Below are 285,209 nucleotides of genomic sequence, written 5' to 3'. Positions count from 1 at the left end.
TATCCGAGTTTGACTTCCAGTTTCCTGGAATTACAGCTGGGATACTGTTCTTCGTTCTTTTGTCCTTAGACAATGATTTGTCTTTGGATTGAGTGATAGTTTCATAGAAGAATAAATAATGACATTTTATTTGTCTTCCACCAAAATGAACGGAACATAGTTCATATGCTTTCTTTTCTCACATGTTGTTTTAGCAGCTTCTCTAAAGTTTGCCTTTTCATTGGGAAAGTATATGGAGCAAATATACACGCTGCAGAATGCATTTGTTTTATACTTGGGGATTATCTCTATTTATGTAGGAATTCTGTATTTCTTGATTTGGAATGTTCCAAACCCTTTTGTAACTTGAACAGTTTGCCAAATTTGTTGATTTTGTAGCACCTCCATCTTGAAAAAAAATTGCCAGTACCGCTAGTGGCCCAGGGAGGTGTCAGAAGCCAGGTGATCTTTTCTGTGTTGTGACACTGAAATACAGGTTAGTTATGTCTGTCTGAGTGTATTTGCAGAATTCCACCCTCCGTCTGCTGATACCTACTGGGATAACGGCCTGCCTGGCTCCCTGTCACTGCCTTTCTCCTGACACCTCGCCCCTACCCCACCCCTATTCAGTTGGACTTTATTCTAGTCCATGCTCCCCTGGGACTCAGTCCTGTTTCTAATGATGGGCCTTGTTGCTGTGGACACAATCTCACCTTAAATTCTTACACCCTCTCCTGGCGACCTGTCAGCACCTCGGTTTCCCTTTTTCTGACTCCAGGCCCCAAGGATGAGACCCTGCCCCCTGCCACAGATTTCCTCCCACTGCTGATGTGTCCTTTCCCACCACCTTCACCCCACCCCACCCCACTCCTCCTGCCCTTGCTGGCCGAACCATCTGCCTTTTGCTAAATGCCCCTAAAGCAATGCCTGGCAGCCTTGTTTGCTGGGGATACGGTGGGGAGCTTCTCTCTCCAGTGTCTGAGTAGCCAGGCGCCCACTCCACCTTAGAGAGCCTGCGGGGCTGCCCAGCCTCCTCCCTCCAGGTCAGCCTGTTTGTCCTCAGGGCTCCTGTTCTGATAATGGGCACGTGGGAGAGACAGGAAGAGGAAGGAAGTGTTCTTTACCCAACTTCTGCCTCCTTTTCCTCAGTCTTCCTGGGGTGTGTGTGTGGTTGTGTGTAATGCTCTGTAGTTTAGGGCAGGGAGAAGGTGGGAGAGTCGCAGAGTAATTTTTACGTTGTGACTGGGGAGGAAGCCTAAAAGCCAACCTGGAGACCATTCTAGCTCTTGTCTCGCTACCTTCTCATTTAACACTATTGATGTAAAAACAGGCTTTTTTTCTTTTCTTTTTTAAAATATAATTTTATTGATTTCAGAGAGGAAGGGACAGGGAGAGAAGAGAGAGAATCATTGATCAGCTGCCCCCTGCACGCCCCCTACTGGGGATTGAGCCCGCAACCGGGGCATGATGTGCCCTTGACTGGAATCGAACCTGAGACCCTTCAGTCTGCAGGCTGATGCTCTCTCCACTGAGCCAAACTGGCTAGGGCAGGCCCTTTTTCTTTTGAAAGTGACTGTTAGAAAGTCATTTTTGGCTGCAGGTGATATAGAATGTTTTATAATCAGGCCAAGAAGAAACTATACCTGTACGTTTGTTTTCTATGACCTGGGAATACGGATGTTACAGATCTCTCTTTGTAATGGAATTTGTTGTCCTAAGAGCTTACCCATTGTAAAATTTAGGCATTTTTAGTGACAGGTGATAAAATTCATCTAAAGGAATATATTTGGGGGCTTCAGGCTGGAGAAGGACCCTTGGCCATGGTTTTCACATGGCCAGTTTTAATCAAAAGTTTAGGTTTTCTCCAGACAGTGGTAGGTTGTCTTGTCTGTTATTACAAAAACCAGCAAAACAAAAAACAGATGTCATATGCCGTTGGTAGGAATGTAAGTTAGTAAGGTTATTTTGGAAAACTGTTTGGCAGTATCTGCTGAAGTTGAACATATGCATATTTTGTCTCCCACCAATTCTGCTCCTTGGACATATACCCAGTAGAGGTGTGTACATGTGTTTGCCACAGTCACATACTAGAATGTTCATAGCATTTTTCACAACAGCAAAAAACTAGAATCCCAAAGTCCACTCAAAGGAGAGTAAGTTGTGATAAAAGTATACAATGAAAGGCTCTATAGCCGTGGAAATGAAAGAACTATTGTTATATGCAACAGCACAAGTGAATTTCACAGGTAAAGTGTTGAATGAAATCAGCCAGACAAGAATGATTCCCTGCTCCTAAACTCAGGCTGAGGTGTGGTGCTGGGAGCCATGATGCCCTGGCCTTTTGGAAAGAACACGAGGGCTTCTGAGTCTGGTAATGCTGTTTCTCGGCCCGGATGGTAGTTAGATGGGTGAGTTTACTTTGTGTAATTCACCAAGCTACACACTTAGGGTTTATATATTTTTTCCTGTATGTTAACTTTCAATAAAAATGTGTATTAGAAACCTCAGTATGTGTCGTGTTGGAGCCAGGATTTTCATGAATGTCCTTTTGGTCTCTGGTCGTGGCATGTGCCTTTCCCTTCGTCTAAAATGCCTTTACTTGCTTCTCACTCAGTTCCTTCTCATGCTGTGGGTCTCCCCTGAGAAGCTGTTTCCCTCTTGCCCCACACATGGAGGGTCCAGCATCCTCTTCTGTGCTCCATCAGCACCATGTCCTGGAGCCCAGCACGGCTTTTACATGTCTGTGTGTGCATTTGATGGCCTGTCCTGACATGTGTACGCTCCAGGAGAGGGGCGGGGCCTTCCTTTGCCAGCCATGTGCCTATACCTACGGGTATTTGTCCAATGAAGGAACCGGGTGGGCTAGCTTCAAAGGGAGCAGCCTTTTTTCTCCACCCTTCTTCGGCTTCTAGTTCAGGGGAGCGTGAGCTTGAGGGGTCCTGAGGTCGAAGCCTCGGTGAAGATGATGGAACGTTGTGGAGAGCATATGTGGTGACTTTAAGGTGTGACCTTAGGAGAACTTCCGGCTGGAAGAGCGAGGCAGTGTGAGTTCGTCAGTCAGTGTCCCTTAACCCAGTACTGTGCTCGGTGCCCCCTAGTTATGTTCTTGAGAACAAACAGTTTATATGTGACTTAATTTGTTCTGCCTTTTCTCATGACAATTCTAAGGTCAAGCCTATTTTAAGCCTGAGAAACAGGCCCTGGAAGTTAGCTCCAGAGTCCCTACTTCCTTTTTCTTTCCTCAGCATGGAGATCTTGGCTAAACCCCCCTCCCCTCCCCACGAAACTCTTCTCTGAAATAGCTCTGAAAGTAATGTCTGTATCTGCTAAACTCACTCTCTCTGCACTTCTGTTGTTCTTTTTCACTTAGTTACGGGAAAGTGGCACATTGTCGTTTGCCATTCTAACCTGACAGAATCAAGTCAAAAGTGGTCAGGAGCCCTAGCTGGTTTGGCTCAGTGGATAGAGCGTTGGCCTGCGAACTGAAGGGTCCTGGGTTTGATTCCCGGTCAGGGAACATGCCTGAGGTTGTGGACTCGATCCCCAGTAGGGGGGGGCGTGCAGGAGGCAGCCAATCAATTATTCTCTCATCATTGATGTCTCTCTCTCTCTCTCTCTCTCTCTCTCTCTCTCCCCCTCCCTCCCTCCCTCCCTCCCTCCCTCCCTCCCTCCCTCTCCCTTCCTCTCTGAAATTAATAAAATATATATTTAAAAAAAGAGTGGTCAGGAGATGGGCTTTGGAGCCAGACAGTGTGGTCCGAGCTCCAGCCCTTGACCTTTGGCAAGTCACATACCTCTGTGGGCCCAAGCTTTTTATTTGTAAAACTAGAGGCCCGATGCACGAAATTCATGCAAGAGTAGCCCCCCCCCTCCCCCCCCCAGTGCCAGCACCAGCTTCCCTCTGGCAACTGGGACCCGGGCTTCCCTCGCAGCCCCGGCTTCGTCTGGAAGGTAGTCCGGAAGGACGTCCGATCTAATTAGCATATTACGCTTTTATTATTATAGATGGGTGTAGTTAAAATTTGATTAAATTGTGAATATAAACAACCTGTTCAGTGCCCAAAAAATTATAAACATTCAATGAATATAGATATAGTAATTATCTATAATGGAAGGTTCAATTTTGTTATTAGAAAAATAATGGCTTTAATATATAGTATTATATTTTAAAAAGTATTTAGGGCTTTCCTTTTAAGAATATATTTGGAAGTTAATTTTGGTGACTTAAATGATTATTCAATACCCAATTATACAATTTACCCATGGGAACAAGGAAGGAAATAGAGCATTATTAAATTGGTTTGCATAACCCTTCACCTCCCCCCACGCCTCCGTTAGCTTTGAAAACAGAAGGGTGGTGGAGAATTTTGGAGAATCTGAAACCATTTCCTGAAGAACAGTCCCGTCCAGAGTTGCACAGAAATTGGGGATGTGAACTGGAGCTTCGAGCTCCAGTCATTTTGCCTTCTTTCAGCAATTTCTGGTTGCTTAGCATTCACTGTGACGCTAAATGACACTGCATTTGTTGGTGGGAAAAGGGGAAGCAGAATTGTTTTGCAGGAGATGGAAGATGGTATTGACACACAAAATTTACAGATTTAGACCTTAGCAACTTTGGTCCTGAAGGGCTAGATGGAGAAATTATAAGGTCAGAAGGGCTTTGAAATGTGGAAAGAAAAGTTTCTGTATCCTGCCTCTACCACTGTGTAACTTGAGCCAGTTGGTAATTTCTCTGAGCATCAATTTTCTTATTTGCAATATAGCAATAATACATTCTACCTTGTAGATTTTTAAATAGGATTAGCTGAGATATCATATAATAACTTTTTCCTAAGAGACAGTGAGGTATACATAAAAGAGTGAGTTTTTATTAGCGCTTCCTTCCTCTGCATCATTTTAACCTCTTGTCTGTTCAGACAAAAACAAGTGAATTCTGTTTAACAGATTCCCTAATTAGCTGGCTTATTATTTTGAAACATTTTATTGTGGAGAATCTATACAAATAAAAGACAAATATGTTAATTGACCATACCTTCGCTATGCACATCAGCCAATCAGAAGAGTATGCAAATTAACCCAACAAAGATGGCTGTTAAATTTGCATACTGCAGGCGGGGCGGCATAGCGCGATCCGCCTGCCCCACTGCCAGCCGCTGCCTACCCTGCCGCCATCCATGTGTGCGGCCCTGTGCCCTGCCCCACCGCCCACCAGGCCTGCCGTGTGCAGAGGGCAGCGGGGCAGGGCGGCGCAGCAGAGGGCCTGCCATCTGCCACCCGGGGAGTGGGCTTAAGCCAGCAGGTGGTTGTCTCCTGAGGGGTCCCAGACTGTGAGAGGGCAAAGGTCGGGCTGAGGGATACCCCCCCGCCAGTGCACAAGTTTTTGTGCACCGGGCCTCTAGTTTTTAAATGTACAGAAGCAGAGAGCACAGTGTTACATTTGTTGCAGAACAAATTACCCCCAAATTCTGTGGGTCAGGAACTAGAGAGCAGCTTGGCTTGGTAGTTCTGGTCCACAGCCTCTTGCAGCCAGGTGTTAGCCGGGGCTGCAGTCACCCAAAGGCTTGACTGGACACAGGATTTGCTTTCAAGCTGGTCCCCTCACCTGGCTGGTCAGGTTAGTGCTGGATGCCTTGGGGCGGGGCTCAGTTCCTCACCATGTGCGCCGTCTTTGCTGCTCAAGTATCCTCATGACGTGGGTGCTGGCCTCCCCAGGGCCATCCAGTAGGCCAGGACTGAAGCTACGGTGTTGATCTGGAACTTGTATATGCTCGGTTCCACCATACTCTATTGGTCACGTAGGTCAGTCCAGATTCAGTGAAGGAGAAGACCACAGAGATCTTGTGGTGACCATCACATCATTAATTCATTCCAAGCTGCAAATGGTAATATTCCAGTTCTACCACTCCTTTTTCATTTGGATATTATCTCCAGTGCAATGTTAAAAAGTAGAGATGATAGTATTAAATTTAAAAATTTTAAAATTGATTTTAGAGAGAGATGAAGGGAGAGAGAGAGAGTGAGAGAGAAACATCGATTTGTTGTTTCTGCATTCATTAGTTGATTCTTGTATGTGCCCTGACCGGGGATGGGACCCAAAACCTTGGTGTTTTAAAATGACACTCTAACCAACTGGGCTACCAGGCCAGCGTGAGAAGATAAGAGTTTTGTTTTTATTATAAAAGTGGAGGCCCGGTGCATGAAATTTGTGCACAGGTAGGGCCCCTAGGCCTGGCCGGTGATCAGGACCAATCAGGGCCTTCGGGCTGCTGGCCAGGGCCTTCCTTCCGGCTGCCAGCTGCTGGTCCGGGCCTTCCTTCGTTCCATGCCACCCCCTGGTGGTCAGTGCACGTCATAGCGAGTGATCGAACTCCCTGTCTCCCAGTTGAACTCCTGAGGGGACACTTTGCATATTAGCCTCTTATATATATAGATAGCATCTTATTTCTAACTCTGGCAGGAAAGCTGTAGTTTTTCTCCATTAAGATTTAGCAGACTTCTACATTCACTAAAACAGCAGTTGGCGACCGGTGGTCCATGAACCACTGGTGGTCCGTGAGGTCTGAAAGGTTGGTGACCACTGCACTAAAAGGAACAGTGGAAGGAAATTATGTAGAGAAAGTGTTTGGGTTTTTTGGTTTTTTTCCAAAGTATGAATGAGATATACTCAACATTTGGTAATGTGATTATACTACTCCCAACTCCATAGTATATTTTTCTCATTTTCTTAATAGTTGATGAAATTAGTTATTTTTGACTATTTGCCAAGGAAAATAATATATTTAAGTGATAAATATATTGGAGGACTGTTACTATGTGTCTAATTCTGATTTTGAAAATAATTGCATAGGAAAATAAGATGAAAGGAGCTTTAAGAATGAATCCCCAGAGACTTCACCGTCTTGTTTCTGCCTTCTCAACACCTAGTTTCAGGGTTTGCTGTGGTGGGGACAGAAGATACTGGAGGGCTCGAACACCATCAGTTAAAGGCTTCAGTGACACATGTCACTTCTGCCCAGTCTAGTCAATGGCTTAACTGCAGGGGGTGGGAAAGGTAGTCGTCCTGTGCCAAGAAAGAAGGGACAGGTATGGGTGGGGAAACATTAAAAGTCCTTGCCACTGCCTGGCCAGCATGGCTCAGTGGTTGAGCATCAACCTATGAACCAGGAGGTCACGGTTTGATTGCCAGTCAGGGCACAGGCCCAGCTTGTGGGCTCAGTGTCCAGTGTCGGGTGTGCAGGAGGCAGCTGATCGATGATTCTCTCTCGTCATTGATGTTTCTCTCTCTCTATCTCCCTCCCTCTCTCTCCCCCCACCCTCCCCTCCTCCTTTCATTTCTGAAATCAATTAAAAAACAAAACAAAACAAAAAAGAGCTCTTAAGGCAGGGAAATTTGTGATAGATGATAATTACAGGATCATTTTTAAATTTTGTTAGTTGTTATAATGGAATTGTGGTTGGGGAGAAAAGTTTGTGCGCGCGCGCACACACACACACACACACACACACTAGTATTTAGGGGTGAAAATGTCAATTTGCTTTAGAACACTGTTGCAAAAAAAGGGATGAATGTAGCAAGTATGTTGGAATTATAATAATTATTGAATCGGGGTGATGGGCGTATGGAGATTCTTTATACTTTTCTCTATTTTGTGTACATTTGAAAATGTTCATCATGAAGATTTTGAAGGGCTTTGGGCCTTTGGAGGCCTTGGGGGTGGTGACTTTGAGGTCCTTTGGCTGGGATTCTCCTCTCAGCTCCTTTTTCCTGGCACTCTGAAGGTGCCCAGTGAGCCACACCGCGATGGAGCCACCCTTACCGTCAGGAATGAGTCCAAGAAGGAGGCTCATTATTGCCCCTTATTTAAATGTTCTCGGGCATTTGCAGATGACACATATCCTCCCACAGACACAGGTTCTGAGTACATCATTAAATCAACTCCTTAACCTTCCAGATCCTGTGTCTGTGTGTGATTTGGAGGGGCCTAGTCTGCCAAAGAAGGAAAGAGGCATTTTCAAGTCCTCGGCCACAACTTTGGTTTGGGACAATTTCTCTTTGTGCCTCCCACAATTTTGGGCTTTAAAAGAAAAGGAAAACTCTTTTTAGTTTTTTATTTTAAAAATATATTTTATTGATTTTTTTTTTTTTTTTTTTTTTTTTTTTTTTTTTACAGAAAGGAAGGGAGAGGGACAGAGAGTCAGAAACATCAATGAGAGAGAAACATCAATCAGCTGCCTCCTGGAGCACAGCCCCCACTGGGGATGTGCCCGCAACCAAAGGTACATGCCCTTGACCGGAATCGAACCTGGGACCCTTCAGTCCGCAAGCCAGTGCTCTATCCACTGAACCAAACCGGTCAGGGCGGAAAACTCTTTTTAAATGTTGAAATATTTCATTTCAGACTTACAGAAAAGTTGAAAAAAGGATAGTACAACGAATTCCTGCATACTATTTATACAGATTGCCCAAAATCTCAACATCTTACTGTGTGCTTTTATCATTCATTCTCTATCCATATTGTTGTTTTTGAGACCATTTGAAAGTCAGTTGCAGACATGATGCCTCTTTACCCTTAAAGAAATACTTCAGTGTGTATTTCCTAAAAACTGAAAATTTCTGTAATCAATACAGTGATCAAAGTCCTGAAATTAATATTGCTATAGTACTGTTATCAAAACCATATCCTTTTCCTCATTCAAATGTCACCAATTGTCCCACTAATTTCCTTTATAACAAAAGAAAAAATTATTTTCTGATCTAGGATCCAATCAAGATCACCCATGCTGCCATGTACATTGGTCTTCCATGTGGGGAATCCCTGGGTATTTGTCTTGTGGGATCTAGGCATTTTTGAAGAGTAGAGGCCTGTTATTTTGTAGAATTTTCTTTATTTTAGGTTTATCTGCTGTTTTCTCATGATAGGTTCCGGTTATGCATTTTTGGCAGGAAAACCACAGAAGCGATGCCGTGTCCTTCTCGGTGCCTCAGATCAGAGGGCTCCTTTGCCCATCACTGTGCTGCTCGCTGTGATTCCTTGATGAAGCTGGTGTGTTCTGGGTTCCCTCGCTGTTTTTCCCTTTGAAATCAGTGATATCTTATAGGCAGATACTTTGAGACTATCTATCCTTTTCCTCATTAAACTTTCACCAATTAGTTTTATCATCCATTGATGACTTTTGCCTGAAACAGTTACTACCATGATGGTCACCAAATGGCGAGTTTTAAATCCTGGGTAGCATGTGTTTTTTGTTTAAAATTAAAAAAAAACAACATAAGAATTTATTTGAGCCAAATTGATGACATATGTCGGGAAGCAAGATCTCAAATGCTCCCCTGGGTAGCATGTTTTGACAGTTTGTTATTCAGACACTCAGACAGCAGCTTTATGGGAAAGAACAGCTAGATCTCAGCATTGGTCAGGACACATGGGTGCTTTGCAATTTTCCTCCTAGAGAACTTGGTTCGGTCCAGTTCCCACCCCTGCTGCATGGCTTGGGTATCAAGTTGCTCTGCCTCTCTGCTGCCCTGTTAGTTCCAGCACCAATCCACAGTCTCAGCAGCAGTGTCTGGATATTGGGAGTGGTTTTGTGTGATGTCTGTGACTCAGATGGTATCATATCCACTCGTATAAACCAGCTGAGGCTGCCTTTTCCAGAAAGGCCTATGGCAGGGTAGCATGTCATGGATTTATATCTAACTAGAGGCCCAGTGCACGAAGTTCATGCATTGTGGGGGGGAGTCCCACAGCCCGGCCTGCACCCTCTTCCAATCTGGGACCCCTCGGGGGATGTCCGACTGCTGCTTTAGGCCCAATCAGGCAGTCGGACATGCCTCTCACAATCCGGGACCACTGGCTCCTAACCACTCGCCTGCCTGCCTGATTGCCCCTAACCACCTCTGCCTGCCTGCCTGATCACCCCTAACCCCTCTGCCTGCCTGTCTGATCACCCCTAACCCCTCTCTCTGCCTGCCTGCCTGCCTCTAACCACCTCTGCCTCGGCCCCGCACCCGGGACCCAGGATTCCCTCCTCCAGCCAGCCGCAGGCACCTGGGACCCAGGCCGGCTTTGCCCAGGCCAGCCACAGCCGCAGGGGACCGTGGGTGGGCGGCTTCACCTGGGCTGCAGGCACTGGCGCTGGCGACTACAGGGTGAGTGGCTTTTCCCCCTCTCCCGCGCCGCCTGGACAGCAGAAAGACATCCAGTCTAATTAGCATATTCCCTTTTATTAGATTAGATGGGTCAGAGGAAAATTTTGTCCTGTATGAGCACGTTTACATGCTAAAGGGAGAGAGTCAGAGAAGGTGTTAATGATTAGGACATAGGGGACTATTGTTGGGATCCTTGAAGAGGTGGGCCTAGGAGGTATGATTACCTCTGGGCAAGAGGAAGGGCAATTCTTTGAGGAAGACAGGGCAGGAAATGAGCATGGGAATGAACACTATTGTTTTTGTAGATTAGGAGTAGGTACAAATTTTAAGGAGTGATTGCCTGATTGTCTCCTTTTTCATTATGAAATAGCTTATAATCCCGAGAGGAGTTCAGTCCCAAGAGGGAGGGGGTACAGATCTTGAGGACATCACTGAATAGGGAAGGCTATAGGGAATAAGAGCTGTCAGGGCTCATTGAAAGAGTCCCAGCTGGGGGTGGAGAGCATGAGTGTGTGGTGACCTCAGTCTACAAGGCCCTGTGATTTTCTCCAGCTGTACCCATTGGCCCAGGTGTAGAAACAAGGAAGTGAACAGTTGCATTGATTTGCCACATATTGTACTGAAAGGCAAGGAAGGGGAAGTGGGAAAGCAGAAGGTGGGACGAGAGGTGGTTTGAGTGGATCATGTGGTCTGTGCAGGATGGGAGAGGTGGTGGGTTGGGGCAAAAGTGGAAAAATGAAAGGATGGGAAGTGGGAGGATTGTAGGAGAAGGAATGAGTTCCCGGGAGCTGGCAGGGTAGAGAGAAGTGGATGCTGGAGTTGAGCATTTTCAGTGTGAGACAGTCCTGGCTGATGAGGGGCTGGAGGGGAGCAGGCTGGAGGTGGAGGTCACGGCATTGTAATAGAACAGGTGGGCAAACTACTGCCTGCGTTTGAAATGAATAAAACTAAAAAAAAAAAAAAAAAAGACCGTACCCTTTTATGTAATGATGTTTACTTTGAATTTATATTAGTTCACACAAACACTCCATCCATGCTTTTGTTCCGGCCCTCCGGTCCAGTTTAAGAACCCATTGTGGCCCTCGAGTCAAAAAGTTTGCCCACCCCTGTAATAGAAGGTGTTGAAGGTGCTGATGGGTTATTTACATGGACGTTGACACCCCAGATTGGTGGCAGGACTTGGTGGGAGTTGGTGGAGAGGGCGTGACTATGTTCTAAATGTTCAGGGAGGCGCTAGAGCAGTTCTCAACCTTCTGGCCCTTTAAATACAGTTGCTCATGTTGTGACCCAACCATGAAATTATTTTCGTGGCTACTTCATAACTGTAATGTTGCTACTGTTATGAATCGTCATGTAAATATCTGATATGCAGGATGGTCTTAGGCGACCCCTGTGAAAGGGTTGTTCGACCGCCAAAGGGGTTGCGACCCACAGGTTGAGAACCGCTGTGCTAGAGGATTCCGGGAAAGAGGGAGAGTTGAGCAGGAATGGAGCATGGTAGCAGAATGCCATGGACAGCCCTAAAGGAAGTGGCATTTTGTCTGCCAAGGCATCAGGATGGCCTGATCTGGAGGTGTGCTGGCTCTCCACAAGTCTCCATCGATGCCTTGAAGCTCATGGAGAGAAGCATTTGCTCAGGTTTCCAAACAGGTTGGTCTTTGGGTCTCTCCTTGTATTATTTCTTCCTGTAGTTGGTCCCTTTCTTTACCTGCTACCTCCTGCTTTCCTTCAACAGTCAGATCTGAGACCACTTCTTTCAAGGCTCTTTCTTGAGGCCTCTTGCCTGTGCTCACCTGTAACTTAACAGGTAGCTCCCGTGTCGTCATTGTCTGCTTGTACCTTGAGATGACTAACTTGCAGGAGGAGTGCTTGCTTAAAGATCTTCCCTTCCTGCCCAGCCATGTGCCTCCGTGGTTGACCCATGAACCAAGAGGTCACTGATTTGATTCCCAGTCAGGGCACATGCCTGCACTGTGGGTTCCATCCTTGGAGGGGGCGTGCGGGAGGCAGCTGATGGATGATGTTTCTCTCTTATCCTTGTTTCTCTCTCTCTAAATCAATAAAAACATATTCGAAAAAAAAAAAATTTCCCTTCCTATGGGGGCTTCCCTCAGTGCTCCCTTTCTGGCTGTCCTTTCTGGGAGTCCTATCCTAGTCAAGAATTTCCTGTTTTTTTCCCCACAGCGCCAGCACTATAACATTAGCATAACTAGTGACTTTAAAATAAAGAAACCAAAAACCCAATTAACCAATTAAGGTTAAGTTTCTGACCCCCCAGGCCTGCTGGGAACTCTCCATCCACCAGAAATGCTTCTTCACTCCCGCTCCCGTTTTGTGTGTGTGTGTGTGTGTTTAAAGAATCTGCTAATCCTTAACAGATTGATCTGAGTTTTATATTTAGATGAAAGTTATCCATTAACAGGAAAGTTTGAAACTGTTGACAGGGCTGACAGCATTGAAGGATAGAAGTTAACAGGCAACCTTCAGTCGGAAATGTTTCTGTGGGGCCTGGGCATCTTAAAGATCTGTTTTGGCAAATAGTTACTCAGGGACGTTGGACCCTCCTTAGGAAGCTTCGATACCACGGGACTCGGACCAGAACAGCGTGACCCACCTTTGCACTTCAGAGTTTGGCCCCAGTGAGTCTAAGCCTGTTTGATGCCAAACACCCCACTGTCTGCCTTACTCCACTTCACCCATCCCATCCGCTGCCAGGTACAAAAGTTTCAGCCTGGGTTTGCGCAGACTCAGGGGGACCGTAACTTCGCAGGGCTGAGTGCCAGGCTCCAGTTACTGAATCCGCGTCCCCTGAACCAGCGGTTGTCCGGCTGCCACTCATGGGTCATGACATCAGTTTGGCAGGTTATGGCCAGCACCGCTGTCCCACTTATTGCTGTGTGACAACCCTCCGTGCACTGAACACCAGCCTCTTTATGCTGCCTCATGGATTCTGCACAGGAATTTGGACAGGGCCTAGCGGGGAGTGGCTTGTCTCTGCTACTGGATGCCGGGGGCACTCCTGTGGCTGGAAGTGACCTGAATGGCCGTGACTTAGAATTGGTTGGTGGCTCCATCACTCACATGTCTGGTCCTTGGGCCGGGGTGCCTTGAGGCTGATGGGCTGGGCTGGGATTGTTGACCAGAGTGCCTCTCTCTGGGTATCTCACAGTGTGGTGCCTCGGTTCCAAGAGAGAGGGTTCCTAAAGGAAGCCTCTGGACAGCAAGGTTCTCTATTGGTTGAAGCAGGCAGGAGCCCGCCCAGATTCAAGGGGAGGGGACACAGATCCGTCATTCAGTCCTTCAATGGGAAGCGGGTCAGAACCTTTGTGGCTCCCTGAAAAGCTACTATAGGTGACTTTTTAATGAGATGGGATGTAAAATAGCAGAGTAACTTGTATGCAGTGAGAATAAGTACTATGAAACGTGTGTTTCAGTTATGTGTGTCTGTATATTCTGGTACATGATCTAACATTTTTCTTGCTGTGCATTACAAGTGTTTTGTGTTTTTTTTTGTTAAACACTACCTAACTGTAGTAACATCTGATTTGGTTTATGAACAACAAATTTTGTAGGTAAGGACTGTCAGCCCTTTCTCAATTAATAGGTTACTATGATGTGGTTCTTAGTCACTTTGAAAGACGAGATCCCAAGGAATTGGTTGTCATTTGCCCGTAAGGACAAAAGAATGGTCTCTCCTTTTTGCATCTGTTGTCATCACCTACCAGAACTTCAAGGCCCCATTGGAGAGTCTCTGCACTTTCAAATGAGCTGTGGTCTGGACTGGCAGCCAGACTTCCCGGAAAAAAAAAAAATTGTTTTTTTTAAATATTCACTTATCCTCATCCCAGGATATTTTCCCATTAATTTTGAGAGACAGTGGAAGGGAGAGGAAAAGACAGAGAGAAACATTGATGTGAGAGAAACACATCGATAGGTTGCCTCCTGCACATGCCCTGACCAGGGCCCAGGCCAGGGAGGAGCCTGTAACCCAGGCTTGGGCCCTTGACTGGAATCGAACCCGGGACCCTTTGGTCCACAGGCTGACGCTCTATCCACTGAGCCAAACCTGCTAGGGCCTTCCCGAAAATTTTGATCTAATATTTGTCAATCTGTTTTCTAAAAGAGTAGCAAGCAGCCCTAGCTCGTTTGGCTCATTGGATAGAGCATTGGCCTGCGGACTGAAGGGTCCCTCCCGGGTTTGATTCTGGCCAAGGGCACATACCTGGGTTGTGGGCTCGATCCCCAGTAGGGGGTGTGCTGGAGGCAGCCGAATAATAATTGTCTCTCATCATTGGTGTTTCTCTCTCTTCCTCTCCCTTCCTCTCTGAAATCAATACAAACATACTTAAAAAAATAAGTAAAAGTGTAGCAAGCAGATTTGAAAGGAGCAGGGCATACTGCTCTTTGCAGATGAATATACTTAAGGATCAGGAGGCTGAATAACCAATCCATATGGAGAGACAGCCCTCTCTCTGAGGAAGGTGGTGTCTTAGGAGAGGCGTCCCACCATCTGTGTTGAAAACGGAATTAAATGCTGAGACTGGGCTCTGCTAAAGCAATCTGCGTTCCCTCCATCCTCTGTCGTTGCTTCCACCCTTTGAAGGAAATGTGCAAAGATGACTGAGCAATAGTATTCACTGTTACCTTATAAAATGACTACATTTTTATTCAAATAGCTTACAAAATTTGCATGATTTTAAAATGTGAAATGATATATGTTCACTCTAGGCAATTAGAAAGTACAGATAAGCATACACAAAATAAAGATTACCTGTTATTTTACCACTTAGAGAAAATTGTTGATTTTGTTGTTGTTGAATATTTCCTGTGGATATATATAGTTAAAAAAAACAAATGATGGTCTCTTGCAGTTCGTTGTTCTGAAACCTGCTTTTAAAACGTATGTGAACACATTCTATGTCAATTAATGTTTGAAAACACATCATGGTATTACATTGCATACAGATAGTATTTACTTACTTGGGGACAACATTGAACTATTATAAACAACTAGAGACCCGTTGCACGAAGAGATTCGTGCAATAGGCCTTCCTTCCCCTGGCTCCCAGCACCGGTTTTCCTCCAGCACCTGGGACCCAGGCCTTCGCTCTGGCCACAGCGGAGAAGCCAAGCCTCTTCAGTCTTCAGTTGTCTTAAGTCTTTGCTCTGAGCCTACATATGTAAATTAACCGCCATCTTTGTTGGGTTAATTTGCATACTCGTCCTGATTGGCTGGTAGGCGTAGCAGAGTGACACCAATTTACATGTGTCTCTTATTAGCGTAGATGTTGTAGGGAACATCCATATAATTATATAATTAAATATTTTTTCCCTTCCCCATAATTATTCTTAAACTTTTCCTAAGCCTTTTAAAAAATATGCAATATATGCACCTGGTACAAAATATCATTATTTTTCTTCAGGAGATGTATGTCTAACTTGAGCTGCTAAATCAAAGAGCTTAAACATTTTAAAATCTTGATGTTTATACTGCTAAATTGTTCTTTACAAACATACCAGATTACGCCCCTACCGACCTACTGAAAGTATTATCTATTCCTAGTATTTGACGATTTGATAGGGACAACAGTCATTCCTTGCTTGCTTAATTTTGGGATTTATTTGGGCTATAACTTCCTCTGTGCCTTTTCTGCCTCTCACAACCTGCCTGCCCTTCAAGGCACATCTCAAATGCCACCTCCTGCCTGGCCTCTCCTTTACACCTGCCAGAAAGGTGAGGTTGCCCTTCTGCCCTGTCTTGTCCTTCCAATTAGTTGTTGCTAGTTTACCAGCTGCTGGTGTTTGTCATCCGTTGTAACCTGGTATTTGTACCTGGTTACCTGATTGCAGCCCTTGAGAACTACCAATGAACTGGGTTCTCTGTCACCTGTCCCTGCCCCCTCTCTGCAGCCTCATCTGTGGAACCTTCCATCTCAGCCACACTTAGCCATCTACTGTCCCTGAGCATCCTGGGTGGACATAATATTTGTACATAATATGTTCTCTTTCTAGAATGCTCCTTTCCCCCTTCTGACCTGACAGAGCCCTACATTTCCTTCAAGATTTACCTCAGCAGGCAGCACTCTTCTGAAAACTTTGCTGATTTCCCTCACCCTGCCCCCCCTTGCCAAGTTAATCAGTCACTTCTCAGGCACGCTCTGTACAAGCATTTGTTGTTAAACATTCACAAAGTGTTGTAATTATTTGTTAATATTTCTCTATCCTTTGATACTTAGTTTCCAGAAGATAGAATTCATATTTTTTAATATATTTTATTAATTTTTTTACAGAGAGGAAGGAAGAGGGTTAGAGAGTTAGAAACATTGATGAGAGAGAAACATCGATCAGCTGCCTCCTGCACCCCCCCTACTGGGGATGTGCCTGCAACCAAGGTACATCCCTTGACTGGAATCGAACCTGGGACCCTTGAGTCTGCAGGTCGATGCTCTATCCACTGAGTCAAACCGGTTAGGGCAAGAATTCATATTTTTATTTCTATAACTTCAGCACTCATTATAGGTTTAGTGCATCTAAAAGTGCTCTACAAATACTTGTTGAAATGAATTGACAAATGATTGAACAGCTGCTTTATATCCTCCTTACAATAGGAAATCTATATGTTAAAAGACTATAAATTATAAAAGAAAAAAGATATTGTTATGTTCCTTAAACCAGAATCTGAAAGCCCCATTACATTTCGTTCTCTTTTTATTTTTATTTACTTTTTTCTTTTGTTTTTTTTCCCATCACCATGTATCCCCACCTTTACCCTCCCCCCCAGCAATCACCCCACTGTTGTCCAGGCCCATGAGCTCTTTCTTTTTTGCTCATTCCCTCCATACCGCCAGCTCCCCCTCCCACCCTGCTGTCAGCCTGCTCTCTATCTATGAGTCTGTCTCTATTTTGCTTGTTAGTTCACTTTGTTCATTAGATTCCATGAATTTTACCCTTTGCGACAGCATGGATGGACCTGGAGAACATTATGCTAGTCAGAGAAAGACAAGGACTATATGATTTCACTCATACATTTCTTTTTAAAAACAATTTTTATCTTTCAATGACAGTTGACAATAATATTATGTTCGTTTTAGCTGTACAACATAGTGTGATTAGACATTTATATAACTTACAAAGTGATCATCCCAATGTCTGGTACCCATGTGGCACCATTCATAGTTTTCACAATATTATTGACTATAATAGAGGCCCAGTGCACAAAATTCGTGCACTGGTAGGGTCCCTAGCAGCTGGCAGTGGCCAGCCGGGTACTCCCTCCTTCCCCCCGGCCACCTGCTGCTGGCCCAGGCCTCCCTCCCTTCTCCTGGCCGGCACTGCCCACTGGTCGAACTCCTGGAAGAACTCCCGGTCGAGGGGACAATTTGTATACTACGCTTTTATTATATAGGATTCCCTATGCTGTACTTTACTTCCCCTTGACTATTTTTTATAATTGCCAATTTGTACTTCTTAATCCCTTCACCTTTTTTACCCAGCCCCACAACCCTCCCTTCCATCTGGCAACCACCAATTTGTTCTCTATATCTATGAGTTTGTTTTGTTTTGTTTGTTCATTTATTTTGTGTGTTTTTTAAAGATCCCACATATAAGTGAAATCATGGTATTTGTCTTCACTATCTGACTTGTTTCACATAGCATAACACCTCTAGCTCCCCATGTTGTCAAAAATGGCAAGATTTCATTCTCTTTATGTTTTCATTTAGTTGTATCTTCTTCAATGTCTTATAGTTTTTCAAATACAGGTCCTTAACCTTCTTGGTTAAGTTTATTCCTAGGTATTTTATTCTTTTTGATGCAATTGTTTTCTTAATTTTTCTTTCTGATAGTTCATTATCTACACTAATAAAAGACAAAGATGCTAATTGACTGTACCTTTGCTATGCTTATCAGCCAATCAGAAGAGTATGCAAATTAACCCAATAAAGAGGGCCATTAAATTTACATACTGCAGGCGGGGCAGGACAGCGCGAGCCGCCATCCGGGCTTCCCATGTGTGACCCGGGGTGGCAGGATGGGACAGTGTGAGCCACCACCTGCCCCTCTGCCATCCGAGCCTCCTGTGTGTGGACATCCCCCGAGGAGTCCCAGACTACGAGAGGGCACAGGCTGGGCTGAGGGACCCCCCGAGTACACAAATTTTTGTGCACCGGGCCTCTAGTTGGAGTATAAAAGTGCAACCAGTTTCTGCATATTAATTTTGCATCCTGCTAGTTCATTTATTATAATAGTTTTTTGTGTGGAATCTTTAGGGTTCTTTCTATATAGTAAATGCCATCTGCAAATAATGACAGTTTTCTTCCTTTCTCGTTTGGATGCCTTTTATTTATTTTTGTTTATGATTGCTGTGGCTAGGATTTCCAATAATATCTATAATAATAAAAGTGTAATATGCAAATAGACCAGACGGCCGAACAGTGGAATAACTGTCCAGACGACCTTCAGGATGAAGCCACGGCTGCGAGGGCTGGCCCAGGCAGCTGGGGCTGTGAAGGCCTACTCTTGCATGAATTTTGTGCATTGTACCTCTTGTGTTAAACAAAAGCGGTGAAAGTGGATTTCATTGTCTTGTTCCTGATCTTAAGGAAAACAGTGTTGAGTATGATGTTAGCTGTGGGTTTGTCATAGATGGCCTTTATTATGTTGAGGTGTATATTTCCTCTATTTCCTTCTTTGCTGAGAGGTTTTTCTTTTTGGTTTGTTTTTATCATCAGTGGATGCTGAATTTTGTCAAGTGGTTATTCTGTATCTGTTGATAGCATATGATTTTTATCCTTCATTTTGTTTATATGATGTATCATGTTAATTGATTTGTAGATATTGAACCAACCTTGCATCCCAGGAATACATCCTAGTTGGTTATGATGTATGATCTTTTTACTGTATTGCTGAATTTGGTTTACTGATATTTTGTTGAGGATTTTTGCATTTATGGTCATCAGGGCTATTGGCCTGTAATTTTCCTTTTTTTATACCATTGCATTTCTTATTTGGCACCCTAGACCAGTGATGGCGAACCTATGACACGTGTGTCAGAGGTGACACGCAAACTCATTTTTTTGGTTGATTTTTCTTTGTTAAATGGCATTTAAATATATAAAATAAATATCAAAAATATAAATCTTTGTTTTACTATGGTTGCAAATATCAAAAAACTTCTATATGTGACACGGCACCAGAGTTAAGTTAGGGTTTTTCAAAATGCTGACACGCCGAGCTCAAAAGGTTCGCCATCACTGCCCTAGACTGAGGCCCAGAGTGGTAAGCGATTTACCTCAGGCCACATAATGATGAGAGGCAGGCCTGGGACTAGACTTCTGCCTTTGTCTCTCACATACCTCTTCTTCCAGTTTCTGTAACACCACCTTGCCAAGTAGTTTTGAGCGGGTGGCAGGGTAATTAGTATCATCCAAGGATTGTCGAAGACTCTGTTCTCTTCTCGTGTGTGCTTTTGCTCACAGGGACCATTGTCTGCCTCTTTGCTACCCAGGTCCTCCCTGCCTTTCCAGACCCAGCCTGATTCCTGCCTTTTCTGTCTGCCTCAGTCAAAGCCACCGACCCCTCTTCTGTGTTCCCATGTTGTGTAGTACGTGAGGCAATAGGTGCAGTGATAAGTATGGGCCTTGAGAGTCTACAGCCCTGGGTCCAAGTTCCACACCCCCACTTACTAGCTGTGTGACTGACAAGTAGATAACCTTGCCGAGTTTCTGTTTTCAGATCTATAATTAGGAAGAGGAATAGCAGTTTCTACTTTATACGGTTGATGTAAGAATTAAGTTAGATACTCTTGGGTACATAGTAAATAGCCATGTGTTACACGCTATTGTTGGTGATGGCTTGATTACTGACTGCTGGCCTTCTCCAGGCCCAGTTCTCCTTGTGCCTGGCTGCCTGTTGCTGAATCCAAGGCTACCCAGTTTTGCAAGGAGCATATCCTGACTTAGAGGCTGCTTACCATCACATACTTGTTGGAATATTTTGTGGATAACATTTGCCTAAAGTCATGGTACCCTGGTGCATGTCACTCTGCCATCTGTAGTTTTGCTCATTTGTGTGGGGGATGTTTCGTTGAAAAAAATTGTTGTCTCTGTGGTCTGCTGAGAGAAGGAACAGAATGTATTCTCTGTACTTCACCGCTACAACCAGCTTTGAGGCTCAGTGCTTGTATAGCTCTAAGTCTCTATTAATTAAGGAAGTGGATTAGAAAAGACAGTTTAATGAAGCTCGGATTGCAGGCAATGGCACACATTCCCTTGTTTGACTCTGTCGTCCGAGCTCACCTCAGGTTGTAAAAGCAGCAGGCTGTACTTCTCCTCCTGACCATCCTCCTAATTAATAACCTGTAGAGATTGTCCTCGGTATAAGACTTGGATAATTTGGTTGTTTGGATTTTCTCTGTCTTGTAAATGAAAAACCAGGAAAACACAGTGTATTTATTATACAAGGAACAAAGGTTGTGGAAACAGTAACTTTTAAAAAAGAAGTCTTAGTTACCTAGCTTTTACAGACCTAGGTCTGCTTGTTGTATTTCTAAACGCTGGTGGAATAAACCTTCATTTTCTCTGATTTACAAGGAAACTAATATGTGGAAAATTTGATCTTTCAAGGGCATGACTTCTGGTTTATGGGATAGTTTATTTTAAAAATTAAACATTTCAGTGTCTCATGATACTCTAGGTTAAAGGAAGTTCTCATGAATATGGTGTAGCTGTTAAAATTATAATTTAGATCTCCCCCCCCCCCCCAAGAAAATACCCAGTTTTAAGTTTAAAAAAAAGCATGGGAAAAGGCTGGTTTATACGCATCAGAATATGTGCTCATATGTTAAATGCGGATTATTTTAGGTTAATGAGATTTCAGGTAACAGCATTTTACTTTTTCTCTTGCACCCTTTCTGTATTCTCTGGACTTCAGAATGATCATGTATTACTTTACATTCAAGGATATTATAAAGCTGTTGGGGTTTTTTTTGGAGGAAAAAAAAGTAGAATTTACGATGTGAACATGGTAAAGTCAGCCTTTCTCCATCCTGCCCTGGAAAATTATTCTGAGCACCTAGGAGAAAAAGAAACAGAGATGTAAACTTTATATTTGGAGAAATTAGATGTCTGAAACCCCAAGCCAGAAAATAAGTGGACAGGATTTTTGAAAGGTTGAACTAGGAGTATGAGAGAAAGTGGATCAAAGTCACTTACAGCTGCAGATCTCGGGAAAAGAAAAGAAAAAAACCAACAAACTAAGCAAATCACATTTTCCTAAGGTGAGAGATACACCCTGGGCTTTTATTTGAAACTAGAGGCCTGGTGCATGAAATTCGTGCATGGGGGAGGGGTCCCTTCAGCCCAGCCTGCACTCTCTCCAATCTGGGACCTCTTGGGGATGTCCCCCCCCCACCCGCTGCTGGCCAGGTCACCCCCAACTGCTCCCTTCCAGCCTGATTGCTCCTAACTGCCTCCCCCACCCCCCGCTGGCCTGGTCACCCCTTACTGCCGCCCCTGCCAGTCTGGTTGCCCCCAACTGCCCCCTCCCGGCCTGGTCGCTCTTAACTGCCACCCCCCCCCCACCAGCCTGGTCACCCCTTACTGCCCCTCCCTGCCAGCCTAATCACCCCCGACTGCCCTCCCCGTCAGCCTGGTCGCCCCCAACTGCACCCCTCCCAGCTGGTCTGGTCGCCTCTTACTGTCCCCCTGCCGGCCTGGTTGCCCCTAACTGCCCTCCCCACCGGTCTGGTCGCCCCCAACTGCCCCCTCCCTGCTGGCCTGGTCGCCCCTCACAGCCCCCCTGCAGGCCTGATTGCCCCATGCAGCCTGCTCGTTCAGTCCTTTGGTCATCCCTCACTGTCCCCCCTGCTGGCCTGGTCGTAGGCAGCCATCTTTGTGAGAGCGTGAGGATTAATTTGCATATTACCGCTTTATTATATAGGGTAGTGGCAATGAGTACATGGGCTGGTGGCAGAGCTGCACAGGGTCCAGCTTGATCCCAAGATGCAGAGGAGCTGGACTGAGCGAGGACTTGTGCAGTGACATTTGCAGGGAGCATCTAACCTGAGGTGGCAGGAAGGAGAGATAGTCTCCAAAGCCTCCTTTATTATCCAATCCTTGCTTTCATGGAAGTAGTGTACATACGTAACAGACAGTATAGTACACACAGGGATTCTAGTTTAAGTGACATCTAGCAGTTTCTAATACTAGCTCCCCAAATCTTCAACTCGATTATCTGAGGCTGAAAATTTATGGCACCAGCCCTAGCCAGTTTGGCTTATTGGATAGAGTGTTGGCCTGTAGACTGAAGGGCCCCGGGTTCAATTCCAGTCAAGGGCACAAACCCGATTTGCGGGCTCAATCCCCAGTGTTGGGTGTGCAGGAGGCAGCCAATCAGTGATTCTCTCTTATCATTGATGTTTCTATATCTCTCTCTCCCTCTCTGTTCCTCTCTGAAATCAATAAAAATATGTTTGGGGAAAAAAAAAAGAAAATTTATGCCCCCCAAAACAGGCCAGTAGGGCACTTTGTGGGTACTGCTTTTAGTAACAGTCAGGTATCGCATTCCTTTTCTTCCTCCAGCATCCCCGTTGTCTTTTCATTCTCCATTCATTCAGACTGCAGCTCTTGACATACGTCTGAGCAGTGGATGGAGGTCCTTTCCTGGAGGTCCCTATAAGTAAAATGGGGGTGTAAACAGAAGACACCCCAGACATTAAACGACAGAGTCTTCACCTCAGGCGGGCAGAGCCACCACCTGCCTGAAAGCCTGTTGGGCTTGAAGCTGAATGTACCAACCTTCCCTCCCACTGAGCAATCACTAGTGCCAGCGAGCAGAGCTGTGAGCACAGCTTGGCTTCGGCAGGTGCTGGATCTAGAGAAAATGTTGACATGGGGTCCTTCTTAAAGGGTCCCTGCCCTCGATGTTAGCTGAGCAGGCAGAGGGGAGCCCAGCACAAAGCCTGTGTGTCTGTGCCAGGGTAGAAAACGAGGGAAGGCTGGAAAGAATCTGGAGGAGAGGCACTGCCCATCTGAAGGGAGTTGCAGTGGGAGGGACACAGCAGGAGAGACTCCAGAGAAACGACAACAATGCTTTAAAAATCCATCACGCCCAACAGTGAGAGATTATCTAGTGGTACCTCCCTGGGCCTGTCGTCTGCCCCTGCCTCACACCCAGCAGCCAGCAGGCGAGGGAGGGAGGGAGGGGGAGAGAAGCCCCCCCTTCCCCACAGGCGTGCTGCCCCTGCCTCACACCCAGCAGCCAGCAGGCGAGGGAGGGAGGGAGGGGGAGAGAAGCCCCCCCCCTTCCCCACAGGCGTGCTGCCCCTGCCTTACACCCAGCAGCCAGCAGGCGAGGGAGGGAGGGAGGGGGAGAGAAGCCCCCCCCTTCCCCACAGGCGTGCTGCCCCTGCCACTGGCCCTGCTGCTGGAGAGAGAGGCCTTTCCTTCCAGTGCAAACTGAAGTGCTGATCGGGTATCTTTTTAAAGTTAATGCAGTTAATATATAAATCATTAGTGTACAACTTTATGAAGTTTTCTCAATGTAACCAGCACACAGATCAAGAAATAGAACATTGCAGCCTGGCTGGCCTGGCTCAGTGGTTGAGCATTGACCTATGAACCAGGAGGTCATGGCTCGATTCCTGGTCACAGTACATGTCTGGGTTGTGGGCTTGATCCCCAGTGGGGAGCGTGCAGGAAGCTCTCTCTCGTCATTGATGTTTCTAGCTATCTCTCCCTATCCCTTCCTCTCTGAAATCAATCTATCCTATATAATTAAAGGCCAGCGACCATAACAGCGTAACTACCAGAACAACCAGTCGCTATGAGGTGCCTTGACCACCTCTTGGTCCCTTCCCTGCTCACAGACTCTGATCGCTGGATAGTGAATGGGGAACCAGGGTGGGCAGTGGCGGGGCAGGACTGGGGACTGGCAAGCAGGTGGAAGGCAGACCTCATGGTCCCTCCCCCCAGCCCGCAGGCTCTGATCATGGCGAATGGGGAACCTGGGGTGGGTGGCGGTGGGACTGGGGACTGGTGATCGGGCTGAAGATGGCCCTGATCACAGACTGGGCTTAGGGACCCTACCCATGCACAGTTTTGTGCACTGGGCCTCTAGTGTGTGTGTGTGTGTGTGTGTGTGTGTGTGTGTATGTGTGTATATGTGTGTGTGTGTATATATATGTGTGTGTGCGTGTGTGTGTGTGTGTGAGTGTGTATAAAAACCTAAGTGACCATGATGTCCGGACAATTGTAGCTATGACACACACTGATCACCAGGAGGCAGATGCTCAACGCAGGAGCTGCCCCCTAGTGGTCAGTGCGCTCCCACAGCCAGCCTCCCACGGCCGCCAACCTCCCATGGTTCCTCCATGATTGGGACTGGTTGAGATGGGCCGATTGCTGACCAGGCCGAGGGACCCCACCCGTGCACAAATTTGTGCACCGGGCCTCTAGTAAAAATATATTTAAAAATTAATAATAAATAGAACATTCCAGGACCCTATTTGGCTTTGAATTTTCTCTCAGTCACTCCATCCCCACAAAATATACTATAGATTAGTTTTGGCAGATTTGAACTTTATATAAATGAAGTGGATTCATCACTTTTAATTACTTGAGGTTGCACTTGTGACTTAATGAGTATACTGGGTCCAGTAGTATCCACCCAAACTTAATGTCCACTGGACCCTCAGATTGTTGACCGTATTTGGAAATAGAGTCGTTGCAGATGTAAATAGTTAGATAAGGTCTTACAGGGTTAGAGTGCACCCTAAATCCAATGACTGTTGTCCACCTGTTCTCTTGCTCTTTTTTTTTTAATCCTCACCCGAGGATTAAATCAATTTTTTAAAATTGATTTTTAGAGAGGAAGGTAGAAGGAGCGAGAGAAACATTGATGTGAGATACATCAATCAGTTGTCTCCCTTATGCACCCTGACTAGGGATTGAACCCACAACCTAGGTACTACATACATAACAGATTCCCTGACTGGGAATTGAACACCTTGGCCTTTCGGTGTACAGGGATGCTCCAACCAACTGAGCCATCCGGCCAGAGCAGTGTTGTTCTCTTGAGAAGGCCTTGGTGTGCTGGAAATCTGGGTGCTTGCCCAGGTCTTCCAGCTATCTGTTTACTGAGGACTTTTGGAAAAATCAACATGTAATAAGTGAAACCAGTCACTTGCATAAGTGGTCTGCTTTATTTCATTCTCTGAGGGTAATTATAACTTCGTGTTTTTTATTTATTCCTTATCACTGCCATATATGTTTGATACCTTCTCTATTTCTAAGTCCTCTTTTTGTTAGGAAAATTTTTGTACACTATTAAATCAGCATGAAAAATTTGAATTTCATTTTGCTTGATAGGTAAAAATATTTGAAGTGTATATAGATGTACATTCAAAATTGTTAATGTACAAAATATTTTTGCTTTTATTTGTTATTGATTTTACACTTTGTGTGTGTGTGTGTGTGTGTGTGTGTTTGCAAAATCACAAGATGGTATCCTAACTTTTTTTATATGAAAATTGTACCTTTGATTGAACTAGAAGGTTTACTTTTTGTTTTGTGCATCATGCTTCATATCAGATTCAGTTATGTGTCCTCAAAACCAATGCTGTTTTTCACTTTTTACAATTTAAATGGGAAATAATTTTTCAAAGGCACATTCTAAAATATCAAAACAAAACATGGTTGAAAATAGCAATTGATATGAGGAGCCAATATGCCCAAAGTAGCAACAGATGAGAATCTAATCACATAGAATTTTGTTTGAATATTTGGTTAATTGAGGATATACTCAACTGTAACTGAATTAAAAATTGCATCATTTCTGTGGAGACCTTTGAGAATGAGATAGAATATCCATTCACTGGAAAGATTTCACAGTGAAATGAGAAAAAGAGCAGAATGATGTATAATATAAACCAGTCAGGAAACCTAGCCAATCTTCATCCTACTCTAACAATTTGGATTATTCTGTTTTCTTAGCTATTTCCTTTAGAAAGATATATAATCAAAACGTGAAGCAGCGATGGGGATGTCCGTTACTCAGTAACGGGTTCATTCAGCCTTTGCCAAACACTACCTTTTGGGTGCCAGTTTTATGCAAGTGAATAGAACTCAAGCTCGTTTCGGTAGGGGAAACAGGATAAGATTCTAATGTGATGCAGAGAAATCTAGGGCCCATGGAATACACCTTGGCATGACACCTCCTCCAGATGGAGGTTGGGGCCAGAGGCATAGGTAGAGCTTAGCCTCTCTTGAGTCTTGAAAGATGAGGAGCAATTAGGAAGAATGCAGGAGTGTGCCACGCTGAGGGAGCCACGTGGCCACGGCACAGTAGTGAGAGATGGGCTGTCAGGAGTTCTGAAGGGGGGCTGGGGGCGCGCAGTTGGAGCCTTGAATGCTGTCTCAGAGAGTCCAGGCCTTATCTGGGGCAGTGTGGAGCCCCTGAATAGACTGTATTTATAGACCATCTATTTTGCTGCTTTTGAAAGTTAGCATTCTGATATTTTTGTGCATCAGATTAATAATTTCATGCACCGGTGTACAGTTTATCTGTTGAATTCAGGTAGTAACGACAGAAGGCAGACTAAACTAACTTTTGTCTTATTAAGACAGTGAGTACAGGGAATGCTTAAGTGTAAATAGATGTGAAATGAGCAAAAAATATTTTTAAGTATTTTGTGTTCAGTATTTTTGTACATCCTGTAGAAAAATCTGTCATTCACTACATATTTTGAGGCACTTGTTAAATTTGGAGAATAGGAATTCCATTTTAGGACTTGTGTGGATGCAGTCTCATGATTAATTATTACTGAAGTAAAGAGGAAATGATATCAGCAGATGTGCGGAGCTTTTATTCACACTGAATACACCATTCACTTAGACAAAAAGATCACTTCTCAATTCAGATCGGAATATTCTAATTTAAGTTGTGTCATAATCTCTATGGAAACAAAGCGTTCCACTGTGTAGTCGTTGCATAAGTAACTCATTTCCCCCCAAACACACAAGGAAGAGGCAGATGCTTCTTTTTCCATGTTTTTCTCAAAATTCTCTTACAATAGAGGAGACTCTAGCTGGTGACATTGGTTTTGTCAAATTTAAAATATCTGTTCAGATTTCCTGCTTAAAACTTATAAAATTGTTAAAACTTAGAGATCGTTGATGAGTTCCTTTTTTTTTCCTAGCTGAATCTTGATGCAGAAGATTACTATCCTTCTAAGTCAGTGGTTCTCAACCTTGACTGCACATTAGAATCACCTGAGAATCTTTTTAAAATCCTGATTTCTGGGCCTCATCCTCGGGAAATTCTGTTTCTTTGTTATGGGGTGGGGCCACAACATTAGTAACAAAGAAACAGAATTTCTGGAGGATGAGGTCCAGAAATTAGGATTTTAAAAAGATTCCCAGGTGATTCTAATGTGCAGCCAAGGTTGAGAGCCACTGTTCTAAGTCCTTAGATATTGGTATCATATGCTTGTGCAAGGCAGTCTCCAACCAGGTGGTGGGTTTCTTCTTACCGATCTTCAATCATTCTTTATATACTAGCAGCCTGGTGCATGAAATTCATGCACTCGGGGGATCTACTTGCCCCAGCCTGCACCCTCTCGCAGTCCAGGAGCCCTTGGGGATGTCCAACTGCCGGCTTAGAGGGAGTGGGCCTAAGCTGTCAGTCGGACATCCTTAGCACTGCCACAGAGGCGAGAGAGGCTTCCGCCACCACCACTGTGCTCGCCAGCTGTGAGCCCTGCTCAGGGCTTCTGGCAGAGCAGTGCTCCCCCTCTCTCCTGGTGGTCAGTGTGTGTCATAGTGACCAGTCATTCCCAGTTGTTCTGCTGTTAGGGTCAATTTTCATATTACCTTTTATTATATAGGATAGAGACCTGGTGCATGGGTGGGGGCTGGCTGGTTTGCCCTGAAAGGTGTCCCGGATCAGGGTGGTGGTCCCACTGGGGTGCCTGGCCAGCCAGGGTGAGGGGCTGAGGGCCGTTTTCAGACTGGCCACACCCGCTTCAGGGAGGGGGGTCCTGCTAGTGTGCCTGGGTGAGGGGCTGATGGCTGTTTGCAGGCTGGCCACCGCCCCTTCAGGGTGGGGAATCCCCACTGGGGTGACTAGCCAGCCTGGGTGAGGGGCTGATGGCTGTTTGAAGGCTGGCCACGGCCCCCAGCCACCAAAGCTCCCAGTGGAGGCTGGCTGGAAGCAGGTATCTGGGATTTATTTATCTTCTATAATTGAACTTTGTTGCTTTGAGTGGAGGCCACAGCCAGCCAGGGCAGGCGGGAAGCTTGGCTACCTCCATCGCCGGGACAACCAAGCCTCCTGCTTGCTCCAGCTCCTTGGCTGCTGGCCGCCATCTTGGTTGGGTTAATTTGCATATAGTCGCTCTGATTGGCTGGTGGGCGTGGCTTGGAGTGTAGTGGAGGTATGGTCAATTTGCATGTTTCTATTTTATTAGATTAGATTATCTGAGCCTTTGGTCAGTTATATGTTCTGCAAATACCTTCTCCCTTTCAGTGGCTTACCTTTTCATTTCCTTACTCTAGGGTCTTTTGCCATGAGAGACGTTCAGGAACCTTAAATGCACATTACTTACTAAGTGAAAGAAACCAACCTGAAAAGACTACATACTTGTAGGATTCCAACTATATGTCATTCTGGAAAAGGCAAAACGATGGCGATAGTGTAAGGATCAGTGGTTGCCAAGGTGGGGGCTGGGGAGAGATGAATCCCAAAGGAATTTTAGGGCAGTGAAAAAGTACTCTGCATGATATATATTTTTTAAATATATATATATTTTATTGATTTTTTACAGAGAGGAAGGGAGAGGGATAGTTTGAAACATCGATGAGAGAGAAATATCGATCAGCTACCTCTTGCACACCCCCTCCTGGGGATGTGCCCGCAACCAAGGTACATGCCCTTGACTGGAATCGAACCTGGAACCCTTCAGTCCACAGGCCGACACTCTATCCACTGAGCCAAACCGGTTAGGGGTCTGCATTATATTTTAATGATGAATACATCTCATTCATTATTCATTTGTCCATGCCCATAGAATGTATGTACCAAGAGTGAGTCCTGATGTAAAATATAGATTTGAAGTGATTCTGATGTGTCAGTATAGGTTCATCTTTGGTAAAAAAAAATGTACCATTCTGGTGAGTGATATTGATGATGGGGGGAGCTATGCATGTGTGGGAATGGGAGGTATAAGGGAAATCTCTGTACCTCCCTCTCAATTTTATTATAAGCCTAAAACTGTTCTTTAAATAGCTCATTTAGCCCAGTCGATGTGGCTCAGCAGTTGAGCATCGACCCAGAGTCCAAGAGTCCACGGGTTCAATTCCCAGTCAGGGCACATGCCTGGGTTTTGAGCTCAATCCCCAGTAGGGGTCATGCAGGAGGCAGCTGACGGATGATGTTTCTCTCTCATCTCAGCGATGTTCCTCTCTATCCCTCTCCCTTCCTCTCTCTCTAAAAATCATTAAAAACATATTTTTAAAAATAGCTCATTTAATCGAGACACCATTTTTGCCCAACACTGTGGGCTAGGGGAAAAAGGGTCTAGGTGGTTATACCCTAGCATGCGACTCAACTTTGTTGTTCAGTTAGGGTAACATATAAAAGGCTCATTGTAAATATTTGCTGTTTAAATTGACTGAAGAGAAAATCAGGAACAGGTGAGGGGAGAAGAAGAGAGACTAGGACGTGGGCATGGATATGCAGCGCTTCGCCTGCTCAGAGAGGCACCAGGGAAAGGTTAGAAGCTACGCCTCAGAGTAGATCTTAGTGCCATCTTGTGGGTGGATCTGGAAAGGACCAAGCAGACCCACGCCAGCTTCTATTAGGATGCGTATGCAATACTGATATAAAACTGCACGTCACACATCAGAACTCCGGTCTGATTTGATTGTGTCCTTCCATCAGCAAGCGCTAATCACTCTGCCTCCAGGGACACTGCCAGGCCCAGCTGCTACCCTCTCTCCCTTCGACTTCTCTGGAAGCCTCCTGACTGGTATCCTTGCCTCTGTTCTTGTCCTCCCACTGTCCATGCTCCACCAGTAGCTAAAGGGATCTTTAAAAAAAGTAAAAATTCGGTCATGTCACTTCCTTGTATAAAACTCTTTAGTGGCTTTTCATGAAAATGGAGTGACACTCAAGCTCCTGCCCTGGTATAGAAAGCTCTGCATCTTGTGGCTCCTGTCAGCCACCACCTCACTCCTGCCCTCTTGCTCTCCTTCCCTGCATTGCTCTTCCTGTCCGCCCCCACCCCCACCCCCCTTAGGTCCTGTGCACCAGCTGTCCTGTTCCCTCTGCCTGGGGCTCCTTCCTCTGTCCTTCCTGGCTGGCTCCTCCTTGTCATTCAGACCGCTCCTCCATTGCTGCTGCAGAGGGGCCTTCCTTAACTGATTCTTGACTCTGTCACATCTCTCCCTGTTGTCTGTCTTGTTCTCTGTTGCTGCTTGGTGCCTAAAAAGCATCCTATATAATAAAGAGGTAATATGCAAACTGACCATCACTCCCTCACACAAAGATGGCTGCCCCCATGTGGTCACAAGATGGCTGGCAAGTGAGGGCAGTTGGGGATGACTAGGCCAGCAGGGGAGGGCAGTTAGGGGTGACTGGGCCAGCAGGGGAGGGCAGTTGGGGGTGACCGGGCCGGCAGGGGAGGGCAGTTGGGGGATTTCGGGCTGGCATGGCAGCAGTTAGGCATCAATCAGGCGGCAGGCAGAACTGGTTAGGTGCAATCAGGCAGGCAGGGAGACAGCAGTCTCCGATTGTGAGAGGGATCAGACCTAAACCAGCAGTCAGACATCCCCTGAGGGGTTCCAGATTAGAGAGGGTACAGGCTGAGCTGAGGGGACCTCCCCCCCCCAGTGCACAAATTTCGTCAACCAGGCTTCTAGTTTAACATAACGTAGCTGCACAACAAAGATTTGTTGAACGGATGAATGCTGCTTTTCGGGTTCAGCTAGACCAGTGATGGTGAACCTTCTGAGCTCGGCATGTCAAAATTTTTAAAAACCCTAACTTAACTATGGTGCCATGTCACATATAGAAATATTCATAGTTTTTTTTTATATTTGCAACCATAGTCAAAAAAAGATTTATATTTTTGATATTTATTTTATATATTTAAATGCCATTTAACAAAGAAAAATAAAAAAATACGTATAAAATGAACAAAAACAGAAAAACAATGTACATTTAGGAAAAAATAATAATAAAAACAATGATAGTCAAATGGTACGAAAACTATAAGTTAGTGACTTTTTTGGTGCTGAAGTTGGTCAGCTAATTCTTTGATTGCAGGTTCATACTTGGTGCACTTCAAGGCCAAGCAAGCACCACTAACTTCATCTGTTAGCCGGTTTCTTTTGTATGTTTTAATATTATTTAATGCTGAGAACAAAGTCTCACAAAAATATGTTGATGGCCGAAACCGGTTTGGCTCAGTGGATAGAGCGTCGGCCTGCGGACTGAAAGGTCCCAGGTTCGATTCCGGTCAAGGGCATGTACCTGGGTTGCGGGCACATCCCCAGTGGGAGATGTGCGGGAGGCAGCTGATCGATGTTTCTCTCTCATCGATGTTTCTATCTCTTTCCCTTCCTCTCTGTGAAAAATCAATAAAATATATTTTTAAAAAAATAAAAAAATAAATAAAAAAAATATGTTGATGAAAAAATTGTTAGCAAAGCCATCACAAAATTTTTTATGTTGCTAAAAGTGTCAGGTACTCTGTTCCAAGCACTCAAAATTTCTTGTTCGTAGTTGCACTCTTCTTCATTATTCAAACGATTTCGTTCCAGATTTTCAAGTTTCAACCTTAAGTCGACAAACACATGAGTCCAAATGCTACCTTGAAAATCTGCAAGTTGCATCTCTAAATCATCAGTTTGCATCAATTGGAAATCCTTTAATTCCAAAGTACTGGAAACAACTACATCCGGATACTTAATTATTTTAATGGTCTGTCCTAGGCTTCTAAATTGAATCTTTCGCTGAACTGTTCAAATAACGAGTTTACTATATTCTGGCACCTAAGTACGGACTCCATTACACTTGTTGTAGTGGCCTTCTCAAAATACTTTTTTATCCGAGGAAAATACTTATAAGTTTTAGTTTCAATATCTCGCTTGAAAATTTTAAGTTTACTTTCAAAAGATTTGATGTATCCAAACATAACGTCAGTACTTTTGCCAAAACCCTGTAATTTTAAGTTCACTTCATTCATATGAACAAAGAGATCTGTAAAAAACATCAAATTGCTGACCCACTTATGATCATTGATCTGAGGAAAGTTGCCATATCCTTATTCTCAATAAATACTGTAATTTCTTCAAAGCACTCCACAAAACGCTCAAGTACTTTACCTCGACTAAGCCATCTCACATTATTGAACATCAGTAGTCCACTGTAGGTTGAATCAACTTCCTGTAAAAGTGCAGAAAATTCTCGCTTGTGAAGGGGTCAAGAAGCTATAAAATTCACAATTTTTGTTACAACTGACATTAAATCGTTCAATTCTGAGAATCTCGATTTGGCACACAACACCTCTTGATGGATAATGCAATGAAAAGGTACAAGTGGGTGTCTAATAGCTTCCATAAACAATTTCAGGAATCCCACATTTTTTCCCACCAATTTGGTGCCCCATCTATCGGGACTGACACAATTTTAGAGATATCAATGTTTAGGTCACTGAATGTTTTTATAACAACCTTACATATTTCGTTTCCTAATGTACTTATTGGCACTGATTCTAACTTTATCAACTCTTCTCTCATTGTGAAACCATCAGAATATCTAGCAATAATGGCCAACCGAGCATTTGATGTGACATCAGTAGTTTCATCAAGAAAAATCGAAAAAAATATTTACAACTATTTAAGTCTTTTTTTTAATTGATGTTGTACGTTTTTGTTAAGATCTATTATTCTGTCTTTGATAGTATTTCTGCTGAGTGATAACTCAGAAATTCTTTTAATAATATCATCTTTATTTTTCATATCGTGAAATAGAGCTGGTGCACATCTTAGAAATGTTTCCTTAATAAATTCTCCGTCACTGAGGGCTTTTCCATGCTGAGCTATGGAGTGAGCAATACAGTAACTTGCTGATATTGAATTTGTAGAGCATCTTACGAATTTAATGATGGAATTTGATTGACTTTTATAGAGGTGTAGCTGCCTAGAAATGTATTCCTTCCTTTCATCGATACTTTTTTTCAAGAGCTGACAATGATTAGTTTCAAAATGTCTCTTTACATTCCACATTCTGCTTACTACCATTTCATTACACAGTATGCACAATGATCTGTTGTTTCTGTCGACAATCCCGTACATCTCGGTCCATATGTCTTGAAAGGGTCGGCTACTGCTACTTCCACTTCCTTTATCATTCAATCTTGCTTTTTTATTTTTTTGATTCTCCATCACAAGGCTGCAAAAATAAATAAATATAAATCACGGCGTTTTTTATAAAAGGTTGATAGGTTTCTTACCTAGTAACTTTTTGCAGTGTTGTTGCACTGACTCCTGGTGCAAAACAATTCAAAGATAGTATGTATAGCCAACAAATATATGGTGCTGTAATCAATTATCCGACACGCAGAATGTCTCATCGAGCACTGTTGCACTGTATATCTTTTTCTTCTAACCCTCCCACTCCTGTCTCCTAACAAACATGGCGATCAAGTGCATCCGTTTGCCGAATGCACCTGAACCCACGGGAAGCTTACCCAAGGCACATGTTGACAATAACGAGGCCGTTTCCAGGATTGGGCATTTTGTCACTTGAGTAAAAATAAAATGTCATGAGTAAAGATTAATCTCTTTATAGTGCAATTCTTTTTTTTTCTTTTAATTAAATCTTTATTGTTCAGATTATTACATTTGTTCCTCTTTTTTCCCCCTCCATAACTCCCCTCCTCCCAGTTCCCGCCCCACCCTCCGCCCTCACTCCCCACCCACTGTCCTCATCCATAGGTGCACGATTTTTGTCCAGTCTCTTCCCGCATCTCCCACACCCCTTTTCCCCCCAAGAATGGTCAGTCCATTCCCTTTCTATGTCCCTGATTCTATTATAATCACCAGTTCATTCTGTTCATCAGATTATTTATTCACTTGATTCTTAGATTCACTTGTTGATAGATGCATATTTGTTGTTCATAATTTGTATCTTTACCTTTTTCTTCCTCTTCCTCTTCTTAAAGGATACCTTTCAGCATTTCATATAATCCTGGTTTGGTGGTGATGAACTCCTTTAGCTTTTCCTTATCTGTGAAGCACTTTATCTGACCTTCAATTCTGAATGATAGCTTTGCTGGATAAAGTAATCTTGGTTGTAGGTTCTTGGTATTCATCACTTTGAATATTTCTTGCCACTCCCTTCTGGCCTGCAAAGTTTCTGTTGAGAAATCAGCTGACAGTCGTATGGGTATTCCCTTGTAGGTAACTGAGTTTCTTTCTCTTGCTGCTTTTAAGATTCTCTCTTTGTCTTTTGCTCTTGGCATTTTAATTATGATGTGTCTTGGTGTGGTCCTCTTTGGATTCCTTTTGTTTGGGGTTTCTCCGCGCTTCTTGGACCTGTAAGTCCATTTCTTTCACCAGGTGGGGGAAGTTTTCTGTCATTATTTCTTCAAATAGGTTTTCAATATCTTGCTCTCTCTCATCTTCTGGCACCCCTATAATTCGGATGTTGGTACGCTTGAAGCTGTCCCAGAGGCTCCTTACACTATCCTCGCATTTTTGGATTCTTTTTTCATTTTGCTTTTCTGGTTGGGTGTTTTTTGCTTCCTCGCATTTCAAATCATTGACTTGATTCTTGCGCTCCTCTGGTCTGCTGTCGGGAGTCTGTATAATATTCGTTATTTCAGTCCGTGTATGCTTAATTTCTAGGTGGTTCCCCAATATAAGATCGAGGGTCTCATTAGTTTTCTTGTAGATCTCATTAAGTTTATCGGCGGCTTCTAAACAGTTCTTGAGAGACCTTAAAAGTGTGGTTCTGAACTCTATATCTTCCATTGACAATTTTGTCCTGTTTCTTTGTCTCCGCATTTTGTTATGCTTCCTTGGTGCACCCCCTAGTGGTCTTTGTGCGCATTCTTATAGTTAAACCTTGATTGTTGTAGCTAATACCAGGGAGTGTTTGACCTCCAGGCCAAGTGGCTATATGTATAGTGCAATTCTTAACCTTTTTATATTAATGTCAATATTGGAACAGTGTATCTTGGATGTTTTCATTATGTATCTTTGCTACACAACACTGATGTACATGTTTACATCCGGTTTTAGAATTGCATTATTGATCATGAGTAACGTGAGTAATAATATTACTCGAGTGATGCCCAACTCTGGCCATTGCGAGAGACAAATATTTGAATTATGCAATTTTTTTTTAATATATTTTATTGATTTTTTTACAGAGAGGAAGGAAGAGAGATAGTTAGAAACATCGATGAGAGAGAAACATCGATCAGCTGCCTCCTGCACATCTCCTACTGGGGATGTGCGCACAACCCGGGTACATGCCCCTGACCGGAATCGAACCCGGGACCCTTCAGTCCGCAGGCTGATGCTCTATCCACTGAGCCAAACCGGTTTCGGCGTGAATTATGCAATTTTTTGTCTCTGTCGATGTGTGTCACCCAAAATGAATTCGCGTGTCACCTCTGACACGCGTGTCATAGGTTTGCCATCACTGAGTTAGAGGTTAGGGTCGGGTGGTTTTAGGTCTTTCTCAATGGAGCATGAAAAGACCACGGGAATTATCCTGGCCTGTTTGGCTCAGCGGATAGAGCATCAGCCTGTGGACTGAAGGGCCCCAGGTTCAATTCCGGTTGGGGACACATGCCTGGGTTGTGGGCTCAATCCCCAGTAGGGGGGCATGCAGGAAGCAGCCGATCAATCCTTCTCTCTCTCTCTCTCCCTCCCTCCCTCCCACCCTCCCTCCCTCCCTCCCTCCCTCCCTCCCTTCCTTTTCTTGCTCTGTGCAATCAATAAAAATTAAAAACAAGAAAAGAGAAGACCACGGGAATTAAATTGTAGTGAATGGTGTCCTGTCCCCACCATTGCCCCTTACCAGCTGTTTAACCATACCGCTCTTAGCTGCAGTTTCTTCACCAGTAGAATGGAGGTAATGAGTTCACCTTACTCACAGGGTAAGGACTCAGTGGGATTTAAATGTGATTGGAAGCAAGGCATTCAGCATACAACCTTCTTTCTCTGTTAAAGCTGAACCACACCGTCATTGTTTATGTTGCTCCTGCCGCTACTCACCACTGCATCTAGTGTAAGAAACAAAAGAAGCTATAGATTAATGTTTTAAGAATTATGAATAGCCAGGGTTAGACACTCGTTCTTTGCACTCCCGGTACCTAGCTCTGTGCTTGCTTATAACATAGCAGTGGGTGGTTCACACACACACCGCTGGATTAATGTTGACTCTTCTGAGCCAAGAACTGGTGTCCCCTGATTCTTGTCCACGCTGTGTCCCTTTGATCAAATGACCACTCTTTGTTGAAAGAGAGAAAAAGGGAGAGAGAGAGAATGGCCGCTGGCTGTACAGGCAAAGCCTGGGGAGATAGTATGGCTCAGGACAAAATCTGACTTCAGTCTTCACTATGGTTCCTAGGTTTGTGTACAATTAATGTAAACTTATCCCAGCATAACTTTAGTTCCTAATAAAGGGGATGTAGGAAAGAGAGAGAGATCACATGATTCTCTTGTGGTAAGATTCCTTCCTTCATGTTCCTTTATGAAGTATACTCTGAATATGAAATTATTCTGAGAACTGGAGATTCTACAACATGTACATGTGTATGTCAAAGCTGGTATGAATGTGATTTCTAGATGGATTCAGAAAGAGTAACTGTTGTGTAAACACTCGTTCAAAAATATTTTTTGAATGCTTGCTGGTGCCAGGCTGTTGGGTATTGGAAGTAGAACAACGAATGAAGTAGGTAAATCCCTGTCTTCATAGAACTTACATTCTAGTGGGAGAGACAGACAATAAAGAAGATAAATAATGCCCTAACTGGTTTGGCTCAGTGGATAGAGCATCGGCCTGTGGACTCAGGGCTCCCAGCTTCGATTCCCGTCAAGGGCATGTGCCTTGGTTGCGGGCACATCCCCAGTGGATAGTGTGCAAGAGGCAGCTGATCGGTGTTTCCCTCTCGTCGATGTTTCTAACTCTCTATCCCTCTCCCTTCCTCTCTGTAGAAAATCAATAAAATACATCTTTTTTTAAAAAGGAGATAAATAATAAAATCAGTAACGTGGTAAATGGTGACTAAGAGCCACAGAGAATGAAAGCAGGCAAAGGAATAGGGAGGGTCCAGGTGTAGACATTTCAGACAGGTTGGAATTATTTATTTCCTCTCCCACCCCCACCATGATCAAGATTCATAACCCAGTAACTTTGCCTTCTAGAGTCACATCTAAATGATAGGTCAGTTAGGGGGAAAAAAGGCAAAAAGAAGTCTGATGTGTTTCATCAAAACTTCTAATAATTTAGTTCGTGTTTCTGTCAGCCATATTCACGAAAATTACTTTAAAATATTAAAAATACAAATGGACATCATCCTTATCTGATAGTCCTAATTTTACAATCCTTTTTATAACTGAATCTTAATAAATACATAAATATTTAAAAATCCAAAAGACCAAATGCAACAACCTGTATGATTTACCAGCATCAGCCTGTGAACATACTGTTTGTTTCTGTTACCTAAAAATACCAATTGCTTTTGAAGCTGAAAGATTAAATCCAAGTGACATTACTGAAGTTAATTGGAAAATGATTTTCCCTTCTAAATGTTTGTGTAAAACGTAAATATTATTAAGAGGGCAGATTAGGCCAGTTTGATACTGACTTTCATACACAAAGAAAGGGCAAATAGAAGGATTCCGGTAGTTCCGATCCCCTATCCAGAGCCGCTGGGAAGTTGTTTATTCTTTGAGGGCCCACGGCTGACGTCTGCTCACGGAGTAATGTCATCACATTTCCTGGGGGTGGTGACTTGGGGGGCGGCCGTGGTAAGCAGTTGTTGGACTTGACTGGGCCACTGCTCCACAGAGGTCCTGAGAGCCACACATACCCCTAGACAGGATGTAAGGTCAGAACGCAGCCTCATTGAGTAAATAAAGTGTTCGGTGGTAAAATAGAACTGCCAAAACAGGAACGTCTTAAAAAGATATTTCTAAACTTATACGGAGGCAGCACTCATCATTCCTAAAAACTTAACCTGTAGCTTCTTTTGTTTCTCGCACTGGATGCAGCGGTGAGTCGCTGTCATAGTTGAGACAGAAGGTTGTGCTGTCCTTGGCCTGCACCAGCTGCTGCCTCACCCCGTTCGGGCAACATGTGCAGGCGTTCCCGGGAGGGAAGCTCTGGCCCTGAGCCAGCCACACTTTCCTCTGGGCCCTCAGCTGGTGACCAACACTGTGTACTCACATACATGTTTTTTTTTTAAACCGTACTAGTCATTAGCATTTGATATTGTCATTAATTACTGCCTGTATCTTTATTTTTTCTTCCTGTTTTCCTTAATTTTGTACTGTTGATTTTCTCAAATGGAGACTGGAAAGCTTACTTACTTAACTCTTGTTTCATGACAAGTCACACACAGTGAGGAAAAGGAAAGCCGGGACTCACTCAGGTCACTTCCGCTCCCTGCGCTGCACCTTCCCGGGTTCTGAGGAGACCCCTGGGGTTCCTCTGTGTAATAATTATTCACTCTCGGTAATTTTTCTCTAGGAGTTTCAGTTCCATCTGTAGCTCTGATTAGAGACAGAAAGTTTAAGCAAGTCTTTTTCTTACAGAGACCAACATCTCATGTGCAGTTTGGCCCCATGAGGTTTCATGCAGATCAACTCCAGGTAATTATAAACCATGCTGTCATTTTCTCCTGTTGGTTTTCTTTAAAGAGGTGGGGAGGGAAAGGGCCTCAAGTTATACATTGAAATTCGTCTTCTGTGTTAGATAATATCAGTACTATAGTTATCTAAGAGAGTGTATGTTTCTTAGAAATGCACATTGGACTATTTATAGATGAAGAAATGTCTGTGACTTACTTTCAAAAGTTCAGCAGTAAAATAAAGAATGTGTATAATCGGGCGTGTGTGGAGTGAGGGAGTGGGGGAGGGGGAGAAAGTAAAGGTGGCAAATTTGAATTTTTTTTCTTATTTCAGGGAGGAAGGGAGAAGGAGAGAGAGATAGGAGCATCAATGATAAGCGAGAATCATTAATTGGCTGCCTCCTGCACGCCCCCAACTGGGGATCAAGTTTGGAACCCGGGCATGTTCCCTGACTGGGAATCGAACCGTGACCTCCTAGTTCATGGGTCGATGCTCAACCACTGAGCCACACTGGTTGGGCAAAAGCTGGCAGAATTTTAACAACTGAGGAAACTAGAAGAAGTGTATACTAGTATTCATTGTCATTCACAACTTGCCTGTAGGTTTGAAATTTTCTGATATAAAAACGTAAAAGCATGTGCTTCCCTGTGTTTCTGAATAGCTGTTATCAGAGAAAAATACCTGTAAATTATTTAATCCAAAATATTAGACAAAAACAACCAATTGAAATTTAGCCCCAAAGTTCTTTGATGTTTCCCACACACAGACACATGTGCACTGTTTCATTCTTTTTAAATGGGAAGGGACTAGCAGAGATGTGCTCTCTTAGTTCTTTGCACTTGGAGTATTTGTGCACATGGTCAGCTTAGAGGAACTAGTAAGCCTTGGGCACAGGGTTTCTCTCAGCTCTGCGGCCTCTTTATCACAGACTGCCCTGCCTCTCCCTTACCACCCTGGCTCCCGGCGTCAGTCTGGGTCTAAAGGGGATGCTGCTTTGTGCTGCTGAACCACATCTATGGGGGGTAGGGGGGCTGGCTGGGTAGGGGGAGCAGCAGATCCAGGCCTCACCTCACCCAGGCCAGGCCTGGGGTCAGCCAGCGGCTTCCCAGGCACAGACACTGCCTCTTGCTCCTGGTGCTATTCCTGTGTCACTTCACTGACAGGTTGTGAACTATAATATTTCTGTCTGCTTTAAATTTTCTCTTTTAATCAAAACTAGAGGCCCAGTGCACAAAAATTTGTGCACTGGCGGGGAGAGGGGGTGTCTTTAAATTTTCTCTTTTAATCAAAACTAGAGGCCCAGTGCACAAAAATTTGTGCACTGGCGGGGAGAGGGGGGTGTCCCTCAGCCCCACTTGTGCCCTCTCACAGTCTGGGACCCCTCGGGAGATAACCACCTGCTGACTTAGGCCTGCTCCCCAGCAGCAGATTGCTGCTGCCCCACCCAGCCGCCCCGGGTGGGTCACACACGGGACCCGTGCCGCCCAGGATCGCAGATAGCAGGCCCAGATGGCGGCAGGGCAGGCGGGATGGCGCTGTCCCACCCTGCCTGCGGTATGCAAATTAGCCGCCATCGTTGTTGGCGGTTAATTTGCATATCACGCTGATTAGCCAATGGGAGGCATAGCGAAGGTACGGTCAATTACCATGCTTGTCTATTATTAGATAGGATTTTTTTTTTTTTTTTCAATTTGGAGGCATTACATTGAGTCAGAACATTTAAATACGTTATATAGCCCTAACGGGTTTGGCTCAGCGGATAGAGCGTCGGCCTGCGGACTCAAGGGTCCCAGGTTCGATTCTGGTCAAGGGCATGTACCTTGGTTGCAGGCACATCCCCAGTGGGAGGTGTGCAAGAGGCAGCTGATCAATGTTCCTCTCTCATTGATGTTTCTAACTCTCTATCCCTCTCCCCTCCTCTCTGTAAAAAATCAATAAAATATGTTTAAAAAATAAAATAAAAAATACATTATATAAAGTATTAAGTGTTCCAGGAGTTTGACTGAAATATTAGCATTTCCCATCTAAGGACTGCCTAGTTAACTTACTGTTAACTAAAACAAATATTTGTGTGGTTTAATTGGTTTAATTTCAAGATAAAGTGCTTGATCAATCCTTGGTTGCATTCTGCCAGAGGTTTACTAGCAAAAGAAGGAGTATGTGATTCATGCAGTTGGACTGTGGTCGGCAAACTGCGGCTCGCGAGCCACATGCGGCTCTTTGGCCCCTTGAGTGTGGCTCTTCCTAAGCCTTAGTATGGGGCACGATTAAAGTGTTTCAGCCAGGTTCAAGCCTCTGACTAATGAAAGGACAGGGTCCTCTCATTGCCACGTGCAGGTCCCAGCTGGAGGGCAGGGCCCTCCCAGCACAATTATAGCCAGTAGCTATGGTTGTAAGCTTGAACCTATGGTCCAAACACATGGCCCCACATGCCTTGTGGTAGAGTTCAGGTGCATGTAGTTGAGTAGGGTTGGAACTCATGAGAATGCTGTAAACAACTTGATCATGCCCCTACTTTGCCTTGCGGCATCTGCTATAAAATAAAGACACGGCTTGTGGGCGCTGGCGCTGTCTCCTCATCAGGGAGCAGTGTCCCACCGAGACCCAGCTTTCATTCTCTTGTCTGTCTTTCCTTAATCCCCCCCCCCAACTCAGTTTACCTTTGGCCGCAACACCTTAGGAGGACCCTAATTAAGTTAATAACAATGTACCTACCTATATAGTTTAAGTTTAAAAAATTTGGCTCTCAAAAGAAATTTCAATCGTCGTACTGTTGATATTTGGCTCTGTTGACTAATGAGTTTGCCGACCACTGGCCTAGGACATCCAGATAGAATAGCCCAGCTTTCCAGGAGCCGAGTGATCCGGCCCCTGAGTTACATGGGGGAGACGGTTTATATCAACAGATTATGTTCACATCGGTGTGCTGGCCTTAAAACACATGGGAGTTTTCTGTGGCGGGTTAAGAAATGATATTCCAACCTCTTTTTTTTTTAAGTGTTTATGCTTTTTTGATTCAGGTGCTTTTAGTGTTTATCAAAGACGACAGCCAGTGTAAAGGATTCCGTAAGGCGTGTGAAAAAGCAGGGTTTAAGTACACGGTGGCCCTGGAGGTCCAGGCTGTCCTGACCTGTTTCCTGGCTGCAAATCATGACATCATCATCATCGACCACAGAAACCCGCAGCAGCTGGACGCCCTGACGCTGTGCAGGTAAGCCCGAGACTCGGGCCCACGTGCCAAGGGGGCCGGGCGCTTGTGACAGTAATGCCACCCAGAAATATATTAAGTTAATTCAGTGTCCTTCAAGTTGCCTTCCACGCATGTAAAGTAAACAAGACCATAGCATTATTTCTAGGACTGATCTTTACCAGCTGGTCTTTGCCTCTGGCTTTGTTTCTCTTTGCTTTGTTAAAAATGGTAAGAAAGGATGAATTCTAACCATTAAGTGTTAGGATGAAATCTAATATGTAACTAACCACAGCTGTCACCTGCATATTGTTGCAACAAGTTATTATAACTTTCCATATGTTTGACGGTTGTCCTCTAGCGTTAGGTGAATGTGCCTCGTTTAAAATACTTGCAGAATATCAGTAGTATGAGAGAATTCTGGGCTTCTTTCCCATCGTGTCCAGGCCCAGCCCTAGCCACAGGCGTGTCTGGATGATGGAAAATCATATGCTGCTGGGCCATCCTTGTTGTAAAATAAAGGTTAGGTTATAGTTACGCTGCACTTTTTTATTGTGGTAAAATATACAGAACACAGAATTATGCTCTACCTGTTAACACATTGTATGCGGGAAACGTGTTTACACGTTTTACGTATTTATACGTTCTACCAGTGTAGTAGAGCACGGGACACGTATTAATACGTTTTTTATAGACTAGCGGTAGAATGCGGGTAACATATAAATACGTAAACTAAAGTTATCGTAATTTTACTGAACGTTGCCATTTGCGCAAAAAATTAGCAAAAATGGCCCGCACCACCTGTTAGCGCACGATAAAAACTACCCGCAAGCAATGTGTTAAGGGAGGAAAATGTACAATTGTTACACATTTGGGGAATTTTCTAAAAAATTGGATTAATTCATCTAGCAAATTTTTCTTGATATATAGATTAAAATTCTATATAATTTTAAAATAAGGAATGTGAACGGGGTTGCTTACTCTGTGGTTTCCCAAGTCAGTTTTGTCTTGATTCTGGCCCTTCCCTGGTTGATTTCCAGGCTTTCCCTCCTGATCCGCTCGCTCTCTCTCTCCTCGCCGACTTAACACAACGCCCACGAGTGTCGCCCTGCAGAGCCCTGCCTTCCCGTCAGCCTCCGTTTGGGCACCTACTCACACGGCCTGTGGAAGGCCTTTCAGCAGTTGCTGACTTGTCTAAACGACTAGCTTTCACCTGTATCTCTTTGTTGGGGATGCTTATAACTCCTTACACTTGATCAGGTGTCTTTTGGAAGGCCAGTTACTCTGTCTGCTGTACTTCCAGTCGAGGAACCCTATCTTGCATGTCTCCTCAGTTCTGGGCACGCATTTGGTATTAGAGCCACATGGGTGAGGAGATGTGGATCTTGCCTCTGAGGAGCGGAGGCCGTAGTTGGCAGGACCAGAGAGCGATGTCAGTACAGGCACATCTGTGCCCAGAGAGGGTGCACATCCAGGTGCTGCAGGGCCCATGTCAGGCGACTCCACACGGGACATTTGGGCTGAGTCCTGACGGACAGGCAGGAGATTGGGAAGGAAGAGGGGGAAACGTTCCAGGTAGAGGGAGCAGCATTTGTAGGGGCAGGCAGGGTGTCTGGGGCTCCTCTACTCCGGTCGGTTGGATGGCTGCTGGGCCGGGGAGGGATGGGACGGGGCTCGGGCTGCAGGCATGAGCCCAGTCATGTGGGCTTCGTGGGCTGAGCCCAAGGCCTTGGACTTCACCCCTCGGCAGCTGAGACCTGGCGTGTTCTGTGCAGGTGAGCGGCGAGAGCAGAATGGAAGGTCCTTCCGGCCGTCAGCTGGGAGGGGCCGAGGCAAGTCAGCTGCTTGTGCAACTGTCACCGGCCATGCTGTGCGGTGCCTGTTGTCAGCACCTCCTCCCAGCTCCTGTCAGAAAACCCAGGAGGCAGGACTGACCCAGCAGTTAAAGAGCCAAAGTGAAGATGGCAGAGAAGTCGGAAGCCGGGAGAGCGGAAAGGGCCAACACAGCCAAGAGGGGTCCAGAGTGCAGGGAGCCTTTGCTCCCCTCGTCCTCTCCCTGCTTCCATTGTTCCACCAGAACTGCTAAGTGTTTTTAGGTTTTAAAGAATTGTTTTAAATTCATTTTAAAATTTGTTTTCTTGATAGGTCTATTCGAGCAACACCAGTTTCAGAAAACACAGTTATTGTTGGTGTAGTGCGCAGGTAAGCTTTTTTTTTTTTTTTTTTTACTTTGAAATTTGTGTGTTAACATCATGCTTGCTCTTAACAGAGGCCTGAATAACAGCTTGCAGGCTGTCCGGCGTGACCCTTCTAGTTTGGCCCTTTCTTTTTTATTTTTTCTTATTTTCTTTTGCTTTGAGAGTTAATTTCATGTGAGAGTTTCTACTCTCATGCTTGGACTGCCTTTCACTTTACAAATACACACAGTACTAGAGAATTTCATGTTTTCCAGGGCTATCCTCCCAGGGCACCTAACTCCAAATATATATGTGAAGATTTAGAATTATACATAAGTGGAAAAAATCTTCCATTTCCTCCTTAAGTTGGAAGTAAGGAAAGGATAAAAATACGTGAGCAGGGCAGTATTCAAATAAATGTTACTTAGCTTACGTATTTTTATAGATAGGAGAAATGTTGCTGTGCCCTTTAAACTATTTCTCTGAGCCTTGTTGGGGGGGAGAAGGGCTTTTTAAATTATTTATTTATTGGCTTATAACATTGTATACATTTCAGGTGTGCAACGTCTGTATATACCACATCTTGCTCATGGCCAAACTCTACTTTCCTTCTATCACCATAGTATTGACCCCTTTACCTGTTTTACCTTCCCTATTGGATTACAAAATAAAATAAACAGGCAGTAGAATAAAATAGGAAAGAATTTAGTTTAAAATGTTTACATATCAAATAGATAATGTGGTTACTCCTGTATTCTGGCTGTTAGTGTAACTTGCTATATTTCAACTATTAATATATACTGTCAAAAAAGCTACATATGAAACTAAAACAGAAAACTTTTTAATTGTATACTTTTGATTTGTATGTTACTCTAATTCATCTAAAAGTACTCATTATAGGACAGTCACCGTGTTGCGAGAATCAGTGCACAAAGAGGTGCGCTGGACTTGATAAGAATTGTCTCTAACCACTTGCTCTGTCCTTTTGAAGGCGGGATGGAGAAGAGTCTGTGATGCCCCTCATTAGTGCCGGCTTTACGAGGGTATGTACCCCTTCTTCATTATGCAGGTGTGGTCCAGCGTGAGGGAGTATGTTATCTTAGCTCAGAGCGAGCAACTGAATGAACTTGAAGAGGAAAAATGTGTTGTCCTTGTGCTGTGTTCCATTTTGGTTTAATTCTATGACCTGGTAATGATTACATCTACAGTACCTAGCTTTCTTAATCTCTCCAAGTTAGGCCTTGTTGTCATGGCTGTGTGTCTCCATGGTTTAGTGTGTCGGCCCGTGCACAGAAAGATGGCAGTTTCAATTCCCGGTCAAGGTCACGTACCTGGGTTGCAGGCTCGACCTCGACCCCAGCCCTGGTCCTGTTTGGAGCACATGTGGGAGGCAACCAGTTGATGTGTCTCTCTCACATCGATGTTTCTCTCTCTCTCTGCCTCCCCTTCCTCCCCCTCTTTCATTCCTTCCCTTCCACTTTCGGTCTAAAAATCAATGGAAAAAATATCCCCAGGTGAGGATTAATAAACAAACAAAAACCAAACAAAAAACCTATGCCTGGTAAAGTCATCTTTAATGGCATAGTCATTAACACTAGAAAGACTGAAATTTAGTATATACCTATATTGCCCAAAAGCAGTCAAAATGACTGCATTGTGAAAGAATAATATCGGAGCACTCTTCACTTATGTTCCTTAGCTTTTCCAATAACTCACTTCTATTCGACATTTCTTTCATGAATTTAGGGTGCAAAAGGAATAAAATAACTTATTAGAACAAGTATCACTGCATAAAGATTCGAATAACAAGTACTAGTTTAGCTTATTGAGCAACTGCAACTTATCAAGTATCGACAATTTATCATGTACTTGTATGTTATCACGTGACGGTAATCGAAAAAAATGAAAACTGTTATTTCAATACAGAGCCGAACTGGTCGTATAAGAAATTTACTCAATTCAATAATAAGAGTTAAAATTTCCCAAGCAGTCAAAATGACTGCTTGTGGGCAATATAGGTATAACACATATATATATATACCGGAAATGAAGGAGGGGGAGGTAACTACAATTATTAATAAACGCATTTATATGTTATACAAAAAGTCACAAAATTCTAAGACATTGTGTCCTTATATACATAATTGTTTTTCTAATTGAAATTAAAAAGCAGTCAAAATGACTTCCTTGGGCAATCTAGTGTTAAAAGTTATACCAGCCCGGCCGGCTTGGCTCAGTGGTTGAGCATTGACCTTGGAACCAGGAGGTCATGGTTCAATTCCCAGTCAAGGGCACATGCCCGGGTTGCAGGTTTGATCCCCGGTGTGGAAAATGCATGCAGGGGGCAGCCAATCAATGATTCTCTCTCATCATTGATGTTTCTCTCTCCCTCTCCCTCCCACTCTGAAATAAATTAAAAAAATAGTTATACCACAGGAGTGTTGTTATAATGCCTTAAAGTCAGTTCAAGGATCCTGGAAATAAGGCAACCCAAACACAGCTCCCTTCTCTCCACCCCCAGATCCGGTCAACTGGTTTCTCCTGATCCCAAAGGCTGGAGGCGTTGGGCCGCTGGTTGCCTTGGGAATCGGGGAGAGAACCAGATTTGTAGCCCAAATTTATATCAGTGAAGTAGAGGTAGTCAAGAAACCTCAGCCGATGGATTGCGTTTCAAGGGTTCTGGGTGGTAGTACCCCCAGGTCCCTGCAGGAGCCGTAAGATCCTCCCCAGAGGCAGACCCTGCATTGGCCTCAGAGGATCTCACCCACAATGGTTGGAGGCAGCACTCAGTCACAGCTCACTGCCCACAGGAGGAAAGGCACCAGGAGTGAGCACTGGTCGGGAGGCCGTGGAAACACACCCTCACGCTCCTCAGATACGAGGGTTATCAGATGAGATTTTAAAGCAGTTATGCTCATCATATGTAAAGAAATAAAAGCTTGGAAATACCTGCAAGGGGTAGGAAGCTATAAAGTGACATAGCAGATTCTAAGCAGAGCATGGAATTTTGAGAAATGAGCACATAATAAATGAAAATCTTAAAACTTAGTAAGTCAGAAAAAATTCTTCCACATGTAGCACAGAGATAGATTAATAGCATGTAGTTAGAACCTGAGAAATGTGGAGCTAGAAATACAGGCTTAACAAGTACAGAAGGACAGGAGGAGAATGGGCAGAGGTCATATTTGAAGAGCATTTTCCAGGGTGGACGAAAGACTAATCCACAAACAAAAATTCCAACAAATCCAAAATAAGAGTCAATAAAAAGAGGATACATTGTAGTGAAAAAGGTAAAATAGAAGAGTTTAAAGTCAGCCAGAGAAAACATTAAAAAGAATGACAGACTAACAACCAACTTCTTAGCAGCGATACATGAAAATAGCACACAGTGAAATCATATTTTCAGTGTGATAACTGCCAACCTAGAATGCTATACCTGGCACAAATACCTTTCAGAAATGAGGTGGAAGTACAGACTTTGAGAAACAGGAAGCATGAGAGAGTCTGTAACTAGAAAATCCTCACAAGGACATTCTAAAGCCTGTACCTCAGGCAGAAGGAAGGTGAATGCCAGGAGGAAGGCCAGAAATGCAAGAAGGAATGGCGAGCAAGAAAACGATGAATGTGGGGTGAACCTAACTCACATTCCCGTGTAACAAACACAGTGATGACAACGTCTAGAGATTACACTTAGGAGAGGTGCAAGCCGAGAAGCATACCCCCGCCAGGCAGCTGGGCTGTTTCCCTCAGAGCCCAGTCTGGGGAAATATGAGCAAGGACTCCAGCCACACAACAGATGAACTAGAACAGGAACTTTAAGATGAGGGAGGATGCAGTGGCAAGGAAACTGGTGAGTGACAGACCTGCCATAGGCACGTGCTCTGTTTCTTTTCTTCTCTGCATATGTACGTACACAGGTGTGCATATGTGTTATATGTAATTATATAACACTAGAGGCCCAGTGCATGAATTCATGCATGGGTAGGGTCCTTCTGGGTGGCCTGTAGGGATCTGGCCAAAACCTATAGTCCAACGCTGCCTGCAGCTCCTACCTGCCACTCCCGCTCATCCCGGCCCCACTGTGCCTGCCGTGGGCTTGTACCCAAACAATCCCGATCAGGCAAGGCTCGCACTGCTGCAGCGCTCGCCAGCCATGAACCCTGTGTCTGGCGCCCTCCCAAGGGGAGCGGCCTGCGGGATTGGGCTGAAACCAGCTCTCCAACATCCCCCGAGGGGTCCTGGATTGGGAGAGGGCGCAGGCCAGGCTGAGGGACCCCACTGGTGCATGATCGGGTCGGAGAGGGACTATGGGAGGGTTCTAGGGTGTGTCCAGCCCATCTCACTCAGTCTAGATCGGCCGGACCCCAACAGCAAGCTAACCTACCGGTCGGAGTATCTGCCCCCTGGTGGTCAGTGCACGTCATAGCGACTGGCCAACCTGTCTGCCCCCTGGTGGTCAGTGTACATCACAGCAAGTGGTTGAGCAGCCTTAGCATATCATTAGCATACAGACAGTCCTCAGGTTATGTTGGACCCTACCTCGTTTCGTGGTTACATTGCCATCTCCCATTTATTTATTAAAAAAAAAAGTTCCGTCATTTCCACGTATGTACATATGTGCTTTATGTTTTTTATTATTTACCACAAGTAAAGATCAGGAATTGTTCCTTCTTTTAAATTTTTTTTACTGTTTCACTTCGTTACTGCTGTGTATGTGCTCCCTGTGAGTGACATAGGTGCTTATGTAGGTGGGTTCCGACTTACAGCAAAAATCGCATTACATTGCGCTGTAGGAACGGATCCCCGACGTAACCCGAGGACCTACTGTATTACACTTTGATTGGTTGTTCGGTTGTTCTGCCATTCGGCCTATTTGCATATTACCCTTTTATTATAAAGGACTAGTGGCCAGTTGCACGGAGATTCGTGCAATAGGCCTGCCTTCCCCTGGCTGCCGGCACCAGTTTTCCTCCGGCAGCCGGGCCCAGGCCTTTGGTCCGGCCGCAGCAGCGAGGCTTGGCTTCTCCGCTCCGGCTGCTCCCAGCCCCTCCTTTTTTCCCCCAGCTCCTTGAGTGGAGCCCAGGACGGGCTGAAGGCCTGGGTTGCCCCTGGGGACCCAGGCCCCCAGCTCCTCCTTGAGTGGAGTCCAGGGCTGGCGGGAAGCTTGGCTTCCTCTTGTCACCGGGAGCAACCCAAGCCTCCTGCTTGTTCCAGCTCCGTGGCCACCGCCATCTTCAGTCTTCGCTCCACGCCTGCATATGCAAATTAACCGCCATCTTTGTTGGGTTAATTTGCATAGTCAGTCTGATTGACTGGTGGGTGTAGCGGAGTGGCAGGGTGACAGAGTGATGATTAATTTGCATGTTTCTCTTTTATTAGTGTAGATTATATATAAACAAAATATATATGTGTATAAAATTAGACCCAATTTAAATGATATAGACTGACATAAATAATACTCTTCTAACAGAAGGGACATACCAGAAGAGACATTTTAATAATGGCTCAATATTTAAATACCTCAGTATTTATATCTTAGCCAACCCTTTGTGTCTTCAGGGTTGTGGGAGGAGGTGGAGATGTGAGTGTTCTCATGGCCTTTATAGGGCAGACATAGAATGGGGGTGAGCATTGAGCGTAGCCTGACATTTTGTCTTTGTGGGAAAGGTGCAGACCACAGCATTGCTCTGGGGAGCTGCTTTGTAATTGGTATCCTGTTTTCAAGTAATAGTAATGAAATCTCTGTCTGCTTTTGAGGTCAGTGAAAAGTAAGTAACCATTAATAGAACAGAAAAGTTTAATAAACCTTCCAAGCTAACAAGAGGACATAATAGCCCCAGCTGGTTTGGCTCAGTGGATAGAGCATTGGCCTGCAGACTGAAGGGTCCCAGGTTCGCTTCCGGTCAGGGGCACATGCCCAGGTTGTGGGCTTGATCCCCAGTGAGGGGCGTGCAGGAGGCAGCCAATCAATGACTCTCATCATTGATGTTTCTCTCTCTCTCTCCCTCTCCCTTCCTCTCTGAAATCAATAAAATATATATTAAAAAAAAAGGGGGGGGAGGGAAATCAGGGACTACTGACCACGAACATGTAGGTCCTCATTCACGCCTGCAGGCCAACACAGCCCTTCTCACCGCGGAAATCAGAGCGAGGTGACGGGCCGAGCAGCCCCTCTCCTGAGAGGGGAAGAGTGCTGGGCTGCTGTTCCCTCATCAGTCAGCCCTGACTCCACAGAGCACCGAGGAGCCTGCTGCCTGCACAGGTGCCCTCTGCTCGCCGCAGGAGGAGAGAGCCCTGGGCACGCTGCTTGTGCCCCTGCACACACCAAGTCGAGGCGCGGGAGGCTGGAGATGCACTGGGGCCCCCAGGCGTCCAAGGCCTTGGCTGGCCTCGCCTCCCTGGAGGTGCGATCTGGTGCCGTGGAGACAGGTCAGCGGATAACCTGTGCACATCCCTGGGTTTTCACTGGGTGAGAAGATCCACGCTCTTCTACCCGGAGGTGGACGTCCAGTTAGAGGAGCACGTGTGAACCACAGCCTCCTGCTCCCTCTGCTCTGGGGGGTAAGCTTTTGTCGGCTTAGCTGGGCTACGGTGAGAGGTCAGTGAAGGAAAATGTTGCCTGAGTGGGGGTTACCTCGTGAAATCCAAGTGCAAAGAGAGATGCACGCGTTTTTCTTGCATGTTATTGGTGTGTATAACTAATATTAAAGAGGACAACATACTGCTCTTAAGTAAGTGAATATCCTCGGAAAGTTTACGTAGAACTTTGGTAAATTCCTTTCTACATATTCCAGCCTCTGCTATGACTCGTACACGACCCACCTCCTCTTATTTCAGTTACCAAGTTGGGAGTCTGTTGGAAAGAATTACTGTACAGGTAGACATACTAACTGGAAGGCGCACATTGTTCAGCCACGACCCCCTTTCTGTCGCAGAGGTACGTGGAGAACCCCAGCCTCCAGGCCTGTTACGTGGAGCTGCTGCAGCTGGAGTTTGGAGAGGTGCGGTCACAGCTGAAACTCAGGTAATTCTGCCTCTGGGAGGCCCCCGCTCCACACAGGGCAGTCGCGAGTGAGCACCCAGCAGGATGGCTACCTTTTGGGGTAACTGACCTCCTGCCAAGATGGGATGGGGTGATGGAGTGGCTCCTCTCCACATACGGAGTCTGCGTGGGTGTCTCTGTCGGTGGTCATGTTAGCAACTGGAGACTCAGGTGTAAAGATGGGGCTGCAGTCCAACCAGCACGGCTCAGTGGTTCAGCATTGACCTATGAACCAGGAGGTCGAGGTTCAATTCCCATGGGCACATGCCTGGGTTGTGGGCTTGATCCCCAGTGTGGGGCGTGCAGGAGGCAGCTGATCGATGATTCTCTCTCATCATTGATGTTTCTTTCTCTTCCCTCCCTCTCCCCTCCTCTCTGAAATCAATAAAAGTATATATTTTTTAAAAATAGAAACACTGGGTAAAAAAAAAAGAGAGAAAGGACATGATCAGGCAGTTCATAGGGGATGTATATTAATCGCCAGTAAACATGAAAAGCTGTTCAACTTCACCAGTACTAAAACAAATGAAAATTATATACTATGTTTTATTTACCAGATCTGTAAAAACTTAAAAAGGGTGATAAAACCAGTAGGGCTTCTCACAGATCCATCCTCTCCAAACTTGTTGCAACCAGAGGTGGGAACTTCTCCCTCTTTTTTTTTTTTTTAATCCTCACTTGATATTTTTCCACTGATTTTTTTTTTTTTTTTTGAGAGAGAGAGTGTGGAAGGTAAGAGAGACACATCGATGGATTGCCTCCTGCACATGCCCCACCCAGGCCGGGGGCCGAGCCTGCAGCTGAGATACGTAACCTTGACTGGGAATCAAACCCCGGACCCTTCAGTCCGAAGCCTGATGCTCTGACCACCTCACACACCGGCCAGGGCTGGTCCCCTTCTTGTTTTGATTAGCGTTCGTTACCTTTAAAATCAGTCAGAAGACACCTTTAAATAAGTGAGTGTAACACCCAAGGTTGTATTAGGTTTTGTAGTGTTTACATTAATCCACCCTTTTTTTCTCTCCATAAAGGGCTTGTAATTCAGTATTCACTGCACTAGAGAAAAGCCACGACGCCATTAAAATCACCAGTGAGGACAACTACATACAGGTGGGTCGTTTGGGAGTTCTGTCCTTCTGGGTCTCTGGTTTTGCTTGTTCTCGTTTTTAGAATTGAAACCCTCCAGTAAGATTTTTCTTTTTCTTTTTGAAGTTCAAGAGACCAGGTTTTCCATAGAGGATGATCAGAACGAAATCTCTAAGAGATGTAATTTACAGTCAGTGCCCTCGAGATACGAAGAGGCCCAATAGTTACTGTGTGTTCGAGGAGAGCCTTGTGTCCAGGAGGGTTGTTACTGGGGTTGTGGGTGGAGGGGTGGGGGGCGGGGAGTGGGCGGGGGGCAGGAAGGATGCTGCAAAGGGAAAAGGCTCTGACTGTAAGGCCTGCGAGTTCTCACCTCCTCGTGGCCTTTGATGTAGTTGACACTTACAGACATTTCTGAGAAACTACTCAGAATTTCAGAATAACCGAGTACTTTCTGAACAACTTGTCCATTATTAGCAAAGTGGGTTTCTGTCCGTTACCGGAGACACTTGTAGATACCAGTAGAGGGAGTTGTGTCTGAGAACAGCTCCCCTCTGGTGTGGCTCTGAGCACCCCCGGCCTCTAACCTAACTTGTGACTTTCTTGATAAAGAGCTGATGATGCCGACATTCAGGAATCAGTGCCCTCAGAGGTGGCACAGGGGCCAGCGGGTGAGGGCACAGGCTTGGTGTCAGACAGGCCTCACCCCTTCCTAGCCGAGCGTCTTTGGGCCAGTTACTTACTCTGCCTGAATCTGCTCTCATCTGTACGAATAACAGAAATATTAATGCAGACAGCAGCCTCCCTCTTGTAAGGGTGCTGAGGACTAAATGAGTTAATGTGTGTGCAGTGCTATAGGCCAGTGATGGCGAACCTTTTGAGCTCGTCATGTCAGCATTTTGAAAAACCCTAACTTAACTCTGGTGCCGTGCCACATATAGAAGTTTTTTGATATTTGCAACCATAGTAAAACAATATTTAAATGCCATTTAACAAAGAAAAATCAACCAAAAAAATGAGTTCGCGTGTCACCTCTGACATGCGTGTCATAGGTTCGCCATCACTGCTATAGGCCTTGGAAATAGTCCTTGAACAGTATGATGATTTTGTCATCATCCTCACACTATTATTATTATTATTAGCAGCAGCACATGCACAGCCTTCCCCATACATTGTCTTCTAGGCCCTTTGGAAATTCAAGCATAGAGCCTTATATTTGCAAACACTCCCCAGTTCCCAGCCTGCTTCCCAAGTACATTATTCATTCCCATCACAGGAGCGGGGGGATGTTAAACAGATGCTCAAGGGGCTGTGGGAATGGAGCCTGGCTGCCTCCGATCCCCGTCTGGTGCTGTGTCCCAGTTCCTGATCCTAGCAGCGCCTGGTCTGTCTCCACGGGGACCTGGAGCCTCAGGAGAACATGGGAGAAGCCCGCCAGTGACCTGGGCAGCTCTCCACACTCCAGGGTCCTCGCGGGGGGTGGGGTGGGGGTGGGGGGGTTCTTGCGGCTTCAGAGCCGCCATGGTGAGCGCAGGCTCCTGTGCTTGGGGGGAAAAGTGCCGGCTTAGGTGGGAGTCTGTCTTCATTGGACTCTTCAAAATTTCTTTTAATTCACTCGATGCTTTTTTTTCTTTTTGTTGTCTCCCCCGCCCCAGTATGTAAATCCAGCATTTGAAACAACAGTGGGCTATGCGTCGGGTGAATTACTAGGGAAGGAGTTAGCAAAAATGCCTCTAAATGAGAAAAAGGCTGACTTGTTCAGTACTATAAACTCATGCACGAAGATGGGCAAGGTAAGTAAGAGGTTAGTACCTTTTTGACTTTCCTATCACGGCGGGGAAGGAAGGAGACTGCGCGGGCTCTGAGCATCGCATGTGCCAGACGCCCTGCCTTGCTCTTCGCAGCAGGCGGAGGGGGCGGGAGTCTCCCGGTGCCCAGTTGGCAGGTGAGGACACAGGCCAGGAAGTACAGAGCATGATTCGCCACCAGTCAGAGCCACTTGAATTGACACTTCAGGTCATGGTTTTCACCTTTATACTAAGTTGATCTTTCTAATAATTGACCGAAGTGGTGGTCATGGGCACATGGTTCTGGGTAAAGGATTGCCCATGAGGTGACATTCTCAGAACACACCTGAGCCCAGCAGTCCTCTGAGCCTCGTTCATTCATTCATTCAGCATTTTTAAAAGTGCCTGCTATGTGGTCCTGGCTGGTTTGGCTCAGTGGCTAGAGCGTCGGCCTGTGTGTGGACTGAAGCATCTCAGGTTGGAACCCCAGTAGGGGGCGTGCACAAGGCAGCCATCAATGATTCTCTGATTGATGTTTCTCTTTCTCCCTCTCCCTTCCTCTCTGAAATCAATAAAAATATTTTAAAAAATAAAAATAAAATGCCTGCTATATGCCAGGCACCTCCTACATTCTGGTATAGAAAAACTAAACAAAACACAAAGTCTTGCCTCTAAGAACTCCTGTTCAAGGGAGCAAAACAGGTAAGAGGAATGAATCGTTACTTGGTCGTGTGAGACGTCATGTAATCAGTGCTGAAGGCAGGTTTTAGAGAGCGAGAAGGAGAAGGCCCTGCTGTTCATGGTCCCTCTTCAGTTGTTTCTGTTGGGCTCATTTCCACCTTTGGAATTGGGTGGGGACTATTAGTATGATTATTGAAAAAGTTGAAAAATCCGTGACCTGCTTTTCTGCTCACCGTGGAGGCCCAGGGGCTGTGACACCCTTCCCTGTGCCCGTGCTGTCCTGTTGCAGGAAAGAGTCTGCCGTCGGGGCAGGAGGGCCATGCCAAGCTTCAGCCCCGCGTGCTCGGGCCCCTGAGACCCCAGGGTGGCGTGTGTGCCTTCGCTTTGCCACGGCTCTGAGCACGCAGGGCGCCTGCAGGGAGGACAAGGACAGGCCTGTGCAGAGCCCCGGGGTCGGCATCGGAAGTGAAAGTGGGCGCTGCTCCACTCACTGTACCTTCTGCTTCCGGTCAGGGAGGGAGGCTCCTTACTAGAAAGAGAGAGGAAGTCGGAGGCAGGTGCAGGGACCCTGAGAGCCGCGCTCCGTCCCTCGGGGCACGGGGTCCTCAGGAGGCAGGTGTGGGCAGTGGGCAGCGTTACCTGAGGCCCAGCAGCCCTGAGGGCTTTGCGTGGCCTTCCCACCCTGGCAGTCGGAGAGGCGCCTGGGTGTGCGCAGGGTGCTGGCCCTCGTGCCCCTGGGCCTGACGGTGGCCACACCGCCTCCTTCCCCGTCACTGAGGGCAGGGGCAGCGGAGAGGAGAAGGGACATGTCGTGGATGGGCCCTGGGAGCCTCTCGACCAGGCGAACAGCGGCGTCCCCTCCTGAGTTGTGCTGCTGGGCACCGGGTTCAAAGGGCCTCAGACTTGAACAGCAGGAGGCCTGTTCTCTGAACCAGCGGTCGCCAACCTTCTGGACTCACGGACCACCGGCTGGCGACCGCTGCGCTCACTGCATGAATGAGAGCGAATAGGACGCTGGTGCTTTACTTCAGAAAGGAGCCTGGTCATGTCTCGTGTGGTCAGGGCGGTCAGGGTTCGTGGGAAGAGGGGGGAGGTGCCACGTGCCCTTCACCTTCACCTGCTCTCTGGCCGCTGCAGCGGGAGGGTGTGTGCCTGGGCCTTTCTCATAAGTCCCTCCGAGAGCAGCAGGGCCCTGGGCCACGGTGGGGCTCTGGTCGGCGGGGGGACATCAGGCGACGCTGGAAACCAGAACGGAGTGTAGCGAGTGGGTCGGTGACGGGGTGGGGGCTCTAGATGTCAGAGTCTACGAGGCCAACAGTCAGTCTGTGGGCAGAGGAACAATCCTGATGTTCAGGCACATCCCTCTGCCCTGTCTCAGCCAACGGCTCCTCTTTGGGGGTAGCTGATGCTAGTCCAGTGACGGCAAACCTTTTGAGCTCGGCGTGTCAGCATTTGGAAAAACCCTAACTTAACTCTGGTGCCGGGTCACATATAGAAATTTTTTGATCTTGGCAACCATAGTAAAACAGACTTATATTTTTGATATTTATTTTATATATTTAAATGCCAGTTAACAAAGAAAATTCAACCAAAAAAAATGAGTTCGCGTGTCACCTCTGACACGTGTGTCATAGGTTCGCCATCGCTGTATTCGGTACCTTGGTCTGCAGCCCCCACACTCACACCTGCTTGTCGCCCTACAGGTGTCCCTAGACTCCTCCCTCTCCTCCTCCCCGAGGCTTCTCCGTCGGGGCTCTAGACCCTGTCGCCCGTCACCTGGGCCTCTTCTCTCGGCCTCTTGGCGCTGAGGGACAGTGATGTGGGCTGCAGAGCCCTCTCTCTCCACGGCCTTTATTCCCCCACCCCCGAGTCTGTGACTCTTCCGCCTCCCTCCCCACCTGCTCCCGTCTGCCCCTCATCTGCCTGTGCCCCCCCAGTTCACCAGGGCCCCCGTCCCGCCGTGTTCCTCGCCACCCGTCACTGAGGCACTTCCCTGCTCCGCATCGATGTCTTCCTCCCGCTTCAGCCCAGCCTCTGCAAGGCCTGGCTCAGCAAGCCGCCGCCACGTTGGATTCGGCGAGTCTGACAGTGGCCTCTTCGTATCCCCGGTCCACGAGGGACCCCCCTGCCGACCCCTGTGGCCTCTGCTGGTGCCCCAGGTGCCCAGCTGCCTGCACTGACTCCTGGGGCGGCTGTGGCCCCTCCCCACCGTCAGTCTCCTCCATGAATCATCACCGAGCCTCCGACTTTGCCCACTGCCTGGGCCTGACCTTGTTCAGGGCCTTCTTTTAAAGAAAAAGTTTACTGATTTCAGAGAGGAAGGGAGAGAGAGAAACATCAGTGATGAGAGAGAATCACTGATCAGCTGCCTCCTGCACGCCCCCTCCTGGGGACTGAGGCCAGAACCGTGCCCTCCTGGTTCACAGGTGGACACTCACCCACTGAGCCACGCTGGCCGGGCAGTGGCCGGTCATGCTGGGCCTGTCGCTCCCTCCGTGTAGATTCAGTCGCTTGGCTGGGTGCGGGGATTCCCACCGCGGCCTCCCTTTCCCATGCAGGAAGCCCAGCCCCAGGTGTTCTTTCACCTTTCCAGGCCCAAGCACTGCCAGCCCTGGGGTAGGCCAGGGCACGACGATGGGCACTGAGGAGGGACTGTCTCCATAGTCGGAGCAGCTGAGGCAGGAGGGAGGGGCGGCCTTCGTGCAGGTCGCCAGGCCCCCCCAGAGAAGAGTTCAGGATTGGCCGAACGTGAGGGTCTGGGCAGGAGACCTGAGCTGAGCCACCACGGCTCCCAGGGGGTCCTCTTCCGCCTGCTCAGCTCCAGGTCCTGTGGGGCTCCGGACCCTGTGGGACACCCTGGGAGTCATGTCCTACAGCGGGCTTAGGATTTTTATAGTTGTAGCCCTTGGTGACTCTTGGAGAATTCAGAACCGTCTAGGTGATGACAAACCCAGCTCCACTGCGGCTTCTCTGCACCCCCCACCCCCAAGTGAGCCCAGCACAGGGGCGCCCCTGCAGCCCCGCCTCCCACAGTCCTGGCCGCACACACCTGCTCTCTCCCCGCAGTTCCTGCGGGAAAGAATCCCTATGTTTTGTCTGATCTGAGAGCTCGACTAACACAACTACAGCCCTGGCTTGAAGCTCTCACCAGTTTGTTCCGCCTGAGCCCAGACCTGGCTGTTTCCCCATCTTCCCGCCCCCCCCCCCCCGCCCCCTGCCCAAATGCAGAGGGTCCAAAACCCTCAACCCAGAGGGCGGTGGCAGCCCACCATGCCGATGGCCAGAGTGTTCCTTCTCTCTCTAGTCAAGTGCAGGGCCAGAGGCCCCCCTCCCCGTCGCGGCAGGTGGGGTGCTCTCCACGGGGGAGCCAGCAGGCAGCCTGGTGGCCTGGCGTGTCAGCAGCCGGGGGAGGTGGAGGAAGCAGGGTCAGGTCCAGGTGTGGGGTTGGGATGACTCTGTGCTGATTCAGTGGTAACGGAATCGGGGCCGGAGTGGGACGTGCTCTTGGGTGTATGTATTGCACACAGAGCATAACGATGCTTGCATTGCATTTACAGGAGTGGCAAGGCGTTTACCACTCCAAAAGCGGAGATAACGTATCACAGAATGTGAAGATAATTCCTGTCATTGGACAGGGAGGGTAAGTGGAATAAACGTGCTCCAGTCAACATGCTGTGTTTGGCTGATTGTAAAATGTGCTGTAAGTGCTTAAGAGCTGCCTGCAGAATGTGAGAGACAGACGTGTGTTAGGTCAGGCGTCACCCAAGAATGGCCTTCCCGGGGCTCCTCAGGGCTGCAGCCTGACTCCAGCTGGTGACTCACAGCCCCTGATTCCGGACTCTCCTCTTGGGCTGCAGACACACGGGCCTAACGCATTGAAGTCAGAATACGAAGGCAGTTTATGAAGCTGTGTGATGAGCACACGGACTAAAAGAGTGTGTCTAACCTGAAAGCCTGTGATTGCCGCATAGACCTAGCAAATTAAATAAGAATAATTTAGACACGCCGAAACCGGTTTGGCTCAGTGGCTAGGGCGTCGGCCTGCGGACTGAAGGGTCCCAGGTTCGATTCCGGTCAAGGGCATGTACCTGGGTTGCGGGCATATCCCCAGTGGGGGGTGTGCAGGAGGCAGCTGGTCGATGTTTCTCTCTCATCGATGTTTCTAACTCTCTGTCCCTCTCCCTTCCTCTCTGTAAAAAATCAATAAAATATATTAAAAAAAAAAAAAGAATAATTTAGACACCACCATCTATGGAAACGCATGTCAAACAGGTGTGAGCACAGATTGGAAGGCAGTGTCTATCAGGAGCCTAACAGTCTCCTCTGGTTTGTCTCGGAGTCTAGTTTAAGAGGAAGATGGGAAAGTGTGAGTACGTTCTAGAACACCCCGCCATCAATGCAGCCATGAGACGTGATGGCAGAGGAAATGACAAGGAAGATGCTTATGTAAATGCACAATCAGACCCGTGTGTGACCGCACAGGACGACGAGGAAAAGGGCAGAGGAGGAGGAGGTGGGCCCTGCCCCGATGTGGGCCCTGACCTCCGCCCTTTCCCAGATGAGGACGCTGAGGCCGGTGGCCAGCACTGGGCGGAGCCAGGCCGAGGCCTCTGCCGGTGCCTCGGGGAGACGGTCAGGGCTGGCCCTCCGTTCTGATGCTTCGCCTTTTTACGTCTCCACATTTGTGTGTGATAAGCACATAGGGATTCGGTTATCAAGGGGAACGGAAAAACGGAAGGAACAGGAAGTGAGGAGAGCCGGCGGCTCCTGTGAGGAGTGCTAGTTGCTCTGCTCCCAGGGAGCCGGCCCGTCCTCTGGCTGAATGACTGGGTCCGGTTGCTCGGGAACCGGAAGCGTGTCAGCATCTGGGGTCCTGAGCACGAAACACGCGGAGTGACTGCAGGCTCCGGTCGGTCAACACGCAGCCCATGTTAAAAGCAGGTGTTTGTGATTGTCCGTTATGGCGCCTGGGGAGGAGGCGGTGGCGCCAAAGGGTGTTCGTGGAGACGCCTTTGGGGGGCGTGGCCGGGACCACAGAGGTGCTTTTCTCAAAGCGGGTGTGTGTGTGGAGAGATGCTCTTTTCATGAGAAATAGCAACGCCATGGACACCGGGAGGGAGAAATAACGCACTGTTTTCTACTTGCAGCAAAATTAGACACTATGTGTCCATCATCCGGATGAGCAGCGGCAACAGTAAGGTGTGTCGGGGCCTCGGGACGGGAGGGACGGCTGCCCCCGTGCGCGGGCGGCCGCACTAACAGCTTCTCCATCGTTTCCAGGCTGAGAAGATCATGGACTTCGTTCATTCTGACGCTCCCACAGGTATGGCGCCCACGTTCCTCCTCCGAGGAGCTTGCCCACTGCACGGCGGGTCTCTGCTGCCCAGGCCCAGGCCCAGGTCCGGAGCCCTGAGGGCATCTGACAGGCGTGCAGGGAGCCTGGGCCCCTCACATGCATGAATTCAATGTGGAAGCATGTTGAGTGATGTGTGCTCTAAGAACAGGGACAGCTTCTGACAGTCATCACCGCCAGCAGACGGGGCGCCGGGCCCTTCAGCGGTGCCTCCCGTGTCCACTCCCACCTCCGCTGGGTGACTGCACATGGTCCCGTCCCGGGAGGAGACCATCTCCCGGCTCCGGCTCCCATTCCTTCAGCTTCGGGACGTACTTCACAGCACCAGGCAGCTCATTCCCTCCGGAGCCGCCTGCACGCGGCCCTGTGCTGAGGGTGTTACCCGGATGGGCAGACACGTTGTAGATGAAGTTCCCTTTTCACAGATGAGGGAACGGAAGGACTGGCTGACTTGCCCTGGGCCCCGTCCAGGAAGTGGTGGGCTGGCACGGGCTGTGACAGTTCTCGTGGGCGCGGCGCCCAGGAGCACGCAGGGCTTGCGTGAAGGCAGAGACGTGGTGCAGAGTGACTCACAGCGAGTGACAGGTGATGAGCGGTGGGCGAGAAGGGGCCGGGGCCATGGCGCCTCAGAGGAGAGGGAAAGTCCAGGCAGGGACAGGGGTTTGAGGAAGAGGCTGCAGAGCCCTGGCCGGCAGCTCCGTTGGTTTGAGCGTCGTCCCAATGCCCAAAGGGTGCGGGTCGCATCCCCGGTCCGGGCACATCCAAGACTCAGCCAGTGAATCATCAGTAAGTGGAACAACAAATCGGTGTTTCTCTCTTCCTCCCCCCCCCCCATCTCCCATCTTCCTCCCTTCTTCCCTCTCAAAGTCGATTAAAAAATTTTTGTTTGTTTAAGAAGAGTGTGTGGAAGGAAAAGTATTCCAAGAATAAAACAGGCACAGAAGATGGGAAGTCCAGAGTGTGTTCTGGAAGAGCAAGGGTTAAATTGGACTGGTGGGCGGGTCCGTGTGCGGAGAGGAACTGGGTCAGGCAGTGTAGGAAAGGAGGGTTTTCACCTGCAGGCAGTGCAGCCTGAGCCGGGGAGCCGGGAGTAGCCTGACGTCTGAGCTCTCAGGGCAGGTGTGTGACACCCCAGACAGGATGCCAGCATCGCCACAGGCGGAGCAGAGGCACAGCCGCCAGGGCATAACCAGTGATGGCAGAAGGAGACAGGCCGCGGGGGAAGGTGGGGGAGACCAGAGGCCTCATGGGAAGGTGGTGGGAACCAGAGCGAGGAAAGCAAGGAGGTGCAGCGCTCACTCGTCGGCTCGTTCATGCTACAGCTTCTGTCGAGGGCCTGCTGGGCGCTGCAGAGAGAAGGGCCGGGGGTGTACGTTTTGCTGCCAGCAAAGCAGGTAGCTCGGATGTGGGGCCGATGAGACTGAGCAGGGATGGTGGCAGGGGGTGGGGACCGAGGGCCCAGGAGGAGCTGGAGGGAGAGGCGGGCACCTGAGTCAGAGCTGGTTGTGCAGAGAAGAGGGAGGGGAGTGCAGAGCTAGGGGTGGCCTTTGCATCCGAGAGCTCACCAATGACGCAGAGGAGTGCAGGTTCAGGAGAGAGGGCAGAGCCAGCCTGAGGGGCTGGAGGAGCAGGAGTAGAAGCTGCCTGCGTGGGCCCAGCGTGACCATAACCCTTGCACTGCAAGGTCAGGGAGCGCCTTTACTTGGATAGCTATATAAAAGCCTAAGTGACCAGCTGACCAAATGACCAGTCGCTATGACGTGCACTGACCACCAGGGGACAGACGCTCAATGCAGGAGCTGCCCTCTGGTTCCCACAGCCAACCTCCTATGACCCCTCCCCAACCATTCCCCACTCCCCATTGAGGGGGGCAGTCGGCCGGCCAAACTCCCACAGCCCCCCCCCCCCCACCGCCCCGCCAACCTCCACAGTGCCAGGCCACTAGTCTGTATATATAAAAGCCTAAGTGACCATCTGACTGTCCAGCTAGTAGCTATGATGCACACTGACCACCAGAGGGCAGATGCTCAACGCAGGAGCTGCTGAGCTACGGTGACTTGGCAGCTGTGGTTCTTGGGTGACGCCCCTGGCACCAGAGAGGAGGGAGCCTGGTTCCAGAGTACATCACCCGAGAACCACTCTCTCGCAATCCAGGACCCCTTGGGGGATGTCAGCCGGTTTCAGCCCGATCCCCGCAGGCCAGGGTCCCCACCGGTGCATAAGTCTGTGCACTGGGCTTCTAGTTGATAAATATGTAGAATAGCCCTGTGAGGTGGGCACAACTGTTATCATCATCTCAGGGAGAAACTAAGACGGTGGCATAGATAAACACCGGGAAATTGCTGCCTCCCACAACAATTGAAAAGTGCAACAAATACACAAAGCGGACATCACCCAGAACTACAGGAAGGCTGGCTGAGTGTAAATTCTACAACTAGAAAAAAAAAGCACTGAGAGCCAGAGGAGCTGTGGAAGCAAAGTGCAGAGGTACGGGGGCTCGCGGCACGCGGAAAGGGTCTGGCACCTGAGGACTCGGCTGTCTTTTTGAATCCAGAGGGAGTCACAAGCTCCCGATGGCTCTGAACTCCGGTTCCGGGTGGTCTCTGGGTACCCAGGACTCATACGGGGAGAAACTGGACTGTCTGGCAGCAGGTGAACTTGAGGGCGGCTTTCCCTCAGAGGTGCTTGCAGCCGTTACCGGGACACTGAGACGCGCGACTCCTTAGGCCAGGGCTGAGGCTCCGCCATAGCTGCTTGCTCCGCCCTTTGATTCCTTGAGACCCCGCCCCAACCAGGCTGCAGCAGAGGCTTTTGCATATGAATGCCCTGGCCCTTTGCAACCTGATAATTACCTAACTGCAGCCCGGCCAGACAGACCCAGAACTTCCAAGAGAAGGCCCAAGGCCCCACAGCGGCTTGCATTGCTTCACAGCTGAGCCTCATCAGGGCACCTCCAAACTCCAAACAAGGAAGGGGAATCTGCAGTTCTCTTCGTAGCTCCTGCTGTGTAACCTCAGGCAGAGGCTAACTTAGCACCTCCTTAGATCCAAGAGCCACTGTACCCAGTGGTCAGAGGGGGACCATCCAGATCACAACTCCTCAGATCCACAAGGGACACACTCAGGGTTCAGTCTCAGCACCAAAGCCCCACTGAAACAAGTCTTGCCCCAGAAGGATGTCTCCAGCACAGAAGTTCTCCCACTGCAGACACAGCTGATTCTCACTGCCAATTGGCCTGGAGGTCAATTCCTCCCAGTGATCCTACAACAACCAAGGCATAACTACAACAAGACTGTGCACAAAGCCCACAAGGGGGTGCACCAAGAGTGTCCACCTCAGGTAACTGGGGAGGCTGAGCCACTGGGCCCTACAGGACACCTAGCACACAAAGCCACTCTATCAACACAGGGAAGCAGCCAAAATGCGGAGACAAAGAAACAGGTCACAAATGACAGAAATGGAGGAAAGCAAATGACTGGATATAGAGTTCAAGGCCACGTTTATAAGGTTTTTCAAGAATTTTATGGAAACCGCCAATAAATTTAGTGAGTCCCTCAATAAGTATAGTGAGACCCTGGAGGACATGAAAAAGGACCAACTAGAAATTACGCATACACTGACTGAAATAAAGAATAATTTACAGAGATCCAACAGCAGACAAGAGGATCCCAAGAATCAAGTCAAAGATTTGAAATACAAAGAAACAAAAAATACCCAACCGAAAAAGAAAAAAGAAAAGAGATTCAAAAAATATGAAGATAGTGTAAGGAACCTCTGGGACAACTTCAAGCGTACCAACATCAGAATTATAGGGGTACCAGAAGGAGAGAGAGGGCAAGATATTGAAAACCTTTTTGAAGAAATAATGACAGAAAACTTCCCCTACCTGGTGAAAGAAATAGACTTATAAGTCCAGGAAGCACAGAGAACCCCAAACAAAAGGAATCCAAAGAGGACCACACCAAACACATCATAATTAAAATGCCAAGAGCAAAAGATAAAGAGAGAATCTTAAAAGCAGCAAGAGAAAGACAGTCAGTTACCTACAAGGGAATACCCATACGACTGTCTGCTGATTTCTCAACAGAAACCATGCAGGCCAGAAGAGAGTGGCAAGAAATATTCAAAGTGATGAATAGCAAGAACCTGCAACCAAGATTACTTTATCCAGCAAAGCTATCATTCAGAATAGAAGGTCAGATAAAGAGCTTCACGGATAAGAAAAAGCTAAAGGAGTTCATCACCACCAAACCAGCATTATATGAAATGCTGAAAGGTATTCTTTAAAAAGAGGAAGAAGAAAAAGGAACTCTTACCATTTGCCACAGCATGGATGGAACTGGAGAGCGGATAAATACCACAGGATCTCACTCTTTTGTGGAATATAATGAACAACATAAACTGCTGAACAAGGACTGATCCAGAGACGGAGAGGCATTGATTGGACTGTCGGGCCTTGGAGGGAAGGTAGGGGAGGGTGGGGGCAAGGGGGAAAGATCAACCAAAGGACTTATATGCAAGCATATAGGCCTAACCAATGGACACGGACAGCGGGGGGGAGGGCATGAGCGGGGGGGGGGGGGTAGAGGGTAATGTGGGGACAAGGACACATATGTAATATCTTAATCAATAAAAAATATATTAATAAAAAATAAATAAAAAAGAATTAGCAGTCAAAAAAAAAAAAAAGAAAGAAACAGGTTCAGAAGGTTTAGATGCAGAGCTGGACTAGCAGGCAGGTCAGGGCCATGCTCACGGCTGTCCAGCCGGGAGAAGTCTCAGCCGGGAGACTCTGAGGCCGCCATGCTGGGCCGCCTGTCATCTTACCAGATCACACCCTCCCGGCGTCAGCCTTCCTCTCAGCATCTAACCCAAAGGCCCTGCTGACTGTCAGCTGGGGTGCTTGGCTGTACACCACCAGCACCAGTTCCTCAGCAGAAAGAAGCCATTAGGAGATGGGGCCCACGGTGGGACAGGCCAGAGCACCGTCCGAGAGAGAGGGACCCAGGGAAGCTGGGCGCCGCCCTGCGGCCTGGGAGCAGCGTGCGGGGCCACCATGGGCTCTGCCGGAGGGCCCCCCCCCCCCACAGCCTCCCTCGCTGCTGGGCTCTGGGGTGAAGCGCTCATTGATGGCTTCCTAATGGGGAATGGGCAAAGCGCTCACCCTGTGGTGGGAGGCACAGGACAGGGGCTCGGATCCTGGGTGCCCAGGAAGCCAACAGGTCCCAGCACACGTCCCTTTAACTCGCCAAAGACATTCTGTGTGATGAGAGTCTGGTCCAGGCCCGACCTGGGTTAGGCACCCACACGGCAGGTCGTCTGAACTCACTGTACTTTGTGGCACCGCACGGGGGAGGGGTGGCCTGGGGACGCTTCCCAGAGATGGCGATGGTGGGAGTGGTGCCTGGGACCGACAGGTCAGTCAGGACAGGAGCATCCTGGAGGCAGAGGGAGCCCCCGGGGCTCCGCACTTCCGGACCCTGAGCTCCCGGCCTGTGACCCTCTAGACCAGGGGTGGGCAAACTTTTTGACTCGAGGGCCACAATGGGTTCTTAAACTGGACCGGAGGCCGGAACAAAAGCATGGATGGAGTGTTTGTGTGAACTAATATAAATTCAAAGTAAACATCATGACATAAAAGGGTACGGTCTTTTTTTTTTTTTTAGTTTTATTCATTTCAAACGGGCCGGATCCGCCCCGTGGGCCGTGGTTTGCCCACAGCTGCTCTAGACCTTATTCCACTTCCCACCCCAGCGCCTGGTTAGGGCCTGACACGCGGTGCCCGGGAAGTGTGTGTGGAGTGGACAAACGGGGAAGGATGAAGGAATGACCCAGTTCGTAGCCCAGCTGTAAAGGCAGGGGAGCGGCCTGAACCTCCAGAAGCTGCAGGAGGAGAGGGAAGAGGGGCGATGGGAGGGGTGAGTGTGTGGAGCGCTGCCCGAGGCAGCAGCAGCAGATGCCCAGGCTGCTCCTGAGAGGGAGGGGGAGCCGCTGGCCCAGCCTCGCGTGGTCAGGGCCTGTGGGGAAGGCAGGCTGTCGCACACACTGCTCCGTCCTGCCAGCCAGCTGCTGTCTCGGAGGTGCTGGAGGGGGGTGTGAGTGCGGGGGCCGGGCCGCCAGGGGCGCATCCAGTGGTGCTCACCTGTGCACAGGACTGAGCAGGTGGTGGACGGCAGATGTGTGTCTGTTATGTGCTGGGCGGTGCTGCCACCTGGGAAGGAGAAAGGAAGACTTTCCTGCGCTTCCTCATTCCCAGCTGGGGAGGAAGGCGGGGGGAGCCCGCGGTTACCTCAGTGTGTGTGGGGGGGCACTAGGGGAGGGCGTCCCAAAGGTCACACCTGGACTGCATCTTAAAGGAGGCTGGCTGTTAACCAGGTGAGAAGGTGGCCTGGGAGAGGCACGCTCCCCTGGAGGAAAGCAGCCTGTGCCAAGATGTAGAGGGTGGGGGAGACCAGCACATCACAGAGGCCATGATGGTGGAGCGGGGTCCAGGGATCACAGGGCCCTGGTGCCACACGGGAGCTTAAGTCTTATCCTGAAAACCACGGTGAGCCGAGCCGTTGAGAGGTTCTGGTCGGGAGTGTTGGTTATTTCAGAAGGACTGCTGGGCTGCCTGTAGAGCGGGGGTAGGAGGGGGCAAGGCAGGGGCCGTGGGACTGTGACCGGAGCTGCCGTTATAGTCCAGAGGGTTGGGTGCGGCTGCGGCCTCGGGTGGGCAGGTTAAAGGGGTGCTGAGATGAGGGCGTGGGGAGGAGGGAGGAGGCATGGATGCTGCTCCGTGGCCTGGGACAGCGGGTTTGGGAGAGGAGAGCGCGTTCATGGCGGTGCCGGCGGGCGGGCGGCCGTGGCCCGTTAGGATGCAGGCCCCGAGCTCAGGGCAGGACAGCGGCACGGGAGTGTGTCACAGCCAGAGGAGGGGGGCTCCTAAGGAGACTTGTTTTCCAAGAAGAGAAGGGCTGCCAGACATTTGGGAACCGAGGGACCAGGAAGGAAGAGTGAGAGACCGAAGGCAGGCCAGCGGGTGGACCTAGGCAAACAGGAGTTTCCAGAAAGGGGTCGGGTGTGTCTGGGACCACAGGCCCAGTCGGGTCAGGATGGAATTGTCCTTCAGCTGCAGCAGCGCAGAGGCCAGCAGTGACCTGAGAGGCCAGGTCAGTGCCCACGGAGAGGAGAGTGTAGCAAACACCAGTGCCGACGTGTCTCGGGGGCAGCCAGGAGCCGGATGCAGGTCCTGCTCTGGGCAGGGCTGGCGGTGAAGCGTGGCCGGGCAGAGGAGGTGCGGCTGCAGCAGGAACCATGTCCACACGCGGCCCCCAGGCTCCTCGCCTGTGACCTGGGGGCCGGCTGAGGGCTGGGAGGCTCAGAGCCACCCAGGCGCCAGCAGGTGCACGAGGGGCAGGAAGGAGGTGCGGGGTGGGGGGGAGGCCAGGCAGCTGCTCGGAGCCCAGAGGGTCGTGGTGCCTCACAGAAAGGGGGTCGGAGACGGAGGAAATGACACGGAGCCAGCCCCGTGCCCCCTGGGAGAGGCGGGCTCCTCCCCAAGCAGCAGGCCTGGTGTTACAGAAGCAACTGCATAAAGGGTTTCTCCCCTTTGGGGCAAACGTGTGGGGCTCAAAAATCGCTCCCACTTTCCTCAGCCACAGCAGCGCGAGGAGTGCTGAGCGCACATCTCCTCGTCGCCCCTTTCCGTCGAGACGGGACCCTCATTACGGGGCCTGGAGCCTGGGACGCGCTGTCTGACCGGTCACGTGGGACTTTGTGAGAGAGCCCGACGCCTCCTTTTCATCGTCTGCTCTCTGCAGATTTTTGTTGCAACTTAGTGTCCAAATTCTTAAATTTTGTTTTAAAAATGTTAGATTGGTAGTTTTTCTAACGGTAACTGGTCGTTTTTCACCCCTTGATGAGGTGATTTATCTCTTGTTCCCACAGATAATCAATCAGGTAAACATAAAGACAAGAGGAAAAGCTCCCTGGATGTCAGGAGTGTTGCCTCACGAGCAAGCGAAGGTAGGTCCCCAAGACCGGGGAGCCGGTACCACCTGGTGCTGCACGTGTGGACCTGGCACACCCCCCTCATCCCCGGGCCACTGCCCCCCACCCCCCCAGCAATCTGTGACACTCCCCTCTCCTCATCCCCGGGCCACTGCCCCCCGTCCCCTCCGGCTCCTGCCAGTGGGCTCCATGCTGAGCCTTTTGCGGGAGTCAGGGAATGGAGAAAAGGGCCGGGGTACTGTCTGTTGTCTGTTGTCTGTTGAGTTCCTAGTGTCACAGCAGGTCCTGGAGTAACGTTCCCGGCAGGTCACTGCCTGTGTGGGGGTGCGGTTCTCCCAGGCGGCCTGGGTTTCCTCCCACAGCCCAGAGAGCACGCTGGGAAGTGTGTGTCTGGAGGTCCCATCTGAGTGGGTGTGGGCGAGGCCCCGCGGTGGAGGGGTCCTGCCGGGGCGGCTGCGGCACCCTGGCCCTGAACTGGAATAAGCGGGTTAAAATGATGACCTCACTTGTTTTTATTGGCCTTTCTTAAATATGTGGATCGCTCATGCTTATTTCAGTGTTCAATATTAGAAGTGTTTGCGTTTTTATTTAGAAGTTTGGTTATGTTTTTGTGACCAGAAATATGTTGCAGGATCCAACTCTTGTTTGGTTTCCGTTTTGCTGAAATAGAAGTTCCTAATAACCGATCGATGGTTTTAGGTGACACCTACTATGCGTCACCGTGGGCAGGAGTTTGCCATAAGCTTCCCTTCTGGTGGGGAGGTGAGCTGTATTTTTGGCAAGTGAGAGGCTTATTCTGCAAATATTATTTTAGTTCTAATTGGAATATACTTTTTAAAGATTATGTAGAAGTGGCCTGAATGACCTAATAGTTTACTTACTTATTTTGTTAATCCTCATCAGAGACTCTTTCTTTGATTTTTAGAGCATGGAAGGGAGAGGGAGACAGAGGGGTCTATTACAAAGTCTAGATATGGGCCGCTATTGGATATATGTATCAAAAATAGATTTTCTGTGGTTTGCCTTTTCACTAACGAACACAGGTTCGTAATGTTAACCTTAACCCAGTTCACTGCATCCACGTCTCCTCTCACAGCTAGTGCTTCCTGTGTCCTGTTTACGAGCTCTTCCTCTGCTCCAGGCCATGAAAACGTTCTCCCATGTTTCCTTCTGTGTGCACCTTAGGTCTGGGATCCATTTCAAGTTAATTTTTTATCAGGAGAGAGTCGAGACCAAGGAGGAATTTTGCCCCAACATTAAAACCCAGTTGGCCCAGCACTGCATTGGCAAACAGCAGTACACATTTTGTAGTGGCAGCGCCGTAAATTAGGGTCTGTACCACGTGGTCAGGGCCTGGGTTGGGTCCCTGGCTGTCGGTCTGTGCTGGTAGCCGTGACAGCGATTCCTGCCACGCTGCCTTGAGATGCCCCTGGCCATTCCTGCGGGTTCTTTGCATTTCTGTCTGACAGAACCAGCCTGTTCGCTTACACACACCATCTCCTGAGTTTTATCTTGGAGTCTCTTGAATCTATCGATCAGTTTGGGGACAGTGGAAATCTCAGTAATAGTGAGTCTTACAGACCAGGGAATGCTGTGTCTCTAGCTTATTTTATCTCAGTAATATTTTGCATTTTCAGTGTATAAATTTTGAAATCTTTCGTTAGATTTATTTCTAAACTAGCGGCCCAGTGGTGGCTGCTGGCCGGGGCCTGCCTTCCTTCCGCACTGCCCCTAGTGGTCAGTGTACGTCATAGTGAGCGGTCGAACTTCCGGTCTCCCGGTCAAACTCCTGAGGGGACACTGTGCATATTAGGCTTTAATAGGCATAGAAGATACTGATGTTCTTGATGCTGTCACATGGTGTGTTTTTACTTCAATTTCCGATTGTTTGTTGCTAGCATGCAAAATTACAGTTGACTCTTGTGTACTGACCGCGTACTGAGTAACCTTGACGCTTGCCCAGTGATTGTTGAGGTCTGCAGGTGCTCAGGGACTCTGTGCACACACAGTCCCAACCATCTGTACATTTTCTCTGCCTGACTTGATTGCATTTGCACTGTGGTATGGTTTTTGTGAGCAGATGTCACTGTCACATTTTTAAATGAGAAAAAGTCCTTTTATGACATCGTGATGAAATAGTGGTTCTTACTTTTGGTTTAATGGCCACATTGGGAAAGTCAGCACCATATGCTGGTTGCCAGCATTGAAAGCGTGTGGGAGGCTGGGGTTGGTGCGTCGTGTGGTGCGGCTCCTGAGGCCTCCATTTGGTCACGGGAAGCCGCCTCAGGCCGGGGAACGCTGTGACCCTGAAGGTCCCTGGTACAGAGGTTTGGCCGACAGTGGAGCTTCCAGGACACAGAACTCTGTGTGACACGTTCAGTGATGGCGAACCTATGACACACATGTCAGAGGCGACATGCGAACTCATTTTTTTGGTTGATTTTTGTTAAATGGCATTTAAATATATAAAATAAATATCAAAAATATAAATCTTTGTTTTACTATGGTTGCAAATATCAAAAGACTTCTATATGTGACACGGCACCAGAGTTAAGTTAGGGTTTTTCAAAATGCTGGCACGCCAAGCTCAAAAGGTTCGCCATCACTGTTGTAGTTCTTGCTGCCTGTGCACGGCCCAGGCTGCCCCCAGCTCAGCCTCCCCCAAGGAGCCACATCTGGCAGGACCAGCAACAGCGTAAACCAGAGCTCGGAGTTGCCGCTTGCCTGGTGGAGGCGTTGCCCTAATGCAGGGGTCCTCAAACTTTTTAAACAGGGGGCCAGTTCACTGTCCGTCAGACTGTCGGAGGGCTGGACTATAGTTTAAAAAAAAACTATGAACAAATTCCTATGCACACTGCACACATCTTATTTTGAAGTAAAAAAACAAAACGGGAATAAATACAATATTTGTATTTGCATCTGGCCCGCGGGCCGTAGTTTGAGGACCCCTGACCTAATGATTTTAGACCAGCCGTGGGCAAACTATGGCCCGCGGGCCGGATCCGGCCCGTTTGAAATGAATAAAACTAAAAAAAAAAAAGACTGTACCCTTTTATGTAATGATGTTTACTTTGAATTTATGTTAGTTCACACAAACACTCCATCCATGCTTTTGTTCCGGCCCTCCGGTCCAGTTTAAGAACCCATTGTGGCCCTCGAGTCAAAAAGTTTGCCCACCCCTGCTCTAGACTAAGCATAAGCGTGGGAAACAGCCAAGGTTTCTGCCTTGAAACCTTTCGCAGAAACGCATGGACTGCAGTTGGTGGTGAGCTGTATTTTGGCTCTGGCGTGTGTGGCACAAAGAGCCTGTGGCATTGTCTCCTGGGCAGCAGCAAGCAGAGCAGTCGTCGGCCTCATTACAAACACAGGGGCTGTGGCCGTGGCGTGCGGGCTGTTTCCTGTTCTCTCTCTGACATCAGAAGTTCAGTCCGGGGCCAAGTGCATCCTGGTGCCTGGAGCCGAGGGAAGCCGTGCTGGCTCTTAGGATGGAAAGGAAGCTCAGGCACCGGGCGGGTCTGCTCCTCCCCCTCCCCGTGCAGCACACGGAGGCCTCGCCTCGGGGAGGTGGGGAGAGGAAGGACCGGAGCCCTGGCGGTGCCGGCCCTGATCCCTGCCCGTGTGATCTCCCCGCAGTGGCCAGCCAGAGGCGACACTCCTCCTTGGCCCGGATCCACTCCATGACCATCGAGGCGCCCATCACCAAGGTGAGGAGTCTGCGGCCCGTCTCCACTGAGCAGACCACCCTTGTCCTCCCAGCAGATTGCTTCCCCTGAGAACCAGGGGCCGCACAGTAACAGCGCCCTCCTGGCCATGGGGCCTCTGGAGGGAGGACGTGTGGCGGGAACAGCTGGCTGGTCTTGGGTTGGCCCTGAGCACCAGGCAGCCTGACTCTGGGTTGCTTTCCTGCTGCTTTGAAGGCTCTGACCTCGTGTCTCTTCCCATATTGCAGGTGATCAATATCATCAGTGCTGCCCAGGAGAACAGCTCCATGCCTGTGATGGAAGCCTTAGACCGCGTCCTGGAAATTCTGAGAACCTCGGAGCTGTATTCACCACAGTTCGAGGCGAAGGAAGGGGATCCTCACACCAAGGACCTCATTGGGGGCCTGATGTCTGTAAGTGCACTGCCGGGCTACAGCGGAGCTGCTGGTGCTATTGGCCCCGTTACACAGGGCTCACTGCTCGCCGGGCCACAGCCTCGCCCACCTGCCGCCTCACCCAGGGCTCAGCGTGCAGCAGAGGAGGGCAGTCAGCCGAACCAGGGCCCCATTTCTGCTTAGTGGTCCTACGAGCAATTTATTTAAATAAAACTTAATTGTTTTAAAGATTTTGAAAACGGGGGCAGAAAAAAAGAAAAATAAATGCTCGATGCTGCACAGATACAGGCCGGGGCCCAGATTCCCTCCAGACCCCCTGCCCAGGTCTGCGGCTTCACGGGGAGAAGGCCTTGTGCCGTGGGCTCGTGAGGCCCGCCTCGGATAGAGGTCTCCCCGGGAAGAACTGTGTGGAAGACAGATCAGTCCGTCACTGCCGTCACCTGTGTGTTGGTCAGAAATAAAACTTCCCTTCCCTCCCAGGTCCTGCTTTCTGAGGTCACTGACATCTTACACATCGGGCGTTAGGCGGGTTCCGGTAGCCGCCTACAGCCCAGTGTTATGACATCAGGACTGCAGAGACAGCGAGGTTCCGTGACGGAATGTGTGTTGAGACCCATGTCTAACGTGGGTCTGGCCTATGACAGAGGCCCCCCAGCCTGTGGGGAGGCGGACACTGACACAGGAGGGGGAGGGAGAGAGGCCTGCCGGAAGAGGGGGGCTGCTATAGGGGCTGGGAGCAGCTCTCACCCAGGCTCTGCTGGGCGGAGTCGGGTGCTTAGAGGGCCAGGAAGACTCTAGCTTTTTCTAGAGGACATGGAAGCCTGGTGTCCATTAGGGTGAGGAGGGTGGGGTGGGAAATGGTGGGAAACGGGCGTTGTCCCTTAGAAACCAAACCATCTGCGTGCCAGCAGGAACGCCGGGCCCCTCTCAAGCTGCCCTCGCTGCCCCCTCCCTCCCCCCGTCCTAGTGCCAGGCGATGGGAGGGCCCTGGGGGTGCGTGAGGGAGAGTCTGCCCTGCTGCCCTCTGCGAGCATCTGTCTGGGGGCGTCAGGTAAAGAACAGCTGTGACTTCTCTCTCTCTCATTTCCTTGATTTTTATCAGGACGGTTTTCGAAGACTCTCTGGGAACGAATACACTCTCTCCACAAAAAGTACGTTTTCCTTTGTAATTTTTTTGATCATTATTAACATTACAGTCAAGTTTAAATGATGAAAATTAGTTTTCCCGATGGTTTGTCCTAAAAGCCCCGAAACAAAGCCCTGAGCCAGCACTGTGCCCTCAGGAGTGGTTCACGGGCAGAGTCAGCTAACACTGTCCTCCCGATCACCCCTCCCCAGACCTGCATCAGATTTCGGGCAGCTTACTCACCTCCGAGTCCCTCCACAACATCCCACCGCGGGTAGCTGAGGCCATGGAAAACGATGACAACTGGGACTTTAATGTCTTTGAACTGGAGACTGCCACTCAGAAAAGGTGAGCCCACCTGGTGCTCAGTGAACAGCTCGGTGCCGAGGGCCGGAGCGGAGAAGCCCCCGGCGAGTGGGTTTTGCACAGAGCTGGTCCCTGGTCCCGGGGCGGCGGTGCCCCCGAGTCACCAGGGCCAGGCCTCCACAGGGGTCCGTGGGAAGCCAGGGAGGAGACAGCAGACTCTGGGAAATCAGGCCAAGGCAGGTCGGCTCAGGCCCTGCCAGCCCATCGCCTCTGGGCACTGCCTCAGCAGAGCCACATTTCTTGACCTTCGAACCAAAAGCCAGGTCAAGGATTTGCCGGTTCCTCACCCGCTAGGGCAGCGGTTCTCAACCTGTGGGTCGCGACCCCTTTGGGGGTTGAACAACCCTTTCACAGGGGTCACCTAAGACCATTGGAAAACACATATATAATTACATATTGTTTTTGTGATGAATCACTATGCCTATCAGATATTTACATGGCGATTCATAACAGTAGCAAAATGACAGTAATGAAGTAGCAACGAAAACAATTTTATGGTTGGGAGTCCCCACAACATGAGGAACTGTATGAAAGGGTCGCGGCATTGGGAAGGTTGAGAACCACTGCTCCAAGGGGCACCTCCTCAAACACAAGGCCAGCAGAGGGCGTATGGCTGTCTGGCTCTTGTGCGGTCGTGGGAAACTGTTAGTGTGTCCAGGCAGGACACCCAGCGGGTGGCACAGGCACAAAGGGGAACGTGGGGTTCGAGGCCGCACCAGTTTAGCTTGGCTACAAACTTGCTGATTTTGAGGCACCGAGCCCCGCTGGCTCCCAGGAGGCAGGGCCCCGCTGCCTCGCCCGCTCTGGCATCTGACGCGGCTTCCATGCTGTGCCTGTTTCTCCTCCAGGCCTTTGACTTTTCTTGGTCTCAAAATCTTCGCTCGCTTTGGGGTCTGTGAATTCTTGAAGTGCTCGGAGACAACGCTGCGGCTGTGGCTGCAGACTATGGAAGCCCACTACCACTCCTCCAACCCCTACCACAACTCCACCCACGCCGCGGACGTGCTGCACGCCACCGCCTACTTCCTCTGCCAGGAGAGGATCAAGGTGCGCCGGGTGCTGTGTCTGCCTCCCCCAGTTCCCCGCAGTGTGGCTGCTCAGGAGTGACTCCCGTGTGCGGCCACGGGCCCGCGCTGTGGCACGGAGTCACGGCGTCCGTTCCGGACGTCACCCAGCTGTGCCATGGAAGTAAGACGGGCTAGTCCCCAGGGAGAAAGGCAGCACGAACAGGAGGGGCTGTGCACTGGGGTTTCACTCGGAACCTAGAAGCCAGTACTGCCAACTCAGTGTTGGCTGTTGCCGCTTAGGGCCCCCGCGTGCCCCCCCACAGTAAGGGAGAGGACGAGGTCACGTCTGGCACCTGGGAGTGTTGAGCAGATGTTAGTTCCTCACCCTGCAGAGCGAACCTCAGAGCCAGGTTTTTGTTTTTAAAGAAAGATCATTCCCAAGGCCCGGGTGGAATAGGAGTCCCGAGAGAGCACTGTCACAAAGGACAGAATACGGAGCAGCATGTAAGACACCACATTCCGCTGTAACTTCCTGCTTCTGGACTGCTCTATAGATAACACGTGCGCGTTCAGAAAGCGAACTGAAAACACTTCTAACAGCCTCAACTAAGGTAATCCACCTCGTGCTATTCAGCCATTCACGCCTCTCCGCTGAGGACACCTGTGTTGGGGCAAGTCCTTAACTTGTGTGAGTGAAAGTCGGTAACGTTCCCTAAAAAACATGCACGGATACAACTTTCACAGTCGCGACAGGGAAGCTGGGTTTGCTCAACAAGACGCTTTTCTCAGAAATCTGAGCTACTCTTACCGTAAAGTGACAGGGCAGGAAGAGAGCTATACAGAGTCCTTGCTCTTGGTGCCGTGCGGTTTCTAAAAGGTCTCTCCTTTTCAGCAAGCGTTAGACTCCGTGGACCAGGCCGCCGCCCTCATCGCAGCCGCCGTCCACGACCTGGACCACCCGGGGAGGACCAACCTCTTCCTGTGCAACGCGGGCAGCCCGCTGGCCGTGCTGTACAACGACTGTGCCGTTTTGGAGAGCCACCACGCGGCCCTGGCCTTCCAGCTGACCGCCAAGGAGGACAAGAGCAACATCTTCAAGAACGTGGAGAGGTGAGGATAACAAGGGTGTCGGTCCCTCTGTCTCTCTCCCCACAGCTTTATTGTGATAAGTTCACACACTACACTAGTGATGGCGAACCTATGACACACATGTCAGAGGTGACACACGAACTCATTTTTTGGGTTGATTTTTCTTTGTTAAATGGCATTTAAATATATAAAATAAATATCAAAAATATAAATCTTTGTGTTACTATGGTTGCAAATATCAAAAAATTTCTATATGTGACACGGCACCAGAGTTAAGTTAGGGTTTTTCAAAACGCTGACACGCCGAGCTCAAAAGGTTCGCCGTCACTGCCCTATACAGTGCTCACCCATTTGGAGCATGATGGTCTTTATTCAGAGTAATGCAGCCCTGACCACCGTCACTTTTAGGACATTTTCATCCTCCTCTCAAAATATCAAACTCAGCTTAGCCAGTTTGGCTTAGTGCACAGAGCATCGGCCTGTGGACTGAAGGGTCCCGGGTTCAGTTCTGGTCAAGGGCACGTACCTTGGTTGTAGGCTCCTCCTCGGGCCAACCCTGATCAGGGCTCATGCTGGAGGCAACCAATTGATGTGATTCACATCGATGTTTCTCTCTGTCTTTCCCTCTCTCTCCATTCACCCTAACAATGGAAAAATATCGAGTGAGGATTAAAATACACCAATGAAAACATCAAACTCATCAGCAGTCACTCCTCACTCACCCAGCCTCCAGCCCGAGGCCACCACTGGCCAGTTCCGTCTCCACAGACTGGCCGGTTGTGGACATTCTAGCGAAGGGGGCCTCTCACTGCGTGGGCTTTGTGACTGGCCCCTTCCGCTCAGCACAGCTCCTCTGCATCCTGACACCTGAAGACAAGGAAGAGCAACGCTGACCCCTGGAGCCTTAGGCATTCAGAGCGCCTGCACCTGCCCGGGACACGCCCTCTGCCCAGCAAGCGTCTCCTCGGTCCCCACGTTACTCCCCTGGCCCCTCACACTCATTACTCAGTTCCAAGTCTCCTTTGTAGCACTTACCACATTTTTGATTATTTGTCTAATGTCTGATTCAGTTTTTTAAAAAAATATATTTATTGATTTTTTTTTACAGAAAGGAAGGGAGAGGGATAGAGAGTAAGAAACATCGAAGAGAGAGAAACATGGATCAGCTGCCTCCTGCACACTCCCTACTGGGGATGTGCCCGCAACCAAGGTACATGCCCTTGACCAGAATCGAACCTGGGACCCTTGAGTCCGCAGGCTAACGTTCTATCCACTGAGCCAAACTGGTTAGGGCTGATTCAATTCTTTTTAGAAATTTGATTGACTAGAGGCCCAGTGCACAAAAATTCGTGCACTCGAGGGGTCCCTCAGCCCGGCCTGCACCCTCTCGCAGTCTGGGAACCCTCGCTCCTTACTGCCCATCTGCTCGCTGCTCCTTAGCAATGCCTTGGAGGTGGGAGAGGCTCCTGCCACCGCTGCTGCACTCGCCCAGCTTCTGGCTGAGCAGTGCTCCCTGTGGGAGCGCACTGACCACCAAGGGGCAGCTCCTGCGTCGAGCATCTGCCCCCTGGTGGTCAGTACGCATCATAGCGACCAGTCGTTCCACCATTCGGTTGATTTGCATATTACCCTTTTATTATATAGGATAGGATTTTAGAGAGACATCGATTTGTTTTTCCACTTATTGATGCACTCACTGATTTTTTTTTTTGTATGTGCCCTCCTGACTGGGGATCAAACCTGAGCCTTGGTGTATGGGATGACGCTCTAACCAGCTGAGCTCCCAGCAGGGCTGAGCAGATTCCTAAGCTCTGAAGATCATGGGGCCTTTTGTTCACCACTGGCCCCTTGGTGTCTAGTGATAGGGACTGAACATCAGAGGGAAGAAGGAAAATGTATTCTGTCACGAGGAATACAGGGGTGGGCAAAAGTTTATTTTTGTATGTCTTGCGGTGACCCGCACCTTGGAGAGGGTCCGACGGGTAGAGGCGGAGTGGGATGAAATATAAGAGTCCGGGGTTGGGAGGACTGGCACAAGGCACCAGCAGCAGCACCAGTACCAGCAGCTTTATTCTTTACACACACTGCTTTATATCTAAGCTGTGGCTGGTCATGCTTCATAGATCACTGCTAGGACTTGGCCCATTATAGGGAAGTAGCAGATTGTTACAGGCTGGGCAAGACTGAGCAAGCTTTGACTAGATCCATCTATTGTTTGACAGTTACTATGACAATCAGGTTATGTTTTAGTAACTGCACTTTAGCCACCGAGGTCGTGCCTCGGTCAAGCCTTGTCTAATTCCACTTTGCTGCAAACTCTAATAAAGCCTTAAACCTTTCCTGAGCTTTGACCTTAAAACCTTCCAGGATCGACATAGGGTAGAGTCCAGGGCTTTGCCATGTCCTCTGGTCAGCTTAGACTTTGCCAGCAGCATGACGGTCCCCAACAATGTCTATTTGTTAATTATTGTATTACTAGAGGCCCGGTGCACGAGATGCGTGCACTGGGGGGGAGACCCCCAGCCCGGCCTATGCCCTCTCACAGTCCGGGACTCCTCAGGGGATGTCAGACATCCCTCTCGCAGTCTGGGGCCCCCTCAGTCCAGGACCCCTCACTCCGTACCGCCCACCTGCAGTGGAGGCAGGAGAGGCTCCCACCACAGCGTCTGAGCTCGCCAGCCATGAGCCTGGCTTCTGGCTGAGCGGTGCTCCCCCTGTGGGAACACACCACCAGGGGGCAGTTCCTGCATTGAGTGTCTGCCCCCATGGTGGTCAGTGCATCATAGCGACCAGTTGTTCCACTGTTTGGTCGATTTGCATATTATGCTTTTATTATATAGGATTTCCCATAAAACAACTATACTTAAAGTATGTATCCATTTGGATTTTTGAGAAAAGTTTTAATTGGGATTTTATAAAAAAGAGACTCCCGATTGTACTAAACTCCCTTTTGCCACGTTCTAGCATTTCAGAGTGGATTTAAAGTAGGTTTTATTTAGAGATACTTGTGTGTGGACATGTACATGTCCGTCACCTCTGATAACTGACTGTTTCTGTGGAAAGGAACAGAGTGACTGCACCGTTCTCTGCACCTTTTGTTTTTAATTATACAGTTTACGTCCTCAGAAAATAGAAATTTGAAAGTAATTAGAAGCCAGCGCTGGGGAAGAGGCGTTGAGCACCCCTGGACGTGCTCAGCCCTCAGGGCTAAGTTTCTGGGCACGAAAGCCGTTGGGTCCTTTGTGGGGCACATTCTTCATAACCACGGGCTCCATGTTCAGCGAGACCGGGCTCTGCTCACCCGCTGCGTCCTTTCTCTATTCTGAGAACTGGGTGCCTGACAGGGATGACAACGTCATGGACACTGCATCTGGAAGGTCTTGCCTTAAGACTCTGATTTTAACTTCTGTTGGGGCGCTCGCCTGTAACCTCTGTTCTTCTGAAGTGCGCCTCCCAGTGATGTCAGGACTTTAGCTCCAGGGACACACATGCCAGGTCACATTCCTGTCCGGTCTGGGTGTGTGATCTCAGCGGCCTCTCGTTTGTCGTCTGAAACAGGAATGACTACCGGACGCTGCGCCAGGCCATCATCGACATGGTCTTGGCCACAGAGATGACCAGGCACTTCGAGCACATCAATAAGTTTGTCAACAGCGTCGTCAAGCCCTTGGCAGAGCTGGAGGAAAGCGAGGTGAGGGGGACTGGCTGCCACGCGACCTGTGCAGGGCTCCTCCGTGTTGTTGGTTCCTGGAGTTTATTCTGTCAGTCCTCACGGTGGATCTCGTGGAGTAGATTTTACAAAAAGCACCGATTCTTTCCTGGATCCTCTTCCTCCGAGGCCCCCATCTGCTCACCACCTCGCCCTGTGCACTGAAGCCCTTGCTACCAGCTCCCAGCCTTTCCCACCACGGCCCAGCCCCCACCAGTACCCCGTCTGTGAGGCTAGGACCCCAGTTTACTTCTGCGCTCCTGTGTCTCTCCCTGGCTTTCTGGCTTATTACCCTTCGCACGTCCTGTCGAGGACTCGGCTCCCTTCACCTGGTCTCCCTGTCAGCCTTTGACTCCCCGCTTCCCATGGACAAGGGTTCAGACGCCCCTGCCCTGCCCCCAGGACAGAGCTGGTTGTGGCCTGTACCTGCCCCTGCTCCCCGCCTGCCACAGAGAGAACCACATACAGTGCCTGGTGCTCACAGTGGGGCCGGGCCAGTGAGGCGGGCGCGGCACCCGGGCCCACGCTGATCGCTAAACGTCCATGTTCCAGGGGAGTGAGCCAAACCCTTGTGATGTAGACACGATGCTCCGGTCTCCAGAGAACCGGACTCTGATCAAGCGGATGATGATCAAGTGCGCGGACGTGTCCAACCCCTGCCGGCCCCTGGAGCAGTGCATCGAGTGGGCTGCACGCATCTCGGAGGAGTACTTTTCTCAGGTAAGACACTGCCTCTTAAGTGCCTCCATTTCCCCTTCCCTGTGGTGGGAGCCGTATCTGTGGGGGTGGCAGTAGATCCGCTCTCACCGGTCACAGCCTCTCAGTTCTGAGAGCACAGCTTACACCCTAGTCACTCAGCCACTGACCTGTCTCAGCACCGAGGAGCCCGTCCCCGCGCCACAGCCCGCGCTGGCGGCCTTGAGGGTGCAGCGCTGACTGTTGAGGACCCGAGGCCCTGGACAAGGACACAGGTCGTCAGGACCTCCTTTAACCGGTGCTGAGGCCCTGCCACTTCTCACAGACCTTCTGCGGTTGGGTGGGTCCAGCCTGGCCCTGCACTTGGGACATATTTTCAGGGTGTAACGATATAAAGCATGTAAGTTCCATTTCTTCCATCAGTTCAGTGCAGGAGAGCAGAGAGGGTCAGTGGAACAAAAAACATTTCCAAAGTTCAAATAATGTTAAACACCCTCTTTTTTAAAAAATATATATATATTATTGATTTTTTTTACAGAAAGGAAGGGAGAGGGATAGAGAATTAGAAACATGAGAGAGAAACATCAATCAGCTGCCTCCTGCACATCTCCCACTGGGGATGTGCCCGCAACCCAGGTACATGCCCTTGACGGGAATCGAACCTGGGACCTTTCAGTCTGCAGGCTGACGCTCTATCCACTGAGCCAAACCGGTTAGGGCTAAACACCCTCTTTTTATGAACAACACAAAATTCCTTAATCTGACGACTGTTCCAACATGCAACAGCCAAACTCACGTGGCCGTGCCAGTCGCCTGTATTTCTCTCTCTCCCTCTTGATTTTCTGTTCCTACTGATCCTCAGGCCACCTTTCACTCGCTCCTGTCAGTGTACTACGGTGATCTCGCCTCACCCCGTGGCTAGTTTCTCCCGGATCCTCCCAGTAAATCCCGATCAGCACTGGCAGCTTCCGTGTCCTATGTCTGACTGGCGGCAGGAGGCAGGGAAGGGCTTGTATGTAAAATCTGTGGTTCTGGGCAGTGATGTGCAGCCTCTCTGACTGCTCACCCACAGCAGCACCCAGTCCTGCTAAGCGCCCTGTACAGGGCACCATTTTCCCTTACAGAGATGCACAGGGAGCACTGTCTGTGGTCCAACAAGCCGCACAGGCTGGTAGCATAGGTGCTCCGTGATGTTCTCCTAAGGACACGTGACTGCACATAAAGCGCCTCACCTCCGAGCTGGTGTTTGTCTGTTTTGCGGCACGTATCTCAGGGTGTTCAGAATCTTTCCAGATAAGATAACGCGGCCGGAGACGAGAACAGCCACCAGACCCCATGCTGTGGGGGGGCTGTGTCTCCCTCACCCCTGTGTGCTGTGGCAGGCGCTGGAACGGTGGCTGCGGGGAGGGTGGCAGCTAGTGGGCGCAGGTGCCATTCGGAATCTTAACTGAGGAGCTTCGACAGGAGGCTTTCCGGTGCTGAGAATGTGGGTGGGGGGTCCTGAGGCCCTGCTGGCAGAGCCGGCCCCATTCGGGGAACAACTTGGAATCTGGTGGCAGGGGCTCCCGGTCGGCTTCTCACCACTAGCTCTCTGGGCTCTAGGAGTGGAGCAGGCACTGAGACTCATAATTCTGGCATTTTCTGCTCTGCAGACCGAAGAAGAAAAGAAGCTGGACTTAACTGTGGCGATGCCAGCTTTTGACCGAAACACCTGCAGCATCCCCAAGTCCCAGATCTCCTTCATCGACTACTTCGTCACAGACATGTACCATGCTTGGGACGGTAAGGACGCTTAGAGGACTTTTCCTAGATGTCAGGACAGCGCAGCAAGTAGCGAGTGCTGTATTCTGTATGTGACTCCAGGTCATGCTTGGGGCTTACATTTTCCAGAAAGACTGAGACGTGCACATCCTCATTAACTGCCCCTCCAAGGGGCGGTTGTCATGCCAGTTTCAGAGCTGAGAGACGAACTGGGGCCACACAGAGAGAGTAGCAGAGAAACTAGGATTCACAACCACGAACACTGACTCCACACCCCACGGTGTCCCTGGAGCCACTTGCTCCAGCCACAAAGGGGCCCCTCTGGGAACCTGCTCTGCCCGCCATGGGACTGCACTTGGGGGAAGGGCTGCAGGGCAGGCAGATGTGGTCTGCAGTGCAAGGGGTGGGAGCACCAACAGGAGAGGGACTCGCAGCCTGCTGTCTCCTGGCATCGCCGTAAGGTGGGGGCTCTCGATGCTTTGTTCCTGACAGCCCAGCCCCAAAGGTGCTGATTATGGTAAATTAAGCAGAAGTGCTCCCTGTTTTACTGATCGGAGTTGTGAGCTGAGCAAGTCCTAGAGGAGATGCTGGCATGAGTGCAGGGCTTGCCTTTAGTACACGTGGGCCCTTAGCATCCTGCAGATGCCCATCCTCCCCCTCCTCCCGCATGCTCTCTCCTTAGGAAGCCCGAGCCTCTAAGCCAGGGGGCCAGTTCACTGTCCCGCAGACCGCTGAGGGCCGGACTATCGTTTAAAAAAAAACTATGAACACATTCCTATGCACACTGCACACATCTTATTTTGAAGTAAAAACCAAAACGGGAACAAACACAATGTCTGTATTTGCATGTGGTCCGCGACCGTAGTCGGAGGACCCTGCTCTAAGCTGAGGCAGTGAGGAGAGCTCACATTCCCCTGTTTGTTCAGACTTTGTAGACCTACAGGAGTTACTGCAGCACCTGGACAACAATTTTAAATACTGGAAAGGACTCGACGAAATGAAGCTGCGGGGCGTCCGACCACCTCTGGAACCAAAATAGTATGTGAACCCTCTTCCTTGTTTTTTTAAAATATATTTTATTGATTTCAGAGAGGAATGGAGATGGAGCGAGAGAGAGAAATATCAATGATAAGAGACTGATCAGCTGCCTCCTGCATGCCCTACACTGGAGATTGAGCCCACAACCCAGATATATGCCCTGACTGGGAATTGAACCATGACCTCCTGGTTCATAGGTCGACGCTCAACCCCTGGGCCTCGCTGGCCGGGCTTCCTTGGTTTATCAGTGTCACACAGACTAAGAAGAGGAGGCAGTGAGAGCCACATTTTGTAGCCAACACTGACCTCAGACTCACTGTGGGTTTTCAGTTTGCTGGGCAGAGGGTTCCTGCCTTGACCACTATCACGTTCACCCACCTCCTACACCTTTGCCACCTCGATCCTCACCCTCGTGGTGAAAAGGGGTGTAGGTGGTAAAGTCCATAGTGAGGGTGAAGGTGATAAAGTTGGTTCAGGTCAAGATGGAGGTGAAAATGGTGAATCTCAAGGTGCTGAAAGTCATTGTGAAGGTCAAGCTGAAAGCAGCAAAGGTAAGGAGATGATGGGGTCAAATGTGGTGGCCAAGGTGAAAATGGAAAAGTTCAATTGAGGATGAAAGTGAGGGAGTAAGAGAGAAAACCAAGATGGCGGCATAGGTAAACACGGGAAATTGCTGCCTCACACAACCACTTCAAAACTACAACTAAAAGACAAAACAAACATCATCCAGAACCACAGGAAGGCTGGCTGAGTGGAAATTCTACAACTAGAAGGAAAGAGAAAAGCACACTGAGACTCAGAGGAGCTGCGGAAGTAAAGTGCAGAGGTATGGAGGCTCGAGCGTGCGGAATGGGGCTGGCAACGGAGGATGCCAGTGTCTTTTGCAATTGGGAGGGAGGCACAAGCTCCCGACGGCCCTGACTCCAGTTCCGGGCGAGTCTCTGGGGACCCAGACTCATGCGGGGAGAAACTGGACTGTCTAGCATTGGGCGGAACTCAAGGGCGGCTTTCTCTCAGAGGTGTTGGCAGCGATTACCAGGACACTGAGAACCCGGGGTCTCTTAGGGTAGGACTGAGGAGCAGCCATAGCTGTTTGCTCCAACCTGTTGATTCCCTGAGACCCGGCCCCACCCAGGCTGCGGCAGAGGCTTTTGCATATGAAAGGCCTGGCCCTTTGAGATCTAAAATTACCTAACAAACTGCAGCTGGTTCAGAAAGACCCAGAACTTCCAAAAGAAGGCCCAAGGCCCCACAGCAGCTTGCATTGCTTCATAGCTGGGCCTCATCTGGGCACCTCCAAAACCCAAATAAGGAAGAGGAACCTGCAGATCTCTCAGTAGCTCCTGCTGGGTAGCCTCAGGCAGAGGCTAAATTAGCACCTCCTTAGATCCAAGAGCCAGTGTACTCAGTGGTCAGAGTGGGACCATCCAGATTACAACTCCTCAGATCCATAAGGGGCACACTCAGGGAACACCAAAGCCCCACTGAAGCAAGTCTTCCCTATAGGGGTGTCTCCAGTTCAGAAGTTCTCCCACTGTAGACAGCTGATTCTCACAGCCAACTGGCCTGGAGGTCAGTTCCTCCCAGTGATCCTACCACAATCAAGGCTTAACTACAACAAGACTGTGCACAAAGCCCACAAAGGGGTGCACCAAGAGTGTCCACCCCAGGTAATTGGGGAGGCTGAGCCACTGGGCCCTATAGGACACCTAGCACACAAAGCCACTCTGCCAACACAGGGAAGCATAAAAAATGCAGAGACAAAGAAACGGGTCACAAATGACAGAAATGGAGGAAAGCAAACGACTGGATATAGAGTTCAAAACCATGGTTATAAGGTTTTTCAAGAATTTTCTAGAAACCACTGATCAATTTAGTGAGACCCTCGAGGATATGAAAAAGAACCAACTAGAAATTAAGCATACACTGACTGAAATAAAGAATAATATACAGAGATCAAACAGCAGACAAGAGGATCCCAAGAATCAAGTCAAAGATTTGAAATATGAAGAAGCAAAAAAATACCCAACCGGAAAAGCAAAATGAAAAAAGAATCCAAAAATATCAAGATAGTGTAAGGAGCCTCTGGGACAACTTCAAGCGTATCAACATCCGAATTATATGGGTGCCAGAAGAAGAGAGAGAGCAAGATATTGAAAACCTATTTGAAGAAATTATGACAGAAAACGTCCCCTACCTGGTGAAAGAAATAGACTTACAAGTCCAGGAAGCGCAGAGAACCCCAAACAAAAGGAATCCAAAGAGGACCACACCAAGACACATCATAATTAAAATGCCAAGAGCAAAAGACAAAGAGAGAATCTTAAAAGCAGCAAGAAAAAAACAGTAAATTACCTACAAGGGAGTACCCATACGACTGTCAGCTGATTTCTCAACAGAAACTATGCAGACCAGAAGGGAGTGGCAAGAAATATTCAAAGTGATGAATAGCAAGAACCTACAACCAAGATTACCCAGCAGAGCTATCATTCAGAATTGAAGGTCAGATAAAGAGCTTCACAGATAAGAAAAAGCTAAAGGAGTTCATCACCACCAAACCAGTATTATATGAAATGCTGAAAGGAATCCTTTAAGAAGAGGAAGAAGAAGAAAAAGGTAAAGATACAAATTATGAACAGCAAATACGCATCTATCGACAAGTGAATCTAAAAATCAAGTGAATAAAAAATCTGATGAACAGAGTAAACTGGTGAATATAATAGAATCAGGGGCATAGAAAGGGAGTGGACTGACAATTCTCAGGGGGGAAAGGGGTGTGGGAAGAGACTGGACAAAATGGTACACACCTATGGATGAGGACAGTGTGGGTGGTAAGGGCAGAGGGGAGCTATGGGGGGGTGGGGAAGAGGAACAAGTATAATCTGAACAATAAAGATTTTAAAGGTGATACAGGTAAAGGTGAAGGAAGAGATAGTGAAGTTGAGGATAAGGTAGAGGTAGTGAATGTGATGTTAAAGGTGGCAACAGTGGACAAGGTGGGGTAAAGTGGTGCAGGTCAGACAAAGGAGGCAATGGTGGTGAATCTCAAGGGGCAGGTAGTGAAGGTGAACTTTGCCAGTGAAAGAGGTAGTTGAAGGTCAATGTGAAGTGGCCACGGTGAAAATGTAGGTGGTAAAAAGGAGAAGGTGGTAAGGTAAAGGTGAAAGCAGTTAAGTTCAAAGTGAGGGCAAAGGTGGTGAAAGTCAAGTGCAACAAAGGTTGCCATGGATAAGGAAGAGTGTGAAGGTAGTGTCAAGAGGAAGGTTGCAGCAGTGAAGGAGGTGAGTGAAAGGGAAGGCAGTGAAGATCAAGTACAGCATTTCTCAACCTGTGGGTCGCGACCCCTTTGGGGGTCGAACAACCTTTTCACAGGGGTCGCCTAAGACCATTGGAAAACACATATATAATTACATATTATTTTTGTGGTTAATCACTATGCTTTAATTATGTTCAATTTGTAATAATGAAAATACATCCTGCATATCAGATATTTACATGACGATTCATAACAGTAGCAAAATGACAGTTATGAAGTAGCAACGAAAATAATTTTATGGTTGGGGGTCACCACAACATGAGGAACTGTATTAAAGGGTCGCGGCATTGGGAAGGTTGAGAACCACTGATCAAGTAGCAGGTGGAAACGATAAAAGATGGTGAATATGAAATTCAAAGTGAGGATGAAGGTAGTGAAAATAGTAAAATTGTGGTGGAAGGTGATGGTGGTGAAATGATCAAGGTGAAGATATAGGTGGCATCAGGGAAGGAATTAGATGAAGGTGGTGAAAGTGAAGGTGAAGGGGGTAAAAGTAGTGAAACTCGGGTAACAGTGGTGCAGGTCAAGGGAATGGTGAAGTTCAAGGTGAGGGTGAGGATGAAGATGGTGAGGGAAGGTGGTTTCTGTTGAGGTGGGTAAAGGTTACATGGGTAAAGATGTGTTGAAGATGATGAAGTCAAAGGGAGTGTGTAGGTGGTGAAAGTGGTAAAGTTCTTTAAGGTGAAGGTAGTGAATGTTGCATTAGTGAAGGAAAAGTAGTTAATTTCAAATTGAGATGAAGGTAGTGAAGGCAGTGAAAGTTGAGGTGACGGGTCAAGGTGAATATAGACGTTGTGAGGGTGAAGGTGTTGAAATTGAAGGTGAAATTCAAAGCAAGAGTGAAGTTGGTGAAGGGGGCAAAGATGAAGGGTGTGGACAGGTAAAGGTTATGCACATGATGTTCAAGGTTGAGGTGGGTCAAGGTGGTTGGTCGTGAAGGAGAAGGGTGAAGTAGACGAAGGTCAAGGTGAAACTTGTAGAGGAACTGAAAACCTCTCAAACTTACCGTGAAATCCTGCATGTGGCAAACAGTTTCTCACAGGGTTCAGCTCTGAGAACACCTTATGGCATTCTAACCTTGTTCCACATCATAGAAGCTACTGATGGTTACTTCAACCACAAATTTTGAGGTGGATTACTAGTATCAATTATTAAAGTGTTTATTACAACTTCATTACTTTCTAAGCGTTTAAAAATACTTCAAAGCCAACTTTAAATGGTATGACCAAATTTACATGATTCATATTCATTAAATATGTAATATTTAGTGTATACTTATTTTCACATGCTTACTGATTTTAGAGAGGAAGAGAAACATCTGTTGGTTGCCTTCACCATACGCACCCCAACACGGAATCAGACCTGCAACCTTTTGGTGTCAGGATGATGGTCCACCAGGGCCCTATAGAGATACTTGTACATGTGAAATTTTTATCCAATTTATGCTAATCAGGAAACGCTGTTTCTACAGGAGAAGGCTCCTTCTGTCTGAAACTGGACCTCTGAAACTGCTCTACTCGCCTGATGTACTTTGCCAGCGATTCTACAAATTAAAAGAAATTAGGACTGAACACTTTTTCATAAAATTTTATTAATGACTTTTTCCAGAAGTTTGCCTTATTTTGTAGTGTTTATACCAAATATTGTCATAGAAACATAGCAAACAGAATATTTACTAAATTGACTTTTTAAAACGAATCTGTTTTTATCTTCATAGGTAATTTTTAATTCTAGATATTTATAAAGGTTCTGTATCTTCACACTTTCAATAAATGTAGTACCATAAAAAATGATGACATATCAAAGTACTTGTTATTTCATTTTAAACTTACATTGCTTTTCCAAGATAAAAATGAAATTAAACTATTTGTAAGAATTCATGTGTCACCTTTTCTTTGGTGTTTTATAAGACTGACAATATTTCATCTTTTTTGCCCTCTGAATGAAGAAGACTCCTTTATTGACAAGATTAATAGTTTAGTGACTACTTCAGGTTCACAAAGGTCATGAATATGTTGAAAAATTCTCAGAAACTACATGGATATCAAGCAACCCAGAAGAGATGACAGGGCCCACCCCGCAGGGGTCTCTCTGTCTATGGAAAGAAAGACCCCTTCTTCCTGTTGGTAATTGTAGGCTGAGGTGGGAAGGCCCTCCCCTCCTCCTCCAGGTGCTAGGGAATGACTCCCACAAGGAACCGGCCATGGCGAGGTGAGAGCAGTCAGGCGCTGTCTGGAATCTGCACCACATACGTGAAGAGAGGAAAAGAAGCAATAGAAACCTCAAGGTAAGCCAACGGAGTTTACAGAATAACAGGGAGATTTCAAAAAGGACCAGATAGACATTCTAGATTTGAAGAACATCATCATCGAAACAAACACACCTTTACAGGCTTAACAGATGAGATTTTACTGAACCAGTGAATGGGAAGGCTTAAGGTAGTCAGCATGCAGCAGGGAGAGATTAAAAATGGAAATACGAGGAAAGTTAAAATAGAATGACACCTTTCCAAAAGGGGAGAATATATATGGACATGCACCACCCAAAGGAAACCTAACAGGCCCTCAGATTTCCCAGAAGTAGCTCCTCAGATTTAAAGGGATCAATAAACCCACACGACACACTGATTCAGAGCATAACCTGAAAGCTGTGAGAAAAGACCTTGTTCATTCCGCTGTCAAGGAACTAGTGTTAGACTGCCAGCAGACATCTCATCTGCAGAAGACAAAGTAGTAACGTTTTCAAAATCCTGAAGGAGATGGTCAGCCTAGATTTATATACCTAACTGAGCTAGCACTCAGAGAAGGTAAGATAAACGCAATTCCAGCCATGCACACACAGCTCATTACACACAGGCCCTGTGGGGAGAAATGCCGAAAGATGTATAAAGTGAGTCCAGAAAGAAGAGCTGGTTACAGAAACCAGTGGTAAATAAAGAGATGGGTGTAAACACATGGGCAAAGCTAGAAGGATATTGTGTGGGGAAAATAACAGTGAAGCGTAATCGGGAGTAGGAGGAGCGGGTATCCAAAGTAGGATAAGGTAAATGTTCAGCTTATCCTAAAAGAGTGTTGTGTATTATAGATTAGACCTTCAATATGATTACTTACAAGTTCAGGGAAATTGTCAAAGGAACAAAAATATGTGGGATTTAAGCCATTGGCGAGGATGTGGAGAAAGGGGGACCCTTGTGCACCAGGGATGGAATTGTTAATTGGTGCAATCACCAAGGAAAACAACATGGAGGCGCCTTCAGAAAATTAAAAACAGAATAACTGTATGACCCAGCATTTCTACTTCTGGGTTATTTATTCCAAGAAATTCAAAACACTAATTTGAAAAGACACATGTACTCCTATGTTCACTGCAGCGCATTTACAACAGCCAAAACAAGGACGCAACCTAAGTGTGCACTGATGGATGGAAAAGAATGATGTGGTGTGTGTATGTGCGCATGAGAGAATACTACTCGGCCACAGGAAGGAACAAAGCTGCCATTTGCAACAACATGGGTGGACCTAGAGGGTATTACACTCGGTGAAATAAATCACACAAAGAGGAAGAGGAATATCACAGGATTGCACTTACATGTGGAATCTAAAAAATAAACTTATAGATGCAGAGAACTAACTGATGGCTGCCAGATGGGATGAGGGTGGGGGACTAACTGAAAGGGGTGGGGGGGATTTGAGTACAAACTGGCAGGGAATAAAGTCAGTAATATTGTAATAGCCCTGGCCAATGGCTCAGTGGTTAGAGCGTCAGCCCATGCACTGAAGGGCTGTGGGCTTGACTCCCAGTCAAGGGCACAGACTTTGGTTGCAGGTTCCCCAGCCTAGTAAGGGCACGTGGGGGAGCAACCAATCGCTGTGTCTCTCTCACATCAGGGTTTTTCTCCCCCCTCATTCCTCCCTCTCACTCTGTCTATAAATCAATGGAAAAAATACCCTCCACCGAGGATTCCAATATTATTATTTAAAAATACCCTCCAACAATAATAATATTGGAATAACTATGGGTGGTGTCAGGTGGGTACTAGACTTCTTAGGGGATCACATCATAAGATACAGAAATATTTAATCACTATGATGTACACCTATAAGTAATATAATACTGAATGTCAACAGTAATTGAAAATTTTTTTTTAATTTTGTCATGTAGGGTTAAGCTTTGGAGGACCACAAACCACTGTGATATGATTTTCTGCTTTCCTCCAGACAGACGGTACCTGATTGCCTAGGGCTACAAAATAGGGAATGACAGCTACTGGACACAGGGTTTTATTTGGGAGTGGGGGCGGGGGGACAAAAATGCCCTACATTGTGGTGATAAATGCACACCCCTATGAACATACTGAAAAATACTGAGTTGTAAATTCTCAACGTGTGAACTGTATGTCAAGTGAAGTTGTTAAAAAGAAAAAAAACACAATGAAATTGTGGCCTTAGAGTATGGTAACTAGACAGTTTCAAAACGGCTGCCAGTGACCCTGCCTCCTGGAATTCACAAGTGACTGAACCGAGAACATGGAGAAGGGTCACATCCCAGAAGTGGCTCCCAAAGGCAGGGGGTTCATCTCCTAGGGCTGCCATGACAAATGCCCACACGCTGGTGGCTGAAAACGAATCCATTTCCTCATAATTTTGGGGCCAGGAACTGTGCCAACAGAGGGAGAACCACCCCATGCCTCCCTCCCAGCTCGCGGCCACTGCCAGCACCCTCCCTCCCTCCCCTCGTGGGGCCCTCTGTGCGTGTCTGACCTCTCCTCTTCTCGGGGCCACTAGTCATTCAGGGCTCGCTCTGCTCCGAATCTGTGATTTCATTTCACAATCCCTAACTAGTTACATCTGAAAGGCCCTGTTAACACGTAGTTCACATGCTGGGGTTCCGGGGATCTGAACTGTGGGGGAGACTATTCAACCCTTTACAGATGATGATATCAATCTCGCTCACACTCTATTGTTCCTATTTGCTTGCTCGGATGAAGCAAGCTGCCATACTGTGAGCTGTCCCCTGGGGACGCCCACGTGGCATGGAAGTGAGGTAGCCCCAGCCCACGGCCGCCGTGGCACCAAATCCTGCGACCAGCACCCACTCGGGGTGCTGTTCACAGACGAGACCACAGCTCAATAGGCACCTTGATTGCAGCCTAAAGAGAAAACCAGAGACAGACACTGCAAGACAGTGGGTGTTGTTTTAGCCAGTAAATTTGGGGTAATTTGTTACATAGTGACAAATAACTAATACATGTACCACACATCAGAGCTAAAGCGTGAGGGAGACGGACAGATGTCAACTGGCTAGACTCAACTAAGGAAAAAAGGGAAAAGACCCACAGAAACAAAATCAGAAATGAGAAGTCACCACATCACAGTTATACAAAGGATCGTACTAGAATATTATGAAGGACTATATGCCACCAAATTCAGTAAGTTCCTAGAATTATATAACCTTCCTGGTCTAAATCATGAAGAACTGGAATATCTAAATAGACCGATCAGTAGTGAGGAAATTGAAACAACCATCAAAAACCTTCCAAAAAATAAAGTCCAGGACCAGATGGCGTCACCAGTGAATTCTACCAAACGTTCAAAGAAGATTTAAAACATATCCTTCTCAAACTCTTCCAAAAAATTGAAGAAGAGGCAATACTTCCTAACACATTCTATGAGGCCAACAAAACCATGATACCAAAACCTGGCAAAGATATCACAAAGAAAGAAATTACAAACCAATATCTCTGATGAATACAAATATAAAAATCCTAAACAGCCCTAACCAGTCTGGCTCAGTGGATAGAGCATCAGCCTGCGGACTGAAGGGTCCCAGGTTTGATTCTGGTCAAGGGCATGTACCTGAGTTGTGGGCACATCCCCAGTAGGGGGGGTGTAGGAGGCAGCTGATCGATGTTTCTCTCTCATTGATGTTTCTAACTCTCTATCCGTCTCCCTTTCTCTCTGTAAAAAATCAATAAAATATATTTTTTAAAAAAATCCTAAACCAAGTACTAGCAAAATCAAATACAACAGTACATCAAAAAAATAATACATCACAATCAAGTGGGGTTCATTCCAGAGGCAAAGGATGGTTCAAAATACGCAAATCAATTAATGTAACACACCACATTAATAAAAGAAGAATAAAAATCCTATGATCTTATCAACAGATGCAGAAAAAACATCTGATAAGATACCACAGCTATTTATGATTAAAACACTCAATAAAATAGGAATAGAAGGAAAGTACCTCAATATAATAAAGGCCATGTGTGATAAACCCTCATCTAATACCATACTCAATGTTGAAACACTGAAAGCTTTTCCTCTAAGATCAGGAACAAGATAAGGATGTCCACTCTCACCACACTTATTCAACACTAGTGGCCCGGTGTACAAAATTCATGCACATAAAAAGGGAATTTAATTAGAGGAAATATTTTAATATTGCTATTTGCCCTTTCTCTATAATAGAAGTGTCAGAGATGAAAGAAAATTAGTAAAATGTATATGAAAATCTTCCTCCTGTCGGTCTGGGGCATGCCATGGGACTCAGAGTCAAGTCCCGGCACACCTGTGTGCACTTTGAAATCATGTGAAACCCAGACCTGGCCAGCCCCACCCCCATCAAGCCCTGCCAGATGGGGGGCGCAGCCTCAGGTCCCCCAGCACACCCTCAGGTCCTCCCGGCTGGCACTGGGGCAGGGGTCGTGGCCTGAGGTCCCCCAGACCAGCGCTGGGGCAGGAGGTGCAACTTGAGGTCCCCCGTCAAGCCCCGTCAGGCAGGGGGCGCGGCCTGAAGTCCGCCATCAAGCCCTGCCGGGCTGGGGGTGTGGCCTCAGGTCCCCAGCTCTGGCCTGGCGCCCGCAGCCTCAGGTCCCTGCTGATCGCTCGTTACTGTGGGCGCAGCCATCTTGTGATGGCATGGTGGAGTGAGGGTCAATTTGCATATTACCTTTCTATTAAATTGGATAGTGCTGGAAGGCCTAGCCAGAGCAATAAGACAAGAGAAAGAAATAAAAGGCATCCAAATAGGGAAGGAAGAAGTCTCCACTTTTTGGGGATTACATGATTCTGTATATAGAAAATCGTAATGACTCCATCAAAAAACTATTAGAAACAAATACAGTAATGTTGTAGGATACAAAATCAATGTGCAAAAATCCATTGCCTTCCTGTATACTAACAATAAAACTTCAGAAAAAGATATGAAGAAAAACCACAATTCCTTTTGCAATTGCAACCAAAAGAGTAAAATACCTACAAATAAAAAAGAACATGAAAGACCTATATACTGAAAATCACAAAGCATTATGAAGAGAGATTGAAAAAGACACAACAATATGGAAAAATATCCCATGTTCATGGATTGGAAGAATCAACAGTCAAAATGGCCATACTACCCAAAACAATACAGTAGGACCTTGTTTCTCAAACTTAACGCATTCTGGAAGGCTGTTCAAGAAGTGATTTGTTTGAAAACTGAATCATTTTCTCTCATTAAATATAATGTAAATTGAATTAATCCATTCCAAACCCCCAAATGATTCCGTTTTAACCTTTCTTATATACAGTACACTTCTAATGTACTGTCTATAAACAAACGCTTCTTGCCCTAGCTGGTTTGGCTCAGTGGATAGAGTGTCAGCCTGTGGACTGAAGGGTCCCGGGTTTGATTCCAGTCAAGGGCACATACCAGGAGTTGCGGGCTCAATCCCCAGTAGGGGGCATGCAGGAGGCAGCTGATCGATGATTTTGTTCATAAAGGTCAAAACACTTTATGAACTTGACCCCAAATGCAAGGGAAATAAAGCCAAAAAAAGAAATGAATGGGTCTACATCAAACTTATCATTGATGTTTCTATTTCTCCCTCTCCCTTCCTCTCTGAAATCAATAAAAATATATTTTTTAAAAAAACACTTCTTTTCTTAAATTTATTAAACCATCCATACTAACCTTAAAGGAATTTTTCATCTATCACTGTCTCAGAAATGCTATAACCAGCTACCTGCTTTTTATTTATCCAATCAACAACAGTTTTTCTAACTATTCAGTTGCCTGAGATTGTTGTTTTGTGAGCACTTTCACACCCTTAGCAACATTAACACTCTGCATGACCTCTTTATGTTTTAAAATTGTGATAATCATCTATTTCTATTTTGCCAGCAACTACTAAGACATTTTTTCCGTGAACAACTTGGTTGAGAACTGAATTGTTCAAAATAGGAGATATTCAAGAAATGAGGTTTGACTATATACAGATGTAATGCAATCCCCATCAAAATCCCACTGTCATTTTTTAAAGAAATAGAATGAGAAATCATCAGATTTGTATGGAACCACAAGATTCCAGATAGCCAAATCAATCCTGAGAAAAAAGAATAAAGCTGGAGATATCACCCTACCTGACTTCAAATTATACTACAGAGTCATGATAATTGAAACAGCATGGTATTGGCAGAGAAACAGACACATAAATCAAGAGCCCAGCTATAAAACCACCTGTTTATGGAGAGATAATTTTCGACAAAGGAGCCAGAAACCCACAATGGCATAAAGTATCCTACCTAATAAAAGAGAAACATGGTAATTAGCTGTACCTCCACTACCCTTCCCATTGGCTAATCAGCGAGATATGCAAATTAAGTGCAGCCAAGATGGTGACCGGCAGCCAGGCAGCTGAAGCAGAACATGAGGCTTGCTTGCTCCAATGACGGAGGACTCCAATGTTCCCCGCCTGCCGCCGCCCGGCTCTGAGCTCCTGAAGCAACAGCTCCAAAAGATACACTGTTTCAATTATAGAAGCTAAAAGATGGCAGTTAATTTGCATCTACCAGCTGTGAGGGAGGACTGAGGAAAACATGGAGGCCGAGCAGTACAGAAGGGAGCTAAGCAGAGGCCTCGAGGACAGAAACGGAACCAAGGCTGCGGAGGTGGGAGGCAGGAGGTGGGAGGGCAAGCCCAGCCACAGCGGCTGTCAGCCGGAGGGGAAACCCAGCAGGAGAGCCTGGGAGCGGGAGCGGAAACCCAGCAGGAGGGGCTGGGAGCGGGAGGGGAAACCCAGCAGGAGGGGCTGGGAGCGGGAGGGAAACCCAGCAGGAGGGGCTGGGAGCGGGAGGGAAACCCAGCAGGAGGGGCTGGGAGCGGGAGGGGAAACCCAGCAGGAGGGGCTGGGAGCGGGAGGGGAAACCCAGCCGCAGCAGTTTGGAGTGGGAGCAAAGCCTGCCTCAGCGGGTTTCGCTCCCCTCTCTGCTTCACTCCAGCCGCTGGAAGCCCTATTCTTGCAGGAATCTTCCTGCAATGGGCCTCTAGTCTATAATAATAAAAGTGTAATATGCAAACTGACTGAACGACTGAACAGTGGAACGACTGTCCGGACGACCTTCCAGATCACCTTCCGGACGAAGCTGGGGCTGCGAGGGCCTACTATTGCACAAATTTTGTGCATCAGGCCTCTAGTCTTCAATAAATGGTGCTGGGAAAACTGGAAAGCCACATGCAAACATATGAAACTGTACTACAGTTTGTTCCCATGTGCAAAAATTAATTCAAAATGGATCAAAGACCTAAATATAATACCTTAAACAATAAGTTACATAGAAGAAAATATAGGTATGAAACTTACGGACCATGGTCATAGAAAACACTTTATGAACTGGACCCCAAATGCAAGGGAAATAAAGCCAAAAAAAGAAATGAATGGGTCTACATCAAACTAAAAAGCTTCTGCACAGCAAAAAAAAATTGACAACAAAACTAAGAGGCAGCCAATAAGATGAGAGATATTTGCAAACAGTAGCTCTGACAAAGGTTTAACTTCCAAAATATATAAAGAACTCATAAAACTCAACACCAAACAAACTACCCAATCAAACAGTGGGCAAAGGACCTGAAAATACACCTCTCCCAAGAAGACATATGAACAGCCAATAGATATATGAAAAGATGTTCAACCTAACTGGCAATTAGGGGAATGCAAATCAAAACTATGATCAGGTACCACCTCACACCTGCTAGAGTGGCCATTAACAACAAGACAAGCAAAAAGTGTGGGTGAGGCTGTGGAGAAAAGGGAGCCCTCACTCACTGCTGATTTGCATTCCCCTAATTGCCAGTTAGGTTGAACAGACACATAAATCGAGAGCCCAGCTATAAAACCACCTGTTTATGGACAGATAATTTTCGATAAATTTCTCTGCCAATACCATGCTGTTTTGATTATCATGACTCTGTAGTATAATTTGAAGTCAGGTAGGGTGCTATCTCCAGCTTTGTTCTTTTGGTACAACCACTATGGAAAGCAGTCTGGCAATCCCTCAAAAAATTGAGACTAGAGCTACTATACAACCCAGCAATTCCTATCCTGGATATTTACCCCCAAACCTCAAAATCATACATTCACAAAGATATATGCTCCCCTATGTTCATTGCAGCATTCATTATTCATGGTGGCCGAGACATGGAAACAACCAAAGTGTCCAGCAACAGAGGACTGGATAAAGATGTGGTCCATATTCTCAATGGAATACTGCTCAGCCATAAGAAAGGATGAAATAGTGTCATTTGCAACAACATGGAGGGACCTTGAGAACATTATGCTAAGTGAAATAAGTCAGTCAGAAAAAGCTAAGAACCATGTGATTTCACTCATATGTGGGATGTAAACCTTAAACTCATGAACACAAATGGCAGTGTGGTGGTTGCCAGAGGGAAGGGGGTAGGGGGGAAAGGGGGGTCCTAATATAAGGTGACAGGAGACGATCTGACTTTGGGTGGTGGGCACACGGTGCACTATACAGATCTTGTAACATAGAAACCCACATCTGAAACCTGTATGTTCATGTTGACCAATGTCCCTCCAAAAAGTTTTTTGTTTTGTTTTTTATATTTTATTGATTTGTTACAGAGAGGAAAGGAGAGGGATAGAGAGTTAGAAACATCGATGAGAGAGAAACATCGATTCACTGCCTCCTGCACATCTCCCACTGGGGATGTGCCCGCAACCAAGGTACACGCCCCTGACCAGAATCGAACCTGGGACCTTTCAGTCTGCAGGCCGACGCTCTATCCACTGAGCCAAACCGGTTAGGGCTCCAATAAGTTTAATTAAAGAGAGAGAATTGAGAAAAACCAGACTCAACCAAAAGACTATCAGAAACAATAAACAGTAATACCCTTTGTAATACTTTAAGCAATAAAAAACAAACAAAAAAAAAAAACAATAAACAAAGCTGTGGGATGCAATAAACAAAGCTGTGGGATGTACAAAATCCAGTGTTCAGCCCTGGCCGGTGTTTCTCAGTGGTTAGACTTAAGAGTGTTGGCCCACGCAGCAAAGGGTCACGGGTTCGATTCCCAGTCAAGGTCACATACCTGGGTTGCAGGTTTGATCCCTGGCTCTGGTCGGGGTGTGTGTGGGAGGCAACCAATTGATGTGTCTTATATAAATGTTTCTCTCCCTCCCCCCCCTCTCTCCTCTTTCCACTCTAAAAATCAATGGAAAAATATCCTCGGGTGAGGATTTTTAAAAAATCCAGCCCAGCCAGGGGGCTCAGTGGATGAGAGTAGACCTATGAACCAGGACAGGAGGTCACAGTTCAATTCCCAGTCAGGGCACATGCCCAGGATGCAGGCTCAATCCCCAGTAGGGGACATGTAGGAGGCAACAAATCAATGATTCCATCATTGATGTTTCTCTCTCTCCCTCCCTCTTCCCTTGCTCTCTGAAATCAATAAAAATATATTTTAAAAATCCAGTGTTAATATATACTAACAATGAGATAACAATATCCAAAAACAAAATGAAGAAAACATTCCCTTTACAAATGGAACAGAAAGGATAAAATACCTAGGAATAAACCTAACTTAAGGTATGAAAGACTTGTACATGGAAATTACAACACATGAAAAAACTTGAAGAAGACACAAAGAAACAAAGATATTTCGTGTTCATAGTTAAAATGGCCATACTACCTAGAGCAATCCATAGTCAGTGCAATCCCCATAAAAATACCAATGACATTTTTCAAAGAAATAGAACACCCCAAATAGCCAGAGCAATCATGAGGGAAAAAGAGCAAAACCAGAGGTATCACACTCTGTGACTTCAAATTATACTACAAAGCTACAGTCATCAAAACAGTAAGGTATCAGCAGAAGCACAGACACACAGACCAATGAAATGGAACTGAGAGCCCAGAAATATAACCACACATATATGGTAACTAATTTTTGACAAAAGAGCTAAAAACATACAAGGGAGAAATAAAGCCTCTTCAATAAATAGTGTTAAAAAAATTGGAAAGCCTCATATGCCATCTGACACCATACATAAAAATTACCTCAAAAAGGATGAAAGACTTGAATATAAGACAAAAAAAAAAAAATACATAGAAGAAAACATAAGTACTAAGTTTTTGTGAACTTGATCCTAAAGATAAGGGAAGTAAAAGTAAAAATGAATTGAATGGGACTACATCAAACTAAAACAAAACAAAACCAAAAAAAACTACTGCACCGCAAAAGAAATCATCAACAAATCAAAAAGACAACCAACTGAATAGCAGATATTTGAAAGCTATACCTCCAATACGGGGCTAATATCCAAATATATAAATAACTCAAACAACTCAACAACAACATCCAATTTAAAAAATGGTCCGGGAACCTGAACAGACACTATTCCCAAGAAGACATTCAAATGGCCAACAGATATGAAAAGATGGTCAACGTCATTAGCTATCAGGGAAATGCAAACCAAAATCACAACAAAATGGTTATTATCAATAAGACAAGAAGTAGCAAGTGTTGGAGAAGATTTGGAGAAAAAGGAACCCTCTTGCACTGCTGGTGTGAATGGAAGTTCGTACAACCATTCTGGAAAACAGTAGGGAGGTTCCTCAAACATTTAACAATAGAGCTGTACCCTATGACCCAGCAACCCCTCTTCTGGGTATCTACCCGAAAACTTGAAAAATGCCCATAAAGATGTATGCATCCCTACGTTCACTGTAACATTATCCATGGCAGCCAAGACATGGAAACCATTTGTGTCCCTCATCAGATGATGAGATATATGTACACAATGCACTACTATTCAGCCATAAAAACGGATGTAATATTGCCATTTGCCACAACATGGACGGATCTTGAGTGTATCATGGGAAGTGAAATAAGTCAGATGAAAAAGGACAAGAACCACAGAATTTCACTCATATGTGGGATATAAAACAGAAAGCAAGAAATGAACAAACTCATAGACAACAGAATGGTGGTGACAAGAGAGGAGGGGATCAGGGTAAAGGGGGTCAAATATATGGTGACAGAAGGATACTAAACTCTGGGTGATGAGCATACAATATATAGACGATGTATTACAGAATTGTACACCTAAAAGTTATATAATATTAATAACCAATGTGGCCACAATAAATTTAATTTTTGAAGAAAAGAGCTGAGCCTGGCCAGCATGGCTCAGTGGTTGAGTGTTGACCTATGAACCAGGAGGTCCCAGTTTGATTCCCAGTCAGGGCACATGCCCAGGTTGTGGGCTCAGTCCCCTGCGTGGGGGGTGCAGGAGGCAGCCGATCCATGATTCTCTCTCATCAATGATGTTTCTCTCTCCCTCTCCCTCTCCCTTCCTCTCTGAAATCAATAAAAATATATTTTTAAAAACTAAAAATTAAACATAAAAGTACTAGAAGAAAAAAGCTCTCATCCCACAGAGCAACAAGGCTGACATAAATACCCAGAGTTCAGGCACACAAAACCCTGCTAATTTTGCCCATGTTTAAGGGACAAGACCATAGGCTCCGGCAGGCCCGGAGGGCGGAGAGGGTGCTGGGGTCGGAACAGCACTAACTCAAACCCCAGTCGGCAAGGTGGGACCACGAGGAGGTGTCATCACAGCTCTTTGTAAGGCTGAGAAATTAGAAACAACACAATACCCAACCCCAGGTAACTTTTAAGGAGAAAAGTTTGGGATGATGCCACAATCTTTGCAGTTCTTTGCAGCTACTAAACGTGATGACTTAGGAGCTAATTCAGTGAAATGGGATGACCACAAAGCTGCATTTTTAAGTAAAAACAACTTGAACGGCATATATGGAATGACCCATTTTGGGGGGAGGAGGCACAAACTGAAGGAGACAGACGGGGCATTTCCCGTGGTTCTCTCTGGAGGCCGGGAAGCAGGGGGCTTGGCTGTCTGCCTGGGTTTTTTCTGGATTTTCCTAAACTTAATACATTTGATTACTTTTGCGATTAGAAAGTCCTAAGGTTTGAAATCTGAATGACTGAGGTGGTGTGAGTCCCATAACTAGGTAACTAGGAAAAGAGGAGAATGGATGGGTGAGGGCAGACGACAGTTCAGGTTTGGATGGAACTTAGTCTGAGGGTCTGTGGCCCTCCAGGGACAGGAGGAGCCGGCTGGGGTGGACCCTGGACTCAGTGTTGTTAGCTCCATGGACGTGACACCAGCCTTGAACTCGTCAAGGGCCAGGCGGGGAGGGGACGGCTCAGGGCACAGCTGCGGGCACAGCTGCATCCCTGGCAGCTGTGGACGAGGCCCAGGGCACCCCGGTTGGAAGGAGCCCTGCAGGGGGTGTCCCCCGATGGTCCTACTTCCTGCCTGAGCCCCTCACAGAGGACGCTCACCCCCACCGGGGGAGGACGGGGCAAATGACCTTCGCTAGTGTATCCCTCCACAGGTGAGAGGCAGAGCAATGACATTTCAAACAGGAGCAAAGGTGACAACCTTGGAAAAAGACAGGCTTCCCCGCCCACCTGGCTGGGGCTGAACCTTCCAGAGAGGGCAGGGAAAGATCAAAGAGAAGTAGGACGCTGTTTTGCTCCCCAGTTTTCTACAAAAGACATCATTAGAATGGACAAACTGGCTTCTTTTTTTAAAATTATTTTTATTATATTTATTATTTAAATATATTGTTATTGATTTCAGAGAGAAAGGGACTATAGAGATACTGAAACATCAATGAGGAGAATCATTGATCGGCTGCCTCCTGCACTGGGGATGGAGCCCGCAACCTGGGCATGTGCCCGTGACCAGAATCAAACCCTTCAGTCCGCAGGCTGAGGCTCTATCCACTGAGCCACACCGGCCAGGGCAGCAAACTGGCTTGAGTCACAGGAAACCTCCCCCCCCCCCCCCCCAGGACTGGGATCAGAAACAATGGAGCAGGAGCCATGAAAATCATCAGCTCACCTCACACTTAGGAAGAAGCTGAGTAAACTTGGAACAGTGTGTCTCCTGCTATAAAGAGGAAATTCCAGAAAGTTAGGAGCCACCACACTGAACAGTTAATTACATGCCCTTCACTCCACTCGCACGGCCTCGTGCCATGAGAGAGAGAGGGGTGTCCGGCCCCGTCTCTAGGCCTGCGCCCTGGCTTCTCTAAGGGGTAGCGGGCCAGCCTGGAACATGCAGGTCAGCCGTCTGCCATCCGGGCCTGCACACAGGATGCTGCAGAACCTGGTTTAACAGACGCTTTCTTTGCACAATGAAGGGCCCTGCAATGAAGTGAGGTGTTTTCACAAGCCGCCCTCCCATTTCCTCTCACCCCCATTTCACCAAAAAGCCTCAAACGCCCGCCGAAAGGCTCCATCCTTGTCCCATGGACTAGGTCCAGGTTAATCTAAAAAAGGAGGAAACACACTCGGCCGCCAGGAAGCAATAGCTTCAACTCAGGGGCCAAGAACACTGCTGTAGACTGAGAACAAGGCAGGAGGCGGCCGGGAAGGTCGGGCAGCTGGACCCAGCGGTCATGGCCACTGAGAGAGAAGGGGGCCCAGTGCAAATTACCCGGATGGAGGGTGGGTTGGCGGGGTTTCTAAAAATAGAAGTAATGGTTTAAGAATTCATCTGAGGATTTTCAGGTATTAAAAATACGTTTCCTCCCAGGCACGGAGATTGGCCTCAGATCTTAGCTCGAATCGTCCCCAAAAACCTAGTGACTTAGCCACAGACCTGAGTTAAACCCCCATTGCCCACAGGGGGCGTGGAGCTCCCAGAAGGAACATTATTTCAGAAGAATAAAAAATTATTTTCCTTCCAAATGGTTTTATGAAGGGTGAAGAATCAAGTCTCCTGTAAAATTAACTTTTAAAAATTGAAAATTTGCCGAAGCCAGTTTGGCTCAGTGGATAGAGCGTCGGCCTGCGGACTGAAAGGTCCCAGGTTCGATTCCGGTCGAGGGCATGTACCTGGGTTGCGGGCACATCCCCAATGGGAGATGTGCGGGAGGCAGCTGATCGGTGTTTCTCTCTCATCGATGTTTCTAACTCTCTATCTCTCTCCCTTCCTCTCTGTAGAAAATCAATAAAATATATATATTTTTTTAAAAATTGAAAATTTAAAATATTATTTTTATTATGCTCCATTCAAAAACTGATGGTTTCCAGAATTTCACCTAAGAGTAACAATGAAGAGAAAACAAAACAACACACACACACAAAAATGAAAACAAGCTAATACAAGGATTAGCTTGTAAAACTCAGAGTTTCCTCGTAGCCGAAATAAAAACAGAACAAGATCAGTTCAATAACAACAAAATAAGCTAGCTGTCTAGAAGTCTTTTCTTTTTTAAATCTTCTCCAGAGAATTTGTTTTTATTGATTTTCAGAAAGTGAGGAAGGGAGAAAGAGAGAAACATAGATCTGTTGCCTCTCACACATGCCCTGAGCTGGGATCAAACCCGCAACCTTTTGATGTACAGGACGATGCTCCCACCAACTGAGCGACCGGGTGTAGGAAACAGGCCTCTGTGATGCATCTCCAGCATAAACCAATGGAAACAGCTACTGAATTTCCCCGACAAACAGAATGTAAAAGGGAGGGAAGAGGATCCAGCATCAGGTGGAAACCCCCGAGGTGCCTGCTCCACTAGACGGGGAGGGGGAAGCACCCAGAAAGGGCCTCAGCCCGATTTTTTTAAATGGCCCAATGGGAGACAGTAAGACCTAGGCAGCAAGTGTTGGTGAAGATGTGGAGGAAAGGGAACTCTCACGCGTTGCTGGAGGGACTGCAAATTGGTGCAGCCACGATGAGGCTCCTCAAAAAATTAAAAACAGAACTACCATACGACCCAGCAATTCCACTTCTAGGTATTTGTCCAAAGAAACCCCAAACACTAATTAGAAAAGATATATGCATCCCTATGCTCACTGCATCATTATTTAGAACAGCCAAGATATGGGAGCAACCTCAGGGTCCATAGATAGACGAGTGGAAAAAGAAGAGGTGGTACATCACATACACCATGAAATATGACTCAGCCACAAAAAAGAATGAGATCTTGCCATTTCCGACAACATGGATGAACCAAGAAGGTATTATGCTAAGTGAAATAAGTCGGACAGAGAAAGACAAATAGTATGTGACTTCATTTACATGTGGTATCAAAGAACAAAATAAGTAAACATACAAAACAGAAACAGGCTCATAGATACGGAGAACAAACTGAGGGTTGCCAGATGGGAGGCTGGGGGGACTGAGTGAAAAAGGTAAAAGGACTAATACGTACAAATTGATAGTTTGCAAAATAGTCATGAGGATGTCAAGTACAGCACAGGGAATATAGTCAATAACACTGTGGTAACTATGGATAGTGCCAGGAGGGTACTAGATTTATCGGAGGGTCACTTCATAAATTATATAAATGTTTACCCACTGAAACTTAGTAATATTTGAACATCTGAAACCAATATAAATATTACTTTATATTCAACTAATATTTATATAAATATTAGTTGAATGTCCACTGTAATTGTGAAAGACAATAAAAATTTTTTAAAAAGGGAATATATTCAAGAAGTAGTCTTGGAAAAACTGGACAGACACATGCAAAAAAATGAAGCAGCCACTTTTCAATACAAGAAACTCAATCTATATAATACATCACGGTAGTAGGAGAGCAAACCACGCAATCATCTCCGTTGACACAGGAATGGCATCTCCAAAAGCCAACCCTCTTTCATGATAGAAACTCTCAGAAACGAGGAATAGAGGGAAGATTGCTCAACACAATAAAGGACATTTATGAAAAGCCCACAATGAATATCATGCCCCATGAGGAAAGCTTGAAAGCGTTCTCGGTCCTCTCACCAGTGAGAAAGGAATGCCTGCTTTCAGCACTGCTACTGAACCTTGCCCAAAGTTCTATCCAGAGCAATTAAAACAAAGGAAAGGCATCCAAATTGGAAACAAAGAAGACAACCATCTCTACTTGCAGGTGACATGATCCATGCAAAGAAACTCCCAAGGAACGCAGGCAAGAAAGCTATTTGAGTTAATAAACAAATTCAGCAAAATCACAGAGTAGAGTCATCACACAAATTCAGCTGTGATTTTACACACCAGTAATGAGCAATTAGAAAAATAAAGAAAGCAGTTCCATTTACAATAACATCTATATGTGGATTTTTCTAAACCAAGCAATCCCTAAATTCTCTGTAGACACAAACTGGACGGGCTACATTTTAATTCAACTCTCCCTCATACTTTTGATTTGTAATCCTCACCTAAGGATATTTTTCCATTGATTTTTAGAAAGAATGGGAGAGAGAGACATCAATGTGAGAGAGACACATTGATTGGTTGCCCCTGACCGGACTCAAACCTGGGACCCTTTAGTCCGAAGGGTGATGCTCTTTCCATTGAGCCAAACTGGATAAGGCAAAAAAAATTTTATTTTTTTAATTAACAAAGAAGGAAACAGGAGTCCATCTTCTAAAATATTTTTAGCTACTAAAAATAATTGACACTATTATTAATTTTGCTAGCTATCAAAATGGTCACACAAATCTGATTATGCAACTAGGAATATTTTAACCTAAAGAAATCAAGTATGATTCTAAAGAAAATCATACAGTAAATTGAAATCCATTTGAAAACAGCATGTTCATGCTGTTCCATTTGATACTTTTTAATTTATTTATTTACTTACTTACTTATTTATTTTTGCCTTAGGCATGGCCTTTGTTCGCTCGGACACTGTACAAATATTACAATTTCCTTTTGCTCCCAAATGTATATAAATAATCTTTACATAGGAATCCATTCTTTACTGCAAATCTTTCTAAATCTCTGCAGGTGGCTCTGAAGGAGGGTAAATGAATGAACATAAGAGAGGCTAAGGGAGGGGGGGTGTGGGGGGGAAAGAGGGGTGTTGGGCCAATCCTCAGTGACTCACCTGCCCAGAATCCTACTTAAAGACCTCTGTTCCTTCCTGTTAGCACCCCACCACTACCACCATCACCACCTCCCACAGGCAGGGCTCAGGGCCAGGCATAGGGTCCACTGGCGGGAAGAAGTGAAGCAGGTTAAGGGTGATGCTGGCAAATGCCCAGCTCCACGCCAGCTCCCTCCTGAGAGGGGGAGGGGTGGCAGGACGGGGCGGTGGAGTTAGACAAGCTGCTCTATGGAGTGAATTTGAGTCCTTGTTCTGTGACACTGGGTGGCAGTAGAGCCTGGGTTCAGGGAAGAAACACAGTGGAGGAAGTTTCCAGAAAAGAAGAGGCAAATATTCTGGCTCTACCGTGGAGGGCTGAGCCGTTGCCCTGCCCTGCCAGCCCGGTGCAGGCTCAGTGCAGGAGAGCGAGCTGTGGCCGGAACTGTGCGATGAGGGGAGACGGGGGAAGCCTGGAGTCGGTGGCTCTCAAGCTGTAGGGATGGGTGGCATTTGGGAATTTTTCAAATGCAGCTTTATTCACGAGTCTAAAGCACATTGTTACAAAACAAGAAAACAAACAGCCTAGTCGTTTGGCTCAGTGGATAGAGCGTGTCGCCTGCAGACTGAAGGGTCCTGGCGCTGGTTGCAGACTCAATCCCCGGCCCTGACTGGGGCCTGGGGAAAGCATCCAATCAATGTGTCTCTCTCACATCAATGTTTCTCTCCCCCTCCCACCCACTCTCTAAAAATTAATGGAAAAAATATCCTCAGGTGAGGATAAAAAACAAAAAAAGCACATTCTCTCCCCCTCCCTCTCTCTCTCTCTCTCACACACACACACAGCACACTGTTACAATCCACTGATTACATTTACTTTTGCAAGAGGAGGAAGAGTGATTTACACCGTTTTTTTTCTACACAGACATCTAGAAAGATCAACTTCACAACAAGAAGTTCATTCACGTCCCACACAATAAAACAGTCTATCAGAGTAGAGTGAGTAAATGGAACATGAGATTTTTGAGAGAACACTATTTTATTCATTGTTCCAAAATGCTGCTGATGTTCTAGGAATTAATGATTGCACCAGAAATAAAACTGTGTGGACCTCATCCTGCCTTCTAAAAGCTTACAAACTGGGGCAGCATTATACACCTTGTGCATAAGTATAAGTTTCATGTCCAAAGGAAGGGATGCTTCCCTAAAACTTCAGTAAATGCTTCACTGAACAATAAACCATTGATACATGCATTTCTTTTCCCCACTCCAAATAGAATATAGGCTCCCCGAGGGCAGATAGTAGTTCTGAATTAACTACTATCTCTCAAGCACCTCGGAAAGTACCTAACAGATACTTAATAAGTATCCTATATAATAAAAGCCCAGTGACCAAAACGGTGGAATGATCAGAACAACCAGAGACCAGAACGACTGTGGCCCCTCGGCCGGGCTGGCCCCACCCCCCAGCAGGGACCCCCACCCTGATCCAGGGCCCCCATCAGGACAGGCCAGCAGGCCCCCACCCGTGCACCGGGCCTCTATCCTATATAATAAAAGGGTAATATGCAAATTGACCCTAATGGCGAACAACCAGAACGACCACGTGACCCGTCACTATGAGGCACACTGACCACCTCTCAGTCCCTTTCCCTGGCCAGCAGGCTCCGACTGCCTGATGGCAAACGGGGAGCTGGGGTGGGTGGAGGCAGGGGGCGGGGTTGGCTGTGGGCAGCCAGGGAAGATGGTCCTGATCGCAGGCCAGGCCTAGGGACTGCGCGAAATTCTAGTTTCTTAGATATTGTGAACTTCAGAAGTAATCAAGAGGACACTGCATCTCTCCCTGCACATATTTCTATATCTATTCGGAAGAAGAGTGAGATTACCCACCTTCCTCTACTTAAGAATATTACTGTCCAGGCCATTGACCTTCTCAGGCAAAAAATAAAAATCTTTCAGTGAAATCTGGACTGTGGCTGAAAAAAAAAACACCTAAAGCTTCCGTGAATTAAAGGACACTATCAACAGAGAAAAAAAGCAGCACAGCCTTAGCTGGTTTGGATAGAGCATCGGCCTGCAGACTGAAGGGTCCTGGGTTTGATTCCAGTCAAGGGCACATGCCCAGGTTGCAAACTCCATCCCCAGTAGGGGGTGTGCAGGAGGCAACCAATCAATGATTCTCTCTCATCACTGATGTTTCTCTCTCTTTCCCTCTCCCTTCTTCTCTGAAATCAATAAAAATATATGAAAAAAAGAAAAAGAAAAAAAGCAACACAGAGAATGGCAGAAAGTATTTGCAAACCATAGCTGATAAAGCATATCCAGAATATACAACGAACTCCTATAATTCAACAGCAAAAATACAAACAGCCCAATTTAAACATGGGCAAAGGATTTGAACAGACATGTCCCCAAAGAAGATATGCACACGGCCAATAAACGAACTAAAAGATTCTGTACATCATTAATCATCAAGGTAAAGAAAATCAAAACCAAAATCACCCATAAAGACAGTAACAGAAAAATAATAATTGTTGGCAATTATGCGGAAAAATTGGAACCCTTGTGCATTGCTGATGGAAATGTAAAATACATTTTCCACAGTACAGCTGCTGTGGAAAATGGTATGGCATGTACTCAAAAAATTTTTAAAAAATTAACAGATTAACAACAAAAATCTGTAAGAGCAAGTGAAATTCATTCTTAACAATACTGTTCAATAACTGACAGATTTAGGTGTTTTCTTTTTTTTTAATATATTTTTATTGATTTCAGAGAGGAAGGGTGAGGGAGAGAGAGCCACCGACTGGATGCCTCCAGCACGCCCCCCACCTTAATTCCCCACAGGGATCCACCGCAACCTGGGCATGTGCCCTTGACTAGAATCGAACCCAGGACCCTTCAGTCCTCAGGCTGACGCTCTATCCACTGAGCCACACCAGCTAGGGCAGATTTAGGTGTTTTCTACAGAACAGCTACTGATAAATCACATAATAAATAGCAGAGGTTTTAAACACCTCACACTTTTGCAAGATTTGAAACCTCTCCAAATAAGCCCGTTCCTGCTCTACACATATTTTTACAGCCATCAACTGTAACATTAGCTCTGCCAATCCCCACTTACTAGTAAGGTTATACTAAATTAGTGATTTCGCACCTTTAAAAATATTCTCACCTGCTGTGGTTCTACGCCAACTGTTCAGAGGCCAATTCTTCAATCTACAAACCGAACATTGAGCCCTGAATAAACAACAGATCAAGTGCCAAGGAAAACGATTCAAAATGGTTTGGCCTGTTTTTAATTAACTATTTGTTTTCAATGTTCTCAACTCTTCAAGCAACCATTCCCATCCAAAGGATAGTTGCCTTAAATACGTTTATTTTCTCTGGGCATTTTTTTCCCCCAGAGAAATTAAACTCAACATTGGTAAACAGCTTTCCATGTTTAGGGAATGAACGAGCTACTCATACCTTACATTCAAAGCCCACTTTTTTTTTTTTTTATCATGTTCCTATGCCCCAATAATTAAAAAAAATACCACTCAACAGAAAAATTGTTTATTGACTCCAGAGAGAGAGAGAGAGAAGGAGGGAGGAAGGGAATTAACCCTAAGTTGGTTGCCTCCTGGAGGCGCCCTGACCTGGCATCCAAAACCTGGGCATGTGCCCTGACCAGGAACCAAAGCTGGGAGCTTCCGGTGCAAGGGACAAGGCTCCCACTAACTGCGCCAGGGCTTGAGACACTTCTTTGAAAATTAAGCTTTTTTTTATTGAACTTTTTTTCCTATTTACATTATTGATTTATTCATGGAATGTATCATATTGTTATTTAAATCTCCAAACTTCTTTAGTTTAAAAATATTTTTTTATTGATTTCAAAGAGGAAGGGAGAAACATCAATGATGAGAATCATTGATGGGCTTCCTTCTGCACGCCCCCTACTGGGGGTGCAGCCCACAAACCCTGGCGTGTGCCTTTGAGCAGAATGGAACCAGAATGGAACCCGGACCCTTCAGTCCACAGGCCGACACTCTTTCTATCCACTGAGCCAAATCAGCCAGGGCAGAATGTGCCTTTTAAAAATATTTTTTAAAAATATATTTTACTGGATTAAAGAGGAATGACATGGTTTAAATCACGTGTTAACAGTATAACTCTGGTTAATTACAGCCAAGTAAGGACAGAAGCAGGAAAGCCTGTTAGAAAGCTATTGCAATAATCCAAGGATTAATATTGAGGCCGTACCAGATGTCTAATTCTGAATATATTTTTAAGATAGAGCCAATAGGATTTCTTAACAGCTTACATATAGTGTAAAATGAAGAGAGGAGTCAATTATTACTGAAAAGGTTTGGGCCTGTGCACTTGGAAAGATGGAGCTGCCAATTACTGAGAGGGGAAGACGGTGGGAGAAACAAATTCAGCAAGATGAAGAATTCAGTTGTGGCCCGGCCAGCGTGGCTCAGAGGTTGAGCATCCACCTATGAACCAGGTAGGTCACCGCTCAATTCCCAGTCAGGGCACGTGCCCAGATTTCGGCTCTATCCCCAGTGAGGGGCGTGCCGGAGACAGCCGATCAATGATCCCCTCTCATCACTGATCTTCCTATCTCTCTCTCCCAGCCTGAAATCAATAAAAGTATGTATATTTAAGAAATATATATTTTATAGATTTTTTACAGAGAGGCAGGAAGAGGGATAGACAGAAACATCGATGAGAGAGAAACATGGATCAGCTGCCTCCTGCACGCCCCCTACTGGGGATGTGCCCGCAACCACGGTACATGCCCTTGGCCGGAATCGAACCCGGGACCCTTCAGTCCGCAGGCCGAGGCTCTAACCACTAAGCCAAACCAGCCAGGGCAGAATGTGCCTTTTTTAATCAGCACAAAACCATCACTGCTAACAGAGCATGATTAGTATTTCCTACTATTATAGCTGGTCCCCAATATTCTATCTCTGCCCCATCAGTGTTACCTGTGTCCCCTCTTCCCCCCACTGACCCCTTTTAGTCCAGCCCAGCTCCGACCCCCCCCCCCCCCACACACACACACACTTAAAAACACTTCCAGATGCTGTAAACAGGTGGAAAGGCTTGAGCTGTGAACGGGTCGGTGCGGTCTAATGCCAGACGCCGCAGCGACTCGAGCCCCGGCAGCCAGAGCGCAGCCGACCCCGCAGGCGGCGCGGGCGGACAGGCGCCGGCGGAGCTCAGCGGGCACCGCGCCTCCTCCTCCGGCCGCCCGCCGTTCCCCGCGGGGCCGGGCCCTCCGGAAGCGCGACCACCCTCAGCGGGCGGCTCGCCCGGCAGCCGAGGGAAAAGCAGCTTCACTCGCCCCCGTCGCTTGAATGGGGTCCCCCGCCCCCCAAAACCCAACGCGGAGAAAGCAACCTCAGGCGCGGCAGGAAGTCGCTTCCTGTTGGTCCATTCACAGATTCACTTCAACATTCCTTCACGCGCACTCGTCCTCGACTTCCCTGAGCCCTTTCCTCAGTTCCCGCATTGAGGTCTTTTTTATTAAAAAAAATGCGTAATGTGTTCATTTTATAGCTGTGAGTCGCTTCGCTTGGAAAAGGAACACAAAAAACCGAAGACGATTTAAAAAACACACAAACTGACCTGCGGCACCTTCCCCTCGGCGGGCGGAGCGGAGTCCCCGGCGCGGGCGGAGAGCCGCGCGGTCCGTTTTGCGCCGAGAGCCCGGGAGGCGGCCCCAGGGCCCGAGCAACCTGGGGGGCCCGTGGGTGGGGGGCAGCACCGAGGGCCCGGCGCGCCCTCAGGCAGCTCCCAGCGCCCCGGCCCCGCCCACCGGCGCGGCGCGCACGCGACCACCTGGCCGGCCCCGCCCACCGGCGCGGCGCGCACGCGACCACCTGGCCGGCCCCGCCCACCGGCGCGGCGCGCACGCGACCACCTGGCCGGCCCCGCCCACTCGCCGCAAGTGCGCGACGCCAGCCCTGGGCGCGGGGCTGCGTCGGCTTTCACAAGCCCCACCGGAAGTTAATGAGCGCGCCGGGGTCCCCAGGTGAGGCCCGAGGCCCGGAGGCTCCTCTGCAGGCGCCTACACAGCACCTTCTGGCGGCGCGGGGCCTGCCCCGTCCCCCCCCTCCCCGCCCCTCCCCGCCCCTCGGGGACCCGGGGCGCCGGCCCGCAGGTGGGGCAGCGATGCGACCACACTGCCCCCTGGCGGAGAGTATGGCGAACAGCGTCGCTAGTTTCAGGGTTGATCTCGTTACCCTGGCTCATTGGTCATCTGCACCAAAAGGCCACCCTTTCCTCACCACGGACACCAAAAATCTAAGGGGGAGAGGGGAGGCCTTTCTTAAAAAACAAAACAAACTTTTGTAACCTTTTCAAACTATTTAAAAAATCTTCATTGTTGAAGATGACATATGTCCCGCTTTCCCCCCCATTGCTCCCCGCCCCAGGCCTTCACCGCCCTATTGTCTGTGCCCACAGGGCTTCATAGGCAAGAGGATCTGTTGGGAATACCAGACCCCACACCAAAATATGGAAACCAGTTTGCTGTAAATAAGAGAAGGCCCTTCCTTACAATAGTAGTGAAGGGAGTACAGTGGGGCCTTGACTTACGAGTGTCCCAACTAACAAGTTTTTTGAAATACCAGTTGTTTATATCGGCAGATTTTTTGCATTGAGTTGATAGAGTAATTTGCGTTAACGAGCTCCTTAACGAGCTCCGTCTTGGAACGAATTAAACTCGTAAGTCAAGGCCCCACTGTACATGGAGTGATGCTAACAGCAATGAGCAGAGTTGACAGATACTTAGCCTCAAAACCTCCGTACAAAGGGGAACTGGACCTTAGATGCGCCAACACAACTGCTCAAAGCAATCACTAAGTGGGACGGGGCGGCATAAAATGCCCCAAGAACACAGCACCCTTCTGTAATACAGAAAACCAGGTTAAATCGCATTTTGAGGACTATCAGAGCCAAACTGAAGGACAGTCCACAAAACCAGCCAATACTTTTCTGAAAAATGTCAGTCATGACATAGAAAGGAGGCTAAAGGGATATGGAATTATTGAATCAATGTCTTATTTCCTGGTTTTGATCATCCCATGGTTACAGGCCATGTGGCCCAATGGTTGGGCATCTACCTATGAACCAGGTCAGGGCACATGCCCAGGTTGCAGTCTCCATCCCCATAGGAGGCATCCAATTGATGTTTCTATCATCACTGATGTTTCTATCTCTTCCTCCGCCTCTGATATCAAAAGGGCACCTGTTGCCCTAGCCCAGTGGTCGGCAAACTGTGGCTCGCGAGCCACATGCGGCTCTTTGGACCCTTGAGTGTGGCTCTTCCACAAAATACCGACTTCTGTGCATGGACCACTAAATTTCAATTGCACTGTACATGCGCGCCCACACGAGGTTATTTTGTGGGGCCAAATAGCCGCATGTGGCTCGTGAGCCACGGTTTGCCGACCAGCCCTAGCTGATTTGGCTCAGTGGATAGAGCGTTGGCTCATGGACTGAAGGGTCTCAAGTTCGATTCTGGGCAAGGGCACATGCCCAGGTCGCGGGCTTGGTCCCCAGTGGGGGGTGTGCAGGAGGCAGCTGATCAATGTCTCTCATCATTGATGTTCCCATCTCTCCCTGTCTCTGAAATCAATAAAAAAGGGGCACCTGTCTATGCACATACATTCTCCTGAACACTGAGAATCAGAAAAAGAAAAAAAAAGTACATATACAGAGAATATAAAGCAATTGGGACAAAATGTAACTGAAGATTTAGGTAGAACATTTTGAAGCTCCTTTGCACTGTTCTTGCAGCTTTCCCCCGTTTGCAATTACGAGACTTTTAGAATGTCTGCTACACCTGTCTCACAGAAGCAGGTGTACAGGGATCCGTGGACAGCCAGACCTGAGCTCTGCCACTTCTGTGCAGAGACCCACACACATGCACGGCATGAACACACCCAGACCAGCATCAGCAGTAAAAAGCAGACAAGTGTGCAGAACACACTTCTCCCCACGACTCAAGAGGGACGCCCAGCCCAGTGCTCGCCCCTCCCCATGCACACAGTAGGACCCACAGCCTCGGCGGACCCAAGGTCAGAGCCACCTACCCAGGACGCTGCCAGCAGGCTCTCCCTTCCTTGATAAGGAACTCCTGCCCTTCGCTCCAACCAGCACCCAACCCCACAGACGACAAGAGCAAGGTGTCCATGGTTTATTGATAATATTACAGCATAGCAAAAGATTCAAACGGCTCCACGCGGCGTTTTGAAATTCATCCCAACTGTGGGCTGAGTGACCTGCAAGTTGGACAGACTGCCGAAGTCCTGGAACAACAAAACGGGTTCAGTGAGATCTGTGGTCATTGCTCCAGGACCACCAGGGAGCCCTGCTTCTCGGCCTCCACCCGCCTGCAGTGGGACTTCAAAGAAACCCAACGAAGGGCGTTCTCCCCCCCACCCCAGAATGATGACTTGAAGGACCCTGCACTCCAACAGGCAGCAGCTAGGAAGCTGTCCTGCAATGAAAAAACATGTCCATCCCAGCCGCACGTGGCTCAGTGCTTGAGTGTTGACCTATGAACCAGGAGGTCAGGGCACATGCCCAGGTTGTGGGCTGGATCCCCAGTGGTGGGAGATCCCATATGGGGTGTGCAGGAGGCAGCCGATCAATGACTCTCTCTCATCATTGATGTTTCTATCGCTCTCTCCTTCTCCCCTCCTCAATAAAACTTTATTAAAAAAGAAAAAGTGTGTCCAGACATTACCAAATGTCCTGGGGTAGGAGTGGAGGTATGTATCTCTCCCTTTTCGAATCATTTCTCTAGGCATACACAGAGCCACCTCCTTTCCAGGACCAGCCTGGGGCAGGCTGCCTCACAAATGGCAGGCCCTAGGCAATCAACAACTATGTAAAAAGGCCTAAGATAAGCCACAGAAGAGACACACATCAACCTGTACTGAAGACAGCTAAGCTTTCTAAGTAGTGCCTTGTATTAAGCATCTGGAAAGGAGACCACAGCTCACTCAAGTGGTCGGCACACAGACAAAGAAGGAAGGAAGTCGGGGTTGGGGAGTCCAATGGGGGGACAAAAGGGGACATATGTAATACTTTCAACAATAAAGATAATTTTTTTTTTAAAGGAAGAAATAAAGCCCCCAAGGGAAAGCCCACATAATGAAAAAGAACCAGCTGGATGGAACCATGGGGGCAAATGTGAGGAGCCAGCCACAGAACTGAGGTCGAAAGAAAGTAATGTCTGGAAAACACTGAGAACAGCTGGTGTTATTACAGACAGAGGGTGCTACTGGGAAGCCCCACTTTAGGTAAACTCGGCACATGCTTACCAAGAGCTTCAGCATTTCCTTAGTGTCAGGATCAACTTCAATGATCTCCTGATCCAGGGCCGAGACCTAGAAGAACAGGACCCCGCCAAATACCATCAGTGAGTTCTCTCACCTTCCCTGCCCTTTCCCCAACATTCCTAAACAAAAAACAGGCGCAGTTGCAAAGGAGACAGGATCCCACTAGGAGAGCAGTCGGCTTACGGATCACAGGCCCCACTTCTGGGGTCACCTTGTATGCGCCCTTCGCTATTCTCTTACCGGCATTCCGGAAACCTGAAGACTATGTTCATGTTCCGGGAATACTGTGCTAAGGCAAGCAATCAAACCAGAAGCTGTGGCAAGGCAATCAAACGTGACGAAGGGCTCTCAGGTGAAAACCAGGATGGACTTCAATGGCCCCTACAGCCCTGGCCGGTTTGGCTCAATGGGTAGAGCGTCGGCCTGCGGACCGAAGGGTCCCGGGTTCGAGTCGGATCAGGAGCACATGCCTGGGTTGCGGCTGGAGCCCCAGTAGGGGACGTGCAGGAGGCAGCCGATCAATGGTTCTCTCTCATCACTGACGCTTCCCTCTCACCCTCTCTCTTCCTTTCTGAAATAAATTTATGGCCCCAACAGGGCAGAACAGAGATTCACACCCAGGCAGGCAGGTTGCGGGCGCCTGCAGCTGGGTGAGGGTTTACGGATAAGGAACCTCCTTCTCCAGCTCAGCCGAGGTCCCTTGAGAAGCCAGGCACCTGCCTTCCCGTTCCAGCAGGAGCCCGAGGCCCAGAGAGGGGGGCGCGGCGCGCTTACCTCGGGCACGTAGTTGTCCCTCCGCTCCCTCTCCTCCTCCTGCAGCTTGATGGAGATGCCGCGCACGGGGCCCCTCTGGATCCGCTTCATCAGGTGCGTGACATAGCTGCAGCACAAGCGCCCCCCACACTGAGAACGCCCGTGCCCGCTGCATCCGGGCGTGCACGCTGCATCCGGGCATTCCCGCAGCACTTTTAGGGCTAATTCCTCCGCGAGAAGGGAGAGGACCCCCCCCCCCCGTCCTAGGAGCCCCGACTCCGACAGTGACACACGCGCCTGCCTGCCTGCCACCCTCTATCAAGTTCTGCCAACGCATCAAATCCCCCCCTCAGACTCCCGGGACCCCTCCCCAGCCTTCGTTTCCTCTCCTCCCAATGGACTGCCATTAAGATCCAGTCTCCCGGAGGCCTGGCCGCGGCCAGGTGTCACCGCCCCAGGTATGACACCAACACGACCCAGTCCCACCCGGGCTCCCTGCGAAGGTGCGCCCGCCCGCCTCCGGGGTGTCGGGCGGGGGGGAAATCCCCAGGACACGGCGGCCCCCCATCCCCCCGAGCCGGGGACCGCAGACCCGGGCCCCGCGCCCCACCTCCCGCCAGGCCCCGGCGGCTCCCCTCACCCCGCGATCTTGTTCCGGAGCTTCTTGCTGGGGATAATGGCGATCTCCTCGCACACGCGCTTGTTGGTGTGGAAGTCGTTGCCCAGGCGCGTGTAGTATTTCTCGATGATGACCCGGGCCGCCTTCTTCACGGTCTTGGTGCGAACGCGGCCCTGCGCGGGGGGAGAGACGGGGTCACCGCGAGCCCGACCCGCTCCGGGGAGGAGCGCGGCGTCGCGCGCCGGCCGCCGGGGTCCGCGGGGCTGGGGCCGCGCCCCGGAGGGAAGGCAGGGGCAGCGGGCCGAGTTGGGGCGCGGGGACCGACGCGGGAGCCAGCGGCCCGCGGAGGCCCCGGCCTGACGGGGTTAGGAGCCGCAGAAAGACGTGGATGGAGGTCGATTGCGGGAGATAACAGCTGCGGCCCAGAAAACCTACCATGGTGGCGGGTGCCTGTTGAAAGAGGAAACAGGAAGCACAAGAGAGGCCTATAAGGCGCCGGCTAGACAGCCGCTTCCGCTCTCCCTGGACGCGGAGCCAGCGCGGGAGGCCGGGCGACCCCTGGCGGCGCGGGGCGGGGGCGCAGGCGGCAGCCGCCGGCGGGCGGGTCTCCGGTTTCCCCGCCCCGCGCAGCCTCGGTCCCGCTTCTCTAGCCCCAGGTTCTGGGACCGGGCCGCCTATTTGCTGTGCTCCAGGCCAGGGCGACGGAGGGAGGGAGGCGGAGTCCTTGGGAAGCCATTCGGGGGCGTGGAAAGGTGAGGAAGGAAGGAGGGCGCCCTGCCCAGGACCCCCACCTGGTCCAGGGGTCAGAGATCTGTCGGGCCAGCCTGGTGGGGGCCGGTCCACCTGGGACAGCTTATCTCATTTTCCCCAGCCTTTGCTCAGACGTCCTTATATGAGGGGCTTTCCCTCCCACGTACATAGCGTCACTATCCTTTCAAAGGGGCGCTAATGTTTCTTACTCCTTGTCACAGTGACATGTGAGTCTTCTCAATCAGGGGCGAGCTCCATGGCGCAAGGGCCCTTTGGCTCAGCTCCTCCCCATGCCCCGCACAGTGCCCAGCACAAAGCAAGCTCTCCGATACGTAAGCCCAGGGCCCAGCTCACCTGCAATGCTGCCAACTGAGGCACCTTCTCCAACTACCGCCGTCTTCAGGCCGTTTCTGCCATACCCATCCCAAACCCGGCCCTCTAAGCCACCGCCCTGGTGGCCTCATTCGCCTAGGGCCGTGGTCAGCAAACTGCGGCTCGCGAGCCACATGCGGCTCTTTGACCCCTTGAGTGTGGCTCTTCCACAAAATACCACGTGCGGGCGCACACGTACAGTGCGTGATTGAAACTTCGTGGCCCATGCGCAGAAGTCGGTTTTGGGCCTGGGCGAGTCTATTTTGAAGAAGTGGCGTTAGAAGAAGTGGGGGGTGGACATAGAGAGAGGATGAAGGAAAGGAGATGGATGAAACAAGTATATAAGACGAGCGTGAATGGGAGAGTTGGAAGGGGTCGAGCTCAGCAAATGTACCTCAATCGGCATGAGGACGTTTTTAGCCAAGGCCAGCTTAGGAGGACCCTCATTAAGTTAATAACAATGTACCTACCTGTATAGTTTAAAAAATGTGGCTCTCAAAAGAAATTTCAATCATTTTACTGTTGATATTTGGCTCTGTTGACTAATGAGTTTGCCGACCACTGGCCTAGGGAGTACCCTGCCCCCTCCCTCCAACTCTGTTAAAGGGAGACCTGGCCACCTCCACCCTCCACCCCAACTGACTCAAGGAAAGGCTGGGCTGGCCAGGTTGGGTGAGTTAAGGGGCACAGCGCTGCGCCTCATTCCTCAACTCCTCTACCCATCACCTCGGTCAGTCCAGTCACTCTGAACGCAAGGCTCTATGGAGTAGGGGGGTAGGAGAAGAAAGCCTGGCCCATGGCTCAGTGGCTGAGCGTTGACCTATGAACCAGGAGGTCACAGTCCCATTCCCAGTCAGGGCACATGCCTGCACCGGGCTCGATCCCCAGTGGAGGATGTGCAGGAGGCAGCCCATCAGCGATCTCTCTCATCACTGATGTTTCTATCTCGCTCTCCCTCGCCATTCCTCTCTGAAGTCGATGTATATATATATATATGTATATATATATATATATATATATATATATGGGCAAGGGAGAGGCAGGCTCGCTCTGAGAGTTGCAGGAACTTATTTTACCAGCAAACTTCACACCAAGCTGCTGCCATCCATCCAGGCCTCAAGTGGAAGGTGAGGGCTCTGCTTGGCTGAGGGATTCCCGACCCCACGTGTGGGCTCCCGCACCTGCCACAGGATGCTTCTTCCGAGGGTGTAGGGTTCCTGTACCTCCAACTAAAATGCTATCTTCCAAAGGACCAGCCCAGCAGATGGGCCCAGCACAGCCTACCTGACGGAATTTGAGCAGACCCTCTCAAATCGGGAGCCTGTGAGGACGAGGGCAGGTGATGGGGCCCTCCAACAGGAAGACACAGGCTCAGGGCTCACAGGCAAAGTGAGACAAAAGCTGCCGAGCAGCGGTGCCCCCATGTCCTCCAAGCTGGGTCTGTGGCCGAGAGAGGAGAAGCCCCCAGCAGCTTTTCACACTTGGCCTAGTGGTACCCACCTCCAAGGTGCACTTAACCACGGAAGTGACCAAGAGTACTTACAGGGACAGGCCCCCCACAAGGTCCCACCATCCACCTGGGCTGGAAACTCATCACTGAAAATCGGAGGAAATGTGAGGGGTTTTTTGTTTGTTTTGTTCTTTATTCCTTTCAGAGCAGAAGGGAGAGGGGGAGAGAGAGAGAAACATCAATGATGAGAGAGAATCAATGATTGGCTGCCTTCTGCACACCCCACACTGGGGATCAAGCCCGCAACCCAGGCACGTGCCCTTGACCGGAATTGAACCCGGGACCCTTAAGACTGCAGGCCGACGCTCTATCCCAGGGGTGGGCAAACTTTTTTACTCGAGAGCCACAATGGGCTCTTAAACTGGACCGGAGGGCCGGAACAAAAGCATGGATGGAGTGTTTATGTGAACTAATATAAATTCAAAGTAAACATCATTACATAAAAGGGTACGGTCTTTTTTTTTTTTACTTTTATTCATTTCAAATGGGCCGGATCCGGCCCGCGGGCCGTAGTTTGCCCACGGCTGCTCTATCCCCTGAGCCAAATCAGCCAGAGCGGAAATGTGAGTTTTTAACTCTGAAATCTTATTACCCCACTGCCCCCAAGCCCCCACCCCTCAGACACAGTGACAAGAGACAAGAGCAGGCGTCTGCTGCAACGTGTTTATTATGTGCCAAAAAAAACGACACCACAGCTTACTCCACACATCTGTAGGAGAGTGCAGTCTTGCCTGCATATACTACAATGAGGTAGAGACTTCACACAGCTTCACAAAACCCACAGAGTAGCTGGGATAGGCAACAATGCAAGGTCAGCTCAGCGGGGAGGGGATGGGGGGGAAGGACACTGGTTCTTTGGCACACAGCTTCCCAAAGAGGGGCAAGTCGATTCTTTTTTTTTTAAAGAAAGAAAAAGTCAAGTTTTCAAATCCCAGTAGCATTTCCATCCACTGCAACGGTTGCTCCATACATTTCTCAAATCAAAGAAACAAGGAAGGGTACTTGTCCCCTCTGAGAGAAAGGGCTCCTGTGAGCCTTCTTCTGCCCCCACCAAAAAGCAGCCCTTTTTAGCTCAGTTACAAAAGAAAGAAGTCCTGTGACTTTGTGATTAAAAACTTCTATCAACCCTCCCCCCCAAATAAGTGCAACTTAAGAAGGTGCAGTAAACCGTTTAAACCTATATACAGCAGCTGCTCAAACACCTTTTACCCGGTCCAGTTTGCAATTCAAAAAAATTTTTTTTCTTGGTTGCAATTTTTTTTTTTCCTCTTCATTCGCAACTGTGAGAAACAGTGACCAGCAGTCCCCCAGACACAAATTTGCTATAATGTTAAAAGCTGCCAGGAAAGAAAAAAAAAGAACAATTCTTGTTCCAAATGACTTAAAAACTATTTTAAGGAGTGTAAAAAGGAACCGGTAAAAACCCTCGAGCATAAAATATGAAATATGATTTTGGTTTAAATGAAGAGCAAAGTCTCCTTGTTGTTTACAGTAAAAAACACCAGCTGAACACTCAGTTTATGCCGTTCAGGTGGGGGTTAAATAAATGGAAAGGCACTGTATGGCAACTGCAAGAATGAAACCAACGAGACCTGCGCATCACCACCATCAGTATTGCAAGGAATGTAAAAAAAGCGCTTTTAATAAATAAACCTAGATGTAGGCATCGTGTCAATACCTTCTGGACACGTAATTCTTTTTTGCTTTTCATCGGCAAAATGAGGAACTAAAATCTGGGAAAACTACAGAGTCGCTTGGAGGGTGAGCCAGAGGGTCCTTGCCCTGGCCCAGCCCCTGAAAACAAACCCGACAAAACTCATTGTGCATTAATTAGTGCAGAAACAAAGACAGACTCAGCGAGTGCAAAGGTGACTACGATCTTCCCTTGTCCTCGGGAAGCCGGCTCCCTGGTCGCCAGGTGCCCAGGTGGGGCAGGCCGCTGCCAGACCTGCCAGCCGCGGGCGCCGCAGGCCACCAGGCAAGGCCGGCTCCTCTAGCTGGAATCTCGGTTCTTCTGGTTCCGCATCAGGGGGCTGTGGTGGCGCAGGCCCTCCGTGCTGTGCCGCCAGTGCCAGCAGCTCCGGCAGAAGTACTTGAAGCACACCTGCGCAGAGAAAGGGAGACGGGGCGCTCCGGTGGCAGCCGTGGCAGCCGTGGCAGCCGCAGGCCCCGTGTGCAAGCGAGTGGGGCCTCCTGGGGCCTCCATGGTGCTAGAAGAGAGGGTCTCGGGAACTTGGAACCCCTCACACAGGCCTGATCGACCCGGGAAACCTGCTGTGTTCCTGCAGGTGCCTTGACTTCATCCAACATTCAGGGCTCCCACTGTGTACAGCTTCCCTCACCCCTCACCGCTGCAGCCGCTCCTCAGGCCCCGCCCTTCTCTCACCTCCTCGCTGCTAACCTGCAAGGACATCTGAAGACAGTGACTCCAGGTCCCAATGTAAAGGACATGCCTCCTTCTTCAGCCGAAGTGAGGAAAGGTGACAGACCCTGGGGGTCTGTCCCACCTCCTGCTCTGAGCTGTGTAACCTCTGACAAACCACTGACCTCTGAGCAATTACCTAAAAATGGAGGGTCCCCCAAAACCTGTGATGGGGCTGATCAGAGAGATGCTCATCCTTAGATCCAAGGTACTGCACACCCTCACCTGGGAGCGGCGGTTTAACCACTGTCGACCAGGGGCTCCCAGCCTGAGTGACCACTGCAAACGCTAGTGGACGCACCGCCAAGCCCCAAGCTCCCGTCACACATCACAGACCAGCTGCAGGGGCACCACTTGGACACTTGGCAGAAACACGAGTCTCGGGCCCCACCCCAAACCTGCTGAGTCACAATCTGCATTTAAACAAGATCCTCAAGTGATGTGCACACACATTCAAGTGTGAGAAGCATTTTTGCTGAAAAACACGCCCAGATGTGTGCACAGCCACCCAGAAACAGTCAACAAGAAGCTGCCGTGCTGCGCTCTCTGCCTGTGTCTGACAACTGGGGGTACAAACCAGGTATAAACATCAAAAACACTCCAGGGGTCCCTGAGTGGGGGAACAGCAGCCTCGAAGTCCTAAGAATTGGAACAACACTGCCTGGCTCACAGGTCCTGCTGACCACCCAGGTTCCTGTCACCCTCAGAACCCACCCATGATCAGCAGCAGCCCACATGTCTGCCCACATCGTGTAAAAGGAGAAGGCCGGAGCGTCAAGACTCAACTCAAGAGCTTTCTGATCACCAGCGCCTCCTCTGCTCAACCACAAGGTACCCGAGAACCCCAACACTCTGTGTGATGAACCTGGCATAACCATTTTCAATTAAGGGGGACTTTCTAGGCACCTCCAGGGCCCAGGGGACTCACCTGATCTCGACAGAAGAAAGGGCCAGGCTGAGAACTGCAGATATGACACAGAGAATCTTCTAGGTAGGGGTCGATCTGAACCTGCATGAAGCGAGACAGGAGAAGGAAGTGGCTCTAAGGCCAGGCGGCCAGTGGCTGGGAGGGAGGGTGCACAATGGGGCTCTCCGCATGAATGCAGGGCACTTCCTGGGTTAAAGGGACGGAGAGTGTGGAGACCCCAGGGGGCAGATGAGCTCACCATGCAGGGCCAGGCTGGCAGCCTCTGCAGTGTGGGCACCACACACATTCCTGCCTGGCCCCCAGCTCACTGCACCCCCCCAGTCTCACCCAGGGAAGCGTTCAGCGGACACAGATCAGAAGGCAGTCAGGCTCCGGCAATGCCCAGCCAGGGCAGGCGCCCCGCAGGCTGAGAAGGCTCAACAGCCATGGCCCCTCTCCTGCGTCACCACAATCAGGCTCCCCCCAGACCTGAACCCAGAGTCCCCAGGGCACACCCAGCACAGGGACCGCTCCGCCTCAGCTGCCCTGGTGGTAACCTGCCCAGAGGAAGGGACAGATCAGCCTCTCACCTTCTTGGTGAACTTGGTGGTTTTGATCTCCACAAACGCAGCGCTGACGGCTTTCAGGTAACTGCGTTGATTATTGAAGGTCACGCGCCCAGACCCTGTTGTAGAAACAGCAGAACAAATTCACCTTCTAACGGGTGGGGATGCCCAGCCCTCAGGCTGTATGGGCCGGGGAAAGCATTTGGTCTGGCCCTGCCAAGGCACTGGGTGAGTTAATAGTGTTTGACCAAACAGAGCAGGCCAATTTTTAAGTTGATAATTTTGTATGGCCCAAGAATGACATTCTAGCCAAATTCTCCCACATGTCACTTTTCAACACTTGTCAGCACTCAGGAAACCCTGTGTCTAGACCAGTGACATCCAATAGAAATGTATTGTGAGCAACTCGTATTAAGTTTTCTAGTAGCCACGTCTAAGTGTGTGTGTGTCGGGGGGGTGGGGGGGTGGTTGGTGGTGGTGGAATTAACTTTAATATATTTTATTTAACCCAATATATACAAAACCTTATCACTTTAACCTGTGGCACTAGCCACATTTCCAGCGGCCCAGCAGCCACATTCAGTGGGCGGCTACCAACTCAGACGGCTGGTTACAGACCACATAGGCACCAGCCCCAAAGGAACAGGGGAAGGCATGCTAACGGGCATGGGGAGGGAAGAGCCCCTGGTGCAGGCAGGGGCAGAGGGAAGACTACAGGGCTCAGAATGGAAGCCAAGATTCAGCTAGAGTCTCTCTCTGAAGGTGAGCCCAGCAGCCACACCCTCGTCCGAGGTCCTGGAGACCAGGCAGGGAGCCAGGAGAGACTAGTCCTGCCAAGGGCCGCCCCGCCCCCGCACCTCGGAAGGCCGCTCTGTCTGAGGTGTAGCACCAATGCACACGGCTCCACGTGAGGGGAGTGGGTCAGCCACGTCCCATCACTAAGTTCAAGGCTCCACCTCTGACCGGCTCCTGAGATTCCTGTGCGGTGTCTGGAAGTGGCCTCCCTGCTCAGAGGGGCTGACCAGAACCCAGCGGCTGGGCCCAGACTGCCCTGTGCTGGGGATCACCCAGTTCTCCCTCAGCCTGACTGGGCTCTGCCCCTGCACAGGACACTTAATAAAGGAAGCCAGGCAAGTTCAGGGAAGTACTGGCCTCTTCATGAACTATATGACCTGTTGTCTGTCCCAGACGGTTTGGCTCTGAGCTTCCCACCAGAGTTCCTGTCCCATTTTCACCTCCTAGATCCCTGCCTGTGTGTCCCCCCTTTCACGGGAGGAAGGGGAGGGTGGGTGCAGAGGGTGGTTTAGCTCTGCTGCTGGGATGCGCCATCTGCAGCCCTGGGCCAGGCCTGCCTTTCGCTCCCACGGGAAGTACCACGCTCTTGGGCTGCCTCCCAGGGCCGCACGCGGCCCCACACAGAAGTGGGACGCTCACCAATGGGATACTTGTGCTTATCTGTGTCAATCCCGGCGTACACCACTCCGCCAAACAGGTCGTTCAGGATGGCCGCCAGGGCCTCGGCATTGAGCATCCCGTGCAGGGCGCCCACAAACACCGTCCTGCTGGGGTCCAGTCTCTGAGATGGGTTCCGCACGAAGTTGCTGTCAGCCAAGACCCAGGGGATCACTTGTACCTGGAAAAGCACGCAAAGGTGTGTCATGCTGGCAGGGAGCCAGGCCGGCTCTGGCAGGGAGAGGCGCAGCTCCTGGTCTTGCTGGAGCCGGGTGGGAGGCCCGGGCGGCGGGCGAGAGGTGCTGCCCCCAGCACACAGGCCTGCCTCCCCCAGCCCAACCAGAGTTGACTTTCAGAGTCCATGTGTCCAAGTGGTGACAGCAAATGGCCCAAACACAGTCACTCATCCTGGGGAGCAAGCAAAGCAGAACCGAACCGTCACCTGTGTGGTTCCAACAAAGGGCCGTGGACACTGATGTACAGAGAGCACAGGCCAGAGGCCCAGGAGCAGAAAGGCTCCACAGGGAAGCTTAAGGACAGGAGCTGGGGGCAGAGGCTGGGGCGCTCAGGGTACTGGTAGGCGGTGGTCACTGGCCCGGGAGCCGGTGCCGTGGGGGCGACAGAGGCGGGCAGGGTCACTCACGGAGGCTCACAGAGCAGACCTGCACCAGGGCAGGAGCCGACCACATCTCTGCCTCAGACAAAACCTGGCAGAGCAGGCAGAGATCCACAGTGAAGTGCAGACTGTAGTGTTCTGGAAGATTAATGTGTAAAGTTCTAAAAGACTGTCTCAAAGCAGGAAGAGATGAGGTGGCAACCAGCAAAAGGCAGACGCGAAGGAGGGTCAGAGGAAGGAGAGGCAGGCCTGCAGGGCCTCCGGGGCACGGGCACGGGCAGCTAAGCCCAGAAGACCCGCCGGCAGAGCCCGGGCCTGGGCGTGTGGGACAACAGGAGGAACCTGGCCAGGGTCCAGGCCTAGAGGACCCTGGGAAGAGAGGGCCTGGCAGAAGTCACCCAGAGCCAATTTCACTGGGAGATGCAAAAGCCCACTGTGCTTTGTCCACTCCCACGGGAGGGGCCACCATCTTGGTCCACATGCCACGGGCCACCAGGCTCTCCAAGCTTTTTGTTACAGTAAACAGAACCGTTGAGGACCACAGGCCATTCCCAAAGAGAGGCCCCAGGGGAGGTGGGCCAAGCAGGCAAGAGCCTGGAGAGGTGTCTGAAGGTAAGAGCAGAGCCACAGGTGAATAACGTGTCTGATCCGGAAAGAAGAGAGAAGGGAGTCAGATGCTGACCATACGGTGGTGGGAAGGGACCTGAAGGAAGTAGAAGAGGCCAAGCGACAGGGCAGCCTACGGTCAGCACACCAGACACTGTAGGGCAGTCACTGCAGGGCAGTGAGGGAAGAGGGACAGGACGGAGTCGGCAGGGCACGGAGGGGGCGGAGGGGCCGGGGAAAGCAGGACAGGCAGAGGAGCATGCTGACCAGTCCTAGGATGCAGCAAGGGGTCACTGCATGGGCCCCAGCAGAGAGAACGGAAAGGAGGGGGAGCTCTGGGTCACTGGGGGCAGCCAGAGGATGGACCCGCCCTGTGACTAAGACAAAATGTGAACTGACACCAGGAAACAGCTATAAAACAAAGAGCCAGCTTCGTGACATGCCTTGTTTTTAGAATATATCTATATCTATATCTATATCTATATCTATATCTATATCTATATCTATAGCTATATCTATATCTATATCTATATCTATATCTATATCTATCTAATCTTTTTATTGACTTCATAGAGGAAGGGAGAGGGAGAGATAGAAACATCCATGATGAGACTCTTGGATCGGCTGCCTCCTGCACGCCCCCTACTGGAGATGGAGCCGGCAACCGGGGCATGTGCGCTGACCAGAATCGAACCTGAGATCCTTCAGTCCGCCGGCTGACACTCTATCCACTGAGCCAAACCAGGTAGGGCACGTGCCTTATTTTAATTCTGAGGCGACCACCTCAATAAAATAGACATTTCCCTACTTACCCTACAGATTTTACTTCTAGAGCAGTTTTAGGTTCACAGCAAAACCAAGCTAAGGTTCAGAGTTCCCTCATAATGCCTGTCCCCCTCAGCCCCCGCATCAACATCGTGCACTTGGTGGTCAGGGAACCTCTGTGGCCACGTCACTGTCACCCCAAGCCAGAGCTCACATCAGGGTTCACTGTTATGGGTGTTGTATGTGTGACACCGCAACGGGCAGGGTGGAAATAGCACCTGCCTCCTTTCCGCAGGGAGGGACCTCATTTCGGGGGTGGTGCTAGTGTAAGGACATGTGTTAACCTTTACGGGATCTCAGAGGTGTGTCACTGCCCTGAAGACCCCCCGTGCCACCTGTTCATCGTCCCCTCCCCAGGACCCTGGCAACTGCCTCTCCTCACGAACACAGGCACTCCGATCCCCCATTTGACAGAGGAGCAAACCATGTTTCAGAGACACTACACATCTAGTCCAATGTCACAACAGGGACTTGAATGGAACCAGAATCTAGAACAGCAGCACTGGTTCCTAAGCTCAACAGCCCCCTTACGAGATGTGAGGTCGTGATGGGCCCTCGTGACCTAAAGGGCGTTGTGAGCTCAGGAACCAGTGCTGTTTTCAAAACCTGTTTCTCAAACACCATCCACTCCTAGAACCACGCGGCAGCTTGGCCGAACGGGAGCTTCCTGAGCTCCCCCCACACCGACGCATGAGTCTGAGAAGGGCCCGAACACGCACTGAGGTCCAGGCGGGGAATCTGGGCTAGAAACCCGAGGCGAAGGGCACGCGGCCGATAGAGAGGGAGCGAGGAGAGAGAGCACCCGCAGGGGAACCACAGGGCTAGCAAAGGGCGGGAGGGAAGCAGGGATCCCGGGAGTGCGGGCTGCAGACTTACCCACCCCGGGTCAGAGGTGGCTGGGAGTCAGTGTGACCTCCATGGGCAAGAGACACACATACCACGAGGACCCAAAGGTTGCTTTTTTTTTTTTTTATGGAATTGAGAGTATTTTGCTGTATTTGCTGTGAGGCAGGAGGAACTTCTTGCCTCAGGACACTCGCCTGCAGCCTGCGTGTCCTCCCACCCAAGGACACCGGCCTCTTAGGAGAGGACGTGGTGCGCACTCACCTCCTTGCAGCGCATCCTTCGGCTGGACATCTTGAAGTAGTATTCGCTCAGGCCGTCGGGGCTCAGCGGGTCATGCGAGCAAGCCTGCAGCAAGGCCCGGACAGACTTCTCCAGCTCGAAGACCAGGTACACGTACCCTACTCCCAATGGAAGAGAAGAGGCATGAGCACCCTCGGCCCCTCCTCAGCCTTCGTTCTGCAGCTCTCGGTTCCAGGAGAGGCGGCCTCGTGCGTACGACACAAGCGTGTCCTGCTCCTGGGGAGTCTTGTTGAAGGGAGCCCCTGCTCTGCTGAGCCCAGGCCTGGGGGGGGCGGGGACCTCTCCCACCTGGCAGGGGGAGTTTGGCAAGGCAGGACGGGCCTGTCATACCACACAGCCCTTCACCCGACTGGAGTACGTGTTCCTGGCCGGGGGAGGGGCGGGAGCAGAGGCAGGTCTGCAGCCTACCTGCGGGGCGGGGGTGATGCTCTAAAAGCCTAGTTACCACTGGTCCCGTCCCCCCCCCGGGACACTGCCAGTGGAGACGGGCAGGGTGAAAATAGCACCTGCCTCCACTCTGCAGGGAAGGGATCTCATTTCAGGCCAGTGAGGGATCCGGATCCGAGGCTTGGTCCTCCTTCCTGCCGGCTCCAAAGGGAGCTCAGAAGGAGGTCAGCAACAATGTAACTAGGCAGGGGGCAGGCAAAGGGGGCCCTGCGAATGCCTTGTTCTGAGAGGGAAGCGGCTGGGTCCAGGTGGGGGAGGGCACAGGAAGTGTCACACGGGGGTTTCAGCGGCAGCTCCCACTGCAGGTCAGTTTGGACAGACGGACCGTTAGCCAGAAGAACAGAGGGGTGGTGCTAGGTGGGGAGCAGTGCTGACAGCGGAAAGCTGTGTGCTCCAGGTGCCTACACCACGGTACCAGCATGCAGCGGTGACATCCCAGCATCCCTCAGTGCAATTATGTGCCAGGGAGGAAAAAAAAAGCTCCTACCATGTCTTTATTACCTTTGGGCATATTACCTTTGGGAGGACACCGGGGGTGCTTGCCATCCTTACCGGGCCACTCCACACTCAGGGAGCCAAAAACACGGAAGGTGTTAACCAATCCAGCTGCGAAGAGATGGACGAGAGGGGTGCTGAGGCACACCCTCCCCAGGGGGCCCAGCTCTCCCAGGCTCATCCCCCCACAAACAACATCTGAGAGGACTCTGGTCTCGGGGGCAGGTGCAAGCACCGAGAAGAGCACGATGGGAGTCGGTGAAGCGCCCCTCCCCAGGCTCCTGGAGACCCTGAGCTCAGAGGTCAGCCCGGCCTCCAGCCCAGCGTCATGCTCCTGAAGCAGGAGGCCTGGAGGCAGCTCACCTTCCGTAATATCCCAAGGCACACCGCCGAGGAACACTTTGCAGGAGTAGACAGGGTTCTTGTAGTTCCGGGGAGGAAGCTGGCCACTCCAGGTACAGGTAGCTTCATTCACAGCTTTGGGGGCAGAGACAGAGAAACGGGTCAGAGAACCACCGCCCTCCCCTGGGGTGAAGGTGTCCAGGAAGAACAGGACGGGCCCGGCGCAGCCAGGCTGCTGGGAGAACACCCCTGGCTATTCCGAAAGGCGTCACCTCACCACGCCGTCAGCCCAATCCCGTCAGCCCGGCCCTCATCACTAATTCTGTCTCCACGAAAACAGAGATGTGTAGGTAAAAATGCTCACAACCCAAGCTGTTTCCAACTAACCACAAAGCAGTTTTGTCTAGTCATTGCTTCCAATGCTAATTAAAATAAAATTACTTGAACGTAAATAGAACAATTTTGTGTACGAGATCCCAAAGGCTGGCTGCTCCACATGGGCCTTATCCCCACATGTTCACACAAGAAACAGTTGCCTCTACTTTCGCTGCCTTCGCTCTGAACTCACCCATCACGGAAGTGAGGACCCTGCCAATAAAGCGCCCCCACCAGCAGCCCAACAAGACCAGAGTTCCCGCCGTTCCCAAGCCAGAACCAGGCCCCACCCCCACAGCTATGTGTGCAACGCCCCAACAAACATCGGGCCTTCCTTAGATAATGGACCCACCCCCCCCACCCCCCCCTCAGCGTCCAATGTATGCCCATGACAAGCCTGTCCCAACCCGCTGTGATGTGTCTGACTCCGACTCAAAACTCCAACTGCTCTTCTGTTCAGCCCTACAGTTTCTAACGGTTCTCAACCTGTGGGTCGCGACCCCTTTGGGGGTGGAACAACCCTTTCACAGGGGTCGCCTAAGACCATCCTGCATATCAGATATTTACATTAGGATTCATCACAGTAGCAACATTACAGTTATGAAGTAGCACTGAAAATAATTTTATGGTTGGGTCATAACATGAGGAACTGTATTTAAAGGGCCAGAAGGTTGAGGCTCTGTTCTTGGTGACCAATTCGGCCTTCTAGCAGTCTTTAATCCTGTCCCCACTCGGTCTGTGCTGTTCCAGATCCGGGAGTGACCTCCTGGGCATGGCCAGGCCCTGCCCACTGCACTCCCCGCCGTAGCACCAGGACAGGGAGCCAAGGAAACCAAGCCTCATGTTCACTCAGGCGATGATATGACATGAAGCCATTTCCTACAAGGCCCAACGTGCCAGCAAGAAACTCAACTATCAGCAATGTTTTGCGAACAATAACGGAACTAGATATAACATCCCTTCGCAGGGACAGTGGCACTGGAGAAAGTGCAAAGATGGGCGGCCAAGACCACTAAGTGGACAGGGCAGTGGCACCATCAGAGGAGAATGAGATCAGGTCCAGCTCTGTGAGCAGAAAGTCAGACATACTGATGCCTCTGGAAACACAGGGAAGAGCGACACTGAACACCGGCCGTCATCAGCTCAGCACCTCCGAACCGCGGTCGGTGGGCACCTGACGCCTCAGTAAACACTGACTGTGACTCATTTACTTCCGGGTATGGGCGGAAGATGACAAACAGATGCAGTGCGTATTTCAGCTCAGGTCAATGACGGAGCCCGAGGTCTGTGGGAGACCAGGACACCTGGGGACAGCCTTTACCTTAGAGGCTGCCCACCCGTGTCCCCGAGTTCACCCGTCAGAAAGCCTCGGGGAAGAAGCTCCTGCCTGAGTTAGGAAGGTGAAGGGAGACAAAGCTCAGAGCATCCCGCCAGGGTTCCCGTGAGAGAATCAACGGACGGCTGCGCACAGCCAGCCTCCAGGGGAAACAGGTGAGAGGGAGCCAATGCTCACCACACAGCCCGCACGCAGGTCACCGCTCCTTCCTGCCTGCCAGCCCGGAAAACCCGACTGTCCCATCAGCACTCACTCCAGAGGACAGACTGCGCTGCAGATCCAGGGCCTTCACCGCAGCCAAGTCCTCTTCCAGTCAGGTCCACTGTCGGGCCCAGCCTGCCCACCCACACTCACCTGCCGCCTGCCGGTGCAGCCTGGCCTCTCTCTCTATGCTGAAGGGGTCTTTGGGGGCTTCCAGGAGGTCCCAGGAGGGCCACACGGAAGCTCCTGGCCATCTCTTCGACGCACTGGTTGGGGAAGGAGTGACAGCAGCGGCAGCAGCAGCGGCGGCAAGAGCAGCTTGCTCTTGGTCCATCCGGGACCCAACCCCCATCTTTAAGGAATCTCGGGGGCCACCCCCTGTCAGGGACAGGAAGGGCAGAGGGGGGGAGATGCGCAGGCTGGACTGAAGGAGGAAAAGGGAGACAGGTTTTCAGAGGGCGGTCTGGTGGAAAGAGCAACAACTGCACTGCAGACATTATGAAAAATACCATTAAGCACTGGGTCTGCTTTCTTCCAGACTCTCTCCCTAAGAAATTTTAAGATTAGTTGTCCTACCCTAATTTAAACAAATTCTTTTGTCCCCAAGTCAACATTTTTTTTTTTCATTTTGCCAGACAGTCTTTGTAAGCATTTTTAATTAATTTACGATATTCTATTTAGGGACCAAGCTACATTTCCCTGACCTATTGCCCCACTGATGAACACTCAGATACTCTCGGTCTATAAATAAGTACTTTAAGATGTAGCTTCATATCTTGTGTTTTCTTTGGTCAGATTCCTAGGTCTAGAGTCAAAATGCTTTCTATTGCGGGGGAGGGGGGGTGTTCTATCAGAAATACGTAAGAACGCGGGGTTTATCCTAAGCTTGTGCCAAAGCTTTAAATTCTACTGGTTTCAGTGGGTAAAATAACATCACATTATCATAAAAACAAACTAAAATAATCACTCAACAGAATATGTCCTAAAAGTTCAAATACTGCCTCTATTCTCTCTTCTGTGAGGAGTGAGGTATCTGGGGATGTTCTTTTTGTATATGTTTTTATTCATTTTTAGATAGAGGAAGGGAGAGGGAAAGACAGATAGAACCATTGATGAGAGAGAATCATCGATTGACCACCTCCTGCACGTCCCTTACCGGGGATCGAGCCCGAAACCCGGCATGTGCCCTGACCAGGAATTGAACCGTGACCTTCTGGTTCATGGCTCGACACTCAACCACTGAGCAACATGGGCCAGGCCTGAGGAAATTCTTTCAACAAAACTCAAACAATTAAAGCTTTATGAGGTAAATTTCCAAGACTGAGACCCCCTCTGAAGGCCATAACCAGAAGCACCTCATCTCACCCCATTTACAGGAGGCAACTGCGACCCAGGGTAGCAGAGCCCACTGTGGGGACCCCTCTGGGAGTAGCCTGAGCCGGGCAAGGGGAACAGGAGCGCCAGCTCATGCTCTAGGGGAGTGGACAGGAGACCAGGTGGGTGCTCACGGCTGGGCTACGAATGGTAACTGTATCCACAACCAGGGTGGCCAGTCCTGGGTGTGGAAGGGAAGAGGTAGGAAGCCAGCCTTCCATTCATCGACCAGCCAGTGTAGGGACCCGGAACAGAGGCCAGGATGAGGAGGCGGCTAAGGCTACATGGCACTGTGCTCCTTACCTAACCCACCGCCAGCTCCGCGCAGCCTGGCACCCCCGCCACCCGGCTGCAGGTGAGGAGCTTGGGTGCCACATTAACACTGGGCAGCACTTCACAGGTGCACAGTGGCCTCAGACAGCCAACATGGGTCAGGAAAGGCTTTAGGAGCCAGGGGCAGTCAGGTCTGGGTGAGAACCCTGGCCCCGCCAATGAAGGCGCACCCAGGCGGTGCGGCGGGTCTGGCTCCAGACCACTGCAAGAAAGCGTGTCATCACCTCTTTGGCTGGTGGAGGGTCTTGCCTTCATTTGTAAACAATTGCAATACCTCATAGCCCAGTAAAACGGAGCATGCCCATAATTTTAAAAACCATCACTGAAGAGTTCTGAGATATCATACATAAAGGCACATAAATGATACTGTGTTTAGGCTAAAGAACACCCCGTGTAGGCCAGGACACGGAACTCGGCTAGGACTCCCATGTTTGCCTGTGAAGTAACTGTGACCCAACGGCTCCTGGAGAAACTCATAAGAAGTGTCCCGGGCTCAGGTCCTGAAATGCATCGCCCAATGGTGTACAAGGCATCCTCTATTCTGTCAGGGCCAAAAGCTCTGTTTGTGCCCACGATGGCCTCCACACCTTCCAGCATCCTAGTGGGCACGTACCCCTGTCAAGCATGCTGGCCCTCCCACCCGGCTCCCCGACAAGCGACATACAATCAAGTCTGAGAGATGATCTGATCCGGAGCTGAAGCCACTGGTGTCTGAGTCCGAGGGGCTGCTGGAGCGGGAGTCCAGGATGGGCCGCGTGTCCAGGCGGGAGCCTCTGACTGAGGGTGCTGAGAACTTGTCCACGTCAGATCCAAGGGGGTCCAGTGGCAGGAAGCTCAAGGGGGGCTTCCCCAGGACATTGCCCAGGGGGTTGTGGAGCATGCTCAGTACTAGGAGGAAAAATAAAGGAAGTCCTGTAACTTCTTAGTTTTCTTCCCAGCCAACAGCCCTCCCTTCTCCCACAGCCACGCAACAGGACACGCTGAGGCACCACCACTGAAAGCCCAACAGAACCACAGTTCGCATGCACCGAGCAGACACACATCCAGTGCCGACACTGGCCTTCCAGGGCCTGTGAGAGGCAGTTACAGGACAGCTTTGTGAAGCCTGGAGGTCCTGCTGTCACAGAAGCAACAAAATTCCAGCTCTTGCCTGACCGATATGGTTCAGAGGTTGAGTATCGACCTATAAACTAGGTGGTCACGGTTCAATTCCGGTCAGGACACATGCCCGGGTTGCGGGTTCGATCCCCAGTAGGGGGCCTGCAGGAGGCAGCCAATTGATGATTCTCTCTCATCATTGATGTTTCTGTCTCCCTCTCCCTTCCTCTCTGAAATCAATAAAAATATATCTTAAAAAGACTAACAACAACAAAGCTCCAGCAATCTGACACCTAGGCTTAGGGGTCAGTGCCAGCATTCGGGGAACTCTGTACCACTGGGGACCCCGGTCACAGCTGCTATTTTTTTTAAATATATTTTTGTTGATTTCAGAGAGGAAGGTTAGAGAGGTAGGGAGAGGGATAGAAACATCAATGATGAGAGAGAATCAATGATTGGCTGCTACCTGCACACCCCACACCAGGGATAGAGCTCACAGCCTGGGCATGTGCCCTGACCAGGAATGAAATGTGACCTGGTTGATAGGTCAATGCTCAACCACTGAGCCACGCTGGCTGGGCCATACCTGCTATTCGTGTCTGGGTGCACACGCCCACGTTGCCACAGGAGACCCCTTCAGCGCACACCATGCTCCTCCCTACTGCCTGGCAACAGGGGTGCCACTGCAGACCACTTCCCTCATGCATCAATCTGTGTTCACTACGGTGTTGGTACATCTGTGCTACCAGGCACAATTCCAACTAACCTGCAATTTTTTTTTTATTTTTTTTTTGCAATGTCCACAAAGAAATCTTGAGGCCTTGTCAGATTCCTGTGTGAAAGCTAGGAATGATCTCTACCACATCCTCCCATCTGATAAGCCTGTCTAAACAGAAAAAGGCAGGACAGGCCCCGCTAGCCACCAATGAACTTTATGCCTTAAGTGCTCACAGTCCATGACCAAGTCACCTGCTCCCTCTGGACCAGGTTCTGTCACACGCCTACCGTTTGCTGCTCACCCAGAACGTGCCAGACACCAGAACCCGACTCCAGGCTATAACTTCTGAAACCCACCTCCACTAGCAACTTTTTAAAAAATGCCCAGAACTTTACATCTCGTCTTCATGTTCCCGACACCTCTCTTTTGTTGAAATTCCTTTACGACCATCAACGACAGACAAGCTATCTCACCTACCAGAGGTCAGTGCCCTGGGACTTACATCATCCGGGTCTGAAGCCTTTTCCAGGGCCTGGCCGCTGCGGGAACCTATTAACAATGCATCCCGGGCCCCACTCCGACCTCCTGGGTCAGAACCTGCATCTTAACAGGATCCCCAGGAGGTTTGTGTGCACATTAAAGCTGAGAAGCACTGATTTAGAAAAACCCAGGACGTGCTACTCCGAAGTTCTCGTCAGTTCCCTTCGCCACACCCAAAAACCTTTCGCACTGAATTCTTCCCCTTGACTCAAGACTGCAGGTTATTTAAATACGGCTCTCACAGCACAATGCCCACTAATGCCCGAGAGAGAAGAGAAACCAACGTGGCTGCGTGGGACATTTCCTCAGGAGTGTGATCTCTGGAACAGGGTTTGGGGAGAGAAGAGAGGGAGACGTAGTCACCCAGGAATAAGTAAAGAATGTAAGAAAGAGTGGCATAAACCGTGATAATGATTTCAGGAAGTGATGGCCAGAACAAGCTGAACTTTGTAAAATACATTCAAGGCAAGCAAAGTTCGTAAGCTCACAGGGAGCAAAAACCAAGGGAGCAAGAAAATCACTAATCATACGAGATGCCAATCAAAACGACAACGAGGTACCATCTCACACCTGTCAGAATGGCTACCATCAACAAATCAAACCTCAAGTGCTGCGAGGATGTGGAGAAAAGGGACCCTTCTGCACTGCTGGTGGGAATGCAGTCCGGTACAGCCACTGTGGTGAACAGTATGGAGTTTCCTCAAAAAATTAAAAATGAAACTCCCGTTTGACTCAGTGATCCCACTTCTAGGAATATATCCCAAGCAAACAGAAACACCAATCAGAAAGGATATATGCATCCCTATGTTCATCATAGTGCAATGTACAATAGCTCAGATTTGGCAATAGCCCAAGTGCCCATCAGCAGATGAGTGGATGAAAAAGCTGTGGCACATCTACACAATGGAATACTATGTGGCAGTACAAAAGGAGGAACTCCCACCATTGGCAACAGCATGGAGCAATCTGGAGAGTATCATGCTAAGTGAAATAAGTGTTTGAAAGAAACCAAAAGCAACAGGGGAAAGACAAGTATCACATGATCTCACTCATATGTGGAATCTAATGAACAAAATAAATTGATGAATAAAATAGATCCAGAAACACAGAAGCATGTAACAGACTAACAGACTGACGGATTTCAGAGTGAAGGCAAGGGTGTGTGTGTGGGGCGGGGGGGGGGGGGAGAGGGAGGGAGTGGACGGGGAGAGATTAACCATGGGACTTATACACATACTAGAGGCCTGGTGCACAAATTCATGCACGGGTGGGGTCCCTTGGGGGTGGCCTGCGGGGATCAGGCCCCAGCTTGCACCCCCAGCCTTGCAGCCCCACCTGGCACCCTGCCATGGCCTGGCACTGCCCCCTCACCTGCTCCACTATCCCGTCTGTGGGGCGATCGATCGGGGCCAGGCCCCCCACCCGGCTCCCTCAGCGCCTGGGAGACAGGTGGCAGCCCCACCCCCTAACGCCACTGCTCGCCGTCTGTGGGGACACTGGGCCCCCACTCACATCTGCCTTGGCCTGGCACTGCCTGCTCACCTGCTCCACCATCCCGCCGTGGTCCTGCTCTTATCAGGGGCCATTGGGGCGGGCAGCACCTCCACTACCGCCTGCTGCAAGCACCGCGTCACCAACTCCCACCATGTTCCATACCACCCCCTGGTGATCAGCACACGTCATAGCGAGTGAACTCCGGGTCGAATGACCGCCAGAGGGGACAATTTGCATATTTGGCTTTTATAATATAGGAGGATATGCACAGCCCATGGACACAGAGAATAGTGTGGTGAAGGCTGGGGAGGGGCCAGTGCATGGTGGAGAAGGTCAATGGAAAAATACACACACACACACACACACACAAAGGACATCTGTAATACTTTCAACAATAAAGATTTTTAAGAAAACACCAACAAACCAAGGGAGCAAAACCGAAGTAGCTAGGGGCAGACACCTGTACAGAAAAAAGCGCTGTGAAGGACACTGCTGGGCCACCAGACAAAATCGGATACAAACAGCCATTTAATGAGGGTATTGTATCAATTTCACATTGACTGCAGTTGACAACTGTTTTGTTATGTTCTTAATGGTTCAGAACTTACACATATAGACACAGAGCGAGAGAGAACGTGCGAGGGATACAGCAGAGGAGGTAAACGTCAGCCTGGGAGGCTCTGGAGGAAGGGAAACACCAGCATCCCCTGCATCCCTTTTGTTTCATATCCATAACTTCTGTAAATTTGAAATTATTTCCAAACAAAGTTTTTTTAAATGACAGGATGGAAAACTAGTCGATTCCCATCTGACTTTACCTTTTCGGAGGCAACTGATCTAACCAGAGCGTGAGTGAGAGGGACTAGAACCCCCTCTACCTAGAAGAAGAAATACTCTCCTTTTTAAAAAACCTCTTTTTTTTTGTTTTTTTTAAACATTTTATTGATTTTTTGCAGAGAGGAAGGGAAAGGGATAGAGAGTAAGAAACATCGATGAGAGAGAAACATCGATCAGCTGCCTCCTGCACATCTCCCACCGGGGGTATGCCCGCAACCCAGGTACATGCCCTTGACCGGAATCGAACCTGGGACCTTTTAGTCCACAGGCTGATGCTCTATCCACTGAGCCAAACCGGTTTTGGCTTAAAAAAAACCTCTTAAATGCATTTGCACAGAAACCTGCAGGCACATGGGATGAAGTTCTGCCTTCTGGACCAAGTATACCCACCACTGGGCAAACGCAGGGAAGGGTGTGTGCTGGGTGTCCCGAGAGGGACTGTCCAGTGCCTTAACGGGGACACACCCTTTCAATCAGGGTGACCCAATTTACGGACACAATGCTGACTTAGATGCAACTCAGAATCAGGGGGAAACCTCAGTTTATCCCTACCCAGCCCATCACCCAGACAGACAGAATTACTTGCCACCTCAAATTTGTGACAGTACTTACTTCAAAGAGGACTAGATACTATTTATAGATCCAGGCTGCAGAGTCACCTCCCTGGCCTAATCCTCCCCAGAGTCTGCTGGGATCCTCACCGTCTACGGCCAAGTGCAGCAGGGAGAGCCCCACTGAACACTCTACCCCACACAGGGAAACGGGAAAGGGCTTGGGCTGATGGCCTAGAAAGGGGCAATGCCACTTGGCAAACATGTAAGATTGGGGTGCCCCAGAATTAGCACCCCTGGTTCCTGTCAGCACTCGATGGATCAGTTTCCTGCAAATGTTAAACTGGACGGGCCAAGGACACAGTAGCAGTGTGACCGGGAGACACAGGGAAGACAAGAAAACCTAGTATCAAGGTGCCCGGAGTTTCTCAGGGAGTTTGACGTTTCCTTCAACCCACAGAAGAAGCCAAGTTTCGGGAAACTATCACCCATGGTCAAATGCCCCCGAGTAGCCTCACTGTCCCCCTACAGGCCAACACCACACAGGGCCTGGCCAGGTGGGTCTCTGAGGATCTACAGGTCAAAGGAAGGGGAGGCAGCAGAGACTGGGGGTCCCAGGAGGGGCCTTATTTCAAGAGAGGGACTCGCCTGATCCCAGCTCAGCCATGGAACCCTGCCTCCCTGTGAGTGAGCAGCACCGACTTCCAGCCATTGGGAGTCAAGGGGAGGAGAACGCAGCTGGGAACTGCGTGAGGAGGGACCACCCGACGACGGGGACTCTCATTAAGCCACATCTACACTGCAGGCCAGTGACCACCTCAAACTCCACCCCCCAGCACAGGGCACAGAGCTGCGTCACGGCCAGATGCCAAGTGTGAACCTAGATGCTTAAGGGGGTGGGGGCTGTGGGAGAGAAGTCCCTCCGTCCCCCTCTGCGCAGCTCCTGTCCCTGGTGGCCAAGGGCACAGCGGATCCACATCTCCCGAAAGTGACTCAGGGGAACAGCGTGCTCTTCCTGGGGCAGGCACCCATGCCCACGCACATGCTGGCAGGAAGCGGCGCCAGCCACAGACGGGGAGTCACGGGAGGCGAGGGCCTGGCAGAAGGTCCCAGCTCATTAATGCTACCTCAGAGGGTACAGGAGACCACATCAGCAGTAATATTTTTAGATCGATTGTTAACTTTCTCCACTTTCACCCTTCTATGCCAGCTCCTGTGGGTTTCACCGCTGAGTCACTGCTGGAATTTTCTGAAGCCTTGCCCAAGAGGACAAAGGCACCCGAGCCGGGTGGCAGCGAGAGCCTCGCACCGGACGGAGGCCTGCATGGAAGACACTGTCTGAGCGAGAGCTCAGTTTGGGAGACGAGGCCCAGACACACAGGTGCCGTTACATAACGGGAGCTAGTACTCCTGCCCTGAGATAGAAGGCCGCGTACCTGGAACCCTCCCTCCTTCTCCCAACCTTTGGTTCTAGGCTGTCTGTCCAACATCACCCTGAAGGCACAGGTAGGAGGTGGAGGGCAGCACTCAGTGCAGACCCCAGTCTTCAACTCTTCACCCACCCAACTCCGGGCAAGCTCCGAGTCTACCTCCCGCCGCTGGCTCTGGGTCCCAGGTCCTGACGTTGCCTTCCCCGACCTCGATCCCTGGAGTAGTCTCATTTGACTGTCCTTGCAGCCGCCCACCTCGCCTAGGAGGGACCCACTGTCACACGGCTTCCCAGGAAGCCCTCCCCTTCCCACAGACCACCTGTCCATCCAGCTGATCAACACACACATAGGAGGCAGAAGATGGGAGAGACCTTGTAGTGCAAAAATGCAGTGTCAGGCCTGCTACTCATCACTCAGTAAATACTTACCACAGAGCCATGACCGGGCACCGTGCTACGTGCTGGGAATACAGCGGTGGAGGGCTGAATGGCCCGGGCAGACTGCAGGAGACCTTGGACCCAGATGTCCATGCCACACACAGGAGGAACCCAGCCCCATTCTGGACGCTACCTGAGAGGCTGTTTGGAAGTACAGCAGTAGCAGAAGCGAAACGCAGCCCAGGCCTTCGAGCCTGCACACCCGTGGGGAGCAGCACAGCAGAGCACCCTGGTCAGCAGCCGGGCAGAGACCAGAGCGTGCACAGGCCCGTCCCCCAGGGACCTCCACAGAGAGGGAAAGAACCAGGACAGGCCCCTGGCATTGCTACCTGGGCACCTGGTCTGCCCAGGCTGCTGCACAGGCATCACTACGAGCCCTTGTTTCCCAGGTAGATGCTCAATCACCCCACTGTCTGCCGAGTTATGCCACATGGGGGATTCACCTGGGGAAAGCAGGAAGAGAGCCATCGGGCAGCACAGTGGATGAGCTGAGCCCTGCCTGTCGCCTGCCCTGGCCTCCAGGGACTTCAGCAAGGCCACACCTTGCCTCTGGCTCAGGAGCCCCCGCGCTGTCCACGGAGATACCCTAACCTAAGTGCTCTTGCCCAGCATGTGAGGGTTCTGCACGTGGGAACGCAGGTGCAGCCGAGCAGAAGAGGTCTGGAACCACAGAGCCTGGGCTGAATTCTGGCAGCTATCGCCTCTAGCCTTTGGCAACGTCTGTGGGCCTATGTCCTCGTCTTTCCGATAGGAACGGTATCAGTACCCATTTCCCAGGGCCCTGAGGACTAAGGTCAGGTGATGCACTCAGTGCAGGAAGCAGTCGATAATGCTGGCTGGTCATTAGCCACTGTACCCCCATCCCAGGACACCGAGTGTGGCCTTCACAGGGCAGCACCGTCTAGAAGGAAGGGACCCCTCCAAAGCGCCACGTGCCAAACAACAGTGGCCTTGAAGGCACGACTCTCAAAAGCAGACCCCACCCCAGGGTCTTCCCACGGGCCTGCGAGGCTGGTGACACCCACGCGGCAGAAGGCCCCACCCTAGAGAAAGGCCCAGGTCCCGTCTCAGGCTAAGACCCACTGAAAGGTGTCCCGATGCAAAACCCCCACCGCAGCAACCACCAAGCTGCAGGTGGCACACTGTCTCATCTGTCTTCCTTTAACGGTCACGGGGATTTTTATGGGCAACCATTTTATTCACTGAGGTTACCTCCAGTGACCAACACAGTGCCTGGCACACAGCAAGTGCTCCACGTTGGTTGAATAAACTTAGCCAAGATTTCCCAGTCGCGAGTTCTGCTACCTCCAACCCTGCTGCCCTCACATGTGAAGCTACAGCTGCCTGGGGCCACACGCCACCCCGCAGAGCCCGAGGAGGAAGTCTACGCAGAGAGAGCAGGTACCAGAGAGGACGACTCCAGACTGTCCAGAGCCCCCGAAGGAGAGGAGCTGCTGGTCTTCAGGCGGAGGCGTGTGGGCACTGGAGTGGGCTGCATGTTCCTGCACTGCTGGCAAGGGCGCCGCTGCAGCTGGCAGTGGGAGGGCCGCATCCCACGGCAGGAGGCGGCACCCTCCTGTGGGCTTCCCAGGAGGCCGGGAACACAGAAAGAGACGACATGGCCATCCCCACAGCTCCACAACGCAGGGACAACACGGGGACCAGGGACGGGTGTGTCTCCACCGTCAGGGAGAAAGGCATGGGCATGCAAACCCTGCCCATAGCCAGACCGCAGCCCAGAACCCCCCTGCCCCGTCCCTGTGAATGCAAGGGCCACACTGCAGTCCCTCCCTGATCCACAAAATCATGTATGTTTATCACTAAAGTGTGTGTGGTGGAAGAAGAAGAAGTAAACCCATCTTCACTTCAGAGGCAGCGGCAGCACAGGCTGCTGGGGGTGTGAAAGCTGGGAGTGAAGGCTGGACCAAGCTATTCTTTATTAAAGAATAGTTGACACACACTATTATGTCAGCTTCAGGTGTATAACGTAGTGATTCGACATTCGCATACCTTAAGACATATGCCTTCTATACCTTGGTAAGTCTAGTAGCCATCTGTCTCCATGCAGTTATTACAATAATATTGACTATCTTCCCCGAGCTGCACATTACATCCCTGTGACTTATTCATTTTATAACTGGAGGTTTGTACCTCTTATCCCCTTCACCTTTTTCACCCATGTCCCAGCCCCCACCCCTGCAACCTTCAGTGTGTTCTCTGTATCTCCGAGTCGGTTTCTGTTTTGTGTTTTAGGATCCACATACATGTAAGAGGGATCATACGGTATATTTGTCTTTCTCTGTCTGACTTATTTCACTGAGCATAATTCTCTCTGAGTCCATCCATGTGGTTGCAAATGGCAGGATTTCACTCTTTTTTTATATTGCTGAGTAATAACCCAAGCTATTTTTTACAGTCCAATTTCACAGTCACTTTCAGGCCGAGCTCTCCCAGGCCCGCGATGGCCCTCCTGCACGTCTATGTGCTGTGATTAGATTTCAGGAGGACCCCTGTAGTGGAGACAAACCGGAGCCAAGGAAGGGCCACACCCCAACCTGACTCAGTGAAAGACAGAGCCCTGGTCAGACGCCGACCACCACAGACAGGTGGCCACTTCCTGGGAGCTCTTCTATCTTTTGCTCAGATACCGGGGGGCAGAGCACAAGGTCAGCTTGTGGGCCACCCAGGTTGGCTTCAGAGTACCACACACACAAAAGCAGCTTCCCCGGCCTCCAAGCCAAGATCTGCAAGCACAGAACCAGTGACACCCCACTTCCTTGGCCAGGGTAAGAGGGCCATCAACAGCCTTTCTGAAAAGCCCGAGCCAGCTGAAGGCCAGTACTTCAAGAAATTCTACCTTGACCCAGAGGTAGCCACTTAAGGCAAAGCTCTTCCCCACCCACACCAAATTAAAAACAAAAAACCCAACCCCCAACCCAATGGGCTTTTACTGAAGTAAGTGAGCATTGTAATGTTAGCAGATGCAACAGTACCAAGCCCTGCAAAGTATACTAAGAAAAGAGCTGCACCAAATAGGGTGGAGGCCGGAGAATCAACAAGACAGTACCTGGCTGCCATGGCGGCCAGTGTCGGGGCGGGGAGGTGGGAGGCTGGCAGCTCAGTGACTCCCTGGGCACCAACAACAAATGGCTGCCCCCCCCCCCTTGTAAAGTAGCTGCTGCCAGTATTCTTGTTATTGAGGCACAATTCACATAAAGCCAAATAGGTAGATTTTAAGTATACCTACAGCATTTAAGTTCACATTTCTTCCTGAATACTCCAAGACCTGCATCTGGCCAGCCCTCCCCCTTGTACCACCAGAGGGAAATAAATGGGCAACGGGAAGGTCTGAGCAGAAGCTGTTCCAAGGGTGGCCAAGAAGCCCCTTCATTCTGTCCTCAGTGACTCCCTGCGAGTGACAGGGGGTCCTAAAGGGGCGTGGCCCTTCCTTCATCCACTTGGTTCCCCTTCACACAAAGAGCCTCCACAGCCAGTTACTCCATCCTGCTTACCCGGCCGACCCCCTTCCGGGATCAGTGCTCTTAACCTATGCAAAGCCAACTCCAATATCCCGGGATCACCCAGCCTCGCTTGCCAGCTTGCCTTCTCAGGGGACCACCCACCCTGCAGAGAGCTCCCTGGCCCTCAAAGGCACCGAGAAACAGAAGCCAGACCTCTAGTAATCAGCCCTGAAGTCCCCTCCCCCGCCCAAAAATGTTTTGCTTAATCATCTCTACGACAGGCCTGGGCACCAGGGGGTTTGTCTGGGTCTTCTCTGCATGAGGCTGACGCCTTGGGGACCTTTCTCAGGGCCACCCAGGTGCAGACGAACAACTCCAGGGAGTCTGTCAGGGTAAGTGAGGAGCTATGCCTGCCTTTACGAGCAACCATCTGTCCTGCACACTCACGGCCAGCATTTCCATCTCTTGCAAAACAGCTCCATGCTGTGCGTGTGTGGTGGGGGATGTGGAGGGGAACGAACAACTGTTGCTGCGGGCATCTCCGCTCACCACCCGGGCACCCCCCTCCCCCGCCGGCTCATTCCTGGCACTCACCGGAGTGTGTGCTGCTCTGGGCTGAGGAATCTGCGTCCTGGGTGCTCCAGGGTCGGTCCCAGCCTGTGAGGCTGAGGGACTGCAGGCCAAGGCACAAGTCATTAGCATCTGGGAGGCCCCGGGGAGAATCTTGCGCAGAGGTGGGGAAAAGCATCCTGCTTGTGACTGCGTCTTCAGAGTCCGGGAAGTCTGCTTCGGACAGGAGGACAGCAAAACCCCAGAGTTAAGGGCTGTTTGCCCCAGGATTATCGGCAATAAATATCAATAATAATAGTTTCCCCAAGCTTAAGGACCAGACATCCACGCAGGCTGGATGCTGCAGCTGCTGCCTCTGCACTTTTGGGGGCGTTAGAGCAAGAGCAGTGGCCATACAGCCCCCTCCCCACACACACACCCCTATCCCGTCTGCATTACAGGCTGGGCCAGCATGTGACCAGGCTGCTGATGCTTCCCGCTGCCAGTGACATCAGCCGGCTGAGCGTGCAATAGAGAACGGCACCATCCCTCACAGAACGGGGAGGAGCAGGAGGGGACGACAGGGAGGAGACTTGCCTCCCAGGGAAAAGACAGCACAACAGCTACTGGGAACCTCCGGGTGTGGTGCGGTGCCGGGTAAGTCAGGGTCTCCAGCAATGGTGGCCAGCGCCCCTCGGGCAAGACTGAAGTCCTCACTGCCGAAGCTGCGACTGCTGGCTTGTGTAGCGCTGCCCTCCTGCCCCTCCCGTTTCTTCCCTCTGCTCTCCACCCCCAAACCCAAAAACACTCTAGTCCTGGACTCCCTCCAGCTGCTTGCTCAAGCCCTGGTTTTGCAGCCGAACGCAAAGCTCCGAGATCCTGCTGGCAAAAATCTATGTGCTGCAAGTGGCCCCGGGCAGCACCCTGACACAGCAGGGCTGCCACTGAGGAAGGGGAACCTTCAGAGAAACACTGCACACGTGCACCCAGCACCACCACCTGGTGCTCCCGGCGTGTCTACAGCAGCTGATCACAGAGAAGGGGGTCAGTGTGGGCAGTGGGAGGAGGAGTCACAGGGCTGCCTGAGGTATGGCCCACAGCCCACATGCCACGGCCAGTAAGATCTGCCCTGACTAGAATAATCCGGTCCCGGGTCCCCTCACCCTAAACGGAAGGGCACTGCCATGAGCACGTATTATCAGGTCCAGTGCCTCCCCCAATCCCCTAACCGTAGGCCTAGGTAGACCTAACACTCCCCAGTGTCTGACACGCCAGAACACGAGAAGCAGGCTCAGAGGTGGTCTAACACCCACAGTGCCCGGTTCAGCACCTCGCGCGCATCACCCGCTCTGCCCTTCCAGGAGCCTCAGAGCCGTCTGCCAGCTGTGAGCATCACTGAGGCCGCCAGCTACCTGCGTCCCCTCTCATCAGGGTGCCGCTAGGACCAAGGCCCTACTCCCGTGACCACTCAGCTCCAGCAACGGAGGCCGGCTCTGCCCAGAGCTTCTGGAACCTCCGCCACCTCGTCCTCGCCAGCGTCCTCTCTGCATCAGTCTTTTTCCAACGTGACCCTCAGAAAGGAGGGAGACAGGCAGGCTGCACACCCCCAGCCCAGGCTGGGAGCACCCACCCTGCTGTGCCCCCATGTGGCAGAAGTAACCAGACGTGGGAAGCAGGCCAACCTGGGACCGCCCGCCCGCCTGCCTGTAACAGGGTCTGAGGTGGGCAGAGAGGCACAATGCTGTCAGCCACAGGAATGCTGGCCAGCGTGTGTCCACAGGCACCATCCTCAGCCGCAGGGGAATGGCCCGTCTGTGTGAGGGACTCCTCCCTGCTGCTGTGTCATCCATCCCTATCCCTGCCTGGCTCCATGTCGATGCCTGTCAGGCCTTGGCCCAGCACTGCACAGGCTGGTGCTGCGCCACCCAACCTGCTCTGCTCTCCATGGCACTCCTCCCCCAAGCTAAGCATACACTTTTTAAAACCATCCGTGTGTGTTAATTACAAGACATAATGCTTTCTTTAAAAACATTCACATTTGCCGAAACTGGTTTGGCTCAGTAGACCGTCGGCCTGTGGACTGAAAGGTCCCAGGTTCGATTCCGGTCAAGGGCGTGTGCCTGGGTTGCGGGCAAATCCCCGGTGGGAGGTGTGCAGGAGGCAGCTGATCGATGTTTCTCTCTCATCGATGTTTCTAACTCTCTATCTCTCTCCCTTCCTCTCTGTAAAAAATCAATAAAATATATTTAAAAAAAAAACAAACAAACAAAAATCCACATTTAAGTATCCATTCCTCCCAAACCCAGCTATCTGTATAGTCCCTCCCTTCCACCCAATGTGAAGGCATCTATGTCCAGAAGCCACTGGTCCCCGCTCCCCCTAAAACCAGGGCATCTGTGCATATGGTCACCCGGACCCCAGGTGGGGAGTCTAATCACTGACCATTCTCTTGCTGCCCAAAGTCTAGGTGGTGGAGCAGCAGTTCCGGGGTCACCGGGAGCCTGTTGTCAACACAGAACCTCAGGCCCCACCCGAGACCGGTGAAATTTATCCGCATTCCAACAGATTCCCATGTGGAATGTGTGCACACGAAGTCTGAGCATTACTGACCTACACAACCCACGCCAGCTTCCCACCCAACTGGAGTCCCAGGCCGCAGGGCAGGCCTGAAGGATGCTGGGAACTGGCTGCCTCACGCACCCAGGAGCTTGTGGGTCTAGGTTCACACCCCTCTGCCTTCACTGCGCACCCCACCGCAGACACCAGCCTTATCGCGTCCTTCTCCCTCATACCGTTTCTTCCACACAAAGGATGCCCCTTCACTATGTCCTAAAATCAAGAGGCCTGGGAAAAGGAACTCGCTTTCTAAGTCTGACAGACCTTGCTTTGCTCCCAGGTCTGCGCTGTGTGAGCTCAGTCAAGTCGCTTAGCCTCTCTGAGCATCTTCTTATCTGCAAAGCAGCAACAGCAGCCACCTTCAGGCATTTTGTGAAGACTGCACACAGCACTCAGTACAGTGGCTGGCACTAACATTTGTGTCAGTATCTTACTTTCAGTAGGATGACCGTATAATTTACCACCCGAACCCAAACACTTTTGAGAGAAGAGGGGCAAACATTAATACTCATGGCAGGACAACAGATTACACCGACGGTCCTGGATGAAAAGCAGGCTTGATTGCTCTGCAGCCATTTGTGGCCCGAAATATTTTACTCAAAAACCTCCTTCTAATGCCTTGCTGATCCTGTCTTTACAAACTTACCCGTTCTGCTCCACTGGGACCAAGTGTGAGGAATAAACTGTCAGCACAGGCTAACAGGCAGTGTGGTCAAAGGTCTGAAAGCGAAAGGCTGATTTTACTAAGCAGAAGCCCAGCTTTGCCTCTTAAACTCATATCTGATGCTAGGCAGAAACGTGGCCCTTTTTCCTGGAGAATATTCTTTATCATCTTTTGCCATGTACCAACTAGACACGCAAAGCTATCTTCAATGACCAGCACAAGACAGAGTGGTGATTCTCGGTCTAAGGCAGTGGTTCTCAACCGGTCGTGACGCCTTTGGGGGTCGAACAACCCTTTCACAGGGGTCGCCTAAGACCATTGGAAAACACATATATAATTACATATTGTTTACAGTAGCAAAACTACAGTTATGAAGTAGCAACGAAAATAATTTTATGGTTGGGGGTCACCACAACATGAGGAACTGTATTAAAGGGTCGCAGCATTAGGAAGGTTGAGAACCACTGGTCTAAGGCAATCTACCTGAACAATGTCTCAGGTCGAATGCTGTCTCCTGTAAGGCTCTTTTATCAATACCTGCACGGAGTCTGTGACTTAAGTTCCTTAATTTGGTGAGCTGGGGGCTCTGGCTCCAGGGCTCAGAGTGGCATTGCCTCCACCCTGACCTTCCTAAGACCCTGTCTGTCCTCTGATGACCCCTGCTGCTAGCAAACTCAGCACACATTTGCTCAGGGTCCCCGGCAACCATCACTCTTGAGGATCTGACAAAGAGGGGAAGTTAGACAAGAGAACAGGGCCTTTAGGCCCCACCTGTGAAACCATGAGGGCAGACTCCATTGTAAAAGGCAGGTGGTAACTGCAAGAAGTCAGGAGGATCCGGAGAGCTGAGGAGATGTGTCATGAGCTGGTCGTAGGGAACAAGAGATCCAGTTCTGAGGAGGTAACAGAGGAGACGGTAAGCCAGGTGTGTCTGGGCCAGCCGAGCCGGGAAGAGTCTGATGCTGGGCAGGCAGCGAGGAAGCTCTGTAAACTCTTGGACAGGAAATAATGTGGCAGAGGCCCACTGTGAAGCAGAGATCAGAGCAGGGAGGCCAAGGATGAGAGGAAGAGGAGCAGGCACATCTGGGAGAGGTGGGGAGCTGCCCCTTGTACCATGGTTATAACTGGGTGAAGTTCTGTGTGTTGATGGACAATGTTGATAAAAGACAGAAAAATGCAGCTACTGTGTGAGAGTAGCAGGCTCTAATAGATTTATTTTCCTTTAGTTACTGCACAAACATCACCATACAAAATAAAATCTGTCCTCTGCTTTTTCACCTTTTTATACTTTAGGGGGTTTTTTTGTTTTGTTTTTGTTTTTTTTACCTTTTTATATTTTAAACACAGGCACTGCTGTAGTTCGTACAGCAAACACACTTGAGCTCTTTTACAAAATCTCAACCTCACCCCAAATTCCAGTCCCTGGGAACAGCAGAGATAGGACACATGGGCCATGCGTCCCCATTAGATTTGTTCAAATGACTGACTTTACAATCAGCTCCGACTATTAAAGTTTTAACAAGTCCATAAAGTAGCATTTCTAAGACTATTTCTAAAAAGACTGTTTAATAGACTCCCCCTACCCCCGCCAACCCCCGCCAAAATAAAGAAAACCCAAACGATGATTTTGAAAATCCATTTGGCAACTGAAAGAGCAGACACACAGGAAGCCAGACACCAGTCCCGGTCTTCCAGCTGCTGAGTGCCCGTGGCCCTTGATGCCAGGGAGCCCGCATGGTTCTCAAACTGTAACGGGCATTCGGATGACATGGGAATCTCTTTAAAACACTGATCCTCATTCAGTGGATCTAGGTCAGGCCCCAGATTTTGCATTTCTAACAAACGCCCGAGTGATGTCGACGCTATTGGTCTGCTGATCACACTTCGAGCAGCAGAAGTTTGAAATAGTTTCTCTATCCTGGGTTCTCTCTTCCAGGTGATTCATCCCATTCTCACCCAACCTCTTTCTTCACCGTATTCATTCTCTTAAACAAGGCCCTTTCCAGGGGTCCCTGTGGCCCCTCCGATGAAAGCCCTGGCTCACCTATCAACTGTCTCTTACATGACTCACCAAAAGGAAAGGCTCAGCTCCCCAGAGCTCACATCCTAGAACAGTGGTTCTCAACCTTCTGGCCCTTTACACAGTTCCTCATGTTGTGACCCAACCATAAAATTATTTTCGTGGCTACTTCATAACTGTAATGTTGCTACTGTGATGAATCGTCATGTAAATATCTGATATGCAGGATGGTCTTAGGCGACCACTGTGAAAGGGTCGTTTGACCGCCGAAGGGGTCGCGACCCACAGGTTGAGAACCACTGTCCTAGAACAACCTCTTGTTTGTCTTTGTGCTCATACGTGCAGTAGGGATTCAGAGGAGCAAAAAGGCTAGGATCCTCAAGGCTGCCTTACCATTTTAACTGTACCTTCAAAATCACATTACAGGTTAAGGTATAAGAGAAAACATTACGTTACCTTTGTATTTCCCACCATAAAAACATGATCGTTGGGTTATTTTAGTCGTGACTAGTTTCAATAATCTCCAAATGAGTACTGTAAATTATTTCAAAGTGATTTCTATAATATTTCTTACAATAAATATTACGAATGTTCAGGCTTGACAATGTCATATTCCATGTTCATATATTGGAAGATTCAATACTGTTAAAAAGCAAACTCCCACCAAATTGATCTACACAGTCAATGCAACCCTAGGAAGATACCCGTCTTCAAGCAAGTCAGTGGGGAAAGACTTTAACAAATGGTATAGAACAGCCTATGGGAGAAAAATGAACCTTGACTCCCTACCTCACACCATATGCAAACATTACTTTCACATGGATCAGAGAGACCTGTAAGTGAAAGTTAATACTAAAGCTTCTCTACGAAAACCGAGTATCTTTGTGACTTGGGTGCGGGCGTGCAGATTTCCTGAACAGGACTCAGCAAGCAGCAATCACTAAGGAAGAACTCTGATAAAATTAAAAACTTATCAAAATTATAAACTTCTGCTCATCAAGATGCTGTTAAGAAGATAATGAGGCAAGCTACCAAATGGGAGGAGGTACCTGTGACCATATCTGACAAATGACTAATTTCCACAGTACATAGGAAGTCTTAGCAAAAGTAAGAGAAAAAAACAATTTTAAAAGGGAACAACTGCCTTGGCTGGTTTGGCTCAGTGAATAGAGCATCGGCCTGTGGACTGAAGGGTCCCAGGTTCAATTCTGGTCAAGGGCATGTACCTTGGTTGCACGCTCGATCCCCAGTAGGGGGCGTGCAGGAGGCAGCCGATCAAAGATTCTCTCTCATCATTGATGTTTCTATCCCTCTCTCCCTGTCCTTTCCACTCTGAAACCAATAAAAATATATTTTTTTTAAAAAAATAAAAAAATAAAAGGGCACAACATCTTGAAAAGGCATTTCACCAAGATGTATAAATAGCCAATAAGCCCTTGAAAAAGTGCTCAGCATCATTAGTCATCAAAGAAATGCAAATTAAGCCACAATGAGAACCGCTACACATTCATCAGATGCCCCCTCCCCACCCCCCTTTAGAAACAGGGCTGGGTGCTGTGAATGAGAACTTCACACCAACGTTAGGGAAAACGAAGTCACTTTTTTTCCCCTGACAAACAGCAAGCCTGATGGAACTAATTGGTTTGACAATAAGAACTAACTTCATTTAATTAGATTGTATGGTTGACATTACCACAAGTTAAAAATCTATAGACCCAGGGTTTTGACACAACAAACGTAGAGCAAGTAATGGGATAAAGAGCACTTTTAAGATATTGTATTAGCAAAGGTGTGTGTTTAAGTTAACAGTACTTCAACTTTCTCAATTCTTCAGGTAAACTGAGCTCAACGAGGTCTCAAAGTGAAAGAATAACAGACATAGAAGTCTTCTGAAATTTTCACAAAGCATTCCTGGTATACTTCCAAAAAACTGAGAAATTCATGACAGCTGACTTAGGTAACAAATCTTTTCACAAATTGGATGGTTTCTAGTTCCTTCTTCTCAACAAATATGAGAAAGTGGAACTGTAAGCATGTAAATGACTGATTTTTTCTTTTGCACAAAACAGAGTTTAACCAATTGAGCGATACTGTTCTAGCAACACCTGATGGTCCTGTGTGCTTATTTATGTGAACAAGTTTACTCAGAGCCCAGATTTATAAACAAATAATAGGAATATATCTGGTGCTTAAAAGTCTGAGTCATTCCAGCAATAAGTGAGTCATCTAATATTACATGAGTTTTTTAAATGCTCCATTTATCTCATTATGAAGATTTCCAATAAAGAATGATCAAAGAATAGAATTGTATCAAAATCTGTCACATTTAGATTGTTTTAATCAATTGTCCTAGCAATCAACAGCCACAACAATCCAGAACATGTGCAGCTTCTAGTCACAGGAAATCATTTAAAATTTCAGATTTAGCCCTAGCTGGTTTGACTCAGTGGATAGAGTGTTGGCCTATGGACTGAAGGGTCCTGGGTTTGATTCCCACTCAGGGCACATGCCTGGGTTGCAGGCTCGATCCCCAGTAGGGGGTGTGCAGGAGGCAGCCAATGAACGATTCTCTCTCATCACTGATGTTTCTCTCTCTCTCTCCCTTTCTCTCTCTGAAATCAATAAAAAATATATTAAATTTTTTTCAGATATATGTGCTATTTTTGTTGCAGAAAAGAATAACATGATCAACAGAGACTCCATAAAATATTACATTAGGATAAAATTCTGTGGGAGAAGCAGACTGGAAATATGAGTAAAACAAAGACAAGGAATAATGAGAAAATTCCCACTGTTAAAAAACTAGTTCACACATTTTAAAATAGATGATAGGTACCAATCTCTACAATTTCCGATTCCACTGGATACATTTTCACTTACGATGAAAATTCAATTACCAGGTTAAATGTGCCAGAGTACTTTATATATTTTTAAAGTATCATGGTAAAATATACATAACAAAATTTTACCATTTTTCAGTGTACAATTCGGAGTCATTAAGTACATGCACATTTTGTGCACCTGTCACCACTATCCAGTGCCAGAACTTTTTCATCTCAGGTTGAAGCTCTGTGCCCATGAAACACGAACTTTCCACTAGCCTCCAATAATCATTTTCTGTCTCTATAAATCAATTATTCCAGGTACCTCATAGAAATGAAATCATACAATATTTGTCCTTTGTGACTGGTTTATTTCATTTAGTATCATTAATGTCTTCAAGGTTCATCCAAGTTGTGGTTCAAAATTTCCTTGCCTTTTGAGGCTGAATAATATTCTACTATATGGATGGACCACATTTTGTTTATCCATCTGTCCACCTTTTGGCTATTATGAATAGCACGGTTATGAACATCAGTGTACAAATGTGTCTTCACATCCTTGCACGCAATTCTTTTCATATAAATCTAGAAGTGGAATTGCTGGATCATAATACTAATTCTATGTTTAATCTTTTTTTTAGGAACACCATGCTGTTTACCACGTGGCTGCACCACTTACATTACATAAAGCCCAAGTATTCCAATTTCTCCACACCCTCGCTAACATTTACTATATTGGTGGGTTTTTTGGGGTCAACGACCAACCCAAAGGGTATGAATTGGTATCTCACTGTGGGGTACATTGTTTTTATAAAAACAAGATGCATACAAACATTTGAAGATGCTGCTGCCTACTTCATGAATCCCCAAGATCATGCTTTTAAAAATCTCCCCCACACCAGGTTTTTGGTGAACTGTTTCTTCCTATGCCATCCAAGTGGACTTAAAGGCAAATGCCATTTTCTTGCAGGGCTCTGCCCATGATCACTGCAAAGGTCCGTAGATCTGACCCAACCCAGGCCCATAATAACCCATGGGTATGACTACAGAGACCCGTCCAACAGAGACTCCTACAGCTATGTGCACAATGCAAGCCAAGCTAATTGGGAGCCGTTCCTTGAGATTTTCCCAATTTTATCTAGTGGAGAAAGATCCATTTCCTGGCTTCATGACACCAGGGGATGTGAGCATAGCCCCTTTCTCAGATGATAGGAAACTGTGTAAAAGACAAACAGGAAACTCACTCTGAGAGAGAGGCAGCAAAGAGGCAGAGTCTTGACAAAATTGGAGGCTACCGGATTCAGCTGGCGGATTTAATTTTTCAGATATTTCTTTCCTACCCTGTGACCTATATACCAAAAGCTTTCTGACACATCCCACATTTTGCTAAAGTTAGCTCTAATTAGGTGTTTGTTCATTTGCAAGTAAGAGTGTTGTGTGTAATTCAGGTCCTTGGTCTCCTGCCTCTCTTCTGCTCTGGGGTACTTGCTCAGCCCAGGTCTACACTCTCACCATCCCAACTCAGACTTAAAAAAATAATCTAATCTAATAAAAGGCAAACATGCAAACTGACCCTACCTTCGCTATGCCTTAAGCCACGCCCACCAGCCAATCAGAGCGACTATATGCAAAGTAACCCAACCAAGATGGCGGCCGGCAGCCACGGAGATGGAGCGAGCAGGAGGCTTGGTTGTGCCAGTGATGAAGGAAGCCAAGCTTCCTGCCTGTCATGGCCGGCTCTGAGCTCCACTGAAGGCAACAAAGTTTCAATTATAGAAAGTAAATAAATCCCAGAATAAAAAAAGAAAAGAAAAAAAGGAGAGGCTGGGAGCTTCCGTCACTGGGGGGCGTGGCCAGCCTGAAAACGGCCCTCAGCCCCTTACCCAGACTGGCCAGGCACCCCAGTGGGGACTCCCCCACCCTAAAGGGGGTGTGGCCAGCCTGAAAACAGCCATTAGTCCCTCACCCAGGCTGGCCAAACCTCCATGGGGTGAGGGTCCACACAGCGGGGGTCTTGACCAGCCTGCAAACAGCCATCAGCCCCTCACCCAGGCTGGCCAGGGACCCCAGTGGGGACCCCCACCCTGAAGGGGGTGTAACTAGCTGCAAACAGCCATCAGCCCCTCACCCAGGCTGGCCAGGCACCCCAGCGGGACTCCCACCCTGATCCAGGACACCCTTCAGGGCAAACCGGCCAGCCCCCACCCGTGCACCAGGCCTCTATCCTATATAATCCTATATAATAAAAGAGAAACATGCAAATTAACCATCCCTCCACTATACTCAAGCCACGCCCACAAGCCATTCCCACCAGCCAATCAGGAGCGAGTATGCAAATTAACCCAACTAAGATGGCGGCAGCCACAGAGCTGGAGTGAGGAGGCTTGGGTTGCCCCTGGCGATGGAGGAAGCCATACTTCCCACCTGCCCTGGCTGGCCCTTGGCTCCGCTCAAGGCTACAAAGTTTCAATTATAGAAGATAAATAAATCCCAGATACCTGCTTCCAGCTGGCCCTGGCCTCTGCTCAAGGCTACAAAGTTTCAATTATAGAAGATAAATCCCAGAAAAAAGAAAAAAGAAAAAAAGGAGAGGCTGGGAGCTTGGGTCACTGGGGGGCATGGCCAGCCTGAAAATGGCCATCAGCCCCTCACCCAGGCTGGCCACACCCCCAGAGGTGAGGGTCCCCACTGGGGGGTTTGACCAGCCTGCAAACAGCCATCAGCCCCTCACCCAGGATGGCCAGGCACCCAGGTAGGGACCCCCACTCTGAAGGGGTGTGACCAGCCTGAAAACGGCCCTCAGCCCCTCACCCAGGCTGGCCAGCACCCCAGTGGGACCTCCACCCTGATCTGGGACACCCTTCAGGGCAAACCAGCCGGCCCCCACCCATGCACCAGGCCTCTATCCTATATAATAAAAGGGTAATATGCAAATTGACCCTGACAGCAGAAATACTGGGAATGACTGGTCACTATGACACACACTGACTACCAGGGGGCAGACGCTCAATGCAGGAGCTGCCCCCTGGTGGTCAGTGCGCTCCCACAGGGGGGGCCTCTGCTCAGCCACAAGCCAGGCTAATGGCTGCCAGTACAGTGGTGGTGGTGGGAGCTTCTCACGCCGCCTCAGCAGCACTACGGATGTCCGACTGCAGTTTAGGCCTGCTCCCCGCTGGCAAGTGGACATCCCTTGAGGGCTCCCGGGCTGCCAGAGGGATGTCTGATTGCCAGCTTAGGCCCAATCCCCCCGGGGAGCAGGCCTAAGCCAGCAGGTGTCATCCCTGAGGGGTCCCAGACTGCAAGAGGGCACAGGCTGGCTGAGGGACCCCTCCCCCCCCCCCCAGTGCACAAATTTTTGTGCACCGGGCCTCTAGTAATTTTATAAAATTATTAATGGATCCTTTCTCTTTTCTCCATTTAGGCCCCCATGGAGTGTTGTACTAAATCCATCCCATCCTACCAGCAGTTCATTTTTTAATACTAGCTCCTACTACCCACCCACTCCCCGCTTATTTAGCAGAATGTCCACTTCACATCCAGTGTTTCCAAGATTCCACTGCCATGTGCATATACCATGTACAGAGAGCAAATGGACCCAAGTCCAGCTCCACCTAACCTATGGCTTCCAGTATGGGAGTTTCTGAAGCAGAATGTCTTGAAAACTACAGTCTTGGAATACAGCATGCTGTCCAAGTGGTGTCCCCAAATCCTTTCCTATATAATAAAAGCCTAATATGCTAAGTGTCCTGTAAGCAGTTCAACCAACCAAAGAGTAATATGCTAATGATATGCTAAGGCCGTTCAACTGCTCCCTATGACGTGCACTGACCACCAGGGGGGTAGGCAGTCAACCGGTAGGTTAGCTTGCTGCTGGGGTCTGGCCGATCAGGCTGAGCGAGAGGGCCAGACACGCCCTGGAGCCCTCCTGCAGTCCCTCCTCAGCTGGCCAACCTCTCGTGTCCCTCCCCAGCCCCGACTGTGCACCAGTGGGGTTCCTCGGCCTCGCCTGTGCCCTTTCACAATCCGGGACCCCTCAGGGGATGTCGGAGAGCTGGTTTTGGCCTGATCCCACAGGCCAGGCCGAGGGACCCCACTGGTGCACGAATTCATGCATTGGGCCTCTAGTTTTAAGATAAAACTAGTATAATCCAAACACAATGAAATGTTGCTTTACCTGATACTATAGTGTTCAAATGTCAGGTGCAGACATGACAGCAAATTCAAGACTCCTCAGAGTGCCAAATCACAGTAGAGCCACAGAATATAAAACTTAGGAATTTTAAAAAGCAATGTTTGTTTTTTCAAGTACTACAGAAAGGGAAGGTAATCTCACAAGTGCACAAAAAACATTAAAGATAAATCAACAAACAGTAAGTGCTGGTGAGGATGTGGTAAAAGGGAACCCTAGTACACTGCAGATAAGAATGGAGATGGTGCAGCCACTGTGGAAAACAGCACAGAGTTTCTTCAAAAAATAAAAAATCAAAGTGATCCCACTTCTGGGAATATACACTAAGAATCCTGAAACACCAGTAAGAAAGAATATATGCACCCCAACATTCACAGCAGCATTGTTTACAATAGCTAAGATCTGGAAATATCCAAGTGCCCATCAGTAGATGAGTGGATAAAAAAGCTGTGGTCCATTTACACAATGGAATACTATGCAGCTGTGAAAAAGGGATCTCTTTGACACAGCATGGATGGACCTGGAGAGTATTATGCTAAGCGATAAGCCAGTTATAGAAAGACAAGTATCACATGATCTCACTTATATGTGGAATATAATGAACAAAATAAACTGATGAACAAAATAGGTCCAGAGACATAAAAGCATGGATGCATGGAACAGACTGACAGATCTCAGAGAGGAAGGGGATGGAGAAGATGGAAAAGATTAACCAAAGAACATATACGCACATATGCATAACCCATGCATAAAGACAATGGTGTGGAGAAGGGCTGGGGTGGGGTGAGGGCTTGGTGGAGGGAGGCAAAGGGGGTAAATGAGGGCATCGGTAATACTGTCAACAATTAAAAAAGATACTTAAATTTTTTAAATTGATTTTAGCGAGACAGAGGGAGAGAAAGGGAGGGGGAGAAACATTCATTTGTTGTTCCACTATTTATGCATTCATTGGTTAATTCTTCTATGTGCCCTGACTGGGGATCAAACCTGCAACTTTGGTGTAGTGAGATGACTCTCTAACCAACTGAGCTACCTGGCAAGGGCAAAATACAGTTATTTGATGAAACAGTTTTACTTTTAGGGGTTTGTACTATGTCCAAATAATCACATATGCAGACAAGAGTTTTAACCTCAGGTACTTCTACTTCTTAATAGACACCTATTTAAGCAACCTATCTCCAACAATGGGGAATTATTAACTTTTTGTACCATGAACAATTTGGCAGTCTGCTATAGCCCATGGATACCCTTTAAGAATAATGTTGCTAAATATGTGCAAGTGATAATTTTGAAATAATGAGCATAAATGACATTTCAATATATATGTGCAATGACTATTGAAAGAATCAGATTCAAAATGTTCAATCATCGTACTGATGGTGATGATTATTGCCAAAGTATTAGTTCAGGCTAATATCATTGTGACTTATTGCCTACATTTATAATAGAAAGAAATGCTAAATTTCAGTTCAGCATTGGTGAAAAAGAAATCTAAGTTCCTACCTGCCCAAGTTACCTGACTCCCTGAATTCTACCCAGGGACCCAGGTTAAAAATGCTATAATGCATCTATCTATATATATAAAAGCCTAATACGCAAAGTGTCCCCTTGAGAGTTCAATCAACCGTGAGTTTGATCTCTCACTATGACATGCACTGACCACCAGGGGGCGGCGTGGAATAAGGAAGGCCCCAGCCTTCATAATACACGGGTAGGCAGCCATTAAGGACCCTACCCGTGCACAAATTTCGTGCACTGGGCCTCTAGTCTATACAGTAAAATGCTATGTAGCTTTGAAAAATACAGAAAATCAATGACAGAAAGAGAAAAGATAAAGGGGCAAATTATTACACAGTATGCTCAGAAAGCTTTCACTTCAATAGATACATATATAAGAAAACTACTGAAGAGAGATACTAAAATGTCAAGAGTAGCGGGGTTATGTATAATTTTTTCCTTCTAACTTATTTCCTTCAGAAATTTTTTACAAGGAACATATTATTGTAACAAGAAAAAATATAAGATTTAACATCCCCTAAATGAATTTGAAAATATTTTCCTAATTTTTACAAAGAAAGATTTTATACTGAAAGATTTCAACTTTGACATTAGTTTACTAATGATATAAAATTAGGTTGTACTTCTATTTTAATACAGTAAACCACAGAATAGAAGGGAACTTGGAATCCACTTAGTTCAAGCCCCTCATTTCAGAGCAGAATCACCCTTCTTAGTATTGACTCCAGAAGCCTTAGGCCTTGCTGGACCTCTGCACAGCACCCTCTCCCCCAGCAAGTGTGCTCAGCTCTTCTTCAGTCAAAAAGACGTAAAACACCTACATCCAGAAACTGAATGCACACACTCAAGTGGGAGTAATCCTACCTGTGGTTGAGGCATCAAGCCTTAAGCTCTCAGTGGCAAAGCCCTGACACTCCAGCAGGTGGAGATGGTACCACGCAGTCCAGGGCTTTGAGAAATCGCGTATCACATTTCCTACACCTCATAGAGTGAGAAAGGGCAGCGCTGCAGACGGACTGGAGAGCAGTCTTCATGGGCTGCTCCCCTCCCACTCTCACTGCAGCTCTTCCAGTCCAAGTGCTGCTCTGCCTCCTCTACAGGTGATCTCTCTGCAGGTGGCTAGGACGGTAAAGAGCATCAGGTCTGCAGACCTGGCCAGAGTGAGGGACAGACACCAAGAGGGGGGCACGTTTCCGCTGGTGCCTGCTCTCCTCCACTCCACATCCAGTTCTCTGTCCTACAGCAGGCCCTGAAGACAAGAGCAAGGCCAGCTCCCCACCAGGTGCAGATCTCTGCCAGCTCCCTCTCCTTCATGCCCGACAGGCGGCTAGAGGTGCCTGGCTTCAACTATCTGCCAATGCTTCAGGACGGCTGGTTGGTGACCCTTCTCTCATCTTTCAACTCCGACTCCTCTCTCATCTGTGCAAAGCCTAAGTCCTATAATAAGCCCCTTAGTCCATAATACTCATCGTGGTTCTAATTCCTGATCAAACCCTGAGAGTCTCATAAAAGAACATTATATGGCATCCCCACAATATCCCACAGGAAACACAGTAGCGAAGAGTTTCTCTTAGAAAGCTGAGAACATGCCCAACCAGTGTGGCTCAGTGATGGAGCGTGGACCTATGAACCAGGAAGTCACCGTTTGATTTCCGGCCAGAGCATATGCCCAGGTTATGGGCTTGATCCCCAGTAGTGGGTGTGAGGAGACAGCCAATCAATGATTCTCTCATCATTGATGTTTCTATCTTTCTCTCCCTCTGAAATATATAAAGGAAGAAAGGGAGGGAGGGAGGAGGGAGGGAGGAGGGAGGGAGGAGGGAGGAGGGAGGGCGGGCTGAGGACATGAGGAAACCTGGACTGGCTGCCAGGCTGAAGAGCCCCAAGACCAACAAAAGGGGAGTGATGCCACTGACTGGCCTGCCAGACTGTACACAGCCTTCGTTCTAGGAAGCTCCCTCAGTCTGTACAAACACTGCTCTGAGGACAGTCCTCCACTTGGTATGACAGAGGGGGAGGGGATCACTCCAAATGCTACCCCCCCCCGCCTCCTCCCCCCCGCCTTCTAGTACAGACTGGAATAAGGCCGAGGGAGTATCCGTGAGAGCGGGAACAGCTCTGGAGCCTCTTAGTAAGTGACCAGAAAAGTATATATATATATTTATTTTATTTTATTTTATTTTATTATTATTATTAGTTAAGGTATTACAAATGTGTCCACATCCCCCCCATTAACCCCCAACCTCCCCCCCACACACAAACTCATGCTCCCATCCCCCTGTTGTCCATGTCCATTGGTTTGGCTTATATGCATGTATACAAGTCCTTCTGTTGATCTCTTCCCCTTACCCCCGCCCTCCCCTACTTTCCTTCTGGGGATTGATAGCCTGATCGCTGTTTCTCAGTCTTTGGGTCTGTCCCTTTTCATCAGTCTATGTTGTTCTCTATAATCCGCAAATGAGTGAGATCATGTGAGGAACTCTTGCCTTTTGCAACAGCATGGATGGAAGTGGAGAGCATTATGCTAAGTGAAATAAGCCAGTCAGAGAAAGATAAATACCAGAAAAGTATATTGACCCCAATTGCTGGGGACTCTCAGCGGACCACAGGTCAGTGAACGTCTCTTCATTTTCAGCTTTGGGCCTAATGGCCAATTCAGATTATTTCTTAAAGTTTTTCCTGAAGTGACAGGGAAAATATCGACTCAACATCCAGTTAAGCTGGAATAACTTCTTCTTCAAAGCCCATTTCAAAGGCTGCTTCATCCTAAAGTGTTTCCTGGTTCCCTCGCAGGCACCATCTCCCCTCCTGTGCCACCGGCACAGCACTTCCCAGGGATGCCTTGTCACCAACCCCACTGTGTGGTGCACGGTGAGAGATCGGGTCACAGCTGGCACACAAGCAGCCTTACCAGTCACGGACCACAAACATTTGTTCAAATGAAAAACAAATGGTACGTAACGCCTGCAACATGAGGACACCTACACGAAACAAGTTGTGCAATTAAAGTGAAATGCGATCGATGCAAAGCCTGTGTACATTTAGCTCCATCACCCCAGCGCATACACACACTGAAGGGAGTCCGTTTTGTACTCTGTCGTTACATTTCAGACACTGCAATTACCTTTCTCTATTAGTGCGCGGTCTTCTACAAGCATCTTGTTCAGACACTGCAGAACGTCCTCACGTATGCTTCTTAACCTTCAGCTGTTGCCATATTTTCCCTAGTTATAATGCTGTCATACTCAGAATTTCAAAAACTTAAGATTGTTTATTTTCTTAGGTAATATAATTACTTAAGAATAGTTTATTTTTTTTTATAGAGGTAGGGAGAGGGAAACAGAAACATTGATGCAAGAGTGCAGTATCAACTTGCTGACTCCCCCACTCCCCCCACCTCCCACCCATCCCCCGCCCATTGGGGATCAAACCATAACCTGGGCATGTGCCCCAGACTAGGAATAGAACGGGCAACCTCCCAGGGCACAGGATGATGCCCAACCAACCAAGCCACACCGGCCAGAGCTCACGATTACTTTAGACCAGAAGCGACCAATTCAGATTATTTCTTAAAGTTCTTCATGGAAAATATACACGCAGGTTTCCTTCCTCATTAGCCACAGGCTGGTTTTCCTGCTGATCTGGCCTGTCAGTAGCTCTGCTGGGGAAACGGGAAAGCCACCCACTGCTCTGGGCCAGGCAGACCCTGAGCTAACCTCTCAAGTGGGGACAGGGAGAGAGCTGACCACACATGGGGGCAAAGTGTGTGTGAAAGGCTCAGAACACCAGCTACTTGACCACAGCTTTCCCTATAATTCCTTGAGGTCCCTTGAAACTGCAGTCCTGCTTCCTCATCTGAGCCCCAGGAGAATCTGTGAGGCAGGATGGGCAGGTACCCTTCTGTCCAACAGCTGGAAACACTGTCTACTCTATCTCACTGCCCAGGGTCTACCTTAGAAACCAGGTTTCTCTACTTTTTCAAGGTATTCTTCTCACTGTGTCTCTTGAATATGCCCTGAGAAGGATCTGAAGAGACCACCAAGTACACATATCTTGTAGTCTGACCAGCTGCTGACCTGGGCAGAGTGCAATGGCAACACCTTCACCAGGGCCTGGCACCTAACAGGTGAGGTCATACACTCTTCGCAGCTCCCCTCTCACTAGCCATGGGCCCGTTCCCTTAGACCAGTGGTCGGCAAACTGCGGCTCGTGAGCCACATGCAGCTATTTGGCCCCTTGAGTGTGGCTCTTCCACAAAATACCACATGTGGGTGCGCACGTACAGTGCGATTGAAACTTCGTGGCCCATGCGTAGAAGTCGGTATTTTGTGGAAGAGCCACACTCAAGGGGCCAAAGAGCCGCATATGGCTCGCGAGCCGCAGTTTGCCGACCACTGCCTTAGACCAGTGGTTCTCAACCTTCCTAATGCCGCGACCCTTTAATACAGTTCCTCATGTTGTGGTGACCCCCAATTTCATTGTTACAAATTGAACATAATTAAAGCATAGTGATTCATCACAAAAACAATATGTAATTATACATGTTTTCCGATGGTCTGAGGCGACCCCTGTGAAAGGGTCATTCGACTCCCAAAGGGGTCGCGACCCACAGGTTGAGAACCACTGCCTTATACCAAGCATGTCAATCTCACGGCCCGCAAGTCACATACAGCCCACACGAATACAGCCCAGCCAATATAACGGTTTGTAAGAAACGTTTTAATAAAAATTTCATAACTTAATTTTTACAATATCCTGTTATACATAATCATTAATGACGAACTACAACGTTCGCTAATGACTGATTACTATCGTCGTGTTGCATTCATTTCCCTTACGCGCCTTACGCACAGGCACACCATTTCTCTCCGCTGATACTAGCAGCAAATATTTTAGCAGCCGATGGCCACATCATTAGTCTTGGACTGACTTGTTTGGTGTGCGCAACAGGAAATATGTCGCTTTCAGAGAATAAGAAAAATAGGTTTATTTACTTTATGCTTATTAATTTGTGCAGTTATTCAGTGTCTAGTAAGTTCATGTTCAAGAAAAAATATTTTTTATTAAAATGTTCTAGTATTTTATGTTAACGATGACTCATTTATTTCAGCCCTTTGTATTCGGCATGTTTCTATCGAAATACACCTACATTTCTATGAAAATTGAAGCTTTTGTTTTTTTGCGGCCCACATAAACTTAAACCTTGCTTATTTGGCCCATGTTAGCCTTTTGAGTTTGACATTCTTGCCTTAGACAATTCAACAACCTAGCATTAGCTGAAAAATACTCTGCTATAAACTACAAGTTTCCAGCATATGTGAAGTAATCCAGTGAGAATTAAACCATTGTTGATTGTCATTCTTACTGGAATAGAATTCATACAATTTTCTCAAAGGAGAAAAACAGAACATGTATAGAAACAAGCAGATTCTCTGAATTCTTAACTCAGCATAAGCTAAAGGGGAATGAGGTTTAGCTGATGGATCATTCCAATTAACAGAAAATATAACATATCTACACTTTTTGGAAGTTAGAAAAGACAGAACCCTCCAGTTCCCAATGACCTTGTCTCAACTGCCCTCCAGTATAATAGAAACAGGTTCTACAATTACCACAAGTCGGTCTCCCTAACAAACGTCTCCCTCAAGCATTTAGCTACTCTATGTTCACATACTCCTGCATCTTGGTGGGAATTATTTCCAAGGCCAAGTTAAAAAATAAATAAAACACTTGTAACTAAACATCAGCAATCACTTGTCCTTGAGAAACCCTGTTGTTGCCACATTTTTTCCCAAGGTCCACTTAAAAAATTAAAAATGTTCACATTCATATAAATCAAAAAACATTCCATCAATATTCTTATAACATGCTGCACTTCCCACATAAAAAGATTATGAAGCGCTATTGGCACCTCCAAGCCTCCTTGGGAAGTGTCACCCTCAGGAGATGCGGAACTGCTCTGTGGAGTAACCCCAAACACAGTATCATAAGAACTCATTCATGTTGACTTGCACTCATGTTTAAAAGCAATGAAAATATGCAAGAGCTAGTGCCGTCCAATACAGTAGCCACTGGTCACATGTGGCTACTGAGCACTCCAAATGCAGGTAGTTCAAACTAAGCTGAGCTGTACATGCACAATATACTCTGGATTTAGAAATCTTAATATTAACAAAAGAAACAATATTTCATTAATGGCTTTATATTGATTATATGCTATTAAAATTTTTTGTATATGTTGGATCAGAAAAAATATTAATTTCACCCTTTTAATTTTTTAATTTGTAAAATTATTTTTTTATTGATTTTAAGAGAAAGGAAGGAAGAAGGGGAGATAGAAACATCAATTATGAGAGAGAATCATTGATTGGCTGCCTCCTGCATGCCCCCTCCTGGGGATTGAACCCCCAAAGCAGACATGTGCCCTGACCTGGAATTGAGCCATGGCCTCCTGGTTCATGGGTCGACGCTTCACCATTGAACCACACCAGCTGGACACCTTTTTAAAAATAGTGCTACCAGAAAATCTATCATCACTTGTGACGTGCACTGTAATTCTCTATGTAAACAGTCCTGTCACTTCTGACCTATCCTTTCTTACCCCATCTTCTTGACCATCATAAAATAGATTTCTATATTGTAATCAAAGGCAGTCTTTGCCCAGAGGGGACCCACAAAGGAAACTACAGGAGGGGTAAGTGCTGGCGGAAAGTCAAGGCCATTCTTCACAGGCTTCGCAAGAAGGCTGCCTAGAAACAACGCTGCACACAGGCCCAGAGCATCTGGTTTTCAAATCCAACTCACCTGGCAAATGATCATGAAATTCTCGATTGACGGGTGTAGTGCAGACTCTAGTGAAATCCAGAGAGTTATCCAATATGGCATTTATCTTTTGAAAGATACTGGCATTGCTGCATGTGGAGAGGGCATGGGCTTCCTGGTGGTCCCAGCAATCTTTTATCCTTCCTGCTCCCTCCTCCTAGACACAGAATAAAGATATTCAGGTTTACACTCCTTTAGGACAAACAGAGACTTTCACCCCTTCTCTCAACCCCACAGCAGGAGTTAAAGTAATAAGGATTTGGCCCTGGATGGTGTTCCCAGTGGTTAGAGCGTCAGCCCGTGCATCAGAGGGGTGCAGGCTTGCTTCCCAGTCAAGGGCACATACCTGGGTTGCAGGTTTGCTACCCAGGAGCGTGCAGGAGGAAACCAGGTGATTTAAGATCTCACACTGATGTCTGTCTTTCTGTCTGTCTCTCTCCCTCCCTCCCTCCTTCCACTCTCTCTGAAAAGCAATGGGGGGAAAATTCTCTAGTGATGATTGACGAAAAAATAATAATAAAAGTAAGGAGGGTTCATGTTTCCTGCTTATTTATTAAAATACTTAATGAGTGTTTACTGTGAGCACGGTGCCGAGAAAAGTGCCTCAAGTGCCTCCTACAGCAATGGAATTTACCTTGGCAAGGTAGCAGCGAGGGGAGTTTAAGAACCAGACATACCTGGTCCAGAGCCTGGGGTATGTCTTTACAGCAGCACATTATTTCCCAATAAAAGGGAATGGAGTATTGATACAAGTTACTACATGGATAAACCTTGAAAATATTAGGCTAAGTGAAAGAAGCTAGTCACAAAGGACCATATAGTATGTAAGCCCATTTATTTAAAACATCCAGAATAGCAAGTCTAAAGCAGATTAGTTGCCTTCAACAAGGGAGTGGGGGAGAGATTAGGAGGTGGTGGCTAATGGGTACGAGGTTTCTTTCTGAGATGATGAAAATACCCTCATTAGATTATGACTACAAACCTCTGTAAACATACTAAATATCATTGAGTTGCACATTGAGAGGTGAATTGTATGGTTATTAACTTATATCTCAATACATTTGTTTAAAAAGTATGGTTTGGCCACTTATTGGCAGTTAATCCCTGTGCCTCAGTTTCCCCATTTATGAAATTGAAAGTATCTACCAACTTTCAACCAGAGGTTTCCAAACTGTAAAAGGCCCCTCTTAATATAAAAAAAAATTAACCTAATTTTTATTTACTACAACAGGTCCTGACCACACTTACAGGAAGGTCAACGACAACTGTATGTGAGTGTTAGAAGGGGACAATGAGCAACCCCCTGAAAGATGGCGGCAGGAGAGCTGGGGAGGGAAGTGCCTCAGTTGTCTGGGGAAAGATGCAGACCTGGAGGCCTCTGAGAAAAACTTCCCCAGGAAGAAGGGAAGGTCTGAGACTCTTACTATCTGAAGCCGTCTTTAAAAACCTAATTAGGAGTATGCCTGTCCAACGGTGCCCCATTCCCAATCCTACTAGGTACATACACCACAACCTCCACACTCAAAGCAAATGACATCTGAACGACTCCCTCCCTCCCTCCTCTCATGTACACAAATGAGAAAAAAGGTAAAGTGAAGTATTCCATTTATACCCAAATGGCATAATCACATCAGTAAGTACCCAACTGTTTGCCTTGAGTAACGAATTTGGAAGGGGGCGGCGGGGAGACCAAAGCCAGCAATGTCAGAGGGGAACAGACCTACAACCTCCCTTATGTGTACAACAGAAATAAAAGTAGTAACACCATCTCACAGGGATTTTGTGAATCAATAACAGAACATGCTGGGCACAGTACCTGGTACATGATTATGTGCTGAACAAATGGAAGTTGGCTATCAGAAGTGTCATTATTATGACACCAAGGGGTCAGAGGCCACCAGAGGGACCCTTGAAGAAAAGAATCTATTGGCTCATAAAGGAGAAAAAGGTACTCTGGCCAACTATTCCTTTGTAGACCCCAAGTCCTTCCATGTCTAATCTTGCTAGTCCGTTGATTTGAAAAGCTTAATTCAAAGACTAGACACATAATAGAAATGAGACTGCCTAAAACCTGAACCTACTACAGATCACAGGGATCCTTTCAAACTCTCCAGTTAAATGAATTCAGTTTTCATTTTCAAAATACACACACTATCCACCCCTCTACTTACAGACCCATTACTTTGTATATTCTATCTGACTTTGATCGCTTTATAGGTCTGAGTTCATACCCATGTTTTCTCAAGGAAATGCTTTCCCCCCATGGTTTTCCTACTACTGTCTTATAGCTTTCACTGTGATTTTTGGCATATCCTATCCCCGTGGTCGGCAAAGCACAGCTCGCGAGCCACATGCGGCTCTTTGGCCCCTTGAGTGTGGCTCTTCCACAAAATACCACGTGCGGGCGCGCACATACAGTGCGATTGAAACTTCGTGGCCCATGCGCAGAAGTCAGTATTTTGTGGAAGAGCCACACTCAAGGGGCCAAAGAGCCGCATGTGGCTCGCAAGCCATGGTTTGCCGAGCCGCAGTTTGCCAACCACTGTCCTATCCTATAAAATAAAAGCCTAATATACAAATTGCCCCTTGGGCGGTCTTTCCACGGAGAGTTCGACCGCTCACTATGACGTGCACTGACCACCAGGGGGTGGCACGGAATGTGGTGGGCATCAGCGATGCGGCGCAGGCAGCGGGTGGCAGTGGAGGCGCTGTCCGCCCCAATGGGCCCCTGAGGAGAGAGTGGGACCGGGATGCAGTGGGATGGTGGAGCAGGTGAGCGGGCGGCACCAGGTAAAGGCAGACAAGAGCAGGGACAGATCACCCCCCACCAATCTCCCCACAGATGGGGACCAGCAGCAGCGGCAGGGCCCCCACTTGGCTCCTAGGCGCTGAAGCGGGAGTGGGGGGCGGCCCCGACTGATCGCCCCACAGGCAGGATGGTGGAGCAGGTGAGGGAGCGGCGCCAGGCCAAGGTAGGGTGTCAGGTGGGACTGCAAGGCTGGGGGCACAAGCTGGGTCCTGATCTCTGCAGGCCACCCCAAGGGACCCCACCCGTGCACGAATGGGCCTCTAGTTTTGCCATAAAGAGACCATTTGCAGCCCTGGCTGGTTTGGCTCTGTGGATAGAGCGTCAGCCTGCGGACTGAAGGGTCCCGGGTTCGAGTATGGTCAGGGGCATGTATCTTGGTTGTGGGCACGTCCCCATTGGGGGGTGTGCAGGAGGCAGCTGATCGATGTTTCTCTCTCATTGATGTTTCTGGCTCTCGATACCTCTCCCTTCCTCTCTGTACAAAAATCAATAAAATGTAAATAAAAAAACGAGACCATTTGCAGCTTTTTAAAAAAACTTCTATTTGGTCTTTCACTATGGACAGGAAAGTAGGTTTTAAGACAAAGACTTACAAGAGAGGGCAAACCTTAGTGCTACTGTGAATCATGGATCAACAGGAAGAAATAATCAGCAATGCTAGAAAAGAAAAACAACAATTCTTAGTTACTGGTTAAAAATGGCCTCAAAATAAAACTAGATGTAAATGTCAGAAAGGATGGTTCATGAGGAATCTCTGCTAATACAAGCTATTATTTTAGCAGGTATCAATTTTCCTCTTTTCAAGCAGATTAACAGTTGAATTCCCATCATGAAACAGTGGTTTCCTCTGGTAATAATCCTTGAAGGAGAAGGGAAGAGAGGAAAGACTACCATCTGAAAAAAGCACCCCCTTTTTCCACAGGGGAAGAATTCTCCCCAAAACTGTGATTCACCGTTTTGCAGAACAGAAAAAACTCAGGCCCTGAAGTACATATACTAAGTCCACCACTTAGGTATCTTCTCAGCCTTGGATGCCTTAGGTATAGAATGGATGGAGTACCACCTAGAGAAATATATACAGCACCTGCATATGCTAAGTAAGTAACGTATTTAGTGACAGATGTTCCCCAATTCCACAGCTGATTAAGTCACTGTTACTCAGAAGCATTCTTTCAAGGTATTCAAGGTTGTCAGGTTCACCAAGAAGCTTATGTACATGTTCAGAATGTAACAGGACCATTTGCTGGGGTTTTTTTTTTTGTTTCTGTTTTTGCATTTGTGAAACACTCAGAAGGTTTAGTGTTAAGACATTTTCTCAAACCCAGCCAAGAAAAGCAGTAGGAGCCCTTGCTCCAGTTTGGCTCAGTAGACAGAGCATCAGCCTGTGGACTGAAGGGTCCCGAGTTCGATTTTAGTCAAGGGCACATGCCCGGACTGCGGGCTCGATCCCTATAGGGGGCTTGCAGGAGGCAGCCAATCAATGATTCGCTCTCATCATTGATGTTTCTCTCTCTCCCTCTCTCTCCCTCCCTCTCTGAAATCAATAAAAATATATTTTAAAAAAGAAAAGAAAAGCAGTAGGATGGTGGAGCTGGCATAACCTCCTGAGTAGCTAAATTCAGCCTCTTCAAGTCAAAAACCCAAGGGAAGTTTGTGTTTCATCTTAAAACTCCTGAGTTTAATCAAGCAACACCTCACAGTCATTCCAGGAAGGTGGGGGGTGGGCAGAAGGAGGGAGGGCAGGAAAAGGCCCTCTCGTCCACAGCCTTCCACTCCGCTTGGGGGATACAACCATCCATGAAGACCCAAGGAGCCACGGTCAGAGGGACCACCAGCAAGGCCAAGCCCCGCCCAGAGTGGGGGGTGTGAACAGACAAGCCCAAGTGGGGCCTCTAGTGGTAAAAACCACCACCACCACTCAGACAGCTCTTTCCCCCAAGAGGTCCCCAGAGCAGAGCTGCAAAAAACAGCAGACTAATTGGGTGGAGGGGATAGAATCAGATTGGCCCCAGGAGGTGAAGCCACTGGTTCTGCTTTCAGACCTGGTGGGTTTAATATGCCTCAGATACACACATTATTCAGGAGGCCAATCAGAACCAGGGGTCTTGAGAACAATCAGAGCTAAAGAGCTCCACCTAAAACTTGATCAGGGAGAGGGAGCTGGTGCTATGGGAACACACAGGCCCTCTGTGTGAGAGGACAAGAATGAGCCAACAGAACCAACCACAGGGAATGTGGCATTCGGGGGAGGAGGAAGCCTGCAAGAGCCAGGGCAAGAAAGGATCTATCGGACAGAAGTGGGGGAAAGGAAGCCACAGTCTTAAGAACCAAGTGGGAATTTTAAGTAAAATGAAATAATCAAGAGACCAACATGAAGGTCAAGGTGCATGAATTCTAGAAATAGCACTGGTCTGGAAACGAAGAGGCCTGGGTTCCAAATCTGGGTCTATCATCCACTCACTGGATGCACTCAGAACAATCATTTTTCATCCTAAGCCTGTCTCCTTGTCCGTGAAAATAGAGTCAGATGTTACAATCCGGGCTTGGTGTCAGCTCCAAGTTTTACCTGGGAGACAGGTCTCTAACACCTTTCAAACTTCCAAAATTACAGGTTAAAAAAAAAGTCTCAGGAGAAAGGGCAAACTCAGGAGACAGATGGTGTCAGAACCAGAAGCCAGGAGCACAAAACCAGAATCCAGAGAACACAGGTGTTTATTAAGAGATTAAGTGTTCTGGCAAAACACACACACACACACACCACCACCACCACCACCAACAACAACAACCCCAACCTGCCCTTCCAGGTAACTACTTTCTTCCAACTGAGAACTACTCCCCCACCTTTAGGAAGGGAGACCTCTAGCCAAGGTGCTAAGCCTGTCAGGATGGCACCTGCATCAGTATATTATGCTGCCCAAGAAGAAAGAAAACTCAACGCTATTATAGTCAAGTTACTCAGAATCAACAGGTACCGGCAACCATGACCCATTTTAGCACACAAATCAATCTGCAGACCTGCCCTCTGGGGATTCTCCAATTACCTCAAGGAAAGTCATCACAAAACAGGTCTTAAAACATCAAAACAGTGTTAACTCACTATAACCTAAAAGGGTGCTCCAACCATACAGGAATACAAAAAACAAGAAACAAAAAAACCCCACAAAAAAAACAAAAAACAAAGCAGAAATCAGAGGTTACCGTGCATGCCTAAGTGTTCTGTACAACTGAGAGCAAAGACCATTTGTCAGGAATGCCCCCCTCTGGGCTGTTATTTTAAACACATTATATGTCAAGGAAGCAAGATAATCCCTAATAGGAGCCTTTTAAAATCCGAGAAGCAAAACTCATTGAGCATTATGCCTACAATGTGAATTTAACAGTGAAATTTGGAGACTGACTTTTTATGGGAAATCAGATAATTTTCCTATGAACTAACCACAGATATCATGTACCTTTTAGTTCAGCATTTTCAGGCAGTTTATTATAACTGAGAAATGCCTTATTGGGGGGTCCTATGGAACATGAAAACTTTCAGCATTTAGAATCCATGCTTACAGAAGATGACAAGTTCTCACCACCAGGTCTAACTATCAACAGACTCAACAATGGCAGAAAAGGAAACGAAGGGCATTTCCAAAGCTACAATGTGGGGGGCAAAGGGAGGGGCAAGCAAAAGGCTTAATAAAACCTGAAAGGGTTCATCAGCGCGTCCTGGTTTTAACTCAGAAAGAAGCGAAAATTCTTTATGCAACCTCCTCTCCTCCATTCCAACCTCAAGGTCCAACCCCTCTCCCACCCCTCACTCCCTAACACACTCTCCCCCCAACCCTTAGGGGCTTCCTGGCAAGTTCTCCCCAGAGTCAGTACAGCTTAGATTCTGGCTAGGAAACGATTTGCAGAACAGGATGGATGGGATTAGTACGGCTCTTCCATCGAAGAGAAAATAATTTGCGATTTGATTCCATGATTCTTCTACTGCCTCCACCACTAGCTACTGAAGACAACAGCCTAAACATTCACCTACAGGTCTGGTACACATTCCTGTCCCAAACTTCCATCCAGAACTACAAATTCACTAATTAACTTGCCTTTTAAACAAACGCATAATTTTAGAAACCAGTCATTTAGCTGAGGGACCTGTAGGCAGAGTGAGAAAGTCTGCAGAGATACTGCCTAGCACATAAAAGCATTAAAATACCAGCAGAGAGCGAGCCCCTGAAACCAGCCACCCTTCCCTCCACCCTCGAATTCCCAAACATGAACTCACAGCTGGGGGGCTTGGCCTGCAAAGGCTGCTCGAGAAGCAGCTGGGGACAGGTAACATTTTAAAGTTCCACCTTTCCCAAAGCTTCCCTGACCGCAGGTAAAAAAGCTCTCTCATTCGTATGTGAGTCTGCATTCTCACGGAGAACTCGCTTTGGCAAAGGCTCTGAGTATGCTCTTTACTGCTGTATGCTTTAACTCCCTTGGGAAGAAGATGCAGAAATAAAGGTACGCATCCCTGTACATGTGCTAGTGGGGCTGTGTACACTGCTTGGGACACTAAGTTTTGCCCGGAATGACAGTCCAGATCCTCATTTCTGGCGCAAGGCTATTTGATGCCCTGGGGGCTCACCCCAGAAGATTTTACTGGGATGCTGCTAAAACCCCTATTAATGCTTCCTGGAAATCCAAGAAACAGGATTAGGGGAATTTTAGCTAAGGCAGAAGAGGCGAGATTTAATAAGCCCCATTCTACTCTCATGGGTCTTAAAACAATGATATAATTTCAAATTTGCCTTGTCTCGGGAGAAAAAAGTTGCTGAAACTGTTCTGAAAAAGGCGAGTCTTTGGTGCAGAGGCCTGCAAGGGTCACCCCCATGGTGGGAGGAGTCCAGCCCTCTGGCCCTCCCGGGACCAGCTCACTGCTCTCATCCACACGGTGGAATGATGGACACAGCACATTCCTCCTGCGGTCAACACTGCCACCCTCATGCTCAGAAGACCCAAAGTGCCGCCCGCCACCCCCCCCCACCCCCCGCCAATGCAGCGGGGTCCCTGGGACCCGCCCACAGACCACTGCCCACTGCCCCGACCCCTCCGACTGCCAGAATACAGTGTCCTAGGCTGAGCGGTGGCACCAGGAAGACCTAGGTTTACCCCCTGGTTTACCACTTAGTCGCTGTGGTAGGATTTCTGAGCCCGTTTCTTCTTCTGCACAATGGGGGGGGGGGGAGGGGGGGCGTCTAAAAGGGGTGCTTTAAGACACAACCCAGACTGGCCCTCAGGTGGAATCCAGTCTTGAGAGGCATGTTACCTTCGGTCCATACAGTACTTACACTTAATAAAAAAATACATATATATATATATCTTTATTGATTTCAGAGAGGAAGGAAAAGGGAGAGACAGAAACATCAATGATAAGAGAATCACTGATTGGCTGCCTCCTGCACGCCCTACTGGGGATGGAGCCTGCAACCCAGGCATGTGCCCTTGGCCAGAATCGAACCTGGGACCCTTCAGTCCACAGGCTGATGCTCTATCCACTGAGCCAAACTGGCCAGGGCTACACTTTTTTTTTTTTTTTTAATCGCCTCATTTAAAAAGAGAGAGAGGCCGAAACCGGTTTGGCTCAGTGGATAGAGCATCGGCCTGCGGACTGAGAGGTCCCAGGTTCGATTCCGGTCAAGGGCATGTACCTGGGTTGCGGGCACATCCCCAGTAGGAGATGTGCAGGAGGCAGCTGATCGATGTTTCTCTCTCATCGATGTTTCTAACTCTCTGTCTCTCTCCCTTCCTCTCTGTAGAAAATCAATAAAATATATTAAAAAAAAGAGAGAGAGAGAGAGATTGAGAGCTTAACTAGGAAAAAAGCCAACTTTCCATCAACTCTGGGCCACACTTCTGCAGGGCAACACCCCAACACCCGCTCCTGGCTGCTCCTGTCTGCGGGGCCACTCATCCTTCCACCCTCTCCCTCAGGTCCTGTAGGTGACCTCGGCCCCTGAAAAGGAACTGGGTTTGCAGGCCGTTCTCAGGATGCAAAGCAAAATAAACAGCTGGAGAGCGTTAGCTGGCTGCAAGCTCGGTGTTGAGCCTAGAGTCTTACCGCCTCGCTGCCCTTCCTCCAGCCGCCCTTCCAGCCGGGGAGCCCGGCCCAGGGCGATGGGCCCAGGACCACGCCAGGGCGGGGGGTCGAGGGTGGACCTACACACGGGGCTGTCCACGTCTGGGTCCTAGTTCTGTGCACAGCCAGGCCGCCCGAGTCCCAGTGAAATCACCGGGCCCAGAGCAACCCCCCCCCCCCCAGGGGCTCTGGAAAGCCCCGCGAGGCAGGGGAGACCAGGGAGCCTGCACCGGTCCTCCCCCCCCCCTTCCCCGCCAGGGCCCGCGGGCCTCCCCACCGCGCAGAGCTCCCCTGAGCTCCAGGAACAGAACTCCCTTCCGCCCCCGATAAAAACAAGCCGACCAGGAACCACCACCACGCCGACGCTTCCACGGGTTTGTTCTGCCTGTTTGGCTCGGTAGCCAGGGAGACCAAGGAGGCAGTTGCCAGAGAAATGAGGCACCACCAGGAGCCCAGACTGCGGGGTGCGGTGTGTGTGTGTGTTTGGGGGGGGGTATGCGGGGCTGCTGGTCCCAGGGTCCCCCCCACAGGGCACCGTGCGAAGGGGCAAGGCCTGCAAGGTGCATCCGTGCAGGAGGGCCTTTCCCGGCCCCTCGGGCAGCGCTGGGCCACGGCCTGGCCTGAGCCCTCCGGGAACCGGCAAGAAAGTCAGGGCAGCCTGACCGTGGAGAACACCCACGCGCAGGAAAGGCCAGGGAGGGACGCCAACCGGGGTGACCCAACCTTCGGGACTTCCCTCGGGCTGAGGCCCCAGGCCCCCCCCCCCCCCCGAGAGTCACGGTGGGTGCAGCCTCCCGCACCAGCCTGCGGGCCAGGCTGGCAACCCCTATGCCTCCTACCACGGCTCCGCCAAACCCACGGCCGCAGCCGGTCCTCCGTGACCCGCCCGGGAGCTGGGCCACTGGCTGGGCCCTGGGCTGAGGAGGAGGATGGAGCCGCGGCCACGTGCGCGCCTCTCCGCCGGCCGGCCGGCGCCAGGCCCGCGCCGCCTCCTCAGCCCGCGTGTCCCCACGGCCCCGGGACCCACCTCGAGCCGCAGGTTCCACAGCGCGAAGCCGAGCCGCACGTGCTGGGCTCCCACTCGCGAGACCCACCTGGCGAGCGTGGCGCCGGGGCCAGTCGAACGTGTGAAGCCACGTGACCTCCCGGGCTCGGGAAGCACGCGCCGCACGAGGGGCCGATCCCTCCGCCTTAAAGGAGCCGCGCCGCTGCCGTCGTGGCGTTCGCGGGGGGTGCCGGTCGCCAGCGGCCCCGCCCCACCCAGGCCGCTCGCCCCGCCGCCTGCTGGGCACGAAAGGGACTAGCGGGGGTCGCTGGGAGGCGCTGGTGGCTTCGGGGCTCACATGCGACGGCTACGGGAGGAAGCAGCGTCCGGGGAGGGGGAGCTCCTCGGCTCCCGTCTGGACGGACACTCGAGGCCACCGGGCGTCTGCAGCGCAGCGCCCAGGCCCCGCCGGCCGCCCCCAGAGGGCCGCGGCGCCTTTAAAGCCAAAGGCCCTGAGTCACGAGGCGACGCCCTGCCCCCCCCCTCCGCCGCCACTCACCCCCCAACGCAGAGGCCCCACGCCCCGCGGGCACGTGACCCGCACCCCGCGGGGGACCCGGCGCACCGGGACCGGGGAGGGAACCCCCCGCGGGCCGGGCGAGGCTGCGCACGGACCGTTAGCTGCGGCTGCCGGGACCGCGGCCCCGCCCCGGAGGACGGACGGCGGCGGCTCTTACCAGCGGGAACGCCATGGGGCCGGTGCGGTCCTGCCGGCTGGACGGACCGGCGGACGGGCTGCGGGCCGGCGCGGCGGGCCGGGGCGGCGAGGGACGCGCAGGCACGTGCGCTCGACTATTGCAGCAAGCCGCGAACAGCGCCCCGCCCCGGGCCGCTTATAAAGCCCCGCGGAGCCGCCGCACCCCACCCCCGCCCCCGCCCCCGCGGGATGCGGAACACCTGTGCCCGGACCCTCCGCCCCGCCCCCTCCGGGGCCCGCCGCCCACCGGCTCGGCGCCGAGCGGGGGCGGCCACGGCCACACACACACGCACACACACACAACCCCCTCGGCGGCCAAAGGCGCAGCCCTGCGGGCGCCGCTCACCGAGCGACCCTGGTCCGGTCGCGCCTCTCTCGGGGCCTGTGGACCCTCCTACACGGGGCGCGAGGGACAAGCCCCGCGACGCGGCGGCGGCGAGGCTTCCTGGCAGGAAAGCCTGGGATTCCCGGTGGCCACGCCGTGCTCCTTCCCGCACCCCTGGGGGGCGAGGCCAACCCGGCGCATCCCCGCCGGAGCCTGCGCCTCGGTTCCCGCGGGCGCGCCCCGCTCGCTCGGCCGGCGGATCCGCGCGGCGGCCCGGGGATTCCGGAAACTTCTAAGGACTCCGGGGGGGGGACCGCGCTGCCCGGGGCGGAACCGCTTCCGACCCCCTGCCCGACTGCGGCCCGGAGGGTGACGGAGGAGGTACGGGGCGGGGTCCGCGGGCTGAGAGAGGCCGCCGGGGGGCCGGGCTGTGGTCGGGAAGGGGGTCCGGGCTGGGGGCGAGGGGGTGGCGTTCCCGGCGGGGACCCCGGGCAGAGGCGGGGAAGCGGGCTGACCGGGTGCTCGCCCCGACCCCCGCGGAGGAGCAGGCGTGCGGGGGGGGGGGGGGAGAAGCCCGGGCTCCGTGCGGGAAGGAAGGGCCTGCGTGTTGCCCGCAGCAGGGAACTGCAAGCAGGGGGTTGTCTGTATCGAGTTCTTTGGCGATGACGGGGGAGCCTGAGTAGAGGTTGGACAGCAAAAGGGGAGAAACAAGGGCCGGGAATGAGGAGGAAAGGGGCCGCGTTTGCTGAGCGTTTCTGAGCGTTTTGCATGGGTTGCCTCGTCGTCATCGTATATTTTCAAAGCTCTTACTGTGCTCCAGGCTCCAGGCTCCAGGCTGGTGGGGCTCGCCCGGACCTAATGGCCGCGGGGAGGGGGCCGGTCCCGGTTCTGCGGCAGAGGCAGAGCAAGGAGAGGAAGGCAGTGGTCGGCCCGGTGTTCCCGGAGGATTGGCGGGAGCGGGTGGTGAGAGGAAGAAGTCCCCGGGACGGGCCCCGTGCAGACTTGCTTGGGTTGCTGAGGTCATGGGCAGAGAGGGCGATGGCTGCAGGGGCAGGGCGAGAGGGGGCCCTGGCACCCCCCTAGCCATGGGCTGCTCCACCCTGTCTTCCCTTCAGAGCTGCTTAGCCACCTGCCCTGCCTCCAGGTGGCCCCTTCCAGCTGCCCACGGACCCACCTCTGGTTCAGCCGCACCGGGGTCCCCTCCTTCTGTAGGAGCAGCCCACCCCCAAGTCCCAGCCTGGCCCACACACAGCGCAGCTGCTCCCCGTGGTGTGTCTTGCTTGTCCTCACAGGGGGTGCCACACCCAGATACTTTAGAGCAAAGGAGCCAAGCGAGGGTGGGCAAGAGCATCTGAAAGAGCAGGGAGCTGATGGGTGCTGCGTAGGAATGAGGTCCCATCCCAGCCAGATCTTTTAAGACAAGCTGGGAATTGTTTTTGTGTGTTTTTTTTTCTTAAAGGTGAAATCTTCCTGCCCGGCTCGGGTGTCTCAGTGGTTGAGCTCGATCCCCAGTGTGGGGTGTGCAGGGGGCAGCCGATGGGTGATTCTCTCTCATCATTGCTGTGTCTTTCTCTTTCTCCCTCTCCCTTTCTCTCTGAAATCAATAAAAACATTTTTTTTAAATGTGAAATCTCCCTAAAATTTTAAATTCTCTCACTACTTACAGGTGAAGAGGCAAGCCCAGCACGTCCAGGGACCCCATGCAGCTCACTGGCTGCCAACCTGTGATCCTTGCCATCCCTTCCTCCTCCCCGACCCAGAGCTGAAGATAAGAATCTGCAACAAGGAACAGTGCCCAAGGGAACAGGTATCTTTCATATTTTAAAACTCCCAGCCTTAAGAGAAGGCAGGCACCTTTCAGATGACTTGGAACAGAAATTTCTGCTGTTTAAACCCCTCTTCCTAAACTTCTTCTTGGAAGTAATAATAGAATAATAATCTGGTTTTTAATGAGCATCTACTAGGTGCTTGGCACAATTCTAAGTGGGGTTTTTTTCTGTGTTAACCCATTTTGCAGATGAGGAAACTGAGGCTTAAAGAAGTTAAGTAACTAGCCCAGACTCCCAGCTAGAAGTAGAAGAGTGAGGTTTCTGGCTTCAGAGACTGAAGTCTTAACTACATAAGACAAAACTCACAGCACCCTTCTGTGTACACTTTGTACTGCCTGACCCCAGGGCTCACTAGACAGTGAGGGAAGGGGTGGCTGAGTTCACATACAGTCATGGCCTCATCAGTGTGTGAGTCCTTGCTCCCCACCCATATTGGCCAGGCCTGCAGGGTTTACAGGAACAACAGTACCTCTGACCAGAAAGGCAGGCTGTGCAAAGTGGCAGAGGTGCAGATATTAAATAACTTGGTCAAGTCCTCACAGCTGGTCACTGGCAGAAGCAGCAGGAACAAACAGGCAGCATTATCCATTCTCCCAGTCAACAAACAGCCTTTGAGCCCAGCCATGCCTGGCACCGGCTCTGCAGTCAAGCCCAGCGTTACAATGCAGGTTTTAAGTGTAACTAATTGGCTGGAGTAAGTGTTAAATGCACGCACCAGGGGGACAGGGGAGACCCTGCAGTCTTTTATATGCTCAGGTGTTCAGTGCCTCCACAGCAGGCAGACCTGAAAGAAGAGAGGCTGCTGGGAGAAATAATTTTCCTGGTTGAAAAAGATCAGAAAAGGGGCATTCACTTCGGAACTCAAGACCACAAGGTAAGGTGAGCTCGCAGTGTCTGCTCAACTTCTGCCAAGCTGTGTGCAGAAGAAAACACGTTCATTGTTTTGTGTGTGTGTGTGTGTGTGTGTGTGTGTGTGTGTGTGTGTGTGTGTGTGTCCTTTTTTTAAGTGGGATGAAAGAAAGAGGATCAGCCCTACCTTACATCCTACACAAATGTAAATTCAAAGTGCATTGAAGATATTAATATGAAAAGCATTACTTGGACATTTTTTAGAAGAGAATATTAGGAGATTTTTTTTTTTAACTTCAGAGTGTGGAGGGATTTTGTAAATATGGGACAAAAATCGATACACTTGAGCACATTGGAATTTACAAATTTGGTTTGTCAAAAGATACTTAAAACTTGAAAACACAAGCCATAGACAGGAAAATGGTATTTGCAATATGTGATCTACAAAGGTCTAGTCTCCAGAATATATAAGAACTACAATGAGGAAAAAAGACAACCCCGTAGAAAAATGGGCAAAAGATGGGGACAAGCAACAGACAGGAGTGGAAACACAAATGGCCAACAAGCATCTCATTGGTGCCCACCCTCGCCACTCACCAGGAAATGCCAGTGAAACCTCAGTAGGACTGAGTTCACCCATCTCAGACAAAATAAAATCTCACTACCGGTCACTGTCGGTGAAGGTGTGGACTGCTTTGGCCTCTTCGGGTTTTGCTTTCATTTTCTACATTTTTAAGAAAATTCTTTACTGTTTAAAGTATTACATATGTCTCCTTTCCTCCCCTCCCCCCCATTGGCCTCTCCCCTCCTGCTCCCACTCCCCAGCACATGCCCTCACCCTCTACTGTCTGTGTCCATGGGTGATGCTTATATGCATGCATACAAGCCCTTTGGTTGATCTCTTACCCCCACTCCCTCCCTTGCCTTCCCTCTGAGGTTAGATGGTTTGTTGGATGCTTCTATGTCTCTGGATCTATTTTTGTTCATCAGTTTATGTTCATTATATTTCACAAATGAGTGAGATCATATGATACTTATCTTTCTCTGACTGGCTTATTTCTCTTAGCATAATGCTCTCCATCCATGCTGTTGCAAATGGCAAGAGTTCCTTCCTTTTTACAGCAGCATAGTATTCCATTGAGTAGATGTACTACAGTTTTTTAATCCACTCGTCTGCTGATGGTCACTTAGGCTGTTTCCAAATCTTAGCTGTTGTAAATTGTGCTGCTATGAACGTAAGGGTGCATATATCCTTTCTGATTGGTGTTTCTAATTTTTTGGGATATATTCCTAGAAGTGGGATCACAGGGTCAAATGGGAGATCCATTTTTAAGTTTTTGAGGAAACGCCATACTGTTTTCCACAGTGGCTGCACCAGTCTGCATTCCCACCAGCAGTGCATGAGGGGTCCTTTTTCTCCACATCCTCGCCAGCACTTGTTGTTTGTTGATCATTTTCTACATTTTTTTTTAAATTGAGGGATAACACACATTCAGTGAAGTGCACAAGTCTTAAGTGTACAGCTTAATTTTTTTACCTACCTACCCAAGTCACCACCACCAATGGGGTCCCATCATGTCTCTTCCCACCTTACACCCTCTCCCTGAGGTAACTATTATTCTTGCTGCTCTCCTCAGATTCATTCTGCCTGGTTTAGAACTTCATTTAAGCACTTGGCTTTTCTCATTCAACGTGGTATCTGTGAGATTCATCCATGTTCTCACACACAGCAGTAAAGTCCTTATTTATTGCTAACTAGTATTCCATCGCATGGACATACCATCATTTCTTTCTCCAGTTTCCTGTTGATTGGCCTTTAATTTGTTTCCAGTTGGGATATTATGACTAAAAGCTGCTGTGAACATTCTTAATGTTAAGCTCCCAGCTATTCTGGTGAGCAATTTGGTGACGTTGTCAAGTTGCAGATGTGTATACTTCATGACCCAGCAACTCCACCCCTGGGATAACACATTAATAGATGCTTTCACACATATTAAAAGTGGCGAGAGTAAAAATGCCGATGGCTATGTTATTATAACTGCAAAAATACAATAAACTAACCTGAAATGCCCACCAACAGGAGAGTGAGTCAGTAAACTGTGGTCGCGTCATACAATGGAACACTATATATAAGTAAATGTAAATGACATAAAGCTAATCGTATCAAGGTAATGGCTCAGAAATAATACTGGGTGAAGAAAGCAGGATCTAGGTGCACAATGCCATTTAGATACAATTTTAAAACATGCAGTACACGCCCTAGCTGGTTTGGCTCAGTGGATAGAGCATCGGCCTGCAGACTGAAGGGTCCTGAGTTCAAATCTGATCAAGGGCACGTACCTTGGTTGCAGGCTCCTCTCAGCCCAAGCCCTAGTCAGGGCTCATGCAGGAGGCAACCAATCAATGTGTTTCTCTCACATCGATGTTTCTCTCCCTCTCTCTTCCACTCTCCCTGAAAATCAGTGGAAAAATATCCTCGGGTGAGGGTTTGAAAAAATATATATATATATATATACAGTGGGGCCTTGACTTACGAGTGTCCCGACTAACAAGTTTTTTGAGATACCAGCTGTCTCTCGGCTGATTTTTTGCATTGAGTTGATAGAATAATTTGAGTTAACGAGCTCGGTCTCGGAACGAATTAAACTCGTAAGTCAAGGCCCCACTGTATATATAAAACACGCAGTACACTCTCTCATTGGCTGGGAACACAGCTCCATGTAATAAAGGTACAAAAAATGCATGGTGTTGATAAACAGACAATTGAGAAAGTGATTCCCTTCAGGCGGGGAGGGCAGAGCGTGTGCAGTGGGGAATACAGGGGGGTTGACTGAATGCATAGGTGCTTTGCTGCTTCAGCCAGGCGACCAGTACACAGGTGGCTGGTATTTCATTTTTAAGCTTGACATGTATCATCAGGGCCATTCCATTCAGGCGGAATCCTGGGGTGGAAGATTTGAAAGGAGCTAAAATTGGAGGGTCCTTGGCACGAGGACAGGAAGTGACCAGTGAGACGTTCACAGGGTTCAGCGGGTGTGGGCACCCCCGGCCCTGCTCACCCTGCTCAGCACTGCCCCAGGCCCAGCTGTGAAGACTCAGGGACGCCAGAGCATAGTCTGCACTGAAGGGCCGTAAGGACGGGGTTCCCCGTGGTCAGGACCGAACAGTGGGGCCTAAGTGCTTCCTCTTGGTAGACAGGTCAGCGGGATGGGGACGGGGAGAGGCAAGGGGGTCAGACCAGCACCATCAAGTGGGTGATGCAGGAAGGTGCGCCCGGCCGCTCTTCCTTTGGGCGCGCCCCACCTTAACCCCATTCTCCATACCTCCTCCTGGGCTTCACCTTTCCAGGCGCTGTTTGCCGCCCTCCTCTTGACCCTGGAAGACAAACTGGCCAGGCTCTGTCACCACAATCCCCAGCACAGTAAGTGCTGGGTGAGGAAGCAGGGACCTGAGGCAGGCCTTTGCAGTAGAAACGGGGTGACCGGGAGGACACAAGTGGGGCAGGGGAGTCAGCGAAGACATGGGCAGTGAGGACCCTGGCTGTCCAGGGGCCAGGACCCCTGGCGGGTCAGAATGTTCCTGTTCTCCTCTCCTTGTCCACTCGGGCTAGGAAAGTCCCGTGACGCCCAGCCTCCACCTCTCCGATCGGCAGGCTGTGCCTTGAGGTGACCCTCAAGGTGCCCGGTGCAAGGTGCTGACTAGCACAGGGGCGGGATGGGGGTTCAGCTGTGGGCACAGCTCACCCACTCCTGGGGTCCTCTTAGCTTCCCAGGTGTCCCTAATGGATCTGTTCCCCAACCATTGCAGCTAACCAGTTGCTATAGAAACTGGAGCCGTTTCTCTTACCCATTTGCCAGGGCACCACTAGGAAGCCGTCCTGGACGGGGCTCCTGTTCCCAGCCTCTCACCATCCTGTTGAAGCCTATGGTCAGGCTCAGACCGCCTGGGCCCATGTTAATGCTCTACCCCACCCTTGCTGGAGGCACTTCCTGCCTCTGTGCCAGTCCCTGTGTGGCCATGACTTCCACCTCCTCCCCCAAGCCCTCCCTGGGCTATCATGTTTCTTAGCTAAGAAACCGCCCCCATTTTCTTTCTCCTGCACAGGAAGTGCTGACTCAAGAGAGAGAAGGGCAGTCCCCCATTCAGGTGCCCCCAACGGAGGATCAGTTCCACCTGCAGGGACTTGGGCCCCCAGGCTCTCAGAGGCAATGGCTCCAGCTGCTCCCTAGTGTCACACAGCCCAGCAGGTCCTGGAGCCAGAGGCAGGGGTGTACCCGGCACCGCCTTCACACCTGCTTCACCGTCTTTCCCCTGAACACACCTGCCCAGGTGCCTCAGCGCCAGGGCTGTGGCCAAAGAACTAGGGACCTGGTCATGGAGGGTCAGGCGGAGGCCCCACACCCCCAGCCGTCACTGGTCGTGTTTCTTATAACCCAGTCCACCAAGATGTCCTGGGATGAAAGCATTCCACGGTCCAGACCCAGCTGGTAACACTGAGCTCGAACCTCTCTTGGGTGGGCGGGGTGTGGAAATGCACATTAGCACAGTCAAGGCTCTGAGAAGGCCTGTGGGAAACAAACTTGCTTTAAGCCATGATTCTTAAATGTATTTGACCAGACTTTTTTTGACCAGACTTTTTTTTTTTTAAGAACATATGCTAGTCCTAGCCGGTTTGGCTCAGTGGATAGAGCATTGACCGGCGACTGAAGGGTTCTGGGTTTGATTCCAGTACCTCGGTTGCAGGCTCTTCCCCAGTCCCTGATCTGGTCGGGACTCATGCAGAGGCAACCAATCAATGTGTTTCTCTCACATCGATATTTCTGTCTTTCCCTCTCTCTACCACGTTCTACAAATCAATGGAAAAATATCCTCAGGTGAGGATTAAAAAATGTTTTAAATAAAAGAGCCCTCACCGGTTTGGCTCAGTGGATAGAGTGTTGGCCTGTGAACTGAAGGGTCCCGTGTTCGATTCCAGTCAAGGGCACATGCCCAGGTTGCGGGCTCCATCCCCAATAGGGGGTGTAGAGGCAGCCGATCAATGATTCTTTCTCATTGTTGATGTTTCCATCTCTCTCTCCCCCTCTCCTTTCCTCTCTGAAATCAATAAAAATATATTTAAACAAATAAATAGATAAATAAAAGAACGTGCTAACGGAACACCTCTTATACCTTTTGGAAACACTGCTCACGCGGCCGCTTTCCTCACCGGGAAAGGTATGGGCAGGGCCCAGATCTCACTGCCACCCCCAGAAGGCTGTCCCAGGTGGAGGGCTCTGTGTCCTCCCTACTCAGTGTCCGAGGGGCAACAGCGTTGGTGGCTGGGACCTTGTGAGAAAATCCTGGACCTCGGGCCCTACCCCCACCTCCTGCTCTGAGTCTGCAGGTTAATACCATGCCTAGGGGGTCAGACCGTGTGAGCAGCTCTGTCCCACACCTACTGTTTCTCCCGCCCCACGATAGCTAGCTGACCCCCTCCCCGCAGGATGGGGCTCTGGGCGCTGTATCCACATGTATTGGCCTGTTTTGAATCTCGCACCTGATTGGGAATTCTCCTTCCCAGGGGCCCATGAGGGGCCCCAGGGGGCCGGCCATCGAAGAGGCCTCGCTTTTGCAGAGGCTCAGAGGAAGGACCACGTGGCCTTTTGTCCCTGCTCAGCTGTCTCTTCCACAGAGACGCCTGGGGACCCGGAGACCGTCCTCTCGCGGGCTCCAACCAGAGTCACCTCTGAGCCAGTCCAGTCTCCCTAATGGTCATTCACGAGGGTCTAAAGCAGCGGTTCTCAACCTGTGGGTCACGACCCCTGAAAATACATCCTGCATATCAGATATTTACATGACGATTCATAACAGTAGCAAAATGACAGCTATAAAGTAGCAACGAAAATAATTTTATGGTTGGGGGTCACCACAACATGAGGAACTGTACTAAAGGGTCGCGGCATTAGGAAGGTTGAGAACCACTAACGGAACCGTTAGCCGCTCTCCCCCAACCCCTTAGAACCCGGAAGAAGGGAGCGGTGAGCCGGCCTCTAGGGAGAAGACCTTTATTGAGAATTTGCTCCATAAATAACTACAGAAAGTGTGTGTGTGTGTGGGGGGGGGGGGGACGCTCTGCGTGCTGTCTGACGTGAGGAGTCTTATCTGAAAGAGGGAGGGAGGGAGCGGGGGGGGGGAAGAGAGAGAGAGAGAGAGAAAGGGGTGCTAACGGCCCAGGTGTCACGAGGGAGAAACCAGTGGCAGAGAAGTCGGAGCACTTGGGGGTCACTGGGTCAGAGCTTGCACCACATCCTTCACCAGCATGGTGCCGATCACCATCTTCTCGCTGTTGACTGTCAGCTGGGCGGGGCCGGGGGGCCGCGCGTCCAGGGTCAGCAGGACCAGGCTCCCGCTGGTCAGCGTCTTCCCTGCAAACCTGAGGGGGACGGAGGGAGGGGCTCAGCCCCTGTGGCAGGCGGCCCTCCTTCAAACCAGAACCAACAGCCCATCTTCTCCTCAGAGAGGGGCCCAGTACCTGTACTCGTCAGACGTCCCACAAGGGACACGGCCCAGGTTGGCCGTGGCGGTCACTTTCTGCACCACAGTGTGGTCACTCCGACAGCTGTCCGGCAGCGTGAGCTTCTCTGTGATCTCGTTCATGCCCGTCAGCTTCCCTGGGGGCAGAGGTCACGATGAGGGCAGAGGCTGTGATGGGTTCACCTGGGTCTGCCCACAGAGCTTCCTCACCAAGCTCACAGTCCTCAGGAAGCCTGAGGGGTCTCCCCAGCCCACCCAGGCCTCCATCCATGTTCCTGACCGAAGACTCCATGGCCACTTAGAGCTTTCCTGCACCCTAGACCCCACACCCAACCAAGTTCAAATCCCTCCCGGCTCCTGCGGCTGAGTCCTCACAGAGAACACTGGTGGCTCCTGCCCTCCTGGCCAAGGCCTGGTCCTCACCAGGCAGGCCAGAGCCCAGACCCTAACCTCACCGGGGGCAGCAGCTCCAGACCTGGCCAGGCGCTCACAGCACCCGGGAACGCCTCACTCAACTGGGCTGACTCACACACTCAGGCAGCCCTGGGAGCTCCGTGTCCACTGTCCTGCCTCTCCTCCCTCTGAGATGCTCCATCCCCTCCATGCCCGACCAGTGATCTCTTCTTGCCCTTGTACCTTAAGCCTCTCCGTGTCCAAGGCTCCCTGCTCCTAAGAAGTCCTCTCCAGAAGCCGGATTGCTCATCATGCCAAGGCTGTGTCTCCCATTCAGAGCCCACGTCCTCCATAGAGGACTCCCTGTCCTCAGTGGGTCTCCTTCAACCCACGGCGACTGGCCCTGCCCCCGTTGACTGGCCCTGTCCCTTTGACCGGCCCCGTCCCCTTTGTCAATGACCCGCTCTCCCCAAGACTCCTATCTCCTGGCTCTGAAGGTCTTTGAAGCATCTCCCCAGGGCGATCTCATGCACATTCACAGCTTCAGTTCCCACTTCCTTGCTTCCTGGGCACAGACCCACATTTCCAGCTGCATACTCAACACCGCCCCCTGAATTTCCCAAACGCATTGCAAAACCAGCTTATCCAGAGCTAACCTTGCTCTTCCCTCACCCCTCGCCCAAACCCATTCTTTCTACCAGATCAGGGGTTTGGCAAATTACAGCCTGCAGGCCAAATCCCGCTCCCCGCAGGGCCCACAAAGCCTAAAATACTGGCTTTATGGCGCATTGCAGAAAAAGCAGCAGCATGCTGACCCCTGGTCTAGGTGAAGGGCACTGCCATTCTCCTTGTCATCCAAGCCCAAAGTTCTAGAACAGCTTCTATGCCTCCCTCTTCCTGGGGGCCACCCGCCTCAGCCCCTCGCTCCCTTTGTCAGGGCTCTAATCCTGGTCCTCACCGTCTCTGGGCAGATCTGCTGCAACAGCCTCATTAATGATCAGAATGTGGCCCAAAGTCACAGACCAAGTGAGTGCAGGTTCGGAACCTAAACCAGGGCCCAACGAAGCCCAGGGCTTCTCCCACGGGGGCTGCCCTGCCTCCTCCAGCTGCTGCAGCTCCTCCCAGCCTCAGTCCTGGCAGAACGCTGCCAGCTTCCTCTGTGGGAAGCAGAGGTCTGAACCTGGCCCGCCCTCACTCAGACACCTTCCCTGACGCCTCCGCCGCCAGGAAGACGGAATCCAAGGCCCGCCTCTCTCTAGCGATGGAGCTGGACCCACCAGCCCCGTGCAGCTCTGAAATTCTAGGGCTGGAACCCGTCAGCACCACGCTTGAGGCTTTGGGAAACGAGACTATACATGCCTTCAGCTTCATTCTCACCACTCTCTTCCCTTTCTGGAAACCTTCACCGACACCCACCCGCGATGTTCCCCCAGCTGGAGTGCTTGCTGGCCTAGTGGCCGAGGGCCCACTCTCTCCACAGCCTAGCTGAAGTGTCCCGGCCCCTGCGGGGCCCCTGCAGAGCCCACCCCCACCCCCCACACCCCGCGAGGCCCCCTGTCTGATGAGCTGAGGATCCCCCGCAGGGCTGTGAGCTGGAGCTGAGGGCCCTAGACTCTCTAGGGCCTAGAGCAGGGATGGAGAACCTATGACACACGTGTCAGAGGTGACATGCGAACTCATTTTTTTTTGGTTGAGTTTTCTTTGTTAAATGGCATTTAAATATATAAAATAAATATCAAAAATCTAAGTCTTTGTTTTACTATGGTTGCAAATATTAAAAATATTCTATATGTGACATGGCACCAGAGTTAGGGTTTTTCAAAATGCTGACACGCCGGGCTCAAAAGGTTCGCCGTCACTGGCCTAGAGGATGGTGCTGAGTGCCACCCCTGTCCGGCCAGGGCGCACTCACCCTGTTCCTTCTTGAACTCATTCTCACTCATGAACACCGGGGCCATCAGCTCCCCAACCGGCGGCTGAATGGAGACGTAGAACTGCCGCACTTGGGTGCTGGGTCGGGGGAGAAGATAGAGGAGGAGGCAGTGAGGCCCATCTCTCCCCTCGCCTCCCACTTTGGGGACAGGGCTCGGGGGCAGCAGGAGAGGGAGGTGAGACCCGAGGGCGTGGGCCGGCTTCCAGACCCTCCACCTCATGACGTACCCCTGGCTGCCACCACCTCCAGCTCCTCTCCACTGTGACCCACCTCTCCCCGGCCCACCCTCGCCCCCCACCACGAGGCAGACACTCACCACAGCTGGAAGTTGGCCGCCTGGGTGGAGTCACAGAAATTAATGCCCATGACAGCAGTAGCAGACTCTCCGGGTGCCAGGGACTCTGCAGCGGGGGAGGTGGGAGGGGGAGAGGGAGTCTGTGTCCCAGACCCATTCTCCCTCCTCTGCCAGAGCTGACCACTCCCAGCTTCCCGCCCCCGGAGACCGTTCCTGGTTTTCTCCTGAAATCTAAACACTCCTCCCCCCCCCCCCCCCACTCTCTCATCCACGGAAGTCAGTTTTTTGTTTGTTTTGTTAATCCTCACCTGAGGATATTTTCCCATTGATTTTTAAGGAGAGTAGAAAAAAAAGGGAAAAACAGAAAAACGCATCAATTGGTTGCCTCCTGCATGCACCCTGACCAGGGCCCGGGCCGGGGAGGAGCCTGCAACCAAGGTACGTGCCCTTGACCAGAATTGAACCCGGGACCCTTTGGTCCACAGGCCGATGCTCTATCCACTGAGCCAAACCAGCTAGGGCTGAAGTCAGTCTTGAAGTAACCGAGCCTCAAGCACCCCCTGCCCTGATCAGGACCCCCTCACTTCCTAGCCTGTCTTGCCCACTGGGTGTGGATCATGCTAGACGCTCTCTCTATGCCCCCAGGGCCTGGCCCCTGGCCCGGCAGGGAGAGGGCATCGGCAGCTGTAGGGAGACTGCCTGCCCAGGAGCCGCACCGATTTCAGGGAACTCCTGGATGCTGATGCCCGCAGGCAGTTTGGGGGTGCCCACATGCAGGCCCTTGATGGGGGTGTCGGAGCTGTTGGAGAAGTGGATGAGCAGAGACACCATGTGGGGGTCCCCGGAGAAGGGCTGGCGGCTGAAGGTGTAGTCCACAGCCAGGCCCTCGCCCGCCACGCGGTGCAGCAGCTCCTGCCGCCCCACGCCGGACACCGGGCTCAGCAGCTGGACGGGAGGGAGAGGGGGATGGGAGTGAGCGAGCAGCAGCCTGCCCAGCCCTGTCCCCACCGAGGGTCACAGCCAGCAAGTTCCCTTCCTTCACCCCCCACACACAGATCCACACCCCAGGGTGCAGCACGGAACTGTAGGTCCCATCCCACTCACCGAGGGCACCAGCGGGGAGTCTGTGAGGGTCAGGCCCTCCAGGTCTGCGGCCAGACTGCTGGACATGACCGTGGGGGGAGACACAGGCTGGGCGCTGGGCGGGGTGACTGTGGACAGACGAGGAAGACTGTGGTGGGGAGAGGTGACATGGAACTGGCCTGAACTGAGCAGGGCTCAGGGAGCAGACGGTTCAGCACCATGGACAGCGGGGCATGTGGCAGCCTGGTGGCTCTAACCACTCACCACCCAGCCCCACACCCAGTGCCCTCTCAGGCCTGAAGATGTGTTATTTTTTAAAATATATACATGTTTAATTGATTTCAGTGAGGAAGGGAGAGGGAGAGAGAGAGATAGAAACATCAATGATGAAAGAGAATCATTGGTTGGCTGCCTCCTGTACGCCCCCCATTGGGATCAAGCCCACAACCCAGGCATGTGCCTTGACCAGGAATCAAACCGTGACCTCCTGGTTCATAGGTGGATGCTCAAGCACCGAGCCACGCTGGCCAGGCTGTCTGCTCTCCCCACGCCCAAGCCCTGAGGACCCTAACCCAGAGCTCCCTCAGGCCTTCCTAAGTCCCACTCCCCGGGCCTCCTCCCCCCTGACTTCTCCCCCCAAACTCACAGTCCTCGAGATCCAGCAGGGACACCTCCTTGGCTGCAGGGGCGCTTTTGCTGCTGGGAGGCTGCAAGAGAACACGGGGTGTGGGCATGGGAGGGAGTGCCCGTGTACAGGACACACTGAGTGTCTGGAAGGTGGGAGGACCCTGTCCCAGAGCCCACCCCTCTCGGCCCGACTCTCACCGTCTTCTTCCTCCAGGACACGGGTTCCCCCTGCTCCTCCTCGCTCTCCGATGACACCTCGGACTCTGAGGAGCTGCTGCTGGAATCGCTGCCCTCATCCGAGGACGAGCCTTCTCCTTGTCCCTCCGTCACCTTCTTCCTCTTCTTCCTCTTGCTCTTCTCACCTTCCTCCTCACTCTGTTCACTGGAGGACAGGAGCGGGGGCAGATGGTACTCAGGCCCAGCCTGGGCTCCCACTCCTGGCCTCCCAGAAGAGCAGGGAAGCCCTGACTGAGACCTCCTGTGGCTCCTGAGAACAGCCTCAGCAGGAGCTGGCCGGGAGTCTGCGGGAACTGGCCGGGGATCTGCGGGAGCTGGCCGGGGTCTGTGGGAGCTGGCCGGGGTCTGCGGGAGCTGGCCGGGGGTCTGGGTCTGCGGGAGCTGGCCAGGGTCTGCGGGAGCTGGCCGGGGGTCTGGGTCTGCGGGAGCTGGCCAGGGTCTGCGGGAGCTGGCCGGGTGTCTGCGGAAGCTGGCCAGGGTGTGTCGGAGCTGGCCGGGGGTCTGCGGGAGCTGGCCGGGGGTCTGCAGGCCCCACCAGCTCACCAGGTTCAGGGGCTCTTAGGAGGCTGGCCTGGGCTGTGTGGTTAGCCCTTCTTTTCCAGGGGAGACCCCAAGCCCCACCCTTCTCTTACCTTTCACTGCTCCTCCCCTTCTCCTCATCCTCGTCCTGATCTTCATTGTCAGACTCGCTGCTCGACTCCCCAGAGCCGCTCTCGCTGCTGCTCTTGCTGTCTGGCTCGCTCTCGGACTCGGGGTCTGCGGAGGAACCATCTCAGATCACCCCCCCCACACACACCTTCTCCCCACCCCACCAAGTGCAGGCCTCCTGGTCCCCAGCAGGTGCCCTGGGCTCGCAGCTTCAGACTCAGCTCTGACGCTGCAACCCTCCCCCGACCTGCCCCTGGTTCCAGGTGCCACCCAGACCAATGGGGACACAGCTGGACCCGCATGGACAGAGACCCGCACAAGCACACACACACCAGGAACCTGCAATCCCTCAGGTGAGTAAACACATAGGCAGGTGCATGTAAGTGCACACCCCCTTGGATACACAACCAGGCCACACACACACATGCGCGCGCACACGCCTCAGCACGCATGTGGGCAGCAGCACGGAGCCCAGCTCTCAATCTCCTCACCACTGTCTGCGGACTCCGTGGGGCCCGACTCGCCCTCAGAGTCCGAGTAGAAGGGTTTCTCCTTCTCCTTCCTCTTCTCCCGATTCGAGCTCTTGGTCCATTCAGGTACCTGGAGGGGGGGGGGGGTAAGAGAGTTAGTAAATTGTGGTTGGGGAGGGGGAATGACAGCACAGAGTCTCCTTATCCTTCACGCCACCTCTTCCGGGCCCTGGTCCTGTCCCAGGAGGAACTGGTGAGGGGTAGCTGCTCACAGAGGGGGCACGGGCAAACCAAGGGAGAGACAGAGGGGAGGGAAGGCACGGGGCCAGCACGCAGGGGAGCGGGGAGAGGAAGCACTGCAGGCCGAGCAGAGGGCACACGGCACACGGGGGTGGGGACCTCAGTGTATTCGCCCAGCAGGCCCACGTGGGTCTCAATAAGGGAGAGATCTTCTTCCTGTGTGTGGGGAGGGTGTCAGGAGGGCGTGGCCAGCACGCGAGACACCAGGGCTCCCTACCGTCTGTCCCTCCACCTGGGAGACTCAACCTCCACCCCCCGCTGACCTCCACGTTGCGCACGGAGGGGTCCGGGGCTTCCTCTGGCCAGTCTGGGAGCTCCTGGTAGCCTGTGGCCTTGGCATTGAGCAGGTGGGACAGTGAGCCCAGCTGGAAGTGGTCCCGGTCTGGGGACAGGGTGAGAGGTCAGCCTGTGAGTTGTTTCCTAGGGGTTGGTATTGATCCTGGTTGTGGGGGGTGAGGTGGGGGAGCCTCGCTGGGCAGATGAAAGGGTGGATGTGCCTCTTAATCGCTCTTCCACCCTGACCTTCAGGCCCACATGCTGGAGGGAGGGTGCTCTGGCCCGACCAGAGCAGGCTGAGGGGTGGAGAAGGGACCCTGGCCCACGGGTGCTGCTGGCCCTGGGTGGTGGGAATGTGGTGTCCCCTCTCTTCCGGGGCAGGGGGGACTGGGTGCTCAGCACCGCCAGGTTCCACAAGGAGGCCCCGCAGGGATGAGCACAGCGACCAGGAATGAGAGGCTGGCCGGGCTGGGTCAGGGCCTGGAGGGGTGAGAGCCCCGTGGGAGCAGGAGGAGGTCAGGGCCAGAGGAGGGCAGCACAGAGACTTGCGAGTGGGGATGGTCCTGGGAGGAGAAAGGGACAGTTCCCCTTCTCCCAGGAGATTTTCAAATCTGCCCCTTCCCTCAGATGAGGGTCCCCACTTCAGCTCCCACCTTTGAAGGACGACTCCAGGACGGGGGCTGGTTTGGGCGCCAGGAAGAGCTTCTTGGCGTGGCGGCTGAGGGCCCCGCCCTGCTCCGAAGGCACGATGAGCTGCCGGGTGAAGCGTGCGCGGTCGCGGATGTCATAGTTCTGGTCGTACTTGGCCAGGCTCAGCACGTACTGGGTCAGCAGCTTGGTCTTGGGGACAAGAGAGGGTGAGCACCGTCAGGGAGTGGGGGACACAGGAGGTCCCAGACCAGGCTCTGACCGACACCACTGCATGGGGCTGCCCTCCCTCCACCCCAGTCCTTCCCACAGACTTTATGTTCCCTCACCTCCCTGACTCTTGACCCCAACTTTTTTTTTTAAATCCTCACCCAGGGATATTTTTCCATGATTTTTGGAGAAAGTGGAAGAGACAGGGAAAGATAGAGAGAAACATCGATGTGAGAGAAATACATCTATTGGTTGCCTCCTGTATGCGCCCCAACCAGGGCCTGGGCCACGGAGGAGCCTGCAACCAAGGTATGTGCCCTTGACTGGAATTAAACCCAGGACCCTTCAGTCCACAGGCAGACGCTCTACCCACTGAGTCAAACTGGCTAGGGCCTGACCCCAACTTTGATAGCTGCCCTTTGGGCCTTGGACTCCATTCGTCCTCAGACTTGTGGTCCCAGGTTTGCGGTCTCCACGGCCACAGTCCTCCCCTGAAAGGCTCTACTGAGAGCCAACCACAGAGCCGGCCCCGTGGGCTGCTGAAGGCACAGAGGTCCCAGCATGCACACTGCAGTGAGGCAGCCGTATCCCAGACCCAAACCTCTCCATTTCTGCCCCGTCCCTGCCTAGTCTACCCGTCTTTTTTAAAAATACATTTTCATTGACTTCAGAGAGGAAAGGAGAGGGAGAGATAGAAACATCAATGATGAGCATCATAGATCGGCTGCCTCCTGCACGCCCCACACTGGGGATAGAGCCCGGAACCCGGGCATGTGCCCTTGACCAGAATCCAACCCGGGACCCTTCAGTCCGCAGGCCGATGCTCTATCCACTGAGCAAAACTGGCCAGGGCTAGTCTACCTGTCTTTACAAACAACCGTGGTAGCCACTGTTGATGGAGTGCCTCCTAGCATTAAGCACTCGGCACCACCCCAGGACGGAGCTCTGTGCCAGGCCCAGCAGGCACTCGGGAAATGTCCTTTAAATCAATCCGTCAGCACAGGCACACGAGGCAAACGCTTGTGGCCAGCGGGACAACCTGGGGAAAGGCATGTGGACACCAGGCTTGGGAAACAGGCCGACATCAGCGTCCGGGGGCTCAGCGCTCAGCTCAGTCCTGAGCCTGTCGGTTCCGACCAGTGTGGCTCCCCGCCCACATGGCCTCACCTCGTCACACCTTCCTCCCACTGCTCCTTGCTCCCCTCTGAACAAGGAGGCACACATACTGTTCAGGGGCTGAACGCTCCCCATGGTGCTCCCTCTACCTTTTCCTCTCCAGGCTTCTGCTCCCACAATCCTGACACCCACAGGCCCAGGGCCCCGCTGCTTCCACACGTGACTGCTGTCCCTTCCAGCTCCTGATGAGTCCCAGACCTGAGGGCCCCGCCTCCCCAGCCTGAGTTCCTGGGGCCCAGTGTGGCTACCGTGGATCTGAGGAGCCCCGAAGAAGCACAGTGCCACCACCCAAAGACTCCATGGGAGGCCGGAGAGGCTGCCTTCAGTCCTCCCAGACCCTGGGCTCCCTGGAGGAAGCGTGCACACTGGGAACATTGGCCACTTGGGCCTGAGCCAGGTTTGCTCAGTGGATAGAGCATCGGCCTGCGGACCAAAGGGTCCCGGGTTCGATTCTGGTCAAGGCATAGATCTCGGTTGCAGGCTCCTCCCCGGCCCAGGCCCTGGTCAAGGCGTGTGCAGGAGACAACCAATCAATGTGTTTCTCTCACATGGATGTTTCTCTCTGTCTTTCCCTCTGTCTTCCACTCTCTCTAAAAATCAATGGAAAAAATATCCTCGGGTGAGGATTAACAAAAAAGAAAAAAGAAAATAAAGGAAGGGGCCTTGGAGTTCACGCCCACCTGGTGAGGGCACACAGAGTACTGCTTGGCGGGTTCTGGGGACCGACTGTGGAGGGGCACCTCTCGATCTGTACCTGCTTCGAGTTGGTCAGGTAGAGCTTGGCCGCCAGGTTGATGACCTGCAGCTTGACAATGTCCTCCTCGGCTGTGAAGGACTTGGCCATCTTCCTGAGGACGTCGGGGGCGATCTTGGGGACGTGCTCACAGTACTCGCCGATGAGCCACAGGATGCTGGCGCGGGCCATGGGCACCTGTGGCGGAGGGAGAGGCGTTAGGACCTCGGTAAACATGGCACGTGGGCAGGCACGTGGCCTGCCAGGGAAATGGCGGGCCTCCCATCTGCACCGGCCGCTGTACGATGGGCTCCCCCGGAAACGAGAGTGGGGGCAGTGCGAGAGGCATTAAAAGGTGGGCAGCCTGACCAATGTGGCTCAGTGGGTGAGCATCGACCTATGAATTGGGAGGCTGCCGTTCAATTCCCGGTCAAGGGCACATGCCTGGGCTGTGGCTCGATCCCCAGAGTAGGATGTGCAGGAGGCAGCCGATCCATGACTCTCTCATCATCTATCTCCCTCTCCCTTCTCTGAAATCAATAAAATTATATATTTTTTAAAAGGTGGGCGTTTCCTGGGCAGCAAAGCCCTTCTTCCCTGGGGTTTCACTGGTTTCTTTTCTTTTTAAAGTAGATTGTTATTGATTTCAGAGAGGAAGGGAAAGGGGGAGAGAGAGAGAAACATCAGTGATGAGAATCATGGATCAGCTGCCTACTGCATGCTCCCTACTGGGGATCAAGCCCACAAGCCAGGCATGTGCCCTGACCAGGAATCGAACCTGGGACCCTTCAGTCCACAGGCCGATGCTCTATCCACTGAACCACAGCAGTCGGGCTCACTGGCTTCTTCAAGCCCTAATGTCAGTCGAGGTTTTAAAGACCGACTTCCTGGATCCACTATGCCCTCAATGCTTCGCTCCATGTCACTTCTTCCTGAATCTCCAGGAGCACCTTGTTTCAAAGTTCCAACTTGCCAGGAACACACAGGACTTGTCAACCAGCCACCCCTGGCGACAGCGTTGGAGAAAACACGAGTGGGGCGCTCGGTGAGGGGTCCCCAAAGGGAAGGCGAATCTTGGGCAACAAGGTCAGGGTCACATGGCCCATCTCCTCCCATCCTTCCACCTGAAGACCTTGTAGAGCTAGTGTGGGAGGTTTGGAGGTTGATTTAGTTAATTATAGTGTCTTAGGATCGCGGAAGGACCCAGGGGTGGGGGAGGGGAGGGGACGCGGCATCACTGCCGTCCACACCTGGATGTTGTCCGTGAGCTTCGCCAGGTGCTTGATGATCTCCCCGTGCTGTGCTGGCTGCATCTGCAGCAGCTTCTTAATGACAACCACCGACTCCGCGACCACCAGCTCTGCGGACGGAAGAGAGTGTGGGCCCCGGAGAGCCCGATGGCCACATGCAGGCGACAGACCCTGCCACACCCCAAACCCTGGCTGTCTTCCTCACCCCCTGCACTCCACCAGTGGCCCCAAGAGACGCAGGGACACCTGCATACCCACTGAGGCAGACAGACGTCATCACCTTGTGCCTGGACAGACAGATGGATACCCACTCGCCGTCGGACATGCAGGCAGACACCCACTGGTCATAGGGTCGGACACTCAGACAAGCACTGACCATCACGGTTGGACAGCAGCTGCACCAGGCCGTTGAGACAGGTGTCACGGACTCGGCCTATGTTAGTGGCACAGCGTCCAATGGCCTGGATCGTGGCTGCCACGAAGTCCTTGTCCATGCTGCGGATGTAGGTCTGTGGGACATCACAACAGGGTGACCCCTCAGGGACCCTGCAGGCTTGCGGGTGACCTTCGGGACGGCCACGCCTCATTCAGTGACTCATCATGCCAGAGACTAAAGTCTGGGAGAGGAAGTGACCCCCAGACCCGCTGCCCAGTGATTCCCTGGCCCGAGGCCAGCAGAGGGCATTGGGAGAGGACCTAAGATGACCATTTCTCTGGACGCTTAAGAGAAGGTGTGCCCACAGGATGACCCTCACTGTGCATAGGAGCTGTGGGCTGCTCTCCGGGGCCCTCTGGATGGGACCTGCCCCAGCCCGTACCTGGAATTCCCGCAGGACCGTAGGGATGTTGGTCTCGTTGGCCAGGTTGGTCAGCACTTCCAGCTGCAGGGAGGCAGAGGGTGGGCGTCCTGTGCTTTCACACCCGGTCATTCCAGACACACTCCACACACCAGCAAACACTCCTCAGGCAGCCCCCAGCATCCTGAGGCTGACAGGGCACTGACAGGTCAGAAGCTTGCCTGCACTGCAGGAGGACCTTTTCGCCTCTTAAATGGATTCCCTGACAGGTGCACTTACAGCCTGATCATGTCGCTTCTCCCTCCATTGAAAACGTAAAGCCTGCCCTAGCTGGTTTGGCTCAGTGGATAAAGCATCAGCCTGGGGACCAAAGGGTCCCGGGCTCGATTCCAGTCAAGGGCACATACCTCGGTTGCAGGCTCCTCCCCGGCCTGGGCCCTGATTGGGGCGTGTGCAGGAGGCAACCAATCAATGTGTTTCTCTCACATCTATATTTCTCTCTGCCTTTCCTTCTCTCTTCCACTCTAAAAATCAAGGAAAAATATCCTCAGGTGAGGATTAAAATAATAATACAGTGGGGCCTTGACTTACGAGTTTAATTCATTCTGAGACCGAGCTCGTTAAGGAGCTCGTTAAGGAGCTCGTTAACTCAAATTACTCTATCAACTCAATGCAAAAAATCTGCCGAGAGACAGCTGGTATCTCAAAAAACTCATTAGTCGGGACACTCGTAAGTCAAGGCCCCACTGTATTAATAAAGAAAACAAAAAGCCTCCTACTGCTTTTAGGATAAAGACTAACATCTTCCCTCAGTCTGGAAGTCCCTGATCTCCCACCACTCCCCCTTGCCTCCCATGCCCCAGTCACACAGGCCCGTTGTCAGACTCCTGCCTCCCCCAGGGCCTTTGCATGTGCTGTTTCCACAATGTGGCTGGAGTGCTTCCAAGTCCTGTCCCTGCCTTTACTTAGGTGATTCGTGTTCATTTCTCAGGCCTGAGTTCAAGCCACCTGCTGAGGGAAAATTCCCCTGGCACCAGACTACATCAGGTCCTCCTATTTTATGCTCTTACAGCTCCCTGTCACTGTTCTTCCATGCCACATTTCACAAATGGATTTTCACATTTGTTTTAGGATTAGCTGCTAAATGCCTCCTCCTCACCCCAATTAGACTGTGGGCTCCACCAGGGCAGGATGCCTGATTAGTTTGCTTTCTCTGAACTGTTTAAATGACTCAGTAAGGCAGCAGAACGGGGATGGGGTACAGGTTCCTGTGGGCATATATGTGCATGAAAGCCCGAGGCGGTGGGAGTGTGGGGGTGATAACACCATGGGTGGGAGACGGAGGGCTGCACTGAGAAAGCATGAATTTTCGAGTCAGCAGAACTGACCTTGGGGTGGTTACCTCCTCTCCTCGGGTCCACGTTTTAATAAAATGGCGAAAATGTGCACTTCCTGAGGTGGTTGTGAAAAGTGTCAGGTATAGGACAGGTCTAGGCAAGGGTCAGTTCCCTTCCCCGTCCCCCCGCCCTCATTAGCCTGGCTTCCTGAGCAAACACGTCTGGCTGGGAGGCCATGGGCTCAGCCCCAGACGCAGGCGCCCAGGGGGCCACCGTGGATACCTGAGTGGGTCTATGGAGACGGGGGACGTGGCCAGAGAGGCCACAACCACTGCTGTCTGTCACTCACCTTCAGGATCTTGATCTGGGTGGGGTCGGTGGACCTGATGTAGAAGCTCTTCAGGTAGGGCTCGAACATACCCTGGCACGGGAGAAGCAGCCGGGAGTTCCCCCACAGCCTCTCTTCCGGGGCAACCCTCCTCCCGGCCCGGGGCCCAGTGACCTCCCCGCCATGTCACTGTCCCCCACTCCTCAATGTCCCCCTCCTCCCTCTAGATCCGACGGGGTCTTTCTTCATGGGCTTTCCTTCCTGAGTGGCCCTCAGGATCCTGCATGTGGGGTCTCCCCTCCCCCGCGCTGCACTGCCAAAGCCCTTTCCCAGCCTGCTTCTCCCCGGAGTCCCGAGCGCCATGAGCGCCATGGAAGCCACCCCTCGGACGGGGAGGGAAGGCCTTGGTCACTTGCTCACCCGGCGCTTGATGGACATGGTGGCCACGTTCTGGAGCACCACGTACTGCACCTCACTGCAGAGGAGGGTCAGAGGTTATGGGAGCCCCTCGCTGGGGCAAGGGGCAGCCGATGGAGGTAAGGAAAGTGGACCAAGTAGGAAGGAAGAGGGGACCGGTGTGGCCAGGGCACCAGTAGGAGGAGATGGGCCAGGGTGAGCTCAGGGTCCAGAAGTGGGCGGGCCAGGGCTGGATGTGGGCGGGGCCAGGGGAGTGGGAGGGCCAGGGCTGGATGTGGGCGGACCCAGGATTGATGTGGATGGGGCTAGAGGAGTGGGCGGGACCGGGGCGGGGAGTGTGGACGGGGCGGGGCCAGGGCCGGTGTGGGCGAGGCCAGGGTAGTGGGTGGGGCCAGGGCTGGATGTGGGCGGGATCGGGACGGGGAGTGTGGGCGGGGCGGGGCCAGGGCCGGTGTGGGCGGGACCGAGGCGGGGGGGGTGTGTGTGGGCGGGGCCAGAGCCGGTGTGGGCGGGGCGGGCCGCACCTGTGACTGCGCAGCAGGCGCACCAGCGCCTTGGCGATGACGCCCACCTCGGCCTTGGGCGCCAGGTGGAAGTAGAGCTGCGCCACCGCCATGACCACCGCGGCGCTGCGGCTCTGCAGCAGCGGCTTCGTGTTGCGCAGCAGCAGCCGGTGGTCGGGGTCCATGACATAGGGCTTCCGGGCGGGCAGCGCCGCGGTGGCCGTCTCCTCCGACCCCGCGCCCTTGGCCTCGTCCTCCTCCGAGCCGTAGAAGGCTTTCTCGGGGTTCTCCTCCAGCAGGGATTCCTGTAGGGGGACGAGGGTGGGGGGCAGCGGGCGCTTCCTCTCGGCGACCCTCCTGCCCGCGCTGGGGGTGGGTGGGGCGGGTGCTCACGTTCTGCGTGGGGCTCAGGAACTGCGTGCGCGCGTAGCGGGTGAGCATGCTGATGATGACCACCTGGCCCCACTCCTCCACGTCGATGAGCAGGTTGCAGAGCTTCCGGTAGTTCTTGTGGATCAGGTCGATGCGCTCCGGGCACACCTCCTCGAAGGCCATCACCACGCTGCCGGCCACCAGCTGGGGAGCAGACAGAGGCGAGAGGGTCACGGGAGGGCGGCCGGAGGGCCTCTGTCGGGCACCTTCCCACCACCCAGCCTGTGCACCCCTGCACGCACCGTGGTCTTGTCGGCCAGGAGCTTCTCAATGACCTCGATCAGCTGGTCCTTCTGGTCAGAATCCAAACTGCGGGAGACACTGTTGAGAGGGGCCTGCCCCTCCCTTCTCCATCCTTCCCAGTGTCCGCCCAGGCTGTGCTCACCTCCCTCTCCCCAACCCTGTTCACGGGGAGGTGTGAACGTGCTCCACGGTCCTCCATCTCTCAGTTCCCAAAACCGTCTTAAAATATATGATTTCAGAGAGGAAGGAGAGGGAGAGAGCGATAGAAACATCAATGATGAATCACTGATCCGCTGCCTCCTGCAAGCCCCCCATTGGGCCTGCAACCTGGGCATATGCCCTTGACCTGAATCAAAGTTGGGTCCCTTCAGTCCACAGGTCGACTGAGCCAAACGGGCTAGGGCCCAAAACGGTCTTAAACCACCTAAAAAATAAAAAAAGCAGGGCATGCCTGACCGGCATGGGCCCCTGAACCAGGTCATAGTTCGATCCCTGTTGGGGCACATGCATCCCCAGTAGGGGGCGTGCAGAAGGCAGCTGATCAATGATTCTCTCTCATCTCTCATCGCTGATGTTTCTATCTCTCCCTCTCTGAAATCAATAAAAATGTATTTTATTTTTTTAAAATATATTTTACTGATTCTTCACAGAGAGGAAGGGAGAGAGATAGAAAGTTAGAAACATCGACGAGAGATAAACATCGATCAGCTGCCTCCTGCACATCTCCCACTGGGGATGTGCCTGCAACCCAGGTACATGCCCTTGACCGGAATCGAACCTGGGACCTTTCAGTCCGCAGGCCGACGCTCTATCCACTGAGCCAAACCGGTTTCGGCAATAAAAACATATTTTGAAAAAGCAAAGCAGCATGCAAGACCCGGGACAGGCCAGAGGTGGGCTGGGGACGTGGGGACCCCTCCCCCTGGGGAGTGAGGGCAGGGCTGGGGCAGCACACCTGTAGAGCTTAGGGATGGCATGGGCGGCCGTTTTCCGCACGTAGGGCGACATGTCCGAGGCAGCTTCCTTGATGGCCAGCATCATGATGGGCACTATGATGGGCACGCGGATGCTAGAGAGGACGCGGAGGGCGCTGGCGCGGATCAGCTGGTTGGGGTCCTAAGGGCAGAGGGGGAGGCAGAGCCGTGAGAGGCCACCCCGAGGAGCCCCGTTCTGACCCCGGAGGATGTGCCAGTGTTGGGTACCCGGGGGCACTGCTTGAGGGCGTTGACTCTTGGTCTTGGCCACACAAATCTGACATCTAAGCGGGTGCGGCAATGGGCTGCTTCGTTTTCAGGGAGAGTGGAGAACTCTCAGAGCACCTAACGTTCCTCGAACAGCCCCCGTTCCTTAGTTCCCTTGTGTTCATGCAGAGGCCACTCCCAGCCAATGCAAGGTGGTCTCCCTTCCAAGAGTTCGTCTTTCCTTGCCTCTCCCCAAAGAACCTCTCCCAAGCTGCTCTTCTTCCTCTTCTCCCACAGTCTGTCTGTCTTTCTTTCCTTCTTTCTTTTTTAAAATATATTTTATTGATTTTTTAAAATATATTTTATTGATTTTTTACAGAGAGGACGGGAGAGAGATAGAGAGTTAGAAACATCGATGAGAGAGAAACATCGATCAGCTGCCTCCTGCACATCCCCTACTGGGGATATGCCCGCAACCCAGGTACATGCCCTTGACCGGAATCGAACCAGGGACCCTTCAGTCCGCAGGCCGACGCTCTATCCACTGAGCCAAACCGGTTTCGGCTATTGATTTTTTTTTACAGAGAGGAAGGGAGAGGGATGGAGAGTTAGAAACATCAATGAGAGAGAAACATCAATCATCTGCCTCCTGCACGCCCCCTGCTGGGAATGTGCCCGCAACCAAGGTACATGCCTTTGACCGGAATCGAACCTGGGACCTTTCAGTCCGCAATCCGAGGCTCTATCCACTGAGCCAAACCGGACCGGTCAGGGCGCTTTCTTTCTTTTTAAATGTATTTGTATTGATTTTAGAGAGGAAGGGAGAGGGAGACAGGGACAGAAATAACAATGATGAGAGAGAATTATTGATCAGCTGCCTCCTGCACGCCCTCCCTAGAGGGGATGAAGCCTGCAACCCAGTCATGTGCCCTGACCAGGAATGGAACCGTGACCTCGTGGTTCAGAGGTTGACACTCAACCACCGAACCACGCTGCCTGGGCATCTTCCCCCACCGTGTTTAAAAGAGAAGAGTGTGGGGGCCCCTCCTCGTTGCTCCTATAGCTTCCTATACACTGAGAAGGACCTGGACAGTGTACTGCAGTCATGGGCTGCAGCAGAAGCAACTGCAAGTGATGGTTCATCTTGGAGGGGGATGGACAATGGCAGGGGTGCTGGACACGCAAGACAGATGCTACCCGGATTTTCTAAAATGAAGAAAGAGAAGATCCACAACATTACTGATAAGAAAAATGATGGCAATGTTAAAATTCTGGAATTGATTTTTAAACAGAAGGCCTAAAAGCACTTATTTAAAAAGGCAGGAGTGTAGCCCGGCTGTTCAGTGGTTGAGTGTCAACCAAGAGGTCACCAGTTTGATTCCCGGCCAGGGCATATGCCTGGGTTGTGGGCAGATCCCCAGTGGGGGTATGCAGGAGGCAGCTGATTGATGTTTCTCATTGATGTTTCTATCTCTTTATCCTTCTCCCTTTCTCTCTCTCTAAAAAAAAATCAATAAAAAAAGATACATTTTTTAAAAAAGTTACTTACTTTCAAAAATCAAATAAAAAGCCAAAGTGTGTGTTCCAGCCAGTTTGGCTCAGTGGATAGAGCATCAGCCTGCAGACTGAAGGGACCCGGATTTGATTCCGGTCCAGGGCACGTTCCTCAGTTGCAGGCTGATCTCAGGTGGCCTGACTGAGGCTGCATGTGGGAGGCAACCAATCGACATGTCTCTCACATGGATGTTTCTCTCTGTGTCTCTCCCCAATCCTTCTACTCTCTCTAAAAATCTATGGAAAAGTGTCCTCAGTTGAGGATTAACAAAAATCTCTCTATAGAAAAGCCTAATATGCAAAGTGTCCCTTCGGGAGTTCTACCTACTGGGAATTCGATTGCTCGCTATGATGTGCACTGACCACCAGGGGGCGGCGTGGAACGAAGGAAGGCCGGCAGCTGGCATCCGCTAGGGACCCTGCCCGTGCACAAATTTCATGCACTGGGCCTCCAGTAAATATATAAATAAAAATAAACAAATAAAAAGCACTAGTGTGTATTTTTTCTCTTTTTTTGCTTAAGGAAGAGCTTGCTTTATTGGGAATGGAGTGCTGTGCGTAGGGCTCCTACACGTGGTGCTCAGGAAGGTACACAGGGCACAGAATGTGTTGCTAATGAAGAGCAACTGGAATGGGCTCCTCTGGGCAACTTCCCAGCACCTCCCTCCCTCTCCCCCAACTGGGCATTCCTGACCACTTCCTTGAAGGCAACTGTGGTTCACTGGAGATAGAGTCCCTCAGGGGTGCCTTCTTGTTTTTTATACAGAACACTAGAGGCCTGATGCATGAAATTCATGCATGGGTAGGGTCCCTAAGCCTGGCCGGTGATCAGGGCAGATCTGTGGGGCGATCAGCGGGGTGATTAGGAGGGGGGTCCTGCTGGCACCCGCCTTGGCTGGCCTGGGGCCTGTGTCCTGGGGGCAGCTCCTACATTGAGCGTCTGCCCCCTGGTGGTCAGTGCATGTTATAGGGACCAGTCGTTCCATCAGTTGTTCCACCATTTGGTCAATTTGCATATTAGGCTTTTATTATATAGGATAGCCTTCATTTGCTACTTTCATTCTAGGTTCCCTCAAGGCCCTCAGACCAGCTTCTGTGCAGATTGCCTTGATGTCGACACCAGCGAGGTCACCCTTAGCTGTGACCACGTCGTCCAGTGTCCCGTCATCAGCCAGCATCCTTCTGCTTGTGTGGACCTGGAAGATGAGCTTCTTGGTCTTTTCATCTGGCGGGGGAACCCCATCTTCCTGTCAGTGTGGCCTGGTCTGATTAGTGCTGGATCCAGAGTTCCTGTTCGGTTTGTGGCCATGATGACTTTTACGTCTCCCTTGAATCAAATCCACCCAACTGGTTCAACAGCTCCAACATTGGTCACTGAATTTCTCTCTCACCTCCGGAGTTTGAGTCAGACCTTTTTGTCCCAACGGCATCAACTTCATCAATAAACACAATGGAAGGTACATTTCTTCAGCAACTCGAAACAATTCCCGAATGAGTTTGGGGCCCATCACCTAGGCACTTCTGAATGAGTTCAGAGCCAACAGCTCTCAAGAAAGTGGCTGAGGTTTGGTTTGCTATTGCTTTAGCCCAGTGGTTCTCAGCCTTCTGGCCCTTTAAATACAGTTCCTCATGTTGTGACCCAACCATAAAATTATTTTCGTTGCTACTTCGTAACCGTAATGTTGCTACTGTTATGAATCGTCATGTAAATATCTGATAGGCAGGATGGTCTTAGGCGACCCCTGTGAAAGGGTCTTTCGACCGCCAAAGGGGTCGCGACCCACAGGTTGAGAACCGCTGCTTTAGCCAATAAGGTTTTACCTGTGCCAGGTGGACCATAGGGAATGACGCCCTTAGGGGGCTTTATACCCCCATCCCTTCATCATATTCAGGAAGCTCCACAGATTCCTTAATTTCCTGGATTTGGTTGTCCAACCCCCCCCCCCTCCACCCCCACCGTGGGGCCTTTTCCACCTTCACCACCGTGACCAAGGGGTCCGTGTCATCCATCAGCACCCCTATCACATCATGCACCTTGTGGTTGAGCAGGACAGAGCAGCCTGGTCCCGGCAGGTCCTTGTCCACCAAGGAAAGAATGCGGACATAGTGTTCTGAGCCCACAGATGTAGACATGATGGTGTGATTGTCATCGAAGATCTCTTCTAAGGTCCCCACCGACATTGGGGTTCCCCTCAGATCATCCACCTTTGATCTTTCCTCCTCTTGCTTTTCTTTTAAAGGCTTCATTTGTTCCTGATTTCTAATGAATTCTTCCCCCATGAGAAGATAGTCTTTAATTCTAATTTCAATCATTTTAGCCGGCACTGCGTGTGAGGTGTGACCAGTGGCAGTTTGCTGGCAGCATCTGGTCCCTTTGTTTTCTATTTCTTTTTCCAACTCTGGTTGGTACGGGAGGTTCGTATTTCTTTTTCTTGTCCTTGTCATCTCTCTTGTCACCTCTAGGACCATGACCATCACTATGACTATAACCTATCTTGCCAGGAGTGTGTATTTTCTTAGAGTAAAATCATATCACATTCACTACTAAAACCTATTTTCCTTTTAAAAAAACAACAACGCATTTTATCTGGAAATGATTATGGATTCACAGGAAGTTACCCCAAATCCCCAGTTAGGTTGCGTATGAGAGGCAACCAAAATTGATGTTTTTCTCTCACATCAATGCTTCTCTCTCTCTTTACCCTTCCCTCTCTAAAATCAATAAAAACACATTTTAAAAAATAAAATAAATAAACAGTGTGGGGGAACCAGCCTCCCTCCAGTATAAAGGGCTTGACTCCTCCCATGTCCATTTCCGGAGGTGATTTCCCTTCCCAGCAGCCCCAGAGAAGGGAGCCAGGTCTTTAAGGAGCTGCTTTGCATACACTGGGCGTCCGAGACCAGGCTAAACAGAACGAGGAATCTGTTCCAGCTCTAGGGGAATAGCTGGCTGTGCTGACCTTCCAGGAAATAGGTCACGTGTCGTGTCCTCTGCGCTCCCCGTGGAGTCCACCTCCATGTCTGAGGCAGCCCTCCTGCAAGGCCACCTTCATTGCTGTCCTCTCAATGCGGCTCAGGAGTTTCCTGTAAACCTTTAGTTCCTCCTTACCCAGTTCCAGGTCACAAGATTCCCAAGTCACTGTTCTCTACAGACACCTGGGCCAGGTGAGCCTGCGGTGACGAGGCTCTGACACCCAGAGGTGAGGACCCAGGTGGGCAGCCCCCCTCCCCTTAAGGAGCTTGACCTGTCTGCCGGGCTGTGGGCCCCAGGTCCTTTACACCAGTGGGGCGAGGGCCAGCGGGGTCCACTGTCAGGGGTCCAGGGGTTTATATGTGAGGCAGCCATTAACACAGTCAGAAGACAAGAGACACCCACATCACCTTTCCTCTGACTCTGACGCTCCCAACCTTGTGCAGGTAGTGAAGGGCCCCAGAGCTCAGCGCCCCCCCCCCCCAACCTCCGCCCTGGACCCACTCCTCCAACCAGCACCATCCAGGCCCCGCCCCAAGGAGGCACGCCGAGACACTGACCTTGAGGCCGCGCTGGAAGGTGGAGATGGACAGCAGGGCCAGGTCTTGCTGCTCCTCGGCGTAGCGCACCAGGTACACGTAGACCAGCTTCTTCACCTGGGGAGAGCGGGTTTCCAGCAGGGACCGGCGCCCCGCCCCGTGGATGTCCTCACCCAGTGGGCTGCCGTCTTCGGGGACAGATCCCTCCAGTGTAGAAGAGCATCCCTGGTGTGCCCACCCGCCTTCTCTCTGACCCACATCTAGCTCAGGGGCATGTGGACAGTGTCTCTTCCTGGACCAGGGACATTTCTGGGCAGGGCAGGCCCCCGGGGGCTGGAGGGCCCCCTTCCTCACCCCTGACCAACAGGACACCCCTTGCTGGGGAGTGCTCACCTCTATGTTCTTACAGGCCACATTCTTCACCACAGCGGGAAACAGGTCTGAGGCATTCTTTCCCCGGGCGATCATCTGGGTGGTGAGGTCAAGGTCAGCAGGAGGAGGAGAAGAAGGAGGAGGGACGGGGCCAGCATTTAATAGGGGGTGGTCCACAAGGGGTCATGCTCTTTGACCCCAGGTCCCTTCCCCAGTGAGGACCAGAGGGCAAGGGTATGATAGGAATGAGCAGGTGGAGGGATGACCTGGGAGGCCTCGGCCAGGTAGGGCGGGAGGTGAGATAAGAAGAGGCAAGAAACCCTAGCCGGTTTGGCTCAGTCCATAGAGCCTGCACTCTGAAAGGTCCCGGGTTTGATTCCGGTCAAGGGCATGTACCTCGGTTGCAGGCTTGATCCCCGGCCTTAGTCGGGGCGCATGCGGGAGGCAACCAACCGATATGTCTCTCTCACATTGATGTTTCTCTCTATCTCTTCCCCTCCTTTCTGCTCTCTCTAAGAATCAATGGAAAAATATCCTTGAGTGAGGATTAACCAAAACAAAGAGGCAAAAAGTTGGGTCAGAGTAAGAAGGGTGTGCAAGGTTTCTCCAGCCCCCTCCCTCCCCCTTCCCCGCCACCCTTACCGCCACAATCCTCTTCATGGCCTCCAGCTTGAGGGAATCCTTGTTGCTGTCCAGCATCTCCTTCAGGTCATCGTGCCTGGTGGGAGGCACAGGGGGTCAGCGGAGGCACAGGGTGGGGGTGGGGCTATCAATCCGGAGGATCCAGGCGGAAAGAAGGGACATGGGTGGGGCTGGCTCGGGCAGGGCCCCATCAGAGGGGAAGGGAAAAACAAGTGGGTCAGACAGGGATATGGGTTCAACTGTGTCCCCCTCAAAAAAGAGATGTTGAGCCCTAGCCTGTTTGGCTCAGTGGATAGAATGTCAACCTGCGGACCGAAGGGTCCCGGGTTCGATTCTGTCAGGGGCATGTACCTTGGTTGCAGGTTCCTCCCTGGCCTGGGCCCTGGTCTGGTTCATGCAGGAGGCAACCAATCATGTGTTTCTCTCACATGGATATTTCTCTCTGTCTTTCCTTCTCTCTTCCACTCTCCCTAAAAATCAATGGAAAAATATCTTTGAGAGAGGATTAACAACAACAACAAAAATAGACATGTTAAAGTCCTAATTCCTGGGCCCCAGAAGGTGACTTTATTTGCCGTTGTAAGTAGTAGTTAGGATGGGGTCATACTGGAGTAGGGTGGGACTAGTGTTCTTATAATAAGATGGCCCTGGTCGGGGAGGAGACTGCAACCGAGGTACATGCCCTTGACCAGAATCGAACTTGGGACCCTTCAGTCAGCAGGCTGACGCTCTATCCACTGAGCCAAACCCTCTAGGGCAGCGGTTCTCAACCTGTGGGTCGCGACCCCTTTGGGGGTCGAATGGCCCTTTCACAGGGGTTGCCTAAGAGCATCGGAAAACACATATCTAATTACATCTTGTTTTTGTGATTAATCACTATGCTTTAATTATGTTCAATTTGTAACCATGAAAATACATCCTGCATATCAGGTATTTACATGACGATTCATAACAGTAGCAAAATGACAGTTATGAAGTAGCAACGAAAATAATTTTATGGCCGAAACCGGTTTGGCTCAGTGGATAGAGCATCGGCCTGCGGACTGAAAGGCCCCAGGTTCGATTCTGGTCGGGGGCATGTACCTGGGTTGCGGGCACATCCCCAGTGGGGGATGTGCAGGAGGCGGCTGATCGATGTTTCTCTCTCATTGATGTTTCTGACTCTCTATCTCTCTCCCTTCCTCTCTGTAAAAAATCAATAAAATATATTTAAAAAAAAAGAAAAAAAAAGAAAATAATTTTATGGTTGGGGGTCACCACAACACGAGGAACTGTATTAAAGGGTCGCGGCATGAGGAAGGTTGAGAACCACTGCTCTAGGGCTTTATTAACATTCTTAACTTCAAAAAGAAGCAACAAGAACTTATTCATTCAATTCATTCATTCATTCATTCACCACTCAACCAATACTTTGTTGCTAGGCTGCCCCATGAGTCTAGGGACTGAAATCTGGGACTCTGGTCCGTAGGCCGACGCTCTAGCCACTGAGCCAAACCAGCTAGGGCCTATTTGAGATTCTTGATGATACATTTAGGCTTCTAAGTTCAGCTACATCAGCCTCCGGGATCCTGGGCCCTCCCGAGGAGTCAGGCCGGAGTCCTCGCCTGTCACCCTGAGGCAGGGGCCTTCCCTGGGAGCAGGGAGGTTGGAGGTCTCTTTAAACTCTGGGTGTTCTCTGGAGCAGAGCTCCTCACACCCAGGTGTCCTCGCCGCACCCACAGATGCCACAGGCACTTGCCAGAGACACACCCCCCAGGCCTGTGCTGGGGTACCCCCACCGCTCCCCCCCACCCAGCTTGCTACACACACTCCAGGCCCCTGAAGGTCCCAGGCCCTGGACCACGGAGAACTGAAGGGGGAGAAAGGAACCACTGGGTGTAGGCAGGAGAGCAGGCAGGGCTGTCGGATGCCACTAACACAGACAGAGGGGCCCCTCGTCATCCTCGCTCTCACCAGGGAATGTTCCCCAGAGGGCGGGGACGGGAGAAGCACAGCAGCAGCGAGGCCCTGAAACCTTACTCCCTGAGGTCAGATCCCCTTACGCCACTCACTGACCTGACCCCTTGTCGGGCCTGAGGGACTCTCTGGGGTGAAACAAGCATCTGAGGCCAGTCACGCTCCCCCCTCACCCCCATGTTCGAATTCACGAGCTGGGAAAGGCGGGCCACACTCTATCCGAGCCTGATCCCGTCCCTGAACCCCACCTACAGCCCATTCCAACCAGGACCTGGGGGAGGGAAAAGGTCAGTGTGGGACCTCAGCCTCCATCATTTTACTCTCCTCCTCCACTCAGAGTTCTGGGGAGTTAGGCTCCTCGTCACCTCCTCATACTCAGTCCCCACCGGGACCCGAAATGCCAGCCCAGTCCTCCTCCCCCGAGCAGGTGGGACTCGCGGAGTCTGGCCGGAGTGGCAGCGGCCCATCCCTCGCCTTCCCGGGTCCGAGATGTGGCCCCTGGGGTTCCTCTGTACCGGAGTGGCTGGCTCTGACTCTGGCCTTGGCCGGGCTCTGGGCACGGTCCTTCCAGGGGCGCTTCTGAGGCTGTGTCTTCCTCGGGGGCCTGTAGCCACCGAAGCTCCTCGGGCTGCAGGGCCTGGTACCAGGCTGGGGGCCCGCCCTCGGGGGTCAGCACGGGGCTGGCAGCCTCCTGGTCCGCCCCGCTGGCCCCTCGGGCCCCCGTCCTGGCCACGGCCGCTGGGAGCTGCAGGAATCGCTGCATCGGGGCCGGGTCCTGCTCTGGGATGGGACTGAGCTGGCCAGGGAGCTGGGGACGCCTGTCACTGTCACCAGACGGCCCGCCCCCGAAACTCAGAAACCGGACACTGGCAGGGAGACAGGCTCTGGTTTCCTCTTCGCAGCTCAGAGACAAGGACTGAGGAGGGGCGGAGACTGGGCGCCGAGCCAACCTCAATCTCTGAGCAGGAGGAGGCCAGAGGTCCGGGAGCTGGTTCAGAGGGAGGTTGAGGGGTGCCCTCCTCACCTCCACTCACGCCCGGGCGGGACCTCTGCCTCCCCAGAACTGCTCGTCAGAAACCTTGCGCACCCTTCTTACTCTGACCCAACTTTTTGCCTCTTTGTTTTGGTTAATCCTCACTAGAGGATACTTTTCCATTGATTTTTAGAGAGAGCGGAAAGGAGGGGAAGAGATAGAGAGAAACATCAATGTGAGAGAGACACATCGGTTGGTTGCCTCCCGCATGCGCCCCGACCAGGGCCGGGGATCAAGCCTGCAACCGGGGTACATGCCCTTGACCGGAATCAAACCTGGGACCTTTCAGTCCGCAGGCTCTATGGACTGAGCCAAACCGGCTAGGGCTTCTTGTCTCTTCTTATCTTACCTCCCGCCCTACCTGGCCAAGGCCTCCCAGGTCATCCCTCCACCTGCTCATTCATATCATACCCTTGCCCTCTGGTCCTCACTGTCTCTACCCTGCCAGGGGTGGTTGGCTTTATTCACTGTATTTCACATTGCCTCAACCCTCCTCAAGTTCCCACCCTCAGCTTTGCCTCCAATAAAATCCCTCACAGCTCCCAACATCTATGCTCCCCTCTCCCCCCTCCCACCCAAGCAGAGCTGGTCCGCCTTGAAGCCAGGCCATTCCTCCCACTCAGCTCTAGAAACATGCCCCCCCGCCCCCCCCCCCGCCCCCCCAAGGATTTGTGCCTCCTTCCATTCCCTTCAGCCGCTCCCACTCTACTGGCCCTTTCCCAACTACAGTTAAACTTGCTCTAGGTGCTCCCATCCTAATAAACAAACAACAATAAAACAGACTATGGAAAACAGTATAGAGTTTCCTTTAAAAATGGAACTTGCGCCCTAACTGGTTTGGCTCAGTGGATAGAGTGTCGGCCTGCGGACCGAACGGTCCCAAGTTCGATTCCGGTCAAGGGCATGTACCTTGGTTGCGGGCACATCCCCAGTAGGAGGTGTGCAGGAGGGAGCTGATCGATGTTTCTCTCTCATCGATGTTTCTCTCTCTCCCTTCCTATCTGTAAAAAGTCAATAAAATATATATATATATATTTTAAAAAAATGGAACTTGTGTTTGACCCAGCAATCCCACTCCTGGGAATATATCCTAAAAACCTCAAAACACCAATCAGGAAGAACATATGCACCCCTATGTTCATAGCAGCACTATTTATAATAGCTAAGATTTGGAAACAGCCCCAGTGCCCATCAGTAGATGAATGGATAAAAAAGCTGTGGGACATTACACTGTGGAATACTATGCAGCTATAAAAAAGAGAGATCTCTTACCCTTTGGGACAGCATGGATAGACCTAGAAAACATTACGCTAAGTGAAATAAGCCAAACCGAGAAAGACAAATATCACATGATCTCACTTATTTGTGGAATCTAATGAACAAAATGAACTGACCAACAGCTCTTCAGCTCTTACAGGTGTACCAGTTAACAATGCGGATTTTTTTCAATAGATGGAGTTACACATATGTTGATATATATGTGGTTTGATATGTATGTCAATGCAACAAAATTGACAGCAAGCTTCAAAACTTCATATGTCAAATTTTCTGAAGGTGTTAACATCATGAATATTTTTACGCTTAAAAATGTCGAATTTCATGCCAAAAAAAAAATAAATAAGAGCATTTGCGGGAAGTTTTAATTCATTACTTTATTTTGAAGAAAAGTGCTGCTGAAAGTTATCGTATACTTTGGGAAGCTTATGGTGAACATGCTCCATCTCAAGATACTTGTGAACGCTGGTTTAAATGCTTTAAAAGTAATGATTTTGATGTGAAAGACAAAGAACATCCAGGTCAACCGAAAAAGTTTGAAGACCAACAATTACAAGCGTTATTGGATGAAGATGCGTGTCAAACTCAAAAACAACTTGCAGAAAGATTAACGTTGCTCAGCAAACAATTTCCAATCATTTACAAGCAATGGGAAAGATTCTAAAGGAAGGAAAATGGGTGCCATATCAACTGAACGTAAGACAAATGGAAAACCGAAAAGTCATCAGTAAAATGTTGCTTCAGTGGCACGAAAGAAAGTCTTTTTTGCATCGAATTATGACTGGCGATGACAAGTGGATTTATTTTGAGAATCCCAAACACACAAAATCATGGGTTGATCCAGGTCAACCATCAACTGCAAGGCCAAATCGCTTCGGAAAGAAGACAATGGGATGGTGTGGTGTATTATGAGCTTCTAAAACCAGGTGAAACCATTAATACTGATTGCTACTAACAACAAATAATCAATTTGAAAAAAAAAATAATCAATTTGAACCACGCTTTGATCGTGAAATGACCAGAATGGGCCAGAAGACAGGGCAGACTAATTTTGCTTCATGATAACGCACCATCACACACTTCAAAACCAGTTAAAGACATGTTAAAAGATCTTGCCTGGAAGTATTAACCCACCCACTATATTCACCAGACCTTGCTCCTTCAGATGAACCACTTGTTCCGATCGATGGCACACACACTTTCTGAGCAGCACTTCAAAACGTACGAAGAAGTGGAAAATTGGGTCTCTGAATGGTTAGCCTCAAAATAAGTTCTATTGAGACAGTATCCACAAAATACCTGAAAGATGGGGGAAATGTGTAGCTAGCGATGGACATTACTTTGAATAAAGCACTTTTGATATTTCTCTTGAAATTATCATGTTTTCTTGGATTACAAAATCTGCATTATTATTTTTAAATACATTTTATTGATTTTTTTACAGAGAGGAAGGGAGAGGGATAGAGAGTTAGAAACATCAATCAGCTGCCTCCTGCACACCCACCACCGGGGACGTGCCCGCAACCAAGGTACATGCCCTTGACCGGAATCGAACCCGGGACCCTTCAGTCCGCAGGCTGGTGCTCTATCCACTGAGCCAAACCAGTTAGGGCTAAAATCCGCATTATTTACCGGTACACCTGTAAGAGCTGAAGCAGGGAGGCATGAAACAGACTGATATGCCTCAATGTGGGGTTGGGGGGACGAGAAGAGATAAACCAAAGAACTTATATATTTATATACATAGCCCATGGACAGGGGTAATATTGTAGGGAAGACCTGGAGAGGTGGGTAGAGGCTGGGAGGAGGGAGAAAAGGGGGGGGGGGCGCGGGACGGGGGACATCTGTAATATTATCAACAATAAAAAATAAATTAAAAAAAATGACAAACCTCCCTGAACTTGTGTTCTCCTCCAGCAACTCTTTCCCTCCTTCCCCTTTCCACTCAAACTTCTTTTTTTTTTAAAAAAAAAAACAAACAACAACACACATTTTTATTGATTTCAGAGAGGAAGGGAGAAGGAGAGATAGAAACATCAATGATGAGAAAGAATCACTGATCGGCTGCCTCCCTCCTGCATGCCCCCTACTGGGGATCGAGCCCACAACCCAGGCATGCGCCTGACTAGGAATCAAACGGTGACTTCCTGGTTCACAGTTCGATGCTCAACCACTGAGCCACACTGGCCGCACCACTCAAACTTCTTGAAAGTGAAGTTCCCATTCACCGTGTTTTATTCATTCAGCTGCTATTCACTTATCTATCACTTTCATCTGGCTTTAGATGCTGATTAGAATTTAGGACTGAGGGGTCATGGTATCTGCAGCTTACATGATTCAGCTAAAAACAAGTATGACTAGGTGGCTGGACAAAGTGACTATGGCCCAATGTCAACAATGGTTGAATCGAGGTGAAGGGTGTACACATTATTGCATTACTCACTCAACTCATCTGTATGTTTAAAATGTTCATAATAGGATGTTGGGGGAGGAGGGGGGAGGAATGATCTAGCTCCTCCTCTGACTTTGCCAGAACTGGTCTCCCAGGGCAGAAGGTGGGGAATGAAGCAAGGAGGGGTTGACCTGCTCTTTGTCAAACCAAGGGTCACAAATGTCTTCCCTTGTCTGACTTGACCTCAATGGACACTGACCATACTGGTCACTTCCTTCTTCTTTAATCCATGTTTTATTTTCCTCCTACCTTTTTTAAAAAATATTTTTCATTGACTTCAGAGAGGAAGGGAGAGGGGGAGAGAGAGAGAGACATCAATGATGAGCGAGAATCATTGATCAGCTGCCTCCTGCACACTGGGGATCGAGCCTGCAACCTGGGCATGTGCCATGACAGGGAATCCAACCCTGACCTCCTGGTTCATAGGTTGACACTCAACCACTGAGCCACGCCAGCTGGACCCTCCTGCTTTTTGGTTTACTTTCTGTTATCTTGAAACACGTCTCCCCTGCTCTCTGGTCACCCCCAATATCGGTGCTCTAGTTGAACCCATATACCCTCCCTGAGTTAATCTTCACTTCCTTCTGTGGCCTTAGCACCACACACACACACACGCACACACACACACACACACGCACACACACACACACACCTACTGGAATGCAAATCCTAATATCCAGCTACCAACTCGACTCGAATGACTTGAGTTTATAACGTCAGCATGTCCAAAGCTGGGCTCAACACTGCTTGAAACATCTTTATTTCCAGCCACACCGAATAGCACCACCATCCATCTGGCTGCAGTCACTAGTAACCTGAGTATCATCCTTATCTTCTCTCAGCCCCTTCCTCTCACCTCTTTCCAAGTTAGTCATCAGGTCCTGGCTTCTGCCTCCTCAAGAGCCCTCAAATCCTCTGTCCCTCCCCTATACCAGGCCATCACATATCCTCCTCCCTACTTCAACACCCCCCCCCCCCCCACAACCCCAACACACACACACTTATCTCTGGATCAATCCAGCACACACTCCAATCTCTTCTCCACAGTCCAGCCTGGGATCCTTCTAAAATGCAAATCTGATATCAGTAGAGCACCCCGCACCACCACCCTGAAAAAAACCAAAAACCTGGCATCTCCCCACCCTCATTTCTGGTCACTACAATGGTTTGCATGGTGGTTTGTATGGGGATTCCGGCCCCACTGTACCTGCACCTACACAGCCTGTGATCTGACTCTCCTTTACCTGCCCACCTTTCTCCAAGCTCTGCCCGTAGCATTCCTCACTCTCCACCCTCCAGGCCAGGGACCAGCTCCTTCCGCCCTCCCACTGCCCACTCTACACTGAAAATCCTCTGTGCCGCCTTCTAGAGCAACTCGAGGACAAGGATCGGCTCACGTTCATGGCCACATTCACAGTGACTAGGATGACACTCCACACAGTGGGCCCTTATATATGCTTGTTACAGAATTTACGAATAAATGAAGGAATAATATGGGAAGGGAAGGTGGGGCTGAACTACAGAAGCAGTGCACCAGGTAAGAGATGAGGGCGAGAACCTGGGGCTGAGAACGAGGGAAAATGGATTTGTAGGAGGAGCCAGGCCTGGAGGCTCCCAGTCTATACCCCGTCGCCTTTCCTCGCCACCTCTGACCCCTCCCGAGTTCTTTTGGAATCAGCCTGCCTTGTGGGGAAAAGGTAGGGAACCTGTAATCCACACACGCAGAGAAACCCTGGGGCGGGAGGTCGGTCCGGGAACAGAGGGGGCTGGCCCATCCCCCACGGCCTCCCACCCCGTCGCGGGCCCCAGGTCCGCCCCTGGGTGGGGAGCTGGTGTGAGGCCTGGAGCGCAGCAAACAGGGGCTGCGGGTTCAGTCGCGTGGCCAGGGTGGGGCCTGGTGCGCGGTCGCTGTCCATGGTGCCGGTGCGTCTGCGAGGCGAGGCGCAGGCGCGGACCCGGGAGGCCCCAGCCCCTGCCCACCCTCCGCTCGGCTCCCTCACCGCTTGTAATCGGAGGAGAAGATGCCGCCGCTGGCCGGGTCGTGGCCGTACTCGGGCTCCCCTGGGCCCGCGGAGCCACCCTTGTCCTCATTGTAGGCGGGGGCCACCGACATGGGGTGGCTGGGGTGCGCGGCCGCAGAGGAAGGGGGCGCAGCGGGCAGGCGAGGTCTGTGGCCGAGGCGCGGGGTGCTGTGTCCGGCAGAGTGCCGAGGCGTGGGGTGCTGTACGCTGCAGAGGCCCAGCCACGGAGGCGCAGGGAGTGAGCGATTTATCAATCAGGGCCCTGGCGGAGGTTCTTAAAGGCACCGGTGCCCGGCCGCGGGAGGCGTGTCCACGGAGGGTCTGCCCCGCCCCGCCGCTTCGCAAACCCCTCCCTCCCCAGAGGATGTTGCCTGCCCCAGGGGATGCCTCTCCAGGTTGCCAGAGGGTGCAGGCTGCTGAATTGAGGATGCGACTACGTTCTGGGGGTGCAGGCCGCCTTCGCCTGCCCTCCCCCCCCCTCCCCACCTGGCCCCGGGGGACCCGCCTCTCGGGGCTGTGCTGATCCCAGACGCCAGCGCAGATGGATGGTCACCTACTCAGCGGAAGGAAAGAGGGGGGCTGAAGAGAAGGCTGTGCCTGAAGGCTGGGGGGGTTTAGACCATTGCACCAGAGACTGACCACAGAGACCAAAGACGCCAGAGAAAGAGACAAGGACAAAACAGAGGGGCAGTGAACCCAGATTCCGCCTTTGGAAAATAGTTTCATGGCCATTTCTTTTCTTTTTTTTTTTTTTTTAAAAAAAAATATATTTTATTGAATTTTTACAGAGAGGAAAGGAGAGGGATAGAGAGTTAGAAACATCCATCAGAGAGAAACATGGATCAGCTGCCTCCTGCACACCCCCCTCTGGGGATGTGGCCGCAACCAAGGTACATGCCCTTGACCGGAATTGAACCTGGGACTCTTCAGTCCACAGGCCGACGCTCTATCCACTGAGCCAAACTGGTCAGGGCTAATGACCATTTCTTGAGGCCTCCATGGCATTCTGGAGGGCCTGAGGTCAGCCTAGTCCAGGGGCAACTCCATGTCCACTGACACCGAGGAGGGAAGGGAAAGAGAAGAGGCTGGGAGAGGGTCTGGTGCAATCATATGAAGCCTCCAGCTCAGCTCCCAAGGGACCAGGCACCTCAAGGAGAGATGACCTGGGTCTAGAAGGAAAGGGATGGGATCTGGCTGGGCCTGAGTTTGAGGCACCGGGTTGGCTAGGGGGGTAGCTGGGGTCTCTTGGCTGGGCTTGGGGGAGGAGGTGAGAAGAGTTTGTGGGGCTGAGTCTCAATCTACAGCAGTGGTTCCCAACCTTTCTTTGGCAGTGCCCCATCTAAGCATCTCTAACATCCTGATGCCCACCCCACATAGAATTCTTATTATTCAAAAAGTGAGCTCCCATTCACATGGAGGAAGCCTAAAAGGCCATGAACTTGGTCTGAACAAGCTTCCCAAGAACATGGCATCCATGAGAGAGAAAAATAAAAGAACGAAAGGACAGTTGAAGGGCTGAGAAAGAAATCACTAGAAATAGTTAAAAAAAAGAGAGATAATATGAAGTGATATGAAAAAATAGCAAATACAGTTCAAAACATAATAGAGAACTGAAATGCATAAATATGTCACAATATATATTTATAGACTGTATATGAGACCCCTAGAACCATAAGAAATGCAAAAAAGCCACTGTTAGTAACTCATTCTCAAATCGCCCCCTTAAAAATTCAATTGCCTCCCTGTGGGGCGTGTGCCCCACGTTGGGACCCACTGGCCTACAGACTAGGATGCCTGTGTCTCGGTGAGCCTGGTGGAAGTGGGCGGGGCCCAGACAGGAGGAGCAGGGCTCCACAGGGAGGTCCCCCAGTCGCAGTGGGTTTGACCAGGACCAGGGCAGTGCCTGGAGTGAGAGGCTGGGAGGCTGCAGTAGAGCTGTGGGTGGGATCTCTGAGCTGTGGGCAGGCCTAGTTTGCTTCTGGGGGATTTCATCCTGCTAGACTCAAGCTGGCCTTGAGGCCAGTGGGCTGGGCGGGTGCAAGGGTGTGAGTTTTGCAGGAACACAGGGGTGAGCTGCCGTTGTTAACAGGCTCTGGAGGCGGGTGAGGTCCTGAGGGGGTGGCTCACCAAGCTAATAGGACTTGGATCCGTTTGCAGGGTGTCCGGGCTGGGCTCCAGGTAGAGCAAGTACAGCGCGAAGTGCACGCAGGTTTTTTTTTGCTGTGCGTAGGGTGGTAGGGAGACGGGTCCGCGTCCACGCCACTGCGCCTGCGCAGCACACGCCACAGCGGGCGCCGCCCCTGCTTGAATTCAATGCCTTCGCAAGAGCCCAAGAGAAAGTGCGGCCCGCGCCCACCGGGAGTTTTGCCAGCGGGAATGGCCAGATGGGTACGGATCACAGCCCGGCTTAGATCACGTGATCGTGCACCCCCGAGATCGTGCACCCTCACTTCCCAGGACCCGGGGGTGAGTGCCTAAGCGCCTATTTTGAGAAACCTGCGGCCCCAGCTCGGACCACGGTCTCCCTATCCCTGTGGCCCGCCCACTGGTGGAGCGGGACTCGGGTGGGCGGTCTTCTTTGCAGACCAGGCCTCTGCTTCAGCCGGAAACTCTTACCCTCGAAGCGGATGATCTCTCCGTGGCCGCAGTACACCCCCACGTGGGCCCCGCACCAGCGTCCCGTGGGGGCCATCAGCCTGAACAGGAAGAGGTCTCCAGGCTCGGGCTCCCTGCCCTCCAATTCCACGGTCTCCAAGGGCTGACCCAGGAAAGCCTCCGAGAGGAAGAATTTAAGTCACGGCCTGTGAGGAGAAACGGACCAGGAGTTTGCACCAGGGGGCCACCTCCTCCCACCAGGCGTCTGGTTAGATGGTCTGCCCAGGGTTCAGGGAGACCTGGCTGGGGGACAGGCCCAGGGTGAATGTCCTCACTACCCCACACCTGCCTCCCTGTGCCGAGGAACCCCGAGTCCTGGAGATCACGGGTCAATCCTGCCCTGAGCCACCCCTGAGAACCCCTCAGTTTCCAGCAACTGGGACCTCCTCTTCGGCCAAGTCTTCTCATCTCCAGTTCCAGCTACTCCGTTATCTTCCCCTCCCCTGCTCGCGGACCCCCTCCCCAACCTTCTCCCATCTTGCTACGACTCCCTGGAGGAGGCACCGTGGACAGTGTCAGCTGGTACCTGGGGTGACAGATGTCCCGAAGGAACAGAAACCACAGAGAGATCTGCCCCCAGGACCCCTCTACCCACCTCAACAGCAAACGTCTAGTGAGCACTTGCTCATTTGATCCTTAATATATATAATCCGTTTGATGGATACAGTAGCCCATTTTCAGGATAAGGAAACAGGCTCAGAGGTTGCCAGAAAGTACACGGTATGTGTCTTATGCCCTTTGTACTACACATCGGTCACCTCTTACCTTCTCTTCCTCTACAAGGAAGTGAGAATGCATTTAGCTCGCATTTCTCCTTCCTTCACTGAGGGCTCTGGGACTTGGGAGGAGGGCCTCACTCCCTGGGCCTGGGCAAGGGTGAAGGAAGGGCCTGTTGGGCACGCGCTCTGGCAGAGCAGCTGAGAGACGGAAGTGACCCGCCACCCCTGGGTCTCTGGGTCTCTTTGTTGGACGGGAGTGGGTTGACTCCAGCTGATTTGATGTGGGTGGGAAGGACCCACATAGAAAAGGGGAGCAGGGCTGCCCAAGCCCACACTGCAGAGTGCCAGCCGCTATGTTCCTCCCATCCCTGACCCCCTCGGAAGTTCCCTCTGGCCCCAGTCCACAGTATCCGCCACTGATCACCAGGTGAGTCTCATTTTCCCACACGGAGCTGTTGGAAGATCAGGTGACCAACTCCTCCCAGTTGGCCTTGGGACTTCCCAGGTTTTAAAGTAGAAAGTCCCACATCCAGGAACCCAGGAAAACCTGGACGGTAGCTCACCCGGGGCTCAGGTTCCCTCGTGTCCATCTCCCTTGACCTCAGGAGACCACAGGGAGGACCCAGTGTGCACAGTCCTGCGGCCATGCTCCTCTGCACTCCGCCTTGGTTCCTGCTCCTTCCTGTCCGCCCCCTGCCCACTGGGTGAAGCAGCAGTCAGAGCTGTGGGAGAGGGTGCGCTGTCCTGGCACCTGTGGGGGCAGCAGGCACCCTACCTGGGGAGAAGACAGGCTGAGGGCTTCTGGTCCAGTTACCCGGGAGGATAAGCTCATCTAAGGAGGAAAAAAACAGCAGCTGTCACAAGCCGCCACCCCTCCTGCCTCTCCCCTCAGGCCGGGACTTCTGCGTGGCTGTGCGTGTGATACACCCATGGGTCTGTGCTGCAATATCGGGCACAGGACTGGCAGACCTAGTCCTGGCTAAGCCATTTTTTACAAATATATGTTTTTATTGATTTCAGAGAGGAAGGGAGACGGAGAGAGATAGAAACATGAATGATGAGAGTCATTGATCGGCTGCCTTCTGCATGCCCCACATTGGGGTTCGAGCCTGCAACCCGGGCATGTGCCCTTGACTGGAACAGAACCCGGGACCATTCAGTCCACAGGCCCACAGGCTGATGCTCTATCCACTGAGCCAAACCAGCCAGGGCTATACCACTTTTTTTATATAGGACATCTTGTTCCTCTGGGCCTCAACTTCCTCATCTGTGAACTAGGGATAATAAGCCTAAAAGGCTGGGCACCACTGAGAGTTCTTTGTGAGCTGGACAACGGGGAACAGGCAAGGTTTGTTTATCTTAGATTTGCCCCTGAGTTGGGCATCAGAGGAGGAATCGGGGAGAGAAGCCATCTTTTCAGCTCAGAGGAGAACAATGGGCCCTCAGAGGCCGGCTGCCTCCCTCTGACCCCTGCTCCAGAGTCTCAGGGAATCACCCAGCTGGAAAGGCCCTGGCTCTTCCGCTGCAAGTTCCCAGGGGGGAGAAGGGGGGAGGGGAGAGGGGGAGAGGGATGAGGGGAGGAGGTACTCCGGCCAGCAGCAGCCGGGCCCCTGGACTCAGCCAGGGTCTGGGTGAGAAGATGCCCATTCAGATAGTGGATCTAGGTCCGAGGTGTTGCTCCATCCATCATGGTGACATTGATTGCCAGACACTGCGCTACAACCCATTTGACCCTAACAACGACGTCACGAAAGATACTGTTGTTGTCATTCCTGTTTTCCACATGGGGAAACTGAGGCTAGGAGGGGTGGCCAAGGTTACAAACTAGTCAGTGGAGGAACCAGGATTCGGGTCCAGGCAGCCTGGCTCCAGTGCCCGTGACCCTAACCGCTGCACAGTACTGCCTCTTCCTGCTGCCAGCCAATGAGCGCTGCCCTTCCCCAGACCCCATCACCAGGAGGGACTGGCCCTGTGCCCGTCCCGCCCTGGGGAACCTTTCCCCTTGGCTTCCAGTGACAGGAGCGAGGCCGGGAGCTGTGAGCAAGAACCCAGGGACGGACAGCCCCATCCCGGGCACCAGCCTGAGAATGCTGCCCAGCCTATCAGAGCCCCTTCCAGAGGCCTGAGTTCTTCTCCTCGCCCTGACGCCTTCAGAACAGAGTGGTTGGGGTGGCCCTGAGACTGGGTGTGGGGGTGGCAGGCAGTCTCTGGGACCCAGGACCCTCTCCTTCCCCCAGAGGCCTCTGCAGGACCTCAACCCAGTGGGGTCCTGTCACTGAGCACAGGCCTGGTGGGGCTCTGTGGCTGTGCTCTGACCCGAATTTCCAGCCCCTCCCGTCCCATTTCAGTCTCATCCTGGACAAAAGTTCCTCTGTGAGAGGCAAGGTTTTGGGGTCAGTGCTCCCTGCTGGCCACCTTCAGTTAGAAAAAGGGCTGGGGCAGCCCTAGCTGGTTTGGCTCAGTGGATAGAGCATCCGCCTGCAGACTGAAGGGTCCCAGGTTCGATTCTGGTCAAGGGCACATGCCCGGATTGCACGCTGGATCCCCAGTAGGGGGCGTGAAGGAGGCAGCCAATCAATGATTCTCTCTCATCGTTGATGTTTCTAGCTTTCTCTCACTTCCTCTCTGAAATCACTGAAATATATTTAATAAATAAATAAATAAAAAAGAAAGAAAAAGGGAAGAAAGAAAAAGGGCTGGGGCCGAGCAGGCCCTTCCCACGAGCCCCCAGCACACCCTGTGGTGGCCTTTCCTTCCCTTACAAAGCCTCTGGTCAGAGTGATCCCATCCCGCAGCCCAGCCCCAGCCCCAGCAGCTCACCTTGCAGCAGCGCGCTCCACACCTTGCTAGGTGCTCTCCTGTGGCCAGAGCAGGGAGAACAAGGGGTCTGGTCCGCCCCTCAGGCAGATAAAGGAGCCAAGCAGGAAGCCCTGAGGACCTGTTCTGAGCATCACAGGTTAGGCCAGTCTGGTGGCAGTACTTCTTGCTCCCGGCAGCCTTGGGGGCAGGTGACAGCCAGATAGTGTGAGGCTAAGGTTTTTGGTTGGGTAACTGGTACCCTCACCCACCCTCTCCTCCCTCCTCCTGGTGTTCAGCCCCCACCCCATACTTGCTTGTGCCAGCCCTGCCCCTTGTGCCTGCTCTCTGAAGGGGTCCTTCTCCCTCACTGGCCTCCCCAGGGCACTCAAATGCCACATCCACCATATACCACATCATACAATGTAGTTCTCTCTACTAGTATATATAATACAGTTCTCATCATATAACTGAGTTCTCTATTCAGCCTTAATAGGGCAAATAATTCTAAATTAAAAATTTTTCAGACTATAGAAAAAATAACTCCCTAATTTAAGGGATCTAGTATAATTTCAAATACACCCCTCTGATTAACACAGTTCCAAAAAACCCTACATATCAATCTCACTCATAAAAGATACATTCTATGTCAGAATGGCTATCATCAACAAATCAACCAACGACAAGTGCTGGAGAGGATGTGGAGAAAAAGGAACCCTCGTGCACTGCTGGTGGGAATGCAATCTGGTGCAGCCACTATGGAAGACAGTATGGAGTTTCCTCAAAAAATTAAAAATAGAACTCCCATTTGACCCAGTAACCCCACTTCTAGGAATATATCCCAAGGAATCAGAAACACCAATCAGAAAGGATTTGTGTACCCCTATGTTCACAGCAGCACAATTTACAATAGCCAAGATTTGGAAACAAAATAGTAAAAGTGCCCAGCAGCTGATTAGTGGATTAAAAACTGTGGTACAGCTACACAATGGAATACTACGCTGCTATAAAAAAGAAGGAATCCTTACCACTAGCAATAGCATTGATAGACATGGAAAGCATTATGCTAAGCGAAATAAGCCAGTTGGAGAAAAATAAATTATCACATGATCTCACTTATTTGTGGAATATAATGAACATAAACTGATGAACAAAAATATATCCAGAGACAGAGAAGCTTCAAACAGACCGTCCAACCTCAGAGGGAAGGCAGGGGTGTGTGGGGGCAGGGTTAGAGATCAGCCAACTTGTGTGGCACAGCGTGAAGTGGCTGCAAGCTAAACAACGCCAAGGATTGATGGACGCCACCCGAAACTAGCAGGAGGCAAGGACGGGATTTACCCGGTTGCAGAGGAAGCGTGATCCTGCTGACACCTTCTTTTCGGATTTCTAGCCTCCAGACCTGTGAGAGAACAAATATCTGTTGTTCAGGCCACCCGGCTTGTGACAGCCTTAGGAAACTAAAACAAGGACTATGATGATTTCTAATTGGTCTGCCTGGCCCCACAGTGGAGCGGACGGCTACGGAGGTGCTATGTGAAACCAGACAACCAATGGGTCCGGGCTGCCTGTCATTACGAGAGCCAATGAAGCAGAGACAGGGTTGAATCAAATATGAGTGTTTATTCCAATACTGCCGGCAGCATGGGAGAGCAGCAGGTCACCCACAAAAATCCGCTTGCCTCTCTCTGTCAGCCAGCTGCTGACATGGGGGAGAAGAACGACGATTACATGGGAAAGTTGGCACCGTATAAACAGGACAGGTTACAAGTCATGCGGGCTAGGGGGGTGGGGGTCGCAGAGGGCACCACCCAGGTTAGACTGTGCTTTTTAAAATCAGAACAGGACCATCACGGTTAACAGGGCATGATTAATATTTATTTTATTTTTTATAACTAGGGGGCCCAGTGCACAAAATTTGTGCACCTGGGGTGGGGGTGGGGTGTCCCCTCAGCCCTGCACCTCTTGCAGTCCAGGAGCCGTCAGTCACACGCCCTTAGTGCTGCCACGGAGGCAGGAGGCTCCAGCCACTGCCTCACCAGCCGGTGAGCCTGGTAAGCCCGGTGAGCCCGGCTTCTGGCTGAGCGGCGCTCCCCCTGTGGGAGCACACTGACCACAAGGGGGCAGCTCCTGCATTGAGCGTCTGCCCCCTGGCGGTCAGTGCGCATCATAGCCACTGGTGGTTCCTGTTCCATCGACTGCATATTAGCCTTTTATTATATAGGAAGCTAGTCCCCAATATTATATATATTTCTGCCCCTAACATACTAGTCCCTCCCTTGCCAGCAGTAAGAGTCCAGGATAACCTGGCGCTTAAGGGCGCCTGCTGACAGGATTGCACAGCCAATGGTCAGTAAGTGATGGGCTTTCTTTTTTTTTTTGTTTGTTTAATCCTCACCCGAGGGGTGGGGGGAGAGGGAGGGAGAGGGAGAGGGAGAGGGAGAGAGAGAGAGAGAGAGAGAGAGAGAGAGAGAGAGAGAGAGAGAGAGAGAGACATCCACCTGAGACACATCTGATTGGTTGCGCGCCCCAACCAGGGTATGGAACCTGCAACCCAGGCAGGTGCCCTTGACCGGGAACCGAACCCGCGACCCCTCGGTGCGTGGGCCGCGTTCTAACCACGGGGCCCACCGGCCAGCGGTGGGCATTCTTACAGCAGCTTGTGGGGCTACACGGATGCACAAAACACAGAGAAACTAAAAGCGAGTGGTAGGCGGAGCTAAGCACGAAACGGGCTGCTGAGGGGAGGTCGCCCCGAGAGGAGGAGGGAGTTTTGAGGCGATGGAGCCTCCGAGCCGCCCTGCCGGGCCCCGCTGAAGGGCTCCAGGCCCTCTCCCCACGCCTCGCACCCAGCAACATGACCTCCTGTCCGGCTGTCTCTCTGTCCGAGCCCCGTGGGTGACACTGGCCAACTTCAGGGACAGCGCCCCGCCTCACTCCGTCTGAGCCCGCGCGCCGCGTCGGTCCCCTACGTCATCACGCTGTTCGGGGGGCGGGACTTCCTCCCCACGCCCCGGAAGCGGGGAAGGACTCTTTCCCGCGGTGAAGGAACAGGGCTTGTGATGGAGGTCAGATGCCGGAGGGCTGCCTGCGTCTGTCGCGTAGAGTAAGGCCGCTCTCTGGCCACCTGGCGGGGCGGGTGACAGCGGCGTCCTCGTAGGCGGGCGGGTTTCAGGGGGTGCGGCGGGGACCCCGAGTTTAGGGGACGGGTTGGCGACACCAGCGAGCGTCCTAACTCATCCTAACTCATGGTGCTCAGCTGTCTCGCCCTCTTCTGAGAAACGAGCCGGTAGCGGTGGTGGGGAGAGGCGTGGAAGGGAGAAGTACACAGAGTAAAGTTTAATTTTAAAAATTCAGCCGAAACCGGTTTGGCTCAGTGGATAGAGTGTCGGCCTGCGGACTGAAAGGTCCCAGGTTCGATTCCGGTCAAGGGCATGTACCTGGGTTGCGGGCACATCCCCAGTAGGAGATGTGCAGGAGGCAGCTGATCGATGTTTCTCTCTCATCGATGTTTCTAACTTTCTATCTCTCTCCCTTCCTCTCTGTAAAAACTCAATAAAATATATTAAAAAAAAAAATTCAGTAGATGAGCTTCGTGTCGGGGATACCCTGTGTCGCGTAAGGGATGTGACGGGGGTTGAGGGAGGGGGGCGTAGGGACCCAGATGTTCTGAACCTGTGACTTCTGGAGGCATCAGCATCGGTCGCATTAATTTGGACGAGGAAGAGGAGGTCTTTTCTAGGTGCCTAGGGAGTCTGTGGCTGGTTTCTAAACTGTAAATTGTACATAAGACGGTGTCAGGTGGCTTATACCTTTCTCCGTGGCTCTATCCTTACTTTTGGATTGTGCTTCTCTTGTTGTTGTTGTTGTTGTTGTTGTTTTTAATCTCACCGGCCCTCTCCCCCTTCACTGGATGTAAAGGAAGCCCGAGGGTAGGAATCTTTCTCAGGGGCGGAGTGGTAGGACAGGTTTACCAAGAAGTAATGTTTATACTCAGTAAATCCGTCTCTAAAAACCAAGTTCCTGCTTTGTTGGAAGGCACTCGGGGTGCCCGGCTGGCATGGCTCATCGACCTGTGAACTAAGAGGTCAGGGTTCGATTCCCGGTCAGGGCACATGCCCGGGTTGCGGGCTCCAACCCCGGTGTGGGGCGTGCAGGAGGCAGCTGATCCCTGATTCTCTCTCATCGTTGACGTTTCTATCACTCTCCTTTCCTCGCTAAAAGCAATAAAAAACCTATACTTTCTTTAAAAAAAAAAAGCACACTGGGGCCCTAGCTGGTTTGGCTCAATGGATAAAGTGTCAGCCTGTGGACTGAAGGGTCCCAGGTTCTATTCTGGTCAAGGGCACATGCCTGGGTTGCGGGCTCATCCCCAGTAGGGGGCGAGCGGGAGGCAGCCGAACAATTGATTCTCTCTCATCATTGATGTTTCTAGCTCTCTCCCTCTCCCTTCCTCTCTGAAATCAATAAAATATATATATTTTATACATATCATATATAATATATATATATATCACACTGGGGAAAGCTCAATTTTGTTTGGTGGATGCATTATGTTCTTGCCTCCAATCCAGTCTGTTTGAATCTAACAGCATCTCCCACGCTCCTTTCAAAGGAGAGACTCACACCTAGGTTTAGGAATGAGCATGAGGGGCAGCAAGATTAGAGTCCAAGTTCATACTACAAGGAAAAGATGCTGCCTGGCTGGAGTTGTCTTTCCAAATTCTAAATTCTTTATCTTGCATTTAGAATCATGAACCACTGATTGCAGGGAAGCAGGTATATATGAGAGTTCAGGTTTCTTAAGTAAGCTTGGAAAGGATAGATGGCCATTCCATTAAAATCCTAACATGCTAGGACAGTGTTTTATTTATTTATTTATTTTTAAAATATATTTTATTGATTTTTTTACAAAGAGGAAGGGAGAGGGATAGAGAGTTAGAAACATCGATGAGAGAGAAACACCGATCAGCTGCCTCCTGCACACTCCCTACTGGGGATGTGCCCGCAACCCAGGTACATGCCCTTGACCGGAATCGAACCTGGGACCCTTGAGTCTGCAGGCCGATGCTCTATCCGCTGAGCCAAACCGGTTAGGGCTAGGACAGTGTTTTAAAAGCTGGACTGGGTCGTGTTCTTCTGGAGACTAAAAAAAGAGTCCTGGAAGTCAAGCTGACTCGGCTTTTAGTCTCCTACATTAAAAGGTAGATAGAACAGGTCTTGTTTGCAAAATAAATTCGAGACCTACTGATCTACCAACAGCAATTATGCACTTCCCATTGTCATATTATGAGGTAGCAATGGTAAGTTTATAGATTAGAAAGGGTGGGTAAAGACAGGGGGAACCCAGGAGAATCTACTGTACTCATTGACAGGAAGTGATCAGAAATGGGAGACGTTTAAGAACGGGGGAGAGGACCTTTCCCGTAATGTAGTATTGAGTGGGTCCAGGAAGTTTTCTGGTAGCTTAACCTCCCTGGATAGGGACCCACATGCCCATGCAGTTGCTCTGCTTCAGAAATAGTCTATTGGTTGTGTACGAGTGGTTACATACCATTTGAACCTGCAGGAAGTCGCTATTAAGCATACACTTTTCCAAATGAAAGGCAATTTCATTATACCAGGAACCGATGTCATTTTATATGCCAAGTCTCACTAACTTGCCAATCCCACGTAGTAAGGGAGATACTTACATTCTGAGTATTCTGAATCACTAAGCCCATGTTAGTTTATACCAAGATTCTGTGTTTTTTTCCACATATTCTCTTCCCCTTTTGTTGATGGAAGCCAAAGCTTATGTTAATAACTACTCAGGAGTTATAAAGTGGTAGATTTTGATGTCTTTTATTTAAGTTACCCAGTGTCTGGAATTGTGGCTACAGTGATCTGGCATTTTTTTAATCTTTTTTTTTTTTTTTTAAACAGGTTGCAGGTGAACATGGCCTTGAGGTAAATCTTGCCCTTGTTGAAGTTTAGTTTCAGCAGATGATTTCTGGCATTTTAAGGAATTGGAATATTTTACAAGAAACAAAAGTTTCATTTGCTTCTGTCCTAGACTTAATTTTTCTTCTTGTAGAAGATGAGAAACAGTTTAAACAAAAATTCTTTATGGTAAATAATTATGATGCTTAAGTTAAATGGATTTGAAATGTCAAAGCCACTTGTAGATAGTTTTATTCTTGGTCAAATAAAATTTTACTAACCCCTAGGTGTCGAGTTTTTATCCATTTTAACCATGTTCATATTGTTTGCGAAGTACACCATAAAGCCTACAAGAACCCTGAATTCAACCCGACCTTATCTGTGATATCCTACTTCCTACCCCATAGTTCCTGTTGCAGTAGCTGAGAACATTTTTCAGTATACACATAATCTCTATATATAAAAGGCTAAGCGACCGGTAGGTATGATGCGCACTGACCACCAGGGGGCAGATGCTCAATGCAGGAGCTGCCCAGCAACAGCAACTTTGCAGAGTGCCCTCTCGCACTCCAGGACCCCTCAGGGGATGTCGGAGAGCTGGTTTCGGCCCAATTCCCGCAGGCCAGGCCGAGGGACCCCACCTGCTAGCGCAGCCGTGGGCAAACTACGGCCTGTGGGCCGGATCCGGCCCGTTTGAAATGAATAAAACTAAAAAAAAAAAAAATAATGACCGTACCCTTTTATGTAATGATGTTTACTTCTTTATTTATATTAGTTCACACAAACACTCCATCCATGCTTTTGTTCCGGCCCTCCGGTCCAGTTTAAGAACCCATTGTGGCCCTCGAGTCAAAAAGTTTGCCCACCCCTGTGCTAGAGGGACCCTGCTCACTTCTCAGATGCCCTTAGCCGTGGCGCAGCCCCAGGTGTGGCTGGCGGGACCACCGGCCACGGTAGGTTGGCTCCAGGGTGTGTCCGGCCCATCTCACCTTGCCCCACTGGCCACCTTCTAATTTCCTTTAAATGTGCAAAAATTCATGCACTGGGCCACTAGTTATAATTGTTGACAGTTTGAAGCATTTCTGTGCTTATATGGGCTGTACTGTGCATGTTTCAACCTTGGCAGGGCAGGTGCATGTGTGTGTGTGTGTGCGCGTGCGTGTGTGTGTGTGTGTGTGTGTGTGTGTAAAGGTGAGTTGTTAATTCAGGAATCTGAGCTGCTGTTTATAACAAGAGGCAGAGTTGAGACAGGAGATGAGAGGTGTTCACTGTGTCCAGCTTTGAGCGTGCTAGAAAACACGAATGTTTCAGAGTGAAAGATTTTTAAGTTAACACAAAATCTTAAGTGATGAGGTGAGGGACTGTCGTTCAGAGAGGCATCCATGGGGCACTGAATTGCTTCTGAGAATCGCTTCACAGAAAGAATCATCTACTCTGCATCTTGACCCCATAAGCTTGAAAATGCTGTGTGCGCAAAGCTTTCAGTGACAACTGGAAACCAGAACTGGAGAGCCAGTGGGGCCGGGCACTGAGGTCAGAGAGCGGCGAGGGAGGGTGCCCCAGAGCCGCTGGCTGGGGACCACTCTGCCCCCAGGCTCAGCTTTGCCCGTTGGGCTGATGTTCTTTTAAGAACATTTGCTGTACGCCATACACGGCTGTGCACGCTCACATTTGTCATGAAACCCCCCAATCCTCTGAGACAAGAATGTATTATTTTTCTTTGTTTAAAGGGAAACAGATGCTCTGGAAGAATAAGTGACTTTTCTAGGGTTCGAAGGCAAAGGAGCTACAAAGTAGCAGTCACACCTAGGCCTTGATTTCCAATCTGGTTCTCTTTACATTAAGGGACACTCCCAGAATTAGTTACAACCACTATTTTTTACAGGGATGCACAAATGGGTGAAGCTGACAACTAAAAGTGATCTATTCCCCCACCCCAATAACACAGTGAAAGCAGCACATTCATGTGCAGGCGTCTGTGCTACGAGGCGGTGGGTAGTGTGAGTAGTGTTCCACTTTCCCCAATCCTGCCATCAAGCCACAGGTGCCCTGTTCCGTCACGCTGCCTGCCTCCTGTCCGGTTCTCCATCTGCAGGGCCTTTGTTAAATTTTGAAAGAGCCCCATCCTGCCTCATATAGAGAACAGAGAGGTGGAAGAGCAGTGGTGGTACAAAGAAAATACTCGTTTATTCAAAGGTACTTGGTGTGCACCCCTCTGTTAGCCCTTGGGGACTGAGTGATGAACAAGATTCACTGTCCCTGGCTTCCTGGGATTAGACACACAGGTCATTTCACGATTAGAATGGGGTAAGTGCTATGAAGAAGGAACAGGGTGTTATAAAGAATGTAAGTTTGCATGGCTGGTGTGGCTCTGGTTGAGCATCGACCTATGAACCAGGAGGTCACAGTTCGATTCCTGGTCAGGACCCATGCCCGGGTTGCAGGCTCGATCCTCAGTAGAGGTCATACAGGAGACAGCCGATCAATGATTCTCTCTCATCATTGATGGTTTTCTATCCCTCTCCCTTCCTCTCTGAAATCAATAAAAATATATATTATAAAAAAAAAAAATAGCCCTGGCTGGTTTGGCTCAATGGATAGAGTGTTGGCCTGCAGAACAAAGAGTCCCGGGTTCGATTCCGGTCAAGGGCACATGTCCGGTTGCAGGCTCAATCCCCAGTAGGGGGCATGCAGGAGACAGCCGATCAATGATTCATCGATGTTTTTCTCCCTCGTGCTCTCCCTTCCTCTCTGAATAAAAAAATATATTAAAAAATTAAAAAAATAAAGAAATAAAGAGTGTAGTTTGGAGAAACCGCATCACAGTGCTGCTAACTACTGGGAAAACGGGAGGACACACGGCTTCCAGTTCTCTGCGGACACCTGCCTTCTCAGGTCTGTTCTTGGCTAATGAAATGTCACGAGTGAGCTGGGGATGCTGTAGCCACTGACTCCTGCATCTCTCCCCCAACCCAAGCTCTGTAGGCCTTAGAGACTCAGATACTTTGCATGAACACAGACCAACACAAGTTGACAAGCTAAAGAACTGCTGAGTTTATTTAGTCTGAGCCCTCACTTTACAGCCAGGCCTGGTCATGACTAATAGCATCACACAGGTCACAGGACAAAACCCACGTCAGGGAAGCGCGTGCCAGCACACCAGGCTGCCAGGTAACAACACGAGCCCAAGCTGTGCTGGGTGCATAGTGCTTGAATGCTGAGGCAGGAATGCCTGAGGGAGGGTGGGTACGGAAGACAGACAGCAGGGCACCAGCATGGTCTAGTAGAAAGTGACGTGCTTTGGCACTGAAATGCCGTTGTGTATCTTCAGACACCCAGGCTTTTCCAAAGAAAAACAGGGATGCACAAACTGGTGAAGCTGACAACTAAATGTGTATAGATGCTGAGAAATGTCCACGTTGAAAAATGATAATTTTGAGTTTTCATAGTCTAACAGAATGCCAATCTTCTTTGGGGCAACTGTGATTCTTATATCTGGAGTCGTCTTGTTGTGCAGAAATTCATACTTATGTCTAAAATACATAACAACTTTTCAGAAATGCTGTAGATGGGCTGTTTTCAGAACATTTTATACAGCTTTATTTAAATACGCCTATGATTATGCTTGTTTTGTTTTTTATTAAAGACTACCAAAGTAACAAGCCATTTCTACAACTATATATCTCTTTTCTAAAATTTGTCCTAAGTAACATATTTTAAACTTTGTTTCTGAGCAACCTCTTAACCTAAGAAACTTACGTACAGTATTATAAGCTCACATTGCACCCACATTTGTACAGACATAGCACATTTCTTAAACTGTTGGGTTTTGAGGTTCAAACTCCTTTGTAATAAGGAGATTGGAAACAGGGAATGTTGTGGCCTTCGGTACACTCTGCACGAGTGCTCTAAGGCACCCAATTCTGAAACTCAAACAGAGGGCATCCGGGGGCCTGTCACCGGTCAGTGTGACTGGCTCCAGCCATGTCCTGTGTGCTTTGAAACCGGCTGAAACCAAGACCAGCCACAGGGATCCCCTAGCTCTGCCACCCGCAGACATTTGAAGAGCTCTGTGTGCCAGCATGCTGGTCCACGCAACTGGAGGAACACTTAGAATACAATCCAGAGGTGTCAGAGGGCTGGCAGCGAGCCCTGCAATGTCTAAGGCTGTTTTATAACACGCACTGTAGGCCTTACTCCGTGTGTGGAAACCTCTCCCTCTATTCGTTCAAAAGCCAATGCCGGTCTCGGGTACCCAGAATGCTTTACCTTGGTGACGCCCACGTGTGCCTCATGCACCAGGACAGGCAGTTGGCGCCCAGGTCTTCCTGCTTAGGGACGTCTTCAAAGGCCACACCCACCGTGTAGTCCAACTGCTCGTCCACCTCCACCTCCCAGTAGTGGCGCCCTCGGACCGGAATCAGGTTTCCCATGACCGCGACGCACCTGGTTTAGAAAGCGGAAATACATGTGATGGAGGTGACCAGGCCTGGCTGTGCAGGTGAGTGGCACTGACTGCTGGGTCAGCCAGCAGGTGGTCTATACGAGTGGAGGTGGTGTGAGCACCTCACCTGTCAAGTGGCACACCCTGAGCTCTCCAGGCTCGCCTGACTGATGCTAGAGGTGGTTTCTTCCTCCCACGGCGGCCTGACAGCGTGACCCTCCAGGGCTTGGTGGGCTGCCTCCTCCAGGGCCCACAGCCCAGGGCAGGACCTCAGAGGCCACGACAGGTCCCTTCTGCCCCCACCAGCCTCTCCTCACCACCAGGTCCCTAGCCCCTATTTCTGGGATTTCTTTCCCCCTTCAAAGCTGCATCTGCTTAATCCGATTTTACTGAATAACAGCGTATATTAGGGAGGTGCACAGAACGCTCTAGTGAGCGGTGGGAACGGGACCTACCTCGTAAAGCGGGTGCTGCTGGGGGGCGGCTCCCTTGTGGGGGTCTTCCTCTCGCTCCGGACAGCTGTCAGCCCGTCTTCAGAAATGGTCAGCCAGGGATGGCAGGTCTGCTCGTTCAGGCGGAAGTAGCTGCCTGTAGGGGAGCAAACCCAGGTGGGTATCAGCAGCCAGGCACCCCTTTCTCCGCATCGCTGCCACACGGGCCCAGGGAGCTCTGCACATCGCCCACTTAGCTTCCGGAGTGTTCCCTCCGCCTGGACCTCACGTGATAACCCTTGTGCTGGTGGAGATGGCAGAGGTGCCCGTGAGCGCAGTGGGTCGTGTGCCAGTCTCATGGGCATGGCAGTGCCCCGGTATTGGGCGGGGACTCAGCTAAGCACTTTGCACGTCTTCTCCCATTCAATCCCCACAGTTACCCTTGGAAACAGGTGTTATGACTTCCATTTGTAGATATGAAAATTGAGGCAAAGGCGGTTAAGAAATCAGCTGGCAGATGCTGGTCCTCAAGGTTGACCCCCGAGCCCCGGATTCGGGAGGATGCTGGGTGTGGACGGGCATCTCTCGCCCACAGGGAGACAGGACTCGGGGGCACTTTTAATGATCAGTTGGACAAAGGTCAGCAAAATTCAACACCCAACTTTCAAATACAACAGTGGGGTTCCGTAGAGCCACCCCCAAGTCAGGGTGAAAACGAAGCTCATCAAGGAGGGGTACAGAATAGATTTCATAAAAAATTACTTAGCCCTGACCGGTTTGGCTCAGTGGACAGAGCATCGGCCTGCAGACTGAAGGGTCCCAGGTTCGATTCCGATCAAGGGCACGCACCTTGGTTGCGGGCACATACCCAGTGGGGGGTGTGCAGGAGGCAGCTGATCGATGTCTCTCTCTCATCGATGTTTCTAACACTCTGTCCCGCTCCCTTCCTCTCTGTAAGAAATCAATAAAATATATTTAAAAAAAATTATTTAGTAAACACATCCGTTACGTAGGGACATCCTGTCCATCTGCCGTGCCCGCGCTGCTGTGGCTCTGGGTGCCGAGCTCTGCAGGGGGCACTGCCTGGGTGACTGTTCCCACCCCTCCCAGAGCCAGCCCAGCTCATTCTCCATTACTGCCTCAGCAGAATTCTGTCCTTAACTTCTCATCCTATCACCTCTCATCATCCCAAACCCCAGTTCAAGCATCGCCACGAAGCTGTCCAGAGTTACTTCCACAGTTCGACGCCGCTGGGAACGTCACCTGCCATCTGACCGGCGAGAAGCAGGCAGACGCCCTCCCAGCAGCTGACACGCACGTGGCCTCACAGCCTGCTCCCTAGCCTCCGACAAGCACCCGTGGTTTTTGCTGACTCATGTTCTTTGGAGTTTTTCACAAACATATTCTTAAAAAATGATTTGAACACATTAATTCAGAGACAACTTTATGATCAGAGCTGGCTGTACCCTTCACTCTGCTCCCTTTTACTGCGATAGCCAGAGTTTGACATTTCCAAACAGGAACTCGGAGCAGGAAATCCAAGGGGCCCACCAAGCCAAGGAGGCCCCGGCACAACAGAAATGAGAACACGGGGCCCTGAGCCGGCATGACACCTCTCACCTCAGGCGGCCACTTAACTTGTCTTCCCATCTATGGGAGGACTGTACGTGGGGACTAATCGCAGACCTCTCCTCCTGGCACTGAAGAGAGGACAAAACGACAGTGTCCCTCAGTGACAGATCCCGGTGGAGGGAACATTGTCTCCTGAGCCCCGGCTCCCTGCTTCCGCTTCTCACAGGCACATGACCGACCGCCTGAGCTGGACCTGCTCGGGGAGGGGCGGGAGGGGTGCAAAGCTCGGCACCCAGAGCCGCAGCAGTGAGGGACAGCCGTGCCCAGAATGTTTCCAGTGCTGGCTGTCCCGCTGACTCAAGACTTGGACAAGAGATGTGACAATTCGACGACATGATGACGGCAAGTGAGAAGGGGGAGGGGCTGGACTTGGGCATGTGGGCACCCACCAGGGCCAGAGAGGGCCTGGGAGGAGGAGGATGGCCAGGTTTAAGTGGGCCTGAGGGTGGGGAGATGCACCACAGCAAAGGGCTCCTCCTGGAATTTCTTACAGACCCGTCCCCGGGTGGTGTTCAGGCTGAGACAGGAGGTGTCTGGGCCACCCAGGTCCAGTGTGACAGGCTCTAGCCCAGCTGAGGGGCGTGGGGGAACCTGGAGTTCTTGCTCAGGCAAAAACTGCTGTGTGACTCAGGCCTCAGTCTCCCCCCTGTAAGGTGAGGCCGCGGGGCTCTGAGCCCCTCCCCGCCTGGCTTGCCACGCGTTCCTGTCTGTGAGCCTGTGCTTATTTTCCCGTGAAGTCTCAGCAGCACTGGGTCTGCCACGTGGCCACTGCGGGTCCCAGAGTGTGGCGGCGGGGGGTGGGGTGGGGGTGGGGGGTGGGAGGGGCACAGACCTGTGGTGTGCACTGTGGCGGGCTCGCTTCTTGCGCTGGGGCCCCCCACGTTGAGGGCACGCACGTAGATCGTGTAGCTCTGCCGGGGCTGCAGCTGCACCAGGGACTCGCAGGTGGGGATGCCCACAACAGACCTGGGCAAGGAAGCAGAGCCCCATCACCGCGAGCCCACGCACCAGGCCTCTCTTTCTTTTTTCTTAGTCTCCGTAGAGACCGTCCGTAATTGCCGACTATATTTCAAGTCGTCACGGAGGAGTATTGGGAAAAGGTTTCAATTAGCAATACCCGCGTCTCGGATAAACCTCATTGGCTACGATACTGCCCCTGCGCAAAGCTCAGGCCCCCCTTTCGAACCAGGGAATCCCTGGTTCCCACACAGCCCCCCACCACGGACACCGTGTTCTCCGTACACTGCACTCTAACCTGAGTCTGCCTCGGGCCGTCCTCCTCTCCCTTTTCCACCCGCAAGGTGGGTTTTGGCTCCACCTCACACTGAGCCGTGTGGCTGCCTCCCAGGAGCGCCCTGGCAGCCATGGTTCTCAGACCCTGACCCTCCCCTCCCAGGTCTCAGTTTAAACATCCGCTGGATCCTGACACCCATTCCTGTTTCACTACATTCCTTTCTCATCAGAGAACATTTCATGCATTTGTTTTGTTTCTTGTCTGTCTTCCCCCCTTGACTGCCAGCTCCTTAAGGGCAGGGCCCTGGCACCACCCAGGCTGTGTACTTGTTGAATGAATGAATGGTAAACCTTTGGGCTACAAAAGCAAACCTGAGGTTCAACTACTTATTCACTTAGCGTTCGCTCATCGTTCACCTTCAGTAAAGCGTTCCTGCGACTTCTCACAAACACTAAGCACATTCTGAGGGGTCACCAATTCTGACCTCCTCTGCAGACTCCTCACATTTCCTGGGCTGGGCCAGGGGTGAGACCTCTTGTGCCCCAGCAAATGGCCCTTGGGACTCACTCAGTCACGCCCGAGGCTCCCGGCGTCTCCGCCTGGATCAGCTCCACCGTGTACGAGTCCACAGGATTCAGGTTCCCAGACTCCCAGCAAATCAGCGCAGCCTCCTCACAGCTCCTCACATCTTTGCTCTTTATAACGGGGGGCGAAGGTGCTAAACGCAAGGAAAGGGAGAGGTGAACCACCGTTCTGCTCACACCCAGTTGCCTGGTCCAGAGCACGGAGAGCATCACAACTACACTTTCCACAAGACATTCAGGACAAAGGAAAGCAAACCAGGTGCCGCAGACTGTGTGAATTCCAGCAAATTCATGTGCTGAAACCTCCCCGGTGTGATGGCATCTGGAGTCTTGGGGGGAGGGGTTGTCATGAGGTTGGAGGGGTTATTATAGAAGAGGACAAAAGAGCTCCTTTGTCCCTTTCCTCACGGAGGACACAGCTGCCTATGGACCAGGATGGAACTCCCACCCCAGAGTGTGAGAGGAAGAGTCTGGGTTTCTAAGCTGCCGGTCTGTAGTTCTGTTACAGCAGCCAGAACAGGCACCAGGAATGCCTTCGGGTGGACCTGGACTGGAAGAGGGCTGTGAGGTTCAACCAGCCCTGTGAGTGAGAGAAGCAATGCTTTTTTTTTTAAAATATATTTTATTGATTTTTTTATAGACAGGAAGGGAAAGGGAGGATAGTGTTTGAAACATCAATGAGAGGAACATCGATCAGCTGCCTCCTGCACATCTCCTACTGGGGATGTGCCCGCAACCAAGGTACATGCCCTTGACCGGAACTGAACCTGGGACCCTTCAGTCCGCAGGCCGACGCTCTATCCACTGAGCCAAACAGGTTAGGGCGAAGCAGTGCTTTTTGACCTTTTGAGACCAACTACGAGGAAATGTCCCTGCTGTATCAGGCATGTGGAGTTGGTGTATTAGATAAAAGGAAAAAATACACAGCTACCCCCGTCCATCCAAATGAAATCAAGATCCCGCCACACCAAGCAAGCCGTGCCCCGTGTGCCTCGAAGGAACAAGGGCTCCGGTACCTGTCATGTACACTGCACACTCGCTGGCGGGGCTGAGACCAGCCCTGTTCTGAGCTGTGACCCGAAATTCATACTGTGTATTTGGCACAAGGTTTGCCACTGAGCAGTATGTTTCCTTGACGGTCACTGTAGACTCTGGAAAGAAAAGGAAAAAGAATTCAACCCTAAAACAGGGTGCCCTCCCTCATCACTGCTTAAACTCACTCTTACTTTTCTCAAGAATGCCCCTCCTCTCCTGGTCCCTGGGCAGAACCCCCCTCTCCCTCAGCACTCAGGACCCTCCCCTGCACAATGACCAGAGCTCTGGGCAGGAGCCTGGGGACCGGATTCTCACCCTGGTGCCACTATCACTCACGCTGTCTCCATGGACGGCTAATTTCTCTCTGGGTCTCAGTTTCTTTATCCACAAAATGGGTGTCTCCAAGTCCCTTTCCCGCATTCTCACTCTGACCCCATGTACATAGGACAATCCCTGCCAGGCTGGCCGATCCGATTCCTTCAGATGCTTAGCTGGGCCTCCTCTGTTGCCTGACCCTCTCCGCTCACCAGGAAATGGCTTGTCTATTATGGGGGGGAGGCAGCTACCCAACCCTCCGCTCACATCAGTCTGTTCCATTTCCCTGGGAAGAGGCTGGATCAAGAGCTGCCCACAGCCCTAGCCGGTTTGGCTCAGTGGATAGAGCATCAGCCTGTGGACTGAAGGGTCCTAGGTTCAATTCCGGTCAAGGGCACATGCCCGGGTTGTGGGCTCGATCCCCAGTAGGGAGTGTGCAGGATGCAGCCAATCAATGATTCTCTCTCATCACTGATGTTTCTACCTCTCTCTCCCTCTCCCTTCCTCTCTGAAATTAATAAAAATATCTAAAAAAAATAAAAAAGAGCTGCCCACAGTAGAGATCATCCCAGGAGCTGGTTCCCCCTTGAATGGGGGTCTGCAGTTCTCCCACACAGGGCTGCTCCGAGGATAGCCAGCCGCCCTCCCAGGCCAGGCCCTGCTAGGACCCGCCAGCCCAGCTGGGCCTCCTCCAGCGGGGGTGCCCCACCTCCTGCACACAGTGTAGCTAGAGCCTTGTCCCGAGGACAATGCTGACCGCACCGTGCAGATGCCTTCCAGACACGTCAGCCTGGCCCGCGGTCCCCCCAGTCAGGCCCCGACTTGCCTTTAGAGCCCTTTCTACCTGCTCACCTGCCGGCATCACATCCTCTGGGTAGTTCCCAGATGGCAACTGCTCCAGGGCTGGGTGAGCAGATTCATCCCCTCCCTCCCCCAACTGCCAGGAAGGCAGGGCCAGGCCTCTGGGGGGGGGGGGGGCATCTGGAGCGTGGCTGCTCCCGGCAGAGCCTCACCTGCGTGGTCCGTCCCAGGCGAGCCGTCCCGCACTGGCCGGTAGGACAGCTGGTAGCTCTCCACGGTGTCATCAGAGTACAAGCTCCAGCAGACGCGGACCGAGGAACCCGTGGCTGAGTTGGGGGCCTGCGGGTTTATCACCGGGGCAGAAGGAGCTAGAAAAGGAGAAGGGAGGAAAACCAACACTGATGAGGGGGCCTAAGTAGGTGGGATGGGGCGGCCCCTTTCTCAGGACCACTGATCCCCCATGGGCTCAGGAAATGGACAAGGGAGCCCAGAGTGGACAAGGATCGGAGGCCAAACCTCCCAACCAGGAGCTGCAGGCCACAGCCAGCGTGTCCCTTCCTGCTTGGACAAACCCGCACGAGCCCGGGGAGGAGGGATCGTGACAGGGACTCCGGCTGGCGTATGGTCTGCGAGTCCTGCTCTACGTGTGGGCCTCTGCCCCTTCCATACCACCCGGAGGGGCGGGACAGCAGGACCCAGCACTGCTGCCCCCGTGGGTCTAAGAATGGCCCCGAGACTTATGACTGAGGGCCGGTACTCCGGTTTATGGTGGCAGAAAAACCTAGAAACATCCAACAGGTGAGAATTAAACAAACAAGTTTTTAAAGATGATGTTGCAGAAAAATGTATCCCTTATCACTGAGAGAGAATATGCATCATAATTATTTTGCTAGGAAGAGCAGATTACAAAGCAGAATGACTCCATTTTTATCTTTAAAAAAATCTGCGTAAAAAACACACCTAAAAGGAGATATACAATGCTGTTCACAACGTTGCTGGTGTCGGTAAGGAGGGAAGGTGAGCCATCAAAAAAGCTGAATTCTAGTACTTGTCTCAGAAGTAACTACAAGTAATAGTTTTGAGAGCTACCTGGCACCATGCGACGTGCTGTACATATAGGGCCTCATTTAATTCTCACCCTGTCCCCACGAGGCATTATCACGCCCATTTTACAGACGAGGAAACCAAGGCTCAGAGTGGTTAGGTAAGTTGTCTAGGGTTACATGGCTAGGAGGTGGCAAGCTTGGGCTTCTTGCCCACTCCACAGGATCCTAAAGCTCATCTCCTAACCTCCATGCTGGTTACGGAAATAAAACTCAGGCTCCTTGTTTGGTGAAGGCGTTGATGAAGCGGGGCACGCTACGAATGGAAACTACTTCGAGGCTTCCCTGAGGCAGGTGTTGGCACTCGGAGAGTGAGGGTGGGCACTCAGGTGGGGCGGTCAGCCTCTGTTCTCACCCTTACCAGCCATGAAGACAGAAACATGAAGCTGGGGGGGGAGGGGGAATGCTTTTCTAAGTCTTCGGGTTATTCCTAGCCATCCACATTTCTACCTCAAGGCTCAGGGAACCCGGACGTGCTGGGACGCCCCGCCCGGGGGAGATGAGCACCTGGGATGGTGTTGATGGAGCCCAGCAGCTGCTCCACGTCAGAGAAGTCCAAGGTCTGGTCCTCCAAGGCAGGCTGTGCGGAGATTTCCACGTCGGTTTTTGTTTCCAGGAATTTCCTGAGCCTGTTGGTATTAAAAGACATGCTAGTAAGACGGGAGAGGCAGCCTCCTCGGTGTGTCTTTAATGTGCTGGGCCACGAGGGACACATGAAGAGGGTTTTGCTGCTTCGATGGCTGAACTAGCAGGGCACCAATGGGGATGGGTGGGTCTGGTCTGTGCACGAGGGAAAGGGGAGGAGAGACACGCAGCAAGCCCCAGATCCACACCCTCTGAAGACCCCTCTGGTGCTGACCTGGGAGCTCCCTTCCCACACCACCCCCAGCCCTGGACATACAGACTCCCTGGGGATCCCTCTCCACAGGCTACATGCCCCGAGCTTGCCTACCATGCAGTGGGGCTCTGGGTCTTCTTATACCTGCTTCCTGGCAGTCACAGGCTTTGAGTGGCAGGGGCAGAATTGAAACCAGATCTTTTGCCTGCACTCATGCTATTAACTCTTACACTATTAAGCTTTGTCGTTCATATTGCTTTTAAGACACTACCTCATTGAACGCCCACAAAACCACCTGTATGAGGAAGGTGGGTCCTAGGCTGGCTGGACACCCCAGGTCATGGGGGAGCCGGAGTGAACGCCCGTCTGACTCTATGATGTGTGTGCTTTCCGCAGCGCACGGTCTGGTCCTGGCACAGCTGGGGACTCTCTGGATCGCAGCTCCTCCAGGGGCTTGCTGGCTGGGCCTCACCACACACTCCCTTCCAGCCCTGGGATTCTGAGGTTCGGTACCAGAGGGTCCCTGTGACCCCACACCGTTGTTCTGAAGCCAGCGCTATTATTTAATCTTAGGGGTTCACACAAAAGCTGAGAGTGGGAGTAAACCATCAAGGAACAGAAGAAAATACAGGTGAGAACAAAAGCATTACCTGTCAGCCATAGCCACAGCATCCTAAAGAGGAGGAGAAAAGGAAACAGTATAAACATATCCATATCCCACGCTCTAACAGTCGCTCTAACGCAGCCCATGTAGTTCCTTCCACACGACCTTTGCACATTAACGTTACGCAAGCGCTTTCCATGCTACAAATGGTCCCTGGGCCATCAATTGGAAACGCTGCATAGCAGTTCACTGAATGGGAACTGTATCGTTTGCCTCACCGTTTTATTTGTGGACATTCTGGTTGCCTCCCATTTCTCTCCATCATAAATAGCAGTGGGAAGGACTGCCTCCCGTGTCCCTCTCTCCACCTTCTGGATTATGTCTCGCGATGCAGTGGGCTTGTGGGGTGAGGGGCTGCTGGTTCAGGTCTGAGCTCTGTGGGCTCTAGAGGTGCCTTCCAACCAGCTTTCCAGCTCCAGTCACAGGGTCCCCGCCCAAGCATGGCTGGAGGAGGCGCTGCTGGGCTTTGAGGGACCACGATGGGCTTAGTCAGCGTGGAGGTCACCTGTGACCAACAGGAAGCTCCGGAGGCCCAAGGCCCCTCCCCCACATCCCGGACACAACTGTCAGGAAGGGGCCCGACTCTGACTGAGGAAATCCGCACAGCCCAGCTGCCTGGGGGCGTGGCATCAGGTTAAATTAGATTTCAAGGAAATTAAGAAATGGATTTTTTTTTTTTTTTGGCACATCTGAGTTTATGAGGTAAGATTTATAATTGCTGTACTTGTGACCGGGACAGTGGAGGTGACTTTTTTATTTTTTTGTTTTGTTTTGTTAATCCTAACCTGAGGATATTTTTCCATTGACTTTTAAAAAATATCTATTTTATTGATTTTTTACAGAGAGGAAGGGAGAAGGATAGAGAGTTAGAAACATCGATGAGAGAGAAACATCGATCAGCTGCCTCCTGCACACTCCCTACTGGGGATGTGCCCGCAACCAAGGTACATGCCCTTGACCGGAATCAAACCTCGGACCCTTGAGTCCGCAGGCCAATGCTCTACCCACTGAGCCAAACCAGCTAGGGCTGGAGGTGACTTTTTAAAACTAGACAGCCTTCCTCCCAGAGCTCCAAGAGACGGCCAGGAAACTCAGAGCACTGTTCTGGCTCAGCCCAAGGAAGAGGAGATGGGGGGACAGACCTCCAGGCAGCCAGAGTAGGGGAGCAGGGGCTCTGTGTCACCTGAGCCATAGTGGAGGGAAGGGGACAGCTGCGTGTGAGACCACCTGGCCGCTTGCAGGTGACAAACCCCGGCCATGAACAGCCTGGAGAATCAAACGGGGGCTGACCGTAAACGTCGACTCCAACCCCTCCCGGCAGAGAGGGGCCACCTAACCCGCTCCCGCCGTACCTGTCACGTCAGCGCATTACTTCCTCTCGCTTCTGACTGACCTTTATGAAGTCCACCTTCTCTTCGTGGCAGATCTCCTCTACCGTTTCCATGAGCTCCTTGCAGGTGTCCAGGTTTTCCCCACAGCTGACCAGCTGTCCATACAAGGCCTCCAGCTTCTCCTTCTTTTTCTCCACTAGAGCTTGTATTTTCTCTTCGTATTTCTGAGCAAGTGTTTCCAAGATCTCGTTGTAGTGGGACTCAAAGTTCTGTTCTTGTCTTCCAAAATTCTCCTGCAGGACAGTGAACCTAGGTCATCACTTCAGTGCATGAAGTGTGTCAGCTAGTCATCTGGGGCATAAACACGTATCTACCCAGAGATGTTTTATTTATTTTTTATTTTTTAAAAATATATTTTATTGATTTTTTTACAGAGAGGAAGGGAGAGGGATAGAGAGAAACATGGATGAGAGAGAAACATCGAACTGCTGCCTCCTGCACACCTCCTACTGGGGATGTGCCTGCAACCAAGGTACATGCCCTTGACCGGAATCGAACCTGGGACCCTTCAGTCTGCAGGCCGACGCTCTATCCACTGAGCCAAACCGGTTAGGGCTACCTAGAGATGTTTAAGTCCCACCCTGTCATCTTATCTCTTGCCAGGATGCTGGGGTGGATGCAGGGGGAGCTGGGACCAGGAGTCTCCAGCTAGAACCCCAGGGATAATCCTAACAAAAACACTGCTTTCTCTACTGCAGCATTTTGCCATCCTCCTCCTCACTCTCAGGCTACTCACGTTTTCCCCACCTCCCATCACCATGACAACCAACCAAGGCAACTGATCATCAGTGCCGAGTCAGCCAGCCACTGGAACCTTGGACCTCAACAAGGAGATGTTTGCCCTGGGAGATGCCCACCTGAGCTCTCCACATCTCACGACCCTCACCTCCACTCTTTGGTGCGTGGATTATACAAATACCAGGACCACGGATCTTCAGATCAACGAGAGAAGGATGAAGGGCAAGGGCAATAAGGGCTGTGGCCACATGGTGCTAACAGATGGGGAAAGGCAGGAAGGCGAGGGAGGGTCATGACAGTACTTATCCTGGAGCACAACGGGTGAGAAATGATCAGAGCAGACCAAACTCTCGTCCCCAGGAGAGATCTGCGGCTTCTGACTGATGCCAGCCTCAGCAGATAACATTTCCAACAAGAGGATCACTCACTCAGGGGCTGTTTATTGAGCACCTACTGTGTGTATCAGACTTGCTCCGATGGCAGAAGAGAGGGAGAAGCAGTAGAGGCCTCCCCGCTGCTGAATGTAAAGGGAAGAGCCGAGTCCTCTGAGGTGCAGATACGCTGATCTGAGAGTGAGCTGGCCGTTCAGAGTGCAGGGAGTTTTGTCCCTCCTCCTGGACTCTCACCCTTCCCACCACCAGCCTGTGCTTATAAGGGGAAGGACTTGCCCTTCTCTGTGCCTTCCCTAGGGCGTTAGTGCCATAGCTCTCCTCCCTTTCAAGATTAGGGGTGAAGAGAAATAGACCTGGGGCTTAGTTAACTGATACAAGGTGCTCCCATTGGTTCAGCCTGAGGTGCATTAACGAAGTAGATGAAGGGAGGGGAAGAGGGAAGCCCCAGGTCCTCAGTCCTGGTCTACTCATCAGGACGGCACCACAGCTGGTATCTATACTGCGTACCTACGGCACGCCCAGGGCTGTGTGAGTCTTTGGGGATAGACACTGAAACTTACTGATCTTATGAGAAATAGATAACAGCTGAGAAAAGGAACACTAACCAATGACAGGACGGAGGTCTGCAAAACCTTGTCAAGGCTGGCGCATGCAAGAGTCCCGCCTTGTAGTCAAACTGGAGATAAAGAGGCAGAAGACACAGCCTCCTCACCAAGAGCTTATAGTTCTGTGGGGATGCTGCCAGGTTAATCGGTTCCATGAGGTATATGCCCAGGGGGCAGGGGGCAAAAAGTGACACCACGTGCTCTAAGAATACAAATTCTCCACCTCATACTGGACACCGCTGCTGCCCCAGATGGTGCTGGGCGAAGCAACATGTGTCTGACGGGCTCATCTGCGTGCTCTTACCTCCACCGTGATGAAAACCTCCTCTAGGTGACTGGCAAAGTTTTCCATCTCAATAATCTGCTTTTCCAGCCTGTACATGTTTCTGTGAATTTCATCCTATCAAACAGAGGATCGCAAGACGTTAATGCTACATCCGTCCTCCTCTCCTGCAGAAGGCACGTGAGAGTCACTCCCTGCCTGATGACTTGAGCAGATGCGATGGAAAGAGAAAGAAGAACTAGCGAGAGCCGCTCACCTTGGCGCTTTCCAGGGCTTTGCTGAGGGGGGTCACCTCGTGCTCTTTGTGCTCATCCAGAACCTTCTCCAACGCTCTTATTGGGGTTTTGCAAGTGACACAGAAGACGTCAGGAGCTTCTTCCTCGTCCTCCTCCTCTGGGATGACATAGCACTCGTACTCCTCGCTGGCCCGGCCGTGTGTGTACCTGTAGGCCTCCCGCAGGTCCTGGCACTGGCCCTCTGAGCCCCACCCTCCGAAGCTCAGGTCTTCAGCCTCTGCTGCCTCTCCGCTAAGTCTCCAGTCTCTCTGCTCCACGGCTGGTTCTCTCCCCGCCACCACGTAAGCAGGATATTCCGAAACCTCTATCCTGGGCATGTTTTCGTTAACAAACTCGTCCCCTAATTCATCATCGTCTTCGAGTCCATATAAATGGACAAGTTCATCCACTTCCTCTTCGAGGTCTCTTTGAGACGGACCTCTTGCGGCCCCTCTTGGCTCACTGGTCATTTCAGCTTGGATGACTTCTCAGCCGACTGTGTTCTTCCGGGAAGATCTACAGTCTGTCTCCAGAGTCATACGGACCTAGGGGATACTAGCGGAAGTCCCTGGGGCAGAAGACCTGTCCCGTTCTGGCCCCTTCCTGGCTTCCTCCACCGTTGCCCTGGCAGCCCTGGGCAGCACCTCTGCACGACAAGGATCCTTCCTGGACCGTGAGCAGTGGATACCCTGGGTCCTAGAACACAGCAAGAAGGAAAACACTCGTTTCTGAGAGGATCAATGCAGGAGGTGGTCCTCAGGTTGGGCTCATCTCATTCACAATTTTTAAAAATCTTCTGAACAGCTCAGTTGTGGGTTTACTTTGAACCATCTGTAAAGAAGGGTGTGCTTTCTCCTGGAGGATTTTTGAATAATGTACATGTTCTAAGGGTGTGCACAAGCAAAAAATGTTTGAAGACCACTGATCCATGCACACAGAAAGAAAGACCCTTTTGCCTAGAGAAGCAGGCTTTTAGCCCTAACTGGTTTGGCTCAGTGGATAGAGCGTCGGCCTGCGGACTGAAGGGTCCCAGGTTCAATTCCGGTCAAGGGCATGAGAGAAAATGTTTGGGCACATCCCCAGTGGGGGGTGTGCGGGAGGCAGCTGATCGATGTTTCTCTCTCATCGATGTTTCTAACTCTCTGTCCCTCTCCCTTCCTTTCTGTAAAAAATCAATAACATATATTTTTAAAAAGAGAGAAGCAGGCTTTTCCCCATTTAACTGAATGTCACAAACAGGTACAGCCGATGTGCAGACAGTGGCCTAAATTTCCATCCACCATACTTGTTGTACTAACCTGCACAAACATTTTATCAACAACCTATTCCTACATAAAACTAGGAATGATGGGAGCTACTTATCTTATTCCCTAATATATTTTTTTTAAAATTGACTTTATTGAAATATCATTTACATGCCATAAAATTTACCTGTTTTAAGTGCAGTGCCTTTTTTTTCCCCCCCAAATATATTTTATTGATTTTTTTTACAGAGAGGAAAGGTGAGGGATAGAGAGTTAGAAACTTCGATGAGAGAGAAATATTGACCAGCTGCCTCTTGCACACCCACTCCTGGGGATGTGCCCACAACCAAGGTACATGCCCTTTACCGGAATCGAACCCGGGACCCTTCAGTCCGCAGGCCGACGCTCTATGCACAGTATCTTTTAGTAAATACCCCCAAGTTATGCAACCATTATCACAATCCAGCTCCTTTTTAAAATACTGTGGTAAACCCAATGGTTAAAAAACAAAACAAAAAAACCCCCCTAATATTATTAAACCACTCCAACATGACATATATGAAATAGGTTTTAGAGGAAAAAAACAAAAGCAAAAATAATTTTTAAGATACAGTTTAGCACTTTCTCCCCCTAGCCATAACTTTTATATCCAAATAGCTTCCTAGCTAAATATTCAGAATTTGGGGGAAAAAGGAACATTAATAATAAACTGGCATTGTACAAATGATGATACTGAGGCTTAAGAAAGGAAGTAATAAATCACAGTCTATATGAATATATTGGCTAGATAGTTTCTACTCTATATCGTAAGCTACAGTTAAACATAAAAGGACTTTTGCAAGTCTTCTATGGGAGGTGTGTCCCTGTGCTTTAACTAGAAAAGTCCTCCCCAAAATGTTTTTTTTTTTAAACTTTTTATGGGTCATGGATGCCTCTGAGAATCCACTGGAAGCTGTGGGCACAGTTTTGCATCTTTTTAGAACTCAGCCCTGCAGCCCCGAGCAATTCCCGAACCATAGCTACAGAAACCTGCTGGAGAGTGCTGGCTGTACTGTGACACAAAATGGTTCAAATCAGCTTTACAGGCGCAGCCCAGACCCAACATCTTCCCATGGGAGCAGGGGGCATGCATAACAGTGACGAATGATGACAATGCTTTTCTCAGTATTTGCACCAGAGCATGGAATTGCGCTTTGTCAGCATGTACACGTAGGGTTCCAAACTGTTCTAGCAAGCGGACCCCTGCACTAAAAATACCCTCGAGACACCTGGCAAGAGTCCCCAGCATCAGAGCGTCACGTCCTGTCCCCACCCCACGTTCAGCGAAGGCGGATCCCTGCCACCAGAAGGCACAGAAAGCATTCACCCCTTATTGTAGTTTACAGGCCTGCAATACCCAACACTCTCTCTTCCCACATAAAAGGAAATACACTGCATTAACAGTGTGGCCTTAAATGAGTGGGTTTCAATAACACAACTAGCATTAGGATATCACCACAAAACTTGCCTGTTAATTTAAGGGTCCATGAGCTCTTCATTTAACACGGAGGCCGTGGGTAACTGCGAGAAAACTGCACCCGGTTCAGCAGGGCTTTCCTCCCGGTGACCTCTGCGTGCCCGTGAGCTGCCCCTGCCTGTTACACCGGGTTCTGCAAGGGGGCAGCGAAGGCGACAGCAACACCAGCTGGCTCCGGCTGCAAATAGCAACAGGCCCGCAGTGAGTGAAAGCCCAAATATAGACCTGCCCAGGCCGTCCTGCCGCTTCTGCTCGAGTGTCACCAAGAGAGGTCACGTGTTGACCCGAGTTACTTCTTACGATGGGGCTTGGAGTCCTGTGGTTCCACCAAGGGACGCAGACGGCTGTTCATGTGCAGAGGGCTGGGGCAGGAGGTCAGCCTCAGCCACGCAGAGCACTGCTGAGAGCACTCATGCTCTGCACCGTCCACCTGGGCTGAGGGTCTTTTTCCAAGGTGTTCTGAACAAGCACAGCTCTAAAGGCAACCAAACGCAACTCAGTTTTTCCTTCCACTATTCCTTTAACATCTACTCAAGGTGCGACTTGTTCCCCACTCTGGATAAAAATCCAGCAGACTCACGATTTTCTGCTCCCTCTTGGGTCGCACACAGTCCTGGGGGCCTAGTCGCCATTCAGCAGTTAAACGTACAGTTCAATACATTAATCATACAGTCACACGGAGCTCAGCCGGCGTGGCTCAGTGAGGTCGACCTATGAACCAGGAGGTCACAGTTCGATTCCCGGTCAGGGCACATGCCTGGGTTTCGGGCTCCATCCCCAGTAGGGAGCATGCAGGAGGCAGCCGATCCATGATTCTCTCTCATCATTGATGTTTCTATTTCCCTCTCCCTCTCCCTTCCTCTTTGAAATCAATAAAAATATATTTTTTTAAAAAGGCATAAGAGTTTAGCCAGCATCAAAATCTCCCTTCCCCAGGTGGCGTCTCCAGCTGTAAGTCTGCCCTGAGAAAGGAGGGATGAGGTGGTCGGTTCTCCCACACCTCCTCCCTGAGTTGCTGGTTTGGAGGTCAGGGCAGAGGTGCTAAGGTGCTAAGACAGCTCCTATTTGAGCTGGTGTCACATTAGTGCAGCCGCAGGCTCTGTGGGACTGGCAGATGCTTAGCGCTCTCCATCTCTCTCTCTCCCTAGGAGCAACTATACTTCTCTGGTTTCCCACTCCGGACACCTCTCCCCCGAAGTTCCCACAACCAGCTGAGAAACCCTCTATTCCAGGAGGTCCCTTGAAGTCCTCCCCCAAGCCCTGGTGGGCCACCTCACCCAGGCAGCTGGTTCTCTTAGGCAGGACCTAGGTGACTCCTTGCTGGCTCTGGCTTCCTGCTGGCCCACGTCTGGATCTTGGGAAGGAGGCCCCATCCTTGGTCCCGGCAAACTCTGGGAAGCAGATTTCCTGGTGCAGCCACCTCCGCTGGTTCTGCCACTGAAGCAGCCAATCCTCCAGCCTCAGGCCACCACTGGCCCACCTGCAGGAAAGACAGTGAGGGTCCCTCTGAAGACCATTCGCTGAGCTTAGGGGTCAAGGGTGGGACTTCCACCCAGCCGGTGTGGCTCAGTGGTTGAGCAGCGACCTATGAACCAGGAGGTCACAGTTCAATTCCGGGTTTGATCCCCAGTAGGAGGCATGCAGGAGGCAGCTGATTAATGATTCGCTCTCATCGTTGATGTTTCTATCTCTCTTTCCCTCTCCTTTCCTCTCTGAAATCAATTTAAAAAAATTTTTTTTTAAGGGGTGGGACTTCCAACTCTTCCCCCAGCCCAACAACAGCTCTTTTCAGAGAAATTGCTCCACCAGTCTCTTGACCCTGGTCCTGTTTTCGATTGGCTGAGACCATGAATCGGGTTCCGGACCATTTCCTTTCCAAGTCTGCAAATGGTGATTTGATCTCAGAATTTTACATCTACTGTTTTTTGGGACCTCAATAAAAAAATCTCATTTAAACAATACCATTACTGCAGGGTATCTATCATATAAGAATTTAGAAGCAAAATAAAATACCAAAAGCGCAGAAAAATATTTAAATTAAAACTGTACAAAGTCATCTATACAAGAATGTTCATGACAGAACTGTCTTACTGGCAGAAAATTTGAAATAAATCTGTTTATTATGGGGAATCCATTAAATAAATCACAATAGTCAATTCAATATTAACAAGTATCAAGAATAACAATGTAGATGCCAGTTTTTTAAAACATATATTTTTTTATTGATTTCAGAGAGGAAGGGAGAGGGAGAGATGGGAACATCAATGATGAGAGAGAATCATTGATCGGCTGCCTCCTGTATACCCCACACTGGGGATCAAGCCCACAACCCGGACATGTGCCCTGAGTGGGACTCAAATTGTGACCGCCAAGTTCATAGGTCAACACTCAACCACTGACCCACGCTGCCAGGCAGATACCAATTTTTTTAAATGTGGAAAATGCCCACAATATGTTTGTAAGTAGAAAGAGTATGCAAAACATAATTACAGTATAGTCATGAATACATGTAAGTATGTATAAATTCATACACACACATAAAGTGAGAGGTTTATTTCTTTTGAACTCTTTTGCTTTTTTATAGCTTTGATAGTGTCTATTTCATAGTAAATATTTGTACCTTCTGTTAAGTTTTAAAAGTCTTTTTTAATTGTAAAATAACATGGTATTTGGCTTATGAATAAGTAAATACGACAAATGAGTCATACAGTGAGTATAAACTAGTCGTCCGTCCTGGTAACAGTAATTATTAGGTTTGGTGTGTATTTTTCCAAAATTTTTTTTCTAAGAATATACAAACTTATCCCCCTCACACATACAAAGTAGAACTTTTATCATTAGAAAGGCAGCTAGTTTCATTTTGAAAAAGCAAATTAGAGCCCTAGTTCATCTGGCTCAGTGGATAGAGGGTCGGCCTGGGGACTGAAGGGTCCCAGGTTTGATTCCAGTCCAGGGCACATGCCCGGCTTATGGGCTTGAACCCCAATGGGGGGGCGTGCAGGAGGCAGCCAATCAGTGATTCTCTCTCATCATTGATGTTTCTATCTCTCTCTCCCTCTCCCTTCCTCTCTGAAATCAATAAATATATATATTTAAAAAGGAAAAGCAAATTAGAAAAACTGCTAGAAAGGATAAAATATAAAACAAATACAGTAAAAAGACATTATAAAAATACTTTAAAAGATATTTAAACAGCCCTGACTGGTTTGGCTCACTGGATAGAGCATCGGCCTGTGGACTGAAAGGTCCCAGGTTCGATTCCAGCCAAGGGCATATACCTTGGTTGCGGGCACATCCCCAGTGTGGGGTGTGCAGGAGACAGCTGATCGATGTTTCTCTCTCATCGATGTTTCTAACTCTCTATCCCTCTCCCTTCCTCTCTGTAAAAATCAATAAAATATATATATTTTTTAAAAAAAGATATTTAAACAAAGAATTACAAATAAACCATATTAGCTAAAGTAATATATTAAAAACAGTCTTGAAGGGGAAAAAAAATCACTTCTGCTACAAGCTTCTCTCTCCAAGAGGCCTGGGTGACAGTGAGAGCAGCAGTTCTGAGTCCAAGAACCACAGTCCACCCACACAGGCACTGAAGTGGGGGGAGGGGGCGCGTCGGACAGGCAACTTTAGAGCTTGGGATCATCTTCAGGGGGCGACATGTCCCGACATCAGCTTCAGCCTCGTCCTGTTTTTCTGTTTGTTGGTTTTTGCTGCTGTTTACCTTCAATGTAACAGTATGTGCAAATCTGATTCCAGGCTGTCCCAGCTCAAAACCTTCAAAAGCTGCTTCCCTGGTTCCTGAATCAAGCCACCCCAAACCTTGTTTTGGTGAAGGGTTCCAATCCCGGCTCCCTGGGCACGTGCCCACGCCTCATACCTCGCCCAGTGCACTCATAGGATGGGAGCTGGCGGGTACATACCTGGGCAGAGACCAGGGCTGTCCTCTTCCCTGCTGCATGAACAGGTCCAGCTCCACCCCACATGCAAACTTCATGTCCCCATTTCTTACGTAGCTCTTCAGGAGTCAGGGGGGTCTTATTTAGCCCGAGTGCCTCTATATCTTGCGACAAGTTTCTTTCCCGTGCCTCCGTTTCCTTATTTCTAAAATGAAGACATAGCACACGGGTCTATTTAAAACAAAAGACAAAGATTCTTTTCATTTATTTATTAATTAAATATATCTTTATTGATTTCAGAGAGAAACGTCTTCTATAATAATAAAAGTGTAATATGCTAATTAGACCGGAGGGCGGGGGAGGGAAGAGGTGGGGGGCTGCAAGAGCAGAGCCCTTTGCACGAATTTCGGGACATCGGGCCTCTAGTCAATAATGAAAGAGTCGCAGAAACCGGTTTGGCTCAGTGGATAGAGTGTCGGCCTGCGGACTGGGGGGTCCCAGGTTCGATTCCGGTGGGGGGCACGTCCCCAGTGGGGGATGTGCGGGGGGCGGCTGATCGATGTTTCTCTCATCGATGTTTCTGACTCTCTATCTCTCTCCCTTCCTCTCTGTAAAAGATCAATAAAATATATTTAAAAAAAAAATAATGAAAGAGTCATTGATCGGCTGCCTCCTGCACGCCCTGCACTGGGGATCCACCCCGCAACCCCGGCACGTGCCCCAACCGGGAATAGAACCATGACCTCCTGGTTCACAGGTCGATGCTCAACCACTGGGCCAAGCGGGCCGAGCAAGGTTATCTTTTTATTTTTATTTATTTTTAAATATATTTTATTGATTTTTTACAGAGAGGAAGGGAGAGAGATAGAGAGTTAGAAACATCGATGAGAGAGAAACATCGATCAGCCGCCCTCTGCACATCTCCTACTGGGGATGTGCCCGCAACCCAGGTACATGCCCTTGACCAGAATCGAACCCGGGACCCTTCAGTCCGCAGGCCGACGCTCTATCCATTGAGCCAAACCGGTTTCGGCTATCTTTTTATTTTTAAAAATTTTTTATTTTAATCATTTTCGGACTTCTTATAAAAATTAGGATATCTTGGTTCTTCTCCCCTTCAAGTAGCTGAAATTATTTATAATGGTCTCCAGGGTTATCTTTTTAGATGCCCCCTCTGCCCCACCCCAAAACAGGTACACAGCAGACCCTCCCCAATAGCCTGCTGAATTGATAAATCTGTGGCTCGCATTCAGTGGTTGGCGCTCAATAAATAACTCACGTTTAATTTAAGGCTTGGTCTCTCCAGGAAGTCTGCGCCTTTGAGAGCTCCTAGGAACCATCAAGTCACTGAAACCCCGACGCAAAGAAGACGGACTCAGCTGGGGCCCGGTGTTCAAAGGTTCACAGCAACTCGCTCACATTTGGCGAATTCCTTCTCCACGTCAGTGTGTGCAAAGGTGGGGAAGGCGAGGCCAGCTGGGAATTCCCCGGCTCGCGACGGGGTTGCGTCACAGACCGACTCCGAGAGCCGGGCCCAGGAAAACATCTGGCCTTCTCATTGGCTGCCGCGGACCCGCCCACTGGGAACCGGCCAATCCCGGACGCCGCTGGAAGCCTTCCAGCCGCACACAGCCAATCAGAAGCAGCGCAGGAGGAGCAGCGGCGGGCGCTGACGCGATGACGGCCCAGCGAAAAATGTCGCTGCGCGGACGGTCCTGTCGAGGGGCTGAGAGGCGGCCGCGCCGCTGACCGTCGGGCCATGGAGGACGAGCAGCCCGACAGCCTGGAGGGATGGGTGCCGGTCCGCGAGGACCTGTTCCCCGAGCCCGAGCGGCACCAGCTGCGCTTCCTCGTGGCCTGGAACGACGCGGAGGGCAAGTTCGCGGTGACCTGTCACGACCGTACGGCGCAGCGGCAGCGGCGGCGCGAGGGGACCCGGCCGGGGTCTCCGCCCAGCTGGGCCGGCCTGCTCTCGGCCGCCGGGCTCCGCGGCGCGCACCGGCAGCTGGCGGCGCTGTGGCCGCCGCTGGAGTGCTGCTTCCCGCCGCTGCCCCCGGAAGTGGAGGCGGTCGGCGGCGCCTGGGGCTTGTGGACGCTCGTGTGGCCGGCGCGCTCGGGCCCCGGCGAGGCGGCGCTGCAGGAGCTGTGCGCGCGGCTGGAGCGCTACCTGGGCCTGGCGGCCGAGGGCTGCGGCGGCGCGGCCGTGCGTGACGCGCTACTTCCGGCCGACGGCGGCGCGCCCGACTGCGAGAGCCCGCGCGCCTTCCGGGAGCGCGCCCTGCGCGCGCGGCTGGCGGAGGCGGGCGCGCGGCTGCAGCAGGTACGCGGGCGCGCCCCCCTTCCCTGTTAGTGACCCTGGGCCATCGGAGGGCGACAGGGGAGAGAGGGGGTGTCTTCCAAGGGACCCGGGCTGCGGAGGAGCAAGTCCATGGTCCGATGTGGAGGACGGGGCGCGGGGTCACCGGTGCCGCTCCCCTGCCGGGAGCAGCCAGGGGGTCTGCGGGGCGCGCAGGAGGTCCAGCGAGGGGACGCGCGCAGTTAAATGGGAGCGCAGTTCATTTTCTGCCCAGTGTCCGGAGAAGCGCTCTGCAGAGACGTAAGCTCCCACTCTGCTGGGGGCTTGGTGGCACTATTTTTTTAAAATATATTTTTTATTGATTTCAGAGAGTAAGGGAGAGGGAGATGGAAACAGCAGTGATGAGACATCAATCGGCTGCCTCTTGCACGCCCCCTAACTGGGGATGGAGCCCGGCACCCGGCCTGTGCCCTGGACCTGAATGGAACCTGGGGCTCTTATATATGTTTTCCGATGGTCTTAGGTAACCTCTGTGAAAGGGTCGTTCGACCCCCACAGGGGTCGCGACCCACAGGTTGAGAACCGCTGCTCTAGCCACTGAGCCACACCAGCTAGGGCTTGGTGGCCCTTTTAACCCGGAGAGCTGAGAGTCTCTGCGCCAGGGAGGTAGTCGGAGGCACCTCTACAATTGCAGCATCTCCAAACCTTCGTCATCAGGAAAGCGGTGGAGAAGCATCATCCACCGTCTACACCCCAGAGATCACCACTTACTATTTGATGAGTCTTCCGGGTCCTCTTTTCTCTGAGTATTTCGTACGCAGTTAAGATAAAACTGTGGACTCTGCTTTCCCCCTGATACATGGGCGTGTAGAGCATGAAGGTGTCTTTCGTTTTGTCTGTTTGGTCCGACCTGGTACTGTCCATCCTTGAGTGCTACCTGCTGTTTGCCTTCCAGATTCTTCAGGGCCATGAAAGAGCCAACACCATGGTGGCGTTAATGGAAGTTTATGCAGAAGAAGATGAAGCATACCAGGAATTTGTTACCGCGGCAACCACGTTCTTCCAGTACTTACTGAAGCCGTTTAGGGATATGCGAGAAGTTGCAGCTTCCTGTAAGAGTGATATTTTGGTATGTTTGCTTTATGTTTTTACTTTATCTGAGTTACTGTTTGTCACATGTTATTTCTTTAGTCACATTTAAGATTCCGTCTGTGTTGGCCTATTAGGTTCACCCTTATGTTTGTTTATTTATTTTTCAAATATATTTTTATTGATCTCAGAGAGTAAGGGAGAGAGAGAGGGAGAGGGAGAGGGAGAGAGAGAGAGAGAGAGAGAGAGAAAGAGAAACATCAATGATGAGAGAATCATGGATCGGCTGCCTCCTGCACACCCCCTACTGGGGATCGAGCCCACAACCCGGTCATGTGCCCTTGACCAGAATCAAACCCAGGACCCTTCAGTCCACAGGCCGATGCTCTTTCCACTGAGCCAAATCAGCTAGGGCGACCCTTATGTTTAGATAATATTGTAGAGATATTATTTTTAAAAAGTGATGTAAATATGAACATTTTGCATGGGCCATCTTCTTAATACATTTCTGCAGACTTTCAAGGGTTAAACACACTCTTTGCTGATGACTTCTTTTTGGATATGATGCTTATTTAGCTTATTTTCCTCCTCTAAGGACACGTGCAAATTTCTGAGAAACAAGATGTAACTTTAAGCAGCAGGGCCCTGGGTTGTAATTCAGTAATTTCATTTAGTAGATGCTGTCATCACTCTTACTTCGTTGAGCCCTGTGACACTAGTTAGAATAGTGTCATTTCCATCCAGTGTTACAAACTCATTAGTAGCTCTCACAGAAGACATCAGAGTGATCACCTGATCTCTCCCCCTGCCCTGGGCCATCCTCCACACCTGTGACCTCCGCCAGGCTACTGTACTGTAAATACGACATCATCTTTTTTTTTTTTTTTTAATATATTTTATTGATTTTTTTTTTTAAAGAGAGGAAGGGAGAGTGATAGAGAGTTAGAAACATCGATGAGAGAGAAACATCGATCAGCTGTCTCCTGCTGGGGATGTGCCCACAATCCAGGTACATGCCCTTGACCGGAATCGAACCTGGAACCTTTCAGTCCGCAGGCCGACGCTCTATCCACTAAGCCAAACCGGTTTCGGCGACATCATCTTTAGATGAAACATGTGTCACTCCAACCTGTTCTGTTCATTATTTCAAATGTCTGTTATTTGGATAATCTTTACTTCCTATATATTTTTTTTCTTTCTTTAAATAATGGCTTTATTGAGATGTAATTTATCTATTTAAAGTATACAATTCAGTGGGTTTTGGTATTTTCAGAGTTTTGCAGCCATCACCACTATCTAATTCTAGGACGTTTTCATCACCCCAGAAAGAAACTCTGTACCCTAATGGTCACTCCCCATTTTCCTCCAACTCTGGGCAACCACCAGACTGGTTTCTGCCTCTGTGGACTTCCCTCTTCTGGACATTCCACCTCCCGTGGTTCATACAATATGTGACCCTTTGGGTCTGGCTCCTTTCATGTAGCATAATGTTTTCAAGGTCCATCCGTGTTGTAGTGTGTATCTGAACTTCACTTCTTTGTATTGCCAAGTAATATTCACTATAAGGAAATACAACTTACCTGTTGAACAGTTGATGGACTTTTGGGTTGTTTCCACTTTTTGGCTATTATAAATAATGCTGTTATGAACGTTTGTGTTCAAGTTTCTATGTGGATATGTGTTTTCATTGTTCTTGGGTATTTGCCTAGGAGTGGAATTCTGGGATCATATGGTAACTCTATGCTTAAACTTTGAAACCAACTGCCAGACTGTTTACCAAAAGCAATGCCCCATTTTACATTCCCAACAGCAGTCAATGAGGTTTCCAGTTTGTCCACGTCATTGCCAATACTTGGTATTATGTCTTTTTTATTATAGCCCTCTGAGTGGATCATTGTAGTTTTGACTTACATTTCCCTGATGGTTCACCTGAGTGTATTTCTTACATTATTACCTTTGCAGAAGAATTGGATGCTATATGACAGAGTACATGCCATAATCATGAATGTACAGATTTTACGATCTTTTGGGTTATTTTTAAAAAATATGTTTTTATTGATTTCAAAGAGGAAGAGAGAGGGAGAGAGAGAGAGAAACATCAGTGATGAGAGGGAATCATTGATTAGCTGCCTCCTGCACACTTTACACTGGGAATTGAGCCCGCAACCCGGCATGTGCCCTGACCGGGAATCGAAGTGTGACCTCCTCGTTTGTGGGTCAGTGACGCTCAACCGCTGAGCCACGCCAGCCGGGCTCTGTTGGGTTACTGCATTATTTTTTCCCTTTAGAAAAGAATCATCGTATTGAAAAGCTTCATGCTCCTTAAAGAAACCATAGCAACAGCTAACACTTGAGTGCTGTGTACCAGGCCCATGTTGAGTCCTTAACACAGATCTCATTTAAACTGTGTATTATTATTAACAGAGAAACATAACTTGACTGCATTCCTCTCTAGGAAAAGTCACTCTGGTAATGCAAAGTAAAAGTAGGGGTTCTTTTTCCCTTTATGCCCCAGAGAATCCCTTTGACTTCCAGCCACCTTAGAGCCGTGTTCATTCTCAATAAGGAGTTGCTGAATTCATGACACTTTATTGACTGAGTAGTAGCAATAAATGTAGTTGAAATAATCCATGCGACCAGTTTCCTTTCACTTTCCCAATGTTCGTACATGGCTATTCTTTCTTACTTGTGCAATTTTCCGTTCTTTCTATAGAAATCCTTGGGTGAGGATGATCTGGGTCCTAAAAGGATAGCGGCTCTGCAGAAGGAAGCCCAGGAGTGGGCCCGGCAGGCTGACGAAGCGATCGTCTCTATTCAGGATATCACAGTGAATTATTTTAAAGAAACAGTAAAAGCCTTAGCAGGTAATCATCTAAGACGCCACACTAACATATATGCAATGTTCATTTTATTAAACACAAAACAAAACATCTGAGTGTCTCTTTAGTACCAGGCACTAGGTCCTAGGGGTTCAGTATAAGGCTGTGCGTAAACAGACGCTGACCAGCGTGCTGAGGGAGACAAACCTCAGCTGCCTGTTCATCCAGACGCACGGGGAAATGGCAGTGGCAACAAGCCCATGAGGAAGATAAATAGGGGCTCTGAGCTGAGCGAAAACTTAGACGCCATCAGAGTGGGCAGCAGGGGCCTTAGAGACGTGGCAGCGGCCCTGGTATCCGAAGGGTAAATGGGACTTGAGATCACTGCAGGGTGAGGGGAGAGTGTTCCAGGCAGAAGTAATAGCACTGACAAAGGCCCTCTGTGTGAGGGAGCCGGGCAAGCGTGGGGACCTTGGAGAGCGCCGCGGGGCTGGAACAGAGTGTGCGGGCGAGACCACAGGATGGGACCCTGCCAGCCCTACGAGCTGGGTAAGGGATGTTTGTCTTTTATCTTAAATCATTGTTGATGGTAGTTCCAAAGAGGAAAAAACATGGTCTGTCAACCAGTTTGTTAAATCATAGTATATTCATTCAATAGACTATCACAGGGCTACTAAGCATGATTCTCTGTTTTATGAATGGCAAGAGTTCCACGATACAGTAAGTGAAATAAACAAGATACACAGGGTGGGGCAAAGGTAGGTTTACAGTTGTGAATACGTGAAACAAGTTTATCTTTGTTTTATTATTTATTATATTATTTTTTGCTTTATTTTTTTGTTGATTTAAGGGAGAGGGAGAGAGAGATAGAAACATCAGTGATGAGAGAGAATCATTGATCGGCTGCCTCCTGCACACCCCCTACTGGGGATTGAGCTTCAACCGGGTATGTGCCCTAGCGGGGAATTGAACCATGACCTCCTGGTTCATAGGTCGATGCTCAACCACTGAGCTACACCAGCCAGGCTATTCTTTTCTATATGAACAACTATAAAGCTACTCTCTTGTAAAGAAGTCTAATGATCATGTGGGGTTTTCTTGGTCAAACTATCTCTATAACCTTGTCTGTCTAGTCTAGAGGTATATACACCAAAATGTAAGAAGCAATTACAAGTAGGTGAGATTCATGATGGTTGCCTCGTTCTAAAAAACAATCAGATATCTGAAATTTTATACCAAGGACCGTGTATTGTCTGTGTGATAAAAAAACTCATTAAAATAAACTTTCTTTTAAAAAGGATGTGTTGCAGGTAATGTGGGAGGGAATAAAGAATTAGCTCAGGATAAAATTTTCACTTCGTAGTGAGCTGTAATTAAGTTTTATTTTATTCGTTATAATCCGACAGGGATGCAGAAACAAATGGAACAGGATGAGAAGAGGTTTGGCCAGGCTGCCTGGGCCACAGCAACTCCCAGGCTAGAAAGACTCAAGCTCATGTTAGCTCGGGAGACACTGCAGCTCATGAGAGCCAAAGAGCTGTGTTTAGATCACAAAAGAGCTGAGATTCAGGGAAAGGTAAGACACATAAAGGTGACTTTGTTTTAGAAACAGACTTTTATATTATTTATTATTTTTTAAAATATATTTTTACTAGAGGCCCAGTGCATGACATTTATGCATTGGGGGCGGGGGTAGGGGGGGTGGGGAGGGTTCCTTATCCCGACCTGTGCCCTCTCGCAGTCCTGGACCCCTCGCTCCTTACCGCCCGCATGCTCACTGCTCCGTAGTGCTGCTGCGGAGGCTAGAGAGGCTCTCATCACGGCTGTGCTCACCAGCCGTGAGTCCAGCTTCTGGCTGAGCGGTGCTCCCCCTGTGGGAGCGCACCGACCACCAGGGGCAGCTCCTGCATTGAGCATCTGCCCCTTGGTGGTCAGTGTGTGTCATAGCAACCAGTTGTTACACAGTTTGGTCAATTTGCATATTGGGTTTTTTTTTAATATATATAGGAAGATTGATTTCAGAGAGGAAGGGAGAGGGATAGAGAGATAGAAACATCAATGATGAGAGAGAATCATTGATCAGCTGCCTCCTGCACGCCCCCTACTGGGGATCGAGCCCACAACCCGGGCATGTGCCCTTGACCAGAATTGAACCGAGGACCATTCAGTCTGCAGGCCAACGCTCTGACCACTGAGCCAAACCAGCTAGGGCAGTGGTCGGCAAACTCATTAGTCAACAGAGCCAAATATCAACAGTACAACGATTGAAATTTCTTTTGAGAGCCAAATTTTTTAAACTTAAACTATATAGGTAGGTACATCATTGTTATTAACTTAATTAGGGTACTCCTAAGGCTTAGCAAGAGCCACACTCAAGGGGCCGAAGAGCCGCATGTGGCTCGTGAGCCACAGTTTGCCAACCATGGAGCTAGGGTGAGACTTTGGTTTTAGATACCCCTTCCCTTCCAGCCAGCGTGAGAGAGCTTCCTTTCATTATTCCAACACCATCTTTTGGTTGGTGAGAATTTCAGGACTAGGGACGTTTGGCCGTAAAGTTTCCCTTTGCTCAAGATGGCTTTGAAATGTTATAAGATTCACTTGATGATAACACTGAGCTCAGCACTGAAGTAGGTAATATACTTTAAAATTCACATAACATTATTTTCAGCGTGACTTTAGAATAGTCAGCGGTGCTTCATTCCAGGATCATAGTCACTTAATTCTTCCCGCGATGTTATGATGTTAAAGCAGAAAACACTAAAGACCTCACTGCCATTTATTTTTCTCAAAACCTGAATGTTTTCATATGTTTCAAGGATGAGATGAAGTATTGGTAAAAATGCTTAATGGGGCTTTTTTGTTCCATTAAATGAAATTGAAGAGTGTTTCTTCTCAATTTGCTTTTTTATATTTGGTACTGAGCCAGGAATAGAAAATAGCTCAAATGCTTCTGAAGTTTGCTTTCAGTATACTAAATATTTTATCTTGCTCTTATTTTTTTTTTCATGAAAACAAGATGGAAGATCTTCCAGAACAAGAAAAAAATATAAATGTTGTAGACGAACTAGAAATAAAATATTATGAAGTTCAATTAGAACTATATGAGATTCAATTTGAGATATTAAAATATGAAGAAATACTACTTATTACACAGTTGGACTCTATTAAAAGACTTATCAAAGGTAAAACTTATATTTAAAATATATATTAAAATGTTTAAATTACACATTCAAGGAAATACAGACCATGTTATCAGTTACTTCTTGTAAATTGTATAAAATATCTGCTGAAATGTCCTAGTTTCCCTTCAGCATTTTTATTATTCAGGTAGTAAATAATATATTCATTGCTAAACATACAGCAAAACAAAGAAAGGAAAACTTATTACCCCAGTTCCATCAGCTAGAAATACTTACTGGTAACAGTGTGTTGATTAGCTTGGTAGCCTGATGTATGTAAATATCAGTTTCTAAACTAAAACTATATATCCTGTTCAGTATTCTTTTTTTCCTTTAACATATAATAATCATCATTCCATTTCAGTAAGTAATAAAAATCTTCAAAAATTTTAATGGCTGCATAGTATTCCATTATGTGGATATACCAACTGTGATGTTCAGTTTTTCACTGTTGTGAACAGCAGTGTAGTGAAGAACCGTCCTTTAAACATGTGTTTGTGTTTGCATTTGTGTATAGGACAGCTTATTTCCTTGGAATAACTTTCTAAAGGTGAAATCATTGGGTCAAGGACAATGCAAAATGTACATTTGACAAATATGTGTTAACACAACACAACAATAATCATTCGATGTATATTTTTCCTCATCTCTGTTATTTTCTAATTTCTAAATTTCATGCTGCATTATGGTCCTCTAGATGGGTTGTACAAAATGACACTCCCATCAGCAGATTATGAAAATACCTGTTTCCCCATACTTTCACCATTCGTTTAAATTCTTGCCTAATTGATAGAAAAAAAATGGCATGTTCTAATATTTAAAAAATATGTATATATTTATTGATTGATTTCAGAGAGGAAGGGAGAGGGAGAGAGAGATAGAAACATCAATGATGCGAGAATCATTGATCAGCTGCTTCCTGCACACCTCTTACTGGGGATCAAACCCACAACCCGGGCATGTGCCCTGACCAGGGCTGGGAACCATGACCTCCTGGTTCATAGGTCGATGCTCAACCACTGAGCCATGCCGGCCGGGCATTCTAATTTTTATTTATTCCAGTTACAAATGACATTCAATGCAATTTTGTATGTTGACTGGTCATTTATATTTTTTTTTATGAAGTGTCTATTCATAGTCTTTGCCAGTTTTTCTTTGTGTTTCCTTTACATATTAAGGCTATTACTCTTATTATTTGTCATATGTTGCAAATACTCCCTGTTGTTTGCTTTTTCTTGCCTTGCAGAAATATTTAACTTTTATGAAGCCCCATCTATTTATCTTTCTGCTTTTGGAGTCACACCTGGCAAAGAAATCTATGGTTTCTGCTTTTGGTAGTATGCCTGGCAAAGTCCTCCTCATCCTGAAATTGTCTCAACATTTGACTTTTTTTTTTCTTATAGTATTTTTATGAATTTTAAAGGGACATTTAGCTCTTTAATCCAGACGAAATTCATTTTGATGTGGGGTAGAAATCTAATCTTTCCCCCCAAGTTGTTAGCAGTCCCAGTCACTGATTTTGAACACGTTTTCCCCTTGCTGCCTGTCTCATCTAGAATCGTTACCTTTATTTTGACTTATTTATAAATTAATTCCCTTCATTGATTTGCGAGTGCTGGCACCAGACTTCCGGTTGTATCTCGGAGGTCCATTTCAGTGCCTGGTAAAGCACATCCCGCCCCGGTTACTCTGCTGTTCCACACGTTTTCTGACTGTTCTCCTTTATTCTTCCAGATGAACTTTAGACTCACTTTCACAAGTTCAAAACAAAAAAGCAAAATACTCGGAATTTTTATTGGGATTGTGCTTAAAATTAGAGATTAATTTGGGGAGAATTGTCGTCTTTGCAATTTTGAATCTTCCCATCCAAGAACATGGTATGTCTCTCCATTTACTTAAGTCTTTTTCTCCCTAAAGTTTCTCCAAGTTTTCTATTTTTTTTTTTTTTGCATACATATCCTGAACATTTAATTTAATCCTAGGTATTTAAAAAACTTTATAATAGTTTCAGGTTCTAAGCATTTTACACATTTAGGAAAAATTTTATTTTAAAAAAAGTTGATCTGGAAGGATGCATGCCAAATTGTTAGTGTTTTCCTCTGGGAGGTTGGGATTCCAAAGGTTTGGGAAAGGAAGACGAAAATTATATTTTTTATTTTATGTACTTCTGTAGGGCTTGATTTTGTTAATAGCATGCATGTATTGAAAAATCACCATGTAATCAAGATTGTATATCATTAAGGCTCCTCAATAATATACTGCTGGTAGAATGTAAGCTGCCTTTCTGGAGGGCAATTTGACGATAGTTATCAAGAATCTTAAATATTCATCTGCTAAGCAAGTAATAAGAAATGGACACAAAGGTCTATATTCTGAGATGTTCATCACAGTGAAATTTCCAACAATGGAACATTCTAACAACAGAGATTATTTAACTTAAAGAATACTGTGTTGCCATTAAAATTGTATTTCCATCACATGGAAAATGTTCTTTTAGAACTGTTTATTGATATGTGTAGCTATATAAGTGATGTGTGTGTGTGCGTGTGTTTCTCCCTGGGTGGTGGGATTACACGTGATCTTTACTTCTCTTACATTTAAGAGATCTTACGCATATTTTTTATAATAAAACATGCCTTTAACAAATCATTAAATATGTATTTTTAGATAAACAGGATGAAGTTGTCTATTATGACCCATGTGAAAGTCCAGAGGAACTTAAAGTCATTGATCCCGTGAAGGGGCTGCAGGACCATGAGGATTTGGAGATGAAAGCGCTCGGCCGGCAGTGCCGGCAGCTGGAGCGCCAGCGGGGCCGGATCTGTGCCAGGAGGGCCCATCTCAGGAACAGGAAGGTGGGCGCCGGGCGGCTTTGCTTTCTTTCCCTCCCAGGCATTTCTCTGCCATGAAAGATAAAGGCGTGGGAAATAAGGCTTTTACCTGATTTGTGTGTGTGTTGATATGGATATCAGTAGCTGCAATTCCAATATATTTGCGAGTTTTTCTTAAAATGATTTTTTGTTTCTTTGGGGATTTAAGCATTTATCATACTCTCTAGATTTTTAATTCATTCAACAGCTATTTGTTGAGTGCCTATTACATATGTGGGTATTTTTTTAAATCACAATAAGTAAAAACTTCTAATCAGCTACAGTGAATTCTAAAATTTAGTGTAAATTGTTGATTATAAAATCAGAGATAATATTTAGCTCATTTCAATCCTTATATTCGGTGATTTTTTCTTAATTTTAATAAACTCCATCCTATATAATAAAAGGGTACTATGCAAATTGAACGACAAAAGGACCAGTCACTATGACGTGCACTGACCACCGGGGGCAGATGCTCAATGCAGGAGCTGCCCCCTGATGGTCAGTGCGCTCCTACAGGGGGAGAACCACACAGCCAGAAGCCAGGCTCATGGCTGGCGAGTGCAGCAGGGGTGGTGGGAGCCTTTCCCTCCTCCACTGCAGCACTAAGGATGTCCCGACTGCTGGCTTAGGCCCGCTCCCCTCGGACTTGCCCTGAGGGCTCCCGGACTGCGAGAGGGCACAGGCTGGGCTGAGGGACACCCCCGAATGCACGAATCTTGTGTACTGAGCCTCTAGTGATTGTATAAAACGGTAACATGCCAAGAATGGCTAAGCATCATTGAAATGTAGTTTTTAGTATGATTTTTCAGGTATTTGTAAGTTGCATATCCTTATGTAGGTATGTTTGGAAGTACAATTACTATTTTTAAAACATGGGGAAATGTGCTTTAAACAGCAGCATTGAAATAGATTCTTCAGGCACATCCCATTTAAGAATGGGGGACCCTTCATATCCTCTCATTTCCCCTTGGTTGGAGAGTTCACTATTTCATCTCTTAAAGCACTAAATCTGTGGCCTTCTGATCAGACACAACTGATTCCTGCAAGTGCCCATCAGCTCCTATCACAGAGTAGAGGAGGCAGCAATATCATTGAGCCTCTCGAGACACTCCTACTCATGAATGAATGCCTTACATGGCAGCCCAAATGCAAAGCTTTTTTCTTTTAACCTTTTATGCTACAGCCCATGGCAATAGTAAAAACCATGTAGGTGATTTGTATTCTCCCACCAGGATCAGTGCAAAGAAAACCATCGGCTCCGATTGCAGCAGGCTGAAGAAAGTATGAGATATTTTCATCAGCACCACAGTATTCAGGTGGTGAGTAGTTAAAGAAAAATAGCTTAGATTTGCATAATGTGACACACTGGCTTCACTGGACCTGCGGCTGCTGCCTCAATCCAGGGCTACTGCAGCCCATGCCTGCAGACACAGTGGTGGTTGGAGGGGAGGTGATAATGTCGGGTTATGGCCCCTTGCTCTCTCAAGACTTTTATTTTAAAGAATTTACAAATACATACTTGTTTAAATTTAGAAAAGAGACAAGATAAAAGAGCAGGAGCAAAAGAAAAAAGAATGGATAAGCCAAGAACGCCAAAAGACACTGCAACGATTGAGAGCATTTAAAGAGGTAAGTTCCAGAAATAATCGCCTTGCCTACGTTTTCTGGAGAAATAATTAAACATCACCCATCCTCGGAGAAAAGTATGAAGCATGAACAGATAGATATTTGGAACACAGAATGTTCCCCAAATCCCATTATTTTTAATGTATTGATAGAAGCCAACAATATTAGAATATCGAGCACATTGCCACATGCTCTCCCCTCCTGGTATTTGTTAATCAGCAGGGAAAACTGAAAAAGTTAAATTACCCTCAACTTTAGCTGGCTTTTCCTCATTTGCAATAAAGAATTCTTTAAAATGCAATCAAGGAAACTTTGTGACGTAAGTATAGTTAAATGCTCTATTACAAGTGAATAGGGCCCTCGCTGTTTGCACAGTGGTCAGAGCATCAGCCCTTGGACTGAAGGGTCACAGGTTCAACTCTGTTCAAGGCATGTACCTCGGTTGCAGGCTTGATTGCTGGCCCCAGTTGAGGTGCATGGGGGAGACAACCAATCAATGCGTCTCTCTCACATCAATGTTTCTCTCTCTCTCTCTCTCTTAAGTCAATAAACATATCCTCAGGTGAGGATTTTTAAAGAGTGAATAGGTTTTTTTAAAAAAGGGAATAGTTACTTATTTAAAAATAACATTAAAATATAAACCTGTTCTCATCACACATCCCTGCATGCACCATCATAATAAAGACTGAAGTTTATTGTTGTCCCCGAAGAAAAACGAGCTCCCTCCAGACAAGCCTCTGGAATAAGGCACTAAAGGTGTGCTCTGTGGTCCCAACGAGAAAGGTAGGGGCCACGGGAGTGAAAAACCATGACAGACACTACTCTGGCCATTACCGAGTGCCTCCCATCCCAGGCGCGGTGCTAGGCACTTCGTTCTCACCTACTTGTTGAAACAACCTTGTAAGAGACTCTCGTCCCCACTTTGCAGATGAGTAGCCAGGCTCAGAGTGGTTCCAGGTCAGAGTGGTCCCAGGACGTAGCTCCAGGCTTTACAGAGCTGTGTCTCTAACCCCTGAGCCACAGCAGGGACTCCCAACCTGGGCAGCACATCAGAAGCACCTGGGAGCTCCTAAAAAGTACGAATGCCCAGACACACCTCCCGAGATTCTAGACGGGGCCTGGGCGGGAATGGAAGCAGGAAGAAGGCACGGGAGGGGAGCTACATGGGTACCAGCAGAAGAGAGAGCAAATGGCGGGGGAGTAACGTGGTGAGCTGTCAGCACAGGGTGGTTAGTGGAGTGGAATTAGTGTGGGGAGGGGGCTCGAGGGAGGCCAGCCAGCTCCTTAGCCCTGAATCAGTCAGACAGGTCAGTGATCAGCTTCCAGGTGCGGAGGTGGGAGGTGGGACAGATGGGAGGTGGGAGAATCAGGCACCTAACTCTCAGCAAGCGGGAACAAGGAGGTAAAAAAAATCGAAACAGTTGACCTCAAATTGGTTTAAGTTTCAGGTTTTTTGGTCCAAAAATAAAACGTGTACAGGGTGTGGTGGGAAGGAGTGTGTGTGTGATTCAAATGGAGGGGAAAGGGCCTTGAGAACTGAGTTGCTTTCCGTTTAATGTGAATCACTTGGGATGAAGCTGCGGAAAACCTCACGAGTTTAGGGAGAACAGTAGCATCCTTTTAGACGGAACTCCGTGTACCAAGAAGTGCCACAGTCGAAGGGGACAAAGCCCGAGCACATTTGGAATGAGGCGGGAACAAGACGGCCCGTGAAGTCCTGTGTCGTGTGGTACTGGCGGAGCCCAGACAAGTTGTTTTTAAGTATTTCAAAGGGCTCTTGGGAGACAAGGATTTCATTTGTTCTGGGTGAGCCCTCAGGGAGGCAGGCTGCCCAGCCATCTCAGACAGAGACCACGCTGCCCGGTGCACGGAGGGAACGCTCGGGTCTTGCGGAGCCCTGACCTGGGGGGATGGTTGGGCGACCCCTGGAGTCTGGCCGGTTTCTGGGGTTCTGTTCTACTCGCCTGCTCTCTCACCGAAAACTGCAGGGTGGTGGCCACATCCGTGAGGTGGGGGGCTTGTGGCCACTGCGTTGCTGTTTGTTTTGAAACACTTTAGAACGACGTGGGAGAGGCCGAAATACTCTGAGTTTATCATGAATTGCCATTTTGTGTGTGTGTTAAGTTTACACGTAAACTTCAGTGTTATAAAATTGGTGTGTATGTTTTTGTAAAATATATTTTTATTGATTTCAGAGAGGCAAGGAGAGAGAGAGGGAAACATCAATGATGAGAGAGAATCATTGATTGGGTGCCTCCTGCACACCCCCTACTGGGGATCGAGCCCACAACCTGGGCATGCGCCCTTGACCAGAATCGAACCCGGGACCCTTCAGTCCACAGGCCGACGCTCTATCCATTGAGCCAAACCAGCTCGGGCTGTTTTTTTGTTTAAGTTTATAATCGTAGTATCCTATTGTATACATCCTAGTTCATTGTAATTGCCCTATAGAATTAATATTCGATGTTTTATTGGCTGATCAGTGCCTTCATTAGGGACCTACACCCCTCCAGATTAGTACTTTGTAAGGTTAGGTTTTTCTTTATTAAATGAACACCTGAGGGGCCAGAACTTTTAAAATTCACATTTTTAAATTACAAAATTTACTCTTAAGCCTAAATATTAGAGAAAAGAAACATCCATAATTCCTGTTATGACTGTCATTTTGAGGTCCACTCTGCTGGTATTTTTCATAGATGTGTTTTTTGTATGGTTATAAATTTAATAGCGCATCATCTGTATTTTTCCAGGCTGTTTCACAGACTTTGTACTGTTTATGATTTTTTGTGACTGCCTAATATTTTAAATTAATTCACCATAATTTTTTCAGCTAACTTCCTAAGGTTCATATTTAGTTCCTGATTTTTCAAACTAAAAATATTCTGATGAATATTTTTATCTATAGTATCCTCCCATATCTATTTTATTAAAGAAAAAGCATTATATGAAAGGGTATAAATGCTTATTATTCCTTTAAAAAATTGTTTTTATTGATTTCAAAAAGGAAGGGAGAGGGAGAGAGAAACATCAGTGATGAGAGAAAATCATTGATCAGCTGCCTCCTGCACGCCCCCCACTGGGGATCAAGCCCACAGCCCAGTCATGTGCCCTGATGGGAATTGAACCGTGACCCCCTGGTTCATAGGTCGATGCTCAAAAGCAAATACTTATTCTTTAATAGATTTAGTGGTTGCAAAGCGGGAAGGAGCCGCTTTGTGAAATAGGACAATCCGTGCCCAGCAACTTCGTGTTCATTGTGTACAGAGTCCTGGCATTTTGATGGTTTGCGTTTGTGGCAAGTTTCTCACAGCAGTTTTCACTTTCAGAGATGCCCCGGCCGGTCTGCACCAAGGACCCCTTGCCCAGAACCCGACGCTCCAGACCTGCCAGGTGGACTGGCCCAGCGGACCTCCTCGCCCACCTCTCAGGGGAAGGCGCTCGTCCGTCCGTCCTCCAGGAAAACCAGAAGTGCTCCCTCCTCCGAAGCTAGCAACGTGAAAACCCCCAAGTGCCAAGACTGTCCTGGAAATATCCCTGTCCAGATGGCTGTTCCAGCTGGTGACCAAACACAGTCCAAACCCAGTGAGGAGCTGTCACTGCCGCCCCCACCGCCGCCCCTGCCGCCGCCTCCCCCTCCCCCACCTCCACCTCCGCCTCCACCAGCACCTCCGCTCCCTGCTTCGTCCTTTTCTTCTCAATCTGCGAATCATCAGAATTTACACCTCAGGACTTCAGTAAAAGATGACCAGCCACTCCCTCTCGTGTGTGACTCGCCTGCTGAAAGGCAGCGTGACTCCTCAGGCCATTTTAAATGTCCAGGTAATCCTCCAGCATTCTGTGCCTGCGCTCAGTGGGTGGCTGAGCAGTTGAGCATTCTCGCTTTAGCAGCCATCATCTTCACATCAAAATCTTTTCCAGAATTCTCTGCAATCTTAAAATAGTCCAGTACTTGCTGCCTTAAATGTTATCTTTTGGGGGGGAAATTAGCATAGCCTAAATCAGTTTGATAAACGCTACCTCATCTGGAACAAACCACCTTTATACATTTAATGGTCACAACACGACTTGGGATCTCTGAGGTGATTTTCCGTTTCTTAAAACTTCAGTGTGTGTCTGATTTCTGCTGCTTGCCTATTATTCAGTGTTGCTTTGAATCACACTTACTGTTGCCCCTCAGAAGCCTTTACAGAATTGACTGTGGCATCTGTTTAAATATATGTGTGTGTGTGTGTGTGTGTATCACACTAGAGGCCCGGTGCACAAAATTTGTGCACTCGGGGGGGGGCGTCTCTCAGCTCGGCCTGTGCCCTCTCACAGTCTGGGACCCCTCGGGGGATGACTACCTGCTGGCTTAGGCCTGCTTCCTGGGGGATTGGGCCTAAGGTGGCAGTCAGACATCCCTCTGGCAGCCTGGGAGCCCTCGGGGGATGTCCACTTGCCAGCGGGGATCAGGCCTAAGCTGCAGTCAGACATCCTTAGTGCTGCTGAGGAGGCAGGAGAGGCTCCCACCACCACCGCTGTACTGGCAGCCGTCAGCCTGGCTTGTGGCTGAGCAGAGCTCCCCCTATGGGAGCACACTGACCACCAGGGGGCAGCTCCTGCACTGAGCATCTGCCCCCTGGTGGTCAGTGTGTGTCATAGTGACCAGTCATTCTGCTGTTAGGGTCAATTTGCATATTACCCTTTTATTATATAGGAGTGCCTGGCCAGCCTGGGTGAGTGGCTGATGACTGTTTGCAGGCTGGCAACAGCCCCTTCAGGCTGGGGGTCCCCGCTGGGGTGCCTGGCCAGTCTGGGTGAGGGGCTGAGGGCCATTTTCAGGCTGGCTAAGCCCCCCAGCGGGGACCCTCACCCCATGAGGGTGTGGCCAGCCTGGGTGAGGGGCTGATGGCTGTTTGCAGGCTGGCCACAACCCCCAGCCACCCAAGCTCCCAGTGGAGGCTGGCTGGAAGCAGGTATCTGGGATTTGTTTGTCTTCTATAATTGAAACTTCATTGCCATGAGTGGAGGCCACATCCGGCTCAGGACAGGCAGGAAGCTTGGCTTGCTCCTGCTTGCTCCAGCTGTGTGGCTGCCGGCCACCATCTTGGTTGGGTTAATTTGCATATAGTCGCTCTGATTGGCTGGTGGGTGTGGCTTAGGGCGTAGCGAAGGTATGGTCAATTAGCATATTTGTCTTTTATTAGTGTGTGTGTGTATATATATATACATATATATTATTGATTTTAGAGAGGAAGGGAGAGGGATAGAGAGATAGAAACATCAATGATGAGAGAGAACCATTGATCAGCTGCCTGCCCCACACGGGGGATTGAGCCCACAACCCAGGCATGTGCCCTTGACTGGGAATCGAACCTGGGACCCTTCAGTCCATAAGCCAATGCTCTATCCACTGAGCCAAACCGGCCAGGGCTGACTGTGGCATCTTAAACAGAAGATTGGTTGGGAATTCTTGTAGAGGAATATTAGTCAGAATATGGAAGACTCTTCCTGTGACTGACCAGGCAACTGAGAAACCTTCCTGTGGGAAATCTTTCAAAAATGAAGTGGAACAAATATACGAGGGCTATAGTGCTAACTCTAATCCTAATTAAGGTTTAGACGTCAACTACTGAGGACCCTGGCTTAAATCGGCCCAGACTCTAGCCGAATGCCATGTGTGTGTGTGTGTGTGTGTGTGTGTGTGTGAGAGAGAGAGAGAGAGAGAGAGAGAGAGAGAGAGAGAGGGAGAGAGGGAGAGAAATCCTAGCAAAATGCTGTGTACATTTGTTTTCAAGACTAAGCTTGCGCCTCTCTACCTAGAACAGGCACAGGTACTGTGAGGTGATGTGAATGGTAGAAATACAAGAGTTTCATACTGTGGTTCTGGATAATTGAGCGTTTTGGTTATTCTGAGTTCAAGGTGTAACTACCTAGAACCAGGTGCAGATGAAAAGTCCATGCTGTCAGGTGGAGACCCCACGGCCCCGCCATGGGATTTGCAACAACATTTATTTACTTATATATTTATTTTTTTAAGGCCGCCTGCACACCCCCTACCCAGGCATGTGCCCTGACCAGGAACTGTAGCGTGACCTCCTGTCCTGATTCATAGGTCGTCACTCACCCACTGAGCCACACCAGCCGGGCATAATAATATTGTTTAAATGGGGAGGGACAGCATGCGTGCTGGTGCCTCGCCTGGAGTCTGGCTGTGGGTGCCTCATTCCAGCCTGGCTCCCAGGCACACAGTGAGGGGAAGCCCTGTGCACCTCCCATACTGCCTCATTCCGCAGACAAGAATAAGGAAAAAATGCCCCTGGCTGTGAACTGCCCTCTCACTCCTAGAAGAGGACCATAGTAACAAGTTATAGGGTTCAGGTAGTATTTTTTATAATCCTCACCCGAGGATATTTTTCCATTGGTTTTTAGAGAGAGTGGGAGAGAGAGGGAAAGACAGAGAGAAACATCAACATGAGAGAAACACATTGATTGGTTGCCTCCGCCCAACCAGGTGGGGAGGAGCCTACAACCGAGGTACATGCCCTTGATCAGAATCGAACCCCGGGACCCTTTGGTCCGCAGGCTGATGCGCTATCCACTGAGCTAACCGGCTCAGGCGAAATAGTATTATTTTCAGCCATCACTTGGCCTCAGTCCTGAGCGAGAAACGACTCTTCATCTTGAAGCCTCCCAGGAAGAGCCCTGAAGGCGGCCATAGGCGGCCCCTCTCTCCAGCCGGTGGCCAGGGGTCTCCCCAGCCAGGGTCTCACGGCGCCAGAGTCAAAAACAGCTTCTACTCACAGGCTCTGGAACGCTGATCTCACTTGTATTTTGACAGCATTTCACACCCTTGAGAATAGAGCGTGTAAGTTCCCTCGGTAACGTGGGTGGATTGAAGACGCTGCAGGGGAGCCGTGCCAGGGCCGCCCCCGCGGGGCTCATTGAGCTGCTGATTAAAGTTTTACCTCAAGCCTCCTCTTGTATGGAAACCTCCCCGCTCATTGTCACACTGACTCCTTAGTCATCACTGACTAATCCCCAGAGCTGAAGCGAGAGAAACACAGCAGGGTACGTTTTTTAAGTAGATTTCTCTCCAAGTGGGAAGGGACATGGAGGAGGTGGAGGTTCAGAAGTATCTAAGTCACCCCCATGGGATCGGATGATGCACCCCCAGGCATACGAAACCCCCCTCAGGATCACCCACCAGTGTCACAGCCGCCTCCTAACGAAAGGTGTGCACGACGGTGCCTGTCAGTTGCTAGTGGTGCTCATGACAGAACATCAGCGATCGAACTATCCTGGATTCTGTTTAAGGCAGTGATGGCGAACCTTTTGAGCTCGGCGTGTCAGCATTTTGAAAAACCCTAACTTAACTCTGGTGCCGTGTCACATATAGAAATTTTTTGATATTTGCAACCATCGTAAAACAAAGATTTATATTTTTGACATTTATTTTATATATTTAAATGCCACTTAACAAAGAAAAATCAACCAAAAAAGTGAGCTTGCATGTCACCTCTGACACACGTGTCGTAGGTTCGCCATCACTGGTTTAAGGGAATGGTGATCATCTGTATAAATCGTGGCGTTAACTGCTGTGTGACTTAACACCTTGAACTAATACGAAGACGCCCTGGCACCTCGGGGGAGAGAATGACTTCTTGATGTTACTTGCTCTGCTCAGTTTCAGGGTCCATGGACGAGGTGCTGGCTGCCCTGAGGTGCGGCAGAACCCCGCTCCAGAAGGTGGAAGTGACCTCGCCGGCCCCTCCCTGCACCTCCATCAACGAGCACATCCTGGCAGCGATAAGGCAGGGCGTCAAACTGAAGAAAGTGCAACCTGACCTCGGCCCCGGCCCAGGCCCCAGCCCCAGCAGGAAGCCAGCCAGCGACCTGGAGCGGAGCATCAAGGCCGCGCTCCAGAGAATCCAGAGAGTGTCTGCCGACTCGGAGGAGGAGGACGGGGAGGAGGAGGACAGCCCCGGGGAGTGGGACCACTAGCTCTTCTCCAGGCCGAGGGCTGCGTGAAGCCACGGGGCCAGGCCTGCTGCTGACAAGCACGTGAACAGGGTCGTGTGGCCACGTGACACCCGGAGACCTGCAGGGCCATGGGCCGGGCGGCAGCTGCTGCTTCATGTTGTGGCTTTAGGACCCGAGGGTGGAGAGGTGGTGGCCGCACACACCAGACCGTAGTTGGGATCTGAGAACCCGTAGTGAGTATTGCTGGCGTAGAGACTAGTATTTATTTCTCACCGTGGATGTTCTGGATCATTCCCTCACTTGAAAACCGTTTACGGATGACGGCATGTGGTGAGCAGCACTAACAGACTACTGACCGAGTCCTGTGTGCGTGCGTACTGCTTTCCTCAGATGTAAAGGGTGAATGTGAACATTATTTTAGCAATAATCAATAAATTGCTTATATGTAGAAATTATTTTAAATGAAATGTATTTTATGTATCAAGCACTCTATAAACTCACAATAAAGGACTATTTCTAATGTATCATGTCACTCATAAGAAATGAAAACAGCTTGGCTAGCGTGGCTCAGTAGTTGAGCATCGACCTATGAACCAGGAGGTCAGGGTTCAATTCCCAGTCAGGGCACATGCCGGGTTATGGGCTCGATCCCCAGTGTGGGGCGTGCAGGATGCAGCCGATCAGTGATTCTCATCATTGATTTTTTTTTTTCATCATTGATGTTTCTATCCCTCTCCTTTGCTCTCTGAAATCAATACAAATATATATATATATATATATATATATATATATATATATATATATATACCCGAAACCGGTTTGGCTCAGTGGATAGAGCGTCGGCCTGCGGACTGAAGGGTCCCAGGTTCGATTCCGGTCAGGGGCATGTACATGGGTTGCGGGCACATCCCCAGTGGGAGATGTGCAGGAGGCAGCTGATCGATGTTTCTCTCTCATCGATGTTTCTAACTCTCTATCTCCCTTCCTCTCTGTAAAAAATCAATAAAATATATTTTAAAAAAAAAACAAAAACAAATATATATATATATATATATTTTTTAAATTAAAACAGGAAATCTTAACATATGAGAAGCACAGCCTTCCCTGTGTGTGTGGTGGGGTGTTGTTAACGTTCTTAATAAGATTTCAGTTAAACATTTAAGTGAGTACTAAGGGGGAGGGGGAGTGTTCCCTCGGAACTGAAACCTCACGCTGGAACCCCTCCCTGCTTTGTGTTAACACTAGGAAAGGGGAGGGACCATACAGGCAGTCGCCGAAGGGTCCCGCTAACCTGGCTCTCCCATGTTGCCATGGCGATCCTGGGTTCCCACGGGGGTCGGTTCCAAACCCCAGAGGCAGGGTGGGTGGCTGTGCCCCAGGCCTCCGTCCCCACCACCGACAGGCCAACCCGAGCCCCAGAGCATTCCTCTGGAAAGAACGGGATATTTTAAAAAGTGGCAAAATCAGAACTCTGTTGGACTTTTAAAAGTATCGTAAATTCCGTATCGTGCGACACCTGTGAGCACGGGGGATTCTCAGGCGTTGCTCCCTCAGCTCTGCCAAAGATGAGAAGCCTCAAAAAAGGGCCCTTTTCAAAAGTTCTCCCGATGAAACCTCCTGGCCCCATGTGTCAGGGGATCCAGAGCCAAGGAGAGGGGACAGTCTGGCCACCTTCTGGCCAGCTCCAGGCCCCTCGACCCACCCTCCACATGCTGCCCATCAACCTCGGCCCCTCCTGTCTTGGGGCCCCTCCCCCCTCCCCCCCCAGGGTTTTGGCTCCAGCAACACCAAGCCGGCTGCTGCCTGCTGCCTGCCCCAAACGGCCCTGCCCACTTGAGTCCCTAGGATGCCCTCAGCCCTCTACCTGCAGGTCCCGGCAAATCCACACCGTCCTTCCGTCTGAACCCCGTGGTTTTCCCAAGTCTCCCCTGACCCCTCTTTCTCCTCCACGGCCACCTTGTCCTGGACCCCGGTCACGCTGCCTCCCCACCCACAGCCTGGCTACAGGGGCAGCTGTCATGGCCAGTTTTACCCCCTGGGCCTGCCCCTGGGAGAGCCGGTCCATGGCTGGCAGCATCGCATCCATCGTCCTGGGATACACAACGAGGAGCCAGGCCGTCGGAGTCCCTCGAAGCAGGTGGCGGCTCGAGCTGCAGCCAACAGGCGTCTCATGAATGACCTCCCATCGCGTAAACCGCGTCGGTCAGGGAATTTATACGACGAAGGCGCTCAGATTTTCAATGTGCAAATGCACGTGAGGAGTGTATTGGTTTTCTGTTGCTGCCACCACAAAATTATAGGCCCCAAACCACAGCCGTGTATCATCCTACCTTTCTACGGTCCGGGGTCGGCCTGGGTCGCCCTGGGCTACTACCAAGGAGTCGGCAGGGCTGTGTTCCTTTCGAAGGCTCTAGGGGGGGCTGCCGTTTTCTTGCCTTTCCCAGTCCGTAGAGGCCGCCTGCTTTCCTTGGCTTGCGGCCCCTTCCTCTATCTTCAAAGCCAGCGACGTCGCATCTCTCTGACTCTCCCTCCATCGTGTCTCTGACCCCCGCCGGGAAAGGTGCTCAGCTTTTAGGAGCTCGTGTCATTAGACTGGGCCCACGCACACCGGCAGGACAACCTCCCGCCTGAGGTGCACACCCGTCATCTCACAGGCAAGGGCCCTGCTGCCAGGTGAGGCAGCAGATTCCGAGATTTCGGGGTGAGGGAGGATCTGGGCACCTTGGAGGGGCCAGCATCTTGTCTAGCACGAGGAGGTTGCACGACTGCACAGATCTGAATCTAGGAGCTTTTCTTGGAGGTGGGCTGGAAACTGCCGCCCTGCAGACCATCCTTACAGCCCTGGCCGGTGTGGCTCAGTGGACAGAGCACCGGCCTGCGGACCGAAGGGTCCCGGGCTCGATTCCGGTCATGGGCATGTACCTCGGTTGCAGGTTCCCGGCCCTGGCCGGGGTGCGTGCAGGAGGCAACCAATCAATGTGTCTCTCTCACATCGATGTCTCTCTCTGTCTCTCCCTCTCCCTCCACTCTCTCTAAAAATCAATGGAAAAATATCCTCAGGTGAGGATTAAAAAAAGAGCTGTGAGTGTGAACTGAGCTATGTAAGTAAGAAGCGTGAGAGAAGCCCCTGGGCCTAAGAAGAGGGGTGAGGTTGGAGCAGGGCAAGGCTGTCAGGCAGTGGGGGAGGCAGGAGCCAGCGAGCGTAGCACTGAGGCAGCCAGGCAAGGGCGGGTCTGGGAGGCGCCTGGTGTGGCCTCATGGGGGACCTGGGGGTGAAGGACGGAGAGCCGGGGCTGCAACCTGATCTGTTCCAAGCTTTGGGAGGAGGCCTCTGTCGCTTTACGTAAGAGGAACCAGAAGATGGAGGAGATCCTGGGTGAGAGGGCCAGGAAGAGGGAGGGATGGTGGAGAGAAGAGAACGTATTGCCCGGAGTGAGCAAGTCCAATCGCCTTCCACTGGAACCTCTGCTGTCAGCCAGGGGTTGGCCGGAGAGAGGGCGGGACAACCGCACGGAGAGCTCTGCGGCTCAGGAGTATCTGAGGGATTCCTTACCCCGAGTACTACGGAGCATACGGGGCAGGAGCCGTCTCAGCAGATGTGGGCCCCCTGCCCCCGACACCTTGGGAATATAGACGCTGCCAGAACCTTTGAGGACTCACCTCTGGAGAAAAGGGGGTCCCAGAACTGGCTGAGACCCACCTACAGGAGCCTGGTAGAATGGGGGCTCAGAACAGACATGAACTTGGATGCGGGAAAACAGAAAAGTCCATATTCCCGTCACTCCCGAGCTGTGGGTGGGAGTCACGCCGCCTACACGGGTTTGGGAGCAGCTGGTCCTCTGCCCAGCGCAGTCTCGGCCACGGGCATCGTCTGTTCAGAGAGCAGCTCTGGAAAGCTCTTTTCTGGTGGCAGGAGCCTCCGAGATTAGCTTTTCCCTCAAGAGCCAGGAAGGCAGAAGGATAGTTCCTCTCGGGTGGAGAAAAGTTTTGGTGTCGTCCCCAAGGGGGCAGAATGCGAGTGCTGAAGGGCAGGTGTCCCCTGAGCTTCCCTGAGCGGCGCTGCCCCAGAGCAGGATGGGAATGTACACACTCCAAACCCGTCATTCTCTTCCTCAGGCACATGGGCCTCCGCCCACTCTGTGGCCCCGAGAACATCAACCTGCCCCTGGGAAGACTGAGCTTTCAAAATATCTGCTCAAGACACAAAGGCCCGGCCGGTGTGGCTCAGTGGTTGAGCGTCGACCGATGAACCAGGAGGTCACAGTTCGATTCCCGGTCAGGGCACAGGCCCGGGTTGTGGGCTCGATCCCCAGTGTGGGGCGTGCAGGAGGCAGCCGATCCATGATTCTCTCTCATCATTGATGTTTCTCTCTCTCTCTCCTTCTCCTTTCTTCTCTGAAATCAATAAAAATATATTTAAAAAAAAAAAAAAGACACAAAGGCTTCTGAAAGATCGTTGTTGACTTTTTAAGAGATGCAAACATTTTACCGAACTACGTATTTCGACAAAAACAACCGTTACAACAAAATCAGGTAAAAATTCACAAAGGTATACAAGTCTTTAAAAGAAAATATTTTCCCCCTTAAATATGAAAAGAGAATTTGCCAAATAACAACATACTGAAACACAGAAAGTGAAAACTGTAGAAACAAGAGAAATAGACAGAAATACAACAGCAGTGGAGACTAACTTCCCTTAGTCTTCAAGGACGCAAGCAAGTAAAAATTAAAGGTCCATAACATTATAATTAATAAGATCAAATTAATACATATAGTTGGAATTTTGTTCCCCTCAGAGACTATACCTTCTTTTGCAGTTTCCTGGGAATATTTATTAAAATCAACAATTTATTAGATCCTAAGAAAACATAAATAAAACTCTAAAAGGCAGAAATTGTACAGGTCACACCATCTTTGACAGCAAGGCAGTCAAACTAGGCATTTATAGCAAATGTTAAAAACAACAACAAATATCAAACTTGTCTGGGAATGAAAAAGTATAATTCCAAATAACTCTCCAGTAAAAAATAGAATCTCAAATTATTTATGACACCATACCTACAAATTTAAGGGGTATGTGTAAGGAAGAAAAGCCATAGCCATAACTGCAGCTATTACTAGATAAGAAAAAGTTACAATGGTATTCAACTTGAGAAGGTGAAAAAAATAATAAAGAAATAAATAAGAACAAAAACAAACATCACAAAATGCTAAGACAGTACAGTAAGGTATAAGAATCTGAGTTGGTTCTTTGAAAAGACCAATAAAACATACTAGTTCTGGGAAAACGCATTGGAATAAGGGAAAGCTTATGACACCCAACATGATAAATGAGAACAGGAAATACAACAACTTCATGCTAGCAAACCTTAACAGAATCATTATTTAGGACATGAAAATGGCGCAAAACGTACAGAATAGGGAGAACACTTGAAGAGACCAATGAGCATGGAAAACATTGTCAAAGATTTTTTCCGAAAAAGGCACTAGACTCGGACAATTTTATACATGTTATAAAAACTTCAAGGAGCAAAAAATTCTAAACATGATTTATTATTTAAACTGTTCCAGGGCATAGAAAAAAGAGAGTCTCCCAAGTTTTCTTTTTAAGATGTTAACATAAACCTAACACCATATCCGACAGAGACAGAAAATAATGATATCATTACCCATCTGAATATATGAAAAATTCCAAAGTAATAGGAGCAAACCAAACCCAGAATATTTTTATTTTAAAGCTCTTCTTTATATTATACAAGTAATCTATGAATATTGTAGAAAAATCAGAAAATACAGATAAGAACACAAAAGTCTATCCTAACCAACCCATCCTAAATAACCACTGTTAACATTGAATGGAGATGCACATGGAAAGGATAATATGACTTAGTCAGGTTTTCTAAAAATGTGGAGAGGGTTACCACTAGCAAAACTATTAAAATAATTCATCTTAAGTCATGATAAAGCATAACCACCTGCCCGGCCCGTGTGGCTCGGTGGTTGAGTGTCGACCTATGAAGCAGGAGGTCAAGGTTCAAATTCCTGGTCAGGGCACATGCCTAGGTTTCGGGCTCAATTGGTCGATGATTCTCTCTCATCATTGATGCTTCTCTCTCTCTCTCTCTCTCTCCCTCTCCCTTCCTCTCTGAAATCAATAAAAAAAATATTAAAAGAAAAAAAGAATAACCACTTGATATCTTGATAGATTGTGAGGGGAAAGGCATTAATAAAATTCTTACATCATTACTGAAAATACTTTCAGCACACTAAAAAAAGAAGGGTATAGTTTTAAATATATAAAATCAAATATTAAGAATATCTACATTAAGCAAATTTACACTTTTGGAGAAACATTAGAGGTAATCTCACTAAGTAAAAAACAAAACAAAACAAAAAAAAACAATCACATATAAAGAAGAGTGTACGATACCAACACAATTGCATATGTTATTTCATGTTCTAAAAGTGCTGGTCAATGAGATAAGGAAATGAAACAAGATTATTAAAAGTATGGAAGTAAAATGATCACTACCCAGAACTGCCAATCTACCCATATAAGGCAAAAGAATTAAAACAAGACTACAACAAAACTATTAGCACAAAAGAGTATTCAGTAATTGGCTGAATACTCATTGGCTGAATAAACATATACCATGGACACAGACAATGGGGCCTGGGGTGGGGGGCGGGGCGGGCTAGAGGGGGTTAATGTGGGGGGAAAAGGGGACATATGTAATACTTTCAACAATAAAGAATTGTTTAAAAAAAACCCACACACACACAAATAACAAAACAAACATATAACCAATTACCAAGCTAAATAAACTGGCGGGCTACCACACACGACTCTGTGCAGAGCTGAGAAGGATGAGGTAGATGGCTTACGGACCGGCATGGGAAATGCCCACGATCCATTGCCAAGTGAAATGCGCACGAGGCAGAGGGGTACTTGTATCATAGAGTCAAAATGACAAAACATGTTTTAGAAAAAAAAAAAAGTGAACCCTAACCATGCTCAGTGGTTAGAGCATCAGCCCTCAGACCGAAGGGTCATGGGTTCAATTCCGGTCATGGGCACGTACCTCGATTGTGGGCTCGATCCCTGGCCCTGGTCGGGGCACGTGTGGGAGGCAACCAGTCGATGTCTCTCTCTCACATCAGTGTTCCTCTCTATCTCCCTCCCTCCCTCCCTTCCCTTCTCTGAAAATAATAGAAAAAATATTCTCGGTGAGGATTAACAACAACAACAACAAAAAAAGTGAGGAATATGTATCAATTGTTGATGATTTATCTGGGGGCAAAGGGATTTTAGTCATGAGGGACTTTCAATTTCTGCATTTTTCGTAATGTTTACATTTTCACCACTTTCATTTAATATTTTAAATCAGAAAATCAACAGATTTACTTTTCATTTAAAAAAAAGTAGTGGTGTACCCTTACACAAACAACAAGTTGGAGAGCTCATTTACAACAGTAACCCCAACTACCAAAATTACCTATAGCAGGAAAAATACACTGAGGAACGTAACACTTTATAAATTTACTGAAATGAAAGGTTAAATATTATAAAGACATTAATTAATTCTCTCTATAGTAACCTATACATCTTATACAATTCAATTTCTGATTCTAAACATTATAAAAAGGATCCCAAATTTCTTTCAGAAATATTGATATACAAAAGCTACTAGGAAATTTTTGAAAAAGTGTAGTTAATTGGGACATGTAGTCTACATCTGTGAAGATCGAACAGTGTGGTGTCAGTGCCAGAATGCGTACAACAGGCCACAACAAGAGCACGTGTAAGGCTACGTAAGAACTGGGTATACGATAAAAATGGGATTTCATATCAGTAGAGAAAGGCTAGATCTCCCAAAATAACATGTTGGGGCAATTTAGAAGATAAATTCCACAAGACCCACAGATTTAATTGTTTAAAAAAAATAGCCCGGCTAGTGTGGCTCAGTGGTTGAACATCGACCCCAGAACCAAGAGGTCACGGTTCAATACCTGGCCAGGGCACATGCCTGGGTTGTGGGCTCAATTCCCAGTAGGGGGCGTGCAGGAGGCAGCTGATGGATGATTCTCATCATTGATGTTTCTCTCTTCTCCCTCTCCCTTCCTCTCTCTGAAATCAATAAAAACATGTTTAACAATAACAATACAAAAATAAAACACTGGTGAATATTTATACAATCTTGGAATTAGAATAGGAAAGATCTTCATAGCATGATGGCAAAGGTAGAATCCATAAAGGAAAAGACAGATTTGATTAAAAAGTGTTTTCCATGTCTGAACATTTTTTAAAAGCCATACATATAACTTTTTTTTTTTTTTTTTTTTTTTTACAATATTCACAGAAGGGAAAAAAATCCTCTTAGAAATCAATGAGATCGTTTAAAACCTTATGAGAAAATCAGCCAGAGGAGATGAATAGGTAAACTATAAAAGAATATCATCCAATAAATAGTTTTGCTAGTGAGAGTCTCATTTTAATAAAAAAAATGCATATGAAAACTAGCCTCCCAGCCCCATGGTAACCCCAGTGTTAAAAAGGGAGCAAGACGTTCTCACACATTGCTGGCGGGAGTATAATTTGGTATCATCTTTCTGGAAGGCAATTTGAGGCAATATCTATTAAAAATGGTAAAAATGGCCCAGCCGGCGTGGCTCAGTGGTTGAGCGTCGACTATGAACCAGGAAGTCACAGTTCGATTCCTGGTCAGGGCACATGCCCGGGTTGCAGGCTCCATCCCCAGTAGGGGATGTGCAGGAAGCAGCCAATCAATGATTGTCTCTCATCATTGATGTTTTTTTTTTTAATATATTTTATTGATTTTTTACAGAGAGGAAGGGAGAGAGATAGAGAGTTAGAAACATCGATGAGAGAGAAACATCGATCAGCTGCCTCCTGCACATCTCCTACTGGGGATGTGCCCGCAACCCAGGTACATGCCCTTGACCGGAATCGAACCTGGGACCTTTCAGTCCGCAGGCCGATGCTCTATCCATTGAGCCAAACCGGTTTCGGCATCATTGATGTTTCTCTCTCTCTCTCTCTCTCTCTCTCTCTCTCTCTCCCTTCCTCTCTGAAATCAATAAAAATACATTTTTTAAAAATTGTAAAAATGCGCACACCTTTTTATCGTTAGTCAGGATAGGGTATGCTATGCTGCAAGAACAAATTAACAACAAATCCCAGTGGTGTCACATTTAAGGTTATTTTCATTCATTCACGCTATATGTCAATGCATGTGGGCGGGCGGGGTGTCATGGAGGCTGAAGGGGGGCTGCAGTCACAGCCGCTCAGGGACTCAGGCTGACAGAGCCGCGGGGACAGTAACGGCAGCTGCACGTGGGCATCTCACAGTCCCGGCCTGCAGGCTCGCCTGTCGCTCTGCTCTGGTTTCGTGGCCGGGACTGGAATTGGTCGCGGGACCCTGAATGACTGAGGGGCTGGGGAGGGGAGCTCCCTATGTGCCCAGGAAGGAAAGGAGGAGGCGTCGAGCGCTTGTACCGCCCACCACACCTGGAGGCAGCAAGTCCAGCGTTAGGAGATTATCCCAATAAAATTCTGACATGTCCACAAAGATGTTAGGAGAAAGGCTTCATCGCGTCCTTGACTACAACAGTGAAAAACTGGAAAGCATGTAGGTATCCAGGGTACAACCCACATAGGCGTTAAAAATGATGGAATTACATACTGACTGATATAGCAATACAGGGACAGGTAGGGCTAGGAAGACAAAAAGCAAGTTATAAAACCGTGTGTATGAATGCATTTCATAAAAAAAGTAATAAAAGAAATAGAAAGGCATAGAAAAAAGTCTGAAAAGACATACCAAAATGTTAACAGTGGTTATAATCAGATGGTGTAAAACATGTGATTTTTTTTCTTTTCACTCATCTATAGTTTCTTTAAAAAAAAAAAAAAGTATATATATTATTTATGTACCAAAAAGGCATTAAAAAATGGGGGGGGGGGGGGAAACCTGGTACTCTTGGGAAAGTCTACTTGTCCAACCTCATACTAATCCTTAAATTCTTACATTTGCGGCAAGAATAGACTAACTGCTTGCCACATCGTAAGACGTTGCTACAACCATCCATCTAAAGTCGGGACTTTATTATGGAAAGCGGTTCCACAGGGTAAACAAGGAACACATTCCCCACGGCTGCAGATCACCAGACCTGCCAGTCATGTGCCAGAACGTCCCCCAGTCGGACTCTGCCGCGGCTCCTCTGGGCTCCTGCCAGGCGCACAGGGTGCGTGTGGCCTGGGGACCACGAGAGTGGGTGCTGCACGATCCCGCGGGAAACACAGGCCCGCCAGCTGCTCCTCAGTGGAGCCCGCAATGGACAACACCGCCGCCAGGGTTCGCAAAGACTCCTCTGCGCTGCGCATGTTTTTAATTGCAAAGAGTGTTTCTTCTACTTGCCCTGCTGCTCCTCCCCCAACACACACACACACACACACACACACACACACACACTCACTCCTAAATCCACTAGCCCATTTCATCCAGCTGCCAGATTCGTGCCCAAGTCTCCTTCCTGCATTTAGAGGGGACCTAGAAGACCCATATCTTTGAGTCAGGCGTGTGGAGGGGACAGGTGAGTAACACACATTTCTACAAAGGATCCCCCTCTCCACGCCGTCACCTCCCCCCCCCCCACTTCCCCCCAGAATATATAACATTTCTTTGGGAGAAACCATGTAACCAGAAATTACGATCCGTTTAAACCGTGCGTATCATTTAAAAATCTATGTGGACATGGATCTGCCAGCTTCTAGTTTAAACTGTCAATGCTTCTAACTGCAGGGACATTTCATGTGAACAAGAGAATTGAAACTTCTAGAAGGACGGACGGACCGGATGGCGCAAACGGCCCGCAGAGAGCAGGAGGGCTCCCTCCTGAAGCACAGCCTCCCTCGCTGGCTGGCCGGCCGGGGCCAAGTCACATCCCATTGCCTCCCCCTGAGGGCGCACCTGGCCAGGACCTTCTGAGAGGTCGCCCTGTAAACCTGGGCACGCCCGCTGGCTGGCTCTAGGGGGCAGACTTTTCTACAAAATTCACTCTATCTATCTATCATCTATCTATCTATCTATCTATCTATCTATCTATTCTTCACCTGAGGATATTTTCCACTGATTTTTAGAGAGAGTGGAAAAGAGAGGAAAATGCAGAGAGAAACATCGATGTGAGAGAAACACTTCGATTGGTTGCCTCCTGCATGAGCCCTGACCAGGGACCAGGCCAGGGAGGTACGTGCCCTCGACTGGAATCGAACCTGGGACCCTTCGGTTCATAGGCCGACGCGCTATCCACTGAGCCAAACCAGCCGGGGCAAGAAAGCCCTCTTTTTAAACGGGCCGATGGCGGTGCTTGTGGGCAGCACATTACTATTCTGTTTCACCCCTGACTTGGTGTTTCACGTCAAATGACGCCACACCAGTCAGGGCTCAGCAAACCGCCCCCTGAAGGCCGAGCTGTGGCCTGTCCCCGCCTGGAGCGGCCCGCGAGGAGGCTGCAGGCTGCAGGCCAGCTGCCCGCTGTGGACGGTGCCCCTGGGGTGGGCAGGCCCTGTTTGCCCTGCTCTGCCCACTGCGCGGCTCCTCCCTGCACAGAGCGGGCTCCTGTCTGGGAAGGGGGCGGGCAGGGCACGGCAACCCCCCAGCCAGGACTCATTTTGCCGCTCTGTGGTCTCGGGGCCTCCCATGCGTCTTGAACAAACCACTGCCTCCACTGACGCCATCAACAAAGAGCTCAAAATGGGTCTGTCCCAGGTCTGGCCTCTCAGGCATGTGCTCCTCACACTCCCCGGGAGAGATCTCTGCAAAATCAGAATCCTTCCATCTGATGCTCACGTGGACACTGGCATTGGCCGTGGACATATGTTAAAATGGTGTATCTGGCCGTGGACATATGTTAAAATAGTGTATCTGGCCGTGGACATATGTTAAAATAGTGTATCTGGCCGTGGACATATGTTAAAATAGCGTATCTACGAATACAAGGGAACTGTTTTTGCCCCAGCCGGTTTGGCTCAGTGGATAGAGCATCAGCCTATGGTCCCGGGTTCGATTCGGGTCAAGGGCACGGACCTCGCTTGCAGGTTCCTCCCCGACCGGGGCCCTGGTCGGGGCACGTGCAGGAGGCAACCAATCGATGTGTTTCTCACACATCAATGTTTCTGTCTCTCCCTCTCTCTTCCGCTCTCTAAAAATCAATGGAAAAATATCCGTGGGTGAGGATTAAAAAGAGAGAGAGAGAGAGAACTGTCTTTCTTGGCCTCAAGGATGACCAAAGGGAGACCAGCGTGGGGCTCGTAGACGGGCACACAACCAGGGTCAGGAGACCCGGACGTGGGGCCCCGCGCTGCTCACTCCCTGGTGACCTGGGCATGTCGCTTGCTGACTCGGCCTCCTGCCTACGAAACAGGGGCACTGATCTCCGCTCAGACCGCCCCGGCTGAACCTGAAGGGACAGCGTGCAGGTGAGTATGGCGGCGAGGTGCCTGCCACACGAGTGTCAGGTCTCGGGGGCACTGGCTCCTGTCCCGTCGAGGGCTGACCACCCCCCCACCCTGTCTCTCGGGGACCTTCCATCCCTGGACACCAGGAGGGGCTCATCTCCACTCGCCACTCTCCACGTGGCCATGCACCCCGCTGGGACTTTCCTGGGACGAAAGTTATTTTTAAGGCTCATTACGAATAAGGGGCCGCAGGTTTTACGTAGCTTCTCTCGGGCCCCCGGGTTTCACGGTGCAGAAAGGATCTAACCAGGACCAGGTGGCCAGAGGTGGAGATGGCAGCCCTGGCTTCCAACAGCGACCACGAAGGACATTGGTGTGAGGCTGGGGACGGCGCCCTGATAAGCGAGGACCGTTAAACGGGCTCCCGGGAAAACCGGGGGAATTCAGGGTCGTTTCCGTGGCCCTGAGCCACCCGCACGGAGCCACAGGCTGTCAGACGGGGGGGCCAGTCTCCCCTGACCGCCGGGCTGTCCGGGGTCACTGCCCTTAAAAGAAAGTAAACGAAGAAACATGGAACCTTTAGAGGAGCAGAGGAACGCAGCCCAGGGCCTGGTGACGCCGCGCTTTCCCC

General features: G+C 49.8%; 6 protein-coding genes and 1 pseudogene across 9 annotated transcripts in view; 2 read left to right on the top strand and 5 right to left on the bottom strand.

Annotated features, from left to right (window-relative positions):
* PDE8A (phosphodiesterase 8A) overlaps nt 1–88,379 on the top strand; it is a 105,867-nt gene extending 17,488 nt beyond the window's left edge. The window contains exons 2-23 of the mRNA XM_081114726.1: nt 38,959–39,015; nt 42,015–42,205; nt 44,327–44,383; nt 45,350–45,401; nt 51,294–51,382; nt 52,432–52,510; nt 54,139–54,276; nt 58,509–58,591; nt 60,099–60,150; nt 60,232–60,274; nt 68,234–68,311; nt 71,930–72,000; nt 72,246–72,410; nt 73,495–73,543; nt 73,731–73,866; nt 74,733–74,931; nt 75,784–76,001; nt 79,539–79,671; nt 80,242–80,409; nt 82,038–82,167; nt 83,073–83,184; nt 87,972–88,379. Coding sequence (XP_080970852.1) covers nt 38,959–39,015; nt 42,015–42,205; nt 44,327–44,383; nt 45,350–45,401; nt 51,294–51,382; nt 52,432–52,510; nt 54,139–54,276; nt 58,509–58,591; nt 60,099–60,150; nt 60,232–60,274; nt 68,234–68,311; nt 71,930–72,000; nt 72,246–72,410; nt 73,495–73,543; nt 73,731–73,866; nt 74,733–74,931; nt 75,784–76,001; nt 79,539–79,671; nt 80,242–80,409; nt 82,038–82,167; nt 83,073–83,184; nt 87,972 — 2,301 coding nt within the window. The 3' untranslated portion in view covers nt 87,973–88,379. The remainder of the gene's footprint in view (nt 1–38,958; nt 39,016–42,014; nt 42,206–44,326; nt 44,384–45,349; nt 45,402–51,293; nt 51,383–52,431; nt 52,511–54,138; nt 54,277–58,508; nt 58,592–60,098; nt 60,151–60,231; nt 60,275–68,233; nt 68,312–71,929; nt 72,001–72,245; nt 72,411–73,494; nt 73,544–73,730; nt 73,867–74,732; nt 74,932–75,783; nt 76,002–79,538; nt 79,672–80,241; nt 80,410–82,037; nt 82,168–83,072; nt 83,185–87,971) is intronic.
* A 25,478-nt stretch (nt 88,380–113,857) lies between these two features.
* On the bottom strand, nt 113,858–116,925 carry RPS17 (ribosomal protein S17). The gene is made up of 5 exons (XM_081114700.1): nt 116,830–116,925; nt 116,416–116,567; nt 115,797–115,902; nt 115,005–115,070; nt 113,858–113,984 (listed from the first exon to the last, which is right to left on the bottom strand). The coding sequence occupies exons 1-5, from the start codon at nt 116,830–116,832 to the stop codon at nt 113,904–113,906; spliced, it is 408 nt and encodes a 135-aa protein (XP_080970826.1). The 5' UTR covers nt 116,833–116,925; the 3' UTR covers nt 113,858–113,903.
* A 2,750-nt stretch (nt 116,926–119,675) lies between these two features.
* On the bottom strand, nt 119,676–174,998 carry CPEB1 (cytoplasmic polyadenylation element binding protein 1). The gene is made up of 12 exons (XM_081114722.1): nt 174,873–174,998; nt 164,218–164,392; nt 143,630–143,818; nt 133,134–133,357; nt 130,916–131,186; nt 128,872–128,985; nt 128,530–128,619; nt 127,528–127,664; nt 124,356–124,554; nt 122,946–123,040; nt 122,377–122,457; nt 119,676–121,130 (listed from the first exon to the last, which is right to left on the bottom strand). The coding sequence occupies exons 1-12, from the start codon at nt 174,885–174,887 to the stop codon at nt 121,020–121,022; spliced, it is 1,701 nt and encodes a 566-aa protein (XP_080970848.1). The 5' UTR covers nt 174,888–174,998; the 3' UTR covers nt 119,676–121,019.
* An 8,927-nt stretch (nt 174,999–183,925) lies between these two features.
* Nucleotides 183,926–215,039, bottom strand: AP3B2 (adaptor related protein complex 3 subunit beta 2). Its single transcript, XM_081114721.1, has 26 exons — nt 214,720–215,039; nt 206,004–206,079; nt 205,383–205,457; nt 205,011–205,106; nt 199,700–199,860; nt 198,744–198,810; nt 198,463–198,645; nt 198,091–198,374; nt 197,570–197,624; nt 197,171–197,242; nt 195,506–195,568; nt 195,064–195,196; nt 194,688–194,797; nt 193,459–193,635; nt 191,324–191,510; nt 190,658–190,776; nt 190,116–190,224; nt 189,609–189,732; nt 188,938–189,121; nt 188,759–188,819; nt 188,134–188,240; nt 187,746–187,974; nt 187,051–187,135; nt 186,714–186,811; nt 184,407–184,545; nt 183,926–184,307 (listed from the first exon to the last, which is right to left on the bottom strand). The coding sequence occupies exons 1-26, from the start codon at nt 214,830–214,832 to the stop codon at nt 184,157–184,159; spliced, it is 3,258 nt and encodes a 1,085-aa protein (XP_080970847.1). The 5' UTR covers nt 214,833–215,039; the 3' UTR covers nt 183,926–184,156.
* LOC308535777 (26S proteasome regulatory subunit 4-like) lies at nt 202,198–203,759 on the bottom strand (annotated as a pseudogene). The gene is made up of 3 exons: nt 203,287–203,759; nt 202,514–203,066; nt 202,198–202,257 (listed from the first exon to the last, which is right to left on the bottom strand). The product of its transcript is annotated as a 26S proteasome regulatory subunit 4-like (transcript).
* A 14,823-nt stretch (nt 215,040–229,862) lies between the features above and the next one.
* FSD2 (fibronectin type III and SPRY domain containing 2) lies at nt 229,863–252,289 on the bottom strand. 3 transcript variants are annotated; one of them, XM_081114718.1, is made up of 16 exons: nt 251,536–252,289; nt 250,281–250,461; nt 247,635–247,837; nt 246,349–246,832; nt 243,579–244,293; nt 243,344–243,439; nt 241,307–241,537; nt 239,900–239,922; nt 238,919–239,040; nt 237,521–237,676; nt 236,174–236,308; nt 235,141–235,291; nt 234,172–234,305; nt 231,732–231,864; nt 231,102–231,278; nt 229,863–230,365 (listed from the first exon to the last, which is right to left on the bottom strand). In XM_081114718.1, the coding sequence occupies exons 5-16, from the start codon at nt 244,065–244,067 to the stop codon at nt 230,113–230,115; spliced, it is 2,100 nt and encodes a 699-aa protein (XP_080970844.1). In that variant the 5' UTR covers nt 244,068–244,293; nt 246,349–246,832; nt 247,635–247,837; nt 250,281–250,461; nt 251,536–252,289; the 3' UTR covers nt 229,863–230,112. The 3 variants fall into 3 exon arrangements, with proteins under 3 accessions (XP_080970844.1, XP_080970845.1, XP_080970846.1); XM_081114719.1 differs by lacking the exons at nt 247,635–247,837; nt 250,281–250,461; nt 251,536–252,289 and having other exon boundaries at nt 246,349–246,535; nt 246,658–247,167; XM_081114720.1 differs by lacking the exons at nt 247,635–247,837; nt 250,281–250,461; nt 251,536–252,289 and adding an exon at nt 246,938–246,998.
* On the top strand, nt 251,705–272,623 carry WHAMM (WASP homolog associated with actin, golgi membranes and microtubules). Its single transcript, XM_081114717.1, has 10 exons — nt 251,705–252,576; nt 253,508–253,681; nt 256,355–256,505; nt 257,867–258,036; nt 259,477–259,642; nt 262,307–262,494; nt 263,745–263,831; nt 264,046–264,141; nt 267,465–267,957; nt 271,805–272,623. Exons 1-10 carry the CDS (start codon nt 252,016–252,018, stop codon nt 272,119–272,121), a joined length of 2,403 nt encoding a protein of 800 aa, XP_080970843.1. The 5' UTR covers nt 251,705–252,015; the 3' UTR covers nt 272,122–272,623.
* Nucleotides 272,624–285,209: the final 12,586 nt, after the last annotated feature.

This window comes from Myotis nattereri (genome assembly GCF_964212035.1).
Source record: "Myotis nattereri genome assembly, chromosome: 21".
Taxonomy (NCBI): Eukaryota; Metazoa; Chordata; class Mammalia; order Chiroptera; family Vespertilionidae; genus Myotis; species Myotis nattereri.
The sequence above is the reverse complement of the archived record's forward strand: the minus strand, read 5'-3'. Positions and strand labels throughout refer to the sequence as shown.

Coding starts and splice junctions, on each gene's coding strand:
- RPS17 (XM_081114700.1), bottom strand. Junction 115,903..116,415: donor CTCCGGAACAAGATCGCGGG/GTGAGGGGAGCC, acceptor CTTGTGCTGCAG/CTATGTCACGCACCTGATGA. Junction 113,985..115,004: donor AGGAAATGCTGAAGCTCTTG/GTAAGCATGTGC, acceptor TTGTTGTTCCAG/GACTTCGGCAGTCTGTCCAA.
- AP3B2 (XM_081114721.1), bottom strand. CDS start 214,832: ATGTCGGTGGCCCCCGCCTACAATGAGGACAAGGGTGGCTCCGCGGGC. Junction 187,136..187,745: donor CCAGGAGTTCCCTGAAATCG/GTGCGGCTCCTG, acceptor CCCCCGCTGCAG/AGTCCCTGGCACCCGGAGAG. Junction 184,308..184,406: donor GGGACGTCTGACGAGTACAG/GTACTGGGCCCC, acceptor CGTCCCCCTCAG/GTTTGCAGGGAAGACGCTGA.
- CPEB1 (XM_081114722.1), bottom strand. Junction 122,458..122,945: donor CCACCAAGTTCACCAAGAAG/GTGAGAGGCTGA, acceptor CGCTTCATGCAG/GTTCAGATCGACCCCTACCT. Junction 121,131..122,376: donor CTTTCTTCTGTCGAGATCAG/GTGAGTCCCCTG, acceptor TTCTCTGCGCAG/GTGTGCTTCAAGTACTTCTG.
- FSD2 (XM_081114718.1), bottom strand. CDS start 244,067: ATGACCAGTGAGCCAAGAGGGGCCGCAAGAGGTCCGTCTCAAAGAGAC. Junction 241,538..243,343: donor AGGTTTTCATCACGGTGGAG/GTAAGAGCACGC, acceptor ACTGTCCTGCAG/GAGAATTTTGGAAGACAAGA. Junction 230,366..231,101: donor CACACGTGGGCGTCACCAAG/GTAAAGCATTCT, acceptor TATGTATTTTAG/ACATAAGTATGAATTTCTGC.
- WHAMM (XM_081114717.1), top strand. CDS start 252,016: ATGGAGGACGAGCAGCCCGACAGCCTGGAGGGATGGGTGCCGGTCCGC. Junction 252,577..253,507: donor CGGGCGCGCGGCTGCAGCAG/GTACGCGGGCGC, acceptor TTTGCCTTCCAG/ATTCTTCAGGGCCATGAAAG. Junction 264,142..267,464: donor GATTGAGAGCATTTAAAGAG/GTAAGTTCCAGA, acceptor TTTCACTTTCAG/AGATGCCCCGGCCGGTCTGC.